The 203,619-nt window shown below is 42.3% G+C and overlaps 1 protein-coding gene and 1 non-coding gene across 5 annotated transcripts; both read left to right on the forward strand.

Moving 5' to 3' along the window:
* The first annotated feature begins 46,208 nt into the window (after positions 1-46,208).
* On the forward strand, positions 46,209-194,342 carry LOC148031560 (uncharacterized). 4 transcript variants are annotated; one of them, XM_087685107.1, is made up of 19 exons: positions 46,209-46,433; positions 54,329-54,376; positions 54,544-54,845; positions 56,309-56,386; positions 90,458-90,678; positions 90,991-91,026; positions 109,599-109,691; positions 110,261-110,344; positions 112,793-112,909; positions 121,986-122,091; positions 122,180-122,251; positions 122,418-122,471; positions 140,059-140,116; positions 140,268-140,344; positions 140,463-140,533; positions 172,666-172,726; positions 172,823-172,882; positions 193,734-193,796; positions 193,960-194,342. In XM_087685107.1, exons 1-19 carry the CDS (start codon positions 46,271-46,273, stop codon positions 194,080-194,082), a joined length of 1,887 nt encoding a protein of 628 aa, XP_087541233.1. In that variant the 5' UTR covers positions 46,209-46,270; the 3' UTR covers positions 194,083-194,342. The 4 variants fall into 4 exon arrangements, with proteins under 4 accessions (XP_087541233.1, XP_087541234.1, XP_087541236.1 ...); XM_087685108.1 differs by having other exon boundaries at positions 54,547-54,845; XM_087685110.1 differs by having other exon boundaries at positions 46,299-46,433; positions 54,277-54,376.
* TRNAW-CCA (transfer RNA tryptophan (anticodon CCA)) lies at positions 55,846-55,916 on the forward strand. Its single transcript has one exon. It is a non-coding gene; the product is annotated as a tRNA-Trp (tRNA).
* Positions 194,343-203,619: the final 9,277 nt, after the last annotated feature.

Genomic DNA, 203,619 nt, shown 5'->3' on the forward strand with positions numbered 1-203,619 from the left:
AAACATCGTCTCATTACGTCATATAGCAAGAACACGATCATGGCCACAAACTAACAAATCGAGAAATTGAAACAACTTGCTGACAACGACTCCTCCTTGTGGAAATGGTATGCTCTATGATTGCAATGGGCACTACAGGGATGCCAACGAATGATCAATGCTGAGTAGCGACGCATAATCAAGGCATCGAAATATGATGCAACCTATGTAGCTCCAACTTCATATAGGGTGTTGACTACCCTCTATAATCAACCCCTCGAAGAATACATTAAGGGACATCCTTATTTAGATCTCATCCTCATTGAGGAGTAGCTGCATGTTGCTAGCCGAGTGGACTCTGACAACTTCTTGCTTGATGTCCTCACTTACATTATGCATGTAGGCATCCGCCCTTTGGACATGGACAACTATGCTACTTTAGAATATAATCCAATTTTCCATGCTTGGCTCATGCGAAAGTAAAACACTAAGATTATGTGTTGAAGGCCCTTCATCCTCCAACCCTTTAATCCTAGGAAGGATTCTTCCCAATTCAGAAGGGAGAGGGGGTAAGGTGAATCAAACCAAACACATAAGGAAAACAATAAAGGAAAAGCACACATGGGAGACCTCAATGGTAGGATGAAATAACTTGTGGTTGAGGAAAATGTCAGTAAAAATTGAAATCAATAGATTAGTTGGAGAAAAGGTTTAATTATGTACTAAAAACATTTGAATTCGCCAAGCATGAAGTTTTTTCTTCCAACAAGTGACTGCTTTGAAAAGCACAAATAACAAACCATAGCTTTGACAAAAAACACAATATTAGTGAGTTTGGGAATCTCCCAATTTCCATTTTTTAAATACTAAAAAGGTAGCACCTGGATAACATGCCCATAAGTCTCTCAAAACCATATGATATGACCTATCATTAGAAATCACTTAAAAAATGGAATCTATTGAGCTATAGAGCACTCGATTTGGAGTTATAGTGTTCAAGATATGACAAATCCAAAGATTTGACCACGTGTCCCAAACTTATGGGAAATTCCCATATTCCCCAATATGGTGTTAGAAGCTGAAGATGTCTAGCAAGACCATGCCCATCACCTTCCCTTCACGAAAGATGAAAGAGCAAAGTACGGCCTCTCCCTTGAAAACCGGACATACAACCACCTTAGATTCAGGAGCATTCATAAATTGAAGAGGTGGTGACCAGTGAGGAGGCTGTTAGGAGAATTGTAGACTAGTGCAACATTACCAAGGACATTGAAAAGTTTGTGGACAAGAGCCGGACCACACTAAGTGTGGAATTCCTGAGGACATATGACAGTGGGACAGTGACTGTGGGAAGTATAGAAGGAATCAAGTAGGTGCAGGTCCCGCTCAATAAGGCCTAATGGAGAAGGCGCTAGGATTGGAACCGAAAGTGGAAAAGAGGCAAAAAAGAGACATGTATGCCATGCTAGGGATGAGAAAGGAGAGCATCTTGACAAACGATGGCATAAGCATCCAAGACATCCCCGGCATGGAACTCAAACTGCAAGCCAAGGTGATCCACTCCCTCTTCTCCATCCAAACATACAACTCACTCATGCATAGGACTAGTGTGCCCATGCTGGAGAGCACAGCGGCTCACTCACTAGATGAGGTGGATTGGAATGGCTATGTGCAGAAAACTATTGACCAATCGACTAGAGCACTAGCCCTTGGAAGCAGACCGACAGGTAGGGAATCCCTAGCGTCAAAGGGAGCCGAGAGGAAGAAGCCCTTAGCCAAAGCCGCATTCATTGGGTATGGAGGAATCTTAACTGCCCTTATCCAAGAAGCAATAAAAGAGGCACAGGACGGGGAAGAGGGAGCGAATGAAATGCCTAACAAGTCACCTCCTTATCATGACAAATAACAATCAAGTGAGAGGACAATTAGTGAAGAGGAGGGAGAGCAAGAAGCACAATCTAGCAGAGAGAAAGAGAAGACGACTAAGAAAGAAACCGCTCGAGAGAGCTAGGAAGAGAGAATGACAAAAAAGGAGAAGGATGAGCTAATAAAAGGGCAAAGAAAATCCAAGAAAGTTGAGGAAGAGAGAATGACAAAAAAGGAGAAGGATGAGCTAATAAAAGGGCAAAGAAAATCCAAGAAAGTTGAGGAAGAGAGAAAAAACAAGGAGAAGGATGAACTGCAACAAATAATGGAAGAATCAAAAAGGGCAGAGGAAGAATGATGAAAGAAGGCGAAAGAAGAAGAAGAAGAAGAAGAAGAGTTGAGAAGAAAAGAAGAAGAGGACTTGGCACAAGCCATGCACATGTCCATTGAGCAGCAGTGCATGCATGAGGAGTTAGCAGCAATGAGCTTGCCAAGGCAGGATCGGGAACCATTGGCCAAGAATTAGAAGACCTAGCTCCACCCATCCCAGAGGGAAAGGGCAAGGTTACACTCCACCTGATCCCGCCTACCATCTAGCCAAACACCCCGACTATCGTAGCAACCAAGCACTCCAACCATAATAGATGCCGGTAACCTCATGGCATGGGTACAGTTCTTGGTTGATAAGGCACATACCCCAAATCCCGCCTCCAGTGCAGGAACTCCAATGACAGGAATAAAAAGATCGGTAGCCTCAGACGCCAAATCTCAATGGGGGCCCAAGCGACCAAGAATGGTTACTACTACCACGAGACCATAGCTCGTTGACTAGGACGAGTATGTCAGGAAGCTTTATGCTCAATTGGAAAGGGCAAAAGAGGAGAAGAGAGCAGCAATGACAAAGTTGGAAATGGAAAGGGAAATGTCAAATACCTCCAACTAGAAAAGACCTGCCAGGTGGCCATGCAACAAAAAGAAATCTAGGTGCTAAAAGCAAAGCTAAGGGCCAAGGAAGACGAGGAGGAACAGTGGCAAAAAAGACTAGAAGAAGAGAACCAAGAGCTAGTTGGAATGCAAAGGGAGTACAAACTCCTTGTTCTACAATAGGTGGAGCTCGAAATGCAGATGAGAAAACTCCAAGAGGACATGAAAGAGCTCTCTGCTTTGAAACAGAGAGAGTGCAAGAACAAGAGGAACAAAAAAAAGAGAGGGAAGAAGCAAAGTATGGAATGCAAAGACAAAGAGAGGAACCAACAAGATTAAAAAGGAGATTGAGTGCCTGACAGAATAAAAAGAAGAACTTGTGCATAGATGGAAAAGGCAAGAGCCGATGATAGTGGCCCTATCACAAAGGCAAAGTGAAGGCTTGAAGAGATGAAAAAGAAGGCAAGGGAATGGAAGTCCAAGAGCGAGAAGAAAGTGAAGGACCTAGCAAGCCGCTTGGCCCTTGCAGAAGGAAGAAGCAGAATACTAGCAGAAAGTAGGGCAGGTGCGACTCAGAGGCTAGTCTAGAAGCCCAACAACATGCCTTCCTCAACACGGTCTTAGGCATCACACTCTCTGAGGAGGAGGAGGCAGTTGAGGCGCTTAAAAGAAAATTGGAAATTGCCCCCAAGGCAATTAAACAAGGGATGTGCTCCCAAATCCAGGACACAAGTCTCAACCCGATAGGGCAAGATTAGCGAGAGAATTTGTTGAGAGTGGGCTTGACGCCACAGAAGGTTGACACATTGGGACTCCAAGAAGAACAACCATAGGAAGCATGAGCATGGTCAAGCCATGATGGGGCTCAATGAGATGAGGAGTGGATTCCACCACCTCCCTCACCACAACCGAAGCCCCCTTAACAGCAAGATGCCACAGTGGAAAGAAGGGCAGAAGCAAAAAACGAAGAGGGCTAGAATGCTTGATCAAGCACGCAAAAGGGCAAAAGCTCTGCCTACAGTTCCAGAGCCTCCTATCCCACCAAAAAGCAACTGCTCACCCATGAATTGGAACACGGAGCTATAAATTTGAAAGCAGTGGGAAAATCGCCGCCAACCCTTTGATTTCACCTTTTGATATCCAGCGGCCCTGAGCAAGTGGTAACGAAAGTAATCACCATAGAAAGAAGGCTTGGTGATTGATGGCTCATTGAAAGAGAGAAGAATCCAATGGCTTAGGGGACAGAATCTCTAGATTACTGGGAAAACAAGATTGAGGAGGTGCCTCACATGATGAAAGGCTAGGAATCCTAACCTAAGTGGAGAAGAAGAGTCTAGAATGGCAATGTGGGTGCATGGATGTCATATTATGGCTCCTTGACCTTTGAATGAAATGATCCGACCTATCTACCATATCCTCGAAGGATGGGAGTAGATTTTGACCCTGACATTCATGGTCAATACAACTTCCCGAAGATCTACAACATCAATGCCACAAAACTGAAGGAAGCACTCGCCTTCTCAGAGCAAGATCTATGGGACTCCATGGCTGATTTCCTGATGGAATTCTCCTCCTACCCAGACCATGTCTTTGTAACAACATGTAATTGTACTAGATTACTTAGGACTCTCCACATTCAACTCCTTGCACCAGCAAAGTACCCTCTCTCACTGCTCTTTTTTGACATTAATGCATGAATAGATGGATGCGCCATGACTCTTGGCTAATGCTGGCGCTACTTTACTCCCATCATTTTGCATGGCCCTCCTTGAGGACATGAATGACAACTATTTTACCAGCTGTAGCCATCCATTTTTGTCCACCACTCCTCTCCATGTTAGAATAGGCCAAAAAGGGTACATGGTAAGTAGGCACTTCCTTGGTAAATCATTAAAGCCCCCTACCTCCCCATCTTACACTCAAGAGCCAAAAGAATAAATCCTCTATTTTGTACTATCCCACCAAATTCAAGGCAAAAAAAAAAGATAATTGAAATGGGAAGGGATATCATGAAAGACATCGTGAGCTACACATCGATCATAGTCATTGCACCTAGGGGTTCTCAAGTTTAGGCACGTTCGGTGGCCTCAATCGATCGACTCTAACCCCCTAGCCTCATTTTGATCCCCCTCTACACATGCTTAGGGCACCGCAAGGGCAGGACATACCTAGGGAGGTGACACTCACCTATGGTTAAACCTGTCACCCTAAGCTATACGTACCGCACCTCCCTTGCGCACAAACTAGGTCCTCAAGTGGGGGACAACACCCATGTCGACCCAACTCCCATTTCCACTAGCACAAGCACAATGCACCACACGACAAAGCAGACACACCCCTATATAGTGCACCTTCTTTTCTTTTCAAGTACAAATGCAAGCTCCAACCCCCAAACTTTAGAGGCCCCATCATCCATGCAATGCACTCTTGGCTTCCACCACATTAATCGGTCAATCAATCTCTTCCCAAGACCAATTCTCTCACAATCCCATCGCCATCAACTCACATGACCGCCCTTTTAAAGCACCGAAGCTTTGCCAACTTGAAACCACAAGAGTCCTGGAACTAGCACCTATCTAGGAGGAAGGTCATCTTATGAGATAATGTCACCATGCAAGTGAAACAAGGTAGAAGTAGACCAAGGTAACCCCAGTCAAAAAGTGAATGAAGAAGCTCATTTGGAATGGTGCAGGAGAAAGCAACCATGGAGGACCAAATGCAGGGATCCATCCAATAACATATTCAATTTTAAAGATGGATCCGCCCATCAGCCTCTCTCCAGGTAGGGATCTGTCCAAAACCATATTCAATTTTAAATATGGATCCGCCCATCAGCCTCTCTCCACACAAGGATCCATCCAACACCATATTAAATTTCAAAGGACAAATCCCCTCACAACCAATAGCAAAGAGGGACCCACCCCAACTTTATCTCCAATTTTAAGGGCCGGTCCACACCACCCCGGCTATACCCATCCCTTCTTCCTACCACTCCACCTCAGTGCCATGGCACTACCACTATACTAGGAGGGAGGTAATGTTAACCTCAGCTTGAGACAGAAGAAAAAGAAGTAAAATACGGAGGCAATGGAAGAAGCAAGATGATGGAGAACAAGAAAGGGCACAAGGATGGCCTCTAAAATCAAGCTAAAAGCAAAAGTGCATTTTTAAGTGAAAGGCACCCCAATTTTTTTGTAAAAGAGCGCCAGGGTCCCTCTTGTGCAAATTGTAAAAGGGTAGACGGGCATAAACTAAAGAAATAGGCCAAGTAGAAGGAAATGGAAAAAATGACCTTACCACAATGGTTGGTCATGTAAAAAAGGGGATGGGTGCCCATGGGATTTTAGGGCATGTATATAAAGTTCAAAAAGTAAATGAGAGCTTATTCTTTGCTGTGTGGCGGTAAGAGACTCTTCTTCTTCTCTTCTTCTCTTCTCTTTGCTTGCTTGTGTGTGCTTGAGAGAGGGAGTGTGAGAGTGTGAGGGAGTGAGTGTGTGAGGGTAAGGGATCAAGGAGGTGAAGCTCTCCACCATCTCCTCTCTTCTTCTTCTCTTCTCTTCTCTCATGCGCGGCTATGGAAGATGAGGATTGGAGGAAGAGGCTTGAGGATACTTGAGCTTACATCAAGAATCATGGAGCTACCAGTGTGCTTAAGAGAGAAGGCAACTCAATCAGGCGTCAAGGTAAGCTCACTACAATCGTAGAGAGGGATAGCGCATCGGCTATGTGAGAGATAGCCATTAGTGCTTGCTTGAAATGCTTAAAGGAATAAGTAGTTTGTGGGTCCTGGTAGTTGAGCAAGAGCTCCCTCTAGAACTACCTTTAGACCACGCATCAATCACATAGTAGGGACCAAGGGTGGACCATTATGAGTAGCCACCACTTGTATGGGAGAGCTAGCACTAGTTGAAACTAATTTAAGGGAAAGTGATCTACATTGATTGTGATTGAATTCATACACTTCATCACATAACCACTTGAAGTGCACAAGAAAAGATAGAAAGCTTGATTTGGCACAAGTCTACTCCACCACTCATGTGTCTAGTTCATGTAACATTGCAAACTGATTTGTGTAACAAGGAACACACTAAAAAGACTTAAGTAAGCAACAAGCCCACTAATAGGAACAAACCCCAAGAAGCTGGATGCAACTTGAGGACCGGGACATGAGGCAAACAACTACGAACTGTCAAGCAATGGAGAAGGGAGAGAGAACCAATACGATTCAAGATGTAGTTTTACTTGATTTTATCAATCTAATCGACACCCTAATTGCTCAGGAAACCACAGATATGTCGAGAGCTAGCACCACCCCTATAGACGACAAGCTTAACTGGGGAGAATTCCTAGTTGACATTTAGCAAATGTAAACTATTACGGCCTACAAACCAAAATGGTGCATCATGGTAGATCAGCCGAGGAGATCATAGGTGATCTTGAGGAAGAGAGAAGGTTGGCAAGGAAAGCGCTGCAAAGCCTAGCCACCTACAACCAAGAGTAGCAAGCTCAAAAACTCAGACAAAACATAGAAATGCGCAAGGTCCAGCACGTCTTAGCTCTCACTAATGGAACTATGGAAGGACCAAATGTTGAGAGGGAGAGAGCGTTAGAGGCTGATCTTATGCTGAGCGAGCTTCTCACAAAGGAACTCTTAGATAATGCAGTTGCAGGGTAGATCAAAGCAGGCCTAGCGATTACGTTGCTAGTAGGACTAGGAATCACACCAAACTCTAAGAGCTAGACCAAAATACGAGCAATTGCTAAGCAACTCAACAAATATCAGCGTGATGATGATTCGTACATCTTTGTGGAGCAGTTTGAGCAAGTATGCGAAGCAAATGGCCTCACGAACCTTGCTCAACAAGCACAAGTTTTTGGACTTTACCTAGGAAACAAAGGACAGACATGGTTTAGTAGCCTAGATAGTGCCAAACTGAATAATTTTAATAACCTTGAGAGTATCTTTATCAAGAGGTTCTCGAAAGCATGATACTTTGATAACCTCATCGTCGGGCTGATGAATGTCAGCCAAAATGACAAGGAGAATATTCAAGATTATGTCACCCACGTGTAGAGTCTGTTTAAGAGAATCCTAGTTGGGCAAAATGACCCAACGAGTAGTCTCCATGGTATTTATAAATTGAATTTGAAGTGAGGAGCTCTACAAGGCCTTGCTCGGCAACTTAAAACTGCAAAAGTATGTGCTAGCTAGGGTCTTTGAAGAAGCTGTATACATGGATGACTTACTCAAGGAGAGAAGCTCCGGAACCATGACCCAAGATGGCACTAGCACTAGATCCTTATAGAGAGATATGACCATTAGCAAGAGATTTAGCTAGAACACACAAGACGAGGGAAAGGGCATCGACTAGAGCAAAGAGTTGGAAGATACGAAGCTAGAGTTAGCTAAGCTTCAAGAGATGATGAGAAGGCCCACACGACCTCATGTGCAATGCATGGATTGCAAAGGAAGTCACCTCCCGACTAAGTGCTTCGATCTTAGGTCAAGATTATACACTAATTGCGGTAGGTTTGGACACCATGTGATGCATTGTAGATTGCCAAGACGATTCCCATACCGCAATTGTACAATCAACCCTACTACCTAGGGAATAGGCCATCAAACTTCAAAAGGGGAGCTCCATTAGCTCTCCCAACGCCCAATGACTCAAAGCTAGTTGTCCCTAGGATGGACATCAATTCTGTAGTGACACCTAGACCACCTAGACCCATCATGACCCATCCATCAAGTGAAGCATACGTGAACCCCTAATATGTCTCATATAACAAAGAGGGTAAGCCGATCTTGATGGATTTTAGATTGGTGCCGGTGATGATGTTAGGAAAGGGAAGAGGTTGAGGTCTAAGAGGACAACAACGAGAACCCAGGACTTGTGGTCACCCAAGGCATATCTCATATTGCTGCCCCAAAAGGAAGCAAGTCAATTGAGACAAAGCCGACCTGAGATGTTTGGAGTGTAGAATCACTCACTTATATGCCGAGTACCACAGGTGAAAACCTTCCACTAGTTCAATAATCATTCCATATGTACCCTTGTTGCCCGAGTTGAGACACTAGATAGTGAGGCCATGCCAATCCCATTAAATGTCATGACTTGAGCACAAATGAAGCAGGTCGATATCTCACTAACTAGACCTAGAAATCCGGATGTGGCTTCAATAGGGAAGAAGAGCTGTAGAAGGAGAAGAAAGAGGGCCAAGACAAAGGTAATACTCAAGATAGATAGTGCCACCACACTATCCAAGGGGTAGCAAGTCACAGATGTAGAAGTGGAAACATCATCTCCTAAGACAATAGAAAAGGGGAGTGCCAAGATTGGGGAGTATCTCAACCCAAGGTGCCTATTGGGAGTAGTGGATAAGGTCAAGGAGCAGGTGAGAGAGGCCCAAGAGCACCTCAAGGATGCCGAATCCATCATGGAAGACAAGATCAACGAGCTCTTTAGCGTGAGCACAGTAGTCTCGCATATACGGCTAAGATTGAGAGGCGCATCCACTTCCCATGTAGCACTGTATAGATAAAGCCTAGATGCCACATGCAAGCAAACCGACCGAGATCACTGGCAAAAGGGTGTAGAGCCTAACAAAAAGCAAGCTGTTAGCAACTTTCTCATGACATTGATATCAGCCCTTGTGACTCTATCTCTAGGAGAGCTACTTAAGCAAAACCCAATACTATGGCAAGGGTTGAAGGAGTGGGTAGAAGGACCTGAGGAGCTTGGAGCGATCGACTTGCCCAACCACGATGTAGTAATGCATATACCAAGCTTAACCTTGAACTCGGTGCCTAAGTCTTTGTATGTAAATGCTTTTTGGGAAGGCACAAAGATGCACACTTTTACATGTCAACACATTAGGAGATGCCACAAGGAAAGGAATTGTAGATATAAGAGTGGGAGTCCATGTGCTCAACTATGCAGTCCTACAAGCTTGGGGTAACCCTCTAGTGAAGACCACTAGGTTTAGCGTCACATTGGCTAACAGAATGAAGGTTAGACTATTTGGACTACTAAAAGATTGGCCCTTGAAGCGCTTGGATCTGATCTCTCACTCAGTGTTGAAGCCCTTTCAGAGTTCCTAGCACAGGACTCTTCTCAATCCGAGCTCACGGAGCTTCTCTCCTTGGGCTGGTCGTCCACTCTAATAGCTTTTTCAAAGACCCTTGCCAGTGCATCTCGTTGTAAGCTTGAGTTGTTGGCCAACGCTTTGTAGAGCTCCTCACTTCGCATTATGTTAATGAATATTGTGGACACCACTCTTTTGGTTGGTCTCTCGCCCATAGGGATTCTCTTGAAAAAGCTCCTTGCATGGGTCACGTAATCTCGAATGTCCTCTTTCTCTCTTTGCTTGACATTCATGTCATACTAATAGGTTATTGAAGTATCTAGGTTCAGAAAATCTCTTAATGAAGAGATTTTTTAGGCCATTGAAATTGGCTCGCTCCGTAGCATCCAGACTCGTTTACTAGGTTCAACCCTTGTTACCTAAGCATGGACCGAAAGCTTGTGAGTGTTGAGTGGGATTAGTGAGGCCATTGTCCTTGCAGACATGCTCGAATTGCTCCACAAAGCTGTACGAGTGGTTGTTTGCTTGGTATTTGTCCAGCTGCTTCACTACCACGGGAATTTTCGATTGGCTCTTAAAACCTTGGCTGACTTCTACTAATCCTGCCACTAGCATTGCTAACGCTGCAGTACTATGATCCGGTGCCATGTTATCTAGCAGTCACTTTTTCAGAAGCTTGCTTAGTGTGAGGTCTCCTTCTAATGCTCTCTCACTCTGTTCGATTTCTGTCTGCTAGGGCTAGTACTCTCTGGATCTCTTGCATTTTCATGCTCTGGCGTAAGCTCCTAGTTTGATAATCCTAGTTATACATGACTATGCCTTGCAGAGCCTTACGTGCTAGCTTCCTCTCCTCCTCAATATCTAGTATGATATCCTCCATAGGTCTGCCATGGTGTTCCAACCGAGTTTGAGCGTCATATTTGCTCAGTATCTACTGGATCGCCTCGGGGAAGTCTCCTAGGTCAAGTTCCTCGTTGCTTCTACGGCCCCCGAGCTGCCCTCTTCCATGTTTAAGATTTTTTGTTTTTCCAAGTTGTCGATCTAGTTGGTCGGTTAGATCCACTTCCCTGATATCTATCGGTCCTTATTGCATCTGGCTTTCTAGTTGTGTTTTCCACTTGGTTCTACTTTTGGGGATTCGATCACACATCTATGTCTTGGAATCTTCTCTTACTAGTGGATTCCTTCAAGTTTTTATGTCTAAGTGAGTTTCTTATTAATCACAAACTGTCCTCAACTTACCCTCAGTCTATGTGTCTATGTGTGTGTGTGTGCGTGCTCTTTTCTATACATTGTGCACAATCATGCTTTTACCTTTTCTTAAGTGTGTTTCGAGTGTAGGAAATCAAAGTTAAAGAGAAAATAATATGTCTAAGTGGCTCTTCCACTCTCGTTTATGGCTTTGGCCTCATAGGCTTGTATGCTAGGTTTCTGGCCATCCTTGCCGGTTTATAGGGTTTTCCACTGTGCCTTCCACTCAGTCAAGATTTGTTTGGGGGTCTATGACTCCGCTTAATGTCGTTAACAAACCAGATTGCTAGATGGTTGACTAGCGTTACCTTTATGTCTGCGTCTCGCTGATTCCTCTATTCCTTGAGCCAGAAAGGCATTTCAAGTGTCTGTATGGTCTTCAAGGGTTCGTAGGGCCAGCATCTAGATGGGTTTGGCCCACGATTTAAAAATTTCGGAAAATTTAAAATTTGGCCCAACAAGTCTAAATTGCAGGGATCGAGTGAATGACTCGGACGGGCCGAATAGCCGAGACTGAGTGAAATTGGGCCGAATTGAGATGGTCCGAGTGGCCAAGGGCCGTCGAGTGGGTGTGGCATTCGTGTCCAAGGGTTGAATGGCCGGACAGGAGATTCGGGCAAAATTGGTAGGGCCAAAAACCTAGTCTGGTGGAGTATACCACTTGGACAGGTCAAGTCTAGATGGGTTGAGTGGCTACGTGTCCGAATGTGCCAAGACAACTCGGATCAAGCCAAATGGTTGAGAATGAGTGGCCGAGGGCCGATTCTAGGACATGTGGCCTAGGGTCGAGCCACTCGGACGGGCTGGATGCAACGTGCTTTTTGTCGAAATGACAAAAAATTCGTCACGCCCGAGTGATTCAGAGCTTCACATTTGCCAAGCACTTTCAGATCCTATCTATACATGAAGGAGAAGATGTGGGTATACCTGCAATGGGCAACAAACTTATCGGTGGCAAGATCAAAGTGGATCCATGCAATGGAGCTCTCTCTCTCTCTCTCTCTCTCTCTCTCTCTCTCTCTCTCTCTCTCTCTCTCTCATACACACACAACTAGGGTTTCGAATGAGCCCTCCCTTGACCTCTTGGTTGTTAAACTCCTTCCCAACCAAGGTCTTGCCACTCTTAATCCCTCACTTGTCGACCTTAATCCTCTTGAGTACTCTTTCTTCCCATTTTTCTTGATTTTTGCCCTATTCGGCCATGTTTTACAAGCAGCAAACCCTAAGCTTTCCACTCCAATTTCTCGATCCTATCCTACTTTAAATTCAATAAAAATCAAAAGCAAAGTACTGAAATGATTTCTCCTACTCAACCGATCATCAAAAAACAAAAATACTTACTTATAGCACGGATTAAAAACCCAAAACCTTATATCTATCTCAAGCTCTGGCTCGAGGATGAAACCCTTACTTCGATGCTTTATTTGAAACGTGCAAGCAATCAAACTTGAATCCTTGGTCCCGGCAACGGAACGAAAATATAGAGGGAGCTCTTACTCAACTGCCAAGACCCACTGACCGCTTATTCCTTCAAGAGTTTCAAGCAAGCACTAATGGCTACCTCTCACATAGCCAACGTGCTATCTCTCTTTGCGAGTGTAGTGAGCTTACCTTGATGCCCAATTGAGTTGCCTCCTCTCCCAAGCATACTAGTAGCTCCATGATTCTTGATGCAAGCTCAAGCATCCTCAAGCCTCTTCCTCCAAGCTCCATCCTCCATAGTTGTGCGTGAGATAAGAGAAGAGAATAAGAAGAGAGGAGATGGTGGAGAGCTTCACCTCCTTGATCCCTCACCCTCACACACTCACTCTCTCACACTCTCACACTCCCTCTCTCAAGTACACACAAGCAAGCAAAGAGAATAGAAAAAGAGAAGAAGAAGAGTCTATTGTTGCCACACACAAAAGAATGAGCTCTCATTCACTTTTTGAACTTTATATACATGCCCTAAAATCCCATGGGCACCCATCTCCTTTTTTACATGACCGGCCATTGTGGCAAGGTCATTTTTCCCATTTCCTTCTACTTGGCCTATTTCTTTAGTTTATGCCCATCTACCCTTTTACAATTTGCACAAGAGGGAGCTTGGCGCTCTTTTACAAAAATTTAGGGGTGCTTTTCACATAAAAATGTGTTTTTGCCTTTAGCTCGATTTTAGAGGCCATCCTTGTGCCCTTGCTTGTTCTCCGTCCTCCTTCCATTTCCTCCATATTTTAGTTATTTTTCTTCCATCTCAAGCTAGGGTTAACAATAGTAGATTCAAGTTATCAGTCTGGGCCTCTATTGTGGTATGGTTAGTGACCATGGTCACTCTTGGACTATCATATCTCAATTGTCGAGCCAATAAGCTCTATTGCCCTACTAACTCTCGTGGGCATCTGCAAGGGTGTCCTACAGCTAGGGCATGGCCCTTGTAGGGCTAGGAATGTCAGAATTTGCTAAAAATTGATATTCGATTCTCCTGCCTGATTTCCAAGGTTAGAAATCAAACCAACTCACATACAGCCCATGAATGTGTCCAATTGCACGAATCGATTGCCTCTCTGCTGCCCTGTAACAACCTCTCTCTCTCTCTCTCTCTCTCTCTCTCTCTCTCTCTCTCTCTCTCTCTCTCTCTCTCTCTCTCTCTCTCTCTCTCTAAATACAAAAATGAGGTCCCCTTTGCTCTCTTTGCCTCTTAAACCCCTTGTTCTTCAGTCTTCTACTCCCCTTCTTCTCTCTTTTCTCTCTCAATGCATTGAAGCTCCTTTTTCTCCCTATTTCACCTTGCTTATAATAGTAACCCTACTGTTTATTTCTCTATTTTTCCTGAGTTTTCCATACCTAAATGCATCAAAATTACAAGTAAGCACTTAAGCATATTCAACCCACTTGCCTAAGCCTAAAAAACTAGAAAACTTACTTGCAAAAAAGATTGAATGCCTTTTGACTCACTTCTTACCTATCTCAAACATTGATTTGGGGAAAACCCTACTCCAATGGTCGATCCAAAGAGTGCAAGCACTCAAAGGTTAAATCTATTGGTCCCGAAAAATGGAACCAAAATGTGGGAGCTCTCGCTCAACTGCCAAGACCCATTGATCGCTTATTGTTTCAAGTGTTTCAAGCTAAGTGCAATGGCTACCTCTCACATAAATGTGTACATTCTCCCACCTATGAGTGTAGTGAGCTTATCTTCATGCCCGATTCAGTTGCCTCCTCCCTGAAGCTCTCTGGTAGCTCCACGATCTAAGGTGCAAGCTCAAGCAAGCTTGATCCTCAAGCTCCAAGCTCCAAGGTTGATTATTGCATGCAAGACGAGAGAAGAGAAGAGAGGAGAAGATGGAGAGCTTCTCCACTATGGTCCCTCACCCTCATACACTCACTCCCTCACACTCCCTCTCTCAAGCATAAGCACAAGCAAGAATAAGAAGAAGAGGAGGAGGAGAGCTAGTCTTGGCCACACTCAAGAATGAGCTTCTTCATTCAATTTTTGCCTTTTTATACATGTCCTACTCCTCTTGGGTGCCTGTCCCTTTTTTACATGACTGACCATTTTAGCCTAGGTCCTCTTTCCCTATTCTCTTCTTATTTATATTGTTCTTTACCCATGCCTATTTAAATTTAAAAATTGCATAAGAGGGAACCTCTCACTCTTTTACAAGGATTTAGGGTACTCTTTTATATTTAAAATGCGCATTTCCTCTTTTTTTCCTTGCCTTGGACTTTTGAGTTTGCTTATTGCGCTTTTGACTCTTCTCCTCCTATTTTTCCATTGGGCTGCCTTTTTCCACACTGTCCTCTATGTCTTTTTAATTTTCTTTGCTTTCTTTTGCGTTCTTTGCACTAGGATTAACACCTGGTTTACTCAGTATTGGTTGATGGATTCAAGGGTTTCCTTTCATGTGACCCCTCATAGAGAGTGGTTCCTCCTATCGCAATATGACTAGATCTATCCATTTGGCGAATGACTTGGCACTGCAAGTAGTTGGTATTGGTGATATCCGGCTGCAGTTTGGTTCAAGTAGTATGTTTACTTTGCATAACGTTCGACATGCACCAGCTCTCACAAAGAGTCTTATCTCTACTGACACACTGGATGATGAAGGTTACTTTGTTTCCTTTGGGGATTCTTCTTAGAAGATCACCCATGGGAACCTTGTTTTAGCACATGGTGTCAAGTCTGGCACTTTATATCCCTTGGTTATATCTGGATCCGTAGATTATATTTTGTCTTTGGATGGAGTTCCACATGTGCCTCTTTGGCATCATCCCCTTGGGCACATGTTCTCAAAGGGAATGAAAATACTTACTCATTTGTAGTATCTTTTGTCCCTTGATTATAAGTGTTTTGAGTCATGTGATCATTGTTTGTATGGCACGCAAACATGTAGTATGCATAAGAAGTCTAGTACTCTGCACCGCATGGGTGAGTCTTTGGCTCTTGTTCATTCTAATGTTTGTGAATCTATGCCCTATTAGTTGTCATTAGGAGGTGTGACATATTTTGTCACATTCGTTAATGATTACTCACATAAGGTCTAGGCATATCCCATAAAGTTGGAATCTGATGTTTTTGCTACCTTTTAACATTGGCTTGTATTGGTTAAGAACCAAAGTGGGTATAGGCTAAAATGCCTACAGATAGATAATGGGGGTGATTATGTCTCTAAAGCCTTTGAGCAATTTTGTGATGAGAGGGGTATTAAGCGTCAATTAATTGTCCCATACACCCCACCCCAAAATTGTATGGTTGAGTGCATGAATATGGCAAATACAAGAAAGGGTCTATATAATGCTTAGCCAAGTGGGCTTGCCACAACAATTTTGAGCTAAGGCAGTGATTACTACCATATACTTGATCAATCAATCACCATGCAATACTATTAACTTTCAAGTTGTAGAGGAGGTGTGGTCTAGAAAACCTCCCTCGTATGCTCATTTACATGTCTTTGGTTATGAGTCTTTCTACCATGTATCCAAGGACAAGCACACAAAGCTAGATCCTAAGTCCATGAAATACATCTTTCTTAGTTAAGGGGATGCATCTGAGATGGATTGTCGCCTATGGGATCCACAAGCTTGGAAAGTCATGTGCACCCATGATATAGTTTTTCATGAGAAAAAGATGCATAAGTAGCCTGAGCAGATAGTCAAGATACATAGGGTTATATTTCAAGAGGAGACTTCTACTCTCGTGTAGCCAATTAGACAGTCCCTATATTAGTAGCTAATGCTCCAATGGCCCATGACCATGATGTTAGATAGAATGTACATGCTCCTTAGCCTACCTTGAAATGCTTTGCAAGAGCTAGATGTCCTCCTGAGTGATTCAAGCTCTCTGTCGATTATGTGATGGTGACAAATGTAGGTCAGCCTCTCACTTATGATGAGGCCATGTGCTGTGGTGATAGTCACCCTTGAGAGAGGGTCATGTAGTTAGAATTTGACTCTTTACAGAAAAATCATATGTGGGAGTTGGTTCCTTTGCCTAGTAGATAGCATGCATTGCCATGCAAGTGGGTGTACAAGTTGAAGAGTACCCCTAGATGCCCCAAGCCTGCCTATAAGGCTAGATTGGTTAGAATTGCCAAAGAAAGTCAAAAGTCTAATGGCCTGGAAGACCAATGTTGCTTTTTTGTCAACTTATCGTAAGGGTTTTAAATAGGATCATGGTATTTTCTTAGAGGAAATCTTTTCCACTATAATTAAGATGACTACCCTACACTTGGTACTAGCATTGGTTACTTAGTTAGAGCTGGACCTTTATCAAATGGATGTTAAGATGGCTTTCCTATATGGGGACTTACACGAGGAGATTTATATGTAGCAACCTAAGGGCTTTGAGGAAAAAGGCAGATTGAAAAAGAGTCTTATAGCCTTAAGCATGCACCTATGAAATGATACCACAAGTTTGATGCTTTTATGCATTCACAAGGCTATACATGTTGTGATATGGATCTGTGTTTATACACAAAGAAGGCTTGTGATGGTAGCCTTTTGATTTTGGCACTCTATGTGGATGACATGTTGATTGTTAGGAGAGCTATTGATGAGTTGTATGCTCTAAAAAGTCACCTTAAGAAGAGCTTTGAGATGAAAGACATGGGATAGGCCTCACATATTCTTATTATGCACATTAGTATGACCACTCTCAAGGGCTCCTTTACTTGTCACATAGAAGGAGTATATCTGGAAGGTCCTTGAGTGGTTTCAAATGCAGGATGTTAAGCCTATTGGCTATCCTTTGCCTTCTCATATGAAGGTGAGCTAGGCCGATTGTCTGCAATCTGATGAGCAGAAGGCTAAGATGGCCAAGATCCCTTATGCATCTGCAGTGGCCAGTTTGATGTATACCATAATAGCCACTCTTCCTGACATAGCTTTTGCAATGAGAATTGTGGCATGCTGCATAGCTACACCTGGCAGGTTGCATTGGGATACCGTCAAGGATATCATGAGATATCTGAAGGGCATGGCAAATATGTGCATATGTTATGTGGCCAAGATATAGAATTCATGGAATACATTGACTCTGATTATGTAGGACATGCAGATAGTAGGAAATCCACCTCTGGCTATATGTTTACCTTTGTTGTTTGTGTTGTTTATTATATGTTTAGGGTGTAGAAATGCAAGGCTCTCTCTACTAGAGAGGCCGAGTATATTGTGGCCACTGAGGCTTGCAAGGAGGGTCTTTGTTTAGGCTATCTGTTGTGTTGGCAGACCTTGGTATGACTGACATGATCCCTGCATTACATTTGGATTCTATGAGTGCTATCGAGTTGGCCAAGAATCGAGTCTTCCATGCAAAGATGAAGCACATTGAGGTGCGGTACCACTTGATTACAAAGGACATTGAGAACAAGTCTGTTGACCTTGCCATGATCTCAACTAACCAAAATCCTATAGATCTACTCATAAAATGTCTCTCAACAGAGCGTTTTGTCTTCCTTAGGAAGGTGACGAATGTTGGATAAGATGACCTCTATTCCTTATCCTGTTGTATACTATGTACACATTATATTTTGTCTTTTTTTTTCTTATTCCCTCTTTACTTGAAGTGCATTCACCTTTAAGTGGAAGGTTGTCAGGGGGTAAAGGCACATGTGCTTAGCTTCCCATGTATTACTACACTGACCTTACCCACACCTACACACTATAGGCAATGGGCACCCATTACTATCATTTCATTCTTTATTCTTTCAATGACCTTTGAATAAAGGAAAGGCTAGTCACACATTGTGACTATTGGAGTTCCCATACCTTGAGTCTCTCTCTCTTGCTCTCTTGCTTCATCTGCCATAGCTCACACCTCTCTTACCTCTGCTTGCTCATGCTTCCACTTGGGCTTCTCCCTTCAATCTTCTTACTTTTCTTTTTTTCCTTCTCATTCATGGTAAGAGGATTGAGTTTGGAGTTGTGTGTGAGGGTGTGAGATTGTGAGAGAGTGAGAAAGTCAACAAGATGAATGTTGGGGGTAAAGGCGCCTCTGCCTAGCCGCCCATGTATTACTACACTGACAGTCACCGCCACTGCACACTGTAGGTGGCGGGCGCCCGTCACCGTCACTTTATTCTTTATTCTTTTAGTGATAGTTTGAATAAAGGAAGGCCCGGTCACACATTGTGACTGTTGGAGTTCCCATTTCTAGTCTCTCCCTTTTCTTGCTCTTGCTCTCCCGTTATAGCTCTCAAGTCCAACCTTCGATCCATCGCTCCCTTTCAACTAGTATCAGAGCTTTGCTTTTTGACTCTTCAGCTTGGTTCATGGCATTCTCAGCATCCCATCGACTCCCTACTTGCATTGGGTCTCCTTCCCGGCAGCCATATCCGACTCCTTTGAGCTTCCATCACTCCCCTAGCTTCTCGAGCACCTTTCCGGCATTGTTGGGCACCTTCAGGGCATTACATCAAAGGTATCTGATCATTTTCTTCAGGGTTTACTTCAATTCTCAGGTCTCACAGGCTGTAAACAAGTTGTGGGCAGCACACCTCTTGGAGCTTCCTTCACCTGGATCTTGCTTTCAGCCTATCAAGGCTTGCTGAGGCTTGGTGTAGGCCTTCTTTGGCCCTCATTTGTGCTCCCTTTGGGCCCCATTGTTAACACATGGGACAGCAGACCTCCCCCAGCCAGTTCACGTTTTTTTTGCGCCCGTTTCAAAATTTGGCCCAAAAATCACTCTTTTTATCATATCTCGGGCATTTGGAACCCGAATCAGGTAAGGTAAGAGTCTAAGTTGGGGTTTTGGCATGCTTCGGACACGATGGTGATGTCGAATTTGCCAAATTCTGATGACAGAATCTTCTACAACAGATTTCAGGTCTGAGACAACATGTATTTGTATGCCTATGCTTGTTTAGGCATGACTACATAACTGGTTTGATGCCTATTGCATCCCGATTGATTGGGGGATTGAAGCTACATGTAATGCTATGATTTTGGCCTGATTTTGGGGCTGGAAATACACAGTTTATAATAGTATACGCATGCTGAATATTCTTGGGCTAAAGCTATCTTTCATGCTTTGACATATGCCTATTGGTTCCGGATGTATGTCTTGGGTTATGCTATGATGTATTGATCATCGAGGGACGACTTTGAGCTTGTCATTGAATCTGGATGCCTTTGGAAGCTTGAGCTTATTTCAGTCCGTACTTATTGACATTGGTATATGCTTTGACAGTGATGCTTTTTGGGTTTATGCATATTCGTTGCCTACGGCTTGATGCTCATATCACGTTGATTATCCTATGCATACGTTGAGCTTGAGTGCTCATTGAAGCTCCACCTTGGATGCATTTTAGATTATCTGGAGTAGCCTTGGATGTTACTTGGCTTGTCAGAGTTTGGATTGGGATGTATTTGATGTCTTACATGCTTACAAATGCTACATACGGATGCTCTACCGCCTACACGTTCGGGATGTACTATTGATGTATTGTCTTGGACTTATGTCATTGGCATTGTGTCTTGCCTTGGCTTGAGCTCTTGAGCTCATACATACAACTTTTGTGCCATTGGGAGCATTCTTGAATGCTTATTAGACATTGAGCAGGCAGTACTTTTATGCATTGAGCCATTACATACCATTGAGCAGTTACAAACACTTGAGACTTTGGGACTTCTTACCTTTTGGGATAATACATCATATGTCTTGGTTCACTGTATGCTTATGAGCTAAGTCTCAGTTTTGGATCCATATCTTTGTGAACTGACACCTACTTGTATCAAGTTTTGGTAGTGGTAGGAACACTTTGCCCCGTTGACTGGGGGTGTGCCTACTCACTAGTAGATGTTTGTATGACATACTTGGGTGTTGGATTCATGCTTATGGATCGTCATATGCTTATGCTATGCCCGCATGATGTCGGCTTTGGTCTTGGCAATATCTGATTGCCTTGGGATCCGATTTTGACACTGTTAGCTCTCTTTTACTGAAATCTAAAATTTATTACAACAAGCATATATGTATGGACTGACATGGATTTTTCATGCTGAAACACTCTGAATGATGTACTTTCACTAGTACTTGGTGGGCAGCAGATTTGATTCCACTTTCCTCGCCATTTTTCCTCGATTTTTGTGATTTTTTTGTCATTTTCTGCAGTAAACAGCAAGCAATTTTGAACATTATCTACAGTCTTCCAGCTTGCATTATGGTGAGTTCGTCCACTGATCATGCTATTTTCAACATCACTAAGCTTGATGGTATGAATTACTCTTATTGGAAGAGCCAAATTTGGCAGGTGTAGGTGCAGAAATCACAGATCAAACCTTTGAGGTTAAGCGGACATTTGCCTGCAACTATGCTAGATGAGGAATGGCTTGAGCTTGATGAGTTATGCAAGTCCACCATTGTATTGTCTCTCACAGAACAGGTTCACTACAATGTATTTGAGGAAAAATAGAGTGCATGGCAATTGTGGGATAAAATCAAGAATCTCTATGACAAGAAAAGTCCAGCGAGTCAAATGTATTGGCTGAAGCAGCTTATGGATCTGCGCATGAAGGAGAATGTGACTATGTCTGCTCACTTGAGCCAGTTCCATGCTATACTCAAGAACTTGACTTCGCAGGACATCACTTTTGCAGAGGATATCACTCCTCTTTTCTTGCTTGGTACTCTTAATGAGACATGGGATGTATTCTGCACTGCATTATGTGCCTCTACTACTGCCTTGAAATTATTTGATGTTGAGAGTACTCTTCTGCTGGAAGAGATTAACCGTAAGAATTTGGATGCCTCTCGTGTGTCTCATGCTATGACAGTTAGAGGTAGAAATGATGGATATGGAAAGCATGGCCGTGGATGGGATTCTCAGAAATCTCGGTCCAAGTCAAAGGAAAGTCACGTAGCAAATCCCGTGGTAGGAATGTAGATGTTACTTGTGACCATTGTGGGAAAAAGGGCCATATTAGGCCACAATGCCATGAATTGCGCAATGAAAGAAGCAAAGATAAGGGGAAAGACAAAGTGCATGATAAGTCTTTTAATCGCAACATAGTACTATAAAGTCCAGTGTTAAAATTGAAGAAATCAATGTTATACAACCTGAGGATATTGATGATGATGATTATATCCTTGCAACTTCTTCTAGTGCTTCGCAGATGACAGAGATACACTCTATGTATGCACAATGTTGGCTCTTGGACTCAGGTGCATCCTTTCATGTGACACCTTGCCGAGAGTGGTTTTATTCATACCGTACTGTTTCGGGTACTGTGCGCTTGGGTGATGACAACTCTCTTGATATTGTGGGCATTGGTGATGCTAGGCTGCAGTTTCCTTCTGGCAGCAGTTTTGTTATGCAAGATGTATGTCATGTACCTGCTTTGACACGCACTCTCATGTCAGCTGGACAGCTTGATGACGCAGGTTATCATGTATCTTTTGGAGACTCTGCATGGAAGATCACTCGTGGCAGACTTGTGATTGCGAGAGGTGCCAAGGCTGGCAGTCTCTATCCCTTGATTGTATCAACTTCTTCCCTTGATCATGTTTTGTTTGTGGGTTCTATCCCACATGTATCTCTTTGGCATGCCCGTTTGGGCCATATGTCTTTGAAGGGAATGAAAATGCTTTCTGGTTTGTAGTACTTACCGCCCCTTGATTATTCATGTTTTGATTCATGTGAGCATTGTCTTTATGATAGGCAGACTAGGTCTACGCATAAGAAGTCTGGTAGGCCACGCATGAGTGAGCCCTTAGCATTGGTACATTCGAATGTCTGTGAGCCCATGCCTTATCAGTCTATGGGTGGTGCAAAGTATTTTGTTACGTTCATAGATGATTTTTCACGGAAAGTTTGGGCTTATTCCATTAAGCTGAAATCCGATGTCTTGGCTGTGTTTTAGAGATGGCTTGCATTGGTTGAGAACAAGTCTGGGTATAGGCTAAAATGCCTAAGGACAGATAATGGGGGTGAGTATGTCTCACATGCTTTTGAGCAGTTATGTGATGAGAGGGGTATTAAGCGTCAGTTGACCGCCCCCTACAGCCCCCCCATAATGGTTTGGCTGAGCAGATGAATAGAACCATCCAGAAGCGTGTACACAATATGCTTAGTCATGCAGGCCTACCACAGAGCTTTTGATGTAGTTTTCCATGAAGACAAGATGCATAGGCAGCCTGAGAGAGTTGTTGAGTTCTGCAGGGTCATATTTCAGAAGGAGCCGAGAGCTCCCGCACAACCAGTTGGACAGTCTACAGCTGCAGCAGATGCTCATGGTCAGGGTGTTGGACAGGCAGCTGGGCAGGCAGCAGAGCCTGCTGTGAGAAGGTCTACTAGAGACAGACGTCCACCTGATAGATTTCATCCCTCGATGCATTATGTCTTGGTTACAGATGTAGGAGAGCCTTTCACCTATGATGAGGCTATGTGCATGGGTGACAGTCACTCCTAAGAGAGGGCTATGCAGTCTGAGATAGACTCCGTGCATAAGAATGACACTTGGGATTTGGTTTCCTTGCCTATGGGCAAGAAGGCTTTGCCATGCAAGTGGGTGTACAAGCTGAAAAGTACCCCTGGACACCCCAAGCTGACATACAAGGCTAGATTGGTAGCAAAGGGTTTTAAGCAGGAGCATAGTGTGGACTTTGGTGAGGTATTTTCTCCTGTGGTTAAGATGACCACCCTACGCTTAGTCTTGGCTTTGGTTGCTCAGATTGACTTGGATTTATACCAGATGGATGTCAAGACGGCTTTCTTACATGGGGACTTGCATGATGAGATTTATATGGAGCAGCCTGAGGGCTTTGCAAAACCTGGCAGGGAGCACCTAGTGTGCAAATTGAAGAAAAGTCTTTGTGGCTTGAAACAGGCACCTAGGGAGTGGTATCATAAATTTGATGCCTTTATCCAGTCACAAGGCTATAGTAGGAGTGCTATGGATCCGTGTCTTTACATGAAGAAATCCCGTGATGGTTCTTTATTGATTTTGGTACTCTATGTGGATGATATGCTGATAGCAGGAAAAGCTTATGATGAGCTAGATGCTCTTAAGGCTCAACTCAATAAGAGCTTTGAGATGAAAGATCTGGGACAGGCCGCTCACATACTTGGTATGCGCATTAGACGCGACAGGCATCACGGACTCCTCTACTTGTCACAAAGGGAGTACATTCATAAAGTCCTTCAGTGCTTCCGCATGCAGGATGTAAAGCCTATTGGCTGTCCATTGCCTTCTTATGTGAAGGTATCACAGGCTGATTGTCTGCAGACAGAAGAGTAGAAGGCCGAGATGGCCAAGATTCCCTATGCATCCACAGTGGGCAATCTTATGTATGCCATGATAGCCAATCGTCGAGATATTGCCTTTGCAGTTGGTGTTGTGGCACGCTATATGGCTACACCTGGTAAGAAGCATTGGGATGTTGTGAAGGGTATCATGAGGCACCTGAATGGCACTGCAGATATGTGCATATGCTATGGTAGCCAGGATACAAGAGTCGTGGGGTACACTAACTCTTATTATGTAGGACATGCAGATAGTAGGAAGTCCACTTCCGGCTATATATTCACCTATGCTGGAGTTGCTGTTTCTTGGATGTCCAAGGTGCAGAAATGCACGGCCCTTTCTACTACAGAGGCCGAGTATGTTGCAGCCACTGAGGCTTGCAAGGAGGCCATTTGGTTGAGTTGTTTAGTTGATGACCTTGGTATTGATGCTATCCCTACACTGCATTCGAATTCTATGAGTGCTATTTAGTTAGCCAAGAATCCGGTCTTCCATGCGAAGACGAAACACATTGAGGTGAGGTATCACTTCATATGTGGGGTCATTGAGGACAAGTCTATTGATCTTATCAAGATCTCGACTGACCAGAATCCTACAAATCTGCTCATGAAAAGCCTCTCTACAGAGTGCATTGCCTTCCTCAGGAGGTTGATGGGTGCGGGATGAGATGACATCTTTCCTCATCCTGTTGTACATGTGTACATGTTGTATTGTCTTTTTTCTTTTTCTTTTCACTCCTCACTAGGGCAGATTCGCCTTTAAGTGGGAGGTTGTTGGGGGTAAAGGCATCTCTACCTAGCCGCCCGTGTATTACTACATTGACAATCACCACCACTGCACACTGCAGGTGGCGGGCGCCCGTCACCGCCACTTTATTCTTTATTCTTTTAGTGACAGTTTGAATAAAGGAAGGCCCGGTCACACATTGTGACTATTGGAGTTCCCATTTCTAGTCTCTCCCTTTTCTTGCCTTTGCTCTCCCGCCATAGCTCTTGAGTCCAACCTTCGATCTGTCGCTCCCTTTCAATGAAGCTCTTCTTTATATACCTCGCCTCCTTCTCTATCTTCTTCTCTTAATAGTAAGGGTGCACTTGGTAATGGATGCAAAGGAGTGGTGGTGCGAGATCATGTTGCTTGGATTGTGGAACCATCATTAAGCCTTCATACTTTCAAACTATAGAATGGAAAGGTAAGTTGGTGCGTTCACTACACATGGAAGCTTGCCTTGTGCTCTTACTTTCTAGGGTTAGAGAAAATGATGCATTTGGTAAGCAAGAGTAGAGTGTCAAGGAACAAGGTGAGAGATTATTGCTAAAGCAAGTTGCATCTTCTAAAAGAATATAATTTCATCCAATGTCTCAAGTATTGTAAACTTACTTTGACATCTGAGGAGATGAAATGTTGGATGGAGAAGGCAACAAAGACAAAGACAAGGAATGAGATAGGCATAGGAGCAATAGTCTAAGAGAGTGATGGAAAATTTTCAAGGACCCCAAGTTTATTACTTATAGAGATGTAGCACTAGCTATGCCACCAACATCCATGGTGGTAGAGAGTATTGCTTTTGTGCCCCATTCTCTCAACCCATGGAGTGATTGATGGACAATCCGCTCAACCATCTCTAGCATTCAAGGTGGCAAGTACATCCCCTAGGCTATGTGATACTAAGGAACCTTCTCAAGTCCCCTCTCCCCTAGCCTATGGGGATATTCTTACAATATTTAAGCTTACCCTCTAGATAAGGCCTCCATGGATTAGCTCATCCCTCAAGTCCCTAGCAGTTAATAAAAGGGAGAGATTCATTTTGACGAGAGAGAGGAAGATTTGACCTCATTGACCCTAATTATCCATCAAAGGGTAGGGAGAAAGGACTAGTTGGCTATAGATTCATATGATTCCTCAAATCTCAGCTATGTGCATTGAAATGATGAGACAATAGAATAAAGCAAAAGAGATGAGGTGGGCAATGGAGCCACACTGATCTAAGAGACTTAGACACTTCCCTTCCAAATGCTCTACTAAAACATTTGAGGTTTTGGTGGGGAATTTTTTTTCCAAGGAAGGAGCCTCATGAGACAAGATCTTCATGGAGCACTGATTAGAGGGTCAAAGGACTTTCTTACACCACATCAACCCTATCTCTTAGAAGAGAGGATTTTCCAACATGATGGGAAGTTATTGCCAAGAAGGAGTTTCAAATATTGGGCTCCTACTATGCTCAAAGATTCAAGTAGGAGTTTGTATTTGTGTTGGTGAGAATAGGCTACATACAGTGTAGGATTGGGGCATCCTATTCTAACAAAGGGCCATGTGGGTGTTTGCAACAATAGTTTAGGCCTACCTTGGCTTGTTGGTTTTGTATAACCCTAATGGCTACTAGGAGAGGACAATTTCACACCACCCTCACTAGTCTCCACCTTGTGTTGATCATTGGAAAATAGGTGGGGATTTTAATATGGTAGAAGCTTTGAAGGATAGGAGGGGCGAATGCTTCAATGTTATTAAAGGAGGAGAGCAAGTAGCTTGGGACGATTTTGTCTTCCACATCCAAAGACAAAAGTTTGGTAGATTAGCTCACTCTCTTCACTTCTCTAAAAGAGATAGGAAGATTGGAGCAAGACATGTTTTTGTAGATGACTACACGAGCTTGTAAACAAAGGAAGCTTAGTCTGGATTTTTCCAATGACCATTTTAATAGATCACATTGGTTTAGTTGATTCTTATGGAGATAGTCTATAGAACTATCAATGCCAGAGTTCCTATTCACTTGCATAAGAGTAAGGATCCGAAGATGACTATTACAAGGATTTGGGGGGCAAGGCCCTTCTTAGCTTGCAAGGGAAACTAGGGACTTAGACAAGAGACTGCAAGAGATTAGCACTTTTTTAAAGGGAATGCTAGGAGGAGGCTAGGAGTATGAGAAAGGGCCTCTTGTAGAGAGGGATGCTAGATCTTGATTGGTAGCATCTCAAAAAAAGGAGGAAAGGCAACCAAGATGTGGGTGGGTGATTGAGAGGATGCATGCAACCAAGGAAAAGAAAGATTCCTAGAGCTTCATTGGTAGCATCTCAAAAAGAGGAGGAAAGGCATCTAAGGTGTGGGTGGATGGGTAGAGGATGCATGCTACCCATGAGAGGATGGATAGCACAATGTTTTCTTAATGAGCTACTAAGATGTGGTTACATGAATTTTAGAAGAATTTAAAGAGATCATCTTATCATGAGATATATATGAGAGGCTATCTAAGGGAATGGTTCACATCTCATCCTAAAAGCTAGTGGACAGAGATTAGAGATTACTCAATGGAGATCAATTGGAATGGCATATAAGATCCTTGCTAAAGTGATTAACCTTAGGCTATCTCTTCTAATGATGTGAGACCTCATCCACCCTACCCAAATAAGTTTTTTTAGGAATCAACACATGTTTTGGCCTTTTGGAAATCTAGTTTTACACAATCGAGGAGGCAAGACCTCATTATTTTACTTCTATATTTCTAGAAAGCTTATCATAGACTTTATTGGCAGTTTTTGAGGGCACCATACCAAGGATAAGTTTCTCAAAGAAATGGCTAAAGGATTAATGTCTCTTTACTCTTCATTTCATAGCCCAACACTTAATGGTAGTGCTAGGGTGATAGATTTAGCATTCAAAGGTTAGTGACACATGGACGCTCCCATGCATCTATTTTCTTCCTATTTATAATAGAGCCCATGATCTCTTTTCTAAGAGATAGCACTAAGTAGGCATTCAAATAATCAAACTACCAATCCCAAAGTCTGAAGAGTTGTTGTATGTAGCATTTGCAAATGATATACCTATCTACCTAGATGGATGTTTGGAGAACTTGAAGCCCAAAGTGGAACCTAGGGGAGTGGGCATGGGAAGATGCACTTGTAGAGACACCTAGCAATGTTCCTTTCTTTAGGTACAATACTAGATTAGTGAGGAAGATACAAATGTTTAGGATGGTAATGATGGCATTAGTGGCTCAAAATTGAATTGCACATGGTATATCACCATATTTGCTTGTTGTTGACTTTTGGAAAACATTACTAGAGCGTGGAATAATTCACTTTTTATTTGGTTACTAGCACACAAGGGTTTATAGTTTTGAGATATGGCTTGTGGCCATGGTAAACACCCTATCCCTTGTGTTAATTGCAAGGAGCCAAAGAAGAAACATAGATGCTATATCTAGCATTGCCACATAGGGCTCAAAAAGTTTGGTGAAGAGCCCTTAGGATGGTATTTCATGGCACTACTGCAAACTCTATGATTGTTATACATGAATGGTTGCTTGTGTTGGGAGTAAAGACGCTTGTGCCTAGCCACTCGTGTATTACTCTACTAACAATACCCGCACACCTGTACACTACAAGTGGTTGGCGTCCATCAGTGCCACTTCATTCTTTTTTCTTTCAGTGGCATTTGAATAAAGGTAAGGATGATCACACATTGTGACTGTTGTAGTTTCCACATGTTGTGTCTCTCTTCTCTTGCTCTTGCTCCTTCCACCATAGATCTTGCTTCTTGACCTCATGATATTGCACCTAAATGTACTTAGTGCTACATGGAACACTAGATTTTATGCAACTACCAATGCACTCTGATTATCATTGAAGATAGTGGTGACAGATGATTGTCCAACATGTAAATCAGCCAAGAGGCATCTGAGCCAAACACACTCAACCCTAGCTATGAGAGCTATTCTATACTCAGCTTCACAACTAAAAGTAGCCACAATGGGTTACTTCTTGCTCAACCTGGTATACATGAGTTTCTAAGCATGAAGCAAAACCACTTGTGGATACACGAGTATAGTAATGATTGGCCCAATCGAATCTAAAAAAGCATGTAAATTTGGTGAAATGGATGAGGATAAGACATTGCAAATATGTTGAATATCACTTGATTAGTGAAAGATCTACTTCACAAATCATGTAAATTTGTTGGTAATGATTTCCCTTTGGGATAAAATAACCTAAGGTGCTAAGTACCACTCAAGTAGCAAGAGATTCACTATGCATAAACTTGCTCACCTATGAGACTACAAAATGAATGCCAGACCTCGTAATGCATACATAAATCAAGCATCTAATCACCTATTGATAAAGAAAGACATCAAAGTAGACTTTGACATCACGAAGGCTCAACTTCAAACTTGTCTTCATAAAAGTAGCAACAAGCTTATAGTCTTCAAGACCAACTCTCTTAATATTGTCTCAACAAACTTTGTTTAACACAAAGCAATATATCCATCATAGTATAGTACTATATTTGAATTCCCAAAATATGATGCAATAGACCAAAGTTTGACATGTCAAAAGTTGAATTCAACTTTGGCTTGAAATAAGCAATATGTGTCCCATTGGGACCAATGAGTAGCATATCATTGATATAAACCCACAATGATCACATGCACAACACCTTCATGCCTAATATACAAGGTGCTTTTAGTTGGACTATTCTAAAAACCATGTGTAGTCAAGCATGCATGTATCTTCTCATACTAAGCATGAGGTGCTTTTTTCAAACCATACAATGCCTTCTTCAATTTGCATACCTTGTTTTCTTGCCCTTTTTGCATAAAACAACAAGACTAAAAAGCATATACTTTCTCATGTAAATCACCATTCAAAAATGTACTTTTGATATCCAATTGATGTATATTCCAAACAGTATGAGCTACTAATGCACAAATGCTCCAAATAGCGTTCCTCACTCAAACACAAACTCACACACACACGCGCACACACACACACACACACACTCTCTCTCTCTCTCTCTCTCTCTCTCTCTCTCTCTCTCTCTCTCTCTCTCTCTCTCTCTCTCTCTCTCTCTCTCTCTCTCTCTCTCTCTCTCTCTCTCTCTCTCTCTCTCTCTCTCAACAATGCTGAGGAGTTAATAGAATAGAAGAAGTAAGTGGTTTTTGAATAGGTACACTACTAGCAAGCTCAATGCGATGACCATACCATCAGTGTAAGAAGGGAGTAAAAGTGGGCTTTTTGGCCTTAAGCTCTACAAGTTTAGATTCATCATTGTTAGCCATTGTCATGGTCTCACACTTTATGGATCGTGTAGTATACCCTTAGCATGGTTGGACCTTAGTTATGTTAGTCTTATGTGTGAGGCAGTCTTTATTTGTCTTATGAAGTTTAGTGCCTCATGAAGTGCAATTTTGAGGTAGTTAGAAAATATGACTTGATGAGGCATTTTTGTGTGTCATTCTCGTGGTTCTAATCATCTCTGATGTCTATACTTGATGTATGATGGATTTATCTAGATATATTGAGGATCTGGCAGTTGGCGCCATCATCTATTGTGTCTTTATCTTATTTGCAACATGTTCTTTGTGATTCACTTCTTATTCTCCAATTTGTAGTGCTTAAGTGTTTCTATATCTCTATGTGGTTAGTTCTGAGTTTCTATGAGTTTTGGTTATGAGATTTGGGATTTACCCCATGAAGCATTCTCTATCATGTTATGTATTTTGCATAGATAGGGCAGCAACACTTCGGCGATCCTGCCATGCTTTTCTAAATCTCTAGTGTGGAAGTTTAACAACAAAACGACTTCAGTTGATGCAAGAAATTTGAAGCTCTGTAAGAAATGGCCCTGTTTCGAGAAGGAAACCTAATTTTCTATATGTAGTTTGTAAGGTTTTCTCGGTGCAGAATTTGTGCAGAGACTTGAAGTAGTAACAACTAAGATTTGTGAAAAACAACTTTGTTTTATGGACGAAAAATGCATTTGCTATATGGAGTTCAAAGGGTTTTATGTTTGTATATGCTGCCATTGATTCTCTGTGTCTCTCTGTTCAAGCACCATTAAAAATGGCAAAGGTTAAGGCCAAAATTTTGAATTTTGTTGTATGGATCACAATTTCTGCATAAAGTGAATTTTTTCTGCATAAAGCAGTAGTTCCTACATGAAGTAGAATTTCTGCATAAAACAGTAGTTCTTGCATGAAGCAGATTCCTGCATGGAGTAGTTTCCTGCATGAAGCAATTTTCTATATGAAGCAAAATATCCTAAATCTGAAATTTTTATCAAGAGATGAAGCAGGGCAAACTACTTGAAGCAGTGATAACTACTTGAAGCACTGAAAACTACTTGAAGCAATGGGTAAATCAAAGGAGAAGAAAAAGTGGTGCAAAGTTTGCTTTGAGTTTGGTCATACTTCAAAGCACTGTTCTTATGTTCATGGGTCTTGTGAAGAAGGAAAATCTTACAAGTATTTTTGCATGTTTGATTTATGCAATGAGTTTGATGGTATTTGCAAGAGGTTTTTATCATCAATAAAGAAGGCTTCAAGTTCAAAGATGGATAAAGCATTGCAGAAGTTGGATTCTATTGAGGATATTCTTCATGATGTTTATGAATGGCATGATGATCATGAAGGCAGGAAAGTCAAGTCTTGCTCAAATATTAAGCATATTGGGAGATTACTTACAATAGTTGAAAAGTTCAAGGAAATATATGAAGATGTTTTGGATTCCGATTCAAGTTCAAGTGATGATGATGATGATTGATGCTCTTTACCCATAGTCAATCTTGCCAAAGATTGAGGTAAAGGGAGCAAGAGAGGACAAGAGCCAAAGAAGCCAAGAATCCTCCAGTTCCCCAAACCCCATAGAGCAACTTGCCAACGTGAGAGTGGATCATCACACACTTTGCATCAATAATCTCAAGGTATTTTCCATATTTTGGTATTTTACAAACTGTTATAATCAATCTCTAGTCAGCTTTAATCAAGAAGAAAGCCAGCCAACAAGTATGAACAATGAAGATGATTAGATTGGTAATCAAGAAGATTAATTATTGTATTCTAGAAGATGATGTTGTTATGGATAATAAGTTTGAGGATTATGGTTGTTGCAATGAGGATATCATTGTGCATGATTTTCTTGGTTCTCTTATTGATGCTAAGGAAGATAATGCAACTATAAAGTTGGATTTTAATGAATGAACTTTGTTAGAACTTGTAGTGTAAAATGCACCATCTTTGAATGCATTTGTTCAGGATACCGATGTTTCCAACATGCAAGATAATATTTCAGGTCATTACATTGCTCTATCTGAAGAACAAGTCAGTGTTCCGCTCCCAAAATTGTGGAATCGCAAGATTAGCGTTGTAATCCCTTTGCAGGAAGAGTAAGATTGCAAGATTTGCACTACGTTTCCTTTGCAAGAGTTGGTTGAATATGAAGCATTGTAGAATGTAGTCAGTTTGCATGGTTTTTCTAAAGTTCCCCATGAGGTACACTCCATGATTCAGTCTCTAACTGAGATGATTCATTGGTTTTTTGTTGAGCTTGAAAAGGAGAGAAATGCAGCCAATGTTGTAGCAATTGAAGCTGTATGTTATTAATCGGCTTCAAGAGGAGAAAGCATTACTATAGCAGGAGGTTTGTAAACTGAGGAATGTAATGGATTTCCAAGTTTCTCATTGTTTTGAAGTCATTAATGCTCTTGAGGAAGTTGTTCCACAAAAGGATAATGAAATTGTTGATCTACATACACATGTATTTTCTCCTAATTCAAGTCAAGATGCTATTCTTGAGGATCTATAAATATATTGAATGATCATGTTGTTGATGTTTCAATTCAAACTGCTATTTCTGAAGTCTTTGAGGACTCTGATTAGTCTATCACTAAAGTTGAAGTATTTGCAAGCATGCAAATACCTATAGTGGATATCTATGTAGTTCATATTGCAACAGGAATGGTTTATGTTATTCATGTTGATTGGTTTTTTAGCATGAAAGTGCTGATGTTGTATGAGGTGGATACTTGTAGCAAGTGCACGTCACAATTTTCTGTATTAAGAAAGCTTCAAAATGATATGCAAGAACCTAAATTTTAGCAATTCTTACTGCCAAACTTTGAATTCCTGCAACAATATCTTAACTTCATGTAGCAACAACCAAACTTCATGCAACAGCAAGCTAAATTTTTGCAGTACCTACACCAGCAACCTGAATTTCTGCAGTACCTATAGTAACAAGTTGAATTCTTGCAATTCCTACAGCAGCAAAATGTACTACAACAAGCTGAAAAACAGTCAGAAGTGCTACAACAACCTCAAAAACAGCAAATGCGACAATTACATCATGATTACTGGTTCCAAGTACTTGAAAATCAACAGTTACAAGTTGTTATGGATTATATTACATATTTCTTTCAGGATGCAATGTCTTATTCAAGATCCAAATTGGGTGGTACATTGTCATACATTTATTATGATGAAAATGCTAGAGCATCATTGATATTTTTTCAAGTCAATGCAATTATTCTTTGCATTTGGAGTAGTAATCTACTTATTATGTTATGGCTTTATATCTTTGTTCTCTATTATATACTATGGATTTCATTGTATATGATGAGTTCTCAACCCTGGCATATTTCATTGAAATGGTTGTACTATAGAACTATGGCTCATCACATGTCAACACTTGCAACTACTTTCATTCTGGCTATACTGCAAGGCAACATTGTTAAACTTGCAATTAATGGATTTAGGCTTCGAATGCTAATTCAAGTTGATTATGATGAGCCATAGAAGGATTCACAGGTTCAACTAATAGTTGGAATCAATTTTATGCATGTTGTTGCTACAATGCCTCACGTAGCAGTAGCGTGGAATTCTATGGGCATTATGGTTATTTATTAGTTTTATGAGATAAATAGTTCTCAAACTTTGACAATATCTCATTGTACTTATCTTGGTGATATTTTAGTGCTGGTATGTAGTATTTATTTGTCTTGAATGGACAAAACAAATGTCATTCATGTTACAGGAAACTACAATCTTGATGAAGGTGATTGTAACTTTGCTGCGAGAGACAAGGTTACTGCAACAAAAAACACGGTTATTGCAGCAGAAAATAAGGCCTACTACTGCGTCCAACAGGGTTACTACTCCAAGCAGTAGGTTTACCATTGTTAGTAAATAGTAACCCCCTGCAACAACACAATTACCCCATGCAGCAATACAGTCACTCTATGTAGCAAAGCAGTGCAGTTTTGCCCCATAAAGGAGGCAATAGTGTAGTTTTGCCTCATAGAGCAGTTTATGATTTTCTTACTCTTTCTCAACCTTATGCAGTGGTGGAGCAGACATTTGTGTCCAAGAATATGGAAGCATTGATACGAGAAAGACATGTTGCAAGAGAAGTGAGATGGCCTATAGACTAGGTACCATAGACTTGTGGATATGCTTGATGGATTGCAACATGCCAAGCAGCTTCATAGTGTTGAAAATCGGCATGCACATGTTGATGATGTGGTTAGGGCTAATATTGCTGATGTTTTACATGATCTTAACCAACAGGTTAAGATTAGGGATCTCACAATTGATATGATTCATGAGATGGCTATTTCACCTCCTATATCACATGAGTAGCATGACCAAGAGCAATCTATTATGGAGTGCCATGATGCTCATGAGCCTCCTAGCTCATGAGTTACTTTGATGTATCACTGTCAAATCTATTTCTTTGTTGTCCATCATACTTATTTCATACTTGATATGTATGCCTCTATGTGATGCCTTTATGTTTCGTTTTGACTGTCTCTTGAGGGGATTATGCAACCATTCAAAAGGCTATATCTATCCTACTAGAGAGGCTCTACTTATGGTTTTTCTTTGTGGCTTACTTCATGGTGCAAAGCTATGGGTGAGGCATTATTTTTCTCATAGATATGTCAGGTTTTGGATAAGGCATTTTGACTTTAGGGATCATGCAAGGGTTCATGTCATGGATGTGCTAGCCATCCATCGGACTATGCCAGGTGTTAGCCATGGTCATGGTCTCACACTTTATGGATCATGTATTATACCCTTAGCATGGTTGGACCTTAGTTATATTAGTCTTATGTGTGAGGCATTCTTTATTTGTCTTATGAAGTTTAGTGCCTCATGAAGTGCAGTTTTGAGGCAGTTAGAAAACGTGACTTGATGAGGCATTTCTGTGTGTCATTCTCGTGGTTCTAATCATCTGTGATGTCTATACTTGATGTATGATGGATTTATGTGGATATATTGAGGATCTGGCACTTGGCGCCATCATCTATTGTGTCTTTATCTTATTCACAACATGTTCTCTATGATTCACTTCTTATTCTCTGATTTGTAGTGTTGAAGTTAGTGTTTTTATGTCTCTATGTGGTTAGTTCTGAGTTTCTATGAGTTTTGGTTATGAGATTTGGGATTTACCCCATGAAGCATTCTCTGTCCTATTATGTATTCTGCATAGATAAGGCAGCAACAATCACTACACTTAGTCACAAAAGCATAGGAAAAGATTAAACGAAATGACTAAAATTGCTACTGAGTATACTCGGCTTGAACTATGAGAATTTTGCAGAAGAGATGTTCGTTCTCTTCCTAAGTAGGATTCCATTTGAAAGAAGTTTGAATCACCTTATTAACGGCAAGACCCAAATCAATCGTGGCAAAGAGTTTTGTAAAAGTTGTAAACATGGAATCAAATTGGAGTAGCCATTCAATTGCAAGGGAGTTATCCCTCTTGGCCATTTTGCTACCAGAGTGGCAAATGATGACGAGAGGCTTAGGACTAGAAGGTGGGTCAAGTCTAGTAGGGTTGATATGTAGGTGACTCTAATGAACCTCGTCTATAACATTCTCAATTTTATCATGCTCAATTTGGTCTAACTTGTGGGTTGGGTTAAAAGAGATCAATGCATATATGATCTTGTTTGAGCTTTGAGCTTTCATTTTAGGCTCCTTTACATTCATTTTTGGTAGAGGTTGCATTGATCAATGCTTTACCAATTCTTGGCTTGGATGTTTATATGCTATTGGATGTATTGCTTGGCATTATTGGGCTTCTAGATGTTATGATGTATATGCTTTGAGCTTCCTTTGCTCTTGGATACTTTGAATTTTTTCCAATGAGAGTGTTCTCAATTCTGTATTTGGCATTTGGGGCCCATGGGATTTCTCTATATCTTCATTGGTTTATGAAGAGCTTGTCCTTGCAATCATTGATCATTGTTGGGGCTGATATGTGGATACATGATACTTCCTCCTGTCAAATGGATTGTTAGTCGATACATTCTTCATGAGCAATGAGTTGGTTGCAACTTGGTAGATCTCACACTTCTTTGGATATCTCTTATAGAAAATTAGCTTATGTACATGGTTATCCCATGATTGGGATGCATTTGTATTTGGCACTTTTGGATTGTCTAACAGTATTTGGTACTTGGAGTTGTATGCTCTTCATTGAGCACTACTAGTTGCATTGTAAGCCTTGTTGCTAGTGGACTTCCCTAGAAGTGGGAGCATATTCTCTTGGGCATTTGCCTATATTTGCCTCATTGTTTACTGCAGTTTTATGGACAACAATGCTAAAATTTAGTTTTTAAATATTTTACTAAGAGGAGACACTTATTTCATGGACTCTAGCACTTCTACTTTGTAGACTCAATACATTGACTTGTTCTCCTCTTGTTTTTTTGGCTTAGCTTTCAGGCTATTTTACTACTACTACAATAAACAATTCTTTCTTTATTTTGTAATCACAATGGCAAGTGCTTCTAGTGCCTTTGGCAATAGTGCCATCTTTAACATTGATAAGTTGGATGGCAATAACTCTAACTATTGGAAAACCCAAATATGGCAAGTTTTGGTGCAAATGAAGCAAGCCAAGCCATTGAAATGCAATGGCATAAAGCCAAAAGATATTAATGCTAATACTTGGGACAATCATGATGAGCTATGTAAGTTCACTATCATTTTGTCTTTATCTAAGCAAGTATACTTCAATGTCATTTAGACTGAAGGGGGTGCATGGTTGTTATGGGAGAAAATATATTATCTTTATGATAAGTAAAGATCTATTTCATAGTTATACTAGCTCAAGAAGCTCATGGATCTTTGTATGAAGGAAGGCACTACTATATCTACTCATTTGAATGAGTTACATTGCAGAAGATCATCTTTGATGATAACATAAAGTTAATGTTTTTGCTTGTCACTCTTCCAGAGTCTTAGGATACCTTATGTACTACTATTAGCATTCATGCTCCTAAGGATGGTTTTATATGTTCAAATGTAGAAGGAGCTTTACTTATTGAGGAAGTGAACAGGAAGGATGTTGATGCGACTTGTGCTTCTCATTCTCATACATTTAGAGATAGGAATGAAACTAGAGATTGTTATGATTGTTGTGGTAGATACCCACAATAGAATAGGTCAAAGTCTAGACCTTGTGGGTAGGGTTGCAATAAATCCTACAGTCCTAAGTCTTCTCTTGCTCATTATTGTGGGCAACAAGGATTTATACAACCATATTTCCATAAGATGCGCCAAGATAGGCATGAGAAAGGCCAAGGGAAAGCGCAAGATAATGCTATGATATTTGATGATCATCGTATTACTAAGTCCACTATCAAGATCGAGGAGATAAATGCATTAGAGGATAGTTCACATGATTATATATTGTCTTCTTCTTCATTTGGTGCCATGCAATTGACTAATGGTCAATCTTCGTTCTCTAGTGATGGTACTTGATTCAAGGGATTCCTTTCATGTGACTAGAGATGATCATGTATGTGATATTGTTGGCATTGATGATGTGAGTTTACAATTTTCCACAAGTACTTCCTTTGTTCTCCATAATGTATGTCATGTATCGGCTTTGACCAAAACCCTTATCTCTACTAAACAGTTGGATGATATTGGATATCATGTTTCTTTTGGTGATTCTGCATGGAGATCACTTGTGACAATCTCATTTTTTATAGAGGTGTCAAGATTGGTAGCCTTTATCCTTTACTTGTTTTGATATCCATTAATCATGTATTGGCTATTACTGATCTCTCTCATGTATCTATGTAGCATTGTTGCCTTGGGTACATAACACTCAAAGGAATGAAAGTTTTTAATTGTTTGCATTATTTTGCACCCTTGGACTATTCATGTTCTGATTCTTGTGATAATTGTTTATAAGGAAAACATACATATAATACTCATAAGAACACTCATAAGAAGTCTAATTCTATGCACATGGGTAAGCCCCTAATTCTTGTTCATTTGGATGTTTGTGGTCCCGTGCCCTGTCAATCATTGGCTGGTGGTAAGTACTTTGTCACATTTATTGATGACTATTCACACAAAGTATGGGCCTATGCTATAAAGTAGAAACAAGAGGTTTTAGTAATCTTTTAGTGTTTTATTGCTTTAGTTGAGAACCAAGATCTAGACCTATGCTAAAATGCCTAAGATCAAATAATGGGCATGAGCATGTCTGATATACTTTTGAGGAGTTTTTTAAAATTGGGATGTTAAATGTCTATTGACCACCCCTTATACCCCACCCCAAAATGGTGTTGCAAAGTGTATGAATAGGACTATTCAAGAGAGAATTTGAAATATACTTAATCATGTAGGCTTATGCCATACATTTCGGGCTAAGCTAGTTACTACTACAGCTCACTTGAGTAAAATATCCCCATGCACTAGTCTTGGTGGTAGAGTTGTTGAGAAGGTATGGTCTGGTAAACCTACCATCTATGCACACTTGTGAGTCTTTGAATGTGAGACATTTTTCCATATTCCCAAAGACAAGCACAACAAGCTAGATCCAAAGTCTGTGAAATGTATATTTCCTAGATCATTAGTAACAAACTTGCCCCAAAATTGCATGCTTTTTCATATTCAAATTGGCTTGTTAGTTATGACACACAAGCGTCCACAAGTGGCTTGTGGTTCCATCTTAGTGATTCAGGTATTTCATGGCTTAACAAAGAGCTAGCTCATTATGACCACATCTAGCTATAAAATTAAGAACTAGGGAGTGTGGTAAATCTATAAGGGATCCCGAGATTTCTTAACTTCAAATAGGTTGGTGATTATTTTTTCAATTCAAGCACAAAAGTTTATAAATTGGGGTGCATTGCTACCATACATAAAAAGATGGTTTGTGATAGCACTTATAAAAAGCATGCAATAATGTGAAGGATTGAAGTCTATGTATGTAAATAGGAATATAAACAAAAGTAGGTACGAATGGGAAAATTGCAAAATATATCAAAGTACATGCTGAAACATGGATAAATCGATGACGTACTTTGAGGTCAATGCTTCATTGCATTGTTTCCTCGTTGTACTTTGTATCAAAAGTAGATAACATGTGGAAAAAAAAAGATTTTACTTGTCCAAACCAATCATTGCTTGGGGTTGTCTAGATGCTCTTGTGGCTAAATTTGATCTATCATTTTTTATTGGCACTTATTCTCATGTCTCTTTATATTTGGGAGTATGTCTCCACTAATAATATGTTTGATGGAGATTAAAAAGTTGCATGGATGAGCCCCAAGAGCAAAGGATGACTTTGTAAAGCCTTGCATCATTCAAGAATCCTTCAAATATGCAAAATGATCCCTCATTAAAGTACCTCTTTACATAATGCCATGCATATGAAGCTTTGTTACTTGTCCATCTAAACATGTGATATAAGTGCCTAACCCATCTCTATTGTCAATATCTTCTAATTGTTTTGTTTCCTCTTTATTGAATAGGGCCATCAAGTGTCACATTAAGCTTAATTCATATGAAGGGTCAAAAAGTAGATTTTACTCATTTTTTGTATAAAAGCTCTAATTCTCTCAACCAACTTTTAAACTCCATTATATGATAGGCATTTTGACCTTTGTGCTTGAAAAGTGATTTCTTTTCTTTGTATTTTGTCTACCTAACAAATATCTACCAACGAGTTGTCCTCTAGCATTTGGTGATATCTATCATGAACTCCACCAAACTCCATGAGACAAATCAGTAGCATGAAATGCATCACAATTATCACTTTTCCATTATATCATCATCATGAGACCAATATCCATGCCATCAACCTCATGAAAACTCATGTCGCCAATGAGGATTGCTAAGTTGGTGCACTTGGAAGGAATCATGGGTAAGCATCTTAGGCTTGGATGTGCCATTAGTGTGAATGTTGCTTAACCCATTAGGTAGAGAAAATGATAATGAATTAATAATTAATTTACCTACAAAAAGGAAAGCTAACTCTTTCATGCCTTAAGAGGTCATACACAACTAAATCACTTAGATGCCAAGGTCAAGTGCACCTTGAAAGAAAGGCTTATCAAAGTTTGCCTTTTGCCTCGCAACATCGTCAACATCTTAACTTAAACTTTGTGCATGAAAATTTAGTTTTGATATAAAAGCCTACTTGAACTTGTATAGCTATCACTCTTATTTGTTTATATGCTTTCATCATCTCTATCTTTGATTCAATCACTTGTAAAGAGTCTAAACTAAATGTCTTACTGTTAGGGATCATACATGGGTTTGGTCTTGGAAGTACACTTAATGTGGAGCTAGAGTTGAGATCCCTTTTCAAATCATGATCACATGAGCTTGCATGTAAGTTTGTCACGAAATTATATTATATGTTGACTTGTTGAAAGGTCATGAGACCTAACAATATGATATATGTGTCTAAATTGAAAAGTTGCTGATAACATTGATAACATAACTCATCTATCTATTTTTTGGGGGAGGTGGTAATTTGGATCAATGGTTATGGGTTGGTCCAATTTCCCACCCTAGGCAAACCTAAACATCCAAGTTTTTAACATTAGATGTGACCTATGCTAAATAGTGCCACATTAATGGGGGTGGTCATGCCCCCACCTTATGTGCCTAGACCTAGCAAGATATTTTTAGCTTCTTAATCACATAGATATTATGGGATATCTATTGACACATTAGAGTAAGTTCTATATGCTCATGTCTTGGATTTGATTGAGTCTTGACCCAAAATATTAAATGGGAGCTTTGCCCGATTACAATCATACTATGGAAGACATGTGTCTATAAATTTAGGCATAAAATATTGGCTTTGAAGATCTCATTAATTGAACAATGATTTGACAATGACATTTTATGGTATTTATGCGTCACATAGTGATCTGTTCATATTTTAAGTCTCATGGATTGGCTTTCATAATCCAAAATCATACTTGTCAAAATATTAAGTCAAACTTGATTTATTATTTGCTTCAATGCTCTAAAAGGTTCTTAAGGTTGATAATGTAAGTCAAATAGAGAATGTCATAAAACTTACAAGTGGGTTTATTTAAAGTGGTTCTTTAATGGAAAATCCACTTTTCAAAAATTTGAAAATTTTAAGTTTACTTTTGTCCTTTATTCTTATTCTTCAGTACAACACTAACATTTTATCTACTTATTTATTTAACCTTTTTGTACTACAAAAATTTATAATAGTAGTAGTAAAACGACTACATAGGAAGCCAATGGTTGTCTTCAAAACAATCCCTAAGGTTATGGTCAAGCCTTGATCAAATTGTGCTAAGGTAATTCAATGGGTTTTTAAGGTATTGGTAAGGTTTCACATCAAAGGGAGGAGCAACAATGTTGCTTTTGTGAAATTTAAGACCTTTACATGAGGCTCTTGTCTTTTTCACAAGGGCATTAGTATTTTTAACATTGAACACAACAATTTTGCTTTCAGAGGGCATCATGATCCTTGATGTGCTACAGTGTTTTTCATGTTATTTGGAGGGCTTTACGTAGAAAATGTTAATAGCTCTACAACAATGATAGATTGCAATATGGCCAATGCGTAAAGGAAACAATCATCGTTAAAAGTTCTGAATAAGGACTCTTACATTGTATTACTTAATATAATCCCATTTTCTTATCCATATTTCAATATCACATAAAATATTGCAAACAACAAGCAGTTCTATTTATGAGTTTGAACCTTGAACATACACCTACCTTGAATATCCTATCACTAAAAATAAAGAAATCTTATTGGGTGTTGAACCTTGAACATACGCTTGCCTTGAATATCCTGTCACTAAAAACAATGAAATCTTATTGGATGTGCGGAAATCATGTTGATATGTGTCCTTCAACATTATGCACAACATGAGTGAGAACATACAAGAAAGTGTAGCATTTAATTGTCAAAGAACCTCACAAGTGGTTGGTACATGGTACATATTCTGCACAAATGGATTCCATATTTGGACCTTATTCAAATTATTAGAGGAATATGGTCCTTATAATTATGAGCTAACATGAACCACTAAGTGCTTAGTAAATTAGAAAAACTAGTCCTTGAAACCTTTCTTGAAAAATATGCCCCTTTGTAGAGGTTATGCTTTTTTTTTTGGCCAAAGGAACTTTAAAGGCCACTTTACAAAGCTTTTTAGAATATGATTGTCCATAGCACATGACTTTTTAGTAGTTTTTGATTGATAAAAAGGAAAGGCTTCTAGCCTTAGTTGGCGTCTCTTATCTAGAATGTACTACAGACGGTTATCTTATTGAAAAGGTAAAGTGCCACAAGAATGTGTTAGCTTGTCATACTCTTCATTTATAATAAATATTTTTACTTAGCGATCAACCATTAAATATTTTGTCACCTAAATATGCTTGAAGTTGATCATCTCATGTTTTTATTTCCTATTCAAATGAGTAAGGTTGTAATATGCTAAATTAAGCCAACCTTATGACAAGGGAATAAATCTTACACGATGGATTGTATAGCTTAATCTTATAAAAGATTACAAGCTTTTTAAGTGTCTTACAAGTGTTTTAGTACTACTTGCCTTTGGCCTTTGAGATATTATATGGATGTACAATATTTTGTCACCTAAATATGTTTGAAGTTTATCATCTCATATGTTTATTTTCTATTCAAATGAAAAAGTTTGTGATATGCTAAATTAAGCCAATCTTGTGACAAGGGAATAAATCTTACACGATGGATTGTATAGCTTAATCTCATATAAGATTACAAGCTTTTTAAGTGTCTTATAAGTGTTTTATTACTACTTGCCTTTGGCCTTTGAGATATTATATGGATGTACAATATTTTGTCACCTAAATATGTTTGAAGTTGATCATCTCATATGTTTATTTTCTATTCAAATGAGAAAGTTTGTGATATGCTAAATTAAGCCAATCTTGTGACAAGGGAATAAATCTTACATGGTGGATTGTATAGCTTAATCATATATAAGATTACAAGCTTTTAAGTGTCTTATTACCACTTGCCTTTGGCTTTGTGATATTATATGGATGTACACTTTTCTTTCTAATAAGAACATACTACAAGATGTAATATGTTGTAAGATGTTCTTATTAGAAAGAACATATTACACTCCATAATCCAACACACACACACACACACACACACACACACACACACACACACACACACACACACACACACACACACACACACACACACACACACACACACACACACACACACACACACACACACACACACACACACACACACACACACACACACACACACACACACACACACACACACACACACACACACACACACACACACACACACACACACACACACACACACACACACACACACACACACACACACACACACACACACACACACACACACACACACACAAAGTGAATATGTGAACTTGTAAATAAAAAGAATATGTGGTCTTATTATGAGGCGTGCACACACACACACAGCAAATGAGTAGCTCAGTTTTGGTGGTTAAGTTGAATGTGTGGCAATCAAAAGGTATTAGGCTCAACTCCTATGTTCCGCATGGTCATTTAGCATAGGCATGGGAAAAAAGGGAGATTTGAAGTTGGATTTGTGGGTTAATACAATAAGTGGCTTGCCAAGGGAGATTTGAAGTTGGATTTGTGGGTTAATACAATAAGTGGCTTGCCAATAGGGTATCCACTTGTTTGTGTATATGAGAGAGAGAGAGAGAGAGAGAGAGAGAGAGAGAGAGAGAGAGAGAGAGAGAGAGAGAGAGAGAGAGAGAGAGAGAGAGAGAGAGAGAGAGAGAGAGAGAGAGAGAGAGAGAGAGAGAGAGAGAGAGAGATGGGAATAACAACCATGATCCTTCCAAATCTAAAAAAGGAAATGCAAAATGTAAAAGAGGAAATAGAGCAAAAAGATCAACAACATTTTGTGTGAATAAAAATGCGAACAAGAAACATTGAGACCTTTATTGTTACTCTATTCTATGTTAACTAGATGTTTTCGGTGGTACACCTTGGGTTGAAAAAGTGAGAGATGGACAAAAGAAATATGTAAAAGAGGCAATAGAGTGAAAAGGCCAATGGCATTTTGAAGAATGAAATTGTGAATAAAGTATATTCAAGAGTTGGTGAGGCCATTATATCTAGTTTGTTATATGTTAATGTGAGGTTTTTGTGGTTGTTGACATCGGGTTGATGGGTAGTGCTAAAATGAAGTTAATCCAACCAGACAACCATGTTATAAAGGTAATAAGGCAAAAGAGACACCTTATGTTTAAATGGAAGAGAGAGATTAGGAGAAATGGAGAGAGTTGGTATAAAGAGAATGTATTTGCAAACTCGAATGAGTGTTTCTCTTATGTTTACATGTAAGGGGAAGGACGTTTTACCCAAAAGAACATTACATTCTCAAGAAAATACACTATGAACCATTTTTGATTTCCCTCTCTTTCTTACTTTCTTATTAAATAAAATCAAGATGATATGTGTTATTGAGGAACCTTTTACTATTTTCATGGAATTCGGCCTTTTTTTTGGTTGTTTTGCAGTGTTGGCTAATATCGCTTAACATCATCGATATCTACTTTTAAGTTCTCATATTGTAGTCTCCTCTCATTTTGTTAGCAATGTAGCACGCTTGAGATATGATTGCCATGAGCATGGGAAGACAACAAAAAACAAGTTTGTTTTAAATGCATCACGGGAAGGAGCTCTTACACAATAAGAGTCTCTTAACACATTGAGGGTGGTGCCACACCTATGCACTTTACTAGACTTTCAAGAATGTAGCAAGTCCATGGAGCTACAATTGTAGCACTTAAGGAGGCAAAAGAGCATGCTACACCATGTTCACTTTCCTTTCAAGACCTCCACAAAGTATAGTAAGAGTTGGGCACGACACCACCTTGACTTTTGTGACCACTCCCTTCACTTTCTTAAACTTTACTCCTACATGGTAGGCACCCTCTAGTAAAGAAAAGGGGAGAAATGATGTGATTAAGGGAAATGTTGCATTTCAAAGCGTGATACAGAGATAAGGAGAGGGAAAGGCCAATTAGAAAGGCTTTTATGTAGTATCTTCATTTTAAACTTGTGCTAGACAAGGTCAGTGTGAAAGTTGCGTTAGCATTAGCACAAAGTAAATTGACTTGGGTGTGGTGGCATTGCGGGTCCATTCATGCCGCTGACTACTTGGCAAGTACCTTATTATCACATTCCACTTTTTAAGATCATAGGAAAGAGGGAATTGGCAAGCATTGTGAAAAAGTAGTGGAATTCTAACTTAGCAAAAGGAAGGGTTGCCTCAATACTTGATATTTTAAAATGGCGGGCCAAGAGATTTCGATAAATTTTTTTGGATTGAGGCAAAAGTTTTTCATTGCTTTCATTTTCAATCTCTAGAAGGTTACTTGTGAAAATCCTTGTATATTTGGCACTTTTTTCAGTCTCTTATTTGAACCTAGAAAAAAGCTTTTAACAAAAACATAAGTAAACCCTCTATTGCTCAAAGGAGATAACTCCTCTCCCATATGTCATGTCTCATTGGCTTCATGAGGAGTGTTAGTACATTGATGTTGTCCTTGTCATCAACATCATTGCATATCTAATCTAGACACCACTCACAAATCCAATATAATTTAATTGTTCAAGTGTGTTGTTGTGTTAGCAATGATTTTGATTTCCTACACCAAAGTAGTATACTACAAATTGGATTGGATGTTATAAGCAAATTGACACGATATGTTGAGGATCAATATAGAAATATTGATTGATGTGATTGACACACTACACATGATTTCTCTTACCTTAAGCTAGAGGTAACCACTTAAATTTCATTTTGTAAGGTATGGTTAGATGAATAACTCCAACCTTCTCGTACTCAATTATGAAACAATCTTATATAAATAGAGAACCTTTTGGAGGTACATAAGGAGGGAGACCTCTTGATGTGAACCAAACAGACCTCTCCATATTTAGCGATATACTTTATGCGAAGGAGATCTTGCAAGGATTAGCGATGTCCCAACAAAATTGAGCAAATGTGTTAGGTTTGGAATGCATGATCACTACCACTAACAACAATCACCAAGAACAATATAATTTGGCAAAAATGGAAAAATGGAGCCTAGAGGTATCATCTAAAGGGAGATCCTCATATACTCCCACGAGAATGCATTCTTGATTGAGAGAGAGAGAGAGAGAGAGAGAGAGAGAGAGAGAGAACGAACCATGTGTTAGGCAAAAGAGTTTTAAAAACAAAGGTATCACCTAAAGAGATCCTGATATTCTCTCTTGATAATCCATTCTTGCAAAAAGAGAGAGAGAGAGGGTGTGTGTGTGTGTGTTTGTTGCTGCTGCACCTCCTCCTCCTCCTCAATGGCCTGCGTCAGCTTAGCACCATCTGCTTTTTTTTTCCCCTATTTGCAAGCTCACTCATCATTATTATCGTCCACAGCGGTTGCCTTGCAGGGACGTTCTATATATGTGGCATGCTCGCTCAAGCCAACACCCTCTCCCGTCTCTTCGTGCATTTTGCAAGGTATGAGACAACCTTTTCCGGTCATGTCTGCGTTTGTTCTGAATTTGTCTCATTTTCAGGTTGCGCTCTTTGCATCCCTATTGTTATTGGATAGAAAATTTGCACTAATGTATCCATCAAAGGTAGCTTCATGAAGAGGCGTAATCTGATCAATATTGGACGTGCGTCCATGAGAAACTTTTGCATTAACGTATACATCTAAAGAAGCTTCATTAAGAGGCGTAATCTGATCATTATTGGATGTGCGTCCATGAGGAATTTTACCCCTTATGCATCCATCAAAGACACCTTCATTAAGACGCTTAATCTGATCAATTGTCGAATGTGCGTCCATGAGAAAATTTTGCATTAACGTATCCATCAAAAGTAGCTCCATTAAGAGATGTAATCTGATCATTATTGGATGTGCGTCCATGAGAAAATTTTGCATTAACGTACCCATCTAAAGCACCATTCAAGGCGTAATCTTATCAATATTGGATGTGTGAACACGAAAAACTTCGCACTAAGGACCTGTCAAAGGCAGCTTCATGAAGAGGGGTAATCTGGCAGATTGGACAGGTTGCCTGCTTGTCAGGATTGAGCATGGAATCGACGCTGCATGGAAAGAAGACATCAGTCAAGCTCTTTGTTGATAATTTCGTTTAATAAAATAGAACTAAAATGGACTTATCTTTATCCATTCAAAACTTCCATCCTGAAAACTCAGAGGGTTTCCCCCCAATTTTGTAGCTGGACACCTCTCCTGTGAAGATTTAGAGGCTTTTCTACCATTTTTGCAATTTGCTTGACACTAAGCTGCAGGTTCTTTGTGAACATTGGATTGGGTTCACGCAGTATCTTGTTCGGGACTGGTTTGTTTCAAGTTGTTCATTTTTTCTAAAAGAGGATCACCCCAAGCCCCTATTGAAAAGCTCTGTATTAGACACCTTCCCTTGAGGCTTGTTATGTTTGTCCTCTACATTCAGTTTAACAATTAATTCAAAATATTGAAAAGGTGAGTAAACCGGATAAAGTGCCAACCAGGAATAACAAGTTGTTGAGCAATTTTTTCTGTGCAGGTTGATCATGCTGCCATCTTTTCTTCAGACTTTGTCCCAAATTCTCCTATTCTAAATCACAACTGATTATTCAGCTGATGAGTTTATCAATTAATGCCCTGCTCTTAATCCGACAAAGATAAGGGATATAATGTCCTTGGTCTCTTTACCATTCATTGACAGTTATGACCTACATTATAGGAGGTCTGATTTTGCACACTTCAAAACATTTTGGGCCAGCTAACCTGACCGTGGGCTAAAATTCATACTTAGTAAGCAAAGACTATTCCCTTGCAACTCAGTGCCTTTTGCAAAGCCTTGCTGATAGGCTGTCACAATAAGGCTTTCATGTCTATTTGACCTCAAAAGGATGGATATTTAAAGTCGACGAACGAATCTTTGTTGTTGTTTCTGTGGAGATCAGAAAAATGCAGGGGAAGAGTACTTGTACTCACTTCTACTGCAGTATGCTTGTGAGGTAGTATTTGGCAATCCAACAACTAACACCTTTAAGCAGGGTTTCAAGATAGGTGTGGACCAATACAAGGCTGATCAATGAATTCAGGGTGTTTTTGGCAAAGGAACGTGTGTCCTAAAATGCACTATTGTAGGGACTACAATCTGCAAACTTTAAAACCAGTAGTTAAGATGTACAACCACCTACAAACTATAAACTGGCAGTAATAAGAGGAACAAGGAGTGAATCAGGAGGTACAGGAGGGAGCACTGTACAGCAATAAGGGCTGAGTGTTGCCTTACACTCTTACACAAGGTGAGAATGACCCGTGGCCCCATTGCCTTATACCACACAGCCCTGGTAGAGATTGTGTAGATGCTATGTGCCAAATTGGTGGAGGATGTTGAGAGGATAGGCATATGAACTCTCCTTATGCAAGAGTGGATAAGGGCCCTACAAGTCAAGGTTTAAGGTCTTTTCTTTCATTAAGAAAGACGAGAGAGGGAATTCTCTTACTAAGAAAGACGAGAGACGTGATCCTCTGGAAGTGAGAAGAGAAGTGATTTTCTCTTTCTAAGGTCTAAAATGACACAAGCTTTTGTGTGGAATTCAATCTTAAGGTTGAGGCCCAAGGCAATTTAATGAACTCTCATTATCTATGACTCATGGTGGTTGCATGGACCACAAGTTAAGAGTAGACATATATGAATGGTCTTGAGGGGAAGGGGAAACCCTAACCCTAGCCAATTGGGGCTATATAAACAGCCCATGGGTCTACATCAACTAATGAGTGAGAGTGACCCAAGTTGTACTTTCATGAGCAACTCAATAAGCAAGACTTGTTTTTGTACTTTTGAGCCCTTCTCTCCCTCTTGTGCACACTTCAATGTTGGCTTGCACTCTGTTTTTCCACATGGTATCAGAGCCATCTTTGATCCTTAGCTTTCCTCAACCTCTTGCACCACTAAGTGCACATGAGCCTTCATTTTCTTCATCTTGCCTCTTGACCTCCATAGCCACAGCTCGACCCACCTCTGTTGGAGGACCTGGGGAGAGCAAAGGAGAGCATTTCAGCTCAAGATTCCTTCTGAAGATCTCTTCCCCAGCTCAAGGCACAACAGTGTGCCACAAAAAACCTTGACATTGTGGGCGTAGGAGCACGGCATTGCAGCAAACGCAAATTCGGTGCAGTTTCTAGCAGCGGCTTGCTTCCAGGTGAATCATGACCAGCACAGGGCACAATGGAGGCGGCTATTATGGGGCTTTCATAGCTCCCCAAGAGGGCCATCTACACCTAGGAGGGTTCAGAGAAATTCCCTCTCTATTACCCATAATCAACAAAATCCTAACTGTGGGTTTCCTAGCAGCCATAGCTAGGAAGCTTCAAGCTTTCTTATTCTCTTTTTTTTTTTCAATTTGGGCATTATCAACAGTGATTCTAACAAGTGAAAAACCCTTGTCAGGATTTGTACTGCCCTGTGGAGCTCAAATGCAGAGTTTCCTCTCATTCCATGGGCACTACTAAGCTCGTAAAGATCGACCTTCATTATGAGTAGAAGAATGGAAGTTAGTACAAGTGCTTCTTAGCACTACTGATGCATTTATCTGATGCTTCTTATTGTTTGCTGCTAGTAAATCAGAGAAATGAGTATTATTGTACTCTCCTCTGATTCATCCCATAGTATAGAGTTAATTGATCAGCCTTGTTTCATCAAGAACTCCTCTAATAGGCCACATTATTAGGAGGAGCCAGAAGTACAGTCTAAGTTCACTTCACTAAAGCTAAGGAAAACAGTCAAATATAAAAAAAGGGTTGGTCGAAGGCAAGGACCACCTAAGTCCTATTTCGAAATACTCCATATGTATGATTTTCAACCACTCTCAACCTTGAAGTTTTAATTATAAAATCTACATTGTTGTCATCCTTGCACTAGTGGTCCCTTGTAAAGGATTAGACACTGTTACTTGCACTGAGCAAGTAGTAAGACCTTCCTATGGCCTCAACCTATGTTGAGATCTTCGCCTTCAAATTCGTAAATTTGATGGCAAAGACTTTCACCCGTGGCAAGTACTCATTAGGTACAAAATTATGGAGAGAGGTTATTGGCCTCTCATTCAAGGGACTAGAGTTGTTGATCCTGCAAATCTTTCTGATGTGGAGGATGATCAATGTACTCAAGCAATAATCATGTTACACTTAGATGAATCCTTGATTCATCATGTTGATTAGCTCTCCATTGCCAAGGAGAAATGGATTGAGCTTGAAAAGCTCTACGGTGCTACATGTAAAAACATCAAGATTTTCCTTAAGATTGAATTCTTTAGCTTGGAATATAGAGAAGGAGAAGACTTGGGAAAATTTATTTCTCATATGAAGGGCCTCATGACACAGCTTTCTTTAGTGCAAGCACCAATCCATAATGAGGATACTATTGCCATTCTTTTAAAAGCAATCAAAAAGGTCTTTCCCACACTTGTAACAACTCTTACTAATATTCCCAATCCTACCTTGGTAAGTACCATCCAATCCTGTCTGGATGAAAAAAAAAAAAGGAATCACAAAGAAGGAAGCACCGGTCAGACATCTACTCCAATATCCCTGACCAAGTCTTGGTGCATACGGTTGTTAATAAGTGTACCTTTTGTAAGAAGAAAATGCATATTGTAAACAACTATTGGAAAAAATACCCAGAAAAGATGAAATGTAATAAATGTAAGATGACAGGACATATTACCAGTAAATATCCTAACCATCTTGAAGTACCTAAGGAATTGGAGGCCAAATTTGCCTCCCAATCCACCGATGATGGACTCTTTTGAGTCCTGTATCCTTTCTACCTATAACTATACTTGTAGCCTGATCTATAAAGGCATCCTAGTTTGGGTTAAGGGGGAGCATTCTCTTATGCTTTGTATTCCAATGCCACCTGGTATTGAGGGGGGGTGTTGAGAGTATAGGTATATGAACTCTCCTTATGCAGGAGTGGATAAGGGCAGGCAGGTATGAATGGTCCTGAGGGGAAGGGAAAACCCTAACCCTAGCTAGTTAGGGCTATATAAACAGCCCATGGGTCTACATTAACTGATGAGTGAGAGTGACCCAAGTTGTACTTTCATGAGCAACCAATAAGCAAGACTTGTTCTTGTACTTTTGAGCTCTTCTCTCCCCCTTGTGCACACTTCAATGTTGGCTTGCACTTTGTTTTTCCACAGAGGAGAGCCCTTCTAGTTCTCTGAGTGGCTCTGAAGTAGTCTCTGTTTTGGCCTGGAGGATCATGTTTAGTGTACTAATCATTGTGGTTTGTTGTGTAGATCGCATGGTTTGTACCATGGCTCTGAGACTGTACATTTGCATGGCATGTGTGGAACACATGGGATACATGGGATGTACATTTGCATGTAATCTAAATCTGCGTGGGACTCATGGGATACATGAGACACTCCAGATGTATGTGATGCAAGAGACGTGTGTGGAATACATCTTGGATTGAGGCATTGTTTATACTTGATGTTTGCATTACTTTGCCTAGGAATGGTCAAGACACCTTTGTGGATTTTTGGCATAATGGTTTAGTACCTTTGGTTTTAACAATAGTCTGATTCATGTGTATGGATTGCAACTTGGATTAAGAAGTTGGAATTTAAGCATGCTTGCTGCATGAGCATGGTTAAGCAATAGCTGTAGACATTGCTTGACTGTGATGCCACATGCATTTCCAGTGGTCATTGATACCTTTGTCTAATGGCAATGCAATTGAGGGCAATTGCAACCTTTCAAGGGGGAGCTTTGTCGCAGGGTTGTGAATTTTAACTTAATGCACTTGGGATAATTGAATGTTACACGTGTTGTGTGCATATGAGGTCAAGTTGAATGTGAGATGACAGGCAACCCTATCCTGGGTAGTAGAATACATTGGTAAATGTTGTGGTGGACAGGTGTAGTGGTTACCTAGGATAGATCTTGGTCAGAGACATTGAATAGCTCCTTGGGAATGACTTTTGGTGTCCCGGGGGTTAGACACATAAATCATTTAATGTCTTGGAATAATATTTGTGGAAAGTTTCAACACTTTCAAGTTCATAGCAGTTAGGAATTTAAAGTTGAGATTGTGGTAGGGACAATATTTTTCATTTTACTGAACTGTTAATAGCTAGAAATTCAGTCTAGAGGTTGAGTTTGGCATGGCAGGTTTGTTACTTCAGCCAGGACCAGTGCTATGCAAGATTGAAAAGTGGCTGAGAGTATGGTTCAGGGGGACAGAGACAGCAGCTGAAGGTCAATTTGGGGGCAAAGACAGGAGCTGAGCACCCATTTGGAGCATTTGATAGTAGCAAGCTGGGCAGTCACCTGCAGCTGGCAATAGCATGTGGTGCGCCATTTTGAGTAGGCAACCTAATCAGGGGTCTAAAACAGGTAGGTGACAACCATTGCACATCAAATCAGGCCAAGTGATGGCTATTTGGGCATTTTTAGGGTAGGAAAACTCTCTCTCCTATTGCTTCTATCTCCTCCATACATGATCCATGACCATTTTGGTGAAGAAAATGGGTTGTTTGGAGCAGAGTAGTCAGGTATAATATGTTTGATCTATCCAGTCGGTGGACTTAGTACGGTACCCCAAGGTGTCCTTTGTTTTTAAAGTAGAGCTTTAAATCAGAGCCAACCAAAAAAAATGCTGCAAAACTATCACAATTGGCAAAAATGGAAAATACAAACTATAAGGAGCCTTTTCGGATCAAATAGGCAACAATTAGTTTTGACTATCTGGTCAGATTGGATGGATCCTAGATGGATCGTATGGATCCAATTGGGTTGGATTAATCGGATGGATCCATCTCGCTTACAGACAAGATGCAACCTTGGTTTGGAGCCTCAATTTTGGACTCAAGCGTTGCTGTTGGGATTTTGCTTATCCTAGGTCTGTAACCAGCAAGAATTAGGGCATGCATGACTGCCTTGGGGTGTGTGCATGCATGTTTCAGCTTGCCATGAAGATTGCTACTCTAAATTCAGTCAATAGACAGTAGATGGGGTGAAATCTGATGGTTTACAGCAAGGCTGAATTGCATGCAATAGGTAAGGAATCAATTTGGCTCCTTGGAGTGCGAAGTCAAGGGGCAAATTGAAATATAGTATTGCTAGTTGCAAAGGACAGCAAGTGATTTCAGATTTGTTAGGGAGTGAGCCTTGATTTGCTGGAATTGTAGGAGATTTATGTTTATGAAACTTGGAGGGATTCCAGTTTGATTTGCTGGAATTGTAGGAGATTTACTTTGACAGAACTTGGAGGGATTGCAAGTTCTTAGCCTGGTCTTCTACTTTTTTAGAGCATTGGCCTTTCTTAGTTGTATCAGACATTTTCTGGAAATAAATAAAAAGAAACACTGCAAGGAGACCCAAGGTTTGGGGCCAATCTAGCCCAAAGTTGGTAAAGTACTGAAGTTTGTTTTAGTGTTTATGCATTTTGACAATTGCTTGCTGTAATCAGTTGTGAATCGTGGTCCCACCATCTTTCTTCAAAAAAGAAGGCTGGTTTCAGCTCTTCTCCATCCTCTGCTGCTCTTTTTGGGCACCCTTGTTGCCATGCCACCTTAGGGCACTTTGCAGGGGCTTTCTCCGGTGGAGCCGTCTTTTATGCAGTCCCATTCATTCAGCATTAAATAGGCTTCTGAGTTCTGTTCTTTGTTTCTCTTTGTTGAACTCAAATTACAGTCATCGATCTGGCAGATGCTCTCCAAATTTGGAACCGCCAGCTTTAACTGGTGTCTGCATCACCCTCTATTTAAAGGGAAGAGACTCTATCAATTGTATGGTGGCTACTTCCATTTGATAGGACTTTCAGTAACAAGGCTGCAAAAACCATTTGGACCATTTTGCCGATAGGCTGCAATGGTTCAAATTGTCAGTGACAAGTCAAATGGGAGCACCAAAGGCACTTCACACTCAGGCCAAGGGATCCTTGAGAAGTTCAATGCAGGTTTGGAAGGATGAATGACATGAAGATGGCAAGGACACTGATGACGACGGCCTCATTTGATTTATCGACCAATCAGTAACCTTTCAAAGGTGCATAGGGACCAACCTTGATTTATTGTCAGACTTCTAACAATTAAGTGCTATCTGACTAAATGAACGTCATGAGTTTTTTGTACTAGATGCTATAGTGGGGATCCTTCAATCTGTCTTGTCTTGAAGAGTACTTTTGGAGTAGTTTGTAATTATTGTTATATATGTCAATACTTGGAAAATGAAACCTGTTTGTCCTTACTTCCTCTCATCCATCTATGAATATTTCAAGTTAAGACTTGGTTGTTTTAAACTTTCTTGATGGGAACCACTTTACAGGTAACCTTCTCAAACCACTGAGGGCTGTATTCATTTATCCAATCTTTTGCAGAGGACTGTGGTCTCAAGAACCTACGCCTACTGCGAATTTGCCTGATAGGTGTGTTGTGCCAATAAGAGTAAACACTTATAGGGACATGCAGAGACATAGTAAAAGATGATATGTTCAATTATTTTGTACATTTTTTCTTTGCATAAGAAGAAAAGCTCTGTATCGATCATTATCTGAAATCCAGCTCTCATATCCAATCTACTATATTGTTTCAGTAGGCTCAATGGAAGAAAAAGAAAACACCATAGAGGAGCACCATGGAGTGTCAGCCTCAATAGCAAACGGGGAATGCTTTTTAAAACAGGATGTGAACAGATTGGCAGGCAATGGCTGGCTTCAAAGCATTAACAAAAAAAAGCAAATATTTTGCAACAGGTCACTGAACATGAAAAGCATTATAGCTGTTGGGTTTGATATGGACTACACACTTGCTCAGTACAAGCCTGAAACATTTGAGGCTATGGCATACCATGGTACAATCAAGAAGCTTGTGTTCAACCTGGGCTATCCTGAAGAGGTGCTTTCCTTTTGCTGTTACTTATGTAATCTGCTTGTGTGAATTGAAACCCATTAAGTTGCATTCTTAGAAATTTCAGTGGTCATCATTGCAGATGTCATCTCTATGTTGAAAATTTTAATCACTTGCGAGATTGGTGCATTTAACAAGTAGTGGAAACGTTTTGGATTTATGGAATATTTTGTTAAGATCCAGTTTGTGGCATGGCCAATGAAATTCACAGGTACGGCCTCTCATGTATGTATAATCCTGTTCATGGCATGGCCAATTGGAAGAATGATCAGTGAAATCTACAGAGATACACTAACATGGTTGTATACCTATATAGGCAATGCATATCATGCAGGAAAGAACCTGTGATTTGCTACAAGCACCCTGTTTACAGAATTACAGAGTCTCAAATTTCCCTTCTTGCTGTGATACAAACTGTGAATCTCCTCCTTAACATGCCCACTCTGCAAATCCCCTCTTCTTGTCACTTGTTGAGATAGCTGCCAACTCGAGTGGCCAGCTTGGGGGCAGTGGACTTTTATTGTATTCTTTTAAAGTGAGTTGTAGCCCTAAACCATCTTTTCCTTTATTGGACTTGCAAAAGAATCTCAAGGACCATCTGTGAATTCAAGGTACTCTGGAAGTTCTTATGTCGGTATGGTTTTACTTTGGAAGGAGCAGTCCAATTGCATTCTTCCATTTGATTTTCCTTAACGTAACACCCATGTGTGGAGAATCTGCTGAGTCACATGTATTATCCTTGCATACTTTCTTTGTTGAATCAATCTAGCAAAATCACAGTATGGATCATGCTAAGTATAACTGGCTTGAAATTCTCTTTAAACCTGGTGGAAGTCCATGCAACATATAACACCTTCAATTCCCTGCACTGATATGCTACCATCAGGTGGCAACCTTTGTACTTCTAGTAACTGAATCTCAGTTATATGCCAACTTTCAGAGCCTCCTCTTAGCTGTGTTCCTCGGCAGTAACATTGTTACAATTACATGGAGTATAGCCGAACGGTAAGGCATCGGTTTCCAACACCGAGAACAAAGGTTCAAATCCTTTTACTCCAAGTTTTCAGTTGGGCTGTCTGTCAACTTGGCCAGCTGTGTCACGCTTTCACACTCCAAGATGTGTCTGATAAATGCTCTTTGTGTGAGGAAGAGCAATGATTTTGAGCTTGACAACAGCTGAGTAACATGTTTTGATCCCCACTTGATAGTTGTGATGAGCAACTTGGATCCTGTTGATATTGTTTTTGCTCTTCCTGGTATAGATATCAAGCATGTCCTTGCAGGGCATTTCCCACCTTTACCTTTCAGGGAGATATATAAATTATTATCAACCATTTTTTGGTAGAGATTTTCACTTAAGTTGTAATAATTTTGCTTAGTTGACGGTTTCATTATTGGCCCTTTCATATACATATTCTACTTGTGTAACTCATGATCCTATGGGTTTGCAGTTACTACACTGGAGCTTTGATTGGCAGTACATGGTGAGGGGCCTTGTTCTTGACAAACGTCGAGGAAATATCCTAAAGGCAAGTACTTGGTCCTTGGTGCATGATTACCTTCACACTATCTTATAGCTATGTTTTTGTACTCGTGCTTCCCATCTTGTGCATGTGAAATACAGTCCCTATTCCATTGTCACGTTAGTGTAACTGAGCTAATATGTTTACATTAATACACGTTGCTAATACACTAAGAGAAGCACAATTTAAGGATAATCTTTGACATTGTTTTCATGTTAGTGTTACACCTACAGCACTCACTACTTTTCTTTCTTGTGATTTAATCACCCTCTTCTCTTACTGCACTCCTATCTGCCTGTAGCTGACAGTGATTCAAATAGTCATCTGCTAATCACATGATAGCATGCATCTATAAATTGATTACTTCGGAGTGCAACAGTTTTCTGCAAAATTAGTACCGTGCTTAACTATAAGCGTGTTTGTTTGTACACTGGATGTGACTGCATCTGCTCAAATTAACAGCTCACTTGAATAGAAAAATTCATGGGACTGCTATCATTTATTTGTTTGAAGTGGGGTAGGATACTCATCCTTGATGTTCATTCAATCATGTAGGTCCTAAAGCCATCCTTAATTGTCCTCAGGAATTTCGTTACCAGAAGCAGCACTAAGGGCTATCACTTCAGTTGAGAAGGACTGGTGTTTGAAGTGGGGCAGGATACTCATCCTTGATGTTCATTCAATCATGTAGGTCCTAAAGCCATCCTTGATGTTCATTCAATCATGTAGGTCCTCAGGAATTTCGTTACCAGAAGCAGCACTAAGGGCTATCTCTTCAGTTGAGAAGGACTGACACTTTTAGTTAACTGCATCACTGTGATCTTTTGGATTCATTACCACATTGGCCGCTTTTAAGCCAAATACAATAGGGTAGATCAGTCAACTTTGTGTTTCTGTTTGCTGCATTGGCAAAAGCAATTGGAAAGTGAACGAAATTCCATGTTAATTCAACTAGTAAACACCAGCAAACAAGGGTAATGAAGTCTTTGGGCATTCAAGGAGGATGATACCTTTGTCTCTTTGCCTCCAAGCACTTTCATGCCCTGGTCAAATATTCATATCAGAAAAGCCCTTCTCAGTGTTGAGCCCTCTAGCAATGGTGAGTTTTGACCTTGTTGGATTTATGATGAGAATTGGTAAATTCGGTAAGTGTCGGTGGTGACAGTAGGGACTAGCATTAATTAATTAATTAATGCCAGTCTAAGGGTTAACAGAGGTTGGGGACCACTCCAGGTTGCAAATGGCCTAGCCAATTTAATTATGGACGGGCACATTTAATTTTGGGCAAGGTCAGAAGGGTTGAAATTAATTTTTAGGATTATTTAATACTAAAAATTAATTAAATTGTTGGATAGTGCTGAAAAATGGGTTTAGAATGCCCATATAAACTGAGAAAACGTTTTTGGGGGTTGGGTCTTAGCCATTCAGTCAGTTTACAACGAGAGAGAAAGAGAGAGAGAGAGAGAGAGAGAGAGAGAGAGAGAGATCATCAATGGCTGGTTACTAAAGCGAATACTGTATGGGGATTGCGTAAATCCCGATCATGGTGGAGGGCAAGTGTGATGGAGGGCTGGTTGAACAAGACACCCTTCAAATATAAGGTCTTTCTTTGGAGGGTAATGATTGGTGGTCTTCCCCTTGCTTCAGCTCTTTCCAAGCGATGAATCTCCAATGGCAACTGTTTCTTTTGCACCACTAGTGTGGAATCCGCCCGACCGATTTATTTCTTGCCCCATCGCTAAGAAAATCTGGTCATTCTTGTCAGCCGTTTGGCGAGCGGTGGTTGGTTTCTCGCTATGCCCCTTTGATTGGGTTTTTGTGCAGCCCAAATACCCTACTCCAGTACAACCACATATGAAGCTCGTGTTTCACTTTCTTCGATATTGAGGTTGTTGGCATAACTGGACCATTCAGAATGCTTTTCTTTTTGATTCCACCTATAATGTTTAGCGGCATATTGCTAGGCTTAAGGGTCTCTTGTATTGGCAGCTAGATCTTCTCCAGTATTCTGACATGCTCTCTCGGGAGGACTTACGTCCCTAGCATATGGCAATTTCCTCTGCGTCTTTGCCATGACTTTGTAACTCTTAGTACTGGAACCTTTTCACATGATGGCTTAGTGTCATCATGTATCTTGTAATCAAGTAAACTTGTAATTTTTTTCGTAATTAATACAATTACCTTTTACGGGAAAAAAAAAGAGAGAGAGAGATGTCGGTCCATTTTTTGATCATAGAATAACAATTTGCTACAGAAGACAGGCATTTGGGGGCCTCAACAAGCACCTTAATCTCGTTTTTGTAGGTTTCAAGAGCTGTATTTGTGCTGCCTATACCCCTTCGTAGAGGACATCACGGTTAGAGCTTCCCATAGTAGTCTGCGTCCATCTTGCGCTTGATTCCAATCTCTTCCACTTGTTGCCCACCTCTTGGAGTTGTCGCCATCATTAGGAAGCTTGCATTTGTTGTTGTTAGGGTCTTCATATGCTATCGCTATCAGTAGAAGTTATTGCCATCATCATCTTGGTTGCATTTGCAGTCATTCTCTCTCCTACAACAGTCATCATCAGCATCTACATTGTCGCCATCAGTTTCCACCTGTCATCCAATACGAGTCAACTTGTGTTTGCTTGTTCTGCACAGTTGCTAGGTCTCTCTCCTCTAGAATTTGCGTTTGCTGCATATTCTCTCTCCTACCGCCTCTTTGCATCGGATCCAATCTTCTATGGCTGCGTTTACTAGTGTTTGACACACGGAGGTTGCCTTGCTGCATTTTAGGATCCATTTCGGAGTACGACACACTCTTTAGCTCATAACCTCTGTGAAGAAATACCTTGATATAGAAACACAAATAACACCATATGACAAAGCACAGATTGATAGAATACAGTTATGGTTAGGGTAACTCAGAGACAATGAATACAAAGAATGAATGAAGTGATATGACTATCGAATATACAATGCTCATGTAGCAAACACACTATATAGTGAATGAATATTGAACCTTAAACTCTTGTATCTCAAGGATCAGGGTAGGGGTAATGACCTAGAGAGTGTGTCGTACTCCTGACAGATCCCGAATCACAGCAAGGTAGCCTTTAAATGTTGAACGACAGTAAATGCAGCCTGTGGTGGTTGGACCTGATGTAGACGGTAGTCTAGAGAGAGAGTGTGCTGTAAACACAAGCCGAGGAGAAATTTTGGAGCCTCCCAAGTGGGTTTGTGCTTATGAGACACAGACACTCTAGAAACACATTTTTTAAAAGTAAACAATGTTTCTTCCTTAATTAAGTACGTTTTGGGGTAGTTTAAGTGAAGCTAATGCATTTTTAGCTCAATACCCTTATTAGACCCAACAAAGGTACCACGAGAAGTAGACCAGCCAAGTTGTAAAAAAAAAAAAAAAAAAAAAAAAACTTTTACCCCAAGGTGTCTTACCACAAAGCAACTAGAGCATCGGACAAAGGGTGTACGTCGGTTGCCCAATGGCTTACTAAGACTACAAAGGCAATGATTATCTTACCAAAGGAGCCCAAGTGATCATCCCACAGAGACTAGGGCATCTGACAAAGGGTGCATGATGGCTGCTCAGTGGCCTAATAAGTCCTGCAAAGGCGGATAGAATCAGCTATGGACTTTTTTTTTTGAGGGCTTTGTAGTTTTGATAGATTTTACATTAAGTTAGGGTTTCAAATTAGTTTTTTTCCTATCGAGTGTTCGTGCCCCAAATGGGAGAGTTATAAGGGATGGCCAAGACCTTCATAAAACAAGCATACTATCCCTATCATTACTGGGTGTCAGTGAAGAAGGAAAATGGCTAAGGTGTGGGTGACATAAAGATTGCAAAGATGTGAAGCAAGCAAGATATGGAACCGGTCTATGACTCATATAAAGTGGCAGTTCCTTCAATTAATACCTGATCTTTTCACATACACACACAAATAGAGACTTTACTCCCTTGCTCAACACCAGATTGGCGTAAAACAGTCCCACAAACAACACTAAATCAGGGCTGAAAACCTTGTTTCCGTGAGGCTTGGTCATCACTTTTTTTAGTTCTTGCATTGGAGAAGCAATCAGTTGCTCCTTAAACTGGACAGTGAGACTCTTGCCTTAGCAGAAGTGCAAAGAAAACATAGAGCTGTACATTCGATGGAATCAGCCCATCATGCAGAGCATTTTCTTTGAGAATAGAGAGAGAGTTGACTAGAGGGAGCAAGCTCTACCTCCGTATATGAGTTAGAGACGAAGAAGTACTCTCCATAGCTGATGTACTTGCAGCAATCTGCCCACAGTCCCTGAAAACTTCACGCTCAGATCTGCCCCTTGCCTATTATGTAAAAAAAAAAAAAAACCCACTCTCTCTTTCTTTTGGAAATTCGTGCCCAAATTGTGACATATGGCATACATGTAACAATTTTCACGTTTAAACATTTCGGTCTAAAATTCTCCATGATCGTTGCAAAATTTGACCTTGGTAGAGACTAGATTATTAATTCTCATGCAAAAATGAAGATAATGATGGGAATAGATTCTGGGGTCCAAAAATAGTAACTTCCTAAATTTTAGGATGGTGACCCTTGTATTCCTCAACTTTTATCATTGCAACCATATCAAAAAGTGTAATGTGGCTCAGTTACAGTGACTTTTATTCCGTGAGCATTCTCACATGTGCATATTTTGTCTTGGCCAGGCTCATTGTCCTGCACTATCTCCAGTGGCTAAGCATCCAGTGCCAAACCACTGGCATTCTATTCTTCAGTGTCTATTTAATCCGGTCCCAAGGCTCAGACAAACCATTAGTCCAATTTGCCCCAATGGCTGCTGTCATGAGGACATGTATTTTTGAAATCTCACTTAACATGTGGATTAGTTTTTAATCACATGGTTAAGTAAATGTTGCACATGTGAGCTATAATTGGGGTTAGAGTAAATTTTACAAGCTCAGGACCCGAGGAAATCACGGGATGTCAAAGGCAAAAGTTGCTATCAGTTATGCAACACAGGTACTTGGTGGTATCTAGTGCTAGTTGTTGGCCTAGGTCATTCATTTGGCCATAAGTGTCAGTTGGTGACACTAGAGAAGTGGTGTTTAATGGTACCTAACGCCAATCTGATAGTCAAAGATGACGTAGAGACACTCGGGAATGGAAGTTGCCTAGCCAATTTAATTATTGGCCAGTCAGATTATTTTTCAGGGCACCGAAATAATTATTAGATTAATTTTCAGTATTTAAAGATTGAAAATTAATATTTAATTATGGATAATGTTGAAAAAACCATTTGGAAAGGCTGCCACTTGTTAAAAATGCCTATGCAAGACTGAAAAACGCCTTTAGAGGTTGGAGAGAGGCATTTTTAGTGTATTAAGCCTGTAAGAGAGAGGGGGAAGATGGTGTTGGTCTGATTTGTAGCCATTGGAGGACTTGAGGCAGCCAGGGGCTGGAGAAAGATCAATCAATAGCAGGTGATAGCATCTACAGGTTGTTGAGTCAGGGAACAATAGTAAATGATTGATTTTCTTCAGTTCTTTGTATCTACAAGCTGTTGAGACAGGGCAGTAGTAGTAAATGACATATTTTCTTCAGTTATTCGCGAAGAAACTCTAAATTCTCTCTCTACAGCTTTCTCTCTCATCTCCCAGCCATTTCACAGTCTTGCTCCGAAGATCTCAGCATTTGGACCCTTGGAGGTAGAGAAATTGCAAATTTCTTTGTTGTAATCTCTAATTTATAGTAGAAATTAGGGTTTAGCAGTAGCCTTGGGAAGTGTGCCAGAAATTGGATACTCCAAGACTTGGATTCAACAGGGCTGAACGTGATTTCAGCTAAATTCAAGTGGAGGACTAGCCAGCCATTGAATTTGGGGCATTTCCATCGTCTATGAAGTGGGTGAAGGCCAATTAAGTGCCCAAATCAAGGTGCAAAATAGATTGAAGACTCGCTGGTCACTTTGGACAGCAAGGGGAGTTTGGATTGCGAAGGGGATTAGGAGAATCCCATTGTAAATCAACTTTTTCTTCAATAAAGTTAAAGAAATACCAAAAGGGGCGCCAATTTTGGGGCCAATTCGGGTGTGCATTGTCCAAGATCAGTATAGGTAAATTTTTATTTTCAGATTTGCATTAATTTTTTATGCTATAATTAAGTTGTAATTAGGGATTTACCACCCATCCACGGAAGGAAGGCTGGTTACAGCTGCCTCTTCTGGCCATGCAAAGATCCCGGCTTAATCCAAGAGAACTAAGGGGGTAAAAAGTAACAACAACTAAAGAAAAGAAAAATAAAATATTTATACAAGTAAATAAGGAAAGCAATTGCAAAAAGTATCACCACTTGGTGACATACCCTCCTCTTGAAAGAAGTAAGGTCCTTGATTGTATGCCACACATGCTAACGGATGACACATGACAATAACAAGATTCTTCATATTATTAGTGCCATCCCATGTATCACTTGCTAACAGATGACACGGGACGATGGTAGGAGTTTCCCTACTACCATTTGTGCCACTGCAAGTTCAAGTCTCACATAGGTGGAGGATCACATCCTGTATCCAACATGGTTACTAGGAGCCTTTCTAATATACATGTTTCCGGATGCAACACAGGGTGATAGCACGTATCCCCGAACTTTTAGTGTCACAACATGTATAATCATTCAACTGAAGTGTAACGAATACAACTTCAAAGCACTGAGATTTTATTCAATGATACACATGTTAATGCTAAGTGTAAACCATACATTGTGCATTATTCAATGAGATGCAATATTCAATTGTACAATAGAGAATGCACATTGCTTCAAAATGCATTCTAAGTCACTGTAGGTTCCAGCAAGAAAGCTTCTCGGTAAAGTTGCAATAATTGAGGCAAATCTGCCAATTCAGCCTCTTCCATCCATTTGGCATCCATTGGTGAAAAGTTTTTGAATTTCACCAAAAATCTTCTTATAACTCTACCTTTCACTTTCCTATCCTTATGTGCTAGGATCTGCTCAGGAACTAGAATCTCATCTAATTTCTCTACTTCAGGTTGTTTCTCTTGAATCATATCTTCCGGCACTTCACCAATAAAAGGCCTCAATAGGCTCACTTGGAATGCATTATGAATTTTCCAATTCTTTGGCAATTTCAGCCTATATGCCACGCCATTGATCTTCTCTAAGACTTGAAAGGGCCATAGTAACGCATACTCAGCTTTGGAAACAAATGTTCCTTGCCCTTTTGTCTTCTCAAACGTGCCTTTTCAAAACGAAATAAGACCCAATCATCCTTTTTGAACAAGAGTTCCCGACGATGACTATCAGCAGCTCTTTTTTGTTTAGCTTGTGTAAACACCCCGAACAACGTATCTTCCGGCACTTCACCAATAAAAGGCCTCAATAGGCTCACTTGGAATGCATTATGAATTTTCCAATTCTTTGGCAATTTCAGCCTATATGCCACGCCATTGATCTTCTCTAAGACTTGAAAAGGGCCATAGTAACGCATACTCTGCTTTGGAAACAAATGTTCCTTGCCCTTTTGTCTTCTCAAATGTGCCTTTTCAAAACGAAATAAGACCCAATCATCCTTTTTGAACAAGAGTTCCCGACGATGACTATCAGCAGCTCTTTTTTGTTTAGCTTGTGTAAACGCCCCGAACAACGTAGTATGCCTAACAATTATGATATTCGCTTGTTTTCGAGATTTAATATAAAAGAGAATGAACACTTAAAGCTGAAAATGAAAATTACTCACAAAATTACAGCCATGAAAATGTAAAAGTAATGGAGACAAGATTGAGGGTTGAAAATGGGCGACCCCCCCCCCCCCCCCCCACGAAGAAATGTATTTCTGGCTATCTGTGGGTGCTATACATGAGTTTACAGCAAAGAAAAATGATGCTGAATGAAGAAAAACGAGCTCTTATTTATAGGAGAGGGAAGAGCTAGTACAAAAGGGGAAAGTGGAGTAGCACAAGACAAGTGTCCAGCCACATGTCATGAGATGTGACAAGTAGTGGGAACACTTGGAAACTTGTGTGACAAGTGTCTTGACACTTGTCTCTTCTCTATGGCCTTCCTTTTTGGGCTGAATACTGTCAAGAATAGAAACAACCAAATTTAGTAAGCACAGTCAGAGTACAAAATTTACTATTTTTAGAATGACATCCCTATTTTTTAGGACTAGCATTTTTAGGCTAATTTGAGGCTCCTAAAATTTAGGGACCCCCCCAATATGGGTGTCTTATGAAAGCTTTTTCCGTGTACATCGCAAAAACGGTATCAGAATCTTCATGTGACTTTCCTATGCAAAGAAATGTGCATTTCAAGCTTTCAGCCCACACATGCACATTGTACAAGCATTTCATGATCATGCCATCTTGTTGATTGTAACTGTCTGTTCTGGCGGATCTAGCCCACACTTCAAGGCATCAATCCTTTCTGTGTGCGAGTCTAACCCTGATATGCGTGAGTTCTGGTCACAGGCGCCCAATGGGGCCATATAGGTGGAAGTGTGAACTATCTTTTCTCTAACCCACCGCGTGGGTCCACCATAACCTGTGACCACTCATCAGTGGCCAGCTCCAATGCACTTTTCTTTATATCTAATTAGTGCAAAGGAAACAAATTTAATAAATCATTATATAGACAAATTAATGAAAAAGGATACAAATTTTGTTTGTATAGAGTTGTGATAGCTTGTGACTTTTCTAAGGCATACTTGACCTTTTTATATGCTTCTTCCCAATCTTTTACATAACGATCTGCTTCAAAAATGTTATCTTTTGTTTGCAAAATGGGAGGCAGTTTCTTTTTCCTCCTTTCACAATCTCAAAAGGTGCTTTGTCAGTAGATGAGTGCACTGTATTATTGTATGCATATTCAACCAATGGCAAGTAGTGTTCCCAAGAAGTCTTATGGTCTGAAACATAACACTTCAGTAGATCTAAAACAGTTGAATTTGCTTCTTTAGATTGTCCATGAGTTTGTGGATGGAAAGAAGATGAAAATTTCAGCGTAGTATCCATGTTTTCAAACAATGCTTTCCAAAACAAGCTAGTCATTCTTGGGTCTCTATCAGTGACAATTGATCATGGCATTCCATGGTACTTGAAGATATTATGCATAAATATCTTTACCATGTGTTCTGATTTAACCTTTTTCCTTACAAGAATGATATGTGCTTATTTGTTGAATCTGCAAATGATAGTCCAGATTCCATCATTTCCTGAAGAAGTTCTTGGAAGATAAAAAATGAAATCCATGGTAATACTTTCCGATGGTCTTTTTGGAATAGGCAGTGGTTGCAATAACCGAGGTGCCTTCTGTCTATCAAATTTGACCTTTTGGCATACAAGACATGATTTGACATATGCATCAACATTTGATCTCAAGGCTGGCCAATACAAGAAAGTCTCTACCGCTTTGACTGTAGCATCTATACCACGATGTCCTGCATATGGTGGAGCATGATTTTCTAATAAAACTTTTTGGCCTTAGTTGTTTTGTAACGCATAGTCTTCCATACATCATGATAAAGCCTTTTTTGAACGCATAATGATTATGATGTTGGCCATTGATCAACTATTCATAGATTTCAGAGAAATCTTCGTCATGAGCATACTATTCTTTCATATCATCCAATTCATGGTGATAAGAAATTGAAACAGTTGACACCTGTGGTTTGTGAGATAAAGCATTTGCAACTACGTTCTTCTTGCCTTCCACATGCACTATCTGAAAATGAAACATAGATAGGAAATTTTCCCAACACATGTGTTTCTCTGACAATTTAGCATGTGTGAGAAAGTATCTAAGTGTTTGATGATCCGTTTGCACTACAAAATCAGCACCAAGCAAATAGTGCTTCCAACTAGAAAGTGCATGGATCACAACCAATAACTCTTTCTCATAAATTTGGTAAGTTCTTTCAATGACAGAGAGTACTCTACTCTCGTATGCCACAACTCGGCCATTCTGCATTAATACAGTACCAATGCTGTTTCCACATGCATCACACTGCACTACGAATGGCTTAGACAGATCTGGCAAAATAAGTATTGGATCTGTAGTCATTTTTCCCTTCAAACATCTAAGTGCTGATTTCTCTTTGTTAGCCATTGCCATTTGACATCCTTCTTTTCAAGTGCATGTAAAGGAGAAGTAATCTTTACAAAGGGTCTTACAAATCTTCTGTAGTAAGAGCATAGGCCAAGGAAACTGTGGACATCATGAACGGTTTTCAAGTCTGGCCAGGAGACAATTGCTTCTATCTTTGCAGGATCCATCTTCACACCATCTTTAGAAACTATGTGCCCAAAGAAGTGAATCTCTTCCAAAAAGAATTCGCTCTTCTTACCATTAATGAGCAATCTGTTACGCTTAAGCTGATTAAAGATTGTAACTAATTGTTTTCTATGCTCCTCTTCATTCTTTGAAAAGATAATCATATCATCAAAGAATGTGCCAACGAAACTTCGATAAGGGCAGAAAATCCTATCCATCATCCTGTGGTTTAATCTCCGTTCTAGAAGGTGCTGACACCTGTGCACCAATACTCTCTCTTTGGTGTTTATGAGCAAAAGAAGAACTCTCTTCTTCATGAGGGAGTTTTCCTTTGCCTTTGTTCATGTCTGCCATCTCTCTAGTACTGTATCCAGCAAATATTGTATCCAATAAAAAATCTCATAGTCTTTCTCACCTGTAATCTTTGTAAAACTTGTGTGTATGGCCTTTTCACCCAAAACTGTCCGAGCTTAAATTCTTACAGAAAAGAATTCAAATCCCGGCAATGGAACCATGGAACCGGCTATGACTCACATAAAGCAGCAGTTCCTTCAATTAATATGTGGTCTTTTCACATACACACACAAATAGAGACCTCACTCCCTCGCTCAACACCAAATTGGCCCCGAAGTCCCCGGCGTCCCTTTCGGTATTTCTTTATCAATTAAAAGATGGAAAGTTACAAAAATGAAATGTTCCAAAGTACAAAACCTGTGAACAGTTGGTTTTCATCATTTCTAAGCAAATTTCAGCTGCATAAGGACAGTAGAGCATATCCACAACAACATCCCAAGTAGGAAAACACTTTCTGTGAACATAACTCAATAATTCAAGTGGAGAATTGCAATCTGCAGAACTCTGTATTTACTGTTTTTCACCTGTTTCTTGACCTGTTCTCAGCCTTATTCCATTCTAGATCTGTTCCATACCAGTTGGAATGTAAACCCTTTGACCCTAGCATTATTCCAGCAGTAAAACACTCCCACAATCAGCACTAAATCAGGGCTGAAAACCCTATTCCCGTGAGGCATGGTCATCGCTTTTTTTAGTTCCTGCATTGGAGAAGCAATCAGTTGCTCCTGAAACTGGACAGTGAGGCTCTTGCCTTAGCAGAAGTGCAAAGAAAACATAGAGCTGTACATTCGATGGAATCAGCCCATCATGGAGAGCATTTCCTTTGAGAATAGAGAGAGAGTTGACTAGAGGGAGCAAGCTCTACCTCCGTATATGAGTAAGAGACGAAGAAGTACTCTCCATAGCTGATGTACTTGCAGCAATCTACCCGCAGTCCCTGAAAACTTCACGCTTAGATCTGCCCCTTGCCTATTATGTAAAAAAAAAAAAGCTCTCTCTTTCTCTCTCTCTCTTTTGGGAATTTGTGCACAAATTGTGACACATGGCATACATGTAACAATTTTCCCGTTTAAACATTCCGGTCTAAAATTCTCCATGATCGGTGCAAAATTTGACCTCGACACAGACCAAAGAATTAATCTCGTGCAAAAACGAAGATAATGACGGGAACAAATTCTGGGGTCTAAAAATAGTAGCTCCCTAAATTTTAGGGATGGTGACCCTTGCATTCCTCAAGTTGTTCTGAGCAACTTTTATCATTGCAACCACATTAAAAAGTGTAATGTGGCTCAGTTATACGGTGACTTTTATTTCGTGAGCATTCTCTCATATGCATCTTCTGTTTTGGCTAGGCTCATTGTCCTGCACCATCTCCAGTGGCTAAGCACACAGTTCTAAACCACTGGCATTCTATTCTTCAGTGCCCATTCGATCCATTCCCAAGGCTCAGACAAACCATTAGTCAAAATTCCAATTTGTCCCAATGACTGCCTCTTTTGGCCATGCAAAGATCCCAGCTTAATCCAAGAGAACTCTGGGGGTAAAAAGCAACAACAACTAAAGAAAAGAAAAATAAAATATTTATATAAGTAAATAAGAAAAGCAACTGCAAAAAGTATTACCACCTAGTAACACAAGACAAGCAAGTAAGCTAGGGAGAATTGCCGTGTGCAATGCTACGAATATGGTGGATCTAGAGTTGACCACTCCAAAAGACCGAAAAGGGATAAATGCGCACAGATGCATGTGTACATGAATAGAATGCTAATGCATGGGATAATGCAAAGGAAGATACAAGATGTCATGCATACATAAAATGCAATGCTTTGGTGTCACTTGGACGGTGCCCTCGCAGGGGAATTGTGCACTTGTCCAAGTGCCCTTTTACGATCATGTCATCTTGACAATGCGAATGAAGTTACAAATGTCCATAAGTACAATACAAAAGAATAAATGAATGAAAAAACTATAAGCATCATCACTGTCACTATCAAGAGAAGTAGCCACCCCCTCTCAAATTGGAAGGGAAAGCACCCTCTCCCTATCAATTTGAAGAAGTAGAGAAGGGCGTATCCAAGCCGATCCTAGGTAGAAGGTATTGAAGAACTGATCGGTTGACTGCTTTGGTCAAAATGTCTGTAAAATTGTCTAATGAAGGCATAAACTCTAGGCGGATAGTGTGTAGCTCAATCTACTCTTTGGAAAAGTGGAAGTGGACTCTCACATGATGTGTCCGTGGTGTGATGATGGGATTGCTTGCAAGGGGAATGTCACTTTGGTTGTCGCAGTAGACAATGGTGGGAGAGTCACCAGGGAAATGAAGCGTCGCAAGTAAGGTTCTCAGTGGTGCCATCGAAGAGAGCCCTATACTCAGTCTCAACCATGGAAGCCACCATTGTCTCTTGCTTACGATTGGACCAAGAAATTGGAGCCGTGCCGAAGGTGAAGAGATAGCCACCATATGAACACCGGGTGTTAGGATCTCCTGCTCAATTAGAATTAACGTACCCCTGTAAACATAAACCAGAACGATAAGTGAGGTCATAAGAATAAGTACAACGTAAATAATGCAACACATGACGACTTGCAATCTAATGTGACATCCTAGGTGCTATGAAATACTGACTGAGATTGCTGACTGAGTAAGCTAAGTTTGGCCTAGTATGAATTAACCAAAGAAGTTTCCCTACAATAGATCTATAGGTATGCGCATCGAAGGGTTGACCTTGGGTATCCTTCGATAAGTGGATAGCAGGATCGAGAGGCATGGCCAATAGCCGTGTCTGATTCATATTGAATTGTTCTACAAGTTGAAGTGCGTACTTTTACTGTGACAGAAAAATACAATCCCTAAATCAAACTACCTCCATCCCCAAGAAGTAAGACAATAAATTGAGGTTTGTGATCTTAAATGTAGCACTAAGCTTTGCCTTGATTTCCGCTATGTAGCAGAATCTGGGGTAACAACAGCCACCAGTGGAAACAGCTTAGGATCCGCTCAAGTGGTGCTCTGCACAATGAGATGCAAAGTATGCTATATGTTGAAGAATGCTCATGCAGCAGGTGCCACTTGGACAGTGTCCCTCATGGGAAAATGGTTCACTTTCCCAAGCACCCTAATACAAAGATGATGAATTCATGCAATAAAAAGGGTAAGGTACAATAAGGGGAGAAGCCGATGTCGAAGATAAGGTGCTGAAGCCTGTAGAATATCAAGAAGGGTAGGAACCCCCTCTCAACCTGGATGTAGATGCCGAAGAAGGAAGAGGAGCCTAATGTCGGTCTTTGGATGGTGCCAAGAACCATAAGGAATGAAAGAAGAGAAAGTGGATGAAGAATCCTGCTAGAAGAGCAAGGTAGAAATCATTGCCATGATAGCATCGAGAGAGATGCTGCACGATCTGCCTCGGGAGGGGAAACCTCTATGCTGGAAGAAGAGCAAGCACTCCTAGGATGATGAAACCATGAAAGGAACGGTGTGTATCCCTACGTCTCTAGCCCAGGTAGAACCAAAGCAATTTGCAAGTTAGCCCTACACTTAAAGACAAAACCTTGCAAAAGAGATGAGAATTTGCAAACACAGAGGATAGTGGGGAGATGCTCCAAAGCAAAACAGAACAGAAAGAAAATCTAACTCAAAATAAATGCAATGAATGTGTATGTGTGAGTAAATGCAGTAGAAGACAAAAGAATGGAAAAGCTAAGGACAATGAATCCTATGGGCCCGACTATAAGAGTGCGAAAAATGAATGCTAGACTGACTTAGGGTATTCGAAAGGACCTAGAGACATGCTAGTCTAAGAAGGTGGCTACTATCGCGTACGTCTAGTAGTAGGGCTCTGCCAAGGGAATGCTTGACGAGGTGGAGAGGAAGGTGAGATGGATGCATGAAGTGCAACGGGATTGAAACGCTTGACGAGGTGGAGAGGAAGGTGAGATGGATGCATGAAGTGCAATGGGATTGAAACCTGCAGACCAATCAGCCAGTCCCTCAGGGGTAGTGAAAGAGATGGGCTGCTGAGACTGTACTCGAGCCACATGTCCAGCAGCAACAACAGTTGTTAAAGGAGCAGATGAAGCAGGAGCGGAAGGCATAGCCCCACTGGACTGTGCAGTTGTAGTGGTCTGCAGAGGCTTTATAGGTGGAAGACCTTGGGCCTTGGAGCGATACTCCTTGTCCATATGGTCTGGTATCTGGCAGTGCATGCAAAACCAGTTTTTCTTACGAAGTTGCTGTCAGATAGATCTAGATTCTTTGGTTCCATCTGAGGAAGAGGAGTCACCCTTTGATTGGCTTGTCTTCGCATCTTGTGAGTTTTTGCCATTGGTGGTTTCCCCTCCTGAAAAAGAGGCAACCAACCCCCTCTGCTCTGAATAAGGCTGTGATGAGGATCTCTTGTGGACTTGATCATGCAGCCTTGCGTAACGCAAGAATTGGCACTCAAACTTGTAGAAGGTTGGCAATCGAGGTTGGGAGATGATGTGTTGAATGAAATTGAAGTACTTTTGGGGGAACTTATTCAAGAAGAATGTAACTTGATCGTCATCTGACTTTAGAGAGCCAATAGTGGCGAACTCAGCAAGTAACCGCCTATATTCAGCCAGTTTGACTTTTAGATCATCCCCTTCCTTAATAGAGAACTCTTGAAGCTCAAAGTTGAGATTAATGTGCCGAGTACGATCACGAGCCGCATAGCGGTCGAGAAGGTGACTTCAACACTTTGATGTGAGCGGGAAGTGTTGCAACTGAGAGTGAAACTCGAGAAGCAACTCCTGCATTAGCTCAACATTGGTTGTGGCATTGCGGGCTCTCCATTGACAGATGTAGTTAGGGTGAGCTAGTCAAGGGTCAGGCATAGGCTCTAGACCAATGATGAGGTCCCAAAGACCCTGAGACTCAAGCACTTGTTGCATGAAATTAGACCAAGTGGTGTAATTTGACTCATTAAAATGTATCTTATCCGTGAAGGCATTCTTGGCCATTGTAATAGGAGTGGTAGTGCTCGGAGATGGATAGTGTAAAAAAGTGTAGTGTGGGTAGGATGGGGGAGTGGAGTACACTTGGGAATGGGCCCCAAAGTGCCCACTAGGCATGCAGATAGTGTGTAAGGTGGATCCATAAGTAGCGATGGGTTGACTAGGCATGGGCATGGTAGCCACATGAGGAACCCAAGGAGGTGCGATGGGAACACGGGAAGCTGAAAATGGGAATCTCTACATAGGTGTAACCCAAGGAGAGTGTGAAGACGCACCATAAGTTGAGGATGGAAACCCCTGCGTATGAATGGTCGTGGAAGATGTGAAGTTGGGGATAGTGAGGGGGATGCCCATCACAGTCGACCCAGGAGTTATGGGTGTGCTCATTTGCTGAAAGGTAAGAGGCATTGTGTTAAAGGGTGGCATTCCCCCTAACGAAGTACCATGGTGCAAAGAGGTAGAGAATGGGGCGGAGAAGGAAAAAGTACTAGGAGCGAAGATAGAGGATCCAACCCCTAGGGTCTGTGATGCAGATGTGGAGTGTAATCCAAGGTTTTGGAAAGATGATGAGAGGTGTGATATAGAAGAGGGTGGGATGGGAGGGAAGTGGGAAGTGTGATATGCTCAAATGAAACAGAAGCTGTAGATGTACCTGAATTCCGTTTGCTTCGCGAGCCCCCTCTATTGAAGTTCACATACGCAAAGCCATCTGGATCCTGTACCTCAAAAGAAGAAATAGGCGAGGGTTTTGATTCATGCAACACAAAAGAATTGTACAAACCTGATATTGGACCTAGCTGAGATGATGAAGATGGATCGCAAGACGTTCCGAATGCCATATGTTCTCCATGATAAGAGAGGTGGCCAGCCTCACCAACCAGTCCGTATGTGGTAGCAAAGCTGGTAGGAGGGGTGTAAACATCATCGTACTTGTTGTGATAGTACTCCTCAAAGTCCTTCTTTGTCATGTTAGTGAAATTTGGTGATGGTGGAGTGTGGTCCTTCTCACCGAGTCCATAATGCCGTCTCAGGGCCTCCAATGATGGAGAAGCCTGATAAGACATCATAGGAATTGGAGAAGAAGGTGTTTGGGACATTGTGATTCGGTTACGAGTCGTATTGTGTGCCTCGCACAAATACTAGCTCTCCACAATATCTGCAAGATACTCTTTACAAGAGAACCGGCTCTGATACCATGTGAAGAAAACTGCTAGGGTTTGCACCAAGGACACACAGAGTGTACGACCACAACAGAAACACAAAGAGACAAACACAGACACAGAGGGCAAAACTCAAACCCTAAATGCAAAACTCAAAACTCAAACCCTAAACGCAAAACATAAAACTCAAACACAGAAACTCAAACACAAACAGAAGAAGAGAGAGAGAGAACACAACTCTGAAGTGAATGAATGCTGTAAATGAATGTAAGAGTGTACAGTGTGCTCAAGGGCAGAGCAATGTCAAACTGTGACGTCCACTGAATACGGATCCCAAGTCTATGACCACCAGTCGGAGTGTAGGAGTGCTGAATAGTGAATGGGAGCAGGCTGGTCACCAAAACGCAGCAGTCTGGAGGTTGGAAACTGGTAAACGCAGCACTATACCACCAATCGGAGGCCAGAAACTGTGTACAGCCTGCTGTTTACAGCAGGCTGAAACAGTGTCTGATGTGGCTGGCGATGACTGGATGATCAGATCGCAGCAGATGATGATGTCACCAGCAGTTGACGTCAGCATGGATGAAGGCGCCAGCAGCAGGAGCAAACACAGATGGAGTGGCAGCAGTCTTGAGGGCTGGACAGCCACGTGGGAGGAGACCGATGGCTGAAATCTGCACGTGGAGTGAGAGACCTGCACAGATGGAATGAGGCTGAATGGGGGCAGCCTGTCTATTTATAGATGTGGAAGGGCGCCCCAAAAATTAGGGTTTCCACTAAACTCTCTCGAACTGCTCCCCGTTTTAGGGTTTCCACTGAACTCTCTCGAACCGCTCCCCGTTTTAGGGTTTTACTCTAAAAGAGCATTTTTTAGTGTGTTTTGGGGCTGTTTAAGAGGCTATTCAGCAAGTAATGCATGTTTTAGCTCAACATCTTCTCCATGGCCTCTTGCCATTGAGGGTGCCAAAGAGCCTTTTGCCATGTATCCGACCTAGAATGCGCTATGCAATCAGTTGTAAAGAAGGACGCAAATGATTCTTGAGGTGCAAGCCAGGCAGATCTTCCATGTCCCTTCAGAGTGGAATCCGGTGATACGATCCCCGAATCCCGCATGTTCTGCTGGTACCAAGGAGGTAACAGGTCTCGCGGAGGGGACTTGGGAGCTGAAGAATCCGCAAGTAGGCCAGGGGCAGGTAGTAGACTAGGCTCAATAGGCATGATCTCCAATGATGTGGAAGGAGGAATTGGATGGGAATTTGGTGCAGAGGACTACACGATATCCCTCTCGTCAAAGATGACGTCCCTCCTAACAATCACCTTGTTCGTCTTTGAGGATTGAATAAACGGTAGGCTTTTGCTTCGGAGGAATATCTGACAAAGATAAGGAGATTAGCTTGAGGAGTGAGTTTTCCTATTTTATCATCCAACATGTTTGTATATGCATGACACCCGAAGACTTTGAGGTGGAGTATGACAGGTCGAGAGCCAAAGAATATTGTGTATGGGGTCTTTTGAGAAGGAGCCGCAGTTTGGCATTGGTCGAGGATGTACATTGCAGTGTTAGTAGCCTCAACCCAAAGGCGCTAAGGGAGCTCTACTACTGCGATCAGCATAGAGTGTGCCATTTGCATGATTGTCCAGTTTCTACACTTTATGACTCCATTCTGAGAGGGGGAGTTGGTAGAGGTGAGTAGGCGAGAGATGCCATGCTGCTGTAGAAATTGAGAAAACTCGTGGGAGATGAACTCACCACTGCTATCACTCCTCATGCAACCAATACGGTGACCTGTTTGGTTATGAACCAGCAATACCCAAGCAGAGAAATATGTGAAAGCATCGAAATTATGCTTGAGGAAGTACACCCACATGTATCTCAAATGATCATCCAATATAAAAAAGAAGTGCAGCGCGCCGTTCAAGGCAGCAGTGGATATTGGCCCACAAAGATCAACGTGAATCAATCTAAGAGGTGCCTCAGCTCTATGTGTAGACTATTGAGGGAATGGGGTACAGTGCTACTTCTCAAGCTAACTTGCTTTATAGACATCTCGAGCTAGCTTCAGGCGAGGAAGGCCCTAAACCATCTCATGGTGAGACAACTCATAAAGAGAGTCATAGCCAAGATGCCCTAGGTGGAAATGCCAAAGATGCTCATGGTTCGTAGGCTCCCGAGATGTGGCTAATGCTTGGAAGCTATAAAATACGGAGCCCTCAGCTATCGGTTCGGTAAGAAAATGGATCATGTGGTATAGGCCATTAGGCTATGCCTCACCGCAAGCAATCACTAAACCAGTTTGAGAGTTAAGGACCTTGACTATGGTCGTTGTAAAGAAAACTACTCGTTCCAACTGACAAAGCTGTTGAACAAATAACAAGTTTACCCCAAGCTAAGGGACACAATATACATTGTCCAGCGAAGCTAGATCCAGACCCTTGTCAGTGGCAAAACTGATGCAACCTTGAGCATGGATCTTGATTGAGAAGTTATTTCCTATGTGGATTCGCTTCGGCTGTAGGGGCTTGGGTACGGAAGATGTCCTCTATAGGAGTCATGTGATGTGTAGCTCCACTGTCCACAATCCAAACAGGTGTTGATGTGCTCGGCTATGACGAGTGGGCTTCTGTGGTAACCTCATTGGGAGGAAACTCACAGATGTGGATGAGACTCTAATTGGATGTCTCTACGGAGACCATATGGGCCTTTGCAAACGAGTCAGACAAGCCCTGTGGAGTTGAGAACATTGTCAATTGAGATGGTTGACATGTGGCAGTGTGACTCTGACCTTTCCACTAACCCTTGCCATTATCCTGCCTCCCCTGATGGGGGTTGCCTGACTGAGGGGTGGGGGTTTGTGACTTGGGTTTTGGTGTTGTGCCTCTTGCCTTTGATTTACACTTGTTGTTCAACTGGCGAGCCTTTTGACAATGTTGACAATACCTATTTTTCTTAGGTACATTTTGCCACTCGGATTTGAGTTGAGACTGGGAGTTTCCTTGTGATTCCCATGCTTGATTTCAAATTTTGATTTGAAGTTTGATTTTGTTTACCCTTCCCTTGCTGCTCCTTCTAGGAATGAGCAACAAGAGCCCCCTCTAAGGGATTATTCATATGAAACTGATTAAACAGGCATGCATAATGCAATAACTAACACTCAAATTCATAGAATGTGGGTAAATTAGGCAAAGAAACCACTTCCTATACAAAATTGAAGCATTTACACGACAGCTTGTTAAGAAACAATGTGACCTAATCATTAGAGGACTTAGGAGTCCCTATAGTGGAGAATTCGGCAAGGAGACATCGATACTTAGTCAACTTGGCTTTTAAGTTATCCTGGTTAGAGATTTTGAAGTTTTGAAGCTTATGGTCAAGATTTATTCGACGGGTCCTATCTTGAGCCGCATAACAGTCAGTCAAATCTGCGCATCACTTTGACGCTAAGTCAAAATGTTGAAGTTGAGAATGAAATTCAGGTAGTAAGCCCTACATTAGCTCGATAATAGTGGAGGCATTCCAAGCCTTCCATGAGTGGATGATCTCGTACGGAACAAGCGTGGAATCAGGTTGGGGTTTCAACCCTCGCACAAGATTCCATAGGTTTTGTGAATCAAGGACATGTTTCATCAAGTTCGACCAAGTTGTAAAGCTTGACCCATTAAAACGAGTAATGTATGCTTGGCGGAAGATGAGATAGAACCATGAGGTGTCGGGAATGTGGGGTAAGATGGATGTGGAGGATAAGATGGTGGTGGTGGGGTGGAGGTGTTTGATAAGGAGGAGGAGTGGAAGAAGTGGGTAGGCAGAAATAGGGTGTGAGTGTCCAATGAGTGCCGATTGATGCAGAGGCATTGGAACATGAATGTTTCTAGAAGGTGCTGGTGGAGGTGGAGGCACTGAGACACATAAGACCTGTCGAAATGTCGGCTGGGACACAACATAATGACCACAGAGTCCATTAGGTAATGCCATGGAGGAAAACTATGGCACCAATTGATCCACACTCTAGAGAGTGTGGGGGGAATACCCGGGCTGCAAGGATCCCGAAAGTGTGTGAGGAAAAGGTGGAACACCACCTGGTTGAGGAAGAGATGAGATTTTATCGGCTATGCCTAAGTTTGAAGAACCCCTCGGGGAGGTGAATGAAAATACATGTGATCTTACATGAGATGCAACATGCAGTGCACTTAATGGAGGCTGAAAGGATGTATCAGCGGAATAAGAGGGTGGGATGGAAGGAAGATTAAATGAATTTGTGGTAGGTGCAGATGTGGGAAATAATGTGGGTTCCTTTTGTCCATTAAATGCATTAAATTGAAGTGATGATGATGAAGATGCATCTACTTCATTTTGATCTTTGAAAACAAAATTGTTTGAAGGAAAAGAAGGGGAAGGAGTACTCGCAGTTTCTTGTTTCAACTGCTTACCTAGTCTTGAGTTCATAAAGAAATATCTGTCTTTCTCATTACTCATAAACTAGAAATTGTTTTGCATATGCCCTTCATCATGAAAATCATCCATACCAATAGGAGAAGGGCAATCATCATTAACATAATTTGAAATGGTAGGCATACTCTATACCAGTTTCCACTTGCGGATGGCTAGTTCTAAGTGGAGATTCTGCCCTTCCTGCATGGGAGTAGTTTGGTGCACTAAGTCTAAAGGGTGAAATTCAGAATTACCTTCTATCTGCTGTTGGGCTCTATGCATTAAAATGAGATCGTACTCAGCTTCTGCAGTGATCTTGTAAGGTCGTGGAACTCCATGGTAGTCCGGCCATGTTGGGAGCTTGTGAAGTAAGTTGTGAGGCCCACTCCGACTTGTTCCTTGATGGATTTAGCTCGGATGTGAGAAATGGTGCAGAAGCAATGTTCGAAGTCATTTGCCCTTCTGTTGTTCCTACTTCTTGTGTAGAGCTTTTAGATCAAGGCCTAGGTTTCTCGTAGAGAACTCGGCTTTGATACCATGTGAAGAAATACCCTTAACATAGAAACACAAATAACACTGTATGGCAAAGCACAGATTGATAGAAGAACACAGTTAGGGTTAGGGTAACTCAAAGACAATGTACACAGAGAATGAATGAAGTGATATGACTGCTGAATATATAATGCTCATGCAACAAACACACTATGTGGTGAACGAATGCTAAACCTCGAACTCCTATATTTCAGGATCAAGGTAGGGATAATGAGCTGGAGAGTGTTTCGTACATTGAATGGATCCCGAATTGTAGCTAGGCAGCCTCGGAGTGTTGAACAACAGTAAATGCAGCTTGTGTGTGACTGGACCTCATGTAGATGGTAGTCTAGAGAGAGAGTGTGCTATAAATGCAGGCTTAGGAGAGAGTCAACTAATGAGGGAGAAAATTTGCAAACGCAAGGCGAGATGATGATGACGACAATTCGAGGAGAGAGAAAACTGGTAAGGTGGTAACTGGGACCTGCAAACGCAGCAATATGCTGATGTGGCAGATTGTACGATAGTTGGATGGGTGGACAGTGGTAGTTGCCTATTTGGAAACAACAGTAAAATGGTGGAGGGCTGGAAACAGGCACCAGATGAGTGAAGATTGCAATGAATAGCTTGGACTGTAATGTCCTCTGCGAGTGGGGTCTGGGTAGCAAGCTGAAAACACTTGAAACTTGCAAAAACGAGATTAAGATTGAATGGAGGGTAGGATACCTATTTATAGAAAGTTTTGGCCCTCCCAAGTGGGTTTGTGCTTATGGGACATAGACACTCTCTAGGAACGCATTTCTTTTAAATATATAAGGTTTTTCCCTTGATTAAGCATGTTTTGGGGCTATTTAAGTGAAGCTAATGCATTTTTAATTCAACAACCTCTGCCTTGATCCCAAAGATATGAGAGTTCGAGGTTTAGTATTTACTGCGTAGTGTGTTTACTGCATGAGCATTGTATATTCAATAGTCACTTCATTATTCATTGTGTTCACTGTCTTTGAGTTACCCGAACTCTAATTGTGTTCTGTATTGTTAGTTTGTGCTTTGTCGTACGATTGGTTTTGTATTTTTTACATTTAGAGCATTTCTTCACAGGTAGATTTGAGAATCATCTTGAAAAGAGGCCAAAACGGTACAGAAAGGGCTAGAAAACATTGGCACATCATAAGGAATTGATGGCTGCAAATAAATATGTTACTTGTGATCAGGAGGGTCACATTGCAAGGAACCATTTCAATAGGTGGCAAGCTGGAAAATCAGAAAATTAGGGAGATTCTAAAGGAAAGAAGCCCAAAACATCAGTGGGATTGGTGTATGATGTCGTCAGTGATCAGCCCGATGATAATGCTACTGAGTGGTGCAGAGCATGGGGCAAAATTGGAGATCAGTATATTGTATGCATGGATATTCTTTGATAATGGTGCAGGAGCCAACTTCATCTTTGTAGATATGGCAATGTGCCTAGGCATTAGAGGGGATGAGATGGGACCCATGGAAAAAGTTGGAATGGCATGCATACGCCATGCAAAGCCACTCATTGGAAAGCTTTGGTTTCAAGATAGTTATTTGGCCAATAAGTATCAGTGGTGATACTAGAGAGTAGCATTAATTAATGCTAGTCTAAGGGTCAATAGAGATTGGAGACCACTCCAAGTTGCAAATGGCCTAGCCAATTTAATTATGAATAGGCACATTTAATTTTAGGAAGGGTTAGAAAGGTTGAATTAATTTTCAGGATTATTTAATTTTTCAAATTAATTAAATGACTGGATAATACTAAAAAATGGGTTAAGAAGGCTGTCACTTAGTGCCACTTGGCAAAAATGCCCATGCAAACTGAGAAAACGTTTTTGGGGGGCTGGGTATTAGCCATTCAGTTAGCTCACAACTTGGAAGAGAGAGAGAGGGAGCTATTGGTCCATTTTCTGATCAGAGAACAACAATTTACTACAGACAGGCATCTAGGGACCTCATCAGGAAAGGGGTAGGAGGGAGACACCTTATAGGGGCTGACAACAGCATTGCTGATCAACAGACAACATTTTGGAAGTGCATGGTAGTAGATGATTGCATTAAATGCAGGTTGGAGTAGACAACATGCAGATTTTAGGGTTTTCTTGTGAAGAAAATCAGATTTCTCTCTCATCTTGGCTTTTTGTCACCTTCTCCAATCAATTATCAAAAGATCTCAGTATTTCTTAGTCATTCTTAGCAGATCTAAGCCAGATTTGGTGGATAGTAGGAGGATTTCTGCTGTAAACCCTAAATTTCTGCAGAAATTGGGATTTAGCAACCACCTTGGAACCCGTGCCATGAGGAGAAGGCATCGTACACTGAAATTAGCACCTGAAATTTGTGGAATTGACAGGGATTTCAGATGCCAAGCCATGTGTTGTAAATTGGGGCAGCATATGGCAAGTTTGGTGGTTCCATTTGTGTAAGTCCTGAGTGAAAATCAAGGGGTAATTGGCCCAAATTGCTTGTTGATTGGATGCACAACAAGGGGTTTATCTTGTTTATCATACTATTCATTGTATTGTCTTAGCGTTGAATCTTTTGTTTATCCCCTGGTGGATCAACAAAGGAGATTGGGGAATCTCAACTTATACACTGTCCATTAGCAATCAAAGTTAAAGCAATACCAAAAGGGGCACCGATTTTTGGGCCAACCAGGGTCCGGGGTGTTTTTTATCCAAGATTATTAAGGTAATGTGTGCATTTCAATTTAGCTCAATTTGTAATTGCTGTAGTTAAAGTGCTTGATTAGTTTTTCCCATCCTATCCGAGAAGTAAGGTTGGCTTCATGGTAGACCATCCTTAGTTGTTGCAACTTTACTTAGATGCCTTTTAGTTAGAGCGACTTCATTTCCAGACTTAGTCAGGTTCAGTAGAGTAGGGGTCTGGAGCATTGCCTAATGCTCAAGGAGAAGGTAGCACTTCCACTTCTCCAGTTTTGGACAGCTCTCATATATAGTGGATCTCAGATGTATTCAATATGCATCCAAGGTACTATGTTGATAGTATGTCTACCATGTGTCAAAATGACTAAGTGACTGGAGAGACAGTAGGGTTTGCGAGGGAAAACACAGTGTGTGTACGGAAACTTAGGGATAGCTATCTTTTGTTGGTCCATCTTATCATGTATGATGCACAAGTTTTTCTTTGGACTGAATGCTGAGACCAAGCGCCAACTATAGTATATGTTCTAATAACTTTGTTGTTGTAGCATATGTGACATTGACATTTTTTTAGAAGCACATTTCGCTATTGAAGACACTTTATTGCTACAAGTTGCTCTTTTATCTCTGAGCAAATACTACATTTGGAGAATTCACTTGTCTTTGCTAAGGTTACATACTTGAAATCTATGTTTCAAATATGATTGAAGGTGGACAAGGACAGTTTTTTACATCCAATACCATCCAATGTTGCATTTACTTTTGCCCATATATCTACTTGTTCATAAATATTTGGGATGACCAATTGTGTCTTCCTTGATCTATCTTACGTTGTTCTACTCTTATGTGGCATTTGCTCTGTATTCTTCTTGATAAAGTCTCTAAGGATGGCTCTTTCCATCTCTGTGTAATCCCAAGTTGCTCGCCGTAGCACAAAGAAAGCCCTAGAGTGTAGGAAGACTACTGAAGAAGCCTCTAAGTCTGCAAACACAGGATGAGGAGGTGTCACCTGGAGTAGGGTGAGGAGCCTCTGAATGTGCAAATGCAGAGATGAAGAGTGGTACCTACGAGCAGGGAGACATCCGATGAAGCCTCCGTCTGCAAACGCAAGCTTGATGAGGTGATGCCAACTGTTGGGAGTTACGCTAGGTGGTGAGGATGAGCCAGATGCTGAAAACGCAAATGAAGACAGCCTTTGGGAGTTAAACGCCAGCTGTGGAGTGATGTCAGAAGGGTGGGAAGCAGCTAGGAACCAAATGCAAGGTGCAACTTCCTCTGATGAAGGTGATGCTTGCTGGAGAGAGACGTCAGATGGTGAGGAACCTCCCTGGCAGTTAAATGCAAGAAGGCAGAGCCACGAGAAGGGTGGAGGATGATGCGAGATAGGGTGAATGCTGATGCCAAGAGAGTGTGGACTCCAAATGCAAGGTGTAGGAGCACAGAAGATGCTGTTGCCAGCAATGGAGGATGGACGTTGGCTGAAGAGGAGCACACTGCTACCATAAACACAGTCAATTGGAGATGAAGGCTGGTGCTAGGAGAGTGTGGAGATGGTGATAAGAGAGGAGAGAGAGAGATGATGGAAGAGAGAGAGTGTCAGAAGATTGACGAAGATAAGAGAGGAGAGAGATGATGGAAGAGAGAGAGTGTCAGAGATGATGGTGCTAGGAGAGTGTGGAGATGGTGATAAGAGAGGAGAGAGAGATGATGGAAGAGAGAGAGTGTCAGAAGATTGACGAAGAGAGAGTACGCACCATCATGCATACGAGCTTGTCTTCTAGTACGACCAGCAATAGGAGCATCCAAATGACTATCTGTCATAGTCTGCAAATACCACCTAGGCATTTTTTTAGCTTCCTGACTGTGTATAAGCTCTTGCTAAATATTCAGATCAGCCATGGGCTGATTTTTTGCATTACCCAATGGAGTAGCTAGCTGAACATTAAGTTCACTTGCTGAAGCTCCAACTGTATCACTGAAAGAAATAGGCAGCAACCCTTCAAATACATTATTGACAGCCTGATATGTATCAAAACCAGCAAGGGATAATTCTAAATTTTCATCGAAAACCACATTCCTACTGACAAATGCCTTCTTAGAGATAGGATTGTATAATCTATATCCTTTGCTCTCACTGTTGTACCCCACAAAAATGCATTTAATAGCCTTGTTATCCAACTTCTTCCTGAGTACTTTGGGAATGAAGAGCTCAATCCAAGTTTGCAAAGTCTCTGTGTCAGTCCTCCATTCTAAGGGATATCACTTCCCTAATGCTCTTCATTATAGCCCTAGTCCCCCTGACACCTCGAAGTCTCCATCTCTGTATATGAGCAAAGAGCTCAAGAAAGGCAAACCACTCCCCCAATTGTAGATACTACCTGTGAAGAAAGCCTTCCCCAAGATAGAAGGGTCCTCTCTCCAATGGTGTGGCATCTCTTTCTCATATTCTCTAATGCCTTGTTGGGGTACTACTTCAAAACATAACAAGCACACGTAATTGCTTCCATAAAAAAATTGTGGGGTTAGCTTTTTACTTTCAGGATACATCTGGCCATCTCCATGAGTGACCGATTCTTCCTCTTTGCAACCCCATTTTGTTGTGGAGTATAAGCAGTAGTGTATTGATGAACAATGCCTTTGTGCTTCAGAAAGGAATTCAGCATAGAAGACATGTAGTCTCCCCCTCGGTCCGAAGAGAGTCTTAATGTTGCAGCTAGATTGTTGAAATGCAGCTAGATTGATTTTCAACAAGTGCTACAAAAGCAAAAAATGCATCATACACTTTTGTCTTTTTTACCAAAGAGTATACCCAACAAAAGCGAGTAAAGTCGTCAATAAAAGTGACAAAATAGTAACTGTCACCCAATGACTTTGTCTGCATAAGGCCACATATATCTGAGTGCACAATGTGTAATGTGGTAGTTGCTCTAAAAGCAACATCACGAGGAAATGAAAAATGATGTATTTTTCCCAAAATACACTGCTCGCATATATATGCAGGAGGTCTCTCCAAGAGAGGTAAACCACCAAACATCTATGTACGCTACATAAGCATCAAGCTACCATAGTTTACATGCCCCATGCAAGCATGCCATAACTTTGCTTGTGATATAGCAAAAGTGAGAGTAGATGCGAGATAAACCAACTGATCAACGGAAAAAACATCCAACTCATATAACCCATGACATAAAGTGCTAGTCAAAACCAAAGTCATGTATTCCTTATCTCTAAGCATACATCTATCATCATCAAAGGTAACTTGCAAAACCGGACCTTGCTAAATAAAAAATAGATAGAAAAATCTTCTTTATGCCAGCCTGGCACAAATAAGGCAGCTTGCAAGCGGAGAATAGAGCCATCAATGATTGTCAACACGATCTCCCCAATGTCTCTAACAGGGTATGATGTGTTGTTGGTACATTGTACAGACTTGCCAACCGGGGCTGCAATAACAGAAGAAAATAGATCCCTGCGAGATGTGATGTGCTTGGAAGCACTCGTATAAAAAAACTATGTGCTTGCATACTTAGTAGAGCTAAATGCTCTATTAGCCCAAGAAGAGTCATAATTGCATGTGTAAAAATAGTAGTCCCTATATCCGCAACAAAAGATGCGGACTTGGTAGCAGTGGAAGGTGCATTAGAAATAGACATTCCTGGCTCCTTTTTTTGCTCCTTGGCTATGCGCTTTCTACATTCTGTGATGTAGTATCTTGGCTTCTTACAGTAGTGGTACTTGCTCTTCATGGCTTGTGTGGCGCTCCCTATTTCTTGCTGCCTTGTGAAGTACTTGACGTCCCAGAGCTCTGCGGATCATTTTTAGCTTGGTTGCCCTTGCCCTTCTACCTTGCCATAAAAGCGTGCTCAGAGGCTATAACATGCACACCACTGCTCTTTCTTGTCTGCTCTTCCTCTAAGTGCAAATTGACCAACTAAAGGAATGGAAGTGGCTGTGGGGAGATCCTCATGGTGAGGTTCAAGGCCATATGAAAGGCCAAATATGAGGGCGTCAATGAATTCAAAGTAGTGGATATCAATTGTGCATTTGAGTAGTACTCATCTACATTTCTAAGTTGCTCATGCAAGTCTTGAATTTTATTTAGATGATCCTGCATAGAATCGTCTTCATTCATCTTCACAGTCTTGAGCTCTTTCTTCAAGAAAGAGATGCATGTCTCATTCTTTCCAGCAAAAATCTGCACTAAGGTCAGCCATGCTTCTCATGAAGAAGCTGCAGATTGAATGTGGGGGATGATAGACGGCTGAACTGCCAATGCAATTAGGAACAAAACCTGTGCATCCCATGTGTCCTATGCCTTTTGTGCTGTTGATCTCTAGGGAAGTGGCTGACTTGGAGCGGGCTGAATAGGTTGAGTGGGCTGAGTTGCCCGTTGTCCATGTCCTCTTGGAGGAGGTGTAGCAGGAGCCACAACTCTGGGCCTAACTTCTTCACCGTTGAGATAATCCCAAGGATTCTCTGTAATCAACACATTCTTTATTAGAAAGGACCATAGGGAATAGATGTTGCCATCCAACCTATCCTCCTTGGACATGTGCAAATACATCTCCTCCCTGATTTGCCACGATCAATGTCATTGCCCAAGGAACAAAAGAGCAGTTGTCAAGCTGGACCAACTTGGAAATCTCAGAATTTCCAAAAATTACAGCAAGCCCTTTGCTGTAATTAGCAAATGTAATCGCACTCTGTCAAAAAACTGTTTGAAATGCATGCTGTCCAAGGTGCAAAAAGTGCTCAGCATCAGACTGCCACTAATGTACATGTGCCAATCTTTGAGGTGACAAAAGGCCCAAAATTTTGATCCAAAATTGCACAAAATCTCTGCGTGAAATGTGTTCGAGACACTTGTTGAAGCAGAGAGATTCTTCCTAGGTACAAGTCCCTTCCAGTGAATGAGATTTGAATTAAAAATTAAAAAAAATTATTTTACCCTGATTTTCATACCTAGAGGTCAAGCTGGACTGTCATGTAGGAAGAGCTAACTTAGTGGGTGCTGGTGTAGCTCGAGCTGGAGGTGAGCTGACTGCACACAGGACTGGTGAAGTGCATGTCGTGATGGCGGTGTCTAGTGCAGGGGGGAGGCGGACTGGAGTAGGGGGCACGTTGTTGGTGACTTGCGCTGCTGGCGCATTGCCTCCTAGACAGGCAGCGCAAATGAAGATGCACATAGGGAGCCGTAGGGAGCTGCCGGGTGGCACATGTAGTGGTGGACAGGCCAGGGGATAGGCGAGTTGGAGAGGTGAAGCACAGTAGGCAGGGGCACTGTAGGCAGAGGATCTGCTTGCTCGGGTGGCACAAGGAGCTGGGGGCATTCGGGACCAAGCGGGCAGCTCTGTAGGGGATGGGCGCTGTGCAGAATGGCAAGCAGAGGCAGAAGTGTTGCCTGGGGTGGCGCTACAGCTGGCGCCTATTGCAGATGGAAGCACTAGAGGCATTGGAGGTAGACTGGCTCTTGGTAGCGGACAGGGCCAGGCCAGGTGGCGTTGGCGGTGTTGGTGTTCTTGGGCTGAATGCCAAGAAGTTGAAGTTGTGAGCCGGCTCCTTGGTGGCTAGGAGCTAAGCTGAGTAGAGTGTTGCTCTGATACCAAATGTGAGAGGATGCACAAGGATCGAAGCTCAAACTTAGCTGCAATTACTGTGGATAGTGAAGAGAGTATGATAGCACAACACCCAATGCAATCATCAAAAGAGTGCGTGAGGTGCAAGTACAAAGTACAACCCTTAAACCTTAGGGTTGTAAGAGGGTGTTCGCACTTGAAGGGTGTAAAATACGATAAGTGCCCAAATTGTGTAACATAGGCACATAAAATAAAAGGAAATAAATGTGGGAAAAAAAGCCTCTCGTAAGGAGAGTAAAAAGTGTCCCAGTGTCTTACCAAGGATCACCAACACTCCTTTGTGAGCGTAGGCGTGAGTGATACCCAATAGTTCATGCATTTCAATGCCTTGGTTGTTAGAATAGTCTTGTGTTTTGGCATGTGGATGCATCCCTTATGGTTTAGATAGTGGTTATGATTCATGTGTATGGATTGTAACTAGTTGAGTGATTGGAATTTTCTATGTAGAGGGCATAAGCATGGTTAAGCAATGCATGCACATATTGTTTGATGATGATGCCAGTATGTATCAGTAGTGGCAATTGATGCTTTGGCACATTGTATTGCAATCGAGGACGATTCCAAGGATTTCAAGGGGGTGGTCTATCACGAGGATGTGAAATTTCATCGCTTTGCTTAGCATTTGATTAAAAGTTAATTGAATGTGCTAATGTGACTTGCGTATATGAGGCGCCAGTTAATTATTTCACAGTATGGGACCTAGGACCTCGAAATATCAATTGATGCCAAAGGAAAAAGTTGTAATAAGTTTATGTTTGATAGGTATTGGGTGGCACATGGTGTGAGATTTTGGCCTGGAGCAATTTATTGGCCACTAATGTCAGTGGGATACTTGGAAGATAAATTGGTCTTGCCAATTTAATTATTGGTTGGTGGAATTATTTTTTTCGGGTACCAGAATAATTATTCAATTATCTTTCAAAAGTAATCTTTTGAAAATTAATTTATAATCTGAGTAATGCTGGAAATTGGATTAGAAGGGTGCAACTTGGTAAAACTTGCCTGTGTAAGTGAGAAAAACGTTTTTAGGGGCTCGTGGAAGGCTATTCCAGCTATCATGAGAGAGAAGAAGGTTGCTAGAGAGCAAGGAGAGGCAACTGATGTGATTTGCAGCCACTAAGGATTAGTCATACAACATGTGACAATAGTTTGGAGCCCTGCAAGAGCAGGTGATAGTAACCCAAGGTCCTTCTAGAATAGGTGATAGCAATATGTTGTGAGAAAGTAGCCTCTCTAGTGGTCTTAAGTTATAGGTGATAGCTTTCGTGGCTTTTTAAGTAAGGCAATAACAAATTTTTAACATTTCTCACTATGAAACTCTCAAATTTCTCTCTCTACATCATTGCCTCTCATCCCTTAGTCATCTCAACAAAATCCAACCAATTGAGTTATCAGAGGTGGAGATTTTGGTAAATCTTGGCTGTAAACCCTAATTTATAGTAGAAATTAGAGTTTGATAGCCACCTTCGGATGTGTGCTGAGAATTGAGGAGGACTTTAATTTTTGCAAATGAAATTGAGGAATCTTAGGGAGGTTCAAGAGGCTAGCTAGCCAATGTCAGATTTGGGGCTGAATTTTTCTTTTAAGGAGCAAGGTGAGGGCCAATTTCCAAGCAAACCAAGGGGCAAATTGGTTTGGAGGCTTGTTGGTCAGTTTTAATAGCAAGTGGTACTTGGATTAGTGGAGGGGGTCAGAGGATCTAAGTTGTACTCCATGTGTTTGCAATAAAAGTTAAAGAAATACCACAAGGGCGTGAATTTTGGGGCAAATAGGCTATCCATTCTCCAAGATTAAAGTGGTAACATTTGCATTTTTAGTTTATGTAAATCAATTACATCTTGTAATTTGTGTTAAATTAGGCTAGTACCACCCTTTTGGAGGAGGGAGGCTAGTTTCATTTATAGCTGGTTCCATGGACAACAACATGTTAGTAAATGCCATTGACAGTTTCAACCATGGTTTATGCTGTGAATATGCTTTACTATGGTTGTGAAGCTAGACCAATTGAGGAACATTAGTTATGGATGTATCCAATGGGTTTTTAGCAACATTTCTGGATTGCTTTTTAGGTTTATGCCATGTATATGGTGGCTGGAAAATTTCAGCGAGGTTTGGGGCATGTGGCGTGGTTAGACAATAGTGGCAAATGTTGTGACTGTGATATCTTATGGAAATTTGAGTACAGTATGCTTTTCCCTTGGCACAATGCAGTGCAATTGAGGACGTTTGTAGGTCTGTCAACGGGGACGTGAAATTTTGAGATGATTTAATCTTATTGATTATATTTGATTAAGTTATTAATCAAATGTGCAAGGTTGTTTAGCACGTGATGCACATGGCAGTTATTTGAGGGTAACATGCCAAGGACCCCGAGAATGTAGTGGGTGTGAAAGGCGAAAGTTGTGATAAGTTATGCCAACTAGGCTTTGGTGGTAAGTTGGTGTTAGTTTTGACCCTATGACAGTTGTTTGGCTAATAAGTGTTAGTAATGACACTAGGAGCTAGCATAAATTAATTAATTATTGCAAGTCTAAGGGTCAACAAAGATTGGGACCACTCCAGGTTGCAAATGGCCTAGCCAACTTAATTATGGATGGACACATTTAATTTTGGGCAGGATCAAAAGGGCTGAAATTGTTTAATTCTGAAAATTAATGTAATGGTTGGATATTGTTGGAAAATGGGTTTAGAAGGTTGCCACTTGTTGGCAAAAATGCTCGTGCAAATTGAGAAAATGTTTTTGGGGATGGATCTCAGCCATTTAGTTAGTTTGGAGCTAGAGAGAGAGAGAGAGAGAGAGAGAGAGAGAGAGAGCTGCTGGTTCAATTTTCCATAGAGAACACAGCCATTGGAGGTTGGGAAAGTAGATGAGCCATTTTGGAGCCGGCGATTGCAGGAAGACCTTCATTAGCAATAGGGGAGAGTATTCAGCTGCAGGTGACGGCATTTTGGAGGCTCCAAGGAGTGGGCGACATCATTAAATGCTGATTGGTGCAGGCTGCAGGAAAATTTAGACGTTTTCTTGCATGGAAACTCTGAATTTTCACTCTCTAGAATTCTCTCATCTATTCTAGGTCATTCTCAGGATATCTCTGCATTTCTGAGTCATTTGGAGCAAATCTCAGCCAGATTTGGTGGACAGTGGGAGGATTTCTGCTGTAAACCATAATTTATAGCAATAATTAGGGTTTAGCAGTTACCTTGGGACTTGTGCCAACAGGAGCAGGCATTGTACACTAAATTAACACCTGCAATTTATTGTATTGTGAGGGATTTCAGATGCCCAGCCTTCCATTGTAAATTTGGGGCAGCATTTAGCTAGTTGGGGTCCAATTAGAGCAAGTCTTGGGTGAAAATCAAGGCCCAAGGGGCAAGTTGCCCAATTTGTTTGTTGATTGTTGGACCAGCAAGGGGCTTTTGGATTAGCCGAGGGGATCATGGAATCTTGACTTGTAATCAATCCATTGGCAATTATAGTTAAAGAAATATTGAAAGGGGCGCTAGTTTTGGGGTCAATAGGGTGTCCAATGTCCAAGATTATTAAGGTAAATTGTGCATTTCAATTTATGTTTATTTGCTGATTGCTGTAATGAAGTGCTTGATCAGGGAATTATCATCCTCTCCAAGAAGGAAAGCTGGTTTCATCAATGCCTTTGGAGCTCAGAGATGGGCACAATATCATCAGCATATAGTCAAAAGTACGGGGGAAACCCTGATGGTCCAAACAAAATGGCTATGGTGACATGGTCACACTCTACTGCAAGATTAGTCCAGCATGCAGGAATCTTAAATGTGACTTTGAGCAACACTGGCTGTGCTTTTGTTTCTTTGAAGAACAACTTCTTAGCACAAAATCTGCTTTGTTCATATAAGCTCCATTTGAGGAATCATTGAAAAAAAACCCTGTCTTACATTTCTGTTTCTTAAATGATCGTGTAACAAATTTAAATGTTTGACCTTTTCTGAAATGCTTATTCATTAGTCAAGAGTTTATTTTGCAATTAAAACTAAGTTTATATGTTTGTGTTGTTGAGTTTAGATGGATCGACACAAGTATGTGAAGGTGGCATATCATGGATTTCACGAGATGTCTAGGCATGAGCGAATGGCAACATATGGGAACAGTCCCTTCCAACAAGCATACGATGAACCTGATTATGCTCTAATTGATACCCTTTTCTCTTTGGCTGAAGCCTATCTTTTTGCTCAGCTGGTTGAGTTCAGTGATCTACATCCAGACAAAATTCCTGATGCAGCCAAGTATGCTGTTTTTAAGTAAAGGGTCCTTGTTACTGGGAGGCCCATGTTTCGCATTTTTCCAAAGAAAGGTTTTTAAGGTTTGCAGGTGGTGGTAATGTCGTGATAATTAGTTGTTGCTCATTAAACTTGCAGTGCTAAAACTACCAGTTTAAGTTTTCTACTCTCTCCCAAGGAACAAAGCTAAGGAAACAATCATAGCTGAGCTACAGAACATTAGCCTCAACAAGCTTTTTTATGTAGGAGAAGTGATAAAAAATAAATTCATCTGTACTCACATGAAACCTGGTTGTGTGTGCATACTTGTCATGACAGGGTAATACCAGATAGCAGGCCTTCAGTTCCTTTCAAGTAAGTAGCTAAATTTAGATTTGAAAGATTAGATTTGAAAGGATCTGTGCAACTGCAGAGTGGAAAAACACGTTCATTTCTTGCTGTCTACCTTGGAACTCGCTCTATATCAGCTATTGGATTTTTGGTGTTAGTCCTATAGATTGCAAATATTCAGCTTCTGTTAGTAACATCTTAAGGTGGAAGAATTAGATGAAAGTTATAGTTGAGTGCTCATTTTTTCTTTTAAAGCCTTGTCACAATATAGGGAGGTTTAAAAATAGAATGCAACAAAAGTTGTAGAACACCATTTTATTGCTGATTGTATGTAAGTTTTGGAACTAAGCAGTTGGAATGCTATTGGGAGTGATTGTGCAACTGGACAAGCTATTATTCAATTGTATTATCATCCCCCCAGCCTTATCTCTTGCCTCTTCTTTTCTCCCTCTCCTCTCCCCGTGTTTCTTTGTCACTCTATCCCTTCCTCCCTTGCCTCCTCTTTCCCTACAAAAGAAAGGATCTTTTGGTTCACATGTTAGTGCAGCCCTTGTTAGTGGGTTGTGTCACATATATGGGTGGGGGGGCTGGCTGCTGCTCTCAAGTCATACACTCACATGAGGAGAGGACTGAAGTCCAATTTTTTTCCTAATAAAAGAAAATTCTATTAATAACACCTTGGAGATAAACCCCCCCGAGGTAAATACAAAGTACAAGGAAATCTATGAAGAGTAACTAAGGACATAAAAATTAGAATGGTTGTGTGAACAACCAGTCTGGTGGGCTAAAATGCCAGATCATCTGAGGGGTAGCATGAAAGAAGGTGTCTGAATCCCAAATCTGCAGGAAAGCCTCTCTTTTCTTCCTCATCCTCTCAGAGCTGCCCTGCATCCTCTCCCATCTCTCACGGAGAGTGTGGACACTCTCTTTCCAAATCCTTGATAAAGACTATGAGTATCAGATTTGTGAATGTATTCTGAACTATACAATTGAAAGGAAGTAGGGAATTAGACAATTGAAAGGAAGTAGGGTTTTTAAATCTGAACTAAAGGATGTGCAACTGCATTTTAAACCCTCAAAATGTTTTTAAAAAATTCCATTGAGAGTAGTGCTTTTCCTATAACATAAAAGTGTATTTTCTTCTATAGAGACTCAGAAGTGAGTTCATGAGATTCGATCTGGAACGGGTGGAATAACTGAATTTGGAGCTTCGTGACTAAGCTGAAATGGAAGGTTTTTCTTCCTACTCCAGATCACACACACCTTGTGAAGTGTGTTCATATACACGCTACCAAGACAGATGTTTGTACTGCTGGAGATCGGTGCTCTCTCTCATGCTTAGAGGCATGGGATTCTTGGAAGCAGGGGCTTATAGGACATACCACTTTTGGGCTTGGGGACTCATCCTTGTGGGCTTGTGTTTGGGTGCTCGCTTTGTGCCTCGTCACTTCAGAGCAGGGGCATTTTTCCATGTGCCTATATATCAAGGCACCCTCTTGTATGTTACTATGGTCATCCAACATGGTATGAGAACATTGCTAGTTTCTCTGTCTTCTAATTCTAAGCTCTTAGTTACTCTCTCACGAGGTGTGAAGGTTGAGTAGTTGCTAGTATACGAGTCTCCTTGAAGTTGATCCTAGCAGCCTTTAAGGGAGTGAATGATTGAGCTTAAGGGTCGAAATAGTGGCCATTGATTCTGGTGCTCTGCACAATGCTAATGATCTCCAACTAATGATCTCCAAACCTTTGAGGTGCTAATGACTAGCAACTATCTGCCAAGAAGGGTCTTGAGCAGATCACAATGCAGAAATGATTATCATTGCTCCTATCCAAAAGGCAGTGCTTAGGGGTCTTCAAGGACTACCCAAGTTTCCTCGGCAAGTACCCCTCTATTGCAAGTATCCTAACCAGCTACCCGCAGCGAATTTGCCATTAGCAAGCACCCATAAACTTAGGTTTGGTGGTATGGAACGCCAGCTCTTGTGGCTTGACCTGTTTGCCATTGACTTCCAGGTACGAGGGTGGAGGTGAGCAGGATGCCGTTTTCCTTATGCTTGTTTTGCATGCATGTATGGCTTGTGTCGTCTCATGTGTACATGGTGGATCTAATAGCATCCCATTTTATGTTGTCAGTCTGTCATCTCCTTGTTCTGAGCTCCATCAGAGTCTTACGGAGACAATGGAGCTCTGATTGTCATTTTCACTTAGATTGGTGCGCATTTCTTTAATGACTGTAGCCGCTATCTGCCAAGAAGGGTCTTGAGCGGATCACAATGTAGAAATGATTATCATTGCTCCTATCCAAAAGGCAGTGCTTAGGGGTCTTCAAGGACTACCCAAGTTTCCTCGGCAAGTATCCCTCTCTTGCAAGTATCCTAACCAGCTACCTGCAGTGAATTTGCCATTAGCAAGCACCCAGTTTGGTGGTATGGAAGGCCACCCCTTGTGGCTTGGCCTGTTTGCCATTGACTTCCAGGTACAAGGGTGGGGCCCGTATTGGCTCTATGGTTGGGAGGTGAGTGGGATGCCAGTTTCCTTATGATTGTTTTGCATGCTTGTATGGCTTGTGTCATCTCAGAAAGTGCCCGAGCCCCATGTTTGTAGAGAAGCCTCTCTTCTCTTCCTCATCCTCTCAAAGTTGCCATGCATCCTCTCCCATCTCCCGCGGAGAGTGTGGATGATCTTTGTCTAGATCCTTGATAGAGTCTTTGCCATGGATACATCTAGAAGGTCAATAACATGGCTGCATCTTGCAGTCCAAATATACTAGGCTATGATATTGGCAATCAACTCCCATTTGTGGCAGTGTCTCTAAGTCCATTGTGCTTGTGAATAATTTGGAGTGAGAATCTTGCTTAGGTGCTATCCAATGATGAGAAGAGAGTAGCTTCCTTGAACATCCTCATAGCCACATGTTGGGGCTCTATTTGTGACCCATGCTACAGCCCCCCCAGGTAGCTACCATGGTCTTTGCGCTGTGCCATGAAATACTATCCTGAGGGCTCTCCTTCAAACCTCATGGGCTCTAGGGCAGTCCCATAGGCAATGTTTGTGTGTTTGTGCTAGATCGCCGCATCTTGCACATGCTACGGGGTCTATGCCCTTTCCAAGCCACATACCAACTGCTAAGCTCCAGTGAGCTACAACCCATAGGAAGAGAGAGACCTTTCTAGGCCTGAAGCTATCATGTAGCTTCCTCCAAAAGTCACATAAGAACTCCTTTGTGATTCTCTCTTTGTGCCAATGGGGAGAGGTGTCATGAGGACATGTATTTTTGAAACCTCACTTAACATGTGCATTAATTTTTAATCACATGATTAAGTAAATGATGCACATGTGGGTGCAATTGGGGTTAAAGTAAATTTATGAGCCCGGGACTTGAAGAAATCACGGGATGTCAAAGGCAAAAGTTGCTATAAGTTATGCCGCTCAGGTACTTGGTGGTATCTGGTGCCAGTTGTTGGCCTAGGTCATCTATTTGGCCATAAGTGTCAGTTGATGAAACTAGAGAAGTGGTATTTAATGGTACCTCACGCCAATCTGATGGTCAAAGATAGCATAGAGACACTCGGGATGGAAGTTGCCTAGCCAATTTAATTATTAGCCAGTGAGATTATTTTTCAGGGTACTGAGATAATTATTAGATTAATTTTCAGTATTTTAAGACTGAAAATTAATATTTAATTATGGAAAATGCTGGAAAAACCATTTGGTAAGGCTACCACTTGTGAAAAATGCCCATGCAAGACTGAAAAACGTCTTTAGAGGTTGGAGAAAGGCATTTCTATAAATTCAGCCTGCAAGAGAGAGGGAGGGGAGGCTGCTGATTTGATTTGTAGCCATTGGAGGACCTTTTGAGGCTGCGAAGAGTAGGAGAAGACCAATCAATAGTAGGAGGCAACATCTACAAGCTGTTGAGACAGGGCAACAGCTGTAAATGACTGATTTTCTTCAGTTCTTTGCCTCTACAAGCTGTTGTGGTAGGGCAACAGCTGCATTTGACTGATTTTCAGTCATTCTTCGTGACAAAACTCTGAATTTTCTCTCTCTACAGATTTCCCTCTCATCTCCCAGCCATTTCATAGCCTTGCTTTGAAGATCTCAGCATTTGGACCCTTGGAGGTTGAGAAATTGCAAATTTCTGTGCTATAAACCCTAATTTACAGCAGAAATTAGGGTTTACCAGCAGCCTTGGGAAGCGTGCCAGAAATTGGAAGCCCCAAGACTTGGATTCAACAAGGCTGAAGGTGAATTTCAGCTGAATTTACGTGGAGGATTAGCCAGCCATTGAATTTGGGGCATTTCCATCATCTATGAAGTGGGTGAAGGCCAATTAAGTGCCCGAATCAAGGGGAAAAATAGATTGAAGACTTGTTGGTCACTTTAGACAGCAAGGGGAGTTGAAATACCGAAAGTGATTGGGAGAATCCCATTGTAAGTCAACTTTTTCTTCAATAAAACTAAGGAAATACCAAAAGGGGTACCAATTTTGGGGCCAATTGGGTGTGCATTGTCCAAGATCAGTAGGTAAATTTGTATTTTCAGATTTGCATTTATTGTTTGTTGCTAAGTTGTAATCAGGGACTTACCACTCATCCATGGAAGGAAGGCTAGTTTCATGGTTCCATCGCTAGGATACCATTAAATCCTTTGAATTGGTGGGCCCATGGTACTTGATTGCAACTTGGGACTACTGCATTATTGTTGAAATTGTTCTCAACAGTGAATTACAACAAGCATGCCTTTACATGGTGATACGGGATCAAGTGGAGAGGATGCATCACTCCTTGGTCATCACATGGTGAAGGGGGAAATGCAATGACTGATGTTGGGTATGGTTTTCAGCATGGACAGTATGCTGAAAATGTGGGAAATGACCCAAATGTTGGCACTTCAATGCATTACGAGATTGATGACCAGCAAGGGGCTGAAGAATTTGATGATAGCTTCAAGGATCGAATGCGTACAGCAGCAAATCTTTTTACTGAATTTTTGAATGGGCAAAGGATCCCCAGTTTACTCGATTCTTGAATGCCCCAAAGAAGGACAACAAAGGCAAAGAGAAAAAGACACCTTCTACAGCTTCGGGACACCGACAAGAACTGAAGGAAATGCCTAAGCCTTCTTTAGAAGAGTCCAAAATGCCTGATGAGTACAAACAGTTGGTATGCGTGGGGCAGTAAGTGCAAATGCATGGCCAACTTGGTAGTGCCAATACATGGGAACATGGGCAGCAAGGCAATTATGCACATGCAAGTATGGGACAGCAAGGATACTTTGGTGGTGGAACCATTTTTCATGCTATGATTGGATAGGCACCACATACGGGAATGTATGGCATAAATCTCTATGGTATGCAGCAGCCAATGCATGGCTCACAACACCCAATGTATCTGGGTAATGCAAGTGGAATGCCTAATCCCATGTATGGCAGCATAAGTATGATGCTTGGGGCACAAAGCGGGCCATATGGATATGTATCGGCAACCCCAAGGATTGTTGGAGCACAAGGATTTGGTGCTGGTCATGTAGGCGCCTCAGATAGTGTTGGTTTTCATGCAAATACAGCCAATGCACCCTTTTTGCAGCAGCCCATTTATGATAACTTAACTCCCATAGGTCCGTCGAAGGACTATGATGAAGGTGGCAAAAGTGTGAAGTTTGAGCCTTTTAGTGGTGCACAAGATAGGCTGAATGCACTTGTTTTTATCCAGCAGTTTGATGCAGCCTATTCTAGAGGCAACTCCACAGAGGCATCTAAGATACGCAAGGCAACCACATTTTTGACGGGAAATGCATTGCAGTGGTGGTTTACACTCCTTATTCAAGGGAAGTCACCTACCACTTGGGTCTAGTTCAAGCAAATGTTCGCTTCAAATTGGTTGACAAGTACCTTTGAAGTAGACATTATGACAACTTGGAATCAGTTGAATTCCAAAGACTGCAAGAACTTGGATCAATATAATAAGAAGATTTGGGATGCATTGTTGCCAGTTACTTCTTATTGCACAATACTCCTTCATGAGCGGGTGGAGAAGTATATTTGTGGTTTGCCAAAGGAATCAAGGATTTTTGCATTAAGTCCACTGTTTCCAACATGGCTCACTGAATAGAAAATGCTACTACAGCCGACACATTGCTACGTGGAAGGATGCAGGATTCCACGATGATGATGCCAAGTCACATGTCAAAGAGGCAAAGGCTGAGAAAAATGGTAAATCTCGAAATAAAGTTGAAAATCAGGGCAGATCTGAAAAATAGGGCTGGAAAGAGGAACACATTGCAGAGAAAGAGTGGGAAAAGTGATGCATTGTCACGTAAACCTCAATTGTCGACAGTGAATATGGTTTATCACATTGAGTTGGATGCCATGAAAGAGCAATATATTGTTGATTCGAACTTTGCTAATGTTTATGATCAGCTTTGCAATGACCAAAGGCATGGACACTTTGTGTAAGAGATGGATTTCTGATAATGCATGGACGACTATGTGTCACAAAGCAGTTAAGGCCTAGAGTTATCACTGAAAGTCATGTTCCTTCGTATGCAAGACACAAAGGTATTGATGCCATGGTCAAGGCAGTGGAGCATTTCTTTTATTGGCCAGCTTTGAGGCATGATGTAGAACAATTGTTAAGACATGCATCGTATGCTAGAAGGTAAAGCATGATAGGCAAAAGATGCCAGGTTTGTTGCAGCCCTTGCCTATTCTAGATAGGCCTTGGAAGAGCATTGCAATGGACTTTATTTTTGAGCTTCTTAAGACACCTACAGGGAATGATGGGATATGGATTATCATTTGCAGGTTTAAAAAATAAGCCATTTTCATTTCGGTAAGGAAGAAAATAAAGGCTGATCATATGGCACGATTGTTTTTGCAGCACATCTTTAAGTATCATGGTATACCAGAGTCGATCATTAGTGATCGAGACCCCCGGATGACCAGTTTATTTTGGAAGGGCTTGTTTGAGAATATGGGTACCACACTGAAATTCTCATCATCCTTCCATCTGTAGATAGATGGTCAGTCTGAGGAAGCAAATTCCACAGTGTTAGATCTTTTGAGGTGCTATGTTTTAGACCACAAGACACACTGGGCGTAGTCTTTGCCCTTTGTTGAGTTTGCTTACAACAACACAATGCATAGTTCTACAGGCAAAGCTCCATTTGAGGTAGTAGAGGGTGGTAAGAAAGTATCCCCTATTTTGCACATAAAAGATACGATCTTTGAGTTTGATCGCTATGTGGAAAGCATGGATGTAGCTTATCAGAAGGTTAAGTATGTACTTCAAAGATCATAGGATAAGCAAAGGAGGGCAGCTGATCGCCATAGACGTGCTTTGCAGTTTGCAGAGGGTAATTATGTATTGCTGCGTTTTGAAAAGGCAAGGCTGAAAAAGATGAAAGGAAGAGAAAGATTGTATTTGATGTTGAGTATGAGATACTATGGAACCTTCGAGGTGTTGGAGAAGATCAGTGATGTGGCAAATCAGCTGAAATTACCTCCACATTGGCGGATACACAATGCCTTTCATGTCAGTTTGTTGAGGCCTTTTCGTGGTGATGTGTCAAAGGATATGTGTGTTGAAATTCAGCTTGAGGTTGAGGAGCTAGATGAGATTTTGGTACCTGAGTAGATTTTGGCACACAAGGAAAGAAGGTCAAAGGTAAAGTTTCCAAGAGGTACTTGGTGAAGATTCAGAATTATTCACCAATGGATGGAAGAGGATGACTTGGCAGACCATCCTCAGTTGTTGCAGCTTTACCTAGATGCCTTTCAGTTAGAGCCGACTTTAGTTCAGGCTCTGTCAGGTTCAGCAGAGCAAGGGTTTGGAGTATTTCCTGATGCTCAAGGGGGAGGTAGCACTTCCACTCCTCTAGTTATGGACAACTCTCGTATGTAGTGGATCTCGGATGTATTCAGCATACATTCAGGGTACTATAGCTAAACAGTATGTTTGCCAGGATATCACTATTCAATGTACTAGTCACTATGTTTGGTATGCAGATTGGTATGGTTTTCACTGCAGCTCTGAAACTGTACATTTGCATCCGTTATACCGGGGGTGTAATCAGTTATGCTTGGTATGGCATTGGTTATGCTTGGTGTAGCATCAGTTAATGATCATCAGGGGCTGATTATCAAATGTTGGTTTTCAGCGTATGATCATTAATATTCAATGGTATTCGGCTTAGTTTTTGATTAGCTTGAGAGCCGTTTATGGTCAACTTTTGGATCAGTTGTGCATCAGTTTTTGCACTGATTGCTGGTCAGTTTTTGCAATGAGTTTGTGATCAGTTCTCAGATCAGCAAGTGATCAGTTTATGATTAGATTATGCTCAGTTTTCAATGGTTTAGATCTAGTTCCATGGACAACAGGATATAGTATGATGCCATTGATGTTTTAGCCATGGCTTATGCTTGGTTATGCTATGCCAGGGTTTTGTTTTGCTAGATGAGTTGAGCTCATGAGAAATGGACATGCCACATGATAATCTGGCAATGTTTTTGAGATTCTTTGCAAGTCTTATGCTATGCTATGTTGGTTGGTAATTTTCAGCATATGTTGGGCATATGGAATGGTTGAATAGCAGTGCGCAATGTTGTGTTGACTATGATGCCCTATGGAAAATTCCAGTGTAGTACTTTGCTTTCGATGCATTTGGCAGAGCAATCGAGGAAGATTGCAAGGATTTCAAGGGGGAGAGTTGTCATGAGGACATGTATTTTTGAAACCTCACTTAACATATGCATTAATTTTTAATCACATGATCAAGTAAATGATGCACATGTGAGGTGTAACTGGGGTTAAAGTAAATTTACGAGTCCGGGATCCGAAGAAATCACGGGATGTCAAAGGCAAAAGTTGCTATAAGTTATGCCGCACAGGTACTTGGTGGTATCTGGTGCTAGTTGTTGGCCTAGGTTATCCATTTGGCCATAAGTATCAGTTGGTGACACTAGAGAAGTGGCATTTAATGGTACCTAACGCCAATCTGATGGTTAAAGATGGCACAGAGACACTCAGGAATGGAAGTTACCTAGCCAATTTAATTATTAGCCAATGAGATTATTTTTCAGGGCACCGAAATAATTATTAGATTAATTTTCAGTATTTTAAGATTGAAAATTAATATTTAATTATGAAAAATGTTGGAAAAACCATTTGGTAAGGCTGCCACTTGTGAAAAATGCCCATGCAAAACTGAAAAACGTCTTTACAGGCTGGAGAGAGACATTTCTATAAATTCAGCCTACAAGAGAGAGGGAGGGGAGGCTGTTGGTTTAATTTGTAGCCATTGGAGGACCTTCTGAGGATACGAAGGGCAGGAGAAGGCCAATCAACAGCAGGAGGCAGCATCTACAGGTTGTTGAGATAGGGCAGCAACTGTAAATGGCTGATTTTCTTCAGTTCTTTGCATCTACAAGCTGTTGTGGCAGGGCAACAGTTGCATTTGACTGATTTTTAGTCATTCTTCGTGACAAAACTCTGAATTTTCTCTCTCTATAGCTTTCCCTCTCATCTCCCAGCCATTTCACAGCCTTGCTCCGAAGATCTCAGCATTTGGACCCTTGGAGGCTAAGAAATTACAAATGCTGAGATCTTTGGAGCAAGGCTGTGAAATGGCTGGGAGATGAGAGAGAAAATTTAGAGTTTTGTCGCGAAGAATGACTGAAAATCAGTCAAATGCAGCTGTTGCCTTGCCACAATAGCTTGTAGTTTTTCTCTTGAAAGAAAAAAAAAAGTGCTTGTTCAAGTGCAATAGAGGCAAAGTTTGGGGTATTGCTTGATGCTCAAGAGGGGGTTTCTTCTGCTCCCTAGTCATAGAGACGTTCATGGATTGAGAAGTTTCTTGGTGATCTTTTACGACTTCATCTACATTTGCTACTATTGAGACGCATGATATGTGTTCTAGATGCACGAGTTTCTAAGATTGTTGCTTTGGTTGGTAGTTGAGCCGCCTCTGAAGAACTAAATTCATGCATGGCCCAACTTGTGAAGTTGGTGTATTTTGTGAAAGATTTTAAGCAGGTTTCTAGCCTAGAGAATTTTTAGGTGAAGTGCTTTGTCAGAGAATGTTGTGGGAAATGATTGAAAGATTAAGTGCATTGGTCTTTGTTGTTCCAACTCTATCAACATGTTGTTGTTGGGATCATTTGGGTGATCTATTGTTATCTTGTCATTTTTGTTTCTCTTTTATTTTTGGTCTAAATTCGTCCCATAGGCTTGCAGTTGAGGAGGTTGTAAATCTTCAAGAGGGCGGTTATGCTATAGCCCTTTGAGCAATGGAAAACTATGGTTGTACATTGTCTCTATATATGTGCCCTAACGGTTAACCCTAATGTATCAGGCCATAACCTTAATGTGTAGTAGTTTGTCAATAAAGAGATGGAAGGTGTACAGGATTATACGGTCAATTAGGGCCCTTAAAGTTTATGCCCTAATGTATCAGGGCATAATCTTGTGTAGTATTTTGTCGATAAAGAGATGGAGGGTGTACAGGATTATATGGTGCATAGTACCAGTTTGGTTAGTGATGGATTGGAACCATGGTTCTTGTTGGAGGTGTAATTTATATAAAAAATTACATAACTAGAAATAAGATTCCAAGATGATCTACTTGACTATGACATGACCATGTTTCATGATGCCGAGCTGGCATGCTGATGTGGCATCATATTTATCCAATCACAGACGCAAAACTTTAGGGTATAAAATTTAAGAGATCTAATTTTTAATGTTTGAAAAGCAAAAAAAAGAAGCTGCATTGTTGCTTAAATTTAGTTTTTAGCTTTTCTGTTGTTTGAATTTTCCTTTTAGCTTTTCTAGTAGGAAAAAGCTACTACATGCACTGGCATGTTTGAAGTCTGGAGTTGTGTTGAGCTGTTTTGCCGTCATGGTTGTTGCCTGCTCAGTCATGGGGCTGATCCTGCAATCATGTAGTTGTCACATGGAATGTGATAGTGGCTAGTTGCATTCTTTCTGATGGAAATCATGTGGCAAGAGGTCCGGATGGTACACTGCTGGCTGAACTGAGAAAATGCTCGTTTTGCATGTCTGTGCTCACGTTTCGGGGCATTTTTGTAGGCATTGAAGATTTCTTGTGCAGGGTGCAGGAGAATGTTGCTAGTATTGAATGCTTCCAAGTCATTTGATGTATTGGATGATTCTAGAATAGAATAAAGATTAAAGAAATACTGTAAGGAGCACAATGGTTTTGGGCCAATTCAATTTGGTGTCTAGGTGAATTGTGCAATTGTGCAGGAGCAATCTAGCTTGTACTTGTATTGTGCTTTTTGATCCTGCTCTGATTGCTGAATTTGTATCAAGGTGTTGAGGTCTACTGCTCTTTAGTCATCAAAGGTTGGTTGCAAAAAACCCTTGTTGATAAGAAAAGTACTCAGAAAAAGTTATGTGAATAGTGCTTTGAGAAAGAAATTAAGTGTGGAGCTACCTTATACACAGCAAAATGGTGAAAGTACCTTTCAGAAAAACAAACTGCTTGTTTGCAAAGATCGTTGCGTTGTGTGGTTGACTCACAGACACATTGGTGTTTGGCCAGTCATTTTGACATGGAAACGTGAGACATTGATGAGGATTTATGGTCATTATGAGGAGACAATATGTTTATGGACAGATTAGCATGTGTTCATTGATATCCCTTATCTTTTGAGCTGGCCGTGTCAGCTTTGCTAATTGTTGAGCAGTCATTGCTGTTACATTAGGGCTGGAGACTTGTTGTGTTTCACACTTTTGAGGAACCCATTTATGCCAACAACATATATGATGGATCTAGCCATCATTTATTCTTGTGCGTTACTAAAGATTGCGGCACATAGCTAGTCTAAAATAGCCAAGAGCATTGTGTTGGGTATTTGACTCACGCCTCACTTATGCCTACGCTCATATGGGAGTGTCGGTGATCAGTAGGACACTGGGGCACTTTTTACTCTCGGTAGGAGAGGTTTTTTCCCCCAGACTTATAGTCTTATTGTCGTATGTGCTTATGTGCTTATGTTACACACTTATGGGCACTTAGTGTGTGTCGGGTGTGAACACCCCCTACAACCCTAAGGTTTAGGGGTTGTACTTTGTACTTTCTGGTTACACTCTTTGAGTCAATTCTCTTGGGTGTCGTGCTTCACTTTGTCTCTCACTCTCACATTGTCCTACTGAATCTCAGCTGCACCTCGATCCTTCCATCTCACATTTGGTATCAGAGCGGTCTGCAGTCTGCAGACTGAAGCTCCCACTGTCTGCAGCCCCCACCAGTTCTCAGATCTGCTCCAGGCCTTCAGCTCCAGCTGATAGCGCAGCTCGTCCACCTACTCCTGCTTGTCAGGCAAGACCTGTAGCTCGTCACCAGTTCAGCAGCTCGATCTGCAGCTCGACCGCTCGCCAGCACCGCCTGTGGTATCCAAGCGCAGCCTGCCTGTGGTCGCCTGCCTGTGGCACGCCACCTGTCTCTGCGCCTGTTTGTCCGCCAACGCGCAGATTTAGTCGTCGCCTCCAGTCACCAGCGCACAGTCGCCACAAGCTTGCTCGTCTTCAGCCTCCCATTCATCAGTTGCCAGCGCACAGTCGCCACAAGCGTGCTCGTCTTCAGCCTCCCGTTCATCAGTCGCCAGCGCCGTCAGCCGTCAGCCGTCAGGCGCCACATCAGTCGTCAGCCCCTCAGCCTAACAGCCCGGCCGACTGTCAGTTTGCGCCGCCAGTTGCAGACGTCACCAAACTCGCCCAGTCAACGTCAACGTCCGCTAGACTGTCCCGTCCGCCCGCTTTGACAGCTACTTGCGACACTGCCCCGTCAGCCTGCAGCCCATGTCAGGTATTTCTTTAACAAAAATTTTTAATTTTAGTCCAGAACAAAGTTCTGGAAGAGGAGGTTCATATGCGGCAGGCACAGCACAGGATACAGGTGTGCAATAAATTTGATGCAAATTTTTGGACTGGTACATCAGAAATTTTGGGGCTTTTGTGTATTTTGAGGACAGTTGCATATGAACTGCTGATACAGTCACAGAAAGACTGTTTTGAGAGACATTTTGGCAAAAATTTTGGGGATTTTGATATAACAGTGTTGCTGAGCACTGTTTGCACCTTGGAAAGTGTGCATTAAAGACAGTTTTGACAGAGTACATCCTTGCACATTAATTGCAGAAGTGTGCTTGCTGCAATTTCTGAAAATTTGTAGATTTCTAGTCCTTACTGCTTTGACATTGCTCATTTGTCTTTGGAAATTTGTCATCATGGCAAATCAGGGAGGTGATGTCTTTACGTATGTATCCAAGGAAGACAGATTGGACGGAAACAATTACTCACTATGGTCATTCATGATGAAGAATGTATTAGTGGCCAAGAATTTATGGGATTATGTCAGTGGAGAGGAAACTCGACCGGGAGTTGTAGCTCCCGTTACTCCTCCTCCTCAAGGAGCACGTGGACAACGGGGACCTCAGCCCGCTCCACCTCAACCACTTCCTCCAAGAACTGCAGCTCAAAAAGCTTGGGATACACGTGATGCACAGGCCTTGTCTCGCTGATTGCTCTGGCAGTTCAACAGTCCATCATCCCTCACATTCGTTCAGCATCTTCTTTATGAGATGCATGGTTGACTTTGGAGCATATGTTTGCAGGAAAGAATGAGACTCGAATCTCTTTCTTGAAGAAAGAGTTAGAGACTTTGAAGATGAATGAGGGTGATTCTATGCAGGATCACTTGAATAAGATTCAGGACTTGCGAGAGCAGCTCATGAATGTAGATGAGTACTTTTCGGATGCACAGTTGATATCCACCACCTTGAATTCCTTACCGCCTTCATACTTGTCTTTTCATACTGCATTGAACCTCACCATGAGGATTACCGAGCACCCACTCACTTTTATTCAGCTGGTTAGTTTGCTTCTAGAGGAAGAGCAAATAAGGAAAAATAGTGGTGTGGATGCTATAGTCTCTGAGCAGGCTTTTGTGGCAAGACAGAAAGGCAAAAACAGCAAGGTGAAAAATGCTCCACAGAGTTCTGGTACTTCTGGCACATCACAAAATCAGACACAAGGGGGGTCGCAAGCTAAAAAGGGAAAATGTCATTATTGTAAGAAGCCAGGCCACTATATCACTGAGTGCAGGAAGCGCATTGCCAAAGAGAAGAAAGAGTCAGGAATGTCCGTTTCTACTACTCCTTCCACTGCTAGTGAGTCCGCGTCCTTTGTTGTAGACAGGGACTATTGTTTTTATACTTGCAGTTATGACATCTCTTGGGCTGATAGAGCACTTAGCTCTACAGAGGATGCTGACACTTGGTTCTTTGACAGTGGTGCTTCTAGACATATTACATCTCGCAGAGATTTGTTTGCTTCAGTTATTAGTGCACCTCCCGTTGGGAAATCTGTACAGTGTGCCAATAATGCATCATACCCTGTTCGTGGTATTGGGGAGATTCAGCTCACAGCCATTGATGGCTCTATTCTCCGCCTGCAGGATGCTTTGTTTGTGCCTGGGATCAAGAAGAATTTGCTTTCTATTTCTTCTTTGGCACGTTGTGGTTTGCTGGTCACATTTGATGATGACCGTTGCATGGTTAGAGATAAAGAACGCATGACTTTGGTCTTGACAGGATCTTTGTGTCATGGTTTATATGAGTTGGATGCTCTTTCAGTAGATCAGACGGCATACTTGACATCCACTCTTACTCCTGCTATGATACAGGTGGAGTTATGGCATGCTCGTTTGGGGCATGTAAACTTTGGCAGCTTGATGCTTTTGCAGCGTACTCAGATGCTGGATGGCTCACCTCTCTTGGAGAGACCTCCTGAGCACTTATGCGAGGGATGCATTTTGGGGAAAATGTATCGTTTCTCATTTCCTTGTGATGTTGCTTTCAGAGCAACAACCAGATTGCAGTTGGTGCATTCAGATGTTTGTGGGCCTATGCAAACCATGTCATTGGGCGGTTGTTATTATTTTGTGACATTCATTGATGACTTTACACGTTTTTGCTGGGTCTACTGTTTGAAAAAGAAGTCAGAAGTGTATGATGCATTTTTGGCTTTCAGTGCACTTGTTGAAAATCAATTTGGATGCAAGATTAAGACGCTCTGTTCGGACCGAGAGGGGGAATACATGTCCTCTATGCTGAATTCTTTTTTGCAGTAGAAGGGCATAGTCCATCAGTATACTACTGCCTATACTCCACAGCAGAATGGGGTAGCAGAGAGGAAGAATCGGTCACTCATGGAGATGGCCAGATGTATGCTGAAGGCAAAGAGCTTGCCTCATAGTTTTTGGATGGAAGCAGTCATGTGTGCTTGCCATATTTTGAACAGATGCCCTACCAAAGCCTTGAAGACCATCACACCTTTTGAGGCTTGGAACAGCCGTAAACCTTCTGTTGGTCACTTTCGTACCTTTGGGTGTCTTGCCTATGCCCATATTCCACAGGTACTTAGAAAAAAGTTGGACAACAAGGTTGTTAAGTGCATTTTTATGGGATATAGCAATGAAAGCAAAGGCTACAGACTCTATGATCCCGTTACAAAGAAGGTTTTTGTCAGCAGGGATGTTGTTTTTGATGAAAAATCAGAATTATCCTTGGCTGGTTTGGACACATATCAGACTGCCCGTGATGTTTTTGAAGGGCTGCTGCCCATTACTTTTGGTGATTCAGCTGGAGCTTCAGAAAATGAACCTAATGTTCAGCCAGCTGCTCCTATGGAAAGTGCAGAAATTCAGCCATTGGCTGATCGGAATATTCAGCATCATGCTGAAACTGAAATTCAGCAAGAGCTTGCACACAGTCAGGATGCTAGACAGTTACCTAGATGGTATTTGCAGACTATGCAAGATAGTCCTTTGGATGCACCCATGGCTGGTCGTACTAGAAGGCAAACTCGTTTGCATGATTCAGCACATACCATGGAGTTTATTATGGCAGCAAGTACTTTTGATAATGAAGAGCCTGAATGTTATGAGGATGCACAACACAGTGTGCATTGGAAGGCAGCAATGCAAGCTGAATTAGATTCTATTACTAAGAATCAAACTTGGGATTTGGTGTCCTTGCCATTTGGAAAGAAATCCATTGGAACGAAATGGGTCTACAAACTGAAAAGAAAAGCAGATGGATCCATTGATAAATACAAGGCACGGCTTGTAGCTAAAGGCTACGCATAGAAAAAGGGCATTGACTATGAGGAGACATTTGCTCCTACTTCCCGTATGACGACCATCAGGTCTATGATTGCTTTGGCTGCACATTATGGTTGGACAGTGCATCAGCTGGATATCAAGACTGCATTTTTACATGGGGAACTTTAGGAGGAAGTTTATGTACAGCAGCCCATTGGTTTTGCAGTTGAAGGCTCAGAACATTTGGTATGCAAGCTCAAAAAGGCACTATATGGTTTGAAACAAGCTCCTAGAGCTTGGTATGCAAAAATAGATGCTTTCTTGCTTGGTCAGGGGTCTCTAAACAGCTCATCTGAGTCTACCCTTTACGCATGTAAAGAAGGGGGATCTATGCTGATTATATGTCTTTATGTTGATGACCTTTTGCTCACTGGAACACATGCTGATCAGATTTCAGCATTCAAACAAAATTTGCAGCAAACTTTTGACATGTCTGACTTGGGAGTTCTGCATTACTACTTGGGCATCCAATTCATACATGATGCTCGAGGTATTGGGCTATCACAGTTAAGGTATATTGGGCAGCTTCTTGAGAAGTTTGGCTTACAGGATTGCAAGCTAGTTTGTACTCCCATGGAACCTGGACTGAAATTGTCATTACATGATGACAGTGATTTGTTTGATATACATACATATGCTCCTGCAGTTGGATGTCTTATCTATCTATGCAACACTCGGCCGGACATACAGTTTGCAGTTTCAGCTTTGAGCAGGTATATGCATTAGCCACGTATGTCACATTAGCAAGCTGTCAAGCGTGTTTTTTGTTACTTGCAGGGTACTCGATCTCTTGGGTTGCTTTATGCCAAGGGGGGACCACTGCAGTTACATGCTTACAGTGATTCTGATTGGGCTGGTGATTATGATACACGTCACTCCACTAGTGGCAATTGTTTCTTTCTTGGCTCTTCTTGCATTTCTTGGCTTAGCAAGAAACAATCTACTGTTGCCACATCGTCATGTGAAGCTGAATACAAGGCAGCTTTCACTACCACAGTTGAATGCGTATGGCTTAGACGCTTGCTAGAGCTGATTTGGATGTATCTGTTACGGAGCCTACTCCTTTGTTCACTGATAGTCAGAGTGCCATTGCAGTGGCACGGAACCCAGTGTTTCATGCTCGCACGAAACATATTGAGATCCATTATCACTTTGTCAGAGAAAGGCTACATGTAGGTGATATCAGCCTTGTCTATTGTCCTACCACCAGTAATGTGGCAGACATCTTCACCAAAGCTCTTCCTCGTGACAAATTTGAAGCATTTCGCGATGCTTTAAATTTGATATCCTTTGGTGGCGGATGATCCTTGTACTCTTGATCACTCTTCACTCCAGGGGGGTTTGTTGGGTATTTGACTCACGCCTCACTTACGCCTACGCTCATATGGGAGTGTCGGTGATCAGTAGGACACTGGGGCACTTTTTACTCTCAGTAGGAGAGGTTTTTTCCCCCAGACTTATAGTCTTATTGTCGTATGTGCTTATGTGCTTATGTTACACACTTATGGGCACTTAGTGTGTGTCGGGTGTGAACACCCCCTACAACCCTAAGGTTTAAGGGTTGTACTTTGTACTTTCTGGTTACACTCTTTGAGTCAATTCTCTTGGGTGTCGTGCTTCACTCTGTCTCTCACTCTCACACTGTCTACTGAATCTCAGGTGCACCTCGATCCTTCCATCTCACACATTGTTGTGTTTGACAGAGCTAAAATTAATTCCTTGTGTGTTAATGGAGTGAGCTGCCCAGATTGCAATCAACACACCAACTTGGCTCAGAGCTTTGCTCATTGGGTGTAACTTGATTGCTTTCAGCTAGCTCGAATGAACTTCCCTTCCAGCAAACATGAACATGTGAATGAGGAAGGTAGTCAAGGATGAATCATGAGCTTAGTTTTATGGTAAATTAGTGCCATAATAAAGGATGGAGCCGCTAGTGATGGAGTGTATAATGGAGCATGAAAACAAGCCGATTCTTAATGGTCTATGATGTTTCATGCATACAGGTTAAAATAGGGTTTACAGTGAAATGCAAAAAGCTCAGAAGTAAAACTGGCTGAATAGATGTGATCTCAAAATTAGATGTGAAAGTTTAGCAGGAAGTGGCTATTTATCTACATTTACTTTGTCAAGTAGTTGTAAAGATTTCCCAATCTTGAGCACGGAATATACTTCTTAGTTTCCTAAATAGTGAAAATTTAAAGTAAAATATGGTTGCAACAGCCACTTGTGCAACAAATAATAGTCAGGATACTGTAGTGTGATAAATGGATGACTAGAGATTGATGGATGTAGAATTTTCTTTCATTGTCGCATTACGTTTCATGATAAGTCTTATTATGCTTTGTTTTACTGCATGTGCATGCACGAGAACTTTTCGCTGCTATCTTATCATCCGTGTGTTGTTGCAGCTTTTCTCAGGTCTATAAAGATATAAGGGCAGCAGTTGATTTGTGCCATCGAGATGGAACCCTCAAACAAGCTGTGGCTGAAGAACCTAGCAAGTAAAAGAAATAAGCCTTCAATAGTGTTTGTGCTTTTTGCAGTATTTGAATTTTAATATTGTGATTTGTCTTCAAAAGCGAAGGAGCACAACAGCAGGCATAATTGGTACCATATCAAAACAAACATATTGCATGTGCACGTGTGTGTTTTCTTGAAATGTTCAACTTATTGAGATAAGAAACAGTGGGTTAAAAAAAAAGAAAGAAAGTCTGTGAAGGCAATTATTTGGAAGCTAGAAATATGTGAGACATGATTAATAGTTCTAAATTCTTTTTCCAGGACTGATAAGCATGTCTGGTGTAACGGCCATCTTTTGTTAGCATATCATATATCCATATTGAAATGTGTTGATAAACTCGACTCCTGGTTTAAACAGTTTTATTCTTCTGGAGTTGTATTTGAAGACTGATCTTGTTGGCATAACAGATATTTGGAGTTAAATCTTTTGAAAGACTTGACTTATGGTTTTAAGCAGTTATCTTCTTTTGAGTCCTTTCCCAAGGGATATTGTTTCTTGGATACTCTTAGCAAACGTCTACTGAAAATGCTGAATCTCTTTCTAGTGCAGGTATATTTACTATGACCCATTGCTGGTTCCTATGTTTGAGATGCTGAGGGACTCTGGTCGACTGGTATTCTTGGTGACCAACAGGCATGTGGAAATGATTAGATAGCTTTGTTGTTTAATTAGCTTACTAGTATTCTTGGTATCAAGCACGTGTCAAAGTGATTGTACAGTGTTCATTGTCGCTGAGTTACCCTAACCCTACTTGCGTTCTATTATCAGTTTGTGCTTTGTTGTACGATTGTATTGGTGTTTTCTGTGTTAGGGCATTTCTTTACAGCCTAGATCATTCAAGCTGAACTGCTCGATCAATCAATGTCCCTTGGGTAGATATAAGCTGAGGCTGTATAGAGGACTCCTCAGAACTCCTTTGGATTTAGATCGAGGCTGGTTGAATGTTGGGAAGGCAAGAAAGTCACATCCATCTTTTTGTCCATCCAACTAGCCAAGACTATCATGGTTCTGAACTCCCAAATCTACAAGGAAGGGCCCCCAAAATACGCTTGTAAGAGTTCAAATAGGGGTTGGGTCCCTCCTCAAGTCCCTCTTGCTTGAGTGCATCAGTAGGTGTTACTCAATTGAGGCTATATCCCCAAGGCTATCTTCTCCACTTAGCATTGGTCCTTGAGCTGAAAGCTCCTTCTTGCTAGGTCCTATTGGACTACTTGACCACCCAAGCCACCACCTTTGGAATCCTTGGGGATATGCTCCTAATTTGTACATAGTACTGCCCCCTATGGCAGCCCCAACCCTCACAAGAACATGTCTAGCTGCTCTAGGAAAATAGCATGGTATGGGCCCAAGAAAGCTTCTAGGAGGTCTCACATCTATGGGTCTCTCAAAAGACTGCAGGTCTCCATCACGAAGGCAATGGCCTTCCATTTTCTTTTCTTTGAATGTGCAAGGGGGACCTCTCCCCCGTTGATGCTCCAAAATCTCAAGTTTTTGAAGTAATCTTGGACAATCTAGGACTACATGCAAGAAAATATCTGCACAATAGCAGACCAAGAAGCAGTTTTGGCTATAGCTTCAATAGGTGTGTAGATTTTGAGAACTCCTTAATAGAGGCCTTGATATGTAGATGGTTCCACAAAATGCAGCCAACAAAAATTTTAGCCATGACCTGTGATGTTGAAGTAGGACATTTTGAATCATATGCCCACAAAGTGCATCCAGCAAGAACAGAATGACCTGCCATATTGAACGTAGGGACACTTACATTCAGATGGAAATCCACTGATGAGAATACTTCCAGTATACAAAATGGTTATTGAATGAAAGCACCTTTAGTTAGACATCTCAAGGCTTCGAAGTGGGAGAGCTTATGATTCTGTATAAGAAGAGTATCCACCAGATAAGAGTCTGTCTAATTATTAGCTTCATTACAATGGCCCTACCTGTAGTGCTGGCCAGTGGCATACAATGAAGCAAGGTGAATACTTATCAGGAACATGAGAGTCTGTGAGCTTGTTCTTGCTCTGTGCAATCAGAGATTAGAAATCTGGTAATAGCAAGTATCACAGTGATGCTTGCCTGCCAGTTTAGAGGTGATACATCCCCTCCTTGCTAGATTGGGGCATAGCAAGGGGGATGATATTTCACTTGTTAACCATAGCATGAGATCCAAAGAGCTGCAGTGACAAGTGCACCTAATAGACGTAGTATAAGCACACCTTTTGCATGGCTGACCACTTGCACTACTTGTGTAGTGTGTAGTATGATTGTTTAAAGCTGGGGTGCCTTGTCATGCTACCTTTGCATGTCTATGGATTTATAACATTTTTCCACAAAGAGGTCTGCCACTATGGTCCTCCACTTGGTCAAGAATGATATTGGCAGTATTGTACTAAGTAGAGCCCTCACGTGGCTCAGTATTAAATGAAGAAGAATAGCACGTGGAATGAGCTGCCAGAAGCAAAGTGGTCTTGCCATCCCTGGACTATCAATGAGATAGATCTCCACTTCTAGAGTGAGTGGAAACTTTGGTCAATCTACCAAGTTTATTTTACATGCCTCCAAGCACCTCCTGTGGGAAGTTTTTCTCTAATTTGTGTGAGTGAGAGTATGGCTCACAACCCAACCTGCCAATTGGTGGAAGACCCTGTTGCAAAGTAGAGCATGGGGCAAATATGAATATCTGGTCAAAATATTTAACTGAAAAGCAGAGTTATCCTCACAAAATCCATGGATTCTAACATGGAATATATCTATGTACATGAAGTGTTCAGAAGATGTAAAGAATAATGTGATATTCATGTTCTTGTATATTGTCTAGACTTCAGAATTCCAGTGAAAGAAACATGATCATTTTGTTAGGTAAATGTTTGTAGTTATCTGAGAGGCAAATTTAAGGTCTTAATTGACATAAATATCCTCTCAATTTTTTTCATCTGCATATTTTGTTCCTTTTTTTCTTCTATCCTTTGTTGTAAAATGCTTCCCTAGTATAAGAGTTGGAAAAGCACATTCATTGTTCTCACTCTCTGTGTTAAATAACTCTGGTTGCATCATGATTTTTGCAATTGTTTTCTGTAGTCTTTGGGATTATACACATGTGGCAATGAACTACCTTTGCGGAAAATCTGGGACTGCAGGAAGCATGCCTAGAGACTATGAGTGGTTGAACCTTTTTGATCTTGTGATAACTGGAAGGTACAATTAATTCTTCTCTGAAATATTTTGTCAGGAAATCTAATCTAGTAAGTCTTCATTGTTGGGACTTGAGATTTGTTGCCCTTCTCATTTGGCATTTACAGATTAACTTTATGGTTACTAGAATGCTGATATGTTGACCTTGTTGTAGCTTTGAGTCATTTGGCATAACATAACTTATAGCATCAATAGCTTTTAGGATGTGTTACTGTGCTACAATTGAAGAGGCAAGCGTGAAAGAAGTATGGTGATCTAAGACTAGAGCAGGTATGGAGGATTTGAGGCTGATGGCACTTTTGTATTTGATGCTAAGTTACTGTGACACCTCATTGTGGCTGGAAAACTTTCATGATGCAAAAACTGAACTCAATGGCAGCAAGGACTGATGCCAGGTTATGTGTGTTATGATATTTGACCAGGTTGACAGTTTTCGGAACTGCCACAACAGTCCTTTTTCTCCCTGACCTTAAACTAATGTAGAGACACAGAGAAAGATGAAATAAATCTTTGGATGAGCTGGTGTAGCCTATTTACTTTATTCTATACTAGAAACAGTGTTAGTATCCAGATGAGAATTGGGTCATATAAGATGTGGTCATGTATGGGTGAAGGTAAAAAGTAGTGTAACATATTCCTTTAGGTTCTGGAAGTCTGAGTTTCCTTAGCAGGGTGGGATTTTGTTTGGACGGTTCTTATTGGTGACTTGCCACAGGTGACATGGTCCGGTTATAAGATTGCTTTTGGACATTGTGTTTTCTGTGCTACTTGTGGAGAGATCTCATAATCTTTTAATCTCTTTCTCGGTGGCTGGGCGGCAGTTTCAATTCCAGGGCATGTACATCTGTGGTGTGACAGAGGACCACTAGCCAAGCTTGTGTCTTAGGAAGACTGCATTTTGGTGCCTATTTTTAACTGCAACATCTTAGTTCTTTCAGTCCATGAGATGGACAAGGACTTCGCATTTCTGGTGTACCAGAAATACATTGATACTTGTTTCATATTTTTGGGGTCGTGGTCGAATTTGTTGTATTGGGGGTTTATTAATGTGACAGGTGGCTTGATGATATCCATAGATATTGTTGTACGTTTTACAATAGCTCATAGCAATGTAAGAGATAGGACATACACATTGCAATCAATGGACACGAAGAAACACGAGAGAATGAACAGGGTAAGGAATCCAGCAGCGATGATCAGTGAGATCCAACTTACACAAGACTAGATGCCGTATAGTTTGTGCTAAGGTCTTCTCTCCTCTCACACATGCAAAGAATAAGTGCACACTATTTACTCTTCTTGGGAAATAAATAGCAGGTGTCTGATGTGATCTTTCTAAGAGGTCATGATTTGAAATCACACTTGTGGAAACACAAGTTGAGGATTTTCTTACAAGGTCATAGCCAAGGGGATCAAGCTTAGACCTTCTTCGATGATGGCAAATATAATCCATCCATCCTAGTTAGACAGCTTCATGTGGGAGTGCATTATTCTGGACGTGTTAAAGTACAGTGAAGGGGATCGAGCTTAGACCTTCCTCAATGATGGCAAATATAATCCATCCATCCTAGTTAGACAGCTTCATGTGGGAGTGCATTATTCTAGACGTGTTAGAGTACAGTGATGTGGAAGTGGATGCATGGACTGAACAGAAGATGAAATGCAAGAGAGAAAGAAAGAAAGAAATATATGTTAACGTCTTCTGAGGTCAAAATCGGTCTATGAGACAAAACCATGTACAATGCTGATTGTAACTCAACATCAAAGCGTGACGTGCTAAAAGACCAGTGATGTACTGTAAAAAGAAGGTAAGGTGGTGTATAAGACAAAATAGTGCTCATATAGGGATACAATGGGAGGATGCGGTAGGATGATATCCGTATAACTAGTTCCACCCAATCAGGATTGGTGGGTAGAGTATGTCATGCATCCTGGATGAAATAGAACAAGGGTAACATCTGGACTGGGTCCCTAACTCTGTCAACTGCTGCTCATAATGCTGGCAGATCTCCCTCATCTCCCTTTGATGTAGCCTCTATGTCTAGTATCCATGTATCCTTGGGTGGCATGCTGCTCTGATCTCCTCAGTTCTTTGGACCGTCACCCCTCTCTATGTAGGTGTTGCGTGTGGTCATTGTCTTAAGGAAATTAGTAAGCTGTGTGACTGATGCCCCCTCTGGGTGTAGGGGCAGCCCTTGTAGTAGTGATGTGCAGAACCTCGAAATCTCAACTAGGAGCTGGCCCAAGTGGTGCTGGTGTGGGGACTCATCACTAGTCTGAGGGAGATGTCTCCTCCAAGTAGCATGGGATATTTAGCTCGGGCTGTGCTATAGGCTTTGCATCTGCAGATGTAGTGCTCCTTGCTTTCCACCTCCTCTTGGCACAATCTGCAGATCTGCTCAGCTTTGGGCATGTGGCTGCCCTCCCAGTCTCAAGCTGGTGAGAGGATGCCCTGAGCTGGCTAATGGCTACGCGCCTCTCATGTGGCATGTATACATCCAGGTATCCAGGTCTCTGAATGAAGCCATCTGTTGTCCTCATGAAGTGGTGTCTGTAGTACAACATCTTTGGGGAAGGGGCAGCTTGGGTGAAATTCATGTATGTTGTATGTACAGTTGGTAAAGGTCCTGCCGCATGACCAAGTTTCTCTTTCTGTGGGAGAGATGTATGAAGGGGGAGTCCGGGTCGTACGTACTGAAATGGGTGGAGATGGTCCATGTTGATCCCATATCTTGTAAGCTAGTGCTCAACGTGTGCATACCATGAAGCCTCTTGTCTTGCCTAAGCTAACTGCCAAGAGGCCTTGAAGGCTCTCCTAGGTAGACTATCTAGGTGCATGTAACATACTGTGTATGAAGCTGATTGTTCGGAAAAGGGCCTCCATCATCATGGGGGACGGAACAAACTTAGCTCTAATAATCTCGTGATACTGATGGTTTATTGTGGATTATCTATGAGAGCATGATGATCTGTGATCCCTCAATGTGTCCATAGGTATGTAGCTAAGCTAGGGGTCCAAATAGGTGCACCATACATCATAGGTGGTGAGTGAAAAAGAAAGAAAGAAAGAAGTATTAATGTCTACATAAGGCCAATGTGGCCTATGAGGAGACAAAATCCAAAGTATATCCATGTCTAATATCATCTCATGAGTAAGGTGAATATAACATTAAAATAAGTAAGTGGCCTATCAAACAATGCTAAGAATAACTTTATGATGGGTATATGCTAGAGTAGAACCATGTCTAGTGTTGTCCCATCGGTAGAAAGAAAAGGAAACCCAAATCTGACAGAACTATGCATAGAAAAATGTAGTGGAGATTGTAGGCTGTAGCTGATCTGAGGGTCTACACATGATTTCAGCTATGATGCAGATTCGTGAAAAAAAGTCTATCACTGCTCTTCGTGTGGGTCCCTTTGAGTGAGCTAGCCTCTTGTCTCACAGTAGTGCTGTGCGGCACCTCCGGAGCTCCAGGAGGAAAAGGCCTAGGCATATTTGGTCCTCGTACTCCATGACACAACGAAGAGGTCCAAAAACATCACGGACGATGGAGTGGTACCGTCCTTGTATGTCATAATATATTGTACATTTGCATGTGTAATGCTCCTTTGTCTTAGGCTCTTGCCCACAACTGGCTAGTCCTACCCTCTCTCAAAGTATCTGTCCATCTACCTATCTCCATCTATAGCATACGAGTATAGGTACGAATCTGTTTGATAGTAGCTCGTATGTTGTGGGAGAGATGGGTGTCCATGTATGCTGGCTGAATAGTGAACCATTATCAAAGAGACAAAAGGCGACTCTGGTAGGACTCCATCCTCGATCCTAGAGGGAGTGGTGGGTGGATTCGTGTCCTTGCTCCCCAAGATATAATCTTTGATGACCTGGTTCAGCTTTGTTCGGTTGAGAGAAGGCGTAGGGCAGTCAAGGCTCTAGTCAAAAGATGGAAGGTAGTCAATATCCAAACCATGTAGATGTTAGAGATTAGTGATCCCCTAGACTAGCAGGTTACCATTGTTGCAATCACTTCTCTTGGAGGGCATTATTTATTATTCATGTCAGTTTGTGGGTATTTCCAACAGTCGTAGTGTACGGGCACTTTATTTGGTAGGCAATGATGCCACGTGGCAGCTGGAGGACTGATCGCTGATTATTTTATTATTAGTGTTTGTGGGCCGAGGTTGTGGCTATTGCAATCCACATCCTTAACCAATCCCCCACTTCCGCCATTGTTGGTATGACACCCTATGAGATATATTTTGGGTCTAAGCCTGATGTTTCTTATTTTAGGGTTTTTGGGATAAATTTGAAGTGGCTCCTTGAAGACAAGTATATGTGGGCTACAGCGCGTAGTCCTAGGTTTACCAATTGTATGCTCGGTTTGTGGAGGTTTTAGCCTTAGGGGGAGGGGGGGTGAGGAGCATCCCGTGCTTGGAGATCTAGGAGATAGTTGGGCGCCAATGCTTGTACATTTGGAACTTGCTCCTTCTGAAGATGCTTCTTTTTCGGATGAGGATACTACTTCCCCATTGGCTTCCTTGACTATGGTTGATGTTCTAGAGACTTCAGTAGATGGTCTGTGCCGAGGAGAGATTCGGCCTTCTCCTCATTGGGCACGAGACATACTCCGTGATTCAAGGTTTAAGGGAGTCCTGAGGAGTGGCAGCCGCCGCAAGAGTTTGCGCCGGTCTCGGAGGAACGAGGCACATGCTACTGAGCTTGTTTGTACTAACTATTGTTTGATGATCCGTGCCATAGAGGATAGAGAGCCTATCTCCAAGAAGGAGATTTTGTATTCAGAACATTGGAAGAAGGCTATGGAGCACGAGTTGGATACTATTGAGCGGAATGGCACTTGGGAGCTTGTGCCTCGGCCTGTTCATAGGTAGGTGATTGGTGTGAAATGGGTCTTTAAGACCAAATATCACAGTGATGGTACTTTGGATAAGCACAAAGCGTGGCTTGTTGAAAAGGGCTTCACACAACAGCCATGGGTGGATTTCCATGACACCTTTGCACCTACAACTCACATACCTACCATTAGAGCCGTTCTTGCCTTAGCCGGCCATAGGAGATTGCTGGTTTATCAGGTTGATGTGAAGTCTGCCTTTCTCAATGGTGATTTGAAGGAGGAGATCTATGTTCAGCAGCCACTTGGCTTTTCCTCATCAGGCGGTCAGGTTTATAGTTAGAAGAAGGCCCTTTATGGCCTCAAATAGGCTCCACGTGCTTGGAGCGAGAAGATAGACTTGTTCCTCCAAGGAAAGCTGGGGTAATGTTGTTCCTCTTTCGATCCCCAGTTGTATGCCCACACCTTAGTTGGAGGGTATGCGTTACTCATGCTTTATGTGGATAATCTTATTTTGGTAGTGATCATGCCCAGAAGGTCAAGGAGACTAAGGCGGTATAACACGAGGTGTTCGAGATGATGGATATGGGTCTTCATTTCTTTTTAGGCCATGAGATTTATCAGACTTTGAGGGGGATTTTCATCTCCCACAGCGGTATGTGAAGGAACTTTTGGCCATGTTTGAGATGGAGGGATGTAAGGCCATTTCTACTCCTATGGATCGGAATTGGAAGGCTACAGTCCATGTAGATTCTCTAGCGGCGGATGCTACCCACTACACTTAGTTGATTGGGTCCTTGATTTGACTTCTTAAACACTCGTGTAGATTTGTGCTTTCTTGTAGGTCTGTTGGCTGGGTTCAATGAAGATTTTGTGGTTTCTGAGGGGGAGCCCCGATCTTGGTATTCATTATCCAACAAGTACTCAAGATTCACCTTTCGTTCTTACATGCTGGACGGATTTAGATTGGGCCGGAGATGTTGACCATTGGAGGTCAATGACAGGATATTGTTTTACTTTGGGTGTAGGTGTTATCTTGTGGAGTAGCAAGAAGCAGCCCACAATTGCCCTTTCTTTCACACAGGCGGAGTATCATGCGGCATCCTCTACTACATGTGATATGGTATGGCTTCGGAGATTACTAGAAGGGCTTGGCTGACCTCAGATAGGTTCTACAACCCTTCATTGCAACAATGAGAGTTGCATTGCTTTGGCATGGAACCCAGTGTTTCATGCTAGGTCGAAGAACATTGAGATTTTGTATCATTTCATTCAGGAGAAGATCTTGGATGACACCATTGATGTGGTTTACTGCAAGAGGGAGGATAATCTTGCAGATTTGTTTACGAAGGCACTTCCTCAGCTTCTTCTCTTACAACACTCTAGATCCTTGAACCTTATGCTGTGTCCAAGATTCGAGAGAGGGTGTTAGAGATTAGTCATCCCCTAGACTAGGTTACCATTGGTGTAGTCAATTCTCTTGGAGGCACTCTCGAAGGGCATTATTCATTATTCCTGTCAATTGGTGGGCATTTTTAGCAATTGTAGTGTATATGGAGTTTATTAGGTAGGCACCTAAACAACCCTATGGCCTCGCGGACAGGAGCGTATAGCTACTATAAATTGATTTATCCAAAGAATGCGTTGGTAGGTAAGATCTCTAAATCATAGTCCAACGTGTTACCCTTCCCAACTCCAAGAAATTGGAGTATCCAAACATAATGGTATCTAGTATCTTGTAGCATAGACAAAGGGAGCACCCCCAGCTTATTGCTGTGGCCCCACTACAGCTCTCCTACACCCTAGGGATTAGCCCCAGGATATATCGTTTCAACATAAAATACATACGCAACATGATTCTCTCTTTTAATGAAACATTCCAGGAGATTATTCAATTCTTACCACATCAGCCCCAAAGGAAAGGATTTGACTAGACCTACAGCTTAGGGAACCTCACACTCAATGTGGGTCAATCATTCATTTGTTTGCATAGGTCCATATACATCCAAATGCACAATTTGTAATTTGACAATTGCCTTAAAATTAACATTACGAGGAAATGAAAATCGATGCATTTTTTCCAAAATGCTTTCATCTTTTCTGAGTAAATTTCAGCTACAGTAGGAAAACACTTTCTGTGACCATAACTCAATAATTCAAGTGTAGAATTGCAATCTGCAAAACTCTGTATTTACTATTTTTCACCTGTTTCTTGACCTGTTCTTTGCCTTATTCCATTTCAATCTACTCCCTACCAGTTGGATTACAAATCCTTTGACCTTGGCATCATTCCAGCAGTAAAACAGTCCTACAAACAACACTAAATCAGAGCTGAAAACATTGTTCCTGTGTGGTGTAGTCATCACTTTCTTTAGTTCATTCAATTGAATCAGCCCATCATGGAGAGCATTTTCTCTGAGAATAGAGAGAGAGTTGACCAGAGGGAGCAAGCTCTACCTCCGTACATGAGTCAGAGATGAAGAAGTACTCTCCATAGCTGGTGTACTTGCAGCAATCTGCCCACAGCCCCAAAAACAAAACCTCACGCTTAGATCAGCCCCTCTTGCATTCAACGTTACTGGCTCTCTCTTTTTTTGGGAATTTGTGTCCAAATTGTGACACATGGCATAGACATAACAATTTTCCCGTTTAAACCTTCCGGTCTTAAAATCTCCATGATTAGTGTAAAATTTGACCTCGGCACAGACCAGAGAATTAATCCTCATGCAAAAACGAAGATAATAACGCGAACAGATTCAAGGGTCCAAAAATAGTAACTCCCTAAATTTTAGGGATGGTGTCCCCTGCATTCCTCAAGTTGTTCTAAGCATCTTTTATCATTGCAACCACATCAAAAAGTGTAATGTGGCTCAATTACGGTGACTTTTATTCCATGGGCATTCTCACATGTGCATCTCTGTCTTGGTCAGGCTTATTGTCCAGCACCATCTCCAGTGGATAAGCACACAATCCCAAACCATTGGCATTCTATTCTTTATTGCCCATTCAATCCGGTCCCAAGGCTCAGACAAACCATTAGTCCAATTTGTCCCAATGGCTACCTCTTCTAGCCATGCAAAGATCCTGGCTTAATCCAAGAGAACTTTGGGGGTACAAAGCAACAACAGCTAAAGAAAATAAAAATAAAAAATTTATATAAGTAAATAAGGAAAGCAATTGCAAAAAGTATCACCACCTGCTTGCTTAAGATTTGAAGAGATTGAGCACATGCAAAGGCGTTGCATTTGGGATAGCCTTAGAGCCAATAGGTGTAGATTAGAGCTCTTTGACTGATCTTTTGAATTACTGATATGATTGACCTAGGAGCGGTGGCCTAGTCTACAAATAGAGGAATATCCTGAGGTTATGAGGAGTTTTAGGGGATCATATCTTGTCAGATATTTTGTCAGAGTGCTGGTCGATTGAGTATTATACCCACTCTGGAAGTCTTCAGTCAGAGTGGACAACAAGACATTGTCACAAATATGGCTTATGTCTAGCATTAATTTCGTGGTGCATTTGGGCTGTGAGATGTGGTGAGGCAATAGAGCAATAGCATATCATGACTACTGAAACATTATTCATACTCAAGCAGGTAATCCAACCGCCAGAGACAAATGGGAGAGGTTACAGGTTGACTCCAGCCATATGAGAGGAGGCAAGTGGCCTTTCTTGCCAACTGGTATATAGGCAACTTCTCTAATCTTGGGAATTCATATATGGGTTCATATTATTGACCAGATTGGCTCTTTCTCTTCCTACAACACTTCTACTAGACATTCTCCTTTGAAGTGGCCAGCTTGGGAGATGTCAACCCCTATGTTTCATCATATTGGATTTTAGATTAGCTAACTTCCAATGCTGACATGCTAATAGAATTCTCTTTTGTTGGTGGAAGAAAATCGCATTCATGGTGACTTTATATGGAAAAAATCAAGGCCACCTTCATATAACTGATGAAGCATTCGCCAAGTGCTCAGTATGGCCATGTAAACCAGGTGCATTGGCCTGGTGCGGTCTTTCATTAAAGAACATAATGTAAGAGGGACCCGGTTTTCATTTATTAACCTAGAGCAATTCTAAAATTAGTCAAAAGGCTTGCTTATGCATAATTGATTCCAAACAAGAAAGCATAATAAGGGAAATATTGGGATTGTTGTTTGTGGTCACCGTGAGCCCTCAGTGTCCAATGTTCAAATTTACCTATGCTTTTTTTTAAACTTTTGCAGTGCAAAGCCAAGTTTTTTTACTGATGGAGGTCGAGTTTCACTGTTTGAAGTAGATGTAAGGTCTGGAATGCTCTTGAATACAGACAATGGCACACCTTTGGCACAGGTGCAAGCAGATTACAGCTGTAACACTTAACGATGGATTTGTGAGTAATTCATACTTGAAACTTTAACTGGAACATTGCTGGTGCAAGGTCGGTGATGTTGGCTCGAAACAATTTTTCTCAACACCAAATGGGATCAAACAGCCCTGCCGAGTTTTCCAGGTCTGTGATGTGTAGCACTTCACACTTTGGGCTGCAAGGGACTGTTTACTATATACTTATTAAGGTTGAAAAACACTTGTGTCAGGCTTTGAGGCGACTATTTAAAATTTATGTAGAAATTTTGTGGCCATTATCTAATAAAATTGGCATTAAATACACCTTACAGGGTGGGAACGTATCACATCTTCATCGATTACTAGGAATAGAGTCTGGTACACAGGTATGTCATAGAGATCTGGAAAGTTTCAGTATTTTATACACAATATAATCAACTTTCTTTTTTTGATACTTTCATTGAGTTTGTTGCTACAATCATGGAATGTCTTCTATTACTACTAGATAGCAGTTTTTTTCTTTGCAGCTGCTCCTCCTTGGCCAGCAATGGCAAAATCCTCAGGTTCTCTTCCATGGTGGCTGCCCTTCTTTACTTCTTTGGCAAAGCTTTTTCTTCTCCACCTCTTCTATCTTCCCTTCCCCATAGGCACCAGAATCAGACCAGCAGGGCTCAAGCATGCATGCAATCCAAGATACTACAACACAACAAATGCACCTTTGGGTGATGTTTTCCAGCCTATGCGCTTGCTCCAGATATAGAGCTTGCCTTTAAGGATGGAGTGATGGCCCTTGAAGTGTTGTCCTTGGCCGGATGATTGGTTGGAGATCACCTTCTTTACGTAGCCTAAAAGACTTCATCCAGACAGCCCTTACTGGCACCCCAGGTAGGATTAGTCCAAGTAGTACCTCTGGGGAAGGGGTGCTTCAGGGCACAATTTGGTTGTTTCAAGCAGATGGAGGCAGCGCTTATCACCAGCCGCTCTATGAGGTCATTGGTGGCTTACTTTGATAGGTTGGTTGAAAGTAGAGCCACCATCACAATCTCATTCCCTAGCTTCAACAAGTACTTCTCCCTTCTTGTCCAAGATCGTCAGTGTCTTTACACATGTTGTGCATAGAGATGAGACTTTTCCTAATGTGATTTCAGAGGGTCCTATTTGATGCCCTCCTCAATACCCATTAGTTAGGGTTATTGTGCCTCCTGTTTCTATCCACACCCTTCCTTGGATGATTAGGATTCCATCCGTTCATGAAATATTCTTGCTGCAGTGAGTCTCCTACTTCAGATTTAGTGGGTAATGCTTCGTGTCTTGGATGATTGGGCAACTTGCAACATATTGCCTTAGGACATGATAGCAATAGATTTCTTATAGGATGAGGGAGGCAACAGATCTCAACCATGTAGGAGTGACGGAGAGCGACTGAGACAACACAAGATAGATGAGGTGATAGTACTAGAGGCAAAGAGATCACGGACAATTTAGAGAGATGGACAAGGTGGTCTTAAGTAGAGGCAGAGGTAGATAGAGGGCCTGTGGAGAGTAGTGAGAGATCCAGACTTGTTGCCTAGGCAGCGACCCAGGTTGTAGCAGGTCCTTGGTCATCCACTCCCCAATCACCCCAAGTAGCAGCATCCTAGGAGCGTGTGATGTCAGTGTGAGGCTTCAAAGTATGGCTGTTAAGGTAGAAACAAACTCATGAGACAAGATCCACATAGAACACCAATGGGAGGATCATTGGACTTCTCATGGTAGAAGAGCACCACCTCTCAGCAGACATGAGTTTAGGATTGGGGCATTCTGGTTCCAAGGAGCACCTTATGGGACTTGGTGAGAGTGGGTGATGCACTTGTTGGATTTCTGGGCACTTACACCCCTAGCGGCCAGGCCAATGTGACAAGAAACAATCTTGGACCACCCTCAATAAGTCCCTATCAAGCTCAAAAAGGAGCATTTCTCATTAAACCTAAATTAGCTCATTTAAACAGCCCCAAAACTCAAACCTCAATGCTACAAATAGTTTTTGTGTCCAATAAGCAAATTCTCCCAGTTTGGTTGGTTCCTCATCTATAAGATGATAGTGTGCTCAAGCACTTAGCATCTCATTCATTCCAGCCATAATCCCTCTTCATGTGTTTCTGCCACCTCTTATTTGACTGCTGCCACACCTTTTCCAACCCCTGATGACCTGTGTTGCCCAGCCACTGTGAGTTTCCCTACTGCTGCATTTGCAGACTACCTGTTGATATCAGCTTCTGCATTATCATTCAGACCTGTCTAGCTTGTGTTTTCTGCTCATACGGCCAGGCAACAAGTTGCTGTTCACTCTGCATGCTCCAGACAGACTCCTCGTGTCATAACACATCAGAGAAAGGATTTGTATCCTTTCTATTATTTTTTATATTTAATTTTTAATTAAATTTGTTTGTTTTGTACTTCTAGATGTAAAGAAAAGTGCACTAGAGCTGGCCATTCATGAGTGGTCATAGGCTATGGTGGATCTATAGAGTGGGTTAAAGAAAAGATAGTACGCACTTTCATCTATATGACAATTCGGCGCCTATGATAGGAACTCAAGCATATCAAGATCAAGCTTGCACATAGAAAGGATTAATGCCTTGAAGTGTGGGCTAGATCCACTAGAACAAACAGTGTGCATGTGTAGGCAAAAAGCTTAAAATGCACTTATATTTAGGAGTCATCACGAAAAAGCAACATCTACCAACTAGTGGACGCGTTTGAAGGTGGCAAGTAGATGCTACAAGTGGAGATAATGTGTCATTTACAAATGGTCGAGGAAAGCTGTGAGAGGAGGCATCTAGTGGAGGGGCTAAGAATGAGGCCCTTGACGTAGAGATGGACCCAATCAGGGCAGCGAAGGATGAAATCAAAGAGAATCTTCTTAAGTTTAGGTCATATTGCTACTATCCTACTCTTGGAGATCTCCATGAGCCTGACACACTCCCCTATAAGCTGCATTTTTTTTTTCCAAGTAGAATGTGGCTGATTATATTACTAAAAAAAAACTGATTACAACAGAGTGCTCATGCTCAACAGAATAAACTGGAGCTGATGCAAAGTCACCACTACATCATGTATACAAGCCTCTCAAGGCAGTCTAGGGGGGATGGGGGCAAGAAGCCATGGGGGAGGGGTATATCGCCAAACGGGACTGCTTGCCTGCATCACGAAAAATAGACCCTGGCCGCCCCAGGTACGCATGAAGTGACCACGGAGCTCCTGAGGAGCCCTGGACTCGCCCTGCACATGAGCCCATCGGCTGCGGAGGGAGTGAATGATGGAGGTCCATAGCTTTGCTAAGGTCGCAAGTGCTGAGAGTCTCTCACCGCCGAAGGCCACCTGGCATCGCGCCTTCCAGATATGCCATCCAGTAAGACTCCCTATGATCTCCCATATCTCTGAGCGGTCTGCTATGGGCTCCAGTACCTGTCGGATAGGTAAAGCTTCCAGACCAACCACTGCGCATGACCCTGCCTCGATCATGAAAATCGTGTCCTGCATCCCGGCCTCATACAGAAGGTGACGGCCCTAGCTAACTTCCTGCCAACAGAAAGCTCCCCATGAAATATACCCGAGGTTGGGGGCTATACGTCGAAGGATACGGCATGCTCCTCTCCACACCAGCTGCGCCTCCTCACAAGACCGAAGGCAGTGCTTTGGGGTTTCTAGAAGCTGCTGTGTGCAGTGCTTACAACCTCCCTCCTGCATTTGGGCAAGCTAGCTTCCCACCGCCAATCCTCCATGTGCCACCAGCCATAAAAAATACGACACCCTCCTCGGCCTCCAGCTATCCCATAGGCGGCACCGGAAGGTCCGTTGGAAGGGCTCCGTGATGGTGTGCTCCGCCCAGTGCCTGTTGCGTGATGGCGCCCAGTCCATATCCTCCTGCATCATTACATGTCTGCCAATCCTGGCAGTGTATTCTAGGAACCTGGGTGGCTTTTTTGCAACTGCAGAGGCCGGCCATAGCCACTCTCCTGGATCCCACTCCAGCTCATCAAGTGGTCTACCCTCCTAGATCCAAAGGCGCCACTCCTTGAGCTCCATCTAGAAAACATAGGGGTCTAGTCGCCAAGTCTTCCCCTGAAGACCCACCACTCGAATCCTCCTCCATGAAAGGGTGGCAATCCCCTCATCCTATTGCCCTCTGTCAAGGGTCAGACGTCCCCCCTCCTGAACGGCAAAGAAGGTCCCCTGGGGGGCGCCACCCACTCTACCTGCCACCTGAAGAGGGATGCGTGCTAGAGAGAACTTGGCTGCCCGTACCTCCTTGGCCTCTATCGGTTCTCGTATTGGGGGGGCAAGCCACTCCAGAGGTATTGCTGCGTCTATCTCTCTTCTCCTCAGCTCCACTCCTCTCGTGCACCCTGATACTCGCTGTAGCACCTCCTTGTCTGCCATCCTGTACACCTCCCACCATATCCTGATGGAACGAGCCGGGCCGGCCTCCCACCCAGCCCACTGGATGTGGGGGCACTCACCTATCTATGCCCCTTCCCTATGTTTGACCTAGAGGTTTCAAATCACTGGCTGACGGTCTATTTCCTCCTGGCAACCTGGGGGGCTCTGGATTAGGACCTTACGGAGGCCGTGCCACATGCGGAGTAGGCTCCGCAGGAAAGGTGATCTGGGCGGGGTAATCTGGGCTGAAGTGAAGATCCATCTCAGGGACGGCCTCCACTCTCCGCCAAGCCTCGGTTTAATAAGCTGCATTTTACTGCGTGCCTGCTCTGATTGGTGATTAGAGCACTTGGGATCCATCCATGGTGGATGTCACTCTCTGAGTACTCCCTCAGCATGCTCCTACGAGAGTCATCTAGTCTTGAATAGCTTTTTTTTTGAGCATCTTGCACACAAATTTATTCATTTACAACCTTTATTCATTTATTTTAGAGTTATCTTTCTTCTTTGTTTTTTTTGTGTGTTTTGGTTTGAGTTAGTGCTTTAGTCTTTTCATACATTGTGTGTTCTCTCAATGCAAATGCCAAACCCTAGCATATCTTCACATGGTATCAAAGTGAGTACTCTTCTAATGAGTATCCTACGGCTATTGTGGAGGCTTGGTTTGTGCTAGATACATGAACGACACGTAACTAATTCACAATGGCTAAGACTCCTTTCTCTTGGATTCCTAGTTTCTTCTTTGTTGCTGGAGTCCTTGCCAGACATTATGGCCTCAATGAGGACAACACATCATGATTTTCTTTGCCTTCTTTACCAGGTCTAGGTTGTATGACGAATGAGGAGTTCAAAGAATTCATACATATCAAATATCCTGGCTACACTCCTGTTTCTCTAGACTACAAGCATCAGTTAGAGTCTAATGGTGAGATGCGACTTAGCCAGTTAAGGAGAACGTATTGCATTCACAACGATTGGCTATCCATCTTAGTCATAACATTTAGGCCGGGTGTTAGGTTCGTATAACCCCTTTGAGCCATATGAAACAAAACACCTGTTTCTCTTTCTAGTATTTAGGATCCGGATGATAAGCAGTTTGATTATGTTAACTTCCATAGAGAAGGCTCTCAAAGTAGACATATGTTTATAGGTATACCTTACATTGCACCTTTGTTTCATTTGAGTATGGCATCTGTGTTAGTTATTTATAATTCTTTCTTGTCCCTCACTTTTCCATTTCTAACTTAGGGTTTCTTTCATCACCTTTCAATAGCTTAGGTTTAAATTCCACATTTGTATCCAACAAAATAGGATTAGGATCTTTTGTTTCTATTTCTAGCACTTTTTCCTTTTCAGCCACATAGGTGAATGCCACTTTGTACCTTGGCACATTGTTATTGGGAATAACACCTATCAATGCTATGCCCTACACATACTCACAAGTGAGCACATTTATTTCTCTTGAATGGCTATGTTGGGTATCCCCCTCACACCCCTTAGACATGTAGCACACATTACATTGGTCTCTTTATCTTTAGACGTGGGGTTATCCATCCTTTGCTTATGGTGTGCCATTACACATTCCATGGATCACTTTGATGCAGGGATATCCATTCTTTGCCTACAATGTGTCTATGCCCCCGGTCTACGGCTACCATATCCATGCCCAATTTTTCCATACCCACTAACAGATCCACATTGCACACATGCCGCATGCATGGTGGGCACTTGGGGGTTAATCCCCAAGTGTACTCCATTCCCTTGCCCTACCCACCTATTGACCTAAAACACGCTTTACCGTTGATTAGCATTTTTAAACAGCCCCAAAACATGCTTACTCAAATGAAAAACACAAATTTAGTGTGCGGTTTGAGATAGTTTCAGTGGTTCCCCAAAACCCTAATTTTTTGGGGCACCCTTCAACATCTATAAATAGATAGTCTGCCCACCGTTCAGCCTCATCCTTTTGTGTAAGTTTCTCTCTCCACCATGCAGATTTCAGCCATTAGCCACCTACCATCTGCTGTCCAACCACCATCACTGATTGCAGCCCATCACTATCCAGCCCTAGGCTGCCTGTTTTCAGCCATCTCCATGTTGTTTGGAGGTCTCCATCTATTGCGTCATCATAGCACCTGATTAGCTTTCGTTTTCAGCATCTAATACGAGGTCATAGGCTCTTGCTATCTCTCCAATTGGGCGACTGCTGCAATATCTATGTTTTTGCTGTCTAGCAGGCCATCTACATGAGTAAACAGCTCTACTGTTGTCACTTGACAATTCTCTGCCTCGGATGATCAGTTTTCAGCCTTTCCCTGGTGGTACACTGTTGCGTTTACTAGATTTCAGCCTCTGATTGCTGTGTTTTGGTGACTAGCCTGCTGCCCTTCATTATTCAGCACTCTCTCATGTCCAACTGGTGGTTACTGCACTTGGGATCCATCTCTAGTGGATGCCACTCTTTGATGCGGCATTACTCTCCCCTTGGGCATTCTATACACTCTTACATTCATTCACTTCGGAGTTTTCTCTTTGTGTTTGAGTTTTGAGTTTTTGCATTTCACGTTTTGCATTTAGGGTTTAAGTTTTGCTTGTCTCTGTCCAAGTGTTTGTGAGTCAATCTTGGTCATATATGCTGTGTTTCATCAGTGCAAACACTAGCTTATCTTCACATGGTATCAGAGCCAATACACTTCTAAGAGTATCCTACGGTGATTGTGGAGGCTAGTCTTTGTGCGAGTCTCACATGCAACTCGATTCTTACTCATAATGTCTCAGGCACCTTCTAAGGATCATATGATATCCTATCAAGCTTCTCCATCATTGGAGACTTTGAGAAGGCATTATGGTCTCGAGGAGGTAGACACACCTTCACCTTTACTATCTTCTTTTTCTCATTTTGGCCATCTTATAGATGAAGAGGTTGAGGAGTACTTGTGCATCACATATCGTTCAGTTTACACTCCTCCAACGAATGCTACTACTTTGTCTGGACAGATTGGTGAAACTGGATATCTCTTTGATCTTGGAGGGATCACGACATTCGGCACATCTAGCGATCCATCTCCTTTATATTTGCCAAGCTTTATCTTAGGTTCCTATAACCCTTTTGATTAGGTATACATCTACCATCCGTTTCATTTGAGCAAGTAAACCACACTTCTCAACTTTCTCCCATCCCACTAGGGTTGGATCTTCCATCTCAGCTCCTAACACCATCTCATTTACCGTCCCACAATCTACCTACCCTTCATTCTCTCGACCTCTTGGTGTATAGTTAGGGGGAATGGCACCCTTTAACAATGTACCTTCCACCTGCTTCCACTTTACCACATGCTTTGACTCTAAGACGGCTGTGATGGGCATCCCCCTCACTATTCCTAGACATTCAGACCCCCCACACGACCTTTTAGACACAAGGATATCCATCCTTTGCTAATGAACTGTTGTCAGACATCCCTTGGGTCACTCCTATGCAGGGATTTCCACCCTCCGCTTCTCATATCCCTATCCCTCCACCTTGAGCTCCACAGGCAGTTACCATGCCCAATCCACCGTTGCCTACATTTGGATCCACTATGTATACTTCTCGTATGCATGGTGGTACTTTGGGATTCCTTCCCAAGTGTACTCCGGTCCCCCACCCTATCTCCCCTATTCACCCTACCACCATTATACACCTTCTTCATCTCCTAGCATTGTTACTCCTATTGCAATGGCCAAGAATACTTGCACGGATAAGACTCGTTTTAATGGGTTGAATTTCACCATTTGGTCGAACTTCATGCAACAAGTGCTTGAATCTTAGGGACTTTGGGACCTCGTCATTGGTACCGCATCTATGTTGGATCCTTGATTAGCTTACCTTGATCACATCCATCAATGGAGAGCCTGTTGTAATGTCCCCCCCCCCCCTTCCCCCCGTGCTTTCCCCGTGCCTCCCCCCATGAGAACCCCCCCTTTAGATTTTTTAAATTTTTTTGAAATTTTTTTCTCTCTCCCTCTTTCTCCCCCTGCTGTGTGCATGGCGGGGAGAAAGAGAGAGAGAGAGAGAGAGAGAGAGAGAGAGAGAGAGAGAGAGAAGAAAGAAAGAAAGTTATATTAACGTCTACAACAGGCCAAGTTGGCCTATGAGACCAAAATGTTGCATACCAATGTCTGGGAGATTTCAAAAGTCCCAGTGAAGCTAACGCTTATGCTATGTTGAACTAAATTGAGTAGGTACAAAATGATATCTGGACTAGATACAATCTAGAGGTACTCCCAGTGCGGTGTGGAACTGCTCCTGGGGTGTTCATCCTAAGATGTTCCGCATGGGTCGGTCTAGCATGGAGAAGCTAAAGCGGCGGGGCAGGGCCCTCCGATGGCGGTGTAGTATCCCTTGTATCTTCGACCAGTGTCTTCTGCGGGGACGGGGGCCGGCGGGGCGTGGGCGCCGGGCTTTACCTCTCGCTGTGGCTATTTCTAAGGTGGTCCCCGGGGGTCAGGAGGCCGGTTGGGCTGGTGGGGGCTTGGTGGTGGGAAGGGTAGCTGGTATTTGGTAGAAGTCGCTGAGTGTGTGTTGGTTGGTGGCTCCTTGTCTTTGCTCCGTGGTTCGTAGGAGGTGGTCTCTGTGGCGTCGTATTTCCAGCAGAAAGAGCCCTAGGCATCTCTGGTCTTTGAATTCCATCACCTTGGAGAGTGGTCCGAATCCTTCGCTGAATAGGCAGTGGAAGCGTCCCAGGATTTCGTAGTACACTGGGCATCTACAGATATAGTGTTCCTCTGTCTCTGGCTCGAGATGGTAGAGCTGACAGATTCGGTCTTCTGGGGGGAGGGGGTTGGCCCTGTATCTGCCCGTTTCGACCCGTAGTTGGTGTGAGGACGTGCGAATCTGTCCGATGGCACTTCTGACCCCGTGAGACAGGTGTGTGTCCATGTAGCTTAGGCGGGTGATGAAGCCGTCCGGGGAGATATGCAGGAAGTGTTCTCGGTAGAAAGCCTTCTTGGTTCCTAGTTCCGACGTGGGAGTCACCCATGTCTTGGCGGTGTCTGTTTGGATGATATCCATTTTGGTGATGCGATTCACCTCCTCTCGGCTGAGCTCCAGGTGTGGGCAGTCTAGGCTGTATTGTAGTGGGGGGAGGTGGTCCATGTGCAGGCCATGGAGCCGTAGCCAGGTCTCTGTTCGGGCATACCAGCACTCAGTGTCCCCTTGTGTTGCTAGCTGTTTGGATGACTTCAGGGCAAGTCTGGGTTACTGGTGCCGAGGCAGGTCCCATATTCGGCGCAAGAAGGTCACGGTCTGGAAGAGAGCCTCAGCCACGAGGGGCGGTGCCCCCAGCTCTGCGTGGATGATCTCGTGTGGTACGGAGGGCTTGCTTCGGATCATATGTGAGATCATAAGTATTAAGGGTCTCTCCATCTGCTCCCATCCCTCATAGGTGGACTCCTCCTTAGGCAATGGCTAATCCTGTGGGGTCCTTCGCGTGTGATAGAGATTGGACCCCCATATGGGAGCCCTGTACAGGAGGTTTGGTGTGACCAAGGTGTTAAAAAGACAGAGCTTTGTTCGGGGTTCCTGGAACTGTATGTGGGCACATTGGTTCTCCATTGACCCGAGGGCTGCATAGCCTCGGATTAGTCTATCTTCCGCGGCTTTTCTCAGGGTAAATCTCGGTCCAGAGAATGTAATCCCCAGATAGACGTATCTTTGGACCACGTCCACGGTTTCTCCGCCGTATGTGAAGGGGGGGTACCGACCGTCGGAGCCATTGGGTTGACGTGTTGAACACCATGACCTTGGTTTTCCCCAGGTTCACAGTTAGGTCTTTGTCTTGGCCGAAGGCCTGTAGTGCGTCCAGTTGGCGCTGTAGCCCTTCGGGTATGCTGGAGATGAGGACTATGTCGTCCGCATATAGTAAGATAGGTATCAGTGTCCCTCCCAGGCTCGATCCCTCCTCGCCCAATCTATCTATGTACTCTGAGATCTCATCAATGTAGAGGCCAAATAGGGTGGGTGAGAGTGGGCATCCCTGCTTGACTCCGATGGTGCTGGTGATCTCCTTTGACAGCCCTTCCGGTGCCCGGAACTCGGCCCGTTACCGATTCGTATAGTGCCAGTATCCCCCATTGCATTTCGGTTGGTACCTCTAGTTCCTGTAGTCTCTGCGTGAGCCTCGCTCGTGGGACTGTGTCAAAGGCCTTGCGGAAGTCCACAAAGCAGCAATACACCCGTCTTCCATGTGCTCTGCCCTCCTCTATGATGGCTCTCAGTGTGAGGATATGGTCAAGGGTGCAGAACCCCCTCCTAAACCCTGCTTGTCCTGCTGCTCGGTGTTGGTGTTGCTCTGCCCACTTGCTCAGCTCGTGGTCCAGTATGGATCCATAGAGCTTGGTTAGTACATGGCCAACCATGACTGTTCGGTAGTTCGTGGGAACCATGGGGTCTCCGGCCTTCAGGATAGGTATTATGGTGTTGGTTGACCAGCTGGCTGGGAAGCCTTCGCATAGGGCTCTGTTGAACATGTGTGCTAGGAGAGGTGCCAGTATGTCTCTAGCATGGGTCAAATGCTCAGCTACCAAGCCTTCGTGGTCTTGGGCACGGCCATTTTGGAGTCTATCAATGGCGTCCTGAACCCGCCCTGTGCTGAAGAATGTAGATGATCCGGGTCTGCTCCTTGGGGGACGGGGTAGCTGGGGCTGCTTGGGTACTTGGTATAGTGAGGTTGCATACGCGTGCCAAGTGTCTGGGGAGGTGATGGGCGTCTGGGCTCGGGGTTCCTGAAACGCCTTCCATGCCTCTTTGCTGTCCTGTCCTAAGAATAGCTGGTAGAATTCGTGTTCCACTTTGGAGAGGTAGGCTCGTTTCTTAGGCGACGGAAGATCAAGCGTGCCTGTTTATGCGTGTGTACTCCCCGTGCTTCGTCCTGTTGAAGACGGAGCTGGGTTTCCCTGCACTCTGCGTCGTACCAGCTATTCTGTGGGACATTCTTGTTCGGAGGGGTGGGGTGGGGGGAGGGGGATGTGTGGGGGAAGTATTCGGCAGCCGAGGTGTGTAGTGTGCCCGCCAACTGTGCTGTGACCTCCTCCAGGGGTGCGTGGGGGTTCATTTCTTGCAGGCTCCAATAGAGATGGTCGGAGTATGCGCTCGCAGTTAGCCTGGTAAAGTGGTACCTAGGGAATCTTGGGGGGTTGCTTGCTAGGGGGGTTAGGTCATACCTGCAGGTTATGTCCAATTGCAGGTATACATGATCGGCAGCCACTGCGAGTGGGCGAGGTGATATTTTAAAGGACTGGACGTTGGGGATAAGTGATAGAGGGCCGAGGATATAGTCCACTGTGCTTGGTCCCAGTTTTTGAGAGAGAGAGAGAGAGAGAGAGAGAGGGAGTGAAGTAAATGATAAGGGGGGGGCATGCAGCCCCCCAGATGGCTGCAGACAGCCGCTTTCTCCCCCCCTCCCACCTTATAAAGCCTCCCCCCTCCCTCCGTTGGGAAAGTGCCCCCCTATTGGCCGTGGCGTATAGCGTTCTCCTCCCTGCTCGCACAGTGCACCCCCCTCCAGCCTCGTCAATCTGGCCAGTGGCCCCCTCCCTACATCGCATAGTGTGCCCCCCTCCAGCCTCATCAATCTGCCCAGTTCCTACTTATCCTTCCCCCTCACTTAAACTGCGGGATCATTGCCACTATTCCCTTTAAATTGAGGGCTGCCGAATTCCTAGCAAAGCTATGGAGTTCCTTGCAAGGTTCGCTCTTTGAGGAAGGAGGACGAGAGCTCGTTCGACGAGATCGAAGTATGAAAGTGGGAGCTGCGAAAGGGGAAAAGAAGCCGACCGAATTAAGTGGAACTGTTAATGTCTCAACTCCTGCGGGTCAAAATCAGGTTTTTCTAAGACCCGGGATTTATGGTAAATTATAAGTTCAAAAAGATAGTTTAAATGCATTAGAACATGGGACGGAAAAGTTCTCCTATTCTTCCAAGAAGGGGAGACTTACATACTAGGGCAAGGACGTCCTAGTGGACTCAATGCACAACAACATTTAGGAGTTAGATAGGTAAACTATCTAGGGGAAAATTCCTATGAAGACCTAGTCGATGCTAAGGTCGTTGGAAAGGGCAGAGCACCAGTCCATAACTCGAAAAGCACGAGTTGAATTGGCATTTGACTATGTAGATTCTTGTTCCTTACAAGCAAAGACGAACTTAGGGAAAACCCCAATTCCTAAGGTATCGGATCTTGCGGGATTGCAATTGACCTAAGGAAGAATGCTGAGGGTATTCAGGAAAGGAACTTTACCTTAACAAGAATGTTGTACAAACCACCAAACTTGTCTATGTTTGAAACAATAGGACAATGTTAGCCTTGATCAAATCAGGATCAAGGGGAAGACTTGTACAAACCACCAAACTTGTCTATGTTTGAAACAATAGGACAATGTTAGCCTTGATCAAATCAGGATCAAGGGAAAGACCACTTAGATAATTTAAAGGATCTAGAAGGAATTTGTTAAATGGACCTTGCGAAGCCCTAATCCAAGGAGGAGAGCGGACTTTATGGTAGTTGATTTATGGTAAGCATGTTGCTTGGAACTGTTGAAATGGTTTTAACGAAGGTTGATCTTGTTAAAGATGGATTGTTGACCCAAGTTATGCTTGGTTGTTTGAAAAGGGTATCCCTAAGTGAATGTCGACTGGTTGTGTTGGTAAGAGGAGAAAATCTTACTAAGGATAGGTGGATCATAAGCAAGGTGATTGCTTGATGTGGTTTTTGATGCTAATCCAAGTTGTTTGTGATTGATGATTGCATGGCCGGGTCTGAGATGACTGATTGCCATGGAAACAAAAGGGATGCTTTCCCTAGTAAACTTTATTAAGCTGATTGCTTCAGGTGTGGTTGATTTTCTAAAGGGATAATTAAGGAAGGATGGCGCTAGCTACCCCCCCGCGAACCGCCAAATCGTAACCAAGGGGGTTATGAATCCGTGCCGGGAATGTGGACCGAATCCGCCGCGAGAGATCTCTCCGTGGAAATTACTTGGCGTAGGAGGACGCTTGGGTGCCAGGGGGGGCTCTGGCCGTAAATCCCAATGTCTCCGGACCCTACACAAGTGTTCTATGTGACTCGAGATGGGATCTCGAGGCCTTGATACTAGTTACAAGGCGGAATCTTGGTAGGATAAACCTTCGGGTTTTATTGTAGGGAGACGGAAGGATTTTTCTACGGAGGTAGAAAGGAACACTTAATTCTCTTGTATGGACGGGAGACAAACATTAATTTGAAGATAAGTTAAGGAAGAGTTTGATCTTGTTATCTTGTCTTCGTGTCTGTGCCCTAAATTACGTAAAGGAACCTGTGATTAACGGGTTAATTAAGGAAGTTGCTTTTATGTGTCAAACATAATGTGGTAGGTAATTAGATAACTAAAACAACCCCTGGAGGGAAGCGTGGTGGATGTGACCAATGGGTCTATTCTACGGAAGGGTGGTCTCGGTTAGCCGAGAGCTTTCCTCAAAGGAAATGTTAACGAGGAATATTAGGAAAAGTCGAACGATGATCTTAGACAATGTTGGTTAGAACCCTGATTCATACCGTTTTAGGGGATCGGAATGGGACTATGCCCTACGGGCAGAGAGGTCGAGCGATGCATCCCTCTCGTTTCCCATTCTCTTTGAACCAAGTGTGGTATGAGTCTGCTTTGGTCCAGTTGTATCTACGCAAAGTGGAGCGGCTGTTGACCGACGCTAGAAGGTTGTTAGGAAGATTCGACTGCTAGGAACCCAGACTTCGGGTCGATCCTAGTGGGAACGGCCGGATAAGTTCCGTTGCGAGGCAGACTCGAGAGACCCTAGTTGGCAAACCCCGTGTCATTCCTTGGGAGTGCTGGGCGGCGTCTTCTAGATTGTTCTCTCGATGGGCTGCTAAGACGTGTCCCGCAATTTGAGGGGCGGGCACGCTACACCTACAATGCTATAGCCAAATGCAGGGGATGCTTCCTGAGTTCCACTCTCAATTACAACATTTTTCCCTTGCATTTGTGTGTTGGAGTTATCTCATTGACCGCTATGTGGCTCAAGATCACACTCGATGTATCAATTTTGATTTTGAGCTCAATTACTGGCTCCTGAAAGTTAGATGACGATTAGATCATGTTCTTCTTGAATAAGTTATCCGACAAATACTTCCATTTTATCCAGCACATTATCTCACTATCTAGATTATGTCCTTCTATGATTGTGTGCCGACTCTTTTGTTACATGAGGTTGCACGATTAAGTCCACAAGAAGTCCTCCACACACATCCATTTAGAGGCGCAAGGGTTGGTTGCCTCTTCTTTGGGAGGGAAAACCAACAGTGGTAAGAACTCGCAAGATGTGAATACAAGCCCAAAACAAGGGTGACACTACTTCCTTTGATGGAATCAAAGAAACATGACGCCTTTGGTATCAAATTCCTAAGAAAAATAGGTTTTGCACTGCTAGAGGTTGGGCTATGTGGACAAAGAATGCTGTACCAAGGCCCAAGGTTTTCCTCCTAGAAAACCACAGTAGACTATTGCGATTACCTCCACACCGGCTAGCTAGTCAAGTGGGGCTATGTCTTCCTCTGCCGCTCCATCTGCTCCATCTATCCTAGCAACTATTGGATATATGGCACGCGAATAGTCTTAGTAGCCTATCTCCTCCACTACTCTTGAAGGATTGGTTGATTGATCTGATAGTGGCTTACCTATTGTACTTTACGCATCCATTCCTAGGGCATCTAGTGCACCTTCTAGGACCCCTTTTCCACCTCACTGTATGCGATGGTGGCCACACACTTAGCCTTTCCCTTTTTAGATTTTCATTACATACTTACATACTCATTGCATTACACTTAGCTTTGCTTTATTTTATTTTTAGTTTTGTTTTTTGGAGCATCTCACTACTCACCTTTGTGCTTGCAGATTTTAATCTCTTTTGCAAGGTTTTGTATTTCAATGTAGGGCTAATGTACATGCTTGCATTAGTCCTTTCTAAGCTGAAGACAAGAGTTGCACGCCATTCTTTTGATGGTTCCATCTACTTTGGAGTTTTTTTCTTCTACCAACATGGAGGCTTCCCCTCCCATGATAGATCGTGCAACATCTCTCTTGATGCTATCATGGCGGCGTCTTCTATCCTTGCTCTTCTAGTAGGGTTGCTTCATCATCTTCATCCACTTGGTTCTTGTCATGAAAGAAAATACCTTGATATTTTTGTACTTTGAAATCATGCTAATTCCATACCTTGTAATTTCCAGCCCGTGTAAATTCAGCCCTTGCCAATGTACCCTTAACTTTGGAGAGGAGGAGTTAGGATAAAGAAGGCAAGAAGCTAAGAGAAGACATCTTTTGGCTCATTCACTAAGTTTTGTTGTTTACTTTCTTGATGTTAGCTTCCTTCTTGCTAGATGAAGCATTAGCCATGGCTATCATGTATTGTTGGAACCCTCATCATTAATACATGGCAAGATGTCTTGGTGCAATATTTTTTCTTGTTATTTTATGTCTGTTTCAGTTTATAGTTAGATTTCTTTTCTTGGTAGAATGCTTCATTACATTGGTATCAGAGCATTAGTTTAGATCCTGTCAGAAGTCATTTTCATGCAATAGATTTAGTTGCAGTGACTAGGGAGTGAAAACTGCAGTTAAAATTCAGTCACAAGAGTTAGTTCTTCCATAACCGTGGCCTGACATGGGGAACTCTTACAAACCATGACTAAGATGGAGGTTCTTGGCATGAACCAGTGGACAATGGCGGGATCCAACCAATTTGGCAACTCGTGACCAAGTTTTGGACAAAAAATTGGGGTAAGTTGGACCTGACTGATTCTAGGTGATATTTCTAAGAATGGGTGCCTTGGGGTGGCTGGATAAAGCCGAACTTTGAGAGTAGGCCGCCCTTCAAAGGTGCCACTTAACATTCTCAATTATTGGGCTTGTGGGATCGGTAAGCTATATCGTGGTTGTGGGTCACATCAAAGTTTTCCCAAGTTTATCCTTTATGCAGCATGTCTAACAGTCGTGACATTCCTTAGCACCCTTCTTCTTTTTTGTTTTTCTTTGCCCCGGGGGGTGGGGGTGGGGGTGTGGTGGTGTATGTGTGTGTGCACAGCAGTGCCTATTTGTTGGGATCACATGTTCTATCTTTGGCCATTAGGCCCTCTCTAAATCCATCTTGCTTGGGGTCCTTCTCCATCTTTCAACTATCCTAGGAAGAGCTCACTGTTGCAATGATGGCCTAAGAGAACTTGGAGTTGTGCTAATGCCTCTTTAAAAGATGGCTCTCCGACTGACCAGTAACTATATGATATGCCATCAGAATTCTCTTAGTCACCTCTATGTGTCAAAGTGACGTCCCAAGAATTTAAGAATCAGGTGTTCTCTGACCTAAATGATTATTGACCAAGCGCCTTGTTGATATCTCATGTTTAACCAAATTTAAATTTCACATAAGGTGCATGTAGTTGCAATGCTAAAGCTCCCATCTAATGTTTGGAAAGAGAGAGGGGAAGGGGCTTTTATTGCTCTTATGAATGCCTGTCAGCACATAGTGCCAATATCATAGCCAGGAACAGGGAAAGGTGAACAGGGAATGTGATAGGAATGGGGAGGTGCGTTCTAGAAATAGGACATCTAAAAATAGTTAAATTTAGGAATTTTGCATAACTCTGAAATAAACTTCTTTGCGAGTATTCAAAGACCCTTTAAAAGCACAATCTAAACATCGGGAATGAAGCATCATATATTAAGACCAGGCAATGCTGCAAAATAAAGTATATACTCTTTGGAAAGAGTAAAGGCTCAAGAGCTATAATTTCTGAAGGCTGAAACACATATCATGAAAAGCCAGGCCCAAGTGGCAAGGTCAATACTAGATACAAATATCAAGTCAAAGCAGGGCGAATATGGTCACTTGGCAGGCTGGAATGTGGCATTTCTTACTGTGCCCTGCAGTTGGAAGATTTCCAGATTGGAATGCTGTCAAGACTTGAAATGGAACATTCCACCAAGTTTGAATGCATTCCTTGTTCAGGCCCGACAGGGAATGGCGTCCCCCCCCACCCCCCCATCACGGCCCCCCCCCCCAAAACCCCTGGAGGCCCCATTCTCACTGTTCCATGTCATTATGACTGAGATACCTAATTAATCTTGTGACACCCCAGCTTGTGTCCCTCAACTGAAGTTTATGTGGGGCATGCTCATGTAGTCTGTGTTATCTTTCTCACAGCCTAAACTCTTCAAATTCTTATCCTTATGATAATTTTATTAAATTCTTGTTTATTGAATGAAGTCAGTCCAATTTCAAAAAATGATTTGTTTTGCCTTAAACAACCACCTTTTTTCAAGAAGACAAAACTCTAGTAATAAACATCTCACTCGAAAGGGGGACCGAGGTAAAATACGATATAAGTGCTACTCTAACAGTAGAATAAAACCACAGTTGTCTCCAATCTTGCTGCTTGCAGCAGGAGAATGTCAAATAATGGCCTTTTGTAGTGATTTGTGGAGTTTTAGTGCTGCACTCTGAGTTATTGTTTTATTTTTCAAAGGTTCTTTATGTTGGAGATCATATTTATGGAGACATACTTCGGAGTAAGAAGCAACCAGGTATGTTTAAGCTGTCTTGTAGACCAGATGTAATATACTTGGACTTCCTTAGCATATGGAAAAATGAAACCATCTCTTAAAATCCACAATATTGATTGCGGATTCCACTATACTCATAGTATTATTTGTATCCTGAAAATTGTATGAGCAGGTTGGCGGACAATGCTGGTAGTCCCAGAGCTAGAAAAGGAGCTAGAAATCTTTCAACAGACAGTAAACATTAGAAAGGTGCATGGGAAAGTCCATGCAAAGTTCTTGTTTTTTCCCCAATTTCCTGCCAAATTGTAGATAGACATACTGTAACTTTCTGGTTATTGATGGAAGTTGTTTTATTTCTGTCTTGTAGGATTTGATATTGCTAAGGAAGAAGCGTGAATGTATTGAAGACAAACTACTGCAGCTAAACTGGAATATCAGGTATCTTATCAGCTCAGTAGACCTTCTAGCCATTATGCAGACAGTGTGCACTTTTTTTCAGACAAAAGAAAATTCCATTAATAATACATCGGAGGAAACCCCACCGAGGGAAAGTACAAAGTACAAGGAACTCTGTAAAGAGTGCTAAGTACACGACAAATACAATGGCTGTGTGAATCTGGTGGGCTGTAATGCCAGACCAATCTACATGTGCGTGCATCTTTTCAGCCCCTCTTTTTCCATGGCTCTTTATTATGACAATCATTACATAATTGTGCTCCAGGTAGTCACAAGTAACAGAGGGAGTGGGGCCTTGGGACGTTCTTGTTACAGAGTGCGTCACATTTGAAAGGGACATTACTTTCTTTGTTTTCAAAATGTGACAGTATGTGACAAGAAATATGATGTCATTTGTTGTGATATGATGGTATGTGACTGTGATGTCACATGTTGTAATGGATTGAGATTGTGATGAATGGGATGAATTTTGCATCACACGTGGCTGGTTCGATTGTGAACTGGGCAACGTTGGGCTGCTGACTTGGATCTTTATGCCGTGCCTCATGTGTTCTCATGGCTGTCATCTTCTCCTACTTGTCACAACTCACTCCTAGCTCTAGCCTGCTCCTAGCCTCATTGCTTGTCGTCTCTCTTGCCAATTACCTTGTAACTTATTGCTTTTGATAATTCATGACTCCACTCATAACCAAGCTGGCAAACTTCAAGGTCATGTCCACATTACTTACGGAGTATAGGTATGGGGCCCCAATCTTGATCTCACTGCAGCCAATCAGGTTGCACATATGATGGATGGAGGTTGATGGAGAGGCCACTTGTATCCATGATCTCTAGGATGATCAGATGTAAGGCTTCGGTACCACATGAGATCATTAGAGCTGAGCTAATGGCCATGCTGATTGTAGTAGAGGCCCTCACCTGATCAGCCATATATGTACACAACCTATGGGATCTACCTAGACATAGATATGCATGGCTGGCTCTTGATTCCTCTCAACAGCTTGCCAACTAGTGTGACCCTTTGTGTTGGTATGCAGAGATGTTAGCTTGGTTTGAGTTACATGTCTTTAGCATGGACAAGCTATCCCCCTTCCAGTACTCCCTTGACACACCGTTGCTGACCTTGAGCAGCTCAAAGCTTAGCAGGGTTATTGGGATGGATCTCACCCAGCTAGACATCAGGAGGACATGGTTGGCACCAATACAGGAGTTAGGGACGAAGATGGCTTTCTATAGAGAGCATCTTCTCCATACAACAAATGATGAATTTATTGTCTGCCCTGAGATACATGGACACCCGCCTCTCACATGGGATTAGATGCGCTATTGGTCAGTTGCGTACCTCTTCACACCAATTAGAGATTGAGACCGGTAGGTAGAGGTGGAGACAAAGGAGCACGATGTTTGCGGTTGCCCAGCATACTACGAGATTGGAGGCCATTTTCACTGTCTATTTAGGGATGGGTTTGGGCCATTATCTAAAGTCATGGATTTTACTGACCATCTGTGTCTTGGTTTCTTCCTCTTGGAGATACGATGGCTTTGGGATTTACTCTTTAGGAGCCTAGCAACTCCAGGATGCTGGGATCGCACCCAGAGGAAATTTACAGATTTCTTTGCGAGAGAGACCCAGGAGGTTTTAGCATAGCTTCAGTCTCAGTCATCTACACATGCACGGGATATTATTCGATCGAGCCGCCCAACTTAGCGGATCAAAAAGCATGGTGGTTTATAGAGTATTTTCTGCCCTGCTGGCTGTTCAGGAGGCAAGAAGAGCTTTTTTACTATAAAGAAGTGTTGGAAATGTTGGTTGATGTGTTCCATGTGAATACACATTTGTATTTACGTCTGCATCAAAGAAATATTTTGTATACACACACGTGGATTCCCATTTAAGTTTCAATATGTGTGTTGACTCTTCTCAGTCCACTTCAGGGCATTCCGTGATGAATGCTCCGGAAAGTCGGGTGTGGAATGCCTTTGCTCTTGAGGTACTTAAGCAAGATCTTTGGTCTTGGCTCCACCCTTCTTCTACAGGGTTTACTTTTCATTCCGCACAATATGCAACTACATGGTCGCTGTTGGACCGAATGTATATCATGCAGGATGATGATTTTCTTCCTGAGATGCTGGAAATGACAGTCTTGCGGCAATATGCCTTGTCGGACCATTTCCCTCTCCAGCTTGAGATACTTGCACAACCCATTGCACCTTTTATGCAGTTGCTGGATAGACTCCCTTTACGTTTCAACTCGTCTTATTTGAAGCATCCAATCTTTCAGGGCTATATGCAGCAATTGATTGAGAGGTTTTTATTGGACTTCGCCTCTCAGGGTTTGGCTTCCTTTGCACGACTGCTCTCTAATGTATAGTGGGTTGCTCGGCAGTATGGAATCCATCATGCCTCTATTTGTCGGCGGCGTCAACATGCAGCGGAGGACTTACTGGCTTTGGTTCGTTCGCTGCTGGTGGACACCCCAGATGATGGATTTCTGCTGTCATTGGCGATGCGTTTGGCTGATCTTATTAAATAATTTCAATTGAAATCTTATCAGCAGGCCAAACTGCACAACTTGACTGACAATTTGCAAGATAGTGCTTGTCAGACTCATAAGTTCTTTCGTGCCTTGCATGTTTCTTCTACTCGAGAAAATATGACTAGACTCCAGGATTCAGAAGGTCGCATGGTCCTGATCCGCAGACCATTGTCAATATGTGCAGGAATTATTTTCTGGATCTTCTTGGTTCTTCTCCGTCGCCTTCTGACCAGGTTACGCATGCACGCTCAGTCTTCTATGATCTGGTCCGCCATCAGGTTCCACTTGATATGCAAGCTACTTTGGAGGCAGATATTTGTGAGGAGGAGGTTATGGATGTTTTGTTACACCTGCCTAAGGATAAAAGCCTTGGTTGGGATGGTCTCACCAATGAATTCTTTGAGAGCTCGGCTACCCAATTGGTGAAGCCATTGGCGGCTATGTTTCAGTAGGTTTGGGAAACAGGGATCATGCCTTCCTCATGGAAAGAAGGCCTTATCAAACTGCTTCCAAAGGTTCCTTCGCCGTCAATGTTGCAACATTGGAGACCAATTTCTTTGATGGATTCGATGTATAAAATCTTTTCCAAAGTGCTGGCGAATCGGCTCCACAAGCACCTTCCAGCTATTGTGCATTCTCTTCAATATGGTTTCATTAAGGGCCGCAATATTCTGCATAATATATTAAATGTCCAAATGGCTATTGACTATACAAGGCACTTTAGTCAGGAAGTGGTATTGATTCAATTGGATATGGAAAAGGCTTTTGACTATTTAGACTGGTCTTTCATTGCTGAACTTATGCCTGCTATGGGTTTTCGTACTCGGATGTCTCGATTGATCTACACCATTAGTGCTGCGGCTTCTTCGCGCGTTATGCTCAATGGTGGGGTTACAGAGCCATTTGTCCTTGTACGCTCGGTGAGACAGGGTTGCCCTTTGAGTCCACTCTTCTTTGCCCTGGCGACCCACCCGGTTCTTTCAATGTTATCTTCAATGGCAGCTTCTACTCAGCCGGCCGGATTGTCTCTTCCTTTGGGACAGGACTTCATTAGCCAATCTTTGGTTGATGATAGCTTTATGATTTTGCGTGCGGACAAGGACAACATTCGCAAGGCATTAGATGTTTGGACGCTCTTTGGTCATGCTTCTGGTCTTCGCATCAATGCCTTCAAATCAGCCATTCTCAGTTGCACGGAGTCTGATTTACAGTCATTGGGCTGGCAGGGTCATGTTGTTCCCCGTGGCTCCATTGTTAGGCATCTTGGGTACCCGTTGGGTGTTGATGTTCAGCCAAAGCAACTAATGGAGTGGATTTCACAGAAACTGGTAGCTAAGTTTATGTATTGGAAGTCGCAAGCGTGGCCCTTCCATGTCCACCTCAAAGTGGCTCAGACAATTATGCTGCCAATGCTCACATATTTCTTGCCATTACTGCCGTGGACTCCTACTACTTTGAAGGCTCTCACTCGCCCTATTCGTTTCATGTTATGGAAGAAGGATTCATTGCACGTAGGTATTTCGTGGATTTCGTGGTCACATATATGTACCCCCAAACGCCTGGGTGGTGGAGCCATTTTGGATGCCGAAACTCATATACTGGTACTTCGTTGGTCTCTTTTTCGCGTATGTGTGTGGATCATCACACGTGGGCCATTATAGCCCGTTATTTTCTTGAGGACAGCGGGCTTTGGCATGGTAATACACAAATTTGGAGCTCCTAGTGGCATGTTCTTAATGCAGACTCTTGGTTTTCTAGTCCGTCCTCCTCTCTTTTACTGCATTTGGTCGGCTCCTGGAAAGTGGTGCTTCAAAAGGCGTGTTGGCATCCAGTAGAGGACCGCTTGCATGCTAACTCCTTTCAATTGGAATTGTTGGCAGTCTCAAGATTACTTTCATGGGAAGACAAACATGAGCTCAGACCAAAATTTAACTGCATGGCCCATTTAGGTGTGACTTCAGTTGCGGATGCCACCCTTGCCAGTCATAATGTCTTTGCATCGTTTCGTATTGCCAGGAGACTTTTCAGAATCCCACGTGGATACCGTGATTTATGGGAACATCTGTTGTTAGTGCTTCAGGGCAGGTAACCCTTTCCTGCCCTTGCTGTGGATCGTCCTTGGCAGGACTGGGACCTTGCAGGCCGGTTGAGTTTGGAAAAGGCCTCTGCTAATCAGGTGTATCATCTTCTGATTAAAGATCATCAATGGCTGAGTGTTAAAGCTAATACTGTATGGGGATTGCGGAAATCTCAGTCATGGTGGAAGGCAACTGTGATGGAGGGCTGGTTGAATAAGACACCTTTCAAATGTAAGGTCTTTCTTTGGCAGGTGATGATTGGTGGTCTTCCTCTTGCGTCGGCCCTTTCCAAGCGTCGAATCTCGAACGGCAATTGTTTCTTCTGCACCACTATTGTGGAATCGACCTGACATCGATTTATTTCTTGCCCGCTCGCTAAGAATATCTGGTCGCTCTTGTCACAGGTTTGGCGTGCGGTGGTGGGATCCTCACTAACCCCTTTCGATTGGGTTTTTGTGCGCCCAAAATACCCCACACCGCCACAGTTGCATATGAAGATCTTATTCCACTTTTTTAGATACTGGGGATGCTGGCACAATTGGATCACTCGGAATGCCTTTCTTTTTGATTCGGCCTCTAATGTACCGAGACACATTGCCAGGCTTAAAGGTCTCTTGCATTGGCAGATAGATCTCATTCGGCACTCGGACTTGCTCCCTTGGGAGGACTTACTTCCCTGGCATATGGCAATTTCCTATGGGTCTTTGCCATGACTTGTGTAACTTTTTTGTGGCTTCGTACTGGGATTTTACACACATTGGCTTAGAGCCCTCGTGTATCTTGTAATCATGTAAACTTGTACATTTTTTTCGTAATTAACACAATTACCTTTTACGAAAAGAGAGAGAGAGAGAGAGAGAGAGAGACGTGTAGAGCGAGAGAGGAGTATTTGGGCATGCTTTTGGCCTCCATATTAATGCCATGAAACCATCCCTCATCAACCACTGGGTATTGATGTTCAGCCTAAACAATTGCTGCAATAGATATCTTAGAAGTTGGAGGCTAAGTTTCTCTATTGGAAATCTCAGGCCTGCCCATTTCATGTGCATCTCAAAGTGGCATAGACGATCATGCTGCCCATGCTTACCTATGTTTTGCCACCTTTGCCTTGGGCCAAGAGTACTTTGAATGACCTTACCAGGCACGTCCATTTCATGCAATGAAAAAAGGATTCTATACATGCTGGTATTTCTTGGATTTCTTGGAGCCATTCTTATACTCCCAAAAGCATGGTTGGTGGGGGTGTTTTGGATGTTGAGACTCACATGTTTGCTCTGTCATGGTCACTATTTCAAGCCATGTGTGATGGTCATCAGCCTTGGGTTTCTATCGTTTGCTTTTTCTTGAAGACTAGGGACTTGTGCATGGCACCTACTCGACATGCTTTAGCTTTTTGATCGCTTCGTTTGTTCTAGTAACCCACTTGGTGTGCTCATGCAAGGTTGTCCTTTAGAAGGTCAATTGGCATCCAATGGAGAATAGGTTATAGGCTAATTCTATTATGAGGGAAACAAAAACTTGGCAAGGACAAGGCCTCACAACCTACAAGAGAATAACTTGAAGAAGAACTTATTTCTTTATTACATAATGATGAAGTACTACAAGTTGATAAAGACAAGACCTTGATACGAGACTAGATCAAAGACAAGACGAGATGAGACCAGAACTAGAACTAGAGAGGATTTACCTCTCACATGAGCCTCATAACTGGCATTGGCAAGACTAAAGGACTTGTATCCCAAGACCCCTATTTATACTGGAGTTGAGGAGGTTAAGAGGAAGCTTCTAGATGATGACATAATTGATGATATAAGCACCATTGACAACTTGGTTTAGCTTTTTGAGTTCTCCAAGTGATATTGGGAATGTGTAGTTTGAGCCAAGGTAGATGAATGATGATTGGATTGCTTGGGCAACATATGATGTTGAATGTTGTGTTTGTTACAAAGTCTCTTAATGTTACTTTTATAGGATGAGTTGTGTACTTGACATCACATGAAGCAAGAGGACTTCATGATTGGTTAGAAGGCATGATGTAAATATTTTCATTTAATTTAAGATTTTTAACTAAAACAAAGAGATGTGAATAGGAGCAATGGCTATTTGGATTTTGTTTATTTTGGCTTTTTAGGTTCATATCAATTCTTAGAAATCTACAATAATTTCTTATACAGAGATAGATTTGCAAGATTTGGGCTGTGAGGGAGTGGTTGTTTCTAAAGGTGAAATTAAACAGCACTTGGGTTATCACATTGGTGTGGATGTGACTCCTCGAGCCTTGCTTGATTGGATGACTTTCCAAGTCCATGATAGGTTTATGTATTGGAAATCTTAGGGCTGGCCTCTTTGTGTGTAGCTGAAAGTGGCACAATCCATCATGATCAATATACTCTCATATTTTTTGCCCTTACTTCCCTAGACCAAGAAGTCTCTCTTGGAATTGTTGCAAACAATCCGCTTTATGTTGTGGTAAAGAAAGCAAATTGTCTGGGTCAGGTATAGATATCTTGGCAGCATATTACTACAAAATGGTTGGGTGGGGCTGCTTTGCTGGATGTCAATATTCATATGACAGCTTTGAGATTGGCTCTTTTGGAGGCTCTATGTTTGTAGAGTTATCTTGGACTGATATTACTAAATTTCTTATTGAGGAGAGTGGTATCTTCTGTGATCATACTATTATCCGGGCTTCTTGGTGGCATGTTTTGAATTTGACACGGCCTTTTAAAATTTCATAGTTCTTTCTCCTTGCTCATTTGATTGGCTCATGTCAGGATATTCTCTACTTTACAATTTGACGTCCTCCTAATCTTTGAAAGGAGGCTAATTCATTACAAGCTGAAATGCTAACTACTTTCAGGCTGCTAGATTAACTTGATAAAGACTTGCAGCGAGATAAATTTAATCCGATGGCTAGATTGGGGCTGCACACTACACGTGATGCTGTCATTCCTAGCTAGCTTTGTCTTTATTCTTTCCATCATATTCGCATGTACTTTCGGGTGCCTAGCGGCTACATCTAGATTAGATTGACCTTGCAGGAATAGCTTCATTGGCATACTACATTGCTTGATTTTTAGTCTTCTTCCCCTCAGCAAAATTGGGCATTTGTGAAACCAGAGGATTTCCTAAAAAGGTTGGCTAATCAGATTTACCATAAGATGGTCAAGAATAAGGTATGGGTCACTAAGAAAGCCAACAAAGTTTGTCATGTTCAGAATAGCAAAGGGAAGTGGCAAGTCACATTTGTTTAATTGTGGAAGTCCAAGGTTCCTCATCAAGGATAAGTTTTCATTTGGAGTCTACTTATTGGGGGTCGTTCCATTGGGGATGTGCTGTGTGATTGTAAGATCTCCTGTTGCCGCTATATCTTTTGTAGTATATGTAATGAGACCCCAATTCATTGCTTCATCTTGTGCCTAGTTTGGAGACAGATCTGAAGGTTTATTTTGTGCGTGTGAACCTCGGTATAGAGTAGTGAACAACCATCCGTTCTTGGGTCATGGGCAAGATGCCTTCTTTGATCACTTTGCAGCAAAATCATCCTTGCCTTTTCCATTTTCTAGCGCATTTGACGCACCCGCAATGCTTTTATTTCTCATTCAGCCTCAAGTATCCATGGGCACGTGGCCTGTGTTTGAGGATTACTATTATGGCAAGCCTCTTCCATGCAAGTATACAAGCTCACACCATCTCTTCACAAAGGTGTGAACGTTGCTTTTGGGATAACAAAGGTCAAATACGATATTACAATGGTACTATTATGGCAAGCCTCTTCCATCCAAGTATACAAGCTCACACCATCTCTTCACAAAGGTGTGAACATTGCTTTTGGGATAACAAAGGTCAAATACGATATTACAATGGTACTATGATGTAAAAGCATGTGATTAGGGTCGTGCAAATAACCTATGAAAAGCACTTTTTGGTAGTACAAACATGTGGCTATGAACAATGGAAAAGTCTACCTCAATCAAGGAGAAAATCCGGCTTGTGTCCAATTATGATGGTTTTGACCAATTGGTTGGAAATTCCTCACAGACTGCCCTATTAAAGATGTGAGCCAATGCTAGTGCCAAGATATCACAAGAATGTGTGAAGTGTTCTACTACTAAATCATCATGATCTTGGGCTTTCCCATTTTTCAGTTTCCATATGGCATTCCTCACTTTTCTTTTGTGTGAAAAAATTGCAAATTTTTGGTCTTGAGGTTGAGGGGAGTGGCATAGAATCTTGGCTAAGAACATCATAAAGTGGCTAAGAACATCATAAAGTGTGCAAGCATATTCATGCCAATCATCTGGTCTAGTAACCTCTATAGGTGGCTAGCTCTCATGCATTCTTTTCCATGCTCTCTTGCTGTCGTGTCCCAAGAACATGGAATACATTTCTGTTTCTAGTTTGCTCAAGTATTCCCGCTTCTTTTTGCGTACCAATTGTTTGAAGTGTACATATGCCAAGTGCCACCTCTCGCTGAAAATGTGCTTGTGCCTCTCTGCACTCATAATCATACCAGCCATTCTGTGGGGTATTACCTTGTGGAGGCTTATCTAATGGTGTAGTGTGTGGGAAAGCATAGGCTACTGAAGTATGTATTATCTTGACCAATTGTCTTGTAAACTCATCGAGAGACGCATGTGTGTCTAGCTCCCTCAATGGATCTCACAGAGCAGTGCTGTATACGTGTGAGGTAATTTTCACAAAATCATAGCATGGTAATTTTGGTATGTGTGACTGTGCTTCATGTATGTCCATATTGCATTGTGAAAGCTAGAATAGCATGGTTTGTTGCTAATCCAATTGGTCTGTCTGAGATTTCAAAGCTTTTTATGTAAGGTAGCAAGTTGGGTGATCCAATCAAGTAGTCCACTGTGCTTGACCCTTTCTTGTTATTCCAGCATGCAAAATCATTATATCCTGGCCACTATGGCAGCCCATTATGGATGGCCAAACCATGTGCACTTGTTCCATATTTTGTTTTATCTCTATCTCTGGCTGAACTGACTAATCCCACTTCATCTAATGCAATATTTTGTTATCTCTTTATCTCTGGCTGATCTGACTAATCCCACTTCATCTAATGCAATATCTGTGAACATATCATTGCTAGTGTCAAAGAAAGCAGATTGGTTGATTCTTGTGTGTGATTAAAGTCTCTTGCTAGTAAAATATCCCCGATGCTCATAAATCTCATTATGTCCTTATATAGTGGTATATACGGGGATGCCCCTTTAGGGGGAAAGCATATTGGTTGCTTCTTGTGCGTACATTAAAGTCTCATGCTATTAAAATATACCTAGTGCTCATAAATCTCATTATGTCTTCATATAGTGGTGTATAGGGGGATGCCTCTTTAGGGGAAAACTTAGAATATGCAAGGGGAAAGTAGCATATGGCAATGTATATGTCTCGAGTTCTATTTGCACATAAGTTGATCCACATGTATCTTGCCTGTGCATCTCTATGTACCACTTGGTCTGTATTTGAGAGCTCTTCTCTAAATAGAATTGCCACACCTCTTGATCTCGTCGTCCTTCCAGGCCTCCTAGGCTGAGTGCAATATATACTTTCCTATCTATATCCATATACATTAGGTAGAAGGTTGTCTTTACATTGGTGTGTCTCAGTATATATAGCAATGTCTATCCCTCTGGAAGTATCCTCAAAATACCCTCCATCTGTCTTAAGGGAGTGAGTGTAATGCGAACTTCAGGGTCTCATAGCCCGTGCACCGTTGTGCTGTCCTTTCCTCTGTGATAATGACTCTTCCATCTCTGTAGACAACCCATTTACCTGCTTTTCATGCCTCTAGAATACATGGCATGTTTCCCCCTTCTTATGGGCTATCTTGGCCGAGGTAAGGTCTTGATCTAGGTAGATCTTTTCTCCTTTGAGAGTGATTCGCTGGGAGAGGAAGGTTATTTTCTTTTCCAAGTCTCCAAACTTAAGGATGAGGACTTTTGTTTTTGTATCGTCTTTCTCGACTTGCTAGGCCCCAATGATGGGTATATATGTAGCTCCAATTTGGGTGACGAGCTGTAGCATCTTCAATTGGGGAGCTTTTCTCATCTAGTCCAATTGCTCTTATGTGGAGTGCATGTGCCCGTCTTTTTGTCTCTTCTTCCAAGGTGGCATTCATAACTTCCACTTTGTTGCCATGCATTCCTTTGTTCTTTTTTGCCACACCTATCCATTCTGCACTTTCTTTGATAGCATTCTCAACATTCTCCATTTTCTTTTGGGTTCCTTGCACCACACTTGCATAGGTGTGCATATCCTTTTTCAAAACATCCATCTCTTTTTGTAGCTCCGGTGTGATTTGTGATTCCTTTTGTGCGTCCAATTTCTTTTTGCATTCCTCTAATCCTTCTTTTAGGTTAGAGATCATCGAGCCTTTCTTTGCCATGTGTGCATCCAGTGTTTGTTGCATCTGGTGGGATCACGAATGAAATTGCCTTGTCTCGGTCTCTTCGACAAGGACGCCCTCTTAGCCCTTTACTGTTTGCTTTAGTCACTCACCCCATGCTTTCATTGTTGGACAAGTTGGTTGATCAAGGGGAGATAGTTAGTCTTACTCTTCCTAGTGGGGCCCAACCTTTGGGGCAATCTTCGGTAGATGATTCCTTCATATTTCTTAAGGCCGATCGCTGAAATGTCAATCGAGCAATGGTTGCATGGAATATTTTTGCTCTCGTATCAGGACTTTATATTAACACTCAGAAATCTACACTACTTTCTTGCATGGAGAATGATTTGCAGGCCTTGGGCTGGCATGGAATTGTGATCTCTAGGGGAAACATAACTAGACATTTGGGCTATCCTATTGGTGTGGATGTAGCTCCCCGTACATTGCTGGATTGGATGTCATCTCGTATTCATGATTAGTTCATGTACTGGAAGTCTCAAGGCTGGCATCTTCATGTGTGACTTAAGGTTGCTCAATGCATCATGATTAGCATGATCTCGTATTTCCTGCCTCTTCTTCCTTGGACCAAGAAGTCTCTTTTGGAATTGGTTCAACCTATCCAATTCATGTTGTGGAAAAAGAAAGGGAATCCCTTAGGTTAAGTGTGGATTTCGTGGCAGCATGTTACTACTCCTAAAAGGATGGGGGGAGCAGCTTTGTTGGATGCTAACTTGCATATGGCATCCTTGAGGCTAGCACTTTTCCAGGCATTATGTATAGAGAGTCATCCTTGGTCAGACATTGCAAAATTTTTCATAGAAAAGATTGGAATCTCTTATGGCAACACGCTTATTCATGCTTCTTGGTGGCATGTGCTTAATTCCACAAGACCTATAAAGGTCTCTTAGTCTTTTCTCCTTTCTCATTTGATTGCCTCTTGGCAGGCAATGTTATGTCTTGCAGTTTGGCGCCCTTCTAATTCTCGTAAAAGGAGGAGAATTTGTTGCTAGGAGAAGTGCTGGCTACTTCCAGGTTGTTGGATTGGCCGCATAAAGATTTACACAAAGATAAGTTTAATCGGATGGCTCGTTTGGGGTTGCAGACAGTCCTTGATGGGTTCCTAGACAGGCTTGTCTTTATTCTTTTAGGTGTATCCGTCAGCACTTTCGGGTACCTCACGATTATCATGACATTTGGTCCTCTATACAGGAAAGGATTTTGAGGTTCTCCCCTTTGTCAATATTACAACACTCTTCACCATGTTGTGATTGGAGGTTTGTGATTCTTGATGATTTTGAGAAAAGGTCAGCTAACCAGATTTATCATCAAATGGTGGAGGTCAAAAGATGGGTCACGGAAAAGGCTAACAAAGTATGGCATACTCGGGATAGTAAAAAGAAGTGGCAGGGAAGATTCATCCAACTTTGGAAGTCTAAGGTTTTGTATCATGGTAAAGTGTTCATTTGGAGGCTACTAATTGGGGGTCTTCCAACTGGTGATGTGCTGTGAGCTTGCAAGATCTCTACCGGTCATTGTGTGTTTTGTACTACATGGGATGAAACAGTGCTTCATCTTTTTGTCTCGTGCCTTGTTGCTAGAAAAATCTGGAGTTTTGTTTCTCGTGTGTGGTCCGCGGCAACTCAGCTCTGGATATCAGTTCGCTCATGGATTATGGGAAACGTGATTTCCTGGTCTTCTTTGCATTCAGATTATTCCTGCCTTTTCCATTTCCTTAGATGGACAGCCTTGTGGCATATTAGATGGACAGCCTTGTGGCATATTTGGCATACTCAGAATGCCTTCATCTCTGATTTAGTATCAGACATCCATGGTCATGTGGCCCGTGTTCGTGGTTTGGTATTATGGCAGATCTCCTCTATGGTCTCAGCTGATTTGGTTCTTCTTGACATTGCTGCTCCCTAACTGGATATTGTTCGCTCTACTCCAGCTTTCTGAGTGACATTCCAGAGTTAGAGTTGTGATAGACTTTTAATTGTATCTGTGTTCTTTTCTATGCCGACCTGATGGTCTGATGTAAAAATGTGAGACTTGTCTCCTTGCTGTTTTGGTTGGCCTGAAGGCCAGATGTAAATATTCCAATGTTAGTATACACTCATTCACAAAAAACGAGAGAGAGAGAGAGAGAGAGAGAGAGAGAGAGAGAGAGAGAGAGAGAGAGGCCAAACTAGAGAGAGAGGAGAGAGAAGGAGAGAGAGAGAGAAGAGAGATGGAGGTCGCGTCGCCTGTCGCGCCGCCATAGCCTGTCTGTTCCACGTTGTCGCCTGCAGCCGCCGCCTCGCCTTCGTCCGCAGGGTCGTCGTCCGTTGCCCGCCGCCCGCAGGCCTGTCGCCCACCCCTGACGATCCGTCGGCCGTAGCTCCCTGGCGCCCAGTCGCATATCTCTCACGCCCCGTCGGACGTGACTAAGTCCCCCGCCCCGCTGCTGGTCGGCCCTTCGTCAGCGGTCCCCGCCCTGCTGTCGCCCGCCTGAGTGGCGGGCTCTGCACCAGCGCCTTGCTCGTCTGCCCTCTGCGTTTAGGGCTTCTGCTGGCGAGGCCTCTGCCCTGCGCCCTTGATCATCCCGCCCTGCCGACGACTGCCAGACCTGTGTTCCACCCTCAGGTCTGCCGCCCTATCCACAGTAGCCTACCCCTGACGCCAGGCGCCCAGCTCCTGCGAAAACCCTAAACCTGACCTTCATCAGTTAGGCAGCGTCCGGGATCGCGTGCCCTCTGCTCTGTACTCAGAAAGAGACAGCGAGAGAGAGAGTGTCGGTCAGGCCTTCTGTGAGATCAGTTCGTCATACACGATGGCTGGTTTGGATCTGGATTTCCTAGATCAAACGGTGGCAGCACTTGGCCCGGACTCGGATGCTGAGGAACTCGAGGATATGGTTCCGTGTACTGAAGAATTGCCCCCGGGTCCTGACATCCAGCCTGCGGGCAAACGTACCAAGCACACCCCGGAAGAGATAGGCGTTTCTCTGGATCGTTCCTATGCGCAGGTCGCTTCGGATCCGGTGGACTCTCAGGAGGTGGACTGGGAGCATCTGTTGGAATTTGCCAACACTCTGCTTGGTGAATATGTTCAACATAACCAGGAAGCCTTCTCTGCCTCTGCTCCAGACGATGTTCTGGAAGCTACCGTCGAGCCAAAAACTGTCCTACGCTCCTTTTCGGTATTTTATGATCGCGCGGTGATACTCTTCTTCACTGGTCGCATCCCGCTGCTTTCCCGTATTCGCCAATGGCTGCAGAGTCTGCTACAAGGGGAATGTGTTGAAGAGATTTTTGTTGGATCCCGGGGTTTTTTTGAGGTCCTTTTGAAAACAGAGATGCACCGTGCTGCTCTTCTGTCTAAACTGCCTTTGTTTTTTGATCGTCGGTTGGTACATGTGGTTCCATGGCGCCCGATGGCAGACTTCCAGCGCCTCCTGCAACGTGAATGCCCTGTGTGGGTAGAAGTGGAAAATTGTCCGGCTGTTTATTGGCCGCTATTAAAGGATGCTATGGCCGCTGTGGGCACGGTTCTGGTCCCTCCCAGTCTCAGGGCGGTGAATCACAACCGCTTGTGCATGTTATGGGATACCGCACGGAAACGGCCTGCATGGTTACGCCTCAATTGCTCTGGAATGCATCCGTTACACTTTCGTTTGAAATGGGGCAATTTTGCTGGCCATTGTTTTTCCTGTGGACAGTTGGGGCACTTTATGGCTGAATGCCCCGAGCAACAATACGTTTCGGATGCAGCTCATGTTGCTCCGCCCATGGAAGATATGGTGTGCGATGCCCAGTCGCTGGATCCTACCCACCCGCCCCAAGTTCTGGCCAAAGGTAAACAACAGGTTTCGGGACAGGATTCCCGTGCTACTGATTGGGTTGAAGTCCGTGCCAAAAAAGGCAACAGGATTGGTGCAGGCATGGACAGTACTGGGCCTACTACTTCACACGATTCCATGCGAACATATATGCGCAGGAAGGAAATGATGTCGTCTGAGTGTTCTGCTCCTGCTATGGTTTCTTCAGTTCCCTGTCATCAGCCCGCCAGAAAAATGTATTCGGATCGTCTCAAGGGTCCACCTGCACAGCTGGCTTTTGATACCAGAGGCAACGTCATTACTTTGTGGGACCGTCGTTACCCACGTTCCAACCCCAAGCAAGCAGATATGCCGTCAACTTCCAAATCTGGCCCTCAGAACTCTTTTGCGGTGTTGGCAGATTTCTTGGACGAGGGAGTTCCTGACATTCTCGCCGACAAAGTCAAATCGAGGCAAGCTGTGCCTCGTACCTAAGTGTGTTTTGTATACACATGAAAATAGCCACGTGGAACGTGCGAGGAATTTGTTCTCGTCACAAGCAACATGCCATGTGGACTGCATTGTATGAGAATCAGTGGGATGTCCTGTGTGCTATTGAGCACAAGAGTCACAGTGACGCCGGTAAAGTGGTGGATTGCCATGGCTTTCGTTTGTTCTATGCAGGAACACAGGCCAGGCATTATTCGGGTGTGCTCATGATTGTACATGCCAAATATCAGCCTGTTCTTATTAAAAATGATGTTCATGGCCGCTTTTTGGTGATTGAAATTTTATTCGAAGGGGAAATCCTATGGTTACTTGGCCTCTATGCTCCGAATGATTCGTTATCTCGCCGGGAGCTTTGGCAGACTTTGCAGACCTCCTTGTCACTTGGCAGACGCGGCTTCTTCATGGGGGATTTCAATATGTGTATTGATTCTTCCCAGTCTACATCGGAGCACTCGGTCATGGATGCACCGGAAAGTCGTATGTGGCACGACTTGGCTCTTGTTGTTCTTAAGCAAGATCTTTGGTCCTGGCTACACCCGTCTTCTCCAGGCTTTACTTTCCATTCGGCCCAGTATGCCACAACATGGTCGCGGTTGGACCGCATATATATCATGCATAATGATGATTTTCTGCCTGAGATGCTCGAAATAAAAGTGTTGCCGCAATATGTCTTGTCGGACCATTTCCCTCTGCAGTTCGAGTTGCTTGCACAACCCATTGCCCCCTTCAAGCAATTTTTGGAGAGACTCCCTTTGCGTTTCAACTCCTCTTACTTAAAGCATACAATTTTTCAGGGCTATATACAGCAATTGCTTGACAGATTCTCCTTGGACTTTTCCTCTCAGGGCACTGCGTCATTTGACCGATTGCTCTCTAATGTGCAGCGGGTTGCTCGGCAATATGGGATCTATCATGCCTCTCTTTGTCAGCGCCGTAGACAGGCAGCAGAGGACCTGCTGCTTTTGGTTCGCTCCTTGCTGATGGACACTCCGGATGATGCATTTCTGCTTACACTGGCCCTGCGGGTGGCCGATCTTGTTAAAGAATTCCAATTAAAATCATATCAGCAGGCCAAATTGCAACATCTAACAGAGACTTTGCAAGATAGTGCATGTCAGACCCATAAGTTCTTTCGAGCTCTCCATGCCTCTCCTGCTCGAGAGAATTTGACCAGACTCGAGGATGCACAAGGCCACCTTATCCTGGATCCACAGACTATTGTGCATATGTGCAGCAATTATTTTCGTGACCTTCTCGGTTCCGCTTCTCCTCCTTCAGCCCAAATTACTCAGGCCCGTTCGGTCTTCTATGACCTGGTCCGCAATCAGCTACCGCAGGACATGCAAGCTACTCTGGAGTCAGATATTGGTGAAGCAGAGGTTATGGATGTCTTGTTACACTTGCCCAAAGATAAAAGTCCGGGTTGGGATGGTCTCACCAATGAGTTCTTTGAAGCCTTTGCTACCCAACTGGCAAAACCTTTGCAGGCTCTGTTTCAGCAGGTGTGGGAAACAGGGATCATGCCTCCCTCATGGAAACAGAGTCTGGCTACTAACTCTTTTCAATTGAAATTACTGGCGGTCTCACGTCTACTTTCGTGGGAAGGTAAACACGAGCTTAGACCGCAATTCAACCGGATGGCACGTTTGGGCTTGTCTTCAGTTGCGGATGCCACCCTTGCCAGGCGCAATGTGCTTATCTCGTTTCGTACTGCTAGGAGGATTTTCCGGATCCCTCGTGGATATAGGCCTTTATGGGAACAGCTCGTGACGGTGCTCCAGAGCAGACAACCCTTTCCTGCTCTTGCTTTGGATCATCCCTGGCAGGATTGGGACCTACAAGGCCGGCTGCCTTTGAGCAAAGCTTCTGCTAATCAAGTATATCATCTCCTGATTAAAGATAATCAATGGCTAGTTACTAAAGCGAATGCTTTATGGGGATTGCATAAATCCCGCTCGTGGTGGAGGGTCACTGTGATGGAGGGCTGGGTCAACAAGACACCCTTTAAATACAAAGTCTTTCTTTGGCGAGTGATAATTGGGGGTCTTCCGCTTGCTTCGGCTCTTTCCAAGCGCCGAATCTCCAATGGCACCTGTTTCTTTTGCACCACTGCTATGGAATCCGCCCGCCACCGATTTATTTCCTGCCCCGTCGCTAAGAAAGTCTGGTTACTTTTGTCGGCCGTTTGGCGACGGGTGGTTGGCATCACACTGCGCCCCTTTGATTGGGTTTTGGGCCAGCCCAAATACCCTACTCCCGCACAACCACATATGAAGCTCATGTATCACTTTCTTCGATACTGGGGCTGTTGGCATAACTAGACGATTCGGAATGCTTTTCTGTTTGACTCCGCCCATAATGTTCAGCGGCATATTGTGAGGCTTAAGGGCCTCTTGTATTGGCAGTTAGATCTTCTCCATCGTTCTGATTTGCTCTCTACAGAGGATTTCCGTCCTTGGCATATGGCAATTTCCTCCGCATCCTTGCCATGAAATTGTAACTTGTAGTACTTAGCACCTCTTCACATGATGACTTGTATTGTCGTCATGTATCTTGTAATCCAGTAATCTTGTATTTTTTTCGTAATTAATACAATTACCTTTTACGAAAAGAGAGAGAGAGAGAGAGAGAGAGAGAGAGAGAGAGAGAGAGAGAAAGAGAGCTACCAATCCAACGAATCTCGTAATTTGATGAGATGATGCCTCCCTACTTTGCACGAGGAATCTACTTGGATGCTCATCATGACTTCTAGGCTTGAAGCAATAGCTCCACTGCATCATGCTTGAAGACAGTGTGTATCATCCAATGATGCATAACTAGTTCCAAATTGAAGATAAATTCAAAAGTATTAAAGAGCCTCCACATGAAAGAGGGAACAACACATTTCCAGCAAGATTAGCTTCTAAAATTCAATAGGCACAAGAGGAGACTTTTTAGTATAGCTGACCCTTTGGCCATTGCCACCTTAGACACTACATCTCCTACTGACTGGCACCATCGAGGAACATCATGAGGTGGCATCACAGTAGACAGAGTTACAGTGTTATGCAGAGCACGATGCCCTAGGGTACCTGCTCGGCAACGTAGGCATGCTCATATGCGACACATTCGCGTCATGATTACTTATTACAGACGAAGATTACCACGTCGAGTCAGTCGGGGGTAGCTTGCAAAGTCTTGGTGGATTCCATATACTAAGAGGGAGATATTCCATACTCTTTTCAATTTCTTAATTTTCCATATTCTTCATTTTCCATTTCAATTTATCATGTAGACCTAGACATAATTATGTTTTCTTCTCTGATGGGAGATGATGATACCGGTTGTATTAGTTATGGTGTCATAGGCCATTCTGGCCCTCTAGAGACATTAATAGATCTCTCTCTCTCTCCCGCCTGCCCCCCCCCACCCACCCACCCACCCCCCCCCCCCCCCCCCCCCCCCCCCCCCCCCCCCCCCCCGCGGCAAAAAAAAAGAAAAGGGCTCTCAAGGCCCATTGTAAATACTTCATTAATTTAAACATCTTCACATGAGTGAGAGAGAGAACAAAGTAGAGCAGATTTCGGAGTAGAGTTAGCAGAGCAGAGTAGAGTGGATTTCGGAGCAAATTTCAGATTAGAATATTGGACCAGAGTAGAACAAAGTAGATCTTAGATAAGATCAGTCAGATGATTTGGGGAACATAACATGTGTACTTTGCTGCTATAGTAGTCATGTTTGAATTGAACACCACTTTTATCGATCAGGTGGTGGAGGCTTTGGGGCTTGATTCTGTTGAAGAGGGGGAAGAAATGGTTCCATGTACCAAGATGGCGGTCTCTTGTTCCAAAGTTCAACCTTGTCCTCATGTGCAACTGCTATCAAATACAGCAAACATGCTTCTAATGCTTTGATGGAAGATCATGAGGAACCGAACCTCCACCAAATGATCACTAGTTGTGCTTCTATACACATGTCACCTCTATCATTGAGGAATCACAAGATTTAGATTGGGAACACTTGCTGGAGTTTGCTAATATGTTATTGGGAGATTATATCCAACATAATAGTGATACCTTCCATGTCAAGGATTAGGATGATGCTTTGGAAGCTACTGTGGATACAGAAATAGTGTTGTTTATCTTCGGCATTTATGAAAGAGGGGTTATCCTTTTCTTTATAGGCTGAATCCCAATGCTTTCCTAGATTCACCACTGGTTGAATTCCCTTTTGTTGGGTGACTGTCTATCTCCTCTTGGCAACCTGGGGGGCTCTAAACTAGGGCCTTATGGAGGCCCGACCACAGCTGAAGTAAGCTACGTAGGAAGGGGGATCTGGGGGGTGTGATCTGGGCCGTTGTGAAGATCCATCTCAAGGATGGTCTCCAATCCCCGCCGCCGAGCCTCGTTCTGCACTCTTGGAGACCCTTCTATAGTAGGACCTTCTAGGTCTGCCCTCCTAGTGTGAGACTGCGGACTACCAGCTTGCCCAAAAGGGCCATACTCTAATACTATGGGTCAATAATCCCAAGCCCTCCCTTTGATTGATGCGGAATGATGGTCGCCCACGGCACCTTGGCCCGAAAGTCCCTTTGGAGCTGTCCGACCCGGCCCAGAGGAAATTTCGCACTCGGGTGAAGCTGAGCAGCACAAGACAAGGAGAAGCACCAACATGAGGCGATGTACCAAGCCGTCGCTAGGAGGACCTGGTTGACCATCACGGCTCGGCTCGCTAGGGAGAGGCGAGAAATACTCCAATAGGTCAGCTTTCTCCAAATAGAATCGAGGACTGGTAGAAATTGCTGGGCGGGGGTGATATCGAGTCCCACCTGGAACCCTAGGCAGCGGATGGTTTGCCCTTTACACACCCATCTAAATCCCAAGTGGACGCCCCACTCCATACTAGAGTCCGGGTCTGTAAGAAAACCATCCGACTTTCGCCAGTTGATTTTTGCTCCTGCTGCAGTACAGAATACCTTGAGAGCTAGTCTTACTCTCTCCAGCATCACCTCATCGTCCTCTATGTAAAGTGTTGTATCATCAGCATACTCTGAGTCTAATAGCTCCGTCTCCTCTCTCACTGGAAGTCAGAGGCTGTGTAGCCCACTCACGCGTGATTTGAGGAAGTAAGACATTGACTTTGCAAAGAGTAGAAACATATACAGGGCCAGTGGGCAGCCTTGCCATACCGATCTCTCCAGCTGAAACTCCTCCCCTCTCCTACCACCTATAAGAACCCTACTGGTAGTCAATCTGTAGAGTGCAGAGACCACATGGATCCATGCCTTGGGGAAGCCCAACCTCTCCATAGTGCCCTCCAAAAAGTCCCAGTCCACCCTATCATAGGCTTTCTCAAAATCCAGGAGTAGTATAGCCAAACCTTGACCACTGTGCTGGGCCCACTTTGTCGCCTCAAAGAAGGTAAAGACATTGTCTAGGATGCTCCTATCCTGGACAAAGCTTGTCTGTGTGTCATGGATGATGTCTGGTAGCATGGGGCAGAGTCGCCTACCAATAATCTATGCTAGTGTCTTATAGGTAACTGGCAACAGAGTGATTGGTCTCCATTGTGATAGCTCCAATCGGTCTCCCCCTTTGGGGAGGAGACTGATAAGACCTGCCGATAAACTCCTTGGCATCCGACCTGAGTTGAAAATCTCTTGGAAAGCCAGCAGTAAGGGGTCCTTCACTACCTCCCAGAAGGTGGTGAAGAAAGCCTTGGAGAGGCCATCCTCTCTCGGGCATTTCTGCCCGTTCTGTGTGTGGAAAGCCTCCTCTAATTCCTTCTCTGTGAAGGGGGCTAGGAGGGAGCATCCCATCTCCTCTGTGAGACGAGGGACGGGATGTGGTCCCAGATCTGCTGTCTGCAACACTCTCCTCTGGCTGAGGCTGTCTCCTATTGGAAAAGGTGTCTGTAATAGTTGGTGGCAATGTCGGGTATTTCACTCACTCCTCACTTACGCCTACGCTCACATCGGAGTGTCGGTGATCAATAGGATACTGAGGCACTTTTTACTCTCGGTAGGAGAGGTTTTTTTCCCCAGACTTATGGTATTATTTCGTATGTGCTTATGACACACACTTACGGGCACTTACCGTGTTCGGGTGTGAACACCCCCCTACAACCCTAAGGTTTAAGGGTTGTACCTTGTACTTTCAGCTTTGCACTCTTTCAGTCTATTGCATTGGGTGTCATGCTTCACTCTCTACTGTCTACTACTTTCTGTGCTGAGTTTTGATCCTGCCGTCCTCTCTCACATTTGGTATCAGAGCATTGGTTCTGCTCTGCTCAGCTTTGCTTAGCTTCATCTCAGCTTTGCTCAACCTCCGGGAGCTTCTGCTCAGGTCTCAAGTTCTTGCTTTGCACCCAGCCAGCTTCGTCAGGCTGCATCAGACAGCCCCGCCAGTTTCCTCCACGCTGCCTGTTCTTGAGAGAGCAACCCGCCAGTTTGCTGTATGTCAGCTGACTACCAGCTCCGTCAGCAATAACCAGCGCCAGAAGCGCTGCCTGCAGCGCCCATGTGCCAGCCTGGGAGCCTGCTAGCCTACCTGTACCTGCAGCTATGCCCCTGACCAGTGAACCCGCCTGACGCCTCCTGTTCACCCGTCAACTGCACCCTTGTGCCGTTCGTCATGATAGCCAGTGTCCAGCTCAATCGCCACAGTCGCCAGCTCTCCTCTGCACCGCCCGACAGCAGCTTTGTCAGCTGCGACGCCTCAGACGTCTGATCCCTACGCTGCCACGCCAGCTCGCCTGCGACGTCAGCAACGTTGACGACTCCCACACCCGCTTGTCGTTACCGATGATTCGTCGTTTCCAAGGTAATTTTTAAAATTTTTTTATACCTTCTTTCTACCAGAATTAATTTTTGGAAGAGAGGGTTTCCACTGCACAGGCACAGAATTCAAAATATGTGTCAAGGATACGGTGGTTTAAAATTTCTTGGCACATTCATCAAAAAGTTTGGGGCTTTTATGTTTTCTAGGAACATTGGCATACGCACTCCAGTTACAGTCACTAACAGACTATTTTGTCAAAACCGAGGCAAGGAAATTTTGGGGATTTTGCTGGTACAGTGTTGCTGAACATTGATTGCACGTTGGACTGCGTGCATAACAGACAATTTTGACGGAGTGCAACTTTGTACACTAATTGCAGAAAGTTATTTCTTGCAATTTCTGGAAAATTTTAGATCCCCAGTGAAGTTCTGCTTCGACATTGCTCTTTGCATTTTTTTTGGTAATTGAAAAATCATGGCATATCAAGGAGGAGATGTTTTCATCTATGTATCCAAGGAGGACAGATTGGATGGAAATAACTACTCACTTTGGTCCTTCATGATGAAGAATGTACTTGTGGCCAAAAATCTTTGGGATTATATCAGTGGAGAAGAAGCTCAACCTGGAGTTGTGGCTGCAGCTACTCCTCCTCCAGGAGGACGTGCACCACGGGCACATCAGCCTGCTCCACTTCAGCCACTTGCCCAAAGAACAACAACTCAAAAAAGCATGGGATACAAGGGATGCATAGGCTTTGTTGCTGATTGCATTGGCAGTTCAGCGGTCAATCATCCCCCATATTCATTTAGCAACTTCTTCACAAGAAGCTTGGCTAACTTTGGAGCAGATGTTGCATGCAATAATGAGACTCGCATCTCTTTCTTAAAGAAAGAGCTGGAAACATTGAAAATGGATGAAGGTGATTCTATTCAGGATCACTTGAACAAAATTCAGGACTTGCGAGGGCAGCTCATGAATGTTGATGAGTACTATTCGGATGCACAGATGATATCTACCACTTTGAACTCATTACCTCCTTCGTACTTGGCTTTTCATACGGCCTTAAACCTCACCATGAGGATTGCCGTTTCCGTCAGTTAGTTAGTTTGCTTCTAGAGGAGGAGCAAACACGGAGGAATAGTGGTGTGGATGCTATAGCCTCTGAGCAGGCTTTTATGGCTAGATAGAAGGGCCAAGGCAGCCAAGTGAAAAATGCTCCACAGAGTTCTGGGACTTCTGGCACATCACAGGCAAACAAAAAACAAGGGGGCATGCAAGCCAAAAAGGGCAAATTCCATCATTGCAAGAAACAGGGCCACTACATCACCGAGTGCAGAAAGCGCATTGCCAAAGAGAAGAAAAAGGAGTCAGGAATGTTTGTTTCTGATGCTCCTTCCACTGCTACTGAGTCCACATCCTTTATTGCAGACAAGGACTATTGTTTTTACACATGCAGTTATGACACCTCTTGGGTAGATCGAGCATTCAGCTCTACTGAGGATGCAGGCACTTGGTTTTTTGACAGTGGTGCTTCTAGGCATATTACATCTCACAGAGATTTATTTGCATATGTTCATGCAGCTCCAATTGGCAAGTCTGTACAGAGTGCCAACAATGCATCATACCTTGTTAGAGGTATTGGGGAGATTGTGCTCAGCCATTGATGGCTCTATTCTCCGCCTACAGGATGCTTTATTTGTGCCAGGCATAAAGAAGAATTTTCTTTCTATCTCTTCTTTGGCACGTTGTGGATTGCAGGTCACATTTGATGATGACCGATGCATGGTGAGAGACAAATAACACATGACTTTGGTCTTGACAGGCACTTTATGTCATGGGTTATATGAGTTGGATGCTCTTTCAGTTGATCAGTCAGCGTATTTGACATCCACTCTTACTCCTGCTATGATACAGACAGAGTTATGGCATGCTAGGATGGGGCATGTGAACTTTGGCAGCTTGATGCTCTTACAGCGTATGCAGATGCTAGATGGATTACCTCTATTGGAGAGACCTGCTGAGCACTTGTGCGAAGGATGTATTTTGGGAAAAATGCATCGTTTTTCATTTCCCTGTGACGTTGCTTTTAGAGCAACAACCAGGTTGCAGTTAAAGCATTCAGATGTATGTGGACCTATGCAAACAAAGTCATTGGGAGGATGTTACTATTTTATGACTTTTATAGATGACTTTACTCGATTTTGTTGGGTCTACTCTGGTCAAAAAGTCAGAAGTGTATGATGCATTCTTGGCTTTTATTGCACTTGTTGAAAACCAGTCTGGTTGTAACATTAAGACTCTCCATTTGGACTGAGGGGGGGAATACATATCCTCTATGCTGAATTCCTTTTTGAAGCAGAAGGGCATTGTCCATCAGTACACTACTGTTTATACTCCACAGTAGAATGAGTTTGCAGAGAGAAAGAATCGGTCACTCATGGAGATGGCTAGATATATGCTAAAGGCAAAGAGCTTGCCTCACAGTTTCTGGATGGAAGCCGTCATGTGTGCTTGCCATGTTTTGAATAGATGCCCCACCAAAGCATTGAAGAAAATTACACCTTTTGAGGCTTGGAACAGCCAGAAACCTTCTGTTGGACACTTTCATACCTTTGGGTGCCTTGCATATGCACATATTCCAAAGGTACTTAGAAAAAAGTTGGATAACAAGGCTGTTAAATGCATTTTTATGGGATATAGTAGTGAGAGCGAAGGCTACAGACTCTATGATCCTGTTTCGAAAAAGGTGTTTGTCAGTAGGGATGTACTTTTTGATGAAAAATCAGAATTGTCCCTGGCTGGTTTAGATACATATCAGGCTGCCCGTGATGTATTTGAAGGGCTGCTGCCCATTACATTTGGTGATTTAGCTGGAGTTTCAGCAAGTGAACTCAATGTTCAGCCAGCTACTCCTTTGGAAAATGCAGAAAATTAGCCATTAGCTGATTTGAATACTCAGCAAAGTGCTGAAATTGAAATTCAGCAAGAGCTTATGCATAGTCAGGAGGCAAGACAAATGCCTAGATGGTATTTACAGACTATGAAAGATAGTCATCTGGATGCACCCATGGCTTGTCGTACTAAACGGCAAGCTCATATGCATGATACTGCACATACCATGGAGTTTGTTATGGCAGCAAGCACCCTTGATGAAGAAGAGCAGGTTGAATGTTTTGAAGATGCACAACAGAGTGTGCATTGGATGGCAGCAATGAAAGTTGAATTGGATTCTATCACTAAGAATCAAACATGGGATTTGGTGTCTTTGCCATTTGGGAAGAAAGCCATTGGAACAAAATGGGTCTACAAGCTGAAACGGAATGCAGATGGATCCATTGATAAATACAAGGCAAGGCTTGTAGCCAAGGACTCTATGGACCGTACCCCTCCTTGACTTACGAACCACGAAGATCCCCACCTCTAGAGGTAGTGGGAACTCTTCGTGCTCTGCAACTCTCAGGTAGGACCACGGGCCACTGCGGAAGAATTCCTATGGTAACAGCTGTACCTGTCTGGGGAATGTGTGACGGGTGGCAGGGGCAGATGAGCTGGTGGCTGTGTGGGAGGGGGAAGACTGCTGGTGCGAGAAGAATGAAGGCGTGTGTGGCTCATCACCTCCTGTGGGAGGAGGGGGGGTGGGTTTTGAAGGGGGATCACCTGAAACAGGTGCGGATCAGAGGGGATGCTCGGTAGGGGAGGTGGTGGGGGGGAAGAGGATCGAAGGATGGTGGAATGGTCGGAGGTACATGGTAGGTGTGGAGGGGAGCTGGTGGCCCTGGGAGGGGGGGGGGTTGTCATCTAGGGTTAGTGGGGAGGCCATGGGAGGTGGGGGGGGTGTGGACAGTTGTGGACTCTCAAGTGAGATAGTCTGTGGCGTAGGTGGTGGATATGGGGGATTGCAGTCCCATCGGGTGGGGCGGGTAGGGGGACACTGCGGAGTGCTCTATCGAGGGGGCGTCGCTCGCCCTCGTGCTCCCTATTGTCAAGGCTACGTCTAAGGATTTGGTTGCGGACCCCCCTGCCGTCTCCCTCTGTGTCGTCTGTGGACCCATGTGAAGCCGTCAACGTCCACCTGCGGGCCTGTCGGCGGAGCTGCCTTGGCTCTGAAATGTGTGCAATCTGCTGCCTGATGCCCAAAGTCATGGTAGTGTAGGCATTGCTCTGGTTGCCCAGTCACAATGACCCTGCTGCCTAAAGGAGTGACCTCCTGCCTCAATCTCTAGGAACTTTGGTATACTCTTTGTGTCTTTCATGGCCACTCGTATCTTTGGGACTCCTGCAACTGTCACTGTATCCGCAAAGGAGGCAGGAAGAAGTGTGTCAAAGAGCTGCAAAGTCCTCCACTAATTGGCGGTACTCTACTACCAGTCCAAGGAAAAGTAATGTGACTGGATGTCTGAGAAATCTGTTATGAAGCACAAATGTCTCCACTATTAAGCCGCTATACCAGGGGACCATGTAAATGATCCCTTTTGTGGAGGCATAGGGTGCGCTCTCCACTAACTCACGAGCTACATCTGCAGAGGTGAGTCGAACCATGAAGATCCCTTGACCCATGAGGTCTGCCTTTGCGATCTGCGTTGTGCCAATGCGCAGTGTGGAGTGGAGCCAATCCCGTAGCTGGGCCCTTGATGGGAAGTGTCCAATGACCCGACCAAAGATCACTGTTTCTTTCAACTCCAACTCTGTGGCTCGAACGGCTAAGAGCTGTTCCTCAAAGAGGATGATACGCAAGGTGTTTGACTGGGGGGACACTCGCAGAATGCGACGGCGTCTGACCAGAGGTTTCCATTGCGCGTCCCTACTAAGAACCTACCTATCACGTTGCAATGCTACCGGGGTGGGGGGGGGGGGGGGCAGATGGTTCAACAACCTGAAGCTGTACCTGAGCAGATTGTCTAGCAGGGACAAGTAGATGGAAAGAAGGTTGCTTCTCAACCTGGTATTCAGCGTGCATCGCCTTCGGTGGGTCAGAACTTGTCTCCTCAAGATAATTCCTGGGTAACAGTGGTTTGCCGTAATACTAGGCAGGAGCCTCAGTCTACTCTTGTTCACCGAGCTTCCCAGACTATCACTCAGGCGTTTCAACGCCGAGGTAGGGGGTTCTATAAGAAACCTCAATCTGCAATTGGTATACAAATGAAAAAGGGGTTTTTGATTCCGCTCTGCACTTTGATTCGCGAGGGAGGATGGTGTCTGCTCGAGATGTTTTCCATGCCAGCAACGGCAGTTTCCTTCTCGTAAATTGATTGCTAGTTTGCAAAGGGCAGATCTGGTTGATGTGATTCAAAGCAAGATGGAAAGATTTCAACAGCCAAAGCAGTTGAGGTTAAAGGAAAAGGGAAAGTGGGAATTCAATAGTTCTCTTTTCTGTAATCCATCATGAGAATTGCGTTATGAAACGTTAAAGGTCTCTCTTTGGGCAGTAAGTAGTATCGGTTGTGGATAGTTGTGTTAGCCGGCAATTGGGATGTTCTTTGTGCCATGGAGCATAAACAACATGCTTTGGCAGGATTATCTTATGTGTATAAGGATTATTCTGTCTTCTTTAATGGTTGTGTTCCACATAAATTTGGAGTAATGTTGGCCGTCAGATCTTCATTGCAACCATCTTTGATTTCTCAGGACCATAGAGGCAGATTCATGATTTTGAAAATCCAATATGAGGGAGTGGTTTTATGGCTGGTGGGTGTGTATGCTCCTTCTATTGCTTGTGAATGTCGTGAGCTTTAGGATGACTTGCATTGCCTTGCCATGGCTCGTCAAGGCTTTGTAATGGGAGATTTTAATGCATGTACATCTCTGGATCAGATGACTTCACAACACTCGGTTATGGATGGTCCTGAGCAATAGGCTTGGGATGCTCTTGCACCTGAGTCTTTGAAACAAGACATGTGGTCTTGGATGCATCCCTCACACTCACAATATACTTTGTCAGATGGGAGAGGATCGAGGTGCAGCTGAAGTGCAGTAGACAGTGTGAGAGTGAGAGACAGAGTTGAGCACGACACCCAATGCAATTGTACTGAATAGAGTGTTAAATGAAAGTACAAATGATAACCCTTATACCTTAGAGTTATAAGGGGCTGTTCACACCCGAACACAGTAAGTGCCCGTAAGTGTGCACCACAAGCACATACAAAATAGTACACATAATCTGGGGGAAAAAACCTCTCCTACCGAGAGTAAAAAGTGCCCCAGTGTCCTAGTGATCACCCGCACACTCCCATATGAGCGTAGGCGTAAGTAAGGCGTGTGAGATACCCAACATACTTATCGTTCTCTTCAGCATCCAAACACATAGGCCAGACTGGATAGAATCTATATTTATCAAAGTGATTCTTTTCTACCTGCAGTCATTGATATGTGGATAGAGCGACAGCATGTCTTGTCTGATCACTATCCTTTGATCTTGGAAATGACACACCAACTTGTCCATGCCTATAAGGCTCTCCTGGCTCGTTTGTCTCTTCGTTTCAATCAATCCTTTCTCCTGCAAAATCAGTTTCTGGAATGTATTCAACAAATAATTGATTCCTTTCGTTCTAGGGTCCCATCAGAAGGGATCGAAGCATGGCCTATTTTTAGGGATAATACGCGTATGTTATCCTGACAGTATGGTATTCAGCATGCTTCCATTTTACGCGCTGAATTGCTGCATGCATAATCTTTGTTGGCCCATTCGTTGTCTCTGTGTGTCAATTGAGGGATACCACTGATGAATTGCTTACATTCATTGAATGGATGAAAGGCCGAGTTCAATCTTTACAGGAAGAGGAATATGCTAAATACAAATTGCTGTCCAAAGCGGAAGCTTTGCACGATAACAAGTGTCAATCTCACCTATTCTTTGCTCGATTACATCAGAAATATGCCCAAGAAAATATTGTGTGTTTGAAGAATGAGCAAGGTGCTATGGTGACAGACCCTGCATCCATCATTCAGATGTGTGTACATTTTTATAAATCATTGTTGGGCCCTCAAGAGATTCTTTCTAAAGCTGTACACTTTGCTCACAGATACATTTGTGATTTGGTTAGTAATCAAGATCAGCCAGAATGGGTAGCCTTAATGGAGGCTGATATTTTAGAGGATGAAGTCGAAGAGGTATTGTCTCATTTGCCTAAAAGCAAAAGCCCTGGTTGGGATGGGCTTCCTAATGAGTTGTCTTCAACTAATGTTGAGCAACTTAAGGATCCGTTGACTTGTCTGTGTTAGCAAGTTTGGAATTCTGGTGTCATGCCTTCAGACTAGAAGATTGCAGTCATTTGGTTATTGCCCAAAGTTCCCTCTTCTACTTCTGTGAAACAATGGAGACCCGTTTCTGTTATGGGCTCTTTATACAAAATCTTTTCAAAAATCATTGCCAACAGATTGCAGAAAGCATTTCCGCATTTGGTTCATCCACGCCAATACGGTTTCATTAAGGGTCGGAATATAATGCATAATATTTGGAATGTTCAAGTGGGGATTGACTTTGCAAAAGCTTCAAGCCAACAGGCGGTCATGCTTCAGCTTGATATTGAAAAGGCATTTGATCATGTAAGCTGGTCTTTTTTGAGGCACCTAATTTTCACTATGGGTTTTGGGCAATGTATGGTTTATCTTGTAGATACTATTGGTCAAGGGGCAGTGGTCCGTATTGCACTTAATGTTAAATGGAGGGATCACTAATGAAATTACATTATCTCGCTCTCTCCGGCAAGGCTACCCTCTCAGTCCTTTGTTGTTTGCTTTAGTTACTCACACGATGCTTTCTTTGTTGGATAAATTGGCCAATCAAGGTGAGATCGTTGGTTTGTCTCTTCCCAGTGGGGCCCAACTTGTGGGTTAATCTTTGGTAAATGATTCCTTTATGTTTCTTAAGGCTGATCGCTTGAATGTTAATCGAGAAATGGTCGCATGGAAACTTTTTGCTATTGCATCGGGACTTCGTATTAATGCTCAGAAATTCACTCTACTCTCTTGTACGGAAAATGATTTGTAGGCTTTGGGTTGGAATGGTATTGTGATTCCTAAGGGGAATATAACCAGACACTTGGGTTATCCTATCGGTGTGGAGGTAGCTCCTCATGCTTTGTTGGATTGGATGGCATCCCGAATTCATGATTGGTTTATGTACTGGAAGTCTCAAGGCTGGCCTCTCCATGTGAGACTTAAAGTTGTTCAATGCATTATGATCAGCATGATTTGGTTTTTCTTGCCATTGCTTCTTTGGACTAAGAAGTCACTATTGGAATTGGTTCAACGTATCCGATTCATGTTATGGAAGAAGAAAGGAAATCGCCTGGGTCAGGTGTGGATTTCATGGTAGCACATGACTACTCCCAAAAGGATGGGGGGAGCAACTCTTTTGGATGTTAATTTTCATATGGTTGCTTTGAGGTTAGCTCTTTTGCAGACACTTTGTGTACAGGCTCATCCCTGGACAGATATAGCAAAATTTTTCACAGAAAAGGCTGGCATTCTCATGGTAGCACGGCTATTCATGCTTCTTGGTGGCATGTGCTTAACTCCACAAGATCTATTAAGGTCTTCTCCCAATCTTTTCTCCTTTCCCATATGATCACATCTTGGCAGGCGATGTTACGTTTTACGGTTTGGCGCCCCCTGGATTTTCACAAGGAGGAGAATTCCCTGCTAGGTGAGATACTTGCCTTCTCCAGGTTGTTGGATTGGCCTGATAAAGATTTGCAAAGAGATAAGTTTAACCGGATGGCTCGTTTGGGGTTATAGATAGTCTAGGATGGTGTCATTCCTGGGCAGGGCCGTCTTTATTCCTTTCGGCGTATTCGTCAGCACTTTCGAGTGCCTAGAGGATATTATGTAATTTTGACGGCCATACAGGACAGAATTATGAGCTACTATCCTTTGCCTGCATTATAGCTTTTGTCTCCCTGGCGTGATTGGATGTTTGTGATTCCTAATGATTTCAAAAAAAAGCCAGCCAACCAGATATACCATCAGATGGTTGAGGCCAACGGATGGGTCATGGATAAGACAAATAAAGCATGGCATATTCGGGAAAGTAAAAAGAAGTGGCATGACGGATTCATCCAACTTTGGAAATCTAAGGTTTCGTATCAAGGAAAAGTGTTTATGTGGAGGTTACTTATTGGGGCTCTTCCTACTGGGAATATGCTGCGTGCTCATAAGATCTCTGCTGGGCGATGTATATTCTGTACTACATGTGATGAGACAGTGCTTCATTGGTCCTTGTTGACTCGACATTGGATATTAGCTCATTCGTGGATCTTGTGGAAGATGACCTCCATGACCTCTTTGAGTTCAGATTATTCCTGCCTTTTCCATTTCCTTAGATGGATAGCCTTGTGGCATATTTGGCATACTCAGCATGCCTTCATTTTTGATTCAGTATCTGGTATTCATGGTCATGTGGCCCGAATTCGGGGTTTAGTGTTGTGGCAAATCACCTCAATGGTGTTTGCTGATCTGGTTTTTCCTGATATTGCTGCTCCCTGGCTGGATACTGTTCGCTCCACACTAGCTGTACTTTCAGTGTGACATTTCTGTGTTAGAGTCAGTGTAGACTTTCCTTCATGTCTGTTATTTTCAATGCTGACCTGATGGTCTGATGCAAATATTTACTACTTAATTCAATTATCTTCACGAAAAAAAAAAAGAATGGGTGTTTCATTACAAAAAAAAGAGGGAATAGGTTCGAGGATTACTGTTATGGCAGATCATTTCCATGGTTTCAGTGGGCCTAGTCCTCCCTGATGTGGCTGCTCCTTGGCTAGATATTGTTCGCTCTACTTCTATTGTGTTGCCAGCATAATGTTTGTGTGCTAGGATTTGGTAGTTTTTTGGCTTGACATGTGAATTGCTAGAATTTCCTGGCTGGCCAGAAGGCCTGCTTCATGCGACTTGTCACCTTTCTGTTTGCTTGGCCCGAAGCCTGATGAAAATATCTCCATGCATATTAATGTACACTTATTCACAAAAAAAGAGTGGGGTGCTTCATTACAGAAAAAAGATAGAATGGGTGCTCAAATTAAATTGGAACAGGTTTAAGAAGGGTGCAGATGTAAGCAGAACTGATATGGTTATGGAAAGAGAACAGATACAGGTAGTCTCCTCATTTTGGTTGACTTCATAAATTTGTTTATTGTTCAACATTAAAAGAGCACTGGTTTTCTTACGGTTTAGGATGTTTCTTTTGCAGGTGGAGCGTGACAATATTCGAGATAAACATCGAAAAACTCTAAAAGATTACCATGAAATGGTAAGAATGACGTTTCATGACTTACACACAAGAGATGATAACCAAGTTAATGTGATGCAAGCAAAAGATGATGAGATTGCTTAGTTGGTTTTGATCTTCCAAAATTGTGAAATGAACTGTATCCAGTTGAGATACTTGCTTATATTATAGACTTAAATCCCATTTAAAATTTTGAAATTAGATTACTTTATGAAATTCAGATGCTATAGAGAGAATCTGGACTCATCAATCTGATATGGAAGTAGTTTATGGACTCAGGTCAGCATGATCTTGCCCAAGGTAGAAAGCGGATTTGGGATCATAGTAATGAGATTGTAGTTGTAATCCCCCTCTTTGCCATGCATGGTTTGGGACCTTTCTGTGGGGGTATTTGTGTGCATTATAGGAGGGTCTCCCCCTTTCCAGTCTGCTCCTTTGCGAGGTTGGGCTCATGATCATGAGGTTGTGAAGTGTCCTCAGTGCCATGGGTAGGAACGTCTTTGTTCCCATGGTGCTATTTGTGGTCTAATGGGGATTTACCCTTTAAGGAGGCTTCAAATTTCAGTCACTCTGCTTCTTTTCCTAGGTTGCATTTAGTGTGGGCCTTGCTGAAAATAGCAGGTCCTTTCCTCATTCTAGCATGTCTATTTGTTTAGGGTCAATGGTGTGACAGGTGAGTGGTGAGTGTGGTGATGGAATTATTTTGAGAGGCTGCTTTGATGTGTACTGGTTTGGCCCTGGATGAGGGCCTTTTCTCAAATCTTGTTCAAGACTGATCGAGCTATTTTCCCTTTTGTGTCAGCAGGCTGTTCCTCCTGTTTCTCCCTTTCTTTCCTTCAACGACTTGTTGGTTCTTAGATTCCACTTAGTTAAGCCTTTTCAATCATCTACTTTAACCTTTTCTTATCATGTTTCTGCCATGGATTTGGAGCAGCAAACAAGTTCCTTTGCTCTCACTTTCCAATCTTGCCAGAAACTATTGGAATGTGACAGCAGTAAGTGACTGCAACTGTAGATACTAATATTTAACAAAGCATATTTGTCTCTGTACATAGTACGGTATGTATTAGTACAATTTCGTATGAAAAAATAGGTTACGTTTGGCCACACCCTCGCATCAATCTTCCCACCCCCCACCCCCTCTCTCTCTTTCCCCCCCCAAAAAAGCCTCTCTCTCTCTCTCTCTCTCTCTCTCAAGCCTACACTTCTCTTATTTGTACAATCACTTATATGTATGATGTATCCAATCCCATCTATTTACTTGTAACTTATATGTTGTAGTGCATATTGCGCATTAGGCATATAACACAAAGGTTTTGGCATGTTACTCTCAAGTAATCATCTTGTATACTCTAATAGCATTGCTCTTTAGACTTTACACACTTATTCTATCATCTTTAGTCCAAAATACCCAATATGATTTTTTTTCCTGTAATAATATTGTACTGTAGCTTATAAAATCTTAAGGTACCATTTAGTACTATATTTTATCGTACCTTTCGTACCTGACAACTATGTGACAAAGGCAGATTTTTTGAGCTTCATCTCAGTAGCTTTATAGATTGGCCTTTTTCAACAGTTATGCTTGGATTCGATTCAAGATGCCAGGGGTATCTTGCCATTGATCTACCATGAGCTGCAGAATGAACCTCATCGGCAAAGCATTAGAGAGGCACAACAATTAGGGGTGTGGGTCTATTTCATGGGGCATATCGTGACAGCACATGATTGAAGCATGGATGAAAGATTGTGTTGGGAGATACTAAGCTTCATTCATTCATTTTCTTAGGCATAGGGTTTTATATGCACAATATCCTTCAATGGAGACAATATGTTAGCTTGTGATTATTGTTAAGTGTTCAGGGAGGTCACCTTTGGCTGCTTGCCCCTCCAGCCACCCAGTTTACCACAGTAATAAACAACATTCCAGAAAACAGAAAAACATGTGAGAGTGGTGAGCCTAGGCCATTGCGCAACAGAAAAAGTGTTGGAACCATGAACCCTTTTTCCCTTGAAAAACTTTATGATCAAGTATATATTTTGGCCAAAGGTTTTAATGAATGTGGTGATGCAATATTGAGGCCACGTCCCTTTTGGGAGTATCTCCCACGGGGTCATAGAGACCTCAAGTGTCAAGATCTATGGCTGAAATTGCATCCAACACACGCAATCAATCGTGACCACTACTTCTGGAAACGTAAACCCCGCCTGTTGGAAAGTGGTTACCTGGAAATTGTTGCTGGAAAATGGCCTCCGAAAAAGTAGTTGCTATAAAATACCTTCAATCTTATCAATATAGCATGTCTATAGTATACATGGTAATGGTTGAAAGCTTGCTTCATATTCATGAGGTTATGGGTTCAAACCCTTCAACCTTTTCTCTTTACAAGTTCCTTAAGTTTTTTTAAAATCCCATGAACTTTTAATGTTTAAACTTTACTCTTTTTTTTTTGTAATGTGAAGTGTATTAAATAGTCAATCTATGTACATCAAATAAGATGGTTGGGCTAGGCCCTCAACTTATCTGTACATATGCATCTACTTATAAGCTACTTTAACATGTCTCTTTGGTCTTTAGCCCCTTCAAAAGGGCCAGAATTTCTTTCATACAGATTGAGACCACGTTTTTCTAAGAAATTTCCTCTCTTTTCTCATTACTACCCTATTCCTGTTAGCCCAAATTTGCTTATAGATCATGGCTCTATCTATGTTCCAAACTCTAAGAGTCTCTTCATCAAGTCTGCCCTGATCTCCAAAAAAGGGTATCCACATGAAGATGGCGTTATTGAGGCTTGCTTGCTGGAACCGTTCTTTCATTCTCTTCCAGATCAATCTAGCATCCTGACAATGCTAGATTGGGTGTGTGGCCAATTCCTATGGATAGCACACATACTGCAGAGAGTGTCTACCCTTCTGAACTTGTTGATTCTATCTTTGCTAGGTAATTTCATTCCTATTGGCTTCCACAACAGAAAATTTAGATGTCAGCTTGGCATGGCAGCCCATGCTCTTGCCAACTTTCTCTTCCATGTGCTCACTGGGATCTGGGGATAGTCATCTTTCCAGGCTGCTGCCACTTGGCAAGGGACAGAGTCGCCTGGAGGCAGAAAGTCCCTTTTGTTTTTCATTCCCGATAACAGTTTGAACAGGCTCCAGCAGCTTTTGAACCTTTTTCTGATAGCCAGCTCCCAAGCTGTGCTTGACTCCCACTATGTTGGTAACAAGAACCCTAGTGATAGAGACATTGTCAGTATGCCTGCACAGGCATCATCCTCTATCATTAGGATGGCTTCTTTTTTACATTTATTTTGGAGGGCTTTTAAGTATGCAGGTGTTGTGGCATCTCCTTCTAGAAGGTTCGAGCCTTTCATCGCATCTTGGTAGCCTCAACTTTCTTCTCCAATTTAAGGAAATCCTCAATTCCCTGTAAGAGCTTGCCAAGAAAGCAATCATTAGGATGGACAGCAAGAGCACAAAAAATAGATCTTTGTCATCTAACAGCCGAATTGTGATCCCTTCTGTAACAATTAGCCTTAGTTCAGCCATACTTCTTAGCTGCCTCAGTTATTGCAGAACCACCCTTATAAATATTCTCCTAAGGGTCACTAATAGGCTGCGTGGCCTCCTTCCACTTAGCTTGCAGATTATCAACAAACATGGAATCTTTTAAAAAGGATGTGTTAAAGAGAAAGGGCAGTGGCCCTTGCACCATTATGGGGTCAACTTTGTATAGCACAGTTGCAGAGGACAATGGTTAGACTCAGTAATGTCAGAGACTATCCACCACTCTCCATTATTGGCATACATCCTGTCCAAGCATACAGCCCTCTAGGGTCCATACTTTTCCTTAGCATGCCAAGTATAAGCCTTGGCATTATCGTGCTTGACCATGTTATCAAGAACTTGGATATAAGCTGCTGATTGGGATATCTAGACTCGTTCAAATTAACCCATTCTTTTGGATGATTTTTGGTAATCTGTTCATTGTGTGTGAGCTATCAATTCCATTTGCCACCATGTTCCAATTACCAATTAGCAAGGTATAATCTTGCTGCATACACCTTTGAATTTGTCCCCAAATCTGTGCTCTTTTCATGGAGACATAGCTGTCAAGTATGAAAGGTACGATACGATAAAATACGGTACTAAATGGTACCTTAAGATTTTATAAGGTACAGTACGATATTAGTACGGAAAAAAAAAAAAACTTGATTATTTTGGACTAAAGATAATGGAATAGATATTTCAAGTCTAAATAGCAATGCTATTAGAGTATATAAGATGAGTACTTGAGGGTAACATGCCAAAACCTAATGGTGCATGCTGCATGCTACATGTGCAACATGCGCTACTGCTATCTACAACTTATAACTACATAGATGGGAGTGGATACATAATACATGCATGATCATACAAGTAAGAGAAGTGTGGGCTTGAGAGAGAGAAGGTTGAGAGAAATTGTTTGAATCTCAAATAACCTAATCTCACGGGAGAATCATATTAATATAAGGAGCATTTAGCTCATCCCAAAGTGCAATTCAAATGGGAAAGATGCATCCATTAAGTTGGTACCTTATGGTACTAATACATAAGGTACGGTACCTAAAGTATGGTATAGTATGAAACCTTTCATACATGGTACTAGTACAACTATGGTTGAGAGAAAGCAAGAGGCTAGAGAGAGAGAGAGAGAGAGAGAGAGAGAGAGAGAGAGAGAGGAGAGAGAGAACGCGGGAGACCAGCTGACGGACGCGATGGCGGAGAGAGAGACGACGACCTTCCCTGCGTCTGCACCGCCCTGATCTGCCCCCTCTGACCCGTCTCATGACCCTTCTGCTGCAGCCGACTGACTTTGCCTGCTTCTGCACATCGACCTGCCCTGCGTCTGCACCGCCCGTCTGCCCCCTCTGACCCATCGTGTGACCTGCCATCCGTCCTGCCCGCCATCAGGGACGACTTTGCTAAGGAGAGACAAATTGATTGCAGCAGACGACCTTACGCCAGTGCAGTTCTGCCCTGCCCCTGTATGAACAACCTTCTCACTGCCAGTCAGGTACAGACCTGTTGTGCGAGCAGCCCAGACTTCAGCACAGTCCCTGTGCGCCCTTCTGCAGACAGTTACAGGCCCCCAGACTTACAGGCTTAGACCTGCGGTCAAAAGGCTTGCATACAGGCATTTGCAAGGACAGAGAAATCTGATTGCAAGGACAGGTCACGTCAGAGAGAGAAGACAGAAGTATGGCTGGCCTGGATATTGATTTTCTAGACCGGACGGTGGCAGCCCTTGGCCCTGATTCTGATACAGAGGAGCCGGAGGATATGGTGCCGTGCATGGAGGAGATGCCTCCGGGTGCGGGCAAACGCTCCAAGCATACTTCTGACGAGCCAATGGGTCCTCAGGAACGTTCCTATGCGTAGGTTGCCTCTGATCCTGTGGATTCGCAGGAGATTGACTGGGAGCATTTGTTGGACTTTGCCAATACTTTGCTTTGCGATTATGTCCAGCATAATAATGAAACTTTTTCTGACACGGGAACTGATGACGTGCTGGAAGCCATGGTGGACCCGAAATCAGTCTTGCGGTCTTTTTCGGTGTTTTATGACCGTGCCGTTATACTTTTCTTCACTGGCAGGATCCCAGTGCTTTCATATATTCGCCAGTGGATGCACCATTTATTGCAAGGGGAGTGTGTTGAGGAGATCTTCCTTGGACCTCGCGGCTTTTATGAGGTGCTGTTGAAATCGGAAACACATCGAGCTGAGCTCCTGTCCAAGTTGCCATTATTCTTTGATCGCCGCTTGGTCCATGTTGTACCATGGCACCCTATGGGAGACTTCCAGCGTCTGCTTCAACGAGAATGCCCGGTGTGGGTGGAAGTGGAAAATTGTCCGGCGGTCTATTGGCCATTGTTGAAGGATGCGATGGCAGTTGTGGAAACAGTGTTGGTTCCCCCAAGCCTTAGGGCTATGAATCGAAACCGTTTATGCATGTTATGGGACACGGCCAGGAAAAGGCCTGCGTGGCTTCGCCTCAAATGTTCTGGCATGCATCCTTTGCATTTTCGCTTGAAATGGGGTAACTTTGCAGGACACTGCTTTTCATGTGGTAAGGCCGAATGCCCCGAAAGACAACCGTCGTCCGAGGATGCGCATGCTGTGCTGCGTAAGGATGACATGGTGCTTGATGTCCTGGTACAGGAGGCCCTTCAGCCACCTAATGTCGTGGATAAAGGCAAACAACAGGTCCTGGGTTTGGATTCCCGTAGCACTGATTGGATTGAGGCACGTCAAAAAAAAGGTAAAAAGTTGGATGCAGGCTTGGCGGATCCTGGGCCTAATGCTTCACAGGATTCCGTGCGCACGTATATGCGCAGGAAAGAAATGTTCACTTCACAGCATGTTGCGCGTACTATGGACCCGTCTGCCCCCCGTAATTAGTCTACAAGGAAAGTCTATACAGACGGTCCCAAGGGCCCACCTGCTAAGCTGGCGTTTGATACAAAAGGTAATGTGATTGCACCCTGGGATCGGCGTTATCCCCGCCCCACTCCCAAGGCAATGGATTTTCCTTCTACCTCTAAAGCAGGTCGCCAGAATTCGTTTGCAGTATTGGCTGATTTTCTGGATGGGGGTGTCCTGGATGCTCTCGTGGAAAAGGTGAAATCGAGGCAACAGGCGCCTCGTTCCTGAGTTCCTTTTTTTTGAAGATATATGAAGATAGCCACGTGGAATGTGCGATGCATTTGCTCTTGCCATAAGCAACATGCCATGTGGACTGTCTTGCATGAGAACCAATGGGATGTATTGTGTGCAGTTGAGCACAAAAGTCACGGTGAAGCAGGAAAAGTTGTGGATTGTCATGGATTCTGTCTGTTTTATGCAGGGACACATGCTACGCACTATTCGGGCGTGCTGATGATTGTCCATGAGAAATACCAGCGTGTTCTTGTTAAAAATGATGTGCAGGGCCGCTTTCTGGTAATCGAAGTCTTATTTGAAGGAGAGATTTTATGGTTGTTGGGCCTCTATGCTCCGAATGATCCCGCATCCCCACGGGATCTTTGGTCGACTTTGCAGGGCTCGATGTCACTTGGCCGAAGGGGGTTTTTGATGGGAGATTTCAATATGTGTGTTGACTCTTCTCAGTCCACTTCAGGGCATTCGGTAATGGATGCGCCGGAAAGCCGGGTGTGGAATTCCTTTGCTTTGCGCGTACTTAAGAAAGATCTTTGATCGTGGCTTCACCCTTCTTTTTCAGGGTTTACTTTTCATTCCGCACAATATGCAACTACCTGGTCGCGGTTGGACCGAATGTATATCATGCAGGGGGATGATTTTCTTCCCGAGATGCTGGAAATGAAGGTCTTGCAGCAATATGCATTGTCCGACCATTTCCCCCTCCAGCTTGAGATGCGGGCACAACCTATTGCACCTTTTATGCAGTTGCTGGATAGGCTCCCTTTACGTTTCAACTCCTCTTATTTGAAGCATCCAAATTTTCAGGACTATATGCAGCAATTGATTGAGAGGTTCTTATTGGACTTCGCCTCTGAGGGCTTGGCTTCATTTGCACGGCTGCTCTCTAATGTGCAGCGGGTTGCTCGGCAGTATGGGATCCATCATGCCTCTCTTTGTCGGCGACTTCGACATGCAGTAGAGGACTTACTGGCTTTGGTCCATTCGTTGCTCGTGGATACCCCAGATGATGATTTTCTGCTGTCACTGGAGATGCGTTTGGCCCATCTTATTCAAGTGTTTAAGTTGAAATCTTATCAGCAGGCCAAGCTGCATAACTTGACTGACACATTGCAAGATAGTACCTGCCAGTCTCATAAGTTCTTTCGCGCCTTGCATGCTTCTCCTGCTTGCGAAAATATGACTAGACTCCAGGATTCGGAAGGTCGCATGGTCACTGATCCGCAGACCATTGTCAATATGTGCAGAAATTATTTTATGGAACTTCTTGGTTCTTCTTCCTCGCCTTCTAGCCAGGTTACGCATGCCCGCTCGGTCTTCTATCATCTGGTCGGCCAGCAGGTTCCACTCGATATGCAAGCCACTTTGGAGGCGGATATTTGCGAGGAGGAGGTTATGGATGTTTTGTTACACCTGCCTAAGGATAAAAGTCCTGGTTGGGATGGTCTCACTAATGAATTCTTTGAGAACTCGGCCACGCAGCTGGTGAAGCCATTGGCGGTTATGTTTCAGCAGGTTTGGGAAACAAGGGTCATGCCTTCCTCATGGAAAGAAGGCCTTATCAAACTGATTCCAAAGGTCCCTTCGCCGTCAATGTTGCAACACTGGAGACCAATTTCTTTGATGGGCTCGATGTATAAAATCTTCTCCAAAGTGCTGGCGAATCGGCTTCACAAGCACCTTCCAGCTATTGTGCATCCTCTCCAATATGGTTTCATTAAGGGCCGCAACATTCTGCATAATATCTTAAATGTGCAAATGGCTATTGACTATGCGCGGCACTCCAGTCAAAAAGTGGTATTGATTCAATTGGACTTGGAAAAGGCTTTTGACTATGTGGACTGGTCTTTCATTACAGATCTCATGTCTGCTATGGGTTTTGGCACTCGGATGTCCCGATTGATCTACACCATTAGTGCTGCGGCTTCTTCAAGAGTTATGCTCAATGGTGGGGTTACAGAGCCATTTGTCCTTGCACACTCGGTCAGACAGGGTTGCCCTTTGAGTCCTCTCTTCTTTGCCCTGGCGACTCACCCGGTCCTTTCAATGTTATCCTCAATGGCGGCTTCTGCTCAGCTGCCAGGATTGTCTCTTCCTTTGGGGCAGCACTTCATTAGCCAATCTTTGGCTGATGACACCTTTATGATTTTGCGGGCGGATAGGGACAACATTCGAAAGGCATTAGATGTTTGGACGCTCTTTGGTCAGGCCTCTGGTCTTCGCATCAATGCCTTTAAATCAGCCATACTCAGTTGCACGGAGCATGATTTACAGTCATTAGGCTGGCAGGGCCAGCTGGTTTCCCGTGGCTCCATTGTCAGGCATCTTGGATACCCATTGGGGGTGGATGTACGGCCAAAGGAACTACTGGAGTGGATTTCACAAAAACTGGCGGCGAAGTTTATGTATTGAAAGTCGCAAGCGTGGCCATTCCATGTCCGCCTCAAAGTGGCTCAGACAATTATGCTACCAATGCTAACGTATTTCTTGCCATTGCTGCCGTGGACGCCTACTACTTTGAAGGCTCTCACTCATCCCATTCGTTTCATGCTATGGAAGAAGGATTCACTGCAGGTAGGTATTTCGTGGATTTCATGGTGGGACCTTGCAGGGCGGTTGAGTCTGGAAAAAACCTCTACTAATCAGGTGTATCATCTTCTCATTCAAGATCACCAATGGCTGGGTGTGAAAGCTAATATTGTTTGGGGACTGCGGAAATCGCAGTCATGGTGGCAGGCAACGGTGATGGAGGGCTGGCTGAATAGGGCACCTTTTAAATGAAAGGTCTTTCTTTGGCGGGTAATGATTGGTGGTCTTCCTCTTGCCTCGGCCCTTTCCAGGCGTAGAATCTCGAATGGCAATTGTTTCTTCTATACCACTACTGTGGAATCGGCCCGACATCAATTTCTTTCTTGCCCGCTCGCCAAGTATATCTGGTCACTCTTGTCGCAAATCTGGCGTGCAGTGGTGGGGTCCTCACTAACTCCTTTCGATTGGGTTTTTGTGCGCCCAAAGTATCCCACACCGCCATAGTTACATATGAAGATCTTATTTCACTTTTTCAGATACTGGGGATGCTGGCACATTTGGACCACGCGCAATGCTTTTCTCTTTGATTCGGCCTCTAATGTACTGAGACATATTGCCAGGCTTAAAGGGCTCTTGCATTGGCAGATAGATCTCATCCGGCACTCTGACTTGCTCCCTCGGGAGGATTTGCTTCCCTGGCATATGGCAATTGCCTCTGGGTCGTTGCCATGATTGGTGTAACCTTTTTCGTGCATTAGTACGGGGATTTCCCACACGTTGGCCTAGGGCCCTCGTGTCTCTTGTAATCATGTATTCATGTAATCTTGTACCTTTTCGTAATTAATACAATTACCTTTTACGAAAAAAGAGAGAGAGAGAGAGAGAGAGAGGGAGAGGGTTGAGAGAGAGAGATAGGCAAAGAAAGTTGTAGGCTTGAAGGAGAGTGGCCAAAAAGTGCCTATGTTTTTGTACTAAATCGTACGGATACATACCGTACCGTACCGTATGGATAAGTATGTACTATGTACAGACACAACCATGCATGGAGACTATTGGTCCATACACTACCTAGACTCTAGTCGTACCCCGTCAATATGAACTTCTGTTGATGCCACATGTGCTTCCTTCTCCATGTGTATTACTGATGGCTTGAACTCATTTCTCATTATTAGAAGCATGTTGCCTTTTCCCCTTCCTACAACTGCTAGGACCATAGAGCAATGGGCTATTTCAAAGTGACCCAGTTCCTAGTCTGATATTTTTATTATTGTGTCTTGTTTCCGTGCCTTGATGAGTCTTCTGCAAAAAACTTTTCTTCTTTTAGAGCAAAGCCTCCTTACATTCCAAGTCTTGATATTTATCAAGCTGGTTGTATTAACCATAGTATGCATCAGAATATAATTCCATGAGCTCATCATTACCTTCATCCAAGGGAGCATAAATGTTGCGATCCACCAGAGATAAACTTACCTGCTTTTTCAATGAGATGGGTTTCTTCTGTTTCTGGTTCTTTTGCTTGGAAGGTTCATTCGAGGGATTGACATTCTCTTTTCCATCTCTTTGTTGCATCTTTGACTTCTCCTTGGGGAGTTCTTTGTTGTGAATCTCTTTACTTGTCAGATGAGATGGCACTTGTATCTGCTTGGATTCCCCTTTTGGTCCTTTACCAAAGGATTTTGCATGTTTCCTACTCACCCGTTCTTTAAGGAATACTTTTTTGCCTCTCTTTCGTTGTTCCTTTGGGCTTTGATCTTCCCTTTACTATCCTGTATTGGCTTTGTAGTCCCTTGCATAGCGTCGGTTTGGTAGCACAAATAACAGGAATTGGGGAAGGGGCTGAACTTGACCTCAATGAACATCTCCAACGTACTTGGATCAAACACAAGGAAATTTGGGATCTCGTTTCTATACTCCCAGGGAATGCATGGTTTTTTTCTTCTCTCGAAGTACTCCATTTTCAGTGCTTGGGATGTATAGTACTTGGCCAAGTGCTTCAGCAAGCACTGTAGTCTCTCCATCAAGCTAGTCTAGGAGTCCCAAAAATCTAATCTAGAGAGGGCATTCATGTTGCAACATATCCTCAAGGTTGAAGTGAGGGGGACCATCATGTATAGTACTCTGAAACGGCGTTTTGGGGCTGCTGAAACAAACTGGCCGTTTCAGATTGAAATGGAAATGGCAAACCGGCGTTTCAGCATCTTGCGGTCCGTTTTGGGGCAGTCGAGCTTCCACCTCCTCCTCCTCCTCCTTCTCCTCCTTCTTCCCATTACCTAAAGGCTAATCATGGCGCCGGATCCATATTGGAGGCACGTCACTTCAATCAAGGGATACAAGGGCTCCGATGGATCAAAGAAGTGGCGGTGGAGCTATTGTGGATTGGAGAAATCGGGGAGTGTAACGCGTGTGAAAGGCCACCTGTCGGCATGTGTTCCCAACAAAGACATGAGGCCTTGTTGCCTAGACTATAGTTACTAGTTGTTCAATGATGTTGATACACTAGAGTCTAGAGACTAGCATATAGTGCTCAGTGCTCAGTGGACTTTGGAGTTTTGATAGATTATTCACATGATGTAGTTACATGTGTCATTGTATCTCGATTTCACTTATTATGCATCTTGATTCTTGTTCCATTGTTCTTGATGTCAGTCTCCATTGTTCTTGATGTCAGTCTTCATTGCTCTTTAGATCATAGATGATTCATGAATTATAAATTATGATTCATTTTGTGCCTTAAGTTTTGAAAATTGAGTCTTAATTGTGTTAAGCCGTCTTAAGTTTCAACCATTGAGTCTTGACTCTTCAATCTTCACTCATGAGTCGTGACACGTGTAATGAATCATGATTTCAATCATATGACATGAAGACTCAAAGTTTTGTATGAAATTTTGGTACATGTTGTTGTAGGCATTGATATATTTACATACCCACATAATACTATATTTATTTTAGTGTACAATCCGAAACGCCGTTTCCCCGTTTCCAAAATTTGGTCGAAACTCCAGTTTTTCTCGTTTCCATTTCCCCCGTTTCTGAAACTCCCGTGTACTATGAGACCATGGGGGGCATAGACAAAGTTTTCTTTATACCCAACTGCAAATGCGAGTATCCAATCCCTTTCTTGTTGGGAGTTAACCAGTGTGAAATAGAATCCCCCTAGCAAATTCATGGTAAGTCTGCACAAACCACCTAGCAAATTCATGTTGCGAGTATCCAGCCATGGTAAGTCTGCACAAACCACCTAGCAAATTCATTATCACGAAGAATATGACCCATAAAATAAAAGAACAACCCACATGTAGTGAACTCTGCATATCTCAGCTGGATCCGCTTAAAAGAGAAAGCGACCGAGGTTTTGAGTACTTTGGCATTGTCTTTGGTTGCTTCTACCTTCCTTCTGTCATCGTTGGAAGGCTTGATGTTCTCCCTAAGCTGCTTACCAAATTGCCCCATTTCAACATCACCATTTTTTGTCATAGCAAGGAAGTTCATCTCCATAGATCCCATCTCCTGCTTGTCTCTTGCTCATCACCATCCCAAGATTGTGGTCCCTTTCACCCCCCAAGTTGCTACGTCGGGGACTGCCACTTGTTAGGTTTTCTTTATTGTTATTTAATGTCTACTAAGGCACTAAATGTCACCAAGTGCATTTAATGGAAACCTCTCTCAGCTTCTCCTTTTACAAGTTTACCTTTTTTCCTTGAAACCCCCTTCCAAACTTTCAAAAAACCTTTGGTAAGTTTAAATTTTTTGTCTTTCTTATCAACAAAATCTTAAAATCTTTTAAGGTGATAGTTTATTCGTAGAATCCTAAACCTCTTGCAAAAATGAGCCACTAGGATTAGCTTTATGCAATGCACTTTCCTTTTTTGTGCTTAAAACATGCCAATTATGCCACTTTAAGGATGAAAATTTTAACGTGTAGCTCAGCACTTTAAGCGCTGCCAAAAAGAACATATCACGGTAAGACTATAACTACAATAAGAAGTCTTTTCAAAAGCAGTGGCTTTGGCCTGTTGGAGTCCCGGTTCTTATCTTCTGACCGGTTAACTCAGTATCCGGAATGTAAGCATTTGCAACCATCCTTCCTTGGTGTCTTTGGGCAATGGTGCTCTTTACATGGCCTCCCACTATAGATGCCAAGTAGAGAAGGCCTCACAATCTTCATCAACATTAGTCAAGTACCATTCTGAAACTCCTAAAAGAAGGAAACTCCTTTTAGGAAACATTAGAAAAATATTTTCTATATATTAATCAAAGGTTTGGCTTGGTGATCTTGAACCAAGAATTCTTACACTTCAAAGTTGCATTTTTGGCGCAAACCTAATAGGGTGCTTAAAATTTTCATGCAGATTTTGATGCTCATAGACTCTATGACAAAATAAAGAGAATGTCCTTTATAAAAATAGAGTATTTATGGCTAGAGACCCCCTGGCTCCTTGGCACCTCGTACTAACATCTAGTCCCTACAAAGAGACCTCTTGCATCCGGTGCTGATCCTAACATCCAAAGTAGATAACACCTCCTTGGTGAAGAGCTTTGTAGCTAACTTTGGAGGAGGTCTAGTGTGCATCCAAAAGCTTAACTTGTGTTGGTGTAAACTTAAATTAGAATACACAATCATTCAAGCAGCCTTTTTTAATGCACCAAACAATCTTTGAAATACAATTTATGCAACGGAATCCACTCTAGGTATCCTTCCCTCCCTTGGAAAACTTTAATTTCTCCTAAATTCAAATGGTTAAGTTATAAGGACTTTTACGGTTCCTTTGAACCATAATCCTCTTTTGTGGATTTGAAAGCATAGCTACATGACTTGTTAAGGGTTGCAGGAAGTTTTCTTTGCAAGGACTTAGAAGGGAAAGAGTGGAGTTAACACCAAGTGGGATTCTTTTTAACACCAAGTGGAGTTTTTACAACACCAAATAACATTTAGCAATGACATTCTAATCCACCTTTACACCATCACACACACACACACACAAACCAAAGGGATGTAGCTCAGTTGGTTAAGTTGAATGCACGGAGACTAGAAGATCTTTGGCTCAACTCCTACATTCCGCATGGTCATTTAGTATAGGTATAGAAAAGGGGAGATTTGAAGTTGGGTCAATATATTAATAAAATAGTTGGCTTACCACTAGGGCCCGACCTTCATTTCAACTTAGCAAGGTGTGTCTGCACCCCAAACACAGAATCAACAACAAAAGCATTCCATGTTATCTAATTGTGCCAACCCCCCCCAAAAACGAAGGAATGAGAACACAATGTTCATATATGGTTGTGCTGAAGTAGGGTATTTACACTATACTTTGTAGACGTATTGATCATCTTCATGGGTCATTTGGCATTTGAATGATGTTACATGTATTTATTCTTCATGTAACTGTTTAATAAGTACTCTCCTTTTTGAATTTATATGACATATATGAAAATATGAGTCTATGATTGTTCATTGTCGATATGATTGCTCATGGTATACTATAGTCTTTTATATTGAGTTCTAGATCCTAATCTTCAAAGTTTTTAAAACTCATGGTTTGTGATTTTACAAACTTCAGTAAAACCATGTGTACTCGTCAAATCTTTTTTGATGTTATATGTATATTCTATATTGTTGAGGAATTCAAGTATTTTTGCAGAAAGATTCAAGTTACAAATGATATTACCCCTTCATATATGCCTAATATTAAAATAATCCTAGAAATAGACATAAAATCTGTTTTCCCATTTCGATGTTTCGGGCTCGGGCTGAAACTTCATTTCGTGACTTTGAAGCGCGTTTCTATTTCATCATTTATAAAGCTCTAGGCAATTATGCTGAAACTTCATTTCGTGACTTTGAAGCACGTTTCTATTTCATTGTTTATAAAGCTCTAGGCAATTATGCACACGAGATGTGTGGACCAAAACCCATAGTATGCATGAGCTCTACCACAAAAGACCAACCAATCCAAATAAGCAAAAGCCTTTTCGAGATCCAATTGAACCAACACGACTTCTTACTTAGAGTGCTTCGCATAGTCAATAGCCAGCTGAACAGTCATATATTGTGCAAGATATTTTGGCCCTTGATAAATCCATATTGATTAGGGTACACAAGGCCAAGGAGGTGATTTTGGAGACGATTAGCCACGACTTTAGAGAAAATTTTATACACAATCCCATCAAAGAAATTGCCAGCCAATGTTTTAATATCGAGAACCACGACACTTTTGACATTAGCTTAATGACTCCCATCTTCCATTTGGCAGGCATAATTCTAGTCTCCCAAATTTGTTGGCACATGGTTGTCAAGGGTTTTGCTAGACTAGCAACATAGGCTTCAAAAAACTCGTCATTCAAGCCATCCCATCCTAGACTTTTTATCTTAGGTAAATGCAACAAAATGTCCATGACCTCTCCCTCCGAGATATCTTTGTCCAAATCATCATGCATATCTAACAACACTTCATCCTTGACCAAGGCATAGAAAGTTGAGCGGGCCTAGGTAGTCTATTGAGTAGGAGACAAAGAACCAAGAAGGTTAAGGAAGTATTCTCTACACATATGCACAATGGATTGCAGATCCATAACCACTGAGCTATGTGCATGTTGGAGGTGCACCATATTCTCTGGAGCAGGAGAGGCATGCAAGCCTTGAAAAATTTTATGTGACTGACATGAAGCATCTTGTAAATTCTTAGTCAAGCTTTGCAACTTGGCTTGCTAGTATGATCACAATTGGAATTGCTGAATGAGATTCATTAGCCTTGTGGCCAATGGTAGTAGGAACAGATCATTTAGAGAATCAATTAGAAGCAGTCAACCAATGCCAAATTGCTTCGATAGCAGACTGATGCTACCTGCTACAAAGAGAAGCACAACGAATACCTTAAGTCCTGGCAACCCTTTGCGCGCTATGGAGCAATTGCTTAAAAGAGTCATTGCCCCTAGAGGGAAAATCAAGCAAAAACTTGTCAACTAGCTACTCTATGTAACCATTAAAGAATAAGTACTTCACATAAGATGAATTCGAGCCATCCTGAAAATTGTGCAAAAGGGTTTACAGGGTAGGTAAGCATGTCGAACTACAAAGGGAAATGATCTGACAAAACATAATGTTGTAGCATCCGGATGTCCAAAATCTCTAGTAGGAAATCATCATTGTGCATAACATACATGCAATAAAAGTGAGACCATGTGTCTGGTAGAGTACTGTGCTGATTGAAAAGTTAATCTTGAATTTAATGGGCAGAGCCAATACCAAGTGTCCTGCCTTAAAATGGCCATTTCAAAATCATGCAATGCCGGGTCTCGTAGGTAGACTACGAATGATGAGCACACGTATTGAAATCTCCCATCAACACTCTTTGTCTACCAAGAGACAAGTTGCCAGCTGGTTCCACAGACCCCATCTAGACAAAGAGTCATTTGGTGCATAGAGGCCTACCAGCCATAGTACCTCCCTTCAAATAGAATTTCAACAATTAGAAAGCGGCCATGGACATCATTCTTGACAAGGACTAGCTAAAACTTGTCATGCATGACCATGAGCATAGCTGAATAGCATTGAGGTGCGCCGCCTGTATGGAACAAATGCAACCCATGGCAATCCATGATTTTGCCAACTTCACCATGATTTTTATGCTCAAGAACACATAACACATCCCATTGATTATCATGCAAAACGTGCCACATATCATGCTACTTGTTGCAAGAACAAATGACACACACATTCCAAGTGGCGAGCCTCATATGTCATGACAAAAGGTTTTCATTGTCAAGGTTGATTATCCAAAAAGTCAACTAATATTGCAAATGAGTTCAAGTCCCTATGCCCTACTTTGGAGGTGGAGGGATCATTTCTTTGTTTTGGAGCTGCCCTTGGGTATTCGATCTTGAGGGATCATCACCTTACCATAGGGATTAGAAGCAAGCTGTGCAGGAGGGTCCTACGAACAGTCGGCACAAGCCTTTGGAGTAGAAGATTTTTGAGGGCCCATCGGGATTGTGGCATTAGCAGTAGATTCAAACGATGCTTATCTTTGCGATGCACATAAGTACGTAAGGGACCTTATGAAGTACGAGGCTAGCTGTTGCCGAGCTCACATCAAACTTTTTACGTCTTCTGGCATGGATATCAACCCAATCATGGTTAGGGGAATCCAAAGGTTGCATAGGTTGTTTCCCTTTATCCACAATAGTTTGCGCCAGGGCCTCATTTTCTTGAGGGCCATCATCCCTATCCATAGTAGTGGCCTTCTTTGCACATTTAGCCATGAAATGCTCCAATTCCCCAAAAGAAAACCCCTTCAAACGATCGTGCAAGGCGTACTAGGACAATTCAAGTGCATCTAGTTGGGCCTTTTGCGTGAAAGATATCCCACAGCATATGCATGCAATCACAATTGGCAGGCCATAAGCTAGAGGGAACCAATACCATGCCAATCGCTCCCATAGCATCCTTAAGAAAAGGCCAATAGACTACACGACAACATTCAACTTCAATCCATACCAGGCATTCCTACTAAAGCAACCATGAAAGTCCGCCAACGGTCTCCAAGCCACTACATGCACCGAGTGTCCATCAAAGAATAGTGTAACTTTGGCTAGAAGATCATCTTGAGTGCTTGTCAATTTGAGCATTATCTCAAAGGAGCCTCGCTGGCCAATAAAGATTTCATCTACACAAGTCTCTCTACAAAATGGAGCTTAACCATTGGTGGATCCATGATAGCACCAGAATCTTGCCGGTGAAAAAAGGGATGATCCCTCTTTCATAGAAGGTTGGAAAAGAAGGTAGTACAAGCTTGGTATCCACGGAAGCATCTAGGTCCTTGGCGGGAGTGGGAACTTGAGTAGCACATCACAAGATTTATCTTAGTGACATGAATAGGTGCAGAGGGGGTCTTGCGAAGAAGGATCAGTAGATGATGTAGGCATGGAGGTCTCCTTTGCTTTTTCCTTTATTGTGCCGGCTCCCGTCCAACCTTGTGTCTCCAAATCTGAAGAAGATGGCTGCTTGGCTTTAGACTAAGTGGGCTAAAAAGTTTGTTGCTCAATGGGGGCTGAGTCATATTTTTGTCCTTGTCCATGGGCCAATCTACTAGGGCATTCTTGTGGTTTGGACATTTGGCCATGATGTGACCCAATTTACCACACAAAAAGTAGTGGCCAGCAAAAGTTCCCCACTTGAGGCAGAAGTAGAGAGGCCACATGTTAGTACAATTAAGGTGCAACCAGTTAGGTTTTTTCCTCGCGGTATCCCATAGCATGCACAATTTGTTTCTATTGGCTACCTTCAAACTTGAGGTTACCAACACATGGCCAATGGGAGTCATTGCATCTTTGAGAAGGGCCCAATAAACAGCCAGAAAATTCTCCACCTTGGCCTGTACAGGACATTCTTGCTTGCATAAACATTGAAAATCTATTAGTGGACACCACAAGACAATGAGCACCAACTAATTATCAAAGAAAAGGGGCTACTTATTAAGAAGGAAGTCCCATGCCGAAGTAGAAAGAAGCACAACCTCATAACAGCCGTGCAAACCATTGAAGATCTCCTCCACACAATCTGTTTGAAGGATAGATGTCAACCACCACTGACAATTCTTGGGGTAAGCACGGGGATGCAACCAATGAAGAAGAGAATAACACCTTGCTCATGAAAAGCAAAAAGGGAGCAAAGAATCTCCTAACTTGGCATTTGTGTATCCAAAATCTCCTCACATATTCTCCCAAAAGAATGTTCACAAACTCAAGTTAGTGTTCCCAATTTGGTTCTTCCAAATCCTGCGAAGGAGAAGCCACCTCAGCATACGATCGAGGTGGAGAATCATGTGGGTCAGGGGCCTCAGGGGCAGTAGGAAACTCTTCATGGAGATGCTTGCTGCATTTGACAAATGGCTAAACCTCAAGAGGGGTCAGAGCCATCTTGTCGATGCAAGGCATTGCGTCTTCTTCCACTGCAGCTTCTTCCAGGTCCATGTCTGGACTCCAGCCATCAGGTGCCTGGTCCATCTCAGCTGTCTGCAAGTCCTCCATCAATGCGCAGAGCTGTCAGTGGCTCATTCTGTCTCACTCTCTTTCTTGCACAGGCTGACCTTTCCAAACAGCAGGCACAGGTACTGCAGGCATTAAACAGCCAAACAGGCTGTGTGCTGTCTTGACAGGTTGCAGGGTGGCGCCTGTGTCTGTGTCACCTTCTGGATGTGTCACTCTCTCTCACACTTGCTGCAGATGTGCAGTGCCTGCACACTGCAGAAACAGGCCTGCGCCAGACAGGCAGGATGACTGGCCAGCAGTGCAGCAGGCACATCCCCCCCCTCCCACCAAAACCACACACACACGTAGTGTGATGAAGCTCACTCTATTTCTATAAAGATGTATGAAGTACAACTACGTGCTTGTATGCCAAAAAGATGATCCAAATATGTGTGAGATGAATCAATGACCATCAAAGATTGTAGAATTGTTTGCACACACACACATTTTACTATATGAAGGATCTCGAAGTACATGGACCACAACAACAAAATTATAGAGTATGTTTGACGGAAAACATTCTTGCCACGCGAAGCATGGCTTAGGGAGTGAAGTGCACTCCGTTTTCATTAGGCATCCACATTCATGTTCTCTCTTAAGTTTCTTATAAAAGAGGTTGTACAGAGAGATTGTCTACTGGCATCGGCGCGAAGCACTGGTAGTCTCTATGTGCAGAGCTCCTAGTGTTTCTTAATCAACGAAAATTCGAATATATTAATTATGCAGATAAATTACCCTGTTCATTCATTAGCTATACAATGGATGACCAATTTCTTCTATGTAAGGGTGAGATTTGAATGAATACAATGGTTAGACATTGCCGATTCAACTATGGCACCAATAATATGAAGGAACGATATCTAAAGAACATCATGGTTAACAAACACAAAAGATGAAACATGAAAAATAGCGATGGAAGTGTAAAATATTGTCTCACTTCAAGGTTCAAACATTGAATGCATTAGTAAGTATTAGAAGCTATGCTAACATTCAAACTTCTAGCAAAATCTTCAAAACTGCCTCTTGAATATTAGATTAAAGATGTGGAGGGGAGCGCGCTACCACCCCCACCCCCCCCCCCCCCCCCCCCCCCCCCCAACTCTTGAGAATGGCTAAGGTCCCTCATGAACAAGGATTGTGTTGGTGTTGTATATGTAGGAACTCGTTGGAAACATCTAGGATCAAGAATGCTTGTGGACATCTAAATCAAGCGTTGATCTTGATAGAACTTAGTTGATAGATGTCTCGGAAATCTAAGGGCCCAAAGGTTGTGAAACACACAGAGTTGTGCACATTGATTGCGATAACTTTTTATTTGTTGGGGATGTAGACACTATTGCACTATAGGGATCTGCAACATGTATGCACTAGCACATGATCTTAAACTCCAGTCTTTTATAGCTTCTCAATTGGTAAGTAGTCCTTACTTCACCTTGTTTCCTTTGGGCGTGTCTTAGATACAGGTGGTGGTGTTATGTTGGACTCTGAGTGTTCAGAGGAGATTACACGTTATTTTGCCTGCTTTGACAGATGCTTGCCTCCTGTTTCATGCCATCCAAGATCCGTTGCTTTATGTGCATACTTCAGGAAAACTTATGTTAGTGTGTATTGGTCTTTTCAGTTTCACAAGCCTTGGGGACAGCTTATGAAGACAGGATACCAGAACTCTCGTTTTGCACACCAGGTTTGAATTTCACTCTCTGCATATACACATGCAGAGTCATGCATACACGTACATCCTACTACTTTTTTGGGAGAGAAGATGGTAGTGAAATTTTCCTTTTTCTTTACTTGATACACTCATATCTTGCAATTTTCAGCTAATCTAGTTTTGTTTCTATTTCCAGGTGGAGCGATTCGCATGCTTGTACACAAGCCAAGTTACAAACTTATGTTACTATTCCCCTGATAAATGTTACCGGACAAGTGAAGATTTTGTGCCGCATGAATTAGACATCCTGGGCATATAGTACTCTAGATTCTTGCTGTCCCTAAAACAGTGAATAAAATCTTACAAGTCCATGAGTGTGTATGTCAAGTAGAGGAGATGGGGGGGACTGAGTTATGTGACAAAAATAGGGAATATGTTGCAGAAAAACTGATTTGGTTTCCATCAAGGTTTTTCTTAAAAGTATCACATTTTTACCTTTAAAAGTCCCTCCCCCCAAGCGCCAAATTTGTCTCTCTTGTGCATAATACTTTGGAATGAAATATTTCAGTATTTAGCTTATTTAACTCCTCTTGATAAATCTTCTAAAATATATATTTTTCACTTGGTGTACCATAGTTGGCACCATTATCATTACTTGAAAGAACATATTTCCCCCCCCCTCTCTCTCTCTCTCTCTCTCTCTCTCTCTCTCTCTCATGTGTGTATGTGCGCGTGTGCACACTTGCATATAAATACTAGTGCTTCGTGTCAGTGTTCTCTCAATGCTTCGCACTAGGGTTCAAAAGATTGTTTCATGTGGCAAGAGGGTATATAGAAGGTTGATATAAGGAACATAATTTGAACTTCAAAATCTTTGGCAAAACATATATGTGTGTGTGTGTGTGTGTGAATAAATGATACACACACACATATATAAACTCCTTTCATGTTTTCTCAAATCTTCTGAAATTTTTTTCATTTTATTGGATCACCATTAAAGTTGGTGCCATTGTGTTTGCTATTTAGAGGTGGTGGTTCTTTTTTGGGAGATGGTCACTTCTATTAGTATTGTTGTCAAGTAACAAAACGCATAGAATTATTATCAGTCTTATGATGAGGAGAGAGAGAGAGCAATGTTGCTATTTGGAGGTGTTGCTCCAATTCTCATTTACATCGGTAATTTTTCAAGGTTAAAAGGTTTAATTGTACTAATTATTTCAAGAATTACCATTATAATAACTTTTCCACGTCACATTCCAATTAGATGCTACAATGTCATGTAGTCATGGAAGGGTTGGGTATGTGTGTATGATGCACGTGTGGATTTGGGTTTTTTAAACATTTGAATAAACATAAGGAGAATGGCATCTCTTGTGATCATTTGCAAATGTATGTATCCACATTGGTGCTAACATGTATGAAGATGTTTCTTTGAGATGTGTTGTTTGTAGGCATTCGTGTATTTAATGTGGCAATGTAGAAGTTTGAGACTTTGTATGGATGTGTGGATTTAGGTGGGTGGGTTTACAAATTCACAATTAAGGGCTATATATGGATACTCGTGTGTATGTCTACCATGTAGAGAGGAATGTGTGGGTATGTAGCTTTTCATTACTTCAAACTAATTTTTATATATAGATATTTGTTACATTTTGGGCTTTTATTCACATTTTTCTAATATCAAAGAAGATAGGCAACAAACATGTATAACATTAGATCCTCATAGTTATATCTCAAAGGTGCATATTAATAGAAGATATATCCTCTTGATAATTACATGTGCTTACCCATTTTAAGTCCAAACATTACCTCATCATAAAGTGCTCTCACATATTTGAGATGTGATACTCATTGCATAGTAATTAAAGGAATGAAATATTTTGACAAATGATTAAGATTGGAATTAAAGCTCATTTAGATTGGGATTACAAATAAAGCTTGAGATATGAAGAGTTGGTGTATTTTTATGGGTGTTATAGAGGTTTTCGACATACACCTTTCTTCTCATGTTTGCAATAGCATAGGTTGGATGTGATAAGGAAGATCATGGCATTGGCTTTCCTTAAAAGTGATGCTCATCTTCTCTCTCTAGGCCCATCTTAGGTACTCATTTGAACCCTTCCATCATCTTGATATATAGCAATGAAGCAGCCATCTTGTCTAAGGATACCATTGATGTATGGAGACATCATCTAAATACTATTGGGCTTGTATGATAGTCGTGCCTTTCAATGAGTGACTAAGAAAACAATAGTGGCTATCACTACACCAATGGCGAGTACCCATTGGAACTTGATATTCATGCATGTGCAATGAGTATTAAGTTATTAGAACTATTTCTTTAGTTTTGCAAAGGCAAGAAAGGATTGGCCATTAGTGTGATGGATGCAAATTAGTTTGTGTGGAAGCGAGGGATAAAAGTTTTGTGCATCTATCTATAAGTTTGTGCATAAGTGAGTATTTATGTGTGCAAGGAATAACATGAAGTGAAAAAAGAAAAATTATATATGTCAATATCTCAAAATAGTATCCACAAAGTAAATTTTGTATCAAAAACCCTCATCAGAGTCACTATTAACGTTAAGTCATAAATCAATAGCCTCATACATTATACAATTTAGGAGCTTCAATGTGGGATTCATAAGCTGTAATGTGTGAAATGGATCAAGATGAGCCTTACGAATTGATCCCTAGCATGTCTTTTCTCCCATTCAACATTTTCCATGCAATAGGACTTCATGATCATTCCATTTCTCACATCAATTTAGATGACAATTGAGCACAATCTTATGTATTTAAGTATACATTACCAAAGTGTAAGCCTCACATTTTCTAGCCTTTATAGTATTAAAGGAATGCAAAAACTAAGTGGCTCACTCACATTAGGGATGAAACATGTTAAAAATCGAACATTTATTAATCACTGGATTAAGGAACTAGCTAATGAGAGTTTGCCACCTGTGCGAAAATATTATATTCTTGTCTCCTTTGCTTTGGAGATAATAGGGACCATTTTGTGGATTTCTCCTCTTTTTTGGCCAAAATCTCTGAGATCTGTCTTTTGGTGGTTTCAAAGCTCATAGAGCTAATAAAATCTAGTAAAAGATAAAATAAAAATGAGATGCAATTAATATTTTTTTTTGTTAAAGTACCAAGTGAACAATGGATTGTTGGTGTTAGATATCTCTGTCTCGACAAGTTTTGAATGGCAGCCCGTGAAGAGTCTAAGCGGCATGTTTTATGCAATTCATAAAGAATTTTCAAACATTATCTAGGTTTTATGCCCATGAAGAGTCTAAGCTGCATGCTTTATGCAATTCATAAAGAATTTTCAAACATTATCTATGTTGATCAAACCGCTGGCTTTTTTAATGAAGGTAGAAGCTTTATATACTATGCGCAATATGTGGTTCCATGGCAAGAAGGTGTATATGGATGCATTAAGGATTTACCATTGCCAAGCCTTACATCCTTAAATTGGGAGACTCCTAATGAAGTAACGATAAAGAACTTCAAACTCAAAATAGTCAAAGACATTCAAAAGGCCATGACTCTTGGAAGGATATCTAAAACAATGTGCTTATTGCGGTTTATATCCTTGCACATCTTTGTAGCTTGTTTTAGATCAACGGATTTGCAAATGATGAAGGCTTCATGGCTAAGTAGAAATATTTCAAATGAAGATTTGGATAATGTTCTAGGACTATCCTAGAAACTTAGGGAATGTGACCACAAGGGTGATTTGATATAGTGCAATGCATCTCTTGAGTCTTTGGCTATATCTTAGACTATCTCTCGCCAATCTCTTATTATGGGTTTTGATCATAGGAGTACAAGTTTAAGTATGCTACTTGGGTTCCTTTAGATTCTGATGTTGATTGTATTCCAATAAAGCTGGAGGTGCGAGTAATTAGACAAGAAGCAAAGGAGATCAATGTAACCTCTAACTAGAGTTGAATGGATATAAGAGATACCTTGAACTATACAATACAACTCCTGAGTATAAGTTCAAGGTTAATGGTACTACAAATATATCTTTCATGAATTTTCTACTCATTGCAGCGTTGTTGGCTACACCCAAAGGCACCAAGTCCTCCTAATTTATGCTACCTTTTTGGGAACATAAATACATAAGAACGACCTATTCATGATATGCAACAAAAATCAATGCTTTTAGCAATTATTCTCTGATTTTTACCACATAAATTCATTTGACACACCGAAACAGCATTGAGACTACTTCCGTGCGCTACTGAAACATCTTATTTAGATATGAAGATACTTGGTTTTATGATTTTTGAATTCATATTTGAAATGCAATTTTATTTTTAGCTTTTTTGGTTAATTTACATCACTTCATTATCTATTGGTTTTTTATATTTTTTATATTTTTATTTTTCTTTTTGATCATTTATTTAATAAAAATTCAAAAATAGAAAAAATAAATGTAAAGCACTAAAATTTAAGTATCCATATCCTTTTTCTCTCTCTCAAATAAATTTTCAATCCCATTCCCTTTGCTATAAAATGAATGAACTTACCCCAAAAATCGTTGAAGAGTTGAATGCTCTCTCTCTCTCTTGTATGAGGTGTTTGTCTCAAAGCATTTTGCGTTTTGAACTATGAATATTAAAAATTTTTCAAAACTTACTCTATCTCATAGATATTATTTCCAATTGTATTCTTCAATAGATACTCATAAGCATTGTAGAGAACTTGTGTGATCTAAAAATTCCACTATATGCAAGTTACAAAATTGAAATACAAAAGTACAAAGGCAATGTAACTATGGTGCTTCTTTATCTTCAATTTCTCCTTCCATTGAACTTTCATCCTTGTTTGGAATGGGTTCATGTTCATCACTTTCATTCATCATCACTAGTTTCCTCACTGTAGGCTATTTTCCTTTTTGTTGGAAATTTTTTAATTTTGTGGGCACTCTCTTTTCTTAGGGCTTCAGAGGAGATGGATCAAACTTTAAAGGAGAAAGCTTTGGCCCACCCTTCTTTGTGGGCACCCTCTTTTCTTGGGGCTTCAGAGGATATGGATCAAACCTTAAAGGAGAAAGCTTTGGCACACCCTTCCTTGTGGAGGCAGCATAAGCCTTTTTGGTAGTTGACTTGGTTGTGCTTGCCCTTACCTATCTTAACAGAGGCAGCAAAAGGCTTTTTGGTAGTTGCCTTGGTAGTACACTTACTACTTTTGGCTATCACTTGTCTCTTGGCTTTTTCCTTGGAAGATTTACGAGGAAGACGGAAGTCAAGGTCCACTAGTGTGATTGCCCTATCCAAAATTACCACAATACACCTCTTTCATATTCACCACACATATGACTCAATGTAATCTTTGCACTGAAACAATGCACAAAATAACTTAGTTGAGAAAACAAGAGATATCTAACTTTAAAGCAAAAATACTATCTACAAGAATTCTAAAAAATAAGGGAAAACTATCTACAATACATTTTTGCCATGCTATGAATTTTTGAAAGAGAATTCATAAGGATGACCTCTTGAGCAACAATGTCAAAGTAAATTAGACTCTAATGTCCACTACAAAGAAAAAATTAGTTAGTAACAAATATTTAAAAAATCACCAAAAGTAACTATGTATAAGGGATTTATTTACCTTCCAACATATGGAAAAGAAATATATATGTGTATTGAACTTTCAAAAAACCTAAGAAATTTTGCAATATTTGAACCAAACTTTGAAAAAAGATCCATGGAAGTGGATCAATAATGAAAATGTTCTTTGTAATTTCATTGTTAAGAGAAGCAATGTATGTATTGTATAGGAAAAAACCAACCAAAATAAGAGAATGGAAGTGCAAGGTACTTTGAAAAAGTTCATAAAACCAACAACAAACCTCACCTTAGACAATAATAGACAACACAATCTGATACCTATTTTTTTTTTTCTCTAGCATAGTCTTGTCTTTTGGAGATATGCTAAGGTAACCCTCTTTATTTGCATCTTGAGAGACATTTACAACCATTTGGTCAAATATCTTGCCCATCCTCTCATTGTTAGCTATGCCAATAGAATCAATCTTCCTCTTGCAAATAACATCCGCACTTTCAACCTCCTCTTTGATTATCTCCTCCATGGCATTCTCTCTCTATTCTCTCTCTGAGTTGCGATTCTAGTTGGATATAAGTGAGAACATCTTCAATGTTAGGCTCTACGACCTTTCTCAACTTTGGGGGAACATTGAGAATCTCAAAAGCTATATAATCAGTGCTAGCCATTGGCTCTAGCACTTTATCAAACCTATACTTAAGCCTGCTTATCATACTAAAATCCTTGTTCATCAATGTGACCTTGTGTGCATGAGCATCAACAATGTAAGCATCATTGATAAAATCTATGATAAAGTCCTCTGTGGGCTCTTGTAAACACAAAACAACTTAAAGTTGCCACTTCAATGTTAGGCTCTATGACCTTTCTCAACTTTGGGGGAACATTGAGAATCTCAAAAGCTATATAATCAGTGCTAGCCATTGGCTCTAGCACTTTATCAAACCTATACTTAAGCCTGCTTATCATACTAAAATCCTTGTTCATCAATGTGACCTTGTGTGCATGAGCATCAACAATCTAAGCATCATTGATAAAATCTATGATAAAGTCCTCTGTGGGCTCTTGTAAACACAGAACAGCTTAAAGTTGCCACTTCCTTTGGAGTCCATCAATTGTGACAACCTTGGACAATCTATTTGAGATATCCTTGATCACTCTAATAGATGTGGCCTTTCGAATAAGATTGTTAGTTTCTTTTTAGGCTCTCATTATGTCTCCGAAGTATCTCTACAAATAAAACCACCTTGGTTTTCTTTTCCTCCTGGCGGGGGTTGGTTGGAGATGAATGCTCTCCTTGGCCATGCACAATAGGAGGGGTTGAATCCTGAAGACTAGGAGAAGCCAATGTTTGACTAGCATTTGAAGATCATGCTTCAGTTGGAATCTCAGTGTGGGAACCTCTTGATGTATTGTGGGAAGTTTTGGGATAACTTGGTTAAGATGCTCTAAAGAAACATCCAAGGCTTGTGGCTATGGCTAATGCTGGATATACACCTTCCTTACCATTTGCTTAGTCCTAGCCATTGCTTAGTCCTATTCTAGATGTTCTTTCTACCAACTCTTCAAGGTCCACAGGAAGTGTAGCAATTTCAAGGACTCCACCAAGCAAAGGAAAATAACCATTGAGGACCCTAGGCCTTACTCAAATCATAGAAATAACCCCCTCTGAGAGGCTTTTAATTTCATAGCAACATTGAAACGTCATTTTTTCCAATTGCCAAGGACATGTTCAATCTTGAATGGGATCTTGATCAAGCAGTTAATTATTGCAAAGACTTTTACATGGAGGACTATGCAGAGTTTAAAGATTTAGCAAGCCTAATTGTGCAAGTGGACTCAGAGGTTTTTGTTCACATTCCTATTGGCAAGTCACCCATAGAGAATACATCATTCACAAAAAAATGTACAAGGCACTCTTTGGAGAAGTTTTGTGGCTCAGGTATTGTGTGCTCTTTGTACCTAAGAAAATGTAGGCTTATGTTGAAGTATTATACATTCATTGTGTATTTCCTTGTGAAGTATCTAGTGAGTTTTGATGAGCAAAAGATGGAGAGAGTGAGATCCTCCAACTATTGTCTACTCAAGGATGTGGAGGTCGATAAGGATGTGGAGGAACATGTTGAGGAGGCATGTATTGCAAAGAACTTAGATGTCACTCATTTCAAAGTAAAGACTCTTTTTAAAGAAAGTAGTGTTGAGGTCCTTGAAATATTTGAGTCATCCTCGAGCTTGATTATACCCTCTCTGCCAACTTTTCCAATTAAAGACAAGGAATACCTACTATTGTCTAACATCCATAGACTCTTTAATTTGAGAGAGGACTATTGCTTGGTAGTTATTGCAAAACATGCTTTCTATATTGCTTGAATAAGATTTGTAATTGAAGATTTGTACTCTTTTGGATACATGAATGACATTTTTTATTACTTGAGCACTTTCAAAAAGATATCGAGATGTCTTGAAACCTCCATTCATAGAAATGCAACTCGCGACATACTAGTCACATTTGTCGTGATCTCACACAACTCTCTTCAACACTCCCATACCGTGTTTACTTGTTTTCCATTGTGATTTTCTTACATTTATCAATGCACTCATCCAATAATAATAATAGCTTAATTGAATATGTATAGTCAAGATGCAATGTGAGAAGATTATCAATTATTCTAATCTCTGTATGCAAAGTACAAATGTAAACATTCCTAAGAGTGATTGAAAGAATAGGGTCCCATATGCCCTTCTTATTTTTGAATTTTTCTAAATATGCGGATTCTCTAGTTGAAACTCTTCTTATGAGTTGTAAATTACTCCAATCTTGTGTCCCTTATTATCTAATCTTTTGTCCTTTTTGAATCTGTGCTTTGCCAAGCTTTAGCAAAAACTTTAAAATGCCACCATATTCTTGCATATAAATTTATACATATGGACCATTGCAATTTTTACTCTTTTAAGATCAACCCAAATATTATTAAATGTGTTTTATCTAAAGATAGCTTTTGTTTTCTATTTTTTGTAGGGCATAGACCCTTCAATATGAATATACTCCCCAAATACATTCGAAATCATACTATTCATGGATGTTCTAGCAATTGAAACTACAAGAGGTCAAGGCAAACCAAATGCATTTATCCTATGACATCCAAGGTTTTTGAACCACAATTTAGAGAGAGCACAATAACCTTTATAGCTTATGCCTATAGTGTCACATGTCTCGACTACTTCATTTGGTTTCACAGGCCCTTTCAAGTTTTTCACTAACTCTTTCAGAGTTCGACCTCTCAAGTCTACATCTTGTGGTGATTGAAGAATCCTTAAGATATATTTTTATTCATAGTTTCTCTTGAAAGTATAATTCTCTCCTCATTCTCTCCGATATCAATGCTTGAAATACCAAATAAAATCTTCGTGTAAGCTTTAGTCTCCTTATTTTAACTTGCTTACACAAGCTAGTCATACTTTTTAGTGGCATTTTTCTTTCTCTAAATCCTACTAGAGTTTTCTTTAAGCGTAATACTTGTTCTTGTACAGACTTCTTGGTGTTTTTTTTTCTAGAATGTCAACCTTGTTCATTATCCTAAAAATAGTTGTTTATGCAAATGTTAATGCTTCTCTCATTTCAAGCATCTTTCTTGTGTATACAAAAGATGCAAAATACAATCATATGCAATACCCAAGCATTCAATCATAACCATCTCCAACATATTTTACAAAGTCATAAATATTAAGAAAAGGAGGAGGCTTACCTGTTGAAGGGTCTTTGGCATAGATATTTCCATCCACCCACAAATCTATATGCTTATTTCCTTCTAGTTGTAACCTCCTAGCTTCATCCTTATCCAACAATGCTCGGTGATGTATACTTCTCCAAGATGAATAAACTAGATATATTTGAATGGCAAGTTTATATTTGCTTGCACTTGAGCTTGTGTTACCTAAAGAGGTGTTGTTAGACATTTTAGTAGAATTAAATCAACCAAGTGATAACATCACATATAAGAAAAGCAAGTGCGAAATAGATTATGGCGCAATAAATAAGCCTGGAAGAACAAACAAACATGTTTTGATGTGAAAATCTCAACTATACAAAATTTCGCAAGTTCCAAGAGAAAAAAGACTAAAAAGGTGGCCTTAAAATGGATTAAAGAATGGAGGCATTTTAATGGCTGGCCTCTTTAATTGCATCTGAAAAATCAAATTTGGAGGTTTTATTCCTCTAAAACCTTTTCTAATTAGCAACATAATCATTTTCTTACCAGTGCCATTTTTAAAATGT

This window comes from Lygodium microphyllum, chromosome 9 (genome assembly GCF_053477565.2).
Source record: "Lygodium microphyllum isolate KBCC chromosome 9, Lygodium_microphyllum_v1.1.10, whole genome shotgun sequence".
NCBI lineage: Eukaryota > Viridiplantae > Streptophyta > Polypodiopsida > Schizaeales > Lygodiaceae > Lygodium > Lygodium microphyllum.

Coding starts and splice junctions, on each gene's coding strand:
- LOC148031560 (XM_087685107.1), top strand. CDS start 46,271: ATGGCCTGCGTCAGCTTAGCACCATCTGCTTTTTTTTTCCCCTATTTG. Junction 122,092..122,179: donor ATGGCACACCTTTGGCACAG/GTGCAAGCAGAT, acceptor TGCTGGTGCAAG/GTCGGTGATGTTGGCTCGAA. Junction 172,883..193,733: donor TAAAAGATTACCATGAAATG/GTAAGAATGACG, acceptor TGGTCTTTTCAG/TTTCACAAGCCTTGGGGACA.